Source organism: Tamandua tetradactyla, chromosome 2 (genome assembly GCF_023851605.1).
Source record: "Tamandua tetradactyla isolate mTamTet1 chromosome 2, mTamTet1.pri, whole genome shotgun sequence".
NCBI classification, from domain to species: domain Eukaryota; kingdom Metazoa; phylum Chordata; class Mammalia; order Pilosa; family Myrmecophagidae; genus Tamandua; species Tamandua tetradactyla.
The window spans coordinates 36523550-36770402 of record NC_135328.1 but is presented as its reverse complement, the minus strand read 5'-3'; the positions used below and the strand labels follow the sequence as shown (position 1 = coordinate 36770402).

Below are 246853 nucleotides of genomic sequence, written 5' to 3'. Positions count from 1 at the left end.
GGAGACATAACTACTGACCCCGTAGAAATAAAGGAGGTAATGAGAGGATACTATAAGCAACTATACACTAATAAACTAGACAGTGTAGATGAAATGGACAACTTCCTAGAAAGGCATGAACAACCAACATTGACTCGAGAAGAAATAATCGACCTCAACAAACCAATCGCAAGTAATGAGCAATCTGAGGAAGAAATCAAGAAAAAAAATCCCATTTACAATACCAACCAAAAGTATCAAATATTTAGGAATAAATTTTACTAAGGATGCAAAAGATGTATACACAGAAAACTATAAGCAATCGCTAAAAAGAAATCATGGAAGACCTAAATAAATGGAAGGGCATACCATGTTCATAGATTGGAAGACTAAATATAGTTAAGATGTCAGTTCTACCCAAACTGATTTATAGAGTCAATCCAATATCAATTAAAATCACCAAAACTTACTTTGCAGAAATAGAAAAATCAATAACCAAATTTATCTGAAAGGGAAGGGTGCCCCAAATAGCTTAAAATATCATGAGGAAGAAAAATGAAGTGGGAGGACTCACACTACCTTACTTTAAAGCATATTATGAAGCTACAGTGGTCAAAACAGCATGGTACTGGCATAAAGATAGATATATTGACCAATGGAATCAAATAGAGTGTTCGGATATAGGCCCTTTCATCTGTGGAGAACTGATCTTTGATAAGGCAGTCAAGCCAACCCACCCGGGACAAAGCAGCCTCTTCAATAAATGGTGCTTGGAGAACTGGATATCCATACGCAAAAGAATGAAAGAAGAGCCATATCTCTCCCCCTATACAAGAATTAACTTAAAGTGGATCAAAGACCTAAACATTAGAGTTAAGACTATAAAACTTTTAGAAGAAAATGTAGGGAAATATCTTATAAAACGTGTAATAGGAAGTGGTTTCCTAGCTCTTACACATCCAAAGCATGAGCACTAAAGAAAGAAATAGATAAATAGGAACTCCTCAAATTAAACACTTTTGTTCATCAAAGATATTTGTCAAGAAAGTAAAAATGCAGCCTACAATATGAGAGACAATATTTGGAAACAACATATCAGATAAGGGTTTAGTATTCAGAATAAAGAGTTCTTCAACTCAATAACAAAAAGACTAACAACTCGATTAAAAAATGGGCAAAAGACATGAACAGATACTTCTCAGAGAGGAAATACAAATGGCTAAATGGCACATGAAAAGATGCTCAACTTCACTGGCTATTAGGGAAATGCAAACCAAAACCACAATGAGATATCATCTGACACCCACTAGAATGGCCATTATCAAAAAAACAGAAAAAGGCAAGTGCTGGAGAGTATGTGGAGAAAGATGCACACATATCCACTGTTGGTGGGAATGTAAAATGTTACAACTGCTCTGGAAGGCAGTTTGGTGGTTCCTCTGGAAGCTAAGTATAGAATTGCCATATGATTCAGCAATCCCATTGCTAGGTACATATTTAGAGGACATGAGGGCAAGGACACAAATGGACATTTGCATACCAAAGTTTATAGCAGCATTATTTACAATTGCCAAGAGATGGAAACAGCTCAAATGTCCATCAACAGATGAGTGACTAAAGAAGCTGTGGTATATATGATGGAATATTATGCAGATGAGAGACAGAATAAAGTCATGGAGCATGAAATGTGAATTGGACCTTCAGGACATTATGCTCAGTGAAATTAGCCAGAAACAAAAGGACAAATACTATATGGTCTCACTAATATGAACTAATATTAATGCGTGAACTTGGAGAATTGAAGTTAAGAACACAGGTTATCAGGAGATAGAAATAGGGCAGAGATTGGGTAATTGGTGCTGAAGGAATACAGATAGTGCAAGAGGGCTGATTTTAAAAATTCAGAAATGGGTACCACAATACTACCTGATTGTAGCACCATAATATAAGTACATTGAATGAAGCTGAATGTGAGTATGTTAGAGGGAGAAGGGCTAGTGGCACATATGAAACCAGAAAGAAAGATAGAGGACAAAGACTGATACAGTATAATTTAGGAATGCCTAGAGTGGACAATGATGGTGATTAAATGTACAAATTAAAAAGCATTTTTTCATGAAGGAGAACAAATGAATGTCAGTATTTCAGGGTGTTAAATGTAATATATGGGAAAAATATAATCAATGCAAGCTAGGGCTTACTGTCAACAGTAACATTGTAATATGCTTCCACTGAATGTAACAAAGGTGCTATGCCAAAACTAAACGTCAACAGGGGTGGGGAATGAGACAGGGGTATGGATTCTCTGTGAAATAAAAGCAGATGCCTTCAGATAGAGTATGGCAGTGAAGGCCTGTCAATCACTTAGGTTGGGTTATACGATGTCTGAATAAAACTGTTTAAAAATGAACAGAGAGAAACACACGCTAGAGAAAATGTGGAGAAAGTGATGCATCTATTCACTGTGGGTAAGGAAAATGAGAGTACAGCCCCTTGAAGGGCAGCATGGTGGTTCCACAGGAGGCTAGGGGTGGGATTGCCTATGATCCTGAAACCCCGTTGCTCAGAACATACCTGGAGGAACGGAGTGTGGGGACATAAATCCTGGACATTTGCACATTGGTGTTTATGGTGGCATTTTTCCTGATCCACAATGAATGGAGGTGACCTAAGGGTACAACAGTTGAAGAACGGAAGGGGGAACTATGGTGTATACTTACAATGGAGGCCACAAGAAGGAATGAAGTTGTGAGGCATTCAACTAGGTGGATGAATCTTAAGGACTCTATGTTGAATGAAATGTCAGGAGCAAAAAGACAAGTATTATCTCAATCATATGAACTAACTATAATATAAAAATTTGGTGAACTATCAGGTCGGGGACTATTGTAAAAGGTCCTCGATTATAAACTCTTACAGCAGTCACTTATATTCAGGAGGTGTAACTGTTAATTCTAAATTCTGAGATACTGAGCTGTTTGTATATAGCATAGTCATTCCCAGAAACTTTGGATATATATGTGACACCTGAGACTCAGAGTTAGAGCTCTGAGGCTATCAAACTCGGCAATACCCCACACAGAAGCTGTTTAAAAACCTGAAATAGTGATCAGACTTTGAGTAGAGATATGAATGAAGCTGATCTGGATAGGACTAAGGTAAATCAGAATATAGGGTAAAAGATAATATGCTTCATATTTTAAAACTTCAACTTATGTGCGAGACCAAAGGGAGAGATGTTTATTTGGTGCAAAATTTATATTTTGGGTAGTGCATTACCTAATTTAACTTGTATGGTTAGTTTAGTTGAACACAGTAAATACATGGAATCTTGGATAGGGTGTGAGATTTTTTTGGTTTGCCCAGGTTAGTATGATGCCCCAATATATCTCAGAGTAATTTGGGCAGTGAATAAAGAAATATTTGCAAAGTCCCCTTGGGGGACTGGGGAGAATGGAGGAAATATTCAACTTCCCCATAAACACTGGTGTTTATGGTGGCATCAAGAGATGGAGAAAGCCTTCTTGATCAAAAGGGGGAAGAGAAAAATGAGAGAAAATAAAGTTTCAGTGGTTGAGAGATTTCAGTCGGAGTCGAGAGGTTATCTGGAGGTTATTCTTATGCATTATGTAGATATCTCTTTTCAGCTTATGTTGTGTTGGAGTGGGTGGAGGGAAGTACCTGAAACTGAGGCACTGTATTCCAAAAGTCTTGACTCTTGAATACGATTGTATAAAGATATAACATTCACAATGTGACTATGTAATTGCAATAACCTTGTGTCTGGTGCGCCTTTTATCCAGGGTATGGACAGGTGAGTAAAAAAATATGGATAAAAAATAATAAATAAATAATAGGGGGGCAAAGGTTAAAATAAATTGGGTAGATGGAAACACTAGTGGTCAGTGAGAGGGAGGGGAAAGGTGTAGGGTATGTATGAGTTTTTTCTTTTTATTTCTTTTTTTGGAGTGATGCAAATGTTCTAAAAAATGACCACGGTGATGAATACACAACTATGTGATGATACTGTGAGCCACTGCTTGTACACCATGTATGGAATGTATGTGTGTGAAGATTCCTCAATAAAAATATTTTTTAAAAAAGATATTATAATTAATCATAGTAAACATATATGTACCTAATCATACAACCTCAAAATATATAAAGCAACTACAGGCATAATTACAGTGAGAAATTGATATATCAACAATTGTAAATGGAGATTGAAACACATCCCTCTCAAAAACCAAAAGACCAAGCATATTAAATACAATGAAGGTATTACATATCTGAATAATACAATTAATAAAGTCAAGCTATTTTATATGAATGATAATTTAAATTATTTATGTGAATAATTATTTAATTAATTTTAATAAAATATAATTATATATATATATATAATCCTACACCCATCAAACAGAGAATACCCTTTCTTTTCAAGTATGCAGTGAATTAAGATAAAATAGGGAGTTTTTACACTGTCATAATACTTTTGCATCTCTGACCCTGTCATTAGTGAGATAATGGCTTTTACATTGTCACTACACCTCAGCTTCTGATACCCTGTTGTCAGGTCCCTTATTTACCACCCCTGACACCCATTTATACTAAGTAAACAACTTCTCACTCTCCACACTCTGTCCAGCCCAGGCTTGCATCTCCCACAAAAGTAAAATCCAATCTCCAATCCCCACTTTTATGAACCATCTCCTACAACTCTACCCATATATTATAAAAACATGGTCCCCAGATCCAGTGTAACCATTTGCCACCCACCTGCTTGAATGAGTCTACACTACTGATGTGTTTTCTTGTGTGGCCCTGCAAGGTGGGCTGCTCATCTCTGTCTCAGGACCTGTGTGTACAAATAACCCTTTTTCTTTCATACATCTTTGGTGTTGTTTGTCCTTGCCACACTTGCTTATCCATATAAAGATATATATATATATATCTGTATAACAACTGAAAGCACCATAGGATATTTACATAGGATATTGAAGATGACATAATTATATACTTGGAAAATCCTGAGAAATATGTGACAAAGCTACTTGAGCTAAAAAAACAATTTCAGCAAAATGGCTCACTTAAGCAACCCCAACCCATGAAGGCCAGATGGGAATGAGGCCTGGTAATTCTGTATAGCTTATTGTAATACCTGGATACATTCCAGACTATGGTGGGTTGATAACAAGTATTAGTTGGGTCTCTTGAGGGAATGGAGAAAAAATATGGAACTACTAAACTTTCCCATCTGGGAAAGCCCTGGTACTCTCTCAAACATTAGGGACTCTCAAGAAAATAGGTCAAGCCCTTGATTTTTGCCCTTACAAAACTTACTTTTGTAGTAGAGAAGCTAAGACTACCTATACTTATGCCTAAGAGTTATTCCCAGGAAACCTCTTTTGTTGCTCAAATGTAGCCGCTCTCTCTCAGCCCAACTTTACAGGGAAAACTATTACCCTCCCTCCCTATGTGGGACATGACATTCAGGGGTGAGAGTCTCCCTAACAACATAGTCATGACTTTCAGAGATGAGCCTAGCCCTGGCACCATGGGATCAGCAGTGCCTAATGGACCAAAAGAGGGAAATGAAATGGAACAAAATAAGGTATCAATGGCTAAGAGAGTTCAAATGAAGTTGAAAAGCTATTCTGGTGGCTTCTTTTATGCAAGCTTAAGCTAGATATTACTAATTGCCACTGTTTGTCAAACCGCAATCACCATCATTCCTGTTAACTCTAAAGAATACCCAGGGCTCTTTCTGAGATTCTACAAAAGTTTCATGCACTAAGTTTACTTTTCAGAAACCTAAAAGCTTCAAATGGTTCCTAGGCCAGATAAATCCTGAAACCCAAAGGTGTCAGTTTCTCTAAGAACATCAACCAGTTCCATTCCCCTATCCCATATTGTCGACACCGCTTTCCAACATGAAAAAGTAGAATAGGCATAGCCCAAACATCTCTAGACATTGGGAGAAGGATCAAAGGAGAAGGAGGAGTTATAACAGAGAAGTTAGGATTTAACAAATGAATCTGACTACTGAATCATTATATTGATATTTTGTTTTAGTCTGTAGTGTATTACTTGTTAAAAAGCACTTTAAAAATGTATTGCTTTTTTGTATATAGGTTGTATCACCAATAAACGATGTAAAAAAAAAAAGTTGTAACAGAGAAAATGAGGTTTAACAAATGAGTATGACTGCTGATCATTATATTGATATTTCTTTTAGTCTCCAGTGTCTCAGAGCAGCTAGGAGGAAATATCTGAAATTGTGGAACTGTAACCCATAGGATATTTTGAAATTTGTTATATAACAACTTGTTAAAATGTACTTTGAAATTTATCTTTAGTTTTTTTCTATATATACTATATTTTACAATAAAAATGTTTTGAAAAATAATAATCCGGCTCTTATAATCTTTATTTTAATGGTTATAACTTTGGTACTTGCCAAAATTAGAAATTAGTTTCTCTAGGGTATACTTAATTTTTAATTGTTTTAATATTAACAAGTGGGTGGAAATATCAGAACACAAGAGAATCTAGAGACGGTAAGGATTTTCTACTGCCCTTTATACTCTATCCAAAACAGTGTTTTACAAAATTCAGCTATTACCTCATGGGCTTCAACTCTTGGCTTGGGAGATTTTTGTTGTTGTTGTTTGCTTTTGTTTTTTTCTGGATCTAGACTTTCACCGGTTTGAGGGGAAAACCAGTTTTATCTGCAATTAGGTATCTGCTTCAAAATTGGGGGAGGTACCCCTGGTCTTTTTTGGAGCCTCTCAAATTCCTTTACTTCATTTCAGGCAGATTAAATGGCAGACCTGTTTCTCTGCTGGGTGGTATCAGCCTTTAAGAGTAAAAAGGCACAAATTTTGGACTAAAATTTCTCAGAGGAACTTTGCAAACATTACATGATTAATTTGTTGTAGTGTAAAATTTACCTTTCTTCGAAAGGCACATATGCATTTTACTTTTACTTGAGAATAATAGTAATTTATTTCCACCTTTTTCCTGAAAGAAAGGAAAACATCATTAAATGAATACTGAGTATCAGGACGCTTTAGACATGCAAAGAGACACTTGACTGAGGGATTCCTAGAAATAATACTTTATGGCAAGTGATAGATAGTTTTCTTTTAAACAACTTTATATAAGGAAAAATGTTGGTTTAAAGAAGAAATATTGTAGAAATGATGTAGACTGTATGATAGACTCTTAATAACTGAGGTTTAGTTCATTCATTTATTCCACAAAAATCTATGTTTCAGGTGATCTGTTAGGCCTGGGTATAGAATAGTGAGAGAAAAATTGTTTAAAAGCTTCAAATTACAGAAATCATAGAATGTTACATCTGGACAGGCCCTTGGTAATTACCACTCCAACTCCCTCTTTTAAAAAAAATAAGTTCATTGAGAAATCTTGACTTACATACAGCACATCCAAAGTATACAATCAGTGGCTAACAATATCATCACATAGTCGTATACACATCACCATGATCATTTTTTAGAACATTTACATCACTTGAGAAAAAGAAATAAAAACAAAAAAGAAAAAACTCATATATTCCATACCCCTTACCCCTCCCTCTCATTGACCACTAGTGTTTCAATCTATCCATATTTTTTTTTTTTACCCATTATCCCCCTCTATTATTTATTTATTTTTCCTTATGGTTTTACTCAACTGTCCATATTTTGGATAAAAGGAGCATCAGACACAAGGTTTTCAGTGTCACATTATGTGATGGTTTGGTTCTGGTGTCAACTTGGCCAAGTGATTATACCCAGTTGTCTGGTCAGGCAAGTGCTGGCCTGCACTTGCTGCAAGGATATTTCATGGCTGATTGATAAACCAGAAGGCTGGTGTATTAAATCATCAGTCAGTTGATTGTATTTGTGGCTGACTATATCTGTAATCAACTAAGGCGCGCCTCCCACAATGAGATAATTCAATCAGTTGAAGGCTTTTAAGGAAGAAAACTCTTGCACTGCTTCTTCGGCCAGGGAACCTCTCCTGTGGAGCTCATCCAGACCTTCCATCAGAGTCGCCAGCTTCATACCTGCCCTGCAGATTTTGGACTCTTCCATTCCCATGGTTGCATGAGACACCTTTATAAATGTCATATTTACAGATAGCTCCTGTTGATTCTGTTTCTCTAGAGAACCCTGACTACAACACATTGCAAAAAGCTATATTATTATACAATCACCTTCAAGAATCAAGGCTACTGGAACACAGCTTAACAGTTTCAGGTACTTCTCTCCAGCCACTCCAATACACCATAAACTAAAAAGAGATATCTGTATAATGCATAAGAATAACCTCCAGGATAACTTCTCCACACTGTTTGAAATCTCTCAGCCACCAAAACTTTATTTTGTCTTATTTCTCTCTTTCTCCTTTTGGTCAAGAAGGCTTTATCAGCCCTTTGATGCTGAGTCCTGGCTCATCCTGGAATTTCTGTCCCACATTGCCAGGGAGATTTACAGCCCGGGACATTATGTCCCACATAGGAGGGAGGACAGTGAGTTCACCTGCCGAGTTGGCTTACAGAGAGAGACAACATCTGAGCACAAAAGAGCTTCTCTGGGGGTGACTCACAGGCATAAGTATAAGTAGGCCTAGCTTCTCCTTTGCAGGAATAAGTTTCATAGGGGCGAACACTGAGATTGAGGGTTTAGGCTATTGACTTGGTTGTCCCCACTGTTTGTGAGAGTATCAGGAATTCCCCACATAGGGAAGTTTAGTATTTCCTCCTTTCTCCCCAGTCCCCCAAGAGAACTTTACAAACACTTTTTTAATTCTTTGCCCAAATTACTCTGGGATATATAGGGGCATCACACAAACCTATACAAATCAATAAGCTCTTACACCCTACTCAAGATTCCATGTAATTATGGTGTTCAAATAAACTGACCACACAACTTAAATTAGGTAATACAGTACCCAAATATAAATTTTACAGAAAATAAACATCTCTCTCTTTGGTTTTTGGATCACAGATAACTTGAAATTTTAAAATATGGACCACATCATCCTTTACCCTGTATTTTCGTTTCCCTTAGTCCTATCCAGATCAGCTTCATTCATATCTCTAGTGAAGTCTGATCATTTTTTCAACTTTTTAAATAGTTGCTGTATGGCAACCCCCTCTTTTTCCTAACTGGGAAACTGAGGTTGAGAGAGGAGATGTGAGTTTCTCAGCTTACAAACAAGTTTGTGAAACAAAGTAAAGACCTGCCACTTGCTCATTTTCCATCTAGTGCTCTTAATTCGTCAGGATCACTGTGTCTTTATTCCTTTAAACTCTCCTCCTCTGGAGTATGCTCCTGAGACTGACATAGCCAAGACTCAGGTCATGAAGGTTCTGCTAGCTCTGGCAAGAGTCATCTTGGAGGCAGCACAGGATACATTTGAGGAAAATCAACATCTAGAAAATGCAGCTTTATGATCTTATCTCAGATTTCTACTCCTGTGATAAACATTCCCTAACTAGAAGTGGTCATCCTTGCTTCAATTTAAAGAGGTTACATGAGTGATTGTTGGAGGAAGTATGAATTTTTTAAAATTTTTATGGTGACCTATTTTTGATTCATTCTGTCCTGGGTATGGTATTCTTCCAGTAGCACTAGCAGCTGTATATGAAGTCAAAATGCCCCTAATATTTTTCCCTATGGATTTTGCTTGGAGTCACATATTTCCTTTGGATTCTGTATATTGTATAGATCTGTATGATGAAACCAAATATGAATCCACAGAAAATAAAAAAGAACATGAGAAGTGGTCAAGGGGAGCTGGCCAGAGACAGAATCACACCCCTAGGAGATTCCAAGACTTTTATAATAGACCCTTGTTTTGATAATTGATCTCTACCACATCATAACCATCAGATTGAAATTGTTCACCATGAAGAAGTTCAAGAACTGTATTGCTTGTTGTGCTGCCCATCTGCTGGTAAGAGCTAAAGTGTAAAAACAGAAATATACTCCATAGTGGTAGAAATGGGTTCCCTTTCCACACAGCTACTAATGTGTTAGGTGAGAATCCTCACAACGTCTGGCCAGTGTGTATCAATTCACTGCACCATTACAGGAAACATCAGCCACATATCAAAGTTTGAAATTGGAAACCAAGCTCCTGAGGCTTCTTCTTCAGTTTGCTATGGTGCATTTCACCTCTTTTTAAAAATTACAGTAACATTCTACAAATTATAACAGGCATAGAGATGTATAACTGTCTATGTGTTCAGACTATGATGAGCTATAAAACCAGCTATGGCAAATTTCCAGAAGGAATCCTGCCATATTACATCACTGAAAGGACAGGAGAAGTCATCCTGTGGCCCATCACTTCCTATATCATTCGAATCTTCCCTGGCAATTCTTCTTGAAGAAAAATGACACTGCTTACTATGGCTAGGGAACAGCCCTGGAAAGCTATGGTGAGGGAGCTCAGGTATTTACAACCGAATGGTGGAGCTTTCCTGTTTAAAATTCTGTCTTCCCCAATACTAGTCATACTTAAAATTACACAGCTCATAAGTCTTCATGGAAATATCTTCCTGGGGTACATGTGCTGCAGCCTGTATAAAGTGCAAGACAAATTTGGATCATAGAAATAACAGAAAACATTGGTTGAACCAAAGAAATTTTTTTTCAAAAATTTCAAGTGCATGCTGTCCTAGAGGGCTTTGGTCCCTTCTTTCATGTACCTCTAGATGTTGATTCCCTTTTTCACTGAAGAAAACTCCTCTTTAGCAATCCTCTTTGTCAATACCCTCCTGAGATATGAAACGATATTGTGGTATGGTAAATCCTTAATAAAAAATGTGGACCTTGTACTGAGTAAATTATACTCAACAGTGTCCCTAGATTTCCTCTTAAAAGGAGGGAGAATTTTTAATTAATTTTAATTCCTTTGACAGGAAACTCAAAGTCAGGTGCAGATTCTTCAAAGGCCAACTGGCTCAAAGTTGCTATAATAAGACTAAACCAAACTCCAGTGGAACTCTTCAAATATGGTCATGGAGTGGAAAACTCCCTAGGACAAAGGAAGCCAGAGATTTGGGCAGTTACTCTAGGAAATTTTCCATTGGCTTTTGAATATTTGAGAAAGAGATCATACTGAGCCATAACAGATCTTTGGGACATATATATCTATAAATATTTTAATAACACCCTTTTCCAAGGGCATTTAATGAAAAGCAGCCCATATCTTCCTTCTTTTTGTCTTTATAATGATTTTAATGAAAACAGAAATAAAAACTTTCTTAATTTGAGGCTAAGATTATTGTCTTTCTATAGAAAGGGTTTGCTATATTCCAAGGTCTTCTCAGAACCACTTCTTTCAAAATGAGAAATTTGTAAGAAATAAAGGATATCTATTTGAAAACTGAATTTGTAAGCAAATAAAGGATATCTATTTGAAAATTGATTGGATTTTTGAAAGGATATTTTTCTTTTATAAGGTTTTCATACTGTTTCTCACTGGTGGCACTGTTGGCACACTGGGGAAGTGCCTTGTTGTGCTGGAATACCACATACATTTCAAGAAGTTTAGCATCACTAGCCCCAAGGCACAAAAGAGTCTAATAACCTGGGTCCTGGGATAACTACCTGCAAATTTTGCCACTCGACAGTCAACAGATATTGAGTACCTCTGATCCAGGCATTTGCCAGTAATTTGGGATATAGATGTGAACCAGAAAGACATGGTCCCTGATCTCAAGGAACTTACAGTCTAATGGGGAAGGCAGATATCAAATATTTTGATAAGGTTAAATATGTCTGAGTGAGCCAATCTAGTATAGAAGTCATGAAGGCCATCCTGTAAAGGGTTCTTCAGCTAAGACTCAAGAATGAATAGGAGATGGCGATGCAAGGTTGGGGAGAAAAAAAAATGTACCCTATAAAAGAAAAAGTTCTATGTTATCATAAGGAACTAAAATTGGATGAGAATTCAGAGTGGGCTACAAATTTAAATACACGGAAGTCTTTGGTATACTGTATTGAAAAGGGACAGAATCCGGCCGTCATTGCCAGATGCTACTCTCAAAAATAACACTAGGTGGCAGTATAGGTTAAATAAGTAGTGGTTCTCAGCCTTGGTGGGCTCCACCAGCAGTTTCTGATTTGTTAGGTCTGGGTTGGGCTTAACTGTTCACGTTTCTAACAAGCTCCCCGGTGATACTGATGTGCTAGAAGGGAACCACACTGTGAACACCACTCAAAATATTGGATTATACAAAGCCAACATAGAACAAACCAAGGCCCATTTGTCTACCACCCACACAGGCATCAATCTCCTTTAAAATCTACTTTGTATGAGTTCTAGGTGATATTATGTGCTGGTTTGAAATGATGTATGTACCCTAGAAAAGCCATGTTTTAATCCTAATCCCATTTTGCAAAGGCAGCCATTTCTTCTAATCCTTATACAATGCTGTATATTTGAAACTGTAATTAGATCATCTATCTCCCTGGAGATGTGATTTAATCAAGAGTGGTTGTTAAACTGGATTAGGTGATGACAGGTCTTCACCCATTTGGGTGGGTCTTTATTAGTTTCTGAAGTCCTATAAAAGAGGAAACATTTCAGAGAATGACTGAGATTCAGAGAGAGCAGAGCAGAACAACATAGGCACGAGCAGAGTCCACCAGCTAGCGACCTTTGGAGATGAAGGAAAATGACTCCCGGGGAGCTTCATGAAACAGGAAGTCAGGAGAAGCTAGCAGATGACGCCATGTTCACCATGTGCCCTTTAAGATGAGAGAGGAACTCTGTGTTTACCATGTGCCCTTCCACTTGAGAGAGAAACCCTGAACTTCATTGGCCCTCTTGAACCAAGGTATCTTTCCCTGGATGCCTTTGATTGGACATTTCTATAGACTTGTTTTAATTGGGACATTTTCTCAGCCTTAGAACTGTACTAGCAACTTATTAAATTCCCTTTTTTAAAAGCCATTCCATTTCTGGTATATTGCATTCCGGCAGCTAGCAAACGAGAACATATTGGCACTGAGAACAAGACACAGTTTCTGTTTTCAGGATATAATCTGGTGGGGGAGAAAAAGAGAATTGAAGAAAACAATGCTTAGTTGATGAAGTCTACCTCTCCATTTCTTCTTCCTGATACACAAACTTCTTAAGTGGTTTTTTTTGTCTGTTTTCCTGATCCCCTCTCAAATGGAGTTCAAGCTCTGTGCCCTTACAGCTTGAATGATCAATTTGTGCAAGAGTCACCTGACATGGCTAAATCAGCCGGACTCACACACTCAGGAATATTTGCTATCCTGTGAAAACTTGTACAGATGGAAAATCTCCTTTTTGAACTCAGAAGCCCGATATATAAGGCAAACCTGAAAACTCCTTCCCCAACTGTGCATTAATGAGTAAAAATAAAATACGAGGACTACTATATTCTTGGACTCTGCATCCAATTGCTTTTTGGCTAATTCTTCATTTTAAATTTCAATACATACCATAGTTAATTTGGGGAAAATAATCTTTTGATTCATGATTCCCACACTTTCCTTTAAATATTATGGCTCATTTGTGGTACACCTTAGCCAGAAAAATGTTGAAATTAAAAATAGAGTTCTGTATATCCAGTAGAATATACTGAATATATATATATACTATTAGTACTAACCTTCCTATTGAAGTAGATTATTAGACCTACTTTAACAGACAATGCATAATTTGCAAGCTATCATATTAATTATTGGCATGTACATAGCAATTTCTTATAGAAATGACATTCTGAACCACAAAACAAGATGGATGAACCTTGAGGACATAATGCTGAATGATATAAGCCAGACATGAAAGGTCAGATACTGTATGATTGTACTTTTATGACCATGGTAAAGGTAAAGTCAGATGTTTATAATACAGAATGTAGGGGACCTAGAGATAAATAGAAGCTTGAGATGGGTGAACAGTGTGCTAATGAGGTTGAACTTAATTTTAAGGGAATAGGCGGAAGTGAAGGCGATACATTAATGGGTCTATAAGTAATATTGCCATATTGAAGGTAGACATGATTGAAAGAGGGTGTATAGATTCATGTGTCCCATTAACACTACAAATATAAACAAGTACTTGCATGAACTACTGCAAAGGTATGAATCTTGTACAAAGAGTGTATAATTTCAGGGAACATGGGGAAAAATGACATTGCATGCTATGGGCTATGCTTACAGGAAAACATCAACAGTATTTTACAATACCAGGGATACATAATGGGGGAAGGACAAGAGTTAGGGGGGTTTGGATTTTCTGTTTGGTGAGGGTGTGTTGGCTTTCTCTTGGGAGCAATGAAATTATATAAAATTGAGAGTGTTTATTGACTGTTGACTTTGGAAATTATACTTGAGGCCTAGTAGTGGAGATGGCTGAAAGATGCACCGACTGAGAAGCAGATTGGTGAACGATGGTGTAAACATATCAGATACGGTGCTGCTACAAAAAGGAACGAAGTTGTAAGACATGCAACAACGTGAACGAACCTGTGGGACATTTGGTGAGGTTAAAGAAGCCAGAAACAAAATAGCAATATTGTATGATCTCATTTAGAAAATACTTATCAGAAAACTGGGGACTACTCTCTCTCTCTCAGCCGACACAGCAAGCAAACTCACTGCCCTCCCCCTCTCTACATGGGACATGACTCCCAGGGGTGTGGACCTTCCTGGTAACGTGGGACAGAAATCCTACAGTGAGCTGGGACTCAGCATCAAGGGAATGAGAAATCTTCTCAACCAAAAGGGGGAAGAGCGAAATGAAACAAAATAAAGTATCAATGGTTGAAAGATTCCAAACAGAGCCAAGAGGTTATCCTGGAGGTTATGCTTACATATGAAATAGATATCCCCTGTTTAGTTAAGGTGTAATGGAGAGGCTGGAGGGAGCTGCCTGAAAATGTGGAGCTGTGCTCCAGTGGCCATGTTTCTTGAAGATAACTGTATGATGATATTGCTGTCGCAGTGTGACTGTGGTTATGAGAGCCTTGTGTCTGATGCTCCTTTTGTCTACTTTATTGACGGACAAGTAAAACATATGGATTAAAAATAAATAAATAATAGGGGGAACAAATGTTAAAATAAATTTAGTAGATTGAAATGCTGGAGATCGGTGAAGGGGGGGTAAAGGGTATGGTATGTATGAATTTTTTCTGTTTTCTTTTCATTGCTTTTTCTGAATTGATGCAGATGTCCTGAGAAATGATCATGATGATGAATATATAACTATGTGATGATAGTGTGAGTTATTGATTATATAACAAGAACAGAATGATCATATAAGAATGTGTGTGTTTGTATGTGGTTATGTATAATAAATTAAAAAAAAAACTGGGGCCTAGTCTGTATGCTCTTATTGCAGTTACATTTAGTCTGGAGTGGTAATTGTTATTTATGGATTTTGAAGGGCTGTTTTATATATGTATTACCTGATATTTAGAGACAAAAATGAAGTTGATTGGGTTGGGATTAAGGTAATTCAGAATACAGGGGTAAGGAAAACATTGCCTATATTTTAGAACTTCACCTACTCTTTGAGACCAAACGAAGAAAGTTATTACGTCCAGAACCTAAATTTTCTGTAGCACATTATCTAACAACCTGTCAGGATCGATCATTTAAACACTCCAAACACAGGGAGGCCAGAAAAATAATGAGAGTCTTTAATCCTGTATAGTAATGCCTGGACACATCCCAGAGTATATTTAGCAGATAATCAAAAAGTATTGGCAAAAATCTCTTGAAGGGTGGGAGAAAAATTATGAAACTAGTAAACATTGCCACCGGAGAAACTCCAGATACTGTGCCAAACATTAGGGACATCCGAATCAATAGGCCAAGCCCTTGATCTTGAGGCTTGCACTTGTGAAGCTTATGTATATAGCCGAGAAGTTTAACATACCTGTAGATATGCCTAAGAGTCACCTTCAGAGGACCTCTTCTGTTGCTTAAAGGTAGCCTATCTTGCTCTAAGCCCCAACTCTGAAATCCCTACGTGGGACATGACACCCAAGGATGAAAGTCTCCCTGGCAGTATGGGAGATGACCCCCAAGGCTGAGCCTGGTCCTGGCACTATGGGATTAATAATTCCATCCTGACCAAAAGGGGTAAAAGAAGTCTAACACATAAGGTATCAGTGGCTGAGAAAGTTCAAATATCAAGAGGCTATACTGGAGGTCACTCTTACGCATGCTTCGGTTAGATATTGCTCCCAATCATAACTTGCCAAACCCTAACCAAAACCATTCCTGTCAATCCTAAAGAATACCTGGGGAGTTATATAAGATACTACAAAGGCTCCATGCATTAGGGTAACTTTCCAGAAACCTATAACCTCCAGATGAATCCCCAGACGAGGTAAGTTTTGAAATGCAGAAGGGCCAGCTTCTCCAGAACATCAACTAATTCCTTTGAACATGAAAAAGTTAGAATGGGTATAGTCCAAATACACCTAAAGAGTGGGAGAAAGGTCAAAGGTGAGAGTGGAGTTATACAGAGAAGGTAGGGTTTAACAAATGAGTATGAGTGCTGAGTTATTATATGGGTATTTCTTTTAGTTTCCAGTATCTTAGAGAGCTAGAAATAAAAGCCGAAAATTGTGGAATTGTAACCAATACCTAACTCTGAAATCTGTTCTACAACTATAAAAAAAGAAAAAGAAAAAGAACAAAAGAAAGTGCTAAAACAGTTTAACATATTACATAAAACATGTTTAAAAATATCACAATAATCAAAAGAAATTTTCTATCCTTCTGTTATGCTACAATCTCTCATATATTTATAAATTGCATAAAATTCCTGAAAACTTGACAATGTTCTCACTGTCCATATTATACCCAAATACTAATCTGAATAATCAAATTTACTTGTCAGTTACACTGCTGTAATGCTTCTCTAAAAGTACATGTGGTCAGCTATAAATCAAAACTTCATCTTCAGCTGGGGCCACATCAGTGACCAGACACACAGCATACCCCAGCCTGGACCTGCTGGACCAGCTGCGAGTCCTCCCAGAACCATGAGTGCCCCAAGCCGTGGTGGCTGGTGCCCCTCCCCCACAGCTGCTTCCCAGAGGGGAAAGGAAAGGGACTTTACCAGCAGCAGGGGCAGAGCGCAACTAAGATTCAAGTGTGGAATTAATTCACAAATTCTAACTACTAAAAATAGGCCCCCAACTCAGGTGAACCTGGTCAAGGCGGAGGTTACTGATTTTTGTCTCGGCTCCGACGGGGCAGGGCTGACGGAAAAAGAAAAAAAAAGAAACAGAGGTTTTTTTGGATTGGATAGCACATAATACTTGAAAGGGTCTGGGCCCTGAAGGAAAGGAGGGGGCACATAGGATCTGAAGTTACACAAAGCAAGACACCAAATAATGCTCTCGATTGGCAAACCTGAGGAATGGGGGTCCTGCTCTGAGAAGGATTTTTCTCTTTCTTTTTTGTGGCTGTGTTTCTACATAGGCTTGACTGCCTTTGAATACAGCGGCAGGACTTCTCAGGCTGCAACTGCCCCAGGCATAGGCAGAAACAAGCTTGTTTCAGAGCCTGTCTGGAGCCTGTGCCTCCCCCAGAGAAGGGGTGGGGCCCGGCTCAGGTGGATTCCCTCTCTCAAGGAATTCAGACCCCAGGACTTGGAAATTTGAAGCCATTAAAGCCAGCCTACAACCTCTCCTCTGTTTCCACCATGCCCCAGCAGGGAGAGTCTGCCAAAGTTAAAGGTACTGCATCATCTTATGCTGGTGCGACCCGCAGGCAGACAAGCACCACATACTAGGAAGGATAGGAAAATTACACAGTCCAGAGACTTCATAGGAAAGTCTTTCAACCTGTTGGGTCTCACCCTCAGGGCAAACTGATGCAGGTGACTCTTTCCTCCTGATAGGGGGCCAGTTTGGTCTGGGAAAATGTAGCTGGGGTCTATAATACCTAAGCAGACACTCCTAAGGATGGGGGTGGGGAAGGCATCTAACAGGCAGGGCAAGAAACAAGAAAACAAGATTGAAAAACTCTTCCTCTGTTAAAACAAAACCTAAGCTAGTGATTAGAATAAGTTGAACTGAATGTCAAAGAACAGATAGACAACAATTCATTCAGCAAGAAAATCCTAGGTAAAAGAAGTGAAAACAGTCTCCAGAATAAACTAATTAAGGTAATTAAATGCCTAGATACGAGCAAAAAGTAATGAATCACCCTAGGAAAATTGAAGATATGGCCCAGTCCAAGAAACAAACCAACAATTCAAATGAGATACAGGAGTTGAAACAATTAATTCAGAATGTTCAAACAGACATGGAAAACCTAATCAAAAATCAAATCAATGAAATGAGGGAGGATATTAAGAAGGCAAGGAATGAACAAAAAGAAGAAATCTAAAGTCTGAAAAGACAAATCACAGAACTTATGGGAATGAAAGGCACAGTAGAAGAGATGAAAAAAGCAATGGAAATCTACAATGTTAGATTTCAAGAGGTAGAAGACAGGATTAGTGAATTGGAGGATGGAACATCTGAAATCTGAAAAGCAAAAGAAAATATAGGGAAAAGAATGGAAAAATATGAGCAGGGACTCAGGGAACTGAATGACAACATGAAGTGCACAAATATACGTATTGTGGGTGTCCCAGAAGGAGAAGAGAAGGGAAAAGGAGGAGAAAAAACTAATGAAAGAAATAATCACTGAAAATTTCCCAACTCTTATGAAAGCCTTAAAATTACAGATCCAAGAAGTCCAGTGAACCCCAAACAGAACAGATCCAAATAGACATACTCCAAGACACTTACTAATCAGAATGTCAGAGGTCAAAGAGAAAGAGAGAATCTTGAAAGCAACAAGAGAAAAGCAATCCATCACATACAAGGGAAGCCCAATAAGACAATGCATAGATTTCTCAGTAGAAACCATGGAGGTGAAAAGACAATAGGATGATAAATTTAAATTACTAAAAGAGAAAAACTGCCAACCAAGAATTCTATATCCAGCAAAATTGTCCTTCAAAAATGAGGGAGAAATTAAAACATTTTCAGACAAAAAAATCACTGACAGAATTTGTGACCAAGAGACTGGCTCTGCAAGAAATACTAAAGGGAGTACTAGAGGCAGATATGAAAAGACAGAAGAGAGTGGTGTGGAGAAGACTGTAGAAATGAAGACTATCAGTAAAGGTAAAAAAAAAAAAAAGAAAATCCAAAAGGCAAAGTGGTAGAAGAAAGTACTATCCATACAGTAATAACACTAAATGTTAATGGATTAAACTCCCCAGTCAAAAGACATAGACTGGCAGAATGGATTAAATAACAGGACCCATCTATATGCTGTCTACAACAACACATCTTAGACCCAAGGATAAACAAAGATTGAAAGTGAAAGGTTCGGAAAATATATTTCATGCAAATGACAATCAGAAAAGAGCAGGAGTAGCTATACTAATATCCAACAAATTACACTTCAAATGTAAAACAGTTAAAAGAGACAAAGAAGGACACCATGTATTACTAAAAGGAACAATTCAACAAGAAGACATAACAATCATAAATATTTATGAACCGAGCCAGAATGCTCCAAAATACATGAGGCAAACACTGAAAACACTGAAAAGAGAAATAGACACATCTACCATAATAGTTGGAGACTTCAATTCACCACTCTCATCAATGGACAGAACATCAAGACAGAGGAACAATAAAGAAACAGAGAATTTGAATAATATGATATATGAGCTAGACTTAACAGACATTTATAGAACATTTACACCCCACAAAAGTAGGATACACCTTTTTCTCAAGTGCTCTTGGCTCATTCTCAAGGATAGACCATATGCTGGGTCACAAAGCAAGTCTCAAATTTAAAAAGATTGAAATCATACAAAACATTTTCTCAGATCATATAGGAATGAAGTTCTCATGGCTCATTCTAAAGGATAGACCACATGCTGGGTGACAAAAAAAGTCTCAATAAATTTAAAAAGACTGAAATCATACAAAACACTTTCTCAGATCATAAAGGAAAGAAGATGGAAATCAATAATAGGCAGAATGCCAGAAAATTCACAGCTATGTGGAGGCTAAACAACACACTCTTAAACAACCAGTGGGTAAAGGAAGAAATTACAAGAGAAATCAGTAAAATCTTGAGGCAAATGAAAATGAAAACACACCATATCAAAATTTATGGGATGGAGCAAAGGCAGTGCTAAGAGGAAATTTACTGCCCTAACTGCCTACATCGAAAAACAAGAAAGAGCAAAAAATCGAGGAATTAACTGTCTACCTGGAAGAACTAGAGAAAGAAAAGCAAACTAACCCCAAAGCAAGTGAAAGGAAAGAAATAATGAAGATTAGAGCAGAAATAAATGAAATTGAGAAAAAGAAAGCAATTGAGAAAATCAATAAAACCAGAAGTTGGTTCTATGAGAAAATCAATAAGATTGATAGACCCTTAGCAAGGCTGACAAAAAGAAGAGAGAGGATGCAAATAAAGAAAATCAGAAATGGAAGGGGAGACATAACCACTGATCCCACAGAAATAAAGGAAGTAACGAGAGGATACTATGAACCCCTATATGCTAATAAACTAAACAATGTAGATGAAATGGACAACTTCCTAGAAAGGCATGAACAACCAACATTGGCTCGAAAAGAAATAGACGACCTCAACAAACCAATCACAAGTACAGAAATTGAATCAGTCATGAAGAAGCTCCCCAAAAGGAAAAATCCAGGACCAGATGGCTTCACATGTGAATTCTACCAAACGTTCCAGAAAGAATTAGCACCAATCCTGCTCAAATTCTTCAAAAAAATTGAAGAGGAGGAAAAGCTACCTAATTCATTCTATGAAGCCAACATCACCCTCATACCAAAGCCAGACAAAGATATTACAAAAAAAGAAAACTACAGACCAATCTCTCTAATGAATATAGATGCAAAAATCCTCAGCAAAATTCTAACAAATCGAACCCAGCAGCACATTAAAAGAATTATACACCATGACCAAGTAGGATTCATCCCAGTTTGCAAGGATGGTTCAACATAAGAAAATCAATTAATGTAATACTCCATATAAACAAATCAAAGCAGAAAAACCACATGATCATCTCGATTGATGCAGAAAAGGCATTTGACAAAATTCAACATACTTTCCGTTTGAAAACACTTCAAAGGATAGGAATAGAAGAGAACTTCCTCAAAATGATAAAGGGAATAGATGAAAAGCCCACAGCTAACATCATCCTCAATGGGGAAAAACAGAACTTGTCCCCTAAGATCAGGAACAAGACAAGGATGTCCACTATCACCACTGTTATTCAACATCATGTTGGAAGTTCTAGCCAGAGCAATTAGAGAAGAAAAAGAAATACAAGGCATCAAAATTGGAAAGGAAGAAGTATAACTTTCACTGTTTACTGATGATATGATACTATATGTCGAAAACCCTGAAAAATCCACAGCAAAACTACTAGAGCTAATAAATGAATACAGCAAAGTGGCATGTTACAAGATCAACACTCAAAAATGTGTAGTGTTTCTATACACTAGCAATGAACAATCTGAGGGGGAAATCAAGAAAAAAAATTCATTTACAATTGCAACCAAAAGAATAAAATATTTAGGAATAAACTTAACTAAAGAGACAAAAGACCTATACAAAAAAAAAAAATACAATGAACTGTTAAAAGAAATCACAGAAGACCTAAATAGATGGAAGGGCACACGGTGTTCATGGATTGGAAGACTAAATATAGTTAAGATGTCAATTCCACCTAAATTGATTTACAGATTCAATGCAATACCAATTAAAATCCCAACAACTTACTTTTCAGAAATAGAAAAACCAATAATCAAATTTATCTGGAGGGGCAGTGTGCCCCGAATAGCTGAAAACATCTTGAGGAAAAAACAAGTGAAGTCGGAGGTCTCACACTGCCTGACTTTAAGGCATATTAGGAAGCTACAGCAGTCAAAACAGCATGGTACTGGCATAAAGGTAGATATACCGACCAATGGAATCGAATAGAGTTTTCAGGTATAGACCTTCTCATCTATGGACAACTGATCTTTGATAAGGCAGTCAAGCCAACTCACCTGGGACAGAACAGTCCCTTCAATAAATGGTGCCTAGAGAACTGAATATCCATATGCAAAAGAATGAAAGAGGATCCATATCTCACACCCTGTACAAAAATTAACTCAAAATGGATCAAAGACCTAAACATTAGATATAAGACCATAAAACTGTGAGAAGAAAATGTAGGGAAATATCTTATAAATCTTATATTAGGAGGCAGTTTCCTAGACCTTACACCCAAAGCATGATCACTGAAGAAAGAAAGAAATGGGAACTCCTCAAAATTAAACACTTTTTTTTTTAATTTTTAATTTTTTATTTTTTTATTAATTAGAAAAAGAATTAACAAAACAATTAGAAATCATTCCATTCTACATGTACAATCAGTAATTCTTAATAACATCACATAGTTGCATATTCATCATTTCTTATTACATTTGCATCGATTTAGAAAAAGAAATAAAAAGACAACAGAATAAGAATTAAAACATTAATAGAAAGAAAAAAAAACAAAAAACAAAAAACCTACACCTCACATGCAGCTTCATTCAGTGTTTTAACATAATTGCATTACAATTGGGTAGTATTGTGCTGTCCATTTCTGAGTGTTTATATCCAGTCCCGTTGTACAGTCTGTATCCCTTCAGCTCCAATTACCCCTTCTCTCTTTTTTTTTTTTTTAATTAACGGAAAAAAAGAAATTAACCCAACATTTAGAAATCATACCATTCTACATATGCAATCAGTAATTCTTTACATCATCACATAGATGCATGATCATCATTTCTTAGTACATTTGCATCGGTTTAGAAAAACTAGCAACATAACCGAAAAAGATATAGAATGTTAATATAGAGACAGAAATAAAAGTAATAATAGTAAAGTCAAAACAAAACAAAACAAAACAAAACAAAAACCTATAGCTCAGATGCAGCTTCATTCAGTGTTTTAACAAGATTACTTTACAATTAGGTATTATTGTGTTGTCCATTTTTGAGTTTTTGTATCTAGTCCTGTTGCACAGTCTGTATCCCTTCAACTCCAATTGCCCATTATCTTACCCTGTTTCTACCTCCTGCTGGACTCTGTTATCAAGGACATATTCCAAATTTATTCTCAAATGTCCGTTCACATCAGTGGGACCATACAGTATTTGTCCTTTAGTTTTTGCCTAGACTCACCAGCATAATGTTCTCTAAGTCCATCCATGTTATTACATGATTCATAAGTTTATCCTGTCTTAAAGCTGCATAGTATTCCATCGTATGTATATACCACAGTTTGTTTAGCCACTCTTCTGTTGATGGACATTTTGGCTGTTTCCATCTCTTTGCAATCGTAAATAACGCTGCTATAAACATTGGTGTGCAAATGTCCATTTGTGTCTTTGCCCTTAAGTCCTTTGAGTATATTCCCAGCAATGGGATTGCTGGGTCGTATGGCAATTCTATATTCAGCTTTTTGAGGAACCGCCAAACTGCCTTCCACAGTGGTTGCACCATTTGACATTCCCACTAACAGTGGATAAGGGTGCCTCTTTCTCCACATCCTCTCCAGCACTTGTCATTTTCTGTTTTGTTGATAATGGCCATTCTGGTGGGCGTGAGATGATATCTCATTGTGGTTTTGATTTGCATTTCTCTAATGGCCAGGGACATTGGGCATCTCTTCATGTGCCTTTTGGCCATTTGTATTTCCTCTTCTGATAGGTGTCTGTTCAAGTCTTTTTCACATTGTGTAATTGGGTTGGCTGTCTTTTTGTTGTTGAGTTGAACAATCTCTTTATAAATTCTGGATACTAGACCTTTATCTGATACGTCATTTCCAAATATTGTCTCCCATTGTGTAGGCTGTCTTTCTACTTTCTTGATGAAGTTCTTTGATGCACAAAAGTGTTTAATTTTGAGGAGCTCCCATTTATTTATTTCCTTCTTCAGTGCTCTTGCTTTAGGTTTAAGGTCCATAAAACCACCTCCGATTCTAAGTTTCATAAGATATCTCCCTACATTTTCCTCTAACTGTTTTATGGTCTTAGACCTAATGTTTAGATCTTTGATCCATTTTGAGTTAACTTTTGTATAGGGTGTGAGATACGGGTCTTCTTTCATTCTTTTGCATATGGATATCCAGTTCTCTAGGCACCATTTATTGAAGAGACTGTTCTGTCCCAGGTGAGTTGGCTTGACTGCCTTATCAAAGATCAAATGTCCATAGATGAGAGGGTCTATATCTGAGCACTCTATTCGATTCCATTGGTCGATATATCTATCTTTATGCCAATGCCATGCTGTTTTGACCACTGTGGCTTCATAATATGCCTTAAAGTCAGGCAGCAAGAAACCTCCAGCTTCGTTTTTTTTTTCCGCAAGATGTTTTTAGCAATTCGGGGCACCCTGCCCTTCCAGATAAATTTGCTTATTGGCTTTTCTATTTCTGAAAAATAAGTTGTTGGGATTTTGATTGGTATTGCATTGAATCTGTAAATCAATTTAGGTAGGATTGACATCTTAACTATATTTAGTCTTCCAATCCATGAACACGGTATGCCCTTCCATCTATTTAGGTCTTCTGTGATTTCTTTTAACAGTATTTTGTAGTTTTCTTTATATAGGTTTTTTGTCTCTTTAGTTAAATTTATTCCTAGGTATTTTATTCTTTTAGTTGCAATTGTAAATGGGATTCGTTTCTTGATTTCCCCCTCAGCTTGTTCATTACTAGTGTATAGAAATGCTACAGATTTTTGAATGTTGATCTTGTAACCTGCTACTTTGCTGTACTCATTTATTAGCTCTAGTAGTTTTGTTGTGGATTTTTCCGGGTTTTCGACGTATAGTATCATATCATCTGCAAACAGTGATAGTTTTACTTCTTCCTTTCCAATTTTGATGCCTTGTATTTCTTTTTCTTGTCTAATTGCTCTGGCTAGAACCTCCAACACAATGTTGAATAATAGTGGTGATAGTGGACATCCTTGTCTTGTTCCTGATCTTAGGGGGAAAGTTTTCAATTTTTCCCCATTGAGGATGATATTAGCTGTGGGTTTTTCATATATTCCCTCTATCATTTTAAGGAAGTTCCCTTGTATTCCTATCTTTTGAAGTGTTTTCAACAGGAAAGGATGTTGAATCTTGTCAAATGCCTTCTCTGCATCCATTGAGATGATCATGTGATTTTTCTGCTTTGATTTGTTGATATGGTGTATTACATTAATTGATTTTCTTATGTTGAACCATCCTTGCATTCCTGGGATGAATCCTACTTGGTCATGATGTATAATTCTTTTAATGTGTTGTTGGATACGATTTGCTAGAATTTTGTTGAGGATTTTTGCATCTATATTCATTAGAGAGATTGGTCTGTAGTTTTCTTTTTTTGTAATATCTTTGCCTGGTTTTGGTATGAGGGTGATGTTGGCTTCATAGAATGAATTAGGCAGTTTTCCCTCCACTTCGATTTTTTTGAAGAGTTTGAGGAGAATTGGTACTAATTCTTTCTGGAACGTTTGGTAGAATTCACATGTGAAGCCATCTGGTCCTGGGCTTTTCTTTTTAGGAAGCTTTTGAATGACTAATTCAATTTCTTTACTTGTGATTGGTTTGTTGAGGTCATCTATGTCTTCTTGAGTCAAAGTTGGTTGTTCATGTCTTTCCAGGAACCCGTCCATTTCATCTAAATTGTTGTATTTATTAGCGCAAAGTTGTTCATAGTATCCTGTTATTACCTCCTTTATTTCTGTGAGGTCAGTAGTTATGTCTCCTCTTCCATTTCTGATCTTATTTATTGGCATCCTCTCTCTTCTTCTTTTTGTCAATCTTGCTAAGGGCCCATCAATCTTATTGATTTTCTCATAGAACCAACTTCTGGTCTTATTGATTTTCTCTATTGTTTTCATGTTTTCAATTTCATTTATTTCTGCTCTGATCTTTATTATTTCTTTCCTTTTACTTGCTATGGGATTCGTTTGCTGTTCTTTCTCCAGTTCTTCCAAGTGAACAGTTAATTCCTGCATTTTTGCCTTTTCTTCTTTTCTGATATAGGCATTTAGGGCAATAAATTTCCCTCTTAGCACTGCCTTTGCTGCATCCCGTAAGTTTTGAAATATTGTGTTTTCATTTTCATTTGCCTCGAGGTATTTACTAATTTCTCTTGCAATTTCTTCTTTGACCCACTCGTTGTTTAAGATTGTGTTGTTGAGCCTCCACGTATTTGTGAATTTTCTGGCATTCCGCCTATTATTGATTTCCAACTTCATTCCTTTATGATCCGAGAAAGTGTTGTGTATGATTTCAATCTTTTTAAATTTGTTAAGACTTGCTTTGTGACCCAGGATATGGTCTATCTTTGAGAATGATCCATGAGCACTTGAGAAAAAGGTGTATCCTGCTGTTGTGGGATGTAATGTCCTATAAATGTCTGTTAAGTCTAGCTCATTTATAGTAATATTCAGATTCTCTATTTCTTTATTGATCCTCTGTCTAGATGTTCTGTCCATTGATGAGAGAGGTGAATTGAAGTCTCCAACTATTATGGTATATGTGTCTATTTCCCTTTTCAGTGTTTGCAGTGTATTCCTCACGTATTTAGGAGCATTCCCGTTTGGTGCATAAATATTTATGATTGTTATGTCTTCTTGTTTAATTGTTCCTTTTATTAGTAGATAGTGTCCTTCTTTGTCTCTTTTAACTGTTTTACATTTGAAGTCTAACTTGTTGGATATTAGTATAGCCACTCCTGCTATTTTCTGGTTGTTATTTGCATGAAATATCTTTTCCCAACCTTTCACTTTCAACCTATGTTTATCTTTGGGTCTAAGATGTGTTTCCTGTAGACAGCATATAGAAGGATCCTGTTTTTTAATCCATTCTGCCATTCTATGTCTTTTGATTGGGGAATTCAGTCCATTAACATTTAGTGTTATTATTGTTTGGATAATATTTTCCTCTACCATTTTGCCTTTTGTATTATATATATCATATCTGACTTTCCTTCTTTCTACACTCTTCTCCATACCTCTTTCTTCTGTCTTTTCGGTTCTGACTCTAGTGCTCCCTTTAGTATTTCTTGCAGAGCTGGTCTCTTGGTCACAAATTCTCTCAGTGACTTTTTGTCTGAGAATGTTTTAATTTCTCCCTCATTTTTGAAGGACAATTTTGCTGGATATAGGAGTCTTGGTTGGCAGTTTTTCTCTTTTAGTAATTTAAATATATCATCCCACTGTCTTCTAGCCTCCATGGTTTCTGCTGAGAAATCTACACATAGTCTTATTGGGTTTCCCTTGTATGTGATGGATTGTTTTTATCTTGCTGCTTTCAAGATCCTCTCTTTCTCTTTGACCTCTGGCATTCTAACTAGTAAGTGTCTTGGAGAACGCCTATTTGGGTCTAATCTCTTTGGGGTGCGCTGTACTTCTTGGATCTGTAATTTTAGGTCTTTCATAAGAGTTGGGAAATTTTCAGTGAAAATTTCTTCCATTAGTTTTTCTCCTCCTTTTCCCTTCTCTTCTCCTTCTGGGACACCCACAACACGTATATTTGTGCGGTTCATATTGTCCTTGAGTTCCCTGATACCCTGTTCAAATTTTTCCATTCTTTTCCCGATAGTTTCTGTTTGTTTTTGGAATTCAGATGTTCCATCCTCCAAATCACTAATTCTATCTTCTGTCTCTTTGAATCTATCATTGTAGGTATCCGTTGTTTTTTCTATGTTTTCTACTTTGTCCTTCACTTCCATAAGTTCTGTGATTTGTTTTTTCAGTTTTTCTATTTCTTCTTTATGTTCAGCCCATGTCTTCTTCAGGTCCTCCCTCAATTTATCGATTTCGTTTTTGAGGAGGTTTTCCATTTCTGTTCGTATATTCAGCATTAGTTGTCTCAGCTCCTGTATCTCATTTGAACTATTGGTTTGTTCCTTTGACTGGGCCATATTTTCAATTATTTGAGCATAATCCGTTATCTTCTGTTGGCGTCTGTGCATTTAGACAGATTTCCCTGGGTATTGGATCCAAAAGTTCCGAAGATTTTTCTGTGAAATCTCTGGGTTCTGTTTTTCTTATCCTGCCCAGTAGGTAGCGCTCATGGCACACGTTTGTCTGCGGGTCCCACCAGTAAAAGGTGCTGTGGGACCTTTAACTTTGGAAAACTCTCGCCGTGGGGGAGGTTCGCCAGCCGAAGTGGCTTGGAAGGGTTCGAGCCGGCCCGGGGTCCGAATGCGGGGAGGGTTGCTGGCCGCCGCAGCCCGGGAAAGCGCCCGTCCGAATTTCCTAGTCGCCCGGGCGACAAGCGTGGCGGGAGGGCGCCAGCGGCAGCGACCCGCCCGGGAGAGTGCACGTTCCCGGGGAGTCACGGGTTTGGAAGGGGCCTCCCGCACCCATCACTGTTCTCCGTGGCCTGCGGATTTCCGATCCAATTCTCTCAGTTAGTCCGGGGGGCCGCGCGTGGTGTGGGCGCCAGCCGTCGCGGTTTCAGGGGACCACCTCTCCAATTCTCCCAGTCAGCCCAGGAAGGGGGAAGGGAGTGACTCCAGCCGCTTGCCGCCCCGCCTGGTGAAGCCCACGTGCCTCAGCGATCTCACCTGAGCGGCTTCTCTCAGCCAGCAAGCCTTTCTAGGATGGGGTACGCTGTCTTTTTTATCTCTGTTGTGGCTTTGGGCGCTGTTCTGTATCGTTTCTACTCCCCTAGTAGCTGTCCTGGAGAAGAAACTAAGATCCGCGCGTCCTACTACGCCGCCATCTTCTCCCCTAATTCAAAATTAAACACTTTTGCGCATCAAAGAACTTCGTCAAAAAAGTAAAAAGACAGTCTACACAATGGGAGACAATATTTGGAAATGACATATCAGATAAAGGTCTAGTATCCAAAATATATAAAGAGATTGTTCAACTCAACAACAAAATGACAGACAACTCAATTACAAAATGGGCAAGAAACTTGAACAGACACTTCTCAGAAGAGGAAATACAAATGGCCAAAAAGCACATGAAAAGATGCTCAACTTCCCTGACTATTAGAGAAATGCAAATCAAAACCACAATGAGATATTATCTCACACCCACTAGAATGGCCATTATCAATAAAACAGAAAATGACAAGTGCTGGAAAGGATGTGGAGAAAGAGGCATACTTACCCACTGTTGATGAGAATGCCAAATGGTACTACCGCTGCGGAAAGCAATTTGGCAGTTCCTCAGGAAGCTAAATATACAATTATCATGTGATCCAGCAATACCATTGTTAGGTATCTACTCAGAGGACATGAGGGCAAAGACACAAACAGACATTTGCACACCAATGTTTATAGCAGCATTTTTTACAATTGCGAAGAGATGGAAACAGTCAAAATGTCCATCAACAGATGAGTGGCTAAACAAACTGTGGTATATACATACGATGGAATATTATGCAGCTGTAAGACAGAATAAAGTTATGAAGTATGTAACAACATGAATGGACCTTAAGGACATTATGCTGAGTGAGATTAGCCAGAAACAAAAGGACAAATACGTATAGTCTCACTGATATGAACTGACATTAGTGAATAAACTTGGAGAATTTCATTGGGAACAGAGACCATCAGGAGATAGAAATAGGGTAAGATATTGGGTAATTGGAGGTGAATGGATACAGATTGTGCAACAGGACTGAATATAAAAACTCAGAAATGGATAGCACAATAATACCTAACTGTAAAACAATTATGTTAGAACACTAAATGAAACTGAATGTGAGAATGATAGAGGGAGAAGGGCTGGGGGCAGAAATGAAATCAGAAAGAAAGATAGACAATAAAGACTGAGATGGTATAATCTAGGAATGCCTAGAGTGTATAATGATAGTGACTAAACGTACAAATTTTAAAAACGTTTTTGCATGAGGAAAAACAAATGAATGTCATTACTGCAGAGTGTTAAAAATAGATGGTAATTAATATTTTAAAATTTTAACTTACATGTGAGACTAAAGCAAAAAATGTTTACTTGGTACAAAATTTATATTTTGACTAATGCAGTTCCTAATATAACTTGTGTGGACAGCTTAACTGAACACCACAAGTACATGGAACCTCGAGTAGGGCATGAGATTTTGTTGATTTGTCCAGAGTAATGTCCCAAAAAATCCCAGAGTGATTTGAACAGTGAATAAAAAAGTATGTGCAAAGTCCCCTTTGGGGAATGGTGAGAAAGGGGGAAAATTCAACTTCCCCAAGTTGAATCCTTGATATTCTCACAAGCAGTGGGGACAACCAAAGTAACAGGCTGAGCCCCCAAACTTGGGGGTTGTGCATATGAAACTTAACCCCACAAAGGATAGGTCAATCCTACTTAAAATTAAGCCTATGAGTCACCCTGAAGAGAACCTCTTTTGTTGCTCAGATATGGTCTCTCTCTCCAGCCAACACAACAAGCAAACTCACTGCCCTCCCACTGTCTATGTGGGACATGACTTCCAGGGGTGTGGACCCTCCTGGCAACGTGGGACAGAAATCCCAGAATGAGCTGAGACTCAGTATCAACGGATTGAGAAAACCTTCTCAACCAAAAGGGGGAAGAGCAAAATGAGACAAAATAAAGTGTCACTGGCTAAAAGATTCCAGAGTCGAGAGGTTATCCTGGAGGTTATTCTTACACATTAAATAGATATCACCTTGTTAGTCAAGATGTAATGGAGAGACAGAAGATGGTGGCTTAGTAAGACGCGCGGGTCTTGGTTATTCCTCCAGAACAGCTACTAGGGGAGTGTAAACGATACAGAACAGCTCCCAGAGCCATGACAGGGATCGGGAGGACAGCGTACCCCATTCTGGAACGGCTGACTGCCTGGGAGAACCCGCTCAGGTAGAAAGTAGCAAACATAGAAAAAACAACGGATACCTACAATGATAGATTCAAAGAGACAGAAGATAGAATTAGTGATTTGGAGGATGGAACATCTGAATTCCAAAAACAAACAGAAACTATCGGGAAAAGAATGGAAAAATTTGAACAGGGTATCAGGGAACTCAAGGACAATATGAACCGCACAAATATACGTGTTGTGGGTGTCCCAGAAGGAGAAGAGAAGGGAAAAGGAGGAGAAAAACTAATGGAAGAAATTTTCACTGAAAATTTCCCAACTCTTATGAAAGACCTAAAATTACAGATCCAAGAAGTACAGCGCACCCCAAAGAGATTAGACCCAAATAGGCGTTCTCCAAGACACTTACTAGTTAGAATGCCAGAGGTCAAAGAGAAAGAGAGGATCTTGAAAGCAGCAAGATAAAAACAATCCATCACATACAAGGGAAACCCAATAAGACTATGTGTAGATTTCTCAGCAGAAACCATGGAGGCTAGAAGACAGTGGGATGATATATTTAAATTACTAAAAGAGAAAAACTGCCAACCAAGACTCCTATATCCAGCAAAATTGTCCTTCAAAAATGAGGGAGAAATTAAAACATTCTCAGACAAAAAGTCACTGAGAGAATTTGTGACCAAGAGACCAGCTCTGCAAGAAATACTAAAGGGAGCACTAGAGTCAGAACCGAAAAGACAGAAGAAAGAGGTATGGAGAAGAGTGTAGAAAGAAGGAAAGTCAGATATGATATATATAATACAAAAGGCAAAATGGTAGAGGAAAATATTATCCAAACAATAATAACACTAAATGTTAATGGACTGAATTCCCCAATCAAAAGACATAGAATGGCAGAATGGATTAAAAAACAGGATCCTTCTATATGCTGTCTACAGGAAACACATCTTAGACCCAAAGATAAACATAGGTTGAAAGTGAAAGGTTGGGAAAAGATATTTCATGCAAATAACAACCAGAAAATAGCAGGAGTGGCTATACTAATATCCAACAAGTTAGACTTCAAATGTAAAACAGTTAAAAGAGACAAAGAAGGACACTATCTACTAATAAAAGGAACAATTAAACAAGAAGACATAACAATCATAAATATTTATGCACCAAACGGGAATGCTCCTAAATACGTGAGGAATACACTGCAAACACTGAAAAGGGAAATAGACACATATACCATAATAGTTGGAGACTTCAATTCACCTCTCTCATCAATGGACAGAACATCTAGACAGAGGATCAATAAAGAAATAGAGAATCTGAATATTACTATAAATGAGCTAGACTTAACAGACATTTATAGGACATTACATCCCACAACAGCAGGATACACCTTTTTCTCAAGTGCTCATGGATCATTCTCAAAGATAGACCATATCCTGGGTCACAAAGCAAGTCTTAACAAATTTAAAAAGATTGAAATCATACACAACACTTTCTCGGATCATAAAGGAATGAAGTTGGAAATCAATAATAGGCGGAATGCCAGAAAATTCACAAATACGTGGAGGCTCAACAACACAATCTTAAACAACGAGTGGGTCAAAGAAGAAATTGCAAGAGAAATTAGTAAATACCTCGAGGCAAATGAAAATGAAAACACAATATTTCAAAACTTACGGGATGCAGCAAAGGCAGTGCTAAGAGGGAAATTTATTGCCCTAAATGCCTATATCAGAAAAGAAGAAAAGGCAAAAATGCAGGAATTAACTGTTCACTTGGAAGAACTGGAGAAAGAACAGCAAACGAATCCCAAAGCAAGTAAAAGGAAAGAAATAATAAAGATCAGAGCAGAAATAAATGAAATTGAAAACATGAAAACAATAGAGAAAATCAATAAGACCAGAAGTTGGTTCTATGAGAAAATCAATAAGATTGATGGGCCCTTAGCAAGATTGACAAAAAGAAGAAGAGAGAGGATGCCAATAAATAAGATCAGAAATGGAAGAGGAGACATAACTACTGACCTCACAGAAATAAAGGAGGTAATAACAGGATACTATGAACAACTTTGCGCTAATAAATACAACAATTTAGATGAAATGGACGGGTTCCTGGAAAGACATGAACAACCAACTTTGACTCAAGAAGACATAGATGACCTCAACAAACCAATCACAAGTAAAGAAATTGAATTAGTCATTCAAAAGCTTCCTAAAAAGAAAAGCCCAGGACCAGATGGCTTCACATGTGAATTCTACCAAACGTTCCAGAAAGAATTAGTACCAATTCTCCTCAAACTCTTCAAAAAAATCGAAGTGGAGGGAAAACTGCCTAATTCATTCTATGAAGCCAACATCACCCTCATACCAAAACCAGGCAAAGATATTACAAAAAAAGAAAACTACAGACCAATCTCTCTAATGAATATAGATGCAAAAATCCTCAACAAAATTCTAGCAAATCGTATCCAACAACACATTAAAAGAATTATACATCATGACCAAGTAGGATTCATCCCAGGAATGCAAGGATGGTTCAACATAAGAAAATCAATTAATGTAATACACCATATCAACAAATCAAAGCAGAAAAATCACATGATCATCTCAATGGATGCAGAGAAGGCATTTGACAAGATTCAACATCCTTTCCTGTTGAAAACACTTCAAAAGATAGGAATACAAGGGAACTTCCTTAAAATGATAGAGGGAATATATGAAAAACCCACAGCTAATATCATCCTCAATGGGGAAAAATTGAAAACTTTCCCCCTAAGATCAGGAACAAGACAAGGATGTCCACTATCACCACTATTATTCAACATTGTGTTGGAGGTTCTAGCCAGAGCAATTAGACAAGAAAAAGAAATACAAGGCATCAAAATTGGAAAGGAAGAAGTAAAACTATCACTGTTTGCAGATGATATGATACTATACGTCGAAAACCCGGAAAAATCCACAACAAAACTACTAGAGCTAATAAATGAGTACAGCAAAGTAGCAGGTTACAAGATCAACATTCAAAAATCTGTAGCATTTCTATACACTAGTAATGAACAAGCTGAGGGGGAAATCAAGAAACGAATCCCATTTACAATTGCAACTAAAAGAATAAAATACCTAGGAATAAATTTAACTACAGAGACAAAAAACCTATATAAAGAAAACTACAAAATACTGTTAAAAGAAATCACAGAAGACCTAAATAGATGGAAGGGCATACCGTGTTCATGGATTGGAAGACTAAATATAGTTAAGATGTCAATCCTACCTAAATTGATTTACAGATTCAATGCAATACCAATCAAAATCCCAACAACTTATTTTTCAGAAATAGAAAAGCCAATAAGCAAATTTATCTGGAAGGGCAGGGTGCCCCGAATTGCTAAAAACATCTTGCGGAAAAAAAAAACGAAGCTGGAGGTTTCTTGCTGCCTGACTTTAAGGCATATTATGAAGCCACAGTGGTCAAAACAGCATGGCATTGGCATAAAGATAGATATATCGACCAATGGAATCGAATAGAGTGCTCAGATATAGACCCTCTCATCTATGGACATTTGATCTTTGATAAGGCAGTCAAGCCAACTCACCTGGGACAGAACAGTCTCTTCAATAAATGGTGCCTAGAGAACTGGATATCCATATGCAAAAGAATGAAAGAAGACCCGTATCTCACACCCTATACAAAAGTTAACTCAAAATGGATCAAAGATCTAAACATTAGGTCTAAGACCATAAAACAGTTAGAGGAAAATGTAGGGAGATATCTTATGAAACTTAGAATCGGAGGTGGTTTTATGGACCTTAAACCTAAAGCAAGAGCACTGAAGAAGGAAATAAATAAATGGGAGCTCCTCAAAATTAAACACTTTTGTGCATCAAAGAACTTCATCAAGAAAGTAGAAAGACAGCCTACACAATGGGAGACAATATTTGGAAATGACGTATCAGATAAAGGTCTAGTATCCAGAATTTATAAAGAGATTGTTCAACTCAACAACAAAAAGACAGCCAACCCAATTACACAATGTGAAAAAGACTTGAACAGACACCTATCAGAAGAGGAAATACAAATGGCCAAAAGGCACATGAAGAGATGCCCAATGTCCCTGGCCATTAGAGAAATGCAAATCAAAACCACAATGAGATATCATCTCACGCCCACCAGAATGGCCATTATCAACAAAACAGAAAATGACAAGTGCTGGAGAGGATGTGGAGAAAGAGGCACCCTTATCCACTGTTAGTGGGAATGTCAAATGGTGCAACCACTGTGGAAGGCAGTTTGGCGGTTCCTCAAAAAGCTGAATATAGAATTGCCATACGACCCAGCAATCCCATTGCTGGGAATATACTCAAAGGACTTAAGGGCAAAGACACAAATGGACATTTGCACACCAATGTTTATAGCAGCGTTATTTACGATTGCAAAGAGATGGAAACAGCCAAAATGTCCATCAACAGACAAGTGGCTAAACAAACTGTGGTATATACATACGATGGAATACTATGCAGCTTTAAGACAAGATAAACTTATGAAGCATGTAATAACATGGATGGACCTAGAGACATTATGCTGAGTGAGTCTAGCCAAAAACTAAAGGACAAATACTGTATGGTCCCACTGATGTGAACGGACATTTGAGAATAAATTTGGAATATGTCATTGGTAACAGAGTCCAGCAGGAGTTAGAAACAGGGTAAGATAATGGGCAATTGGAGCTGAAGGGATACAGACTGTACAACAGGACTAGATACAAAAACTCAAAAATGGACAGCACAATAATATCTAATTGTAAAGTATCATGTTAAAACACTGAATGAAGCTGCATCTGAGCTATGGGGTTTTTTTTTATACTATTATTATTTTTATTTTTTTCTCTATATGAACATTCTATATCTTTTTCTGTTGTTTTGCTAGTTCTTTTCCTAAATCGATGCAAATGTACTAAGAAATGATGATCATGCATCTATGTGATGATGTTAAGAATTACTGATTGCATATGTAGAATGGAATGATTTCCTAATGTTGGGTTAATTTCTTTTTTTTTCTTTAATTAATAAAAAAAAGATGTAATGGAGAAAGAAATGATCACGATAATGAATATGCAACTATGTGATGATATTAGGAATTACTGATTATATATGTATGATAGAATGATCGATAGTTAGAATGTTTGTGTTTGGTGTTTTTTGGTATTTAAAAAAAATTAAAAAATTAAAAAAAAAAAGATGTAATGGAGAGGCTGCAGGGAACTGCCTGAAAATGTTGAGGTGTGTACAGCAGCCATGTTTCTTGAAGATGATTGTATGATACAGTTTTCACAATGTGACTGTGTGATTGTGAAAACCTTGTGTCTGAAGCTCCTTTTATCTACTTTATCAACAGATGAGTAAAATGTGAAATAAAAATAATAGAGGGAACAAATGTTAAAATAAATTTAGATTGAAATGCTAGTGATCAGTGAAAGGGAGGGGCCACAGTATGGTATGCATGAATTTTTTTCTGTTGTCTTTTTATTTCTTTTTCTGTATTGATGCAAATGTTCTAAGAAATAATGATGATGAATATGCAACTATGTGATGATATTGTGAATTACTCATTATATATGTAGAACAGAATGATCCTATGTTAAGAATGTTTGCATGTGTTTATTGTTATATATTGTTTTTAATTTAAAAAATGGGGATGATATTTACCTCAGAGGATTGTTTGGAGGATTAAAAGAGTTACAGAAAAAAAAACAACAATTTCATCTTTAACAAGGACTTTATTTTTTTTTCAAAGTTTAACAGAGTTATTGAGGGGAAAAACCAGGTGGGAGAAAGCAGATGGAACAAAAGTGGGAGCCAGCAAAAACTTCCGACGAAAAGAAAGAAGATGGGCTCCAGCTCTCTTTATGAGAGCTGTATTTTTTTTCCACCATGCAGATAATACTTTTTTTTCCACCATGCAGATAATGTACATTAAGTTTATATTTTAAAGTATTTCATCTGGATGACAATCTAATGTAAACAAATAGAATAGAAACATGTTCTTTGGGAACCCAAATGTCAAATTAAATTTGTAATCCAAAAGTTCACTAAGGGAGTAAGTTTTTGAAAAGAGGAATAACATCCCAAAAAAGCCTAGATGTAAGTTAGGTAAAATTTCCAAATTCTGCATAGGAAGTGAATCTGATTGGAAAGAGGTAGGAAAAGTGAACAGAACAAGAGTCACCTTTATTTAACATTTATTTGTTGAACTTATACCTCAACTGGAGGCAGGAGGGAATTTATGACAAACCACTAAGATTACACTGTTAAAATTCAAGCGCGGAATTCTTGCCTGCCATGCCTGAGACCCGGGTTTGATTTTTGGAGCCTGCCCATGCAATTAAAAAAAAAAAAAATTTCAAGCTTGGGTTCCTAAGAGTGAGAGCTGTATTTTTAAAGGAAAACCACACTGGAGTTGGGGGACAAGAGTTATCAACAGGAACAGGCCTTGATCACATGCTTGCTTATCAAATCTGCTCTTGCTTCGTTTGCCTTCTGGTGGGGGCAGCACTGGCATGCTTGGTCATTGTTCATCTTGCTGCCACATCTGATCCTGCCAAGAGAAGCTAACGGGCCCCTGAGTCAAAAGTCCCTTTTATATGTAAAGTTCTTTTTCTGAGACCTGCAATTCCTGCTTTTTTCTTTTAATAAAATTGAATGAAACTGGGGTTGGCTTTGAGTCAGTGCTTAGCATTGTAAGAATTCGAGAATTCGAGAGTTTTGCCACGCAAAGGAGGACTCCAAGAGACGTTCTCTCATGCAACATGCAAGGGGTTTATTTTCCACACATGTATGGGGCTCACTGAACACGCAGGAACAGAGAGGCCCCAGTCTGAATTTGCAAAAGCCTTTTAAGGGGTAAGATGAGGGGGGTGGGGGTTGAGCATGGGTCATAGGTGCTGTTTTGCAAAAAAGCAGATAAGAACAGTTTTACAATAAGCATTTCTTAACAGTTTTACAACAAGTAACCTTGGCGCCAGGATTGTTTATCTTCAGCCTGATGGGGCCCATAACTTTTTTCTTTTCAACTCACACCAAATGTATAGCAGTGCATATAAGATGACACAAATGTTTTTGCTGGATATTTCTGTTATTTAGAAGCTAAAATATATGTAAATAGCTAAATTAGGCAAGAAAAGTTAGCTACTGCTAAGTTTTATAAAATCCTTTACATAAGAAAAGTTAGCTACTGTTAAGCTTTATAAAATTCTCTTTTACATTCCCCACTCCTTTTCGTATATATCTCTAATCTTAGAGATTTTCTGGATTATTTAACACTGAGTACTATTGTCTGATGAGCATTAATTTGACATTTCCAATCTGCCCTTGTAAAAAACTGTATAATTTTATTTAGAATACATGGTCCTATAGTTATTATTAAAAGTAACACAATTAAAGGCTCAACGAGAGCAGATAATAGCGTCGTTAACCAGGGGGACTTAGTAAATCAAGATTCAAACTATCCCTGTTGCGCCTCTCTTTTTTTTTTTTGTTTTTTTTGTTTTTTTTTGTCTTTCACAAAGGCGCTCTCTGAGTCTTGTCATGGATTTTTAACAACACCAGAGTGATCTGCATAGAAACAGCACTGTTCTTTTAAAGCTGCACATAGTTCCCCCTCTTTAAGGAAAAGTAAGCCAAGTCCTCGCCTATTTTGCAGAACTATTTCTGAAAGGGAGGTTAGAGAGTTCTGAAGGGCTGAGACAGATCTTTTTATTTCGTTTAAGTCTTGATCTATCGCGGCCTGTAATTGACTGGTTTGTTGATTGCTATATACAATGGCAGCAGTCCCTATGCCTATACCGGCAACGGCGGTTACCCCCAGAGTGGTAAGATTACAAGGGGGTACCAGGAACGAAGGCTCCCCTGCTCCCTCTCAAGTTTTTATAGTTTTCCCATTTTCCCCTCTGGATATTGTTCATTTTCAAGGCTTATGCGGGTTGGAATTGGGTTCCCATGGGGGAGGGAGGAGAAGGAGTAGTAATCCTATGAACCCGCAGCTTGAGAGGATTGTCAGTCCTTTCCAGTTTCCACTGGGACTCAGAGGGCGAAGGTGCAGGTTTGAGATGAGACACATGGATCCAGGATGCGATGCCATCGACCTTGACTGCGGTGGGGGTGGTCAAGAGTACCTGATACGGTCCTTTCCAGCGAGGTTTAAGAGTCTGTACCTGGTGGCGGTGGACGTAGACGAAGTCTCCCACCTGATATTGATGCGGAGGAGGTGGAGAGCTGCTGCCACAGGAACCGCTGGGCTTTTTCCAAGGCTCGCAGTCTGTCAAGCAAGCGGGTATGGAGGGAATTATTAATCTCTAGAATGGAGGACATGTCTTTGACTGGAGGTGGCGCTCCATATAAGATTTTATAAGGGGTTAGATTACATATGAGAGCAGAGGAGGTATTCCGGGCCCTGAACAGGGCATAAGGCAGGAGCATGGTCCAATCCTTCAAGCCAGTCTCTATAGCTAATTTGGTTAGGGTCTCTTTAATTGTCCTGTTCATTCTTTCTACCTGTCCTGAACTTTGGGGTCTGTATGCGCAATGCAATTTCCAATCAATCCCCAATATCCGGGCCACACCCTGACTTACCTGGGCTACAAATGCGGGTCCGTTATCTGACCCTATTACCTTTGGTAGACCGAACCGGGGAAAAATTTCTTCCATAATTTTCTTGACTACGACCTGGGCCGTTTCTCTCTTAGTTGGGTAGGCTTCAACCCATCCTGAAAAGGTGTCTATAAAAACTAGTAAGTATTTAAGTCCATATTTTGCAGGTTTAATTTCAGTAAAGTCGACTTCCCAGAACTGCCTAGGTCGAGTTTCCCTTAGTTTTTTTTCCGTTAGGAGCTTTGGTGGGGTAGGCGTTCATAATTTGACACGCCTGACATTTTCTAGCTACGCGATCTGCCAGTTCTCTTCTTTTTGAGGCTGCCAGAGGGTACAATTCCCTCTGGTCTTGCAGGAGCTGCTGTAGTTTCCCTGTCCCCAGGTGAGTGAGCTGGTGGACCTGCTGTATGTAAGCTAGGGCTTCCGATTTTTCTTGGGGTGTAACCTCCGATAGTGTTTCAGGGGGTTGCTGGTTTTCTTTGGTTATTAGGACCAAGTTTACAGGGTCCCTTAATGCTGCCGCTTTTGCTTCTTCATCTGCTCGCTTATTACCCAGGGTTATTGGGTCCGAGCCTCTTTGTGTTTGATTTCTTTACCAGCTGAGGTTAATAGCCCTCTTTGCTGGTAAATTGCCCCATGTACGTGGGCAGTAGCAAAGGCATAACGGCTATCTGTATAGATAGTCGCTCGTTTTTCTTTTGCTAATTCTAGAGCTTTTGTGAGGGCAATTAATTTAGCTTTTTGGGCAGATGTTCCCTCCGGGAGGCTAGAAGATCAAATAATTTTTGTCCCACTGACTACCGCTGCTCCCGCTCGCCTCTTACCGTGTTGGAGAAAACTGCTTCCGTCCGAAAACCAGGTTACCTCCGAGTTAGGTAATGGTTGGTTTTTTAAGTCTCTGCGGATTCCGGTCTCTTCAGCTAATATCTCTTGGCAAGTATGCAGCACAGGTCCCGCGGTTTCGTCCGGGAGCAGGGTAGCGGGGTTTAAAGCTGACGGGGCCCCGAAAGTCACCCTGTCTTTGTCTAGGAGGATGCTCTGATAGTGGGTAATTCTGGCATTTGACATCCATCTATCTGGAGGCTGGCGGATTATGCTCTCCAGGGCGTGGGGCTATTATGGTCAGCTTCTGTCCTAGAGTGAGTTTGTCTGCGTCTTTTGCCAGGAGGGCAGCTGCCGCGATGGCCTTGAGACAGCGTGGCCATCCGCTGGCAACTGAATCTAATCGCTTGGACAGATAGGCCACCGGTCTTTTCCAGGGGCCTAAAGCCTGTGTTAGGACCCCTCTAGCCATGCCTATCCTTTCTTCTATGTAGAGCGTGAAAGGTTTATTCACGTCTGGGAGGGTTAAAGCTGGAGCTGACAGGAGCACTTTCTTAATGCTGTTGAAGGCTTCCTGCTGTTCTATTCCCCACTGGAAATCAGCGCTCCCTTTGAGCAAGGGGAATAATGGGGCAGCAAGGGCTGCAAACCCTGGGATCCACAATCGGCAGAATCCCGCTGTCCCTAAGAACTCTCAGAGCTGCTTTTGGGTCGTGGGCGGGGGTATCTGTGTTACAGTTTTCTTTCTAGCCTCGGTGAGCCATCGCTTTCCATTCTTAAGAGTATATCCCAGGAAGATTACTTCCCTTTTACAGATTTGGGCCTTTTTGGCCGAGGCTCGGTACCCCAGTGCAGCTAGCTCATTTAACAGTTTTCGGGTTCCATACTCACAGTCCTCCTTAGTGTCCGCTGCCAACAGTAAGTCGTCCACATATTGTAGCAAGGTGACTCTGGGATGCTGAATTCTGAAGGAGCTTAAGTCTTTATGAAGAGCTTCGTCAAAAATGGTGGGGGAAATGCCTTTATCAGAAAAGAAGAAAAGGCAAAAATGCAGGAATTAACTGTCCACTTGGAAGAACTGGAGAAAGAACAGCAAACTAATCCCAAAGCAAGCAAAAGGAAAGAAATAACAAAGATTAGAGCAGAAATAAATGAAATTGAAAACATGAAAACAATAGAGAAAATCAATAAGACCAGAAGTTGGTTCTATGAGAAAATCAACAAGATTGATGGGCCCTTAGCAAGATTGACAAAAAGAAGAGAGAGGATGCAAATAAATAAGATTAGAAATGGAAGAGGAGACATAACTACTGACCTCACAGAAATAAAGGAGGTAATAACAGGATACTATGAACAACTTTACGCTAATAAATACAACAATTTAGATGAAATGGACGGGTTCCTGGAAAGACATGAACAACCAACTTTGACTCAAGAAGACATAGACGACCTCAACAAACCAATCACAAGTAAAGAGATTGAATTAGTTATTCAAAAGCTCCCTAAAGGGCGGGCCGCGGTGGCTCAGCGGGCAAAGTGCTTGCCTGCTATGCCGGAGGACCTCGGTTCGATTCCCGGCCCCAGCCCATGTAACAAAAACGGAGAAACAGAATACAATAAAACAAGAAAATGTTTAAAAATGTTTCCCTTTCTTCCTTCCTTCCTTCCTTCTATCCTTCCTTCCTTCTCTCTGTCTTTCCTTTAAAAAAAAAAAAAAAAAAAAGCTCCCTAAAAAGAAAAGTCTAGGACCAGATGGCTTCACATGTGAATTCTATCAAACATTCCAGAAAGAATTAGTACCAACTCTCCTCAAACTCTTCAACATAATCGAAGTGGAGGGAAAACTACCTAATTCATTCTATGAAGCCAACATCACCCTCATACCAAAACCAGGCAAAGATATTACAAAAAAAGAAAACTACAGACCAATCTCTCTAATGAATACAGATGCAAAAATCCTCAACAAAATTCTAGCAAATCGTATCCAACAACACATTAAAAGAATTATACATCATGACCAAGTAGGATTCATCCCAGGTATGCAAGGATGGTTCAACATAAGAAAATCAATTAATGTAATACACCATATCAACAAATCAAAGCAGAAAAATCACATGATCATCTCAATTGATGCAGAGAAGGCATTTGACAAGATTCAACATCCTTTCCTGCTGAAAACACTTCAAAAGATAGGAATACAAGGGAACTTCCTTAAAATGATAGAGGGAATATATGAAAAACCCACAGCTAATATCATCCTCAATGGGGAAAAATTGAAAACTTTCCCCCTAAGATCAGGAACAAGACAAGGATGTCCACTATCACCACTATTATTCCACATTGTGTTGGAAGTTCTAGCCAGAGCAATTAGGCAAGAAAAAGAAATACAAGGCATCAAAATTGGAAAGGAAGAAGTAAAACTATCACTGTTTGCAGACGATATGATACTATACGTAGAAAACCCAGAAAATCCACAACAAAATTACTAGAGCTAATAAATGAGTACAGCAAAGTAGCAGGCTACAAGATCAACATTCAAAAATCTGTAGCTTTTCTATACACTAGTAATGAACAAGCTGAGGGGGAAATCAAGAAACGAATCCCATTTACAATCGCAACTAAAAGAATAAAATACCTAGGAATAAATTTAACCAAAGAGACAAAAAACCTATATAAAGAAAACTACAAAAAACTGCTAAAAGAAATCACAGAAGACCTAAATAGATGGAAGGGCATACCGTGTTCATGGATTGGAAGACTAAATATAGTTAAGATGTCAATCCTACCTAAATTGATTTACAGATTCAATGCAATACCAATCAAAATCCCAACAACTTATTTTTCAGAAATAGAAAAATAAGCAAATTTATCTGGAAGGGCAGGTTGCCCCGAATTGCTAAAAACATCTTGAGGAAAAAAAACGAAGCTGGAGGTCTAGCGATGCCGGACTTTAAGGCATATTATGAAGCCACAGTGGTCAAAACAGCATGGTATATAAAGATAGATATATTGACCAATGGAATCGAATAGAGTGCTCAGATATAGACCCTCTCATCTATGGACATTTGATCTTTGATAAGGCAGTCAAGCCAACTTACCTGGGACAGAACAGTCTCTTCAATAAATGGTGCCTAGAGAACTGGATATCCATAAGTAAAAGAATGAAAGAAGACCCGTATCTCACACCTTATACAAAAATTAACTCAAAATGGATCAAAGATCTAAACATTAGGTCTAAGACCATAAAGCAGTTAGAGGAAAATGTAGGGAGATATCTTACGAATCTTACAACTGGAGGCGGTTTTATGGACCTTAAACCTAAAGCAAGAGCACTGAAGAAAGAAAGAAAGAAATAGGAGCTCCTCAAAATTAAACAGTTTTGTGCATCAAAGAACTTCATCAAGAAAGTAGAAAGACAGCCTACACAATGGGAGACAATATTTGGAAACGACATATCAGATAAAGGTCTAGTATCCAGAATTTATAAAGAGATTGTTCAACTCAACAACAAAAAGACAGCCAACCCAATTACAAATGGGAAAAAGACTTGAACAGATACCTACCAGAAGAAGAAATACGGATGGCCAAGAGGCACATGAAGAGATGCTCAATGTCCCTGGCCATTAGAGAAATGCAAATCAAAACCACAATGAGATATCATCTCACACCCACCAGAATGGCCATTATCAACAAAACAGAAAATGACAAGTGCTGGAGAGGATGCGGAGAAAGAGGCACACTTATATCCTGCACTCTGCTATTTACTTCCCGTAAGTCTTGCACCGGTCTATAGTCTCTAGTCCCTGGCTTTTTGACTGGCAATAAGGGAGTGTTCCAGGCTGATTGACAGGGCTTAAGTACTCCCAAGCCAAGGAATTTCTCTATATGGGGCTTGATTCCTTCCCGGGCTTCCTTGCTTAAGTAGTATTGTTTTACCCGAATTGGAGAGGCAGTTGGTGGGAGGCAGTTGGTGGGAATGTCAAAGGGTGCAACCACTGTGGAAGGCAGTTTGGCGGTTCCTCAAAAAGCTGAATACAGAATTGCCATACGACCCAGCAATACCATTGCTAGGTATCTACTCAAAGGACTTAAGGGCAAAGACACAAACGGACATTTGCACACCAATGTTTATAGCAGCGTTATTTACAATTGCAAAGAGATGGAAACAGCCAAAATCTCCATCAACAGAAGAGTGGCTAAACAAACTGTGGTATATACATACGATGGAATATTATGCAGCTTTAAGACAAGATAAACTTATGAACCATGTAATAACATGGATGGACCTAGAGAATATTATGCTGAGTGAATCCAGCCAAAAACTAAAGGACAAATACTGTATGGTCCCACTGATGTGAACGGACATTCGAGAATAAACTTGAAATATGTCATTGGTAACAGAGTTCAGCAGGAGTTAGAAACAGGGTAAGACAATGGGTAATTGAAGCTGAAGGGATACAGACTGTGCAACAGGACTAGATACAAAAACTCAAAAACGGACAGCACAATAATACCTAAGTGTAAAGTAATCATGTTAAAACACTGAATGAAGCTGCATCTGAGCTATAGGGTTTTTTTTTGTTTTTGTTTGCTTGTTTGTTTGTTTGTTGTTGTTGTTTTTTACTATTATTACTACTTTTATTTCTTTTCTTTATATTAACATTTTATATGTTTTTCTGTTGTGTTCCTAGTTCCTCTAAACCGATGCAAATGTACTAAGAAACGATGATCATGCATCTATGTGATGATGTTAAGAATTACTGAGTGCATATGTAGAACGGTATGATTTCTAAATGTTGTGTTAATTTCTTTTTTTTTTTTTCTTTCCGTTAATAAAAAAATTAAAAAAAAAAAATGGTGGGGGAGTTTTTGAACCCCTGGGGCAAGCATGTCCAAGTCAGTTGGTTCAAGGATCCCGTCTCTGGATCGATCTACTCGAAAGCGAACAAGGGTTGACTGTCCTTATGCAAGGGCAGGCAGAAGAAAGCATCTTTTAGATCAAGCACAGTATACCAAGTCTTTTCAGGATGGAGAGTGCTGAGCAGGTTATAGGGATTTGGCACCGTAGGATGTATATCCTGCACTCTGCTATTTACTTCCCGTAAGTCTTGCACCGGTCTATAGTCTCTAGTCCCTGGCTTTTTGACTGGCAATAAGGGAGTGTTCCAGGCTGATTGACAGGGCTTAAGTACTCCCAAGCCAAGGAATTTCTCTATATGGGGCTTGATTCCTTCCCGGGCTTCCTTGCTTAAGTAGTATTGTTTTACCCGAATTGGAGAGGCAGTGGGCTTTAGGGTCACTACTACTGGGGGCTGACTGACTGCCAACCCTAACCCGGCAACTTCTGCCCAGGAATTAGGGAATTCTTCAAGCCAGGCCTGAGGAATAGAACTGTAGAGCTGTTCTGGTTTTACGTACAGCTGATATTCTTCTTCGACTGGCAAGGTGAGGGCAGTTATTACAGGTTGGCTTACTAGCGGGTTTAAAAATTCCACCTTTGGCCCCTTAGGATTGAAGGTGATTCTTGCCCTTAGTTTAGTTAACAAGTCTCTTCCCATAAGCGGGGCAGGGCACTCAGGGATAACTAGGAAGGAGTGTTGAACCTTCCTCTTCCCCAGGTCCATGGTTCTTTTGGTAGTCCAGGCGCGGTAGCGACTGCCATTTGCTCCCCGCACTAAGGACCTTTTTGTAGAGAGCGGGCCTATAGGTTCTTGGAGGGCCGACACTACTGCTCCTGTGTCGACTGCAAAATCAATTGGTATTCCCTCCACATTAAATTTTACCCTGAGCTCGGGGAGGGGTGCCGAGCCCTGACTTCCCTAGTCTTCACTTTCTAGAGCCAACGTGGCCGGTTGTTGCCAATTTGGGGGCCTAGTACCCCTCCGTTTTTTTTTTTTTCCGGACAGTTTTTGGCCCAGTGCCCAGTTTCTTTGCAGTAGGCGCATTGGTCTGGACTAAGAGGGGTATGATAACGCCGACCCGAGGGATTTTTTCTAGCTTGTCCTCTACCTTCAGTGTTTCTTTCAACTACTGTGGCCAGGATCTTTGTTAGTTCTTTCGTTCTCCTTTTTTCTCTTACCAACTCTTTTTCCTCTCTCTCTCTCTCCTTTTTTTTTTTTTCCTCCTCTGTTTCTCTTTTATAAAACACTTTTTCAGCTTCTTTGACTAAATCTCGCAAGGCTAGGTCCTGCAACCTCTCTAAGCGCTGCAGCTTGCGTTTAATATCTGGAGCTGATTGGCCGATAAAGGCCATGGCCACTGAGGCTTTTTGATCCTCTGATTGAGGGTCAAAGGGAGTATACCTACGGTATGCTTCCATTATTATTATTTTTTTTTTTTTTAAAAAGACTGAGGGCGATTCGTCCACTCCCTAAATAACCTTTCTTACCTTGGCCAAATTGGTGGGCCGGCGTGCGGCTGCTTGGAGACCCGCTACTAGAGTCTGGCGATAGACGGACAGATGCTCCCTACCTTCAGAGGTGTTCGGGTCCCAATTAGGGCGGCACAGCGGGAACCGATCGTCGATGACATGCTGGAGTTGGGTGGGTCTCCCGTCTTGTCCAGGAACTTGCTTTCTGGCTTCCACTAGGATTCGATCTCGCTCCTCCGTGGTGAAGAGAGTCCCTAGGAGTTGTTGACAATCATTCCAAGTGGGCCGGTGAGAGAACATAAGGGACTCCACCAATCCAGTCAGCCTAGTGGGAGCCTCGGAAAAAGGAGGGTTATTATTTTTCCAGTTATATAAGTCAGAGGAGGAAAAGGGCCAGTATTGTAGAGCGGGCATTTCTCCCCCGTGTCCATCATCCACTGGAGGCCCGTACGGTCTGAGGGGGAGAGTGACCGCCACATCAGATGGGCTTAGTGCTCGTCTGCTTCGTGTACTATGTGCCGGTCCTGGTTCATCTGGGATCGTCTCTTGGTGAACCTGCGGAGAGGAAATGGAAGAGGGCGGGGAGAGAGAACTAGAGGAGGGAGAAGGTGAGCTGAGAGAAGGGGGGTCCTGTACCGGAGCTGAAGGGTAGGGAGGAGGGGAAAAAGGACCTGCATTGAAGAGGAGTAGATCCGATTGGGATTCCGGTAGGACTGCAGGAGGTAAGGAAGGATAGAGTTTCGAAGCTTGAGAAGGACCCGGCACCTTGATTGGGAGTACAGAGGGAGAGTCATATTGACCAAGAGGAGTAAGAAACGGCTTTACCCATGGAGGTGGGTTTTCACACAGGTCCTGCCAAACCATGATGTAGGGCTGCTGGTCCGGGTGGCCATACGGGTCAGGGCGGAAGATGACTGACTTGACGGCCCGAATCAAGGGGAGATGAAAAGCTCCTTCCCGAGGTTATCTCACATTAAAGGAGGGCCACTCAGCCAAGCAGAAGGTCTGCCATTTGCCTTTCTTTATAATAAAAGATAGATTCTGACCTCTTTCCCTGACCTCCGACCAGTGTCTTAAGGTCAGAGAAAGTGGAGTCGACATTTCCTGACCCATCTTTGGTAAAACAAAAACAATTCCCAACACACAAATACAGACAGACACACACAGAGCCGGCACACCACGTTTACACAGTTTCAGAGACACAGCTCAGACTGGCCTGATGACTGTGATCGAGTTTCCCCTGTCAGAAGGGAAACAGAATCAGAGTCGGCCCTGTAGGAAGCCTCCAGGCGTCCCCGGAGGTCCCCCAATCCCGAGGCATCCCTCGGGAGAGTGACCTGCAACCCCTGGACACGTCTGCCGGTTGCGGTCGGGGAGTGCTCATGCGACTCTCCGACAGTCACTGCCAGTCTGACAGACTAAGCGATCGCACCTCAGACAAAAAGGCCTTACTTACCCCGAGAGAAAGAGCTGTTGGAGCCGATCTCAGCGGAACCTCCAAATGTAAGAATTCGAGAATTCGAGAATTTTGCCATGCAAAGGAGGACTCCAAGAGACGTTCTCTCATGCAACATGCAAGGAGTTTATTTTCCACACATGTATGGGGCTCACTGAACACGCAGGAACAGAGAGGCCCCAGTCCGAGTTTGCAAAAGCCTTTTAAGGGGTAAGATGAGGGGGGTGGGGGTTGAGCATGGGTCACAGGTGCTGTTTTGCAAAAAAGCAGATAAGAACAGTTTTACAATAAGCATTTCTTAACAGTTTTACAACAAGTAACCTTGGCGCCAGGATTGTTTATCTTCAGCCTGATGGGGCCCATAACTTTTTTCTTTTCAACTCACACCAAATGTATAGCAGTGCATATAAGATGACACAAATGTTTTTGCTGGATATTTCTGTTATTTAGAAGCTAAAATATATGTAAATAGCTAAATTAGGCAAGAAAAGTTAGCTACTGCTAAGTTTTATAAAATCCTTTACATAAGAAAAGTTAGCTATTGTTAAGCTTTATAAAATTCCCTTTTACAGCATAGCTTGAAGCAATTTTTGGAGGGAGCAGGGACAATATGTTATTTCTTCAGCTACTTCCTACTGAGAAAAGGGCATCATTGGGGAGGGGGAAAATTGCTTCAAGCTAAACAGGGGCATCACTAGTTGGGTTTCTGGGCATCTTTGGTCAGAACAAGCTGATAGCAATGTTCTTGTTGTGACAGGAGCAATTTTTCAAATTTCTCATGTAGCAGGAGTATATTTTCAAAATTTTGCTGGTTGGTCACAGCTGTTATTGACCTGGGGAAACTATTGCTGAGAGAAGTTAAAGTCACAGGAGGAAATAATGGAAATGAAGTTACAGTATAAGAGAGAAGTCTTTCCAATTGCACAAAACTGTCTCCAGCTATCTCTTGGCAAGCAGCTAGATGCATGGGTTGTCTCCCTCCTGGCGCCTCCACAGAAAGGACTGCCTCAGGTGGGCCTCGACATTCTGGGCGCAGGGAGCACGAACAGGAGCCTCCTCAGACCGTGAGCAGCTCCGCCCCACCCCACCCCCATGCCCTGCTGCCCACAGGTCCTGCCCAGACCTCCCGACGCAAGAACATGGCCCTGGTGGCCTTCTGGAGGGCCAGCGTGTAGCCCCCAGGCCTGGGAGCACCTGGCAAGCCCTGGGAAGAGCAGGAAGCCCTGGAGACACTTCAACAAGGACTTTAAAAGAGAAACAAGGCAAGTATACAAACTATGTTCTACCTGCTAATTAACCTAACCCTAGTAAATGTGTAAATGTAAAACAAGACAAAACTTTCGCTGTAGTTTGTCAAATATATTTTATTTCTAAAAGTAGTTTCATCAACCAAAACAAAAATGTAAAGTATATGACAGTCAGCCAAACTGGAGTGAACTCAAACACCTGCCCCCAGAGACTTTAGCTCAAAAAGCAGAATTAATTGCACTCTTCTCAACTCTAGATCTAAGAAAAGAGAAAAGGCTACATCTCTACACTGATTCCAAGAATGCTTTCCAGTCCTGCATGCTCATGCAGCAGTGTGGAAAGAGCAATCCTTTTCCACAAAAGGCAGAATTAAACACTGCCAAGAGATACTCAATCTCTTAAATGCCATGCTGTTACCAACAGAAAAATAGTGGTAATTCATTGCCCTGGGTATCAAAGAAATAACACTAACATCTCTTGAGGAAATAACCAGGCTGACATGGCAGCCAATGCCACAATCTGATCAACTCCCTTCTAAATCTCATTCCTGCACCCCTTAACTTGCCACATGCACCCTTATTTCCCAGTTAAGCAGGTATGAGCTGCCCAACTAGAATTCACTTTTGGACCTGAAGAATAGTCATTTTCTTCCCTGTTCCCCAGTCTCATTTAGCTAATGCCTCTGCTAGCCCTGTTCAAATCTATCCTCTTGCTACTGATTGGCCCCTGCATTTTCAAACTGCTCACCAAGTTTGTTTCTTCCAGATTAGAAACCTTTTACAACAAACTTCTCACCAGATGCTATGCTACTGTTTCCCACACTCAACCAGCTACCATCAAGAGCATAGCAAGAGACTTTTATACTCCTACAAGTAGGGCCTATGACCCACTAACAGCCTGAAGCAATTACAGAAGACAGACTATCAGCTTAAATTCCCTTAAGATAAAGGGGAGTAATGTCAGTACTGCAGGGTGTTGAAAATAGATGGTAATTGATATTTTAAAACTTTAACTTATGTGTGAGACTAAAGCAAAAAATGTTTATTTGGTACAAAATTTATATTTTGACTGGTGCCATTTCCTAATATAACTTATGTGGACAGCTTAAATGAACACCATAAGTACATGGAACCTTGAGTAGGGCATGAGATTTCGTAGGTTTGGCCACAGTGATATCCCAATAAATCCCAGAGTGACTTGAACAGTGAATAAAAAAGTACTTGCAAAGTCCTTGGGGGAATGGTGAGAGAGGGGGAAAATTCAACTTCCCCAAGTGGAGAATTCCTGATATTCTCACAAGCAGAGGCGACAACCAAAGTAACAGGCTGAGCCCTCAATCTTGGGATTTGTTCACATGAAACTTAACCCTGCAAAGGATAGGCTAGTCTATTTAAAATTAGGCCTAAGAGTCACTCCCAGAGAACCTCTTTCGTTGCTCTGATGTGGCCTCTCTCTTTGAGCCAACATGACAAATTTCTTGCCCTCCCCATCTCTACCTGGGACATGACTCTCAGGGGTGTGGACCTTTCCAGCAGTATGAGACAGAAATCCTAGAATGAGCTGAGACTCAGCATCAAGGGATTGAGAAAACCTTCTCAACCAAAAGGGGGAAGAGCAAAATGAGACAAAATAAAGTGTCAGTGAGAGATTCCAAATAGAGTCGAGAGGTTATCCTGGAGGTTATGCTTATGCATTAAATAGATATTTAATTTACTAGGTATTTAATTAAATAGATATTCTTATGCATTATATAGATATCATCTTTTTAGTTAAGGTGTAATGGAGAAGCTGGAGGGAACTGCCTGAAAATGTAGAGCTGTGTTCCAGTAGCCATATTTCTTGAAGAGGATTATATAACGATATAGACTTTGCAGTGTTACTGTGTGATTGTGAAAACCTTGTGTCTCATGTTCCTCTTTTCTACTTTATTAACAGATGAGTAAAACATATGGATTAAAAATAAATAATAGGGGGATCAAATGTTAAAATAAATTTAGTAGATTGAAATGCTGGTGATCAGTGAGGGGGGAGGGGTACGGTATGCATGAATTTTTTTCTTTTTATTTCTTTTTCTGGATTGGTGCAATTGTTCTGAGGTGATCGTGCTGATGAATATACAACTATGTGATGATACTGTGAGTTATTGATTATATACCAATAAGGGAATGATCATATGGTAAGAATGTTCATGCTTGTATGCTGTTATGTTAAAAAAATTAAAAATTAAAAATAAAAAAGATAAAGGGGAGCCAGCAGTCTCTGAGGGGGGAATGATGTAGGTGAGAATCAGGGTGGTGGCTACTTCAGCAATGGGCAAACTCCAAAAAGTGGTCATGTCTCAAAGAGGTATCTCTGAGAAGAGCAACAACTAATAGTACCTAGGGGCCAAATGACCCCTATGGAGAAGGGTGGAGCCAACTGACCCACCTAAATGCTCCATTACCAAGCACCTCCCTGGAAAAAAGGCAAGAGGGAGAAAAAGCAAAGCAAAGCAATAAAAGCAGATGTTACCAATGCTGGGAGCCTCTTTGCCACCATCATCTTGAAAAGTGCCCACATGCTACTTGCAAGTGTATTCAATAAATTTTCTACCTACTTGCTAGTTCACTAACTGTAAAAGGCACTATGTGATGAATTGCCAAATGAATTGCAAAACCAACTACTCTTACACAAAAACACTGGGCCAGGCTGAGTGAGGAATAGTGGTCAGCAGAGGCTTTAAAGGCAAATGGGACCTTAAACACTGGCTGTAGGAGCTGGTGGGAAAGGGATACAGAGGAATATAGAGAATCCATGAGGATAGGAGAATAAGACCCGAAGAGCCAAGAGCCAAGGAAAACAATAATAGCAGGAACCATTTGGCTGGAGAGATGAGCTGGGGATCCTTAGGTTAAGCAATCTAGACATTCCCAGTTGCTAATAAGAAGTCATTAAGGTTGTTTGAACAGAGAAGCCACATTTTCAAAGGAATGGTTTGAAGAGAATCCCTAGACTGCTTTCACTCTGAAGTGGTGAAGGGGGAAGACAGTCAAGGTTCAGATTGAAGAGACTTGAAATAAGGAAAGTATAGGAAGGGAAACTAGGAAAGAGGAAAAATCCACATTTGTGGAGGCTGAATATTAGGGCTCCATACTTAATCTCACAGTCAACTTGCACCTTTAAGCAATTAATTAATGACTTTTCCAAGCTTCATCTTTTTTTTCCTGAAAAACAGAAATGACAATCTACCCTGTAATGGGGTTACTGGGGGGATCAAATGTACAGGACCATCCTTAGCAAATAACAAGGACCCTATGAATTTCAATAAATAAGAATGAACTAACTTGGGGACATGCTGAATAGAAAGGTAAGATTTCTGGTGCCTGCCCGTGCAAAGAAAAAAAAAAAAAGAGGCAAGAAAGGGAAATGATTCCATTGAATAATGGTACACTGCCACCCCCTCAGTCCTAACTGCATCTACTCATAAAGGTTGCCAAAATTTCTTCCATACGTTTTACTTTAAAATTTATTTTAAATAAATAATTTACTAGATCTCATTTAAAAATTGCTATATTGTTGGGCTTACAATCTAGAGCACACACACACACACACACACACACACACAAACAGTAAAAGTACAGGGCCACTTTAGAGCATATAAAGGACAGATCCATTCTAAAAACACATTTTAAAACATACTCACTTTTGCAAGGTCCCACCTGAATTAGTTGGAAATGAAAGAAAAAAGCTTAACTACAGAATATATTTTTAAGGAAATGCAGCTTTATTACTTTCAAGTACAAACAATAACTTTGTTGGCTAACCAGATGTTGCCTAACTGAGGGAACCTGCTTTAATATATAGATATAAATGATTTACAGTTAGCACAATCACTCATGGGTAAAAGAATGCTTCTTTCTATGATGCATGAAAATAACTTCTCATCCTGAAGAGACACCTTGTTCCACAATCACTCCACTGTTTGCTTAAGCAATCCCTTCTCCCCACTCCCCAGACAGTTCAAATATAAACCTCTCATACTCCCTAGATCACAACATATATCAAAGTAGTGAAACATGAGCTAATGAATTTTTACCATGTTGCTATAGATGTTTGATTGATGATAGAGCCCAGCCTTTTCAACCTGAGGTTATCTCATCAAGGGTACTAAGTTGAAAGTAAGGAAATAAGTCTGTTCACATGTGAGTATAAGGACACAAAAAATTGTGAGCTTATCTCATCTGAATTAGTAATTTGCCAGGTTTAAATATGCAAAGACATTTTATTTAGGCACATTCACGGAAAGTAAAACTAAGATTCTTTAAACTGCAATAATTAATTGGGTTTACACTGGTCAGGAAACAATCATTTTAAGCAACTGAACTATTCTTGGAAGAGTTAAGACTAGAAATGAACGGAAACAACCTGACAACAAAACACCTTTTTGCACTCAACATGATCACTCAGCTTCATTAGATGGCAGTTGTGCAAAGACTATTCAGCATTCCATTTGAGGCTTTATTCTGAAAAAGTTCACTTTCCTACACAAGCACAGGGAACCTCTGACCAGAAACACTGCTGAAGATGGCTAGTGAGCGTTTCTGTCAAGACTGTTAACCAGTTCCTTTCATCAGGGTCTCTATCTGGAGACCGCTTAATTCTCAATAACATCTCAGTTCTTAAAACAGCTTGGCAAGTACTAGCACAACCAGATAAGAAAGCTGGTCAAGGGGACAGACCAAAAGGACTTGTCCCCTATCCTAACAACTCTGTACTCCTAAAGGTAAAGTTGACAGTATATCATGCCATAGACTGCATCCTAAAGGAGTAATCTGATTCTGCTTACTTCCCTACAGAGAAAGTCAACTGATTCATTCACCTAGGCCTCAGGTACTGAAAGCTGTAAGAGTGGTGGTGGGAGAATTCATCTTTAGGTCTCCTAGAAGCAAAGCGGCAAAAACCACAGCTTCAAGGAGCTATCTGTGTTTGGCCAAAGATACAAGTAAAGCCAGGCTCCACCAATCTTAGTTGCTTCTGTTAGGCCAAAATGCACCTAACAGAAACAATTTTTTCTTGTCTAAAATAGTACTATTTCCAGAGATATTTCTTTTCTCCCTAAGATGCTTTAAAAATGCAGAGCAGCATGCTAAAAAAAAGTTTTCAGTGGCCAAGGCAGAATAATTCTTGAACTATGAAAAACAAAGCACAAACCTTATTGCTACTGTTTAACAGCAATACCCCCAACTTCCACTTAGGAAAAGTTATCAGGTATGTGTATCTTCCTTTGGAACCTTGTCAAATTCTGGCACTTAAGGAAGTCTTTCTTCCCATTTCTCTGACAGGTCTAAAAGGCCAGTTGAGTTTTAACAACACTTATTACTTCAAATAATGAGGCTGGAGGAAGCTACCTTCCTTGGAAATGGGAACAAAGTCTGCTAAAAACCTCATACCCATTGAGCTCTCCTAGACCTGCTTTCACCCTGGAGCCTGAAGTTGTTATGGTTCCCTTTATGGACCTGAGAGGTGAGAAACCCCTCAGATAAGAAACCTTTGCTTCTACCATACCACAATGTCACCCGGGAAAACCAATCCTCTTAGAAAAGGACAGGGTCCCTCTGTTCATAACTCAGAATTTTCAGAGGTGAGAATATTAATAGAAGAGGCAAAAGCAATTTCATTGACTCTGAACTAGTGAAGCAGAAGTCAATGCATAGGGGAGGCAGCTCCCTAATCTGATCAAGGACTAAAGAACTACATCTTTAGTTATTCCCTACCCACTCCATGACTCCCCACTTTGCTTTAGTTTTCCATTTTTATGAAAGCTAGCAGTATTATGAATAAACCCAACGTCTATAAAGCAATTAAATAATAAATTCAGGTGAAATGAAGACCACTGTGAGAACAAGGATCAAAGTTAAGACTCCAACCACTACCTCAAGTACTGCTAATAAAACCCAACTGTACCAAGCACCATCCTGTTGCTCACTTGGGTATTTACCACTGAAGAATGGCAACATGGAATGGGGACACAATCTTATCATTAAAAAAAAACACCAATGACTATAGTTATAATTACTCACCCTCTGAAACTCTTGGATATATATGAAAGTGAGGTGAGAGTAGGGATGGTTAAGATCAATATAATCTCATTTATTTAAGCTGGTTGAAAAGGAAAAAATAATTTATCCTCATATCATTGCCCAAAGTCTCCTAAGCCTCCTGCAAAATATATTCCAGTTATAATTCTAGTTCCATTTCTTGGAGGACTAAGCATAGCTCATGCACAGAACTCAATGTCAAATGGATTAAACCCAGACTTCGGGGGTAGAGGAAGATTTTGTCTTCTCTTCTGTATCTAATTTCCCTGGAGTCTCAACAAAGATATTAACTAAGCTTGGCCTTGAAACCAACCATTGATACTCTAAAGCATTGATTTTATAGCATTTAGAGGATCTATACTAATATGGATTTTGTGAGGGTTGGGCCCCTCCTACTGTTTGCATCATTCCCAGCACTACCAGCAACCCTTTCCCATCTGTAAAATGGATATGCTTTATATTAGAGTCAGCAACAAGAATAAATAACTCATATTTCCAGGCAGAGGCTTTCACTGAGATTTGAGTTTTTAGAGTTCTTATGGTCTTCTTCAACTACTTTCCTACTTGTCTATGAACAAATTCTGCCTCCTCTTTCCTCTATAACATGATGGGAAATGGCTAAAGAGTAGGTGAGATATTTTAGTGTTTACTCCATCTTACTTTCTCTGTTTGTGACAGTGAGTTAAAATATTCCCACTGCCGAGTAACAGAATTACCTAATTTTACAGGAGCAACAGAATACAAGACATAAACTGGTAGCTTTTAGACATGCTTTGTTTAGCTCACCATAGTTTAAATTATGTCCCATTAGTTGCCAACATTTCAAAAAATTCAGAGATTTCATATAAAAATTTGGATCACTAGTTCCTCATGAAAAATGGGAAGACCTGCCAACATTGGGCTCATTTCTGCCTAATGACAAAGTAAATGGCCCAGTCTGAAAAACTTCCCATGGATCAATGTAATCCTACCCAATTTGCTTCACTCATTGTGTTTCCTGCATGGCTCACTTAGGTGTTGGAGTCTGTGAACCTTTATCCAGGACAATTTCTTCATTTTAAAGATGAAGAAAACAAGTGTATAGGGACAGAAAGTTAACCTGCCTGAGGTTACACATCCTGAAGGTAAAGGAAGAAGATAAATCAGGTTCAGGTGTCTTTCTTTCTAACATAGCAAACCACCTCTTTACAGAATCATCTACCACTGAATCAGCAAGAAATCTGTTACATTTTTTCTATGCCCCTTTGATCTAGCCTTTTCATACATTTTATTTCTTTATAGATAAGCTGTTATCTGTGATTTCATTTACAACAGTGATTTCATTTAATTATATCAATTAAATGACAATTTATCAAACAATATTTGATACATTATTGACACAATCAATCAAGGATCAAACAAAACTTCACACCACCACAGACCTAGAACTGGAAGGAATCTTAGAAATCACTTAGCTGGAATTGGCTTTTCAGACAGGAGAACTGGGGCTCAGAACAGTGATATGCCTAAGGTCACAAGGTTCCTAAGTAATAGAGCCGGCCTCCAATTTTCCAGTTCAATGCTCTTTCTACCATAGTATGTCACCTGTGCACAGTCACTCAGGCTTTAGGGCACTGAAGAATAACTTCCACATGGGAAACAAACTACAGAACTCCCTCAAATCTCAGACATGTCCAACATTGATTCTGCCAAACACTAGGGTTTAGAATGAGTTATGAACAACCAATTTATAGAACTGGATTTGTACTGGAAGACAGGCTTTCTTTAGACTCTATTTGGTGGAGAGTTTCTGAATGTCACAGAACTCAGATGTCTTTGTAATAATGGCTCTAATGAAAACTTAAGCCCTGTGTGAGAGAAGCTGCTGTAACAACATCATAGCACCTTTGCTTCAACTTCAAAAGAAAAAAAGGTCATGGTAAAAAGCTTTAATAACAAACTGAATGTAGTTTTAGAGGCAATCAATTACAGATTAATGAATCATTTAACTTTCTTTACTTAAAACCAAGATTCCAGTCAAGAAAGATAGATCCAAAATGCATCCTTTTATGCTGACCAACAAAACTAAGTACAAATGAAGTCAACTGTGTACCCAATTAGCATGCTGCACTATATGTCAATAAAACTAGCCCTCCCCTTTCCCCGGAGCCCTGGCCCCCTGACAAACATAGATAAATGATTGTGCACTGCGTGATGATACCATTAGGTGAGAACTTTGGTTCATGCAGTCGGCTGCCATGGAGGTTGCAGTCAAAACCGATAGCCCAGGCACCCAAAGTCAGTCAACGGTGGTGGCTCATGGTATCAGCCGTGCTCCTTCCACAACACCAGGTGAATACTGTGGTCAGGCATGCTGGTGGCAAAGACCAAGCCTGTATCATTGTGCCCATCCAGTCCATTCAGCCAGGATGCTTCACCTGCCAGGAAGCTTGAGCCTCTTTTTGATTTCCTGTACTCTGGCAGAGGCCAGCGGCTAATCAGGCTCTCTGTCCTCAAGTCCATGATGTACAGGTAGCGGTTGTCAAATAGCAGGGCAAAGATTTCTCCAAAGCCAAGCAAGGCCAAGTTTGCTATCTCAGGAGTCTTGATGACCCTACAAGGATGAGAGTTAGGGATCATAAACCAGAAAGCAATTTTGCTTCTGTTTATGCTATTGCAATCATTTCTAAAAATACTGAAAACCAATATAAAATTTGAGAAAATTTAGAGAGTTAAACAAAGTTTATGATAAAACAGAAAACATGAGGACAAAAAACTCTGCCCACTTGAACTCATCAGTTTGATAAGAGGAAAGTATCAGAGGTGTTTGTGGAAAGTTCACAAAAGCATAAAATGTCTAGGCTGGAAAGGATCTTACAGATTTTCTAACTTAACATTCTCATTTTGAAGGAAACTGGAAGGCTAGGCTCGATAAATACTTCAGCTAAGAATTCACAGCGAGTCAGTTACCATTTAGAACTAGACCATAAGACTCAACTCTTCCCACTAGGTAAAAAGACTTATTCTTCAAATCCTAGAATACTGCAATGAGAGAGAACCACCTTGAAGTCCAGAACAAAGTTTGAAAACTAAGTGACTGAAGTGCTATTCTATCTAGCAGGTAACAAACCCAGGAATTTCTCTCTAAAAATAGTAAAGACTGAAAACATTAAAAGCTTCACAAATACTTCAGAACTATCTATCAATATAATTTATAACATGTTGTTAGAGAAAACTGGAAGAGTTGGGAGGACAACTTTAATCTTCTCAGGCTGACTGTTTCTGAACCATCAACGATAAAGGCACAAAAAGGGAGAGACCTTACTACCTAACTGTAATACAATTTTGTTAAAACACTGAATGAAGCTGCATGTGAGAAGGATATAGGGAGGAGGGCTGGGGGCATAGATGAAATCAGAAAGAAAGATAGATGTTAAAGATTGAGATGGTATAATCTAGGAATGTCTAGAGTGTATAATAATAGAGACTAAATGTACAAATTTTAAAAATGTTTTTGCATGAGGAAGAGCAAAGGAATGTCATTAATGCAGGGTGCTGAAAATAGATGGTAATTAATATTTTAAAATGTCACCTTATGTGTGAGACTAAAGCAAAAAATGTTTATTTGGTACAAAATTTATATTTTGACTAGTGCATTTCTTAATGAGACTCAGCATCAAGGGATTGAGAAAAACCCTAGAATGAGCTGAAACTGAGCATCAAGGGATTGAGAAAACCTTCTCCACCAAAAGGGGGAAGAGTGAAATGAGACAAAGTGTCAATGGCTGAGAGTTTCCAAACAGAGTGGAGAGGTTATCCTGGAGGTTATTCTTACGCATTGAGTAGATATCATCTTGTTATTCAAGATGTAAGGGAGAGGCTGGAGGGAACTGCCTAAAAATGGAGATGTGTTCCAGTAGCCATGTTTCTTGAAGATGACTGAATATCATCAGATGACTGTCACAATGTGACTGTGATTGTGAAAACCTTGTGTTGGATGCTCCTTTTATCTACCTTGTCAACAGACGAGTAGAACATACGGAATAAAAATAAATAATAGGGGGAACAAATGTTAAAATAAATTTAGTTTGAAATGCTAGTGATCAGTGAAAATGAGGGATAAGGGGCATGGTAGGTATAATTCTTTTTTTTTCTGTTTTCGTTTTATTTCTTTTTCTATTGTCTTTTTATTTCTTTTTCTGAATGGATGCAAATGTTCTAAGAAATGATGAATATGCAACTAAGTGATGATATTGTGAATTACTGATTACCTGTTAATTTTTATTTCATTTGTTGATTTTTTAAATTAATAAATTTTTTTTAAAAATGGGAGAGACCTGCCTAAAGAGCAGCACAAATGAAAAAAAAAATCTTAGTTTTTGTTATGTGCAAACTCTGTGAGGCAAAAGGTTAACAAAAATTGTTGATGTTCTCTTAGAGGTGCTAATGAAAAGAGCTATGAGACCAAGGATATACAAATTCTGCCCTATCAATGTTTGGGCCATTGTGATGAAGCAAATTTAGACCATACTTTAACAAGGACATTATCAAATTAATGTATGTCCAAGAGGTCAATTCAAATAGGAAGAGCCTGGTAACCAGGACAAGTAAGGAACAGCTGGGGAAAGGAAAGCTATACATGACTGTCTATACATTTCCTGGCGGGGCAGGAAAGCTATACATGACTGTCACCTTTAAATAATGAAGGATGGGTAAGAGAGGAGGTCAGACGTTGAAGCTCTAGAAGGCAGAAAGAGGGAAAGAGTCACATAGAAGCAGATTTTAGTTTGATATTAGGAAGGAAGAGGACATTATTTATTGAGCAGCTACCATGTACCAGGCATTGAACTTCATAATTAACATGTTACCTCAAGCCTCACAACTGAATGTGGATGAGATATTTTCTCCATTGTACTAGTGAATAAATGAGGCTAAGTGTAAAATGTCTTGCCATAGTCACAGAGCTAATACATTGCAGACCTAGCACTTGAGCCCAAATGTCTGATTCCAGAACCCATGCTCATTTCTCTACATTTAACTGCTTCCTGTCCAGTTAATGTTTATACAACTCTTTGCTGAATGAATGGATGAGTGCACCATGGATGGATTTCAAGCTGGTTAATAAACCACAAGACTGGTGCATTCATGGTCAGTTGATTGCATCTGTGTCTAATCGTATCCGCAATCAACCAAGGCCCGCCTCCCACAACAAGATGATCCAATCAGTTGAAGGATTTTAAGGAAGAAGATACTCTATTGCTTCTTCAGCTAGCGAGCCTCTCCTGTGAAGTTTGTTCAGACCCTTCATCAGAGCCGCCTGCTTCACAGCCTTTCCTATGAATTCTGCACTCTTCCATTCCCGTGGTTGCATAAGATACTTCTATGAATTTCTTATTTACAGCTCTCTCCTGTTGGTTTTGTTTCTCTAGAGAACCCTGACTAACATACCCACCACATTTTTCTTTAAGTTATTCACAACTATCTAAACTGAAACAATTCTGGTCCAAGACATCACGTTTTGCCTGCATTACTGCCAACAGTTTGCTATTTGGCTTGCTCACATTTATAGTCGCAGTCCCTTTCAATCAGTTAATCTCACAGTAAAATCTTATCCTGTTACCACTTCATTTAAAGTTGTGAAACCGTTCAATAGCTCCCTACTGAATTCATATTTCCAGCCATCATGGCCTTCTTTCAGTTCCTCAAATGTACCAGGCTCCTTCAGCTTCAGGGCCTTTAAACAGATTGGTATCTCAGTCTATGCTGTTCCATAAAGCACACCCACTCTGGCACTTAATTGCATATACTCATACTTTACAGCTCAACTTGAATATCTGTTCCTCAAGGGAACCTCCCTTTACTCCACAGAATCAGTCAGGTCTCAAAGTACCCCATACGGTACTGCTCTTATCCCAATCATTGAAACACTTTTTGATGTAATTAGCTGTTTAATGTCAGTCTTCCCTCCTGATGGTTAGAAATTCCCATGAATTCAAGTGTTTCTGTTGGTACCCAGAGCACACGACAATGCCTGACACTTAGGTAGATACTCATAAATATCTGCTAATGAATAAAATAGCGGTGCAATTAACATGAACACATTCCATTTCCTATAAAAGCGATCCAAAGGAAGCTGGTAAAAACAGCCAGAAAATCTGGTCCTGACAGCCTCATGGCCCTCTTTACTTTGACTATTTCAGAACTGTAAAAAGAACACCCCAGCTGTGGGGTCTAGGCCTTTGAACCTAAATAACCTTGCATACTGCACTGAGATAAGTTAGCTTAAGAGACAGCATCACACTTCGGTCTTAGTGATGAACAAGCTGTTATCTGTGTATTTAGCTTCTTTCCAATTACCCTCAAAATTCCAGTTGCCTCACCTAGCAACTTAGCCTTTGAAGCCATAGGATTTATACTAGGGTTTCAAAAGAGGTTGGTCTATTCATGCTTAGGGAGAAAAAGCAGAGATAAAAATAGCTCCTTTTCAAAGGAAAATCTGAACCTAGTGTCTCCAGATAGCCAACTATTTGGCAGGTTTGTTGCTTGGAGCTAGTGTATTCAAATATCATAAAATAACCCTCATCTGGGACTCTGGACTTTCTATACTCCATTCTGAAGAGGAAGTTATAGATAAGAACGGTACATGCATGGTCAGGTCAAAATCTTTTGAGACCCTAAGCGTTAAAAAAGATTATGATATTTCTATTCAGCTTTGCCTTCTTGCCCCATCCCCACCCTCACCAAAAGAGATGAATTCAAAATAAACACAATACTAATGTATAAAAGGTGATTTTCTCACTGTGACTACCTAAATTTTTTCTTAGTGAAAAATCAAGTTGTCCTTTTTTGGTAGCCATGGCTTGCTGGTATCTTAAACACATGTCTACTGGGTTATACAGAAATGGATGGATGAATGTTGGTCTAGCAGGGTGAAATGGGTGGCCTTTGGTAAAACCCGTATCCTCTCTGGACTTGAGTTTTCTCATCTATAAAATGAAGATCTTTGATAACTGTTTTCTAGGATCTGTTCCAGTCTTTGTTTTCCTCAAAACATCATCATCAATCTTTTCTAGAAATGATTCTGACACTTTGAAACCAACTGGATTAGAAATGTTGACTTGACTCTAGGAAGACATAAATGGGGTTGACCTCTCTAGTCACGAAGTCCTGTTGGCTAGAATGATCAGTTATGCATAGAAGTAATGAAGAGGGTATTCAATTTCCTGTACTTCCCACAAGTCAGCATTTCCTGAACCATTCTGTGTAACACTAATTCTGTAAGCTGTTAATACATGTCCCTCAAAAAAAAGGGGGGGACCTTTGTGCACAGTAAGTATCAGGTACAGTAGGTTAAATAAATTCAAACAGTTTCTTTTTGTAGGGCTTCTCAGAGATATTAGTAGTAAAGATCTCCCAGGTCCTATGCTAAGTTCTATTTACAGACATTTCATTTAATCCTCACTTTACAGATGAGGAAATTGAGGCACAAAGACATTAAGAAATTTACATAAAATCATAAGAGATGGCACTAGGTCTTCCTTCCTTTTTTTTTTTTATTGCAGTAATGGCACCAGATCTTAAGTTTATCTTTCACCACAATAAGTTCTCTTAATCACCACACGGCACTGACTTCTATTGGCCTCCAATATGCTAACAGATACTGCCAATTTCCCATGAGGTGTCTATGGGAAGCAGTGAAGTGAAAAACTATTTGTCCATGGACCTCCTCTTATTTAGTTCTTTGGCCAGAAACCCTGCAAGTTGCACTTTTTTCTAAATACTTCTGTCCTTCCAGTGGTCAACAGAAAGCTGCTAAACCCTAACTCTCAACCCCACTGCAGTGACCAGGCTTGTAAAACAGTGCAGAATTTCAATTGAATAGGAAGCAGAAATTAAAATATTAGAACCACAGATCTCAAAAATCTTTTTGAGATTTGTTAAATCTCAAAGGTATGTTAAATCCTAAAAGGGAAAAAAAATCGTAACTCAGAGTTAGGGGAGGAATTGGAACACAGTTCTCATAGGTCCAAGCATGCATCTTTCTGTTCTGCATATTGCCTCTCATTCTTCCTGTATGAGATTTTCAGCACACACAACCCTGTTTATAACTGATGTAGCACACTCCCTAAAATGAAGTTATCGACTGGTACATCCAAACATTTAACCTTGTCTTTACTATTAAAATGCAGCAAACTGTCAAAGGTCAAGTGTAAGGCCCAAAGGATATGTTACCTGAGAATATCGTAACTGGCGAAGTCCCACTGGTAGAGACCTAGGGCCGAACTACAGACAATATATTTGCCATCAAAATGAAGTCTTGGCTGTAGGCAGATACTTCTATCCTCAGAGACAGACAATGTCTTTAAGCACTTGCAGTTGATCTCTCTTCCAATTGGCCAAATCTATAAAGAGAAGAAGGTTAGGAAAGATGGCAGATCACATCACCAATGAAGAGCTTGCCCTGGAAGTGTGGCTTACACTGATGAAGTAAGATACTAAATGAAGTACAGACCATAGGTTTTATAGTCAAGAGATACAGGTTTAAGTCCTGATGCTGTTGCATATGTGCTGTGTAACATCTGGTAAAATACTTAACCTCTTTGAACCTCAGTTTCTCCCAACAGATGTAATAATATCTGTCACTCAGGACTGCTTAAGAGACACAATGAGTATATAAAAGTGGTCTGTAAGCTCTTTGCAAATTGTTTACATTATAAGAAATAATTTTTTTTTTTTGCCTGGGGAGGCACCAGGAATTGACCCAGGTCTCCAGCATGGCAGGTGAGAGACCTGCCGAGCCACTGTGGCCCACCCAAGAAATAAATTTTTATGCTTTCATAGTTTCAGTATTAAAACTGAGAATAGTACATACATGTTTCAAAAAAAAATAAAAGGAAGATAAATTTCTGGTGATTTTTTTTAAATTTGCATTTACAAATCGGAGTTAGAAGCTGCTTAAGACATAGGAGATAATGAATAATCTCCTTTTTCAGTGGGTTTAAGATGGCTTGCACGAAGACATTCCTGCCTTTGCCATAGCATTTTAATTTTCCTTTATTTGCCAGTTTTTTTTGAGAAGGTAAATTAATGGAGGGTGGGGAACCACTCACCTTGATCTCATATTTGTCTGCACTTAAAAGGATGTAGTCTCCAGGGCTGTGCAAGAGAGACTTGACTTTGCACTTCTGCAAAACCACCTGCAAATATATAAACATTTATATTATAGAAAGATCCTTTTAACGCTGTTTCTATACTGCTTCTATATTTTTAAATTAAAATCTGAAAAGGAAGAAAATGAAATGATACGTCATGCCAGGATACCTAAGCCATAACTATATTAACAAGCTAACTTCTATTACGATTTCTGCTACAACCAGAATCTCTAGGTCATCAGCAGGATCTAAAGTACCTAATGCTCACAGCATTTATTCTTAGCTCTATATTCTGGAAGCAAACATTAGGATTGATTTTAAAATTTATAAAATGGCTTTATAGAAACAAAATATGAGGAATTAGGAAAAAAAGCCTACAGAAGTAGAATTAGATGCAATTACCTGTTTTCAAAAGGAGATGCATTATAATGGAAAAAGTAACAGACTTGGGACCAGAACCTGCCATATACTGAGTTTGCATTGTTGGGCCAGACCATCTTATCTCTTTGTTCCTCAGTTCATCATCTTTAAAATTGGGGATGACACACCTATTATCTCTTCTACCATAACTGTAGTGAAAATGAAATAATAATATTGATATAGTAAAAGCTAACATTCCATTAAGACTGTTGATAATCTGTAAACATTAGGTTATAGTTTCCGTTTTTTTTTTAAGTTCTTGTTATTTTTGTAATAAATCAGCAATAAGGGAGGTCCTGTGCACTCCTTCAGAAGTCTAGGTAGCAAATTCAACTGAAACTGACTGATCTGCTATTAAGTGCCAGTCATCTTGCTGGGTGTGGCCCCATTATCCATTATCTTATTTTAATATTCACAGGAACATTTATAGCAGATGGTAAAACGCAGGCCCTGAAGTGATCAGTAACTTGTCCAAGATATCACAGCCAGTCTTCTGGTCCCAAATGCACTGTTTTTCCCACAACACCAAATTGCCTTAAAACACATATTAACTTACTTATTTTAAAACTTAATACCCAAATACAGAATTAACATTCTTCTCTCAAAGTACTCTATCTTTAGTTCTTCCTATTTAAAAAAAGACAAAATGACCTACCAGTCTATAACCCACCAGTCATTTCTAATTCTTTCTTCTTTGCTCCCCACAACCAATAAGCACATTCAGCTGACTTTACCTTAAAGACTTACCCCTCACATGAATCCTTATCTTTACTGCCACCACCCAAATCCAAACCATCACCATCTTTTGCTTAAAACTACTGCAAAAGACTAACCAGTCATCCTGTATCCTCATGTCCTGCTCTGATCCATTCTTCACTCAGCAATCAGTTATTCTCTTAAAACGTAAAGCACACCAGACTCGTGCTCAGAACGCTTCAACTGCTTCCTACTATCTGATGATATTCAAAGTACTTAATACATCCTAATAAATCACATATAAAGCCCACCTTTCCACCTCCCTCCCCAACTACAACATGGCTCCGACTGTCTTCTTTCAGGTTGTCAACTGTTACAAATTCTTTCCCTCTCCAGGACTATAAATATGCTGTACCCACTGAAATACTTTTTCCACTGCTCTTTGCTCATCTACTTCCTATTCACTGTTATGTTTTATCCCTTCTAAGAAAACTTTCCCTGAACTAATTAGATACCCTTCCCAGACTTTCTCATAGAACACTGTACTTTTCCACCGCAGCAGTTAACACAATTTGTAATTATGTACTTATTTGTGAAATTGTTGTTTAATAATTAATTATCCTATCAGAATAATATCCATAAGAGTAAAGCCTAAGTCTCCTTTCTTCACTACTGTATCCTTAGCCCCTCGCAGAGAGGCAGGAAATGCTCAAGAAAAGTGCTTCTCTGGCATATTCCTTATTACTGAATTTGATCCTCACAGCAATCTTCTTTTGAAAACCAGGAAACATCTCAATATTCCTTTGAGGAGTCTGTACATTTTTCTTAACCCCAATAATTCCAAGCATTACTTTGATTTTGAAAATGAAAACTGCTTTTATGATTAAAAAAGAAACATGTTCATCCTAAAGGTTTAAAAGTACCTACAATCCCAACAGACATAATCACCTTCAATGCTTTGGTTCGTAAATAAACACACTGACAAACTGGTGTCACATTCTACGGACTATTTTGTAATCTGTTTTGTTTGTCCCCTCTTCCCACCTAATACATTGTGGGCATCTTTCTATGCTCATGAGTCATTCATTTCTTAAATAACTATCTACCCAGTGCCTTCTGCCCGCTGGTCATTGTTGCACATTATCATGCCTTATGGTTATATCTATTCCCTCTTAGGGTTCACCTACCACTTATAATAAGACCGCGCTATCCTCCATCACTGCCCCCAAACCTGATGTCAAGGAGATTTCTTCTGCAAGTCTTCCTACCTTGGTGACCCATTCCGTGTGCCCAGTGAGTGTGTTCAGGCATGTCCCAGCAGATAAAGCCCACACTTTCACAGTGAAGTCCGCAGAGCCACTCACCAAGATATCCAGTTCATCATTGTAGTCCACACTAAACACTAGTGCATATAACACACACAAAGTTAAAACATGTCTGCCTGTGGGACTTTATTTATAATACAGTTCAATAACATTTATTCTCTCTAGCTTCCCAATTGTACTGATTTCCCAAACAGAGCTAGTGTAAGAACAATGATACTCAACTAGCAGTTTTATGATAAAATTTACGGTAAAAAATATATCCACTTCAAATCTGTATTTATTATAGCTTATTATTCTGAGGTTGGAAGTTCCCAGAATAATATGAGCTTTTATATTTATGATAGCTTCAGAGAGGGAGGTAAAACCAGTGTTGGAGATAATGGCATTCCTTCTTAGGACTGCCTGCCTGATACGACAAAACTTATTTAGCTCACGCAAAGAAAACAGAACCTACTTTGGCCCTCTTCAGATTCGCACTATTTATTGCAATCAGACAAAATGTCAATATACGCTGCAAAATAATACTCAGAGCCAAGAAAAGCCAGTGTACAAAGAAACAAGACAAAAAAAAAAAATAAGGATCTTAAGAATCAGATTAATCCACTAACTGAATTTCATCTCAGCTGTATTCCCAGCACCTAAAATAGTGCTTGCAGTCTAGTGAGTATTCAAATATTTGGTGTTAAATGTCTGCCAAGCTCTAAGGGAACACTGCAGAGCCAGAGATAAGGACACTGGTCCTTCCTTCAAGGAACTCGTCTAAGGGGGATGGAGTTCAAAAACGAATGTTTACCTCTTGCTAGGGAAACACCAAGGAGAATGACTAATTCTGCCCAGGGGTATCAGGGAAAACTTCAGGGGAAGAGACGATTTTCGAGATGGGCCCTGAAGGATGAGTAAAGTTTATCAAGAAAAGAAAAAGAGTAATGCAGGTAGAGGAAACAGCAAAGGCAATGAGTTAGGAAAAGTTATAGCAATGTCTACAGAACAGCAAGTAGAATGTTTTCGGAGCAAGGCTCTCAAAGTTAATCAGGTGTAAAATCACCTGGAAGCCATGGTACATCTTTAGAAACAACGTAAATACACTCAGTTTAATCAACAAGCTCCATGATTAATCATACACCTTCAGATATCAATGTCTAAACCAACAAGTGGTAGCAGATAGCTAAGACTGAAGAAAATGTATAGGAGGACAAAAGATGTGAAAATTTTGTTTTGCTGCAAAACAGCTAGGTTTAATTCAAAGAATTACTGAACACCAGGTGCAATGCAAGGAACTATACATAAGAGTCAAAAAGACAGGCAGGGGAACTCTGTCTTTATGGAGCTTAAAGCCTGGTGGGGAAAACAGAGGTCATATGTACTTGTATGATGAGTGTTATGAAAGAACCAGAGGTTACTGGGAAACCTATAGCAGAAGGATCCAACCTTTTTAGGAAGCCCAGGAAGGCTGCTCATAAAATGTGATGCTTAAGAGCATAGACTCTGAATCTCAGAGGCTAAAGCAGTGGGTAAATGGGGGAAAAGAAGAGACGAGATGCTACACAAGCTGGGAAACTGCTTAATATGATTTCTACACAAAGCTGCAAAATACAATGCAACACAGGGAGACGCTCAGAGCTCAAGGCTATAATCAAATGAAATGAAAAATAATGCTGCTGCACATTTATTAGGAAACATCCGGGTATCTTTTTCTTTAATCTTGTATCTATGTCTAAGCAGTTGCTTGTTTCAATCAATAGTGGACCAAGCTCCATTAGATGTACTGTCTATGGACCACACAACCTGAGAACCTCCACCCCATCAAAGGATTTTCAGACCCAATTCTACAAATAAAGTAGACTGAATTTACAAATGTAGAACTTATTAAGTTTGGAGATATGGAATCTGATAAAACCAAAGGAGACTGTTCAACAGGATACAAATGACATAGGAGAGAGGGAGAATATGCATGAGGGCACACAGAAGAGTTTAAAAATGGGCCACAGAAAAGCAAAATTTGGGGGGGAAATTCCACATAAGAATAACTTAAAGGGGAATAACTGCACTGACTGAGAAATAGAGGGGATGAGGCAGATTAAATTAAAAAAAAAAAAAAGATAAAGGATTACTTTCTTGGACCCTGGCTTTAAGGGATGAGGTTATAGTGATCATAGAAACCCTTGAAAAAGGGCAACCCACCCGCCCCCGTGTGCCCCCGGAAGTGCTGGGTCCGGGCTCCGGAACTCCATTCCCAGCAGGCCACAGTGTTGTCAAAGGAGCCTGTCACAAGCTTCTGCTCATCAAACTTTACCGCTGCACAAGTGTGGGTCTGGATGCCATAAACGCACTGCCCTGTGCTCACATCCCACAGTTTTGCAGACAAATCATCTGACCCTTCAAGAGAAAAATAGGGAGGTTAATAAGAAAACAAACATAAAGAGGGAACACAATCACAACACTATGGTATTCTTTAAGGAGAATATTAATGGTCACCTGGTTCTACCACTCCCACTTTATGGCTAAGGAAATCAAAGTATGAACAGGCTGACACAATCTGCTCAGTCACCAGAATGGTACCAATAACACTGGGACTGAATTCCAGATTTCTGTTTAGTACTTTTTCCTTTAACTTTCCAGGCTATGAAAGGTGTTAGACCAAAGCATCCCTTGGTACTTTCAACTGCAAAATTTCACAAAACTGGCCAGAGAGTTTTTCATAAAACTTTCTGGTATCAGTTTGAAATGGATGGGGATTACCTATGACTGCATGTGTACACTTAAACATGCTTGTTCACTACCCAATAGCTTATACGTATAAGGAGAGTTGAATAGTATCAGGTAAGAATTGCCAGCTGGAACATATTCACTCTAAAGCAAGTTAAAAGATAAGCCTCAGATCATGGGCAAACTTCTGCAAAGGGTAACTGCTAATTTCTCAAGCCCTTCCACAACGTGTGAAGGAATCTCAAAGAAGATATGGAAAATTTTGTTCACAACAACTTGAAGTCTCAAGATTCTGCAGGAAAAAAACTGTTTTTATTTTTCCTGCCTCCATCTGATGAATGTTATACTTACCACAGTGACAATTCAGGACTTTGCTTTAATTAAGCTTAAAAGCCTAATGATTAATACACATCTCACAGTTTACCTTTAGAACAGAAAATCAGCAAAGAAAAAGATATTTTGAGGACACACTATGAAAAGAACACAGTATCCTAGGAACATACTAAATGACCAGTTTTCAAAAAGCTGAAAATGACTAAACAAAGCCAATCACTACCACCAATGTGATACCTAAGACTCAAAGAGTTGGAGTTCTGCAGCTTTGAAGTCAGCACTGCTAAATACAATGGTTAAAGAAACGAAACAAAAGGGATTAGGCTTCGATTAAATATAAGAACAAAGCCAATGAGGTCAGGACTAAGGTAAATCAGAAACTAGGGATGAAGACAGCATTATCTATATTTTAGAACGTCACCTACTGTATGAGACCAAAGGAAGAGATTTATTCTATCCAAAACCTAAATTTTCTGTAGCACATAATCTAACTCAACCTGTCTGGATAGATTTAAAAAAAAAAAAAAAAAAGCAAAAACAAAGAACTCAATGGAAATGAGAGCTTATAATTCTGTATAGCTTCAAGTAATATGCAGACACATCCTAGGGTACGCTGGGCACTCAGGGCACTTAATATGGAACGTTTCACGAATTTGTGTGTCATCCTTGCATAGGGGCCATGCTAATCTTCTCTCTATCGTTCCAATTTTAGTATATGTGCTGCCGAAGCGAGCACAATTGCTAATCCTTGAGGAGCCACTATTCCCTGCTCCTTTTTGGCATTATGTCAACCTTCCCTCTCTACTCCTATTTGCTGTAAGGGTTAGTTTAGCATATTTTCAAAGAGGTCACTCCTGATGCAGCCTAGAGACCAAAGGGGATTAAATAAATTTGGACTTATTGACCCTTTAACATTATATGAAAGGGAAAATAAAAGCCCTCTCAATTCAGAAAATAAGATGAGAACAATACCTTGCTCTTAAAAATAACATCAGGGATGGAAGTGAAACAAAGATAGGCAAAAAATTAAAAAAAAATGAGTTGTAACCCAAAATGAGTAAACTGTCTTATCAAGCTAAGTTTAAATATTTAACTGGTAGAATCAACCCTCAACCACCTCTCTGAGGCATTTTTCTGTCAACCAACTAAATACACATTTATCAGTTCCTCTTTAAGACAGGATATCATGCTCCTTAAAATTCTCTTCATCACTGTTCTATTTCTTCACCTCCTCTTTCTCTAAGCACACTCTTCAAGGATCTACCCTAGGCTCTATTCTAATTCCCCCTCTACAATCTCCTCTTAAAATGTCATTCCACTCATGAGCTGTGATGCTACTACTTCCAAGACTTTTCTCTCTACCTTTGAGCACTCTCCAAAGCTCTGATTCTCTGCATTTCCAGATGTTATGGGAATCTCCACTTAAACATTCCATAGGCAATGCAATTCAGTTCATCCCAAATTGTACTCACCTACCCTCTCGTATATTACTTTACTTTCAATTCTCGTTATATGGTACTACTATCTTTTCAAGCATACACAGTTAAAAACCTCCCCATTTTTGAAATCTCACTTTTTGTCACATATCCAATCTGTTGACAAATCCTGCCAATTCTATTTCAACAGCTATTTTTCCAATTAACTGCTCCTTTTTAATTTTTCCACTTACTATTCTGAATCTAGACCTGTTTACTCCAACCTAAACTACAACAGACAAATACTTCAACTTGGAAGCTCTGGATTTATCCACAACAGAGGTTCTCAACAGAAGGAGTATCATCTTTTAAGTGAACATTTTAGAAATTTGTAAGGGTGGTTTCAGTTATCACAATTGACAGAGGTGCATTACTAGTATCTATTGAGCAGGAGGAAGGATGCTAGACATCTTGCAAAATTTGAGACAGTAAACAAATATAATTGTCTTGCATTGTGCATAATGTTCTTGAGGTTTCTGGCAAAATACTCCTACATGAAAAGTTTATTTTTACTGAGCTGAAAATCTGTTTTACAAAGCATATTTGCACTTTAACTACCAGCTAAGTTGAAGTAAGATATGCTTTGCTGTGAACTTCGCTGAGAAATTTTTTAACATTTGGGTGGCATCTACGACAAATACAACATTCTGCGTTTATACCTGTTATGTTCATGATGACAGTACACACAGGCTGCGCCGGTTTGAATTTGTGGACCCCAGAAAAGCCATCATTAAAGTCCCTTAATCCTTATTCAATGTTGCTGGGTGAGAGCTTTTTGATTGTTCTCATGGAGATGTGACCCACCTAATTGTGGGTGGTAACTTTTGATTAGACAACTTCCATGGAGTTGTGACTCCATCCATCCCAGGTGGGTCTTGATTAGTTTACTGGGATCCTTTAAAAGAGGAAGCACTTTAGAGAAAGCTTTAGAACCATAAAAAAGTCACAAGAACGACAAGAACCATGATAGCCTGCATAGCCAGAGACCTTTGGAGATGAAGAAGGAAAATGCTTCCAGGGGAACTTCATGAAACAAGAATCAGGGGAGAAAACTAGCAGATGCCTCCATGTTCGCCATGTGCCTTTCCAGTTGAAAGAGAAACCCTGAATACCACCAGCCTTCTTGAACCAAGGTTATCTTTTCCTGGATGCCTTAGATCGGACACTTCTACAGTCTTGGTTCAGCTGGGACATTTTCATGGCCTTAGAACTGTGGATTTGAACTTCATAAATTCTTCCTTTTAAAAGCTTTTCTGTTTCTGGTATATCACATTCTGGCAGCTAGCAAACTAGAACATAGGCACAAACATCTGATTACATATAGGATTTACAGGTTATATTGTACATTATTTAAAATTATAATTCTCTTCTGTGAATCTGTTTAGGCACTATATTGATTTTTTAAAATGTGTATGTAAAGAAAAGTTATTTCTACGAATTTTACTTCAAGATAAGATGGTACTGTAAAATATGTTATAAGAAGGACTGCCCCTGACAGAAATAAGAAACACTGAAACAGAAAGTTCTGATCCTAGTCCTTTTTCTGCTCAGAAATCTTTCATGGTTTCCTTATTGCTTATAGAAAACTATCCAAACTCATGTCCCATCATTCAGGGCCATTCATAATACAGCCCAGGCCTGTTTCTTCAGATTATATTGTTACTCTACTTAAATCTCAAGAGCCAGCTAAAATGAATTTTCTTTATTTTCCTCTTACATGCTCCATGCTCATCCATTTCCATGTCTTTAGTAATGTTGATCTTCCTACTGTAAAATCCTTAATTACCTCGTATCTCATCTCTAAAATCTACTCAATCTTCAAAGCCCAACGTAAACACTGTTCAATTATTTTTAAAAATGGAAGAAATCATCCTTTCCCTGAACAACTATATGAATTTTTTCTCACAGTGCTCAATTATATTATTTTATCTTATCTCTTTTATAGCTCTTGTTTTTCTTATTAAACTATAAGCCAGAAATTACACTATGGTAGCTCACAGATTGAATATGACCTGAAGTGTGTCCTAATTGGCCCAATCACTGTATTTAAAATTTGTGCAATACTTCAAAATCAATACTAGAAAATTCATCTTTTGTAGGCCCTCACATCTTTCACACACAAGGCATTTGGCATTTATAAACGAAAGTCAAATTAATAAAAAAAGCAGAGTCTAACAAGCACAAAACACAACAGGTTCCCTTGGTACCACTTCAGAAACAAATTGCACAACAGGATAACCACCTTAGTCAATCTACACTATGTCGATTTTTTTTTTTAATAATTTATTAATTAAAAAGAAATTACAAGAAACACAAACATCCGTAATATATGCTCATTCCATTCTACATATATAATCAGTAATTCACAATATCATCACATAGTTGCATATTCATCATCATGATAATTTCTGAGAACATTTGCATCAATTCAGAAAAAGAAATAAAAAGGCAACAGAAAAATAAAATAAAAACAGAAAAAGAAAAAGAATTTTTACATACCATATTCCTTATCCCTCCCTTTCATTGATCGCTAGTATTTCAAACTGAATTTATTTTAACATTTTTTTCCTCTATTATTTTTTTTTTTCCTGAATCTACTATGTGCTTTTATTTTTTTATCCAATTTAAAAAATTTTTTTTAATTAATCAAAAAAAAAGAAAAATTAACACAACATTTAGAAATCATTCCATTCTACACATGCACTCAGTAATTCTTAGTATCATCACATAGATGTATGATCATCATTTCTTAGTACATTTGCATCGATTTAGGAAAAGAACTAGCAAAACAGCAGAAAAAGATATAGAATGTTAATATAGAGAAGAGAATTAAAATAATAATACTAATAAAATATATATATATAAAAAGGAAAAAGAAAAAAAACAAAAACAGAAGATACAAACAAACAAACAAACAAACAAAAAACCATATTTCAGGTGCAGCTTCATTCAGTGTTCCAACATAGTTACATTACACTTAGGTATTATTGTGCTGTCCATTTTTGAGTTTTTGTATCTAGTCCTGTTGCACAGTCTGTATCCCTTCAGCTCCAATTACCCGTTATCTTACCCTGTTTCTAACTCCTACTGGTCTCTGTTACCAATGATATATTCCAAGCTGATTCTCGAATGTCGGTTCACATCAGTGGGACCATACAGTATTTGTCCTTTAGTTTTTGGCTAGAGTCACTCAGCATAATGTTCTCTAGGTCCATCCATGTTATTACATGCTTCATAAGTTTAGTCTGTCTTAAAGCTGCATAATATTCCATCGTAGGTATACGCCACAGTTTGTTTAGCCACTCGTCTGTTGATGGACACTTTGGCTGTTTCCATCTCTTTGCAATTGTAGATAATGCTGCTATAAACACTGGTGTGCAAATGTCCGTCTGTGTCTTTGCCCTTAAGTCCTTTGAGTAGATACCTAGTAGTGGTATTGCTGGGTCGTAATCCATTCTGCCATTCTATGTCTTTTGATTGGGAAATTCAGTCCATTACCTTTTAGTGTTATTACTGTTTGGATAATATTTTCCTCTACCATTTTGGCTTCTGTATTATATATATCATATCTGATTTTCCTTCTTTCTACACTTTACTCCATACCTCTCTCTTCTGTCTTTTCGTATCTGACTCTAGTGCTCCCTTTAGTATTTCTTGCAGAGCTGGTCTCTTGGTCACAAATTCTCTCAGTGACTTTTTGTCTATAAATGTTTTAATTTCTCCTTCATTTTTGAAGGACAATTTTGCTGGATATAGAAGCCTTGGTTGGAAGTTTTTCTCTTTTAGTAATTTAAATATATCATCCCACTGTCTTCTAGCTTCCATGGTTTCTGCTGAGAAATCTACACATAGTCTTATTGGGTTTCCCTTGTATGTGACGGATTGTTTTTCTCTTGCTGCTTTCAAGATCCTCTCTTTCTCTTTGACCTCTGACATTCTAACTAGTAAGTGTCTTGGAGAACGCCTATTTGGGTCTATTCTCTTTGGGGTGCGCTGCACTTCTTGGATCTGTAAATTTAGGTCTTTCATAAGAGTTGGGAAATTTTCAGTGATAATTTCTTCCATTAGTTTTTCTCCTCCTTTTCCCTTCTCTTCTCCTTCTGGGACACCCACAACACGTATATTTGTGCGCTTCATATTGTCATTCAGTTCCCTGATTCCCTGCTCAAGTTTTCCCATTCTTTTCCCTATAGTTTCTGTTTCTTTTTGGAATTCAGATGTTCCATCCTCCAGTTCACTAATTGTAGCTTCTGTCTCTTTAGATCTACCATTGTAGGTATCCATTGTTTTTTCCATTTTTTCTTGTTTGTCCTTCACTCCCATAAGTTCTGTGATTTGTTTTTTCAGATTTTCTATTTCCTCTTTTTGTTCAGCCCATGTCTTCTTCATGTCCTCCCTCAATTTATTGATTTGGTTTTTGAATAAGTTTTCCATTTCTGTTCGTATATTCAGCATTAGTTGTCTCAGCTCCTGTATCTCATTTGAACTATTGGTTTGTTCCTTTGACTGGGCCATATCTTTAATTTTCCGAGTGTCATCCATTATTTTCTGCTGGTGTCTGGGCATTTGATCAGATTTCCCTGGGTGTGGGACCCGGCTGGTTGAAAGGTTTTTCTGTGAAATCTCTGGGCTGTTTTTCTTTTCCTGCCCGGTAGGTGGCACTCGTGGCGCTCGTCTGTCTGCGGGGCCCACCAGTAAAAGATGCTGTGGCTCCTTTAACTGGCCAGTCCGAATCTTGCAGTCAGCCCAGGAAACCGCGCATGGAGGGGGTCGATCGCCGGCAGCCGTGGCTTGGGGGACTCCGGTCCAAATTGCCCAGCTGGCCCGAGACGTCAAGCGTGGCGGGAGGGCCCCACTATCCAACATTCCCACTCAGACCGAGGAGCCACGTGCGTGGAGGGGACCCCAGTCGCCAGCCGCCCCGGCCGGGAAAACGCGCGCCCCTTGGATATCTCACCGCAGCGGATTCTCCCTGCCCCTTCAGCCGTTCCAGAATGGGGTACGCTGTCTTTTTGGTCTCTGTTGTGGCTCCGGGAGCTGTTTCGTATTGTTTCTGTTTCTTTAGTTGCTTTTCTGGAGGAGGAGCTTAGACCCGCGCGTCTTACTAAGCCGCCATCTTCTCCGGAAGTCACTATGTCGATTTTTAGCATAAGCCATTAATCACTTTGGTGATACTGACTTATTCCTTGCAAAAGGAACTAATCTGACGGTCACTGTAAACTTACTGACAAATTCAGGATTTTCCAATTCAACCAGAGTGAAAACACAAGCTCTTAAGTAACAAAATGACACAGACACATGTATTATTCTGTAACTAAAACTTCTCTCACTAGTAATAATCCCAGGGATAGTTGTTGTTAGAAAAATTAAATTAATGGCTCAGGTAATTTCAATAGCCAAAGCATAACTTTCAGTATGCAAACCTGATGACCATAATTGGAATAAAGATAGCACAGCACACAGGCCCACCAAGAAAATAATCTTAAAATGTAAGGTTGGGTCCACACTTTGTATCAGTACTAACTTCCCAGGGAGTTAAGAGAATTCTGGGAATGTTTCCCATTTATTTCTACTGCAACTGAGGTTTTACTGCATTTCAAAAATAAAGTTTAAGTAGATACAATAAAAAGTTAAAAATGGTTCTGACAATGAGTTAACTGCCAATATTTATGTAAGTGTAAATATGCACTAAGCTCTGGGGCTACACTACATTTTAACCTTAAAAAACAAAAAAAAGGACGTGGAAACACTACAAACATACCCAAAAAAGTACATCAAAGTATAGAAGAACAGATGAAAGCTGTTCCAATAACCAGGCTTATAAAATAGGTATAATATAAATGTGAGGTAACTTTGGAATGACAAACAAATCAAAACCTTGAACTACCTTCAATCAAAATGCTTGTTTTATAAAGCATTTCAGAGGATCTATCACCACATGGGAAAATATAAATCTCTGATAAATAAAGAAGTGGAATTTAAAAAGGTCTTGAGAAGTCATACATTTTTAAATTAAAAATATTAAAAATTATTCTAGTGGGAATCTGGGGGAGATGCAGATTATTTTAGAGTGCTGTGGGCATGACATCAATCTATCTAGAAAGACCACCTAATAGTGAGGTATAAAATGATTCATACTTCTGTATATGGTGATTCTACTTTGAGATTTATGCCCAAAATAAATAATTCAATAAAAAGAAAAGTAATGAGAATACAGATAATCATGATAATTGAAACAACCAGAATATGCACTAATGTGGTAATGGTTAAACAGTTATGATATACTTCCACAAAGGAAAAGTGTACATTTATTAAAAATGACACCTAAACTTACGTAGTTTAGGTAATATGCAAATGATTTTTTTAGAAATAATCTTGGATATAAAAAGAATACCAAGCATTCCTATGCATTATGTACAATGGCAATGAAGAGGCTGTGGGATCACTGTTAAGAACTGCCTGGAGTTTAAACACTGCCAAGGAGTTATTCACAATGGCTACCAAGATGTATTAACTTGCCTTATAAGTGAGAGCTGCAAGTGATAAGGAAGTGATAAGGAAGCCTCCAGTTAGCAGTCAGTAAGGATCTGAAACTTTCATTCCAACAGCCCACAAGAACAGAGCCAAAGTCATGATACTTTGAAATAGGTTATTTTCCATTCAAATCTTTGGGAAAAACCATAGCCCCAATGAGAGTGTGGCTGGAACCTCATGAAAGAGCTTGAGTCAGAGGTACCCAACAAAGTCATGCCTAAATTCTTGACCCCCAGAGAGAAAAAGACAATAAATATTTGTTGCTTTAAGCCAAAAATAAAAAAATTATTGCCTAAAATGTAAGCACTGGTTATAAATACATGTAGAGATGCATGTATATTATAATTGAAAGATAATATGCATAATTCTAAAATTTAATGTTTATTATATTTGCATTAAATAAAACTAGTTAATTGTCTAGTTTTGAAATATTAAACTCCTTTATTCTTATGTCCAAACTTTTCTAATTCTTCTAGAATCACAGATGGTAGAGGGAGAAAAAAATATCAACCTTCTTATATTTTACAGACAAGGAAACAAATACAAAGAGGTTAAACAATCTGTCCAAAATGATCTATGTACTTGCTGAGAACAGACTCTAAATTTTCCAATGCTTTTCCCCACAAATCATTACTAACAGAAAACAAAATAAAGTTAATCAACACAGAGAACTGTATATGGAGAAAACATGTAGAAAAAAATCAGCTTTCTGATTCACATTATGTTTAAAAGAATGCCTAGGGAGGGCAGCCTAGGGAGGGCAGGCCACGGTGGCTCAGCAGGCAACAATGCTTGCCTGCTATGCCAGAGGACCCGGGTTCGATTCCCGGTGCCTGCCCACGTAATTAAAAAAAAAAAAAAAAAAAAAAGAGGAGGACTGCCGGGGAGTCCCCTGGCCTCCTTTTAAAAAAAAAAGGAATGCCTATGGAGTCTGGTGGACCATGATGGCAACTCAAAACACTCCAGGGTACTTTGAACAACTAGCAAAAACTGGCAGAGACATCTTCCACAAAATGTCAAAGAACAGTTAAAGTTTCTGTAACTAGGTAAGTGCAAAATCATAAAAACACAGCTTTAAAATTGGTGGATGAAACTCATGACACCCTTGCTGGTTCCTTCTCCATTCCCTCCCCAGCTTGACATGGAGCTAGTATGTGCTCCCATTATGGGACCCTGGCCCTCTTTGGGAGGGAGCAGAAACAGCCCTTATGTATCCACTAGGATGCCTGTATGTTGGTGTCAACCTGAAAAAATGAGCCAGGAAATCCATCTCTGACTCACCCTCCAAGAATCTGTCCTACAGGCAGAAGAAGCTTGTGCACAACTACACCAGTGTAAGAAACAATTAAGTCAAAATGGCCTTGGACAAAGGACAACCTACTGTAAGACACATAGCACAGCTATCCTGGAAAAGGGAAAAGTCTAGTTCATAGGGAGTAGAGGGGATATTTGAATTCCTATAAACAGGGATTTCCGAACGCTAGGTGTAAGCACAAGCCCAGGATCAGACACAGGCTCAGAAAAGACAAGAGAGGATCCTGAACTTCACATTTACCTCAGGCTAATCTTCTTGATAGGAGGGCTAGACTGAAAGAAAGCACTAGCCAATCCTGAGTCAATTCACAAAGACTGCAAAAGGTGACTTTTGCGCTGGTTTGTTTAATTTTGTTAGCTTCCAGCACTCAGGGAAATCCCAAGTCGTATAACTGACTACCCGGATACAAACTTGAGAAATACACAGATCAAGGACCAACTCCTAGAATTAACGCTTTAAAATATTAAAATGGTCAGTGTATAACAGAAGATTATAAGGCAGCAAAAAACAGGATATAACGGCCCATCCAAAGAAACAAAAAAAGGAAAAACCTGATAAAGATTTAAAAAAAAAAAAAAAAAAGATCCTCAATATACACAAGGAGATCAGAGGAAACATGGAAAAAGATCCAAGTTTATTAGGAAAATAATGAAAACTGAGAATCTCAGCAAAGAGAGAGAAATTTTTAAAAAGGAATCAAACAGAAATACTAGAATTGGAGACCATAATAATAGAAATGAAAAATTTCCTAGAGAGTTTTAACAGCAGACTAGAGCTGACAGAGGAAACAATCTGTGAACCAGAAGATAACAGAAATGATTCAGGGTAAAGAACAAGAAGAAAAAACAATTTTAAAAAAACAGAGCCCAAGAGACCTGTGGACACCATCAAGTATATAAATATACACACTGCGAGTACCAGAAGAAGACAGTAAGCAGCAGAAGGAATATTCAAAGAAAGAATGGAGAAAACTTCTCAAATTTAATCAAAGGCACAAAGAATTCCAATTCTCTTTGAGGATAAACTCAAAGAGAAACACACTGAGACGCATAGTAGTCAAACTATCATATGCAAAGGACAAGGAGTGAGTTCTGAGAGTTCCAAGAGAAAAACAAGACATTATGTTCAAGGAAGTCTCAATAATATTAAGTTCTGATGTCTCATCAGAAACCACCATGAAGGCATTAATAGGAGACTTTGGTACACCACTTTCAGTAACAGAATGAACTTCTAAATAGACAGATTAATAAGGAAACAGAAGACTTGAACAGTACTATTAACCAAATGAACATAACAGACATAAATGGAACACTTCATCCAACAGCAGTAGATACACATTCTTCTCTACTGCACATGGATCATTCTCCAGGATAAACCATGTGTTAGGTCACAAAACAAGTCTCAATAAATGTTGAAATACTGAAATCAAACAAGGCATCTTCTCCAACCACAATGGAAGGAAGCCAGAAATTAGTATCAGAGGGAAAAATCTGTATAAATTAAACAACATACTCTCAAACAAAAATACGTCAGAGAAGAGACTACAAATGAAATTAGGAAATATCCTAAGGCAAATGAAAATGAAAACATATTATACCAAAACTTATGGGATTCAGCAAAGGCAGTGTTAAGAGGGAAATGGATATTCTAAGAAATGATCATAGTGATGAATACACAACTATGTGATGATATTGTGAGTTACTGATTATATACCAAGAATGGAATGATCATATGGTAAGAATGTTTGTGTTTGTATGCTGTTATGCTTAAAAAAAAATTAAAAAATAAAAACAACAAAAAAAGAGGGAAATGTAAATTTATAGCTCTGAATGCTTACATTAAAAAAGAAAGACCTCAAATCAAAGATCTAATTTCACAACTGAAGACAACTAAACCCTAAGTGAGCAGAAGGAAGGAAATAAAGATGAGTAGCAATAAAAGAAATAGAGAATAAAAAAACAAAAGAGACGATCAACAAAGCCAAAAGTTGGTACTTTGAAACATCAATAAAATCGACAAATCTTTAGACTGATGAAGAAATAAAGAGAGGACATAACTAGAATCAGAAATAAAAGGGGTACATTACTACCGACACCACGGAAATAAAAAGGATAAGAGGATAGATACCATGACATAACTAGAATTAGAAATGAAAGGGGTACATTACTACTGACTCCAAGGAAACAAAAAAAGATGAGAGGATGCCATAAACAACTGTATGCCAATAAACTAGATAACCAAGGAAATGGACATATTCCTAGAAAAACAAACAAACTGTACTGACTGAAGAAGACAACAGATCTCAACAGACCAATAACTAGTAAGGAGATTCAATCAGTAGCCCAAAAACTCCCCCAAAAAAGAAAAACCCAGGACCAGATGGCTTTATTCGTGAATTTTACATTCCAAGAAAAATTAATATCAATCCTGCTCAAACCTTTCAAAAACCTGAAGAACACTTCTTAACTCATTCTATGAGGCAAATATCACCTTAATACCAAAGACAGATAAAGATACCACAAGAAAAGAAAATTACAGACCAATATCCCTTATGAAAATAGACATAAAAATCCTCAAAATACCAGCAAATCAAATCCAACAGTGTGGTGGTAAGCACATGTAATGTAATGTAATGTAATATAAAAGAATTACATACCACGATCAAGTGGGATTTCTCCCAGGTATGCAAGAGAGATTCAATGTGCAAAAAAAAAAAAAAAAGGCAACTAATATGATACATCACATCAACAGGATGAAATTTGGGAGGGGAAAAACAACAAAACATGGTTATCTCAAATGACAGAGCAAAGGCTTTTAATAAAATCCAGCAACCCTTCTTGATTAAAAATATTCAAAAAACTAGGTACAGAGGCAGTGCCCTGATATTCCAGGTCCAAGACGGCTGTAGTCAATAAGGGAGGACTTTGTTAAGGCATTTGCCTGAAGTGAAGAGATTCTAACATTTTCAGAGAAACTTCTGGGAAGAAAAGGTCTACATTATGATATTCTGACAACTGGAATAATTTATTTTCATCACTTCTACATGTTTCATTCCTTCAAGCAATTCACAAGATATGTGACAGATATATTTTGGCTGAGAAGATAGAAGAAATGCCCCGAAATGTAAAGATGTCATCAAAACAATTCATAGTTTGTTAAATGATGCATAATTTGGCTAGTTTAGAGAAAAATGAAAGAAAGAAGTAATGGTTTTGGAGAGACTCTTACTACAGATCATAAAGTTTGATTTATAGGTGGAATATCTATACCAATTCCTATGCAAAACAACTCAAAGGTGATAAAAACAAATTCAAAAGTTGGTTCAATGAAAAAAGTCAGAATGGGCATAACACAAATATCCATAAAGAATGGGAGAAGGATCAAAGAAGAAGGTGGAGTTGTAACAGAGAAGTTAGGATTTAACAAAGGAGTATGACTACTGAATCATTATATTGATATTTTTTAGTCTCCGGTGTCCTGGGGCAGCTAGAAAGAAAATTCTGAAATTGTGGAACTGTAACTCACACCAAATTTTGAAATCTGTTCTATAACTATTTCTTAAATATACTTTGAAATTTATTCCTTTTTGTATATATGTTATATTTCACAATTAAAAAAATACTTCTAAAAAGTTGGTCTAAATGGCATGGACATTTGTAATGTATGTTTACCACCCTGTCACTGCAGTGAGAATCAGAGGTCATCACAGCGGCAGTGAAATAACTCGCAGATGTTCGCGCAAATTTGAAATACAGGAGTAGACCTACAAGCCCATGGATAGGAGATGGTGGGAGCAGTTTATTCAAGATGTTCCTGTCAATAGGTGGAAGATATCTGCATCAAATTCTGGAACTTTACCAGCAAGGGAAACAACAAATGCCTAATCACACCCATCAGTTCTAGCAGACCTCATCTCTTCAGCCTACACCACAAGTACCACAAGAATAGTCACACAAGTCCCAAGGCCCCAAGCCTTCCCAACCCCTGCAGGAGGACACTCAACAGTCAGCCCAGCAGCAAACAGCATGGCAACCAAAGAAACCATCTACACAGCGCAGTCCTCCCAGATAGGTTAAACGTGCCATGTTTTTTTTTCTCCCGAAGTAAAGGACAAAGCAGCAGAACCACCACCACCCAAAATTCCCCAAATTTAGACCACTCACTCACCAATGCCTCTGGCCCATCCACCTCCAAACCCCAGGGTGATTCCTTTATCTCCAAAAGTCTGGGCTGTGCTGCATTGAGCTCTCTTCTGACCTCTCTCAAAAGCCTCCAGCTAATTAAATTAAACACCACTCATTGCAGAAGGCACTCCACTTAGCAGAGCACAGCTGTAATTAGCCACAGATGAATTTCACATGCTAATGTTCAAGACCACAGCAACAGAACTAGGCAACATCACCTGGCCAAGGTGACACCTAAACCTAATTACCACAGACCTAAATAAGGTCTTCATGCTCACAGATGGGAACAAAGCAATTTGCAGATGCAACACAATCCCAATCAAAGTTCCAACAGCTTACTTTGCAGAAATGGAAAAAAGCCAATCATGAAATTTATATGGAAAGGTAAGGGGCCCCAAATGGTAAAAACCATCTTGCAAAATAACAACTAAGTTGGAGGACTAAAACTTCTGGATTGTAAAAATTATTACATATTTGCAGTGGTCAAAACAGCATGGTATTGGCACAAGGTCAGACAGAGCAATGGAACTGAATGGAGAGTTCAGAAATAAACCCTCACATCTATGGCCAACTGATTTTTGACAAAAGAGCCAAATCCACTCAATGCGGAAAGAATAATCTCTTCAACATACAGTGCTGGGAAAACAGGATGTCCATTTGCAAAAGAATGAAGGTGAACTCTTATCTCAAACCACATACAAAAATTAACTCAAAATGGATCAAAGACCTATGTAAGAACTGAACTATGAAACCTCTAGGAAAAAATACAGAAAATAATCTTCAGGACCTGTGTTAGGCACCGGTTTCTTAGACTTTACACCAAAAGCATAAGTAACAAAAGAAGACATACAGAAATGGGACCTCATAAAAATTAAAAACTTTTCTGCAAAGGACTTTATCATGAAAACAAAAAGACAACCTACTGATATGAATAAACATTTTTCCAAAGAGCAAACACAGATGACTAAAAAGCAAATGAATAGTTGCTCACTTTCATTAGCTGTAAGGGAAATACAAATCAAGACTACAATGAGATATCAGCTCACACCTGTAAGAATGGCTGCTATTAAACAGAAAACTACAAATGTTGGAGAGGATGTGGAGAAACTGGGACATTCACTCATTGCTGGTGGGAATGTATAACGGTATAGCCACTGTGGAAGACAGTTGGGCAGTTCCTTAGAAAACTAAATATCAACTTGCCCTATGACCCAGCAAACCTTCTCGATATATACCCAGAAGAGCTGAAAACAGTGACACAAATAGGCATTGGCACACCTATGTTCATAGCAGTGTTATTAACAATTGCTAAAAGATGGAAACAATCGAACTGCCCATCAACAGATGAGAGGATAAACAAAATGTGATATATACACATAATGGAATATTATGCAGCAGTAAGACAAAATGAGGTCCAGAAGCGTTTGACAACATGGATGAACCTAGAGGACATAATGCTGAGTGAAATAAGCCAGACACAAAAGGATAAATACTATATGATTTCACTATTAGGACCTTGGTAAAAGCAAACTCAGAGGCTTATAATGTAGAATATAGGGGACCTAGAGATACACAAAAACTAGAGATGAATGAATGGTTAGCTAATGAGGTTGAACTTAAATGTAAGGGGAGGGATAGAAGTAAATGTAGTTCATTAATGAGTTTATAAGTAATACTGCCATATTGAAAGTGAACATGATCGAAAGGGGTTGCATAGAGTCATATAACCCAATGATTAATACTACAAATATAAATAAGTTCTTGCATGAACTACTTCAAAGGTATGAATCTTGTGCAAAGAGTCAATAATAGAGGGGCATGGGGGAAAACTACTATTGCATGCTATGGCTATGTTTAACAGGAAGATATTAACAACACCAGCAGTTAATAATTGGGGGGAAGGACAAGAGTTAAGGGGAGGTTTGGATTTTTTTATACAGTGAGGGTGTGTTTACCTGTCATTCTTCTCTTTGGAGTAATGAAAATTGTCTAAGATTGAGAGTGTTGTCGATTATACAACTAAGTGACAATAATGTAAGACATGGACTGTTGACTGTGGACATGATCCATGATGCCCAATGGACAGAGGTGGCTGAAGGATACATAGACAGGCAAGTAGAATGGCAAACTGTGGTGTATACATATGATCAAATACTGTGTAGCTACAGAAAGGAACAAAGTTGTGAGACATGCAAGAGGTGAATGGACTTTGTGGACATTATGTAGTGCAAAATAAGCCAGAAACAAAAGAACAAATATTGCATGGTCTATGCAACTATGTGATGTTATTAAGAATTACTGATTGTACATGTAGATTGGAATGATTTCTAATTGTTTTGTTAATTCTTTTTTTAATTAATAAAAAAAAAAAAAAAAGCTCCAGATGGGTCCCTGGAACAGGTAAGTCCTGGAACCTAGAGGGGTCAGTTTCTCCAGAACATCAGCTAGTTCTATCTCCCTACCCCATACTACTGACAGCTCCTTTCAACATGAAAGTTAGAAGGGGCATAATCCAAATATTTCTAAAGAGTGGGAGAAAGATCAGTAGTGATGGTGGAATTTATACAGAGAAGGCAGGGCTTAACAAACGGGTATGATTGCTGAACCATCAAACTGACATTTCTTTTAGTCTCCTGTATCTTAGAGCTAGAAATAAAAACCTAAAATTGTAAGAGCATAACCCATACCTAACTCTGAAATCTGTTCTACAACTAAAATTACTGCACTATGCTTTGAAATTTATTTCTTTTTTGTATATATGTTATTTTTCACACACACACACGTCGATTGAGATGATAAAAAATACATATATTCCTTCCAGCCTCCAATGTTGTGGAGCAGCTAGAAGGAAAAATCTGAGATGATGGTATGGTAGCCCACGACAAATTCTGGGATCTGTCCTGTAACTACCTGTTGAAGAGAGCTTTGAAAACTACTTCTTTTCTCTTTCTTTGCTTTCTATATATGTTATATTATACAATAAGAAAAGTTAAAAAAAATTAAAAGAAAATACCTATAAGAAAAATGGGGCCTAGATTTATAAGCTCTTATAGCAGTCACATAGTCTGGAGCTGTAAATGTTATTTGGAGATTTTAAGTGCTGTGCTAAATATGTATAACCCGGTATCTCCCTGGAACTTTGGATACCTGTGTGACACCTAAAGACTCAGAGTTGGAGCTCTGCAACTCTGAAAGTCAGCGCTGCTACATACAACAACTGTTAAAGAAACAAAGAGAGATCAGGCTTCAATTAGATATAAGAACAAAACCAACTGGGTCAGGACTAAAGTAAATCAGAATGGAGGGTAAAGAATGACATTGTCTGTATTTTAGAATTTCACCTACTGTATGAGACCAAAGGAAGGGAGGTTTATTTTGCCTAAAATCTAAATTTTCTATAGTACATACTCTAACTCAACCTGTCTACATAGCTCATTTAAATAACCCAAACACATGGAGCCCAGAATGGGAATGAAGGCTTATAATTCTGTATAGTTTAATGTAATAATACCCATTTACATCCCAGCGTATGTTGGACAATTAATGAAAAAGTACTGCAAAGTCCCTTGAGGGACAGGAGAAAAAAACATGGAACTATTAAGCTTTACCACCGGGGAAAACCCTGATAGAGCTGGAACATTAGAGATTTTCAAGTCAATAGTCCAAGCCCTGGATCTTTAGATATGCTCTTATGAAATTTATTTCTATAGCGGAGAACTTAAGCCTATAACTCTTTGTTATGCCTAAGAGTTACTTCCAGAAAAACCTCTTTTGTTGCTCAGATGTGGCCAATCTCTAAGCACAACTCTGGAAGTAAAATCATTACCCTCACCCTACCTGGGACTTGACATCCAGGGGTTAAAGTCTCCCTGGCAATGTGAGACATTACTCCCATGGATGAGTCTAGCCCTGGCACCCTGAGATCGACAACACCTTCCCGACCAAAAGAAGGAAAAGAAATGTAACAAAATAAAGCATCAGTGGCTGGGAGCACTCAAGTGGAGTCAAAAGGCTACTCTGGAGGCTACTTTCATGTAAGCTTCACCTAGAAAATGCCAATTTCCATAGTTTACCAACCCCCAACCAAAACCATTCCTATTAACCCTAAAGAACACCTAGGGCTCTATCAAAGATTCTATAATAAGATTACTTTACCGAAACCTATAACCTCCAGATGGACCCTAGGCTAGATAAGTCCTAAAGCCCAAAGGGGGCCAGCCTCCTCAAGAATATCAACTAGTTCCACCCCCCTGTTCCATATTGTCAACACCCCTTTCGAACATTAAAAAGTAAGAACGGGCAGATCCCAAATACCCCTAAAGATTGGGAGAAGGATCAAAGGGGAAGGAGGAGTTATAACACAAAAGATTGGATTTAACAAATGAGTATGACTACTTAATCATTACACTGATATTTCTTTTAGTCTCCAGTGTCTTGGAGAAGTGAGCAGGAAAAACTGAAATTGGGGAACTGTATCCCATACCAAATTCTGAAATCTGTTCTACAACTACTTGTTACAATATACTTTGAAACTTTTTGTTTTATATATATGCTATATTTCACAAAAAAAATGTTTAAAAAAAAAAGAATACTTTGAGAAAAATAAAAAAACCTACAGAATGGGAAAAAAATCTTTGGAAATGACATATCTAATCAGAGTTTAAAACCCAATATTTATTAAGAAATCTTACAACTCAACAATAAAAAGACCACCCAATCAAAACATGGGCAAAAGATTTGAAAAAACACTTCTCCAAAGATATAAAAATACTAAAAAGAAAAATTGATTAATATCATTAGCCATTAAGGATACACAAATCAAAACCACAATGAGATACTATTTTATACCCACTAGAATGGGTGCTATCAAAAATATGGAAAATAGCAAATGCTGGTGAAGATGTAGACGAAAAGGAACATTCATTCATTACTGATAGAATTGTATAATGGTGTAGCCTCTGTGAAAAACTTGACAGTTCCTTGGGAAGTTAAGTATAGAATTACTGTATGACCTGTCAATCCCACTTCTAGGTATATAAGCAAAAGAAACGACAGCAGGGTCTCAAATAGATATCTGCACAACAATGATCATAACAGCATTATTCAGAATTGCCAAAAGATGTTAGCAACCCATGTATCCAGCAACGGATGAATGTATAAACAAAATGCAATACATTCATACAATGAAATATTATTCAGCCATTAAAACAAATTAAGTTCTGATATATACAACAACACTGAACACTGAAGACACCACATCAAGTAAAATAAGCCAGAGATTCAAGGATAAATATAGTATGCTCTCACTGATATGCAATAAATAAATTCATAGACTTAGAAACTAGAATACAGGTACCAGGGCTGGAGTGGGGATACGAAGTGGAGAGTTAATGCTTAAATTGTACAGAGTTTCTGTTTGGGGTGGTGGAAAAGTTTTTGTAATGAACAGTGGTGATCGCAGTACCATATTGTGAATTTAATTAACTCCACTGCATTATATATTTGAATGTGGTTAAAAGGGTAAGCTTTAGGTAGTATATATGTTATTAGAATAAAGTTTTTAAAATTCATAGGACTGGGTACACGGATTGTTCAGTGGTAGAATGCTCGCCTTTCATGCGGTAGACCCAGGTTCACTGCCCGGACCATGCACCCCCTCAAAAAATTAAAATCCATAGGACTGAGTGACACAAACAGTGAAATCTAATATAAACTTTGGACCACAGTTAATAGTATAACTGGAATAATACTGTTTCATCAATTTTAACAAAGGTACTGCACTACTGCAAATTGTTAACAGTGAAAACTGTGTGTGAGTGATGGTATATGGGAACTGTGGATTTTCTGTATGATTTTTTTGTAAACCTAAATATATATATGTATTGAAATATATATATTTATATAAATATGTATATATTTAAAGGATAAGTAAGTATTATGCACAACAAGATGCTATGCAAGAAAATAAACTGACATTAAAAAAATAAAAAATATCTAAAGCTCATGCTTCTTGTAAAATTTTATAACACTGTCTTCTGTAAAGGGAAAGAACAAGATACAGAGGAGAAACACACTAAGGGATGGGGAAATAAGGTGCCAGTACAGATATGACATATAATGAACACCTGTCATTCTCAAGCCTGAGGAGTAGTGTTTTGGTTGTTTTTCTTTTTTTCCCCTCTCAAGATTATACTCCATGAAATGCATAAGTCAGAAAGACAGTTCCAGCATCTCTTACCTGTACAGAGAAGTCCATCTTTATAGTAAAGTGCATATACTCTGGCACTGTGCCCAATTAATGAAGAGGTCTCAAATGCCTCATGGTCCTCCAGTTGCTTCATTCTCAAAATAGCCTTCAAATAAACCTTCTTCCAGTGCAAAGCGTCTTGAACAGAATCATCTATCTGCCAGCCCAAATTTTTACATGCAGTCTGCCACACCTCTGTACAGGCACTTATCACCTTATTCCACTGTTTAGAGACGAGGCAGCATGTGAGTAAAGTCTGAGGATCAAGCCATTTTAACAAATAAAAACTGAGCTCCAGGGGAAGGAGTTTGAGGAAGTCCCGCTTGAGGAGAGTCTCCAGGTTATTGGAGAGATGCCTGAGCTGGACTGCCCCACTCAGACTAATCAGGTGATCCAGAGTTTCATTTTTCTGCAAGTCCGTCAGAGAAAGAAATGTAACAGAAATGTTATCAAGCCATGTCTCAAAGTCCTTTCTCTCCATAAGGTTATGGAAAAATTTACCTGTGGCACATCAAAATATTGTATTAGTTCTGCTCAAAAAGACTGTTCAAGCAAGACTGCTAACAAAGTATTAAAAATTAGTGTAAAAAATTGCATTACAACTTTATGCTGTTACATTACAATTTTATAGTTAATACACTGTATCTCAAAATTTTACATGCACACAAGAGAAAATACATTTGAGAAAACATACTTTTAACAAACCATTATCTCTGAAACATAAGCCAGTGAAACTTATGTCACCATATGTGACTTCTTCCTTCTGAAGTTTAACACATGCTACATGCATCTTCACCTTAAAAGATTTACAAAGTATCCAGTAAGAAATAGTGTACTCTATAATACACAACCCCATAAAATCATATTCTTAATGAATTCCTTAATACAGATTTGGATACTAAAGTCACAAAAATAAGCACCAGAATGTGACAAGACATCAGTAACCTAAGGCATTAGTTAACATGCTAGGCACAACTGGCTACTTGCTTTTGCAATCGATGTTCAGGCAAAAAAGTTGGGGAAGAAAACTAAGCAGGTGTAACAAGGTATGTGCCTCAGGTATTCTGGTTCTTCCACCTCTTTATGGCACTGCGTGTTAGAACATGAATTACCAAAGGTCTTATTTGGTCTTACACAGTCTGTTTTTATAAGCCTTATATGAGCTGGTGACAACTCTTAACCATGACAACTCTTAACCTCCAGAGAGCCATGAGGATCCTGGAAGCCTGCAAATAAGGCAAATGAATAATCTCAGTGTTTACAAAACACCCCAAACCAGGTATCACATCATCTCTGCTTTGCAGATGAGAAAACTGAGGGTCCTAGAAGGTAAGTGATTTGCCTACAATCACAGAGCTATTAAAATACTACAATAGATTGAAGGCCAGTGCTCTCAAGATCAGTCTTCTTCCAACCATACCAAGCTGTCTCCCTCTGCAGTAGACTACAACTGAGGAGACTCACCACCAGATGAGATCTGGAGACACTGTGCCTATCCAACTGTACCACCTTTAGGAGAATGATAAATTGCTGTAGAGCTAACTGGTACAAATTTTAAAGTGCCCAGCATTATATTAGTCTTAAGGTGTCAATTCACTCTTAATGATGGGGAACAAACTAATGGAAAAAGAACAAAAATTAAAGCAAACTTCTAAAAATCCCAAGATTGACCAAGTGTTAACAGATGTTAATGCCAGATAATGGGTACATGGAAGTTCAATATTCTTTTGTTTTCATATTTAAATTTTCCATGATTAAAAAAACCTTTCACTCTAACCTGATCATTCTGTTTCCCACCAGACTCTCATACTAATTGCAAAATTTAAGTCTAAATTAATGCGGAAGAAGAAAATAAATTCCCTTCCAGAAACCTAGATTTGTACAGTCACATCTCATCTTTCCATTTTGTTAAAAAAAAAAGTAAGTAAAAATCATTTTCAATAATAAGTTTCCAATATCAAATTTGACAAGAATCCAATCAGACTGAAGCAGTCTAATTTATTAGTAGAAATGACCAAACCTTTCCAATCATCCCATCTGCTAACCAATAGTTTTGGTTTCTGTAACAGCAATTGGATTTCAAGATATCTTGAAGTCTCTGGGTTTGGGCTAAGCAGAATTTGTTGATTTATTCTCAGCATTTCTAGACTACTAAAAAATCAATTCACCAAAAATTTTGTCAGCTTATCAAAAGATAACAAGCCCTCTTCTTCCTCTGAATCTTAACAATCCTCTGTAACATTTATAGAAAATTCCTTTTGAAAATAATTATTCATAGAAAAAGACAAAATCCTTTTTTGTGATATGTACACAATGCCACAACCACTAACTAACTGGGAGGTAGGGAGGTGGGACTGAAAGCGGCTAACCCGACCATCCAGGGGATAAGACCAACTAACTCCTAACAGAATTGCCCTCCCAGATGTTTTACTTTCATCTATGGGGAACAGAATCCAGACAAAGCTCAAATGTTTGAGTCTGCAAACAGCTAAGATTTGCAACAGCTGGTACCATAGGTCAATTAAAAACACGCAGAAAACCTGCCCTGCAATCATTTCTTATGTAGAAAAGTTTGGGGAGCTGCCTCCATTACACCTGAAAGTGCAATGCCAAATATCTGTATGATACTTACATGTATGTGAGCTGGATTGTTATTCAAATGGTCACAAGGCACATTTATAATATCCATATAAAATCATAAGGGTTAACGTGGTCCCCATCATTCACAAATAACTAAGAGTCATCCTACAATATGCCAAATTAATATGACCACAACACCACTGAAGAGTATAGGGCAAACTTTCCAATGAGCATCTCTTAAAAACTGAAGAGATTTATATATCCTCCTAACTTCTAATAAGAATTTCTTCTCATACTCTTACACTAGAGATTGCCCTTTAAGCTGCTCAACACCTTATGAAAGGCTATATTCCAGTTCTTCATCTGATTGTTGTTGAAAAGGGCATTTTTTTGTTTAAATAAAGAAGACCCCCATAAACTCTACAGAATGCACTTTAAAAGTTTTAATTTTTCTGAAAAAAATCATCTAACTTTGAAGGAGATAAAAAAAAAAAAATGAGACTAGAGCTACTTTTTTAAGCTCACCAATTCAAACTGTACTGTTAAAGAGAGCCACTCTAGGAATGTAATGTACCAGGACAAAGGCCCCAAGGGGAAAACCACAAGAAGAAGGATTTTAATTCAATACCAGGAGGAGCTTTCCAACAATGGAACAGCTACCTCCATAACATTGAGCTTACTGGAGACAGTCAAGGACAACTGTATACACAGGGAGAATAGGGTAAATGAAAAAGCTTTGTAATTTGTTGTATTTTACATTGATTTGGTCACTTGCTATGTGAGCACCAGCATGTTCAACTAACTTCTAAGGTTCAATTTCATCAAGTGTTAAAATAGAATCCTCACCTATTTTGAGGATTATGAGAATCATAAAACAAAGCAGGAACATGCTTAGCACAGTGCCCAGTTACAGTAACTCATACAGTACTTCTTGTTAGTTTTATTATTATAAATGCTTAACAGGAAAGCTTTTTGTGGTGATGAAGTTTAGACTAATAGAATAGCCTATACTTTCATTAACATCACTCTCAATCTTATGATCTCCCCTGTTGTCATGGCAATTTTTCCCCACCTCACACTAAACATTAAACCTGCCACCTTCTCTCAATTTTAACAATCAAAAGCTCTGAGGAAATGGGTGGTATGATGCAGAGACTCCTAAACTGGGAGATGAAAGGTCTGAGTTCAGCCATTAACTTCCTATGTGCTCTTAGGCTACTCTCATATTTGTATTGGCTTTAAAAGATAAAGTACTACTCATAAACATTACTTCATTTGATCTTTACTATCCCTTGGAAAGAAAGTATCATTACTGTTGCCCTTAACTAATATGTGAAGAAATTTAAGGCCCAAGTAGTGAAGGAACTTTCTCAGAGTTCCATATGAAGTAGCAGACCCAACACCTCACCCTCAATCCCCTCCAAAACAAAAACTTATACTCTTAGGTCTTATTAGAGGTATGGCATTCTGGGTAAAAGTCTGAAGGAGTTTTCTTCTCCTCTTCCACCACGTCCTGACCCTGACAAAGCTTTAGTTTTGTTTTGTTTGGTGGGGGATGTTTTATTTTCCTTCTCTTTTTTTATCAAGCATCATCAGCAGGCAAGGAGTACAGAGGCTTTGAAAAATGTGGATTATATCTATAAATTTATGTATGTATAAAATATATTTGGAATACTCAAAAAACAGGTTAACACTGGTTGCCTCAGAAAACTGAAGAGAGGAGGAACAGGGTTGAGGTGGCTCTTTTTATCATACACCTCTTTGAATTTCAAATCATGTGAATATACACTATTAAAATGCTGTTTTTCGGTTAAAGAAGAAAACTTCCTTGAAAGCACACAAATATTTACAAATAACAAGCTCTGTAGCTTCACTTGATGTTGGGTGATCTTGGGCAAATCGCTTCACCTATCTCAGACCCAGTTTCCTCACCTGTAAAATGTAACCACGAAGAGCATTACAAACAAGGGTTTTCGCGAGAATAGGATAATGCGTATAATACGTTTAGCACAGTACCCGGCACACCGTAAGCTTAAAATAATGCCAGCTACTATTATCATTTAGTATTAATACCGGGATATTTGCTTTATTTTAAGCAGCAATCCACATACACACATGTTTAAATGTATACCCACAATTATGGCGCAGTCCCTCACATTAGAACAGCGCTTTCTACTTCATAAACGACCTGTCCACACTTCAGCATCTTTCAAACTTAAGGTAGTTCTAGGACATCATTAACTCATTTTGCAGATAACTCAGAGAGGCAGAAACTCCGAGATTCAATTTTGCCATCTCTAAAATGAACTCCAGATCCCTTCAACACGCTAGTCGTCCCCAAGTTCCCTGTTCCCGGGGCGGAGTTACGCACGGCACTGACCTGAGCGAGCGCCCCGGGGCCCGGGACCTCGCGCCGGGCTCACACCGACTGGGCACGCTCGGGCCACCAGAGCCTCGCAGCGGCCGGGTCCGCTCCGCAGCCATGGCGCCTACAAAGAGAGAAAGGCAAACAGCCCGTGGCGCGGCGGGTCAGCAGAAGCGCCAGCGCCCAAAAACCCCTACGCTGACCCAGCCCCGCCTTATACACAAACCTGGACCTCGAGCCGCCGCTTGGGGACCGCAACCTCACGGGATAGCGGCTTCCGGCGCTGCCTGCGTCACATCCGCGCGACCCTCCGCCTCGCGGCGCCCAGCGGAAGCGACTGCGCTTCCGGCCTCCACCAGGCGAAGAGAGAAGTGGGAGGGTTGCGACGGACGTCCGAAGGCTTATATTTGGTGCCCCTTAACCAAAGCTTTCTTCCGTACGGTATATCCGAATTTATATAGCGCGTTCGTGTTTCCATTCAATCTGATCTTATGCCAACTCTGTGGCACTTTTCATTATACTCACTTTACAGAGGAGGGGGCGCTATGACTCAGAAGTTGAGACCGACGTGTCCAGAGTCAAAGCCACTGAATACCTACTATATCCCGGACACTGTTTTTTTTTTAGGGACCGGAGTTAGTGACTAAAATGCACAAAAATTCCTGACTGCCTGGACCTTACATGCTAGTGGGGTCAGGCAGACATAAACAAATAACCAGAAAGCCATGGTGCAAGCCGTAACAAGTCCTAAATAGAAAAATAAAGCAAGGTAAGGAGCAGGGAGGGGCCATGGCTGGGGAAGAGATGTATGGGAGAAAGAAGGGAGTCACATTATCAAGATTTGAATCCAGCCCTTCCACCCTCTGATCTTCACCTTGGCCTGGTTACCGAACTTCTCTGGCCTTATTTTCCTCATCTGGGTAACAGTTGTAGTACCCTCTTCATCTGGCTGTTTTGAGGATTGAAGGAGATGAAGCATGTAAATCTTTTAGTATTGAGAACTAAAACTGTGTATACTTATTACGTGCCAGATGCTCTTCTAAGCACTTTGTATGTATTGTCTCATTTCTCACAACAATCTTGGAGGGTAGTTGCTACTATTAGCCCCATTTTTAGAGATTGGAAAATTGAAGCTGAAAGAGGTTTAGGGATCTTGCCTAAGATCACAGTAACTCACTGGCATAGATTTTCAACCCAGGTGGACTTTAGAGTGTAAGTTATCCTGGTCTCTCTGTAAAGGCCATAAACCACTTGTACACACACACACACACACATATTTACACACACCCCTCATGCATCTTATACCAGTGCTGTCCAGTATGGCAGCCAATAGCCTTATGTAGCTATTGAACCCTTGAAATGTTTCTAACATGACTGAGGAATGAAATTTGAAATTTTCTTTTATTTTAATTTAAACAGCCACGTGTGGTTAATAGTTACCATATTGGACAATGCTGTCCTATGATTTACACATAACACAAAGACATTTACACGTCCAGCTAGTGGTACAGCACAGCAAAGTCTCCATGTATCCTGAATCCATCTATGGTACTTGAAATGCAAGAAATTGACTTTGTGGGGTGGGAGCCAGGTATGGGGTCCTGAAAGTCAGAGCTCAAGAGAAAAAAACTTGATTTGGTAGAGAATGAAACCACTATAAGCCAGAATTTGCCTGATGACAACATTTTAAGAAAATTTAGGAAGACTGAGGTACATGGATCGCATAACCTCCAGGAACAGGTAGTAGTAGCAAGTAATCAAGAAAACCAAACACACAAATCTCTTTGCAACAGAGTCTTAACCCAGTATGGCAGGGATCTGATGAAGCAAATTCAGAAAACTCCAGATGGAATGGACCCAGAGACAATATTGTTTGAACTTCTTATGGACAAAGAACCCAAACTGTGTAAGTTTAAGGATGGCTCTACAATATGAAAAGAAAATGGCAAAATAAAAGTTTGCATTTAGTTACTCACAACCTAATTGCTGAATTGAATATATGTAAAAGTTCACTTTCATTTGGATGGTTTTTTTTTAAGGTTAGGTTTTCCCACTTTGTAAAAATCTCCAGGTTCACATGATGATTGTTGAGAAAACAGTGTATTAGCTAGGGATCTCTAGACAAACAAAATCAGCAGGAGATATCTGTAAATATAAAATTTATTCAAGGGTCTCATGTAAGCATGGGGATGTAGAGTCCAGCGTCTGTAGGGCAGGCCGTGAGCTGGCAGCTCCGATGAAGATCCTTAATGAACTCTCGGGAGAGGCTGGCTGGCTGAAGCAGGAAAAGTGATTGTCTCTTTTGAATCCTCCTTAAAAGCCTGCTGGTGATTACATTAAGCATCACTCATTGCAGGAGACACTCCCCTTGACTGTGGATGCCACGAATGTGGTCACAATTTAAGCCCATGAAATGTCCTTATAGCAATATAAAAGCCAGCACTTGCCTGATCAGACAACCAGGCACCACCACCTGGCCAAGTGGACACATAAATCTGACCATGACAGCCAACTTTAAATGTGATGAGTTACTCTTAGTTAAATAACTACAAAACCTGCTGTGAATGGCAGATAGGAAGAGCAATACGTGAAAAGAAAAAGGTGAAATGGTCACTATAACTGCTTTTGTGATGGGAACATGAATATACACCTGGATGGTGTTTCTTTTCATGAAATAAACTTTCTAGTAGAAATGCTGTTTGGGATAATTCCTACACACGTGTTCCAAGATAACAACAGAGGTAACAAATGTCAAATGCCTAGTTTCTTCAGTTCAGACTAAAATGAACTACATGTTTCTTTCCATTTTGAGGTAGACTTCCTTGGGGGAAGTAGTTTGGATGCCTGACAATTGATTTAGTAGTTTGCATATCCTACTCTAGGAATTCAGCATCCCTTCCAGGGAGACACACAAAACCTCACTGCCAACTGGAGATAGCAAGTATTTCTTGATGTTTAGTTTCTTGCATGTGCACATACCAGGAGGCAGAAATTATTTCAACTGTTCATTGTCTTGAGATGTACCCCAAAACCTCTTGCTCAGCATTTCTCCTCTTGTGATGATGCTGTGGACAGGTGATGTGTGGGTGAGCTGTTTTTTGATCATCCAACAAACACTTCACCAGGAATAGGCACAAAAGTGAGGGGTCAGTTTCATGAGGTGCACAAGACTGGAAGCATTTGAAGAGGTTTGCTTTTTCTATTCTTTGTTTTGGATTCACTCTAGCTGTAATATGATCAGCACTCACTCTCCTAGGCAACCAGCAGGTATTCTAGGCCAAAAGCTCAGGTTGATTGGCAAGAAACCTTATCCTTAAAGTTTCAGGCACAAAGTACTTCACTTCAATTGCTATTAGACTGGAGTTATGCTGAGACACATTTAGGCATAGTTTGGCATCTGGACTCAATAACTTGCAAAGTCCTGAAATTGCTCCCAGACAACATGCAGGTAAGTTTCTTATCTTTGAAGCAATGCTATCTATAAAAACAGACTGAGGTGGCTGAATTTTCTTCAATGTGCAAATCATCAGCACTAAGAAAGCAGAAAGGTGTTCGGACCACATTTGCAGGAGGTTTTGTTTTGTTTTTTCTTATTCAATGAACATGGAAAAATAGAGATGGGAATCAGGATTTTCCAATGCTTAAGAATGAGCGTTGGAATATGACTGAGTTCAAATCATGGCCATAGTTTACCCCATAACTCACTATGTGATCTTGGGCAATTTACTAAACCATTCTTATGCTCGACTTAATTTTGGGGATAACCTATCTGAAAAGAGATATTACAGGGCTAGATTAATTAAATATGTAAACTGCTTAGCACAGTGCCTGGCACATAGCAAGTGCTCAGTAAGAGGTAACTATTATTATGGGAGGTTTTGTTGTTCAAAGCTACAATAAATAGAGATTTGAACTCCTTTAATCTTCCCTATTTGTCTTTCCAGATGAAATTTTCCAGCTCTTTTGACAAGGTGAAGTAAGTTTGTCCTATATCTCTGGAGGAGTGCTATGCAAACAACAGAAATCTGCTCATACTGACAAACATGTCAGCTGATCAGGGAACACTGTCAAAATAGACTCTGATTCAATATTAGATTAAACTGGAAAGTCATACTAAAGGAATATAAAAAGAGTGTAGCCAGTGTGCAAAGGCCAACAAAAGCTACCACTACATGCAAAAATGGCCCTCAATCTTTTGTAATTAGAGAAGAAACTAATTCAAGTGCTTCAATTCAAGAAAGAGCATCATGTATTTTCCTATGGACTTTTATTACAATGATGCCACTTTTTACTTTATTTCCATGTCTTTTTTATTCCCCTTTCCTCCCCAGTTTCTAATAGAGTGCCTTGTATATAGTAAGTAGGCTTCCATCCAAACAAGCAAGCAGACAACCAACTAACATTTTACTCAGTATTTACTTTGTGCCAAACACTGGACTCAGCACTGGAAAAGAGTTAGACATGATGGCTTCTGTCTAGGAGACTACCATCTAGAGAGAGAGAAAGATAATATTAATAATAATAAACAAACACTTAAAATGAGTATAGTACTGCTAAGTACTACCATAGAGGCTCACATAGGGCTCCATGGGGGCAAAGACAGAAATGGGGATGTAGCTTCAGTGAACACATTCTTTTCTTATTTAGGTGATATTCTGCAGACTTCAGACTCACCAGTGGTGTTTCATTCTGTTTAATGTCATCTTGTTTCATGCCTTGCTTTTTGGGGCTGACTTTTTAGAATACTTTCTGCATTCTTTGCCTTATGTAGATAGGAAAGTTACTGAAATTAAGGATAAGGCAAGAAAATTGAACATGGAACCCTTAAGAAGTAATCTTTCCAGATATTATATCCTGAGTCAGCCAGAGGTGTGTAAAGGGAAGAACATTTTTTTGCTTTCTCTAATCTTCAGTAACCCAGGAGATGGGACAAGGCGGGATCTCATCAGGAAAACCTGGGGCAATGTGACTAGTGTCCGGGGGCACCCCATACTCACACTGTTTGCTTTGGGAATGCCTGTTTTGGTAACTACCCAGCAAGAGATAGACAAAGAGTCTCTTAAGAACAATGATATAATTGAAGGAATCTTTCTGGACAGTTCTGAGAACCAAACCTTGAAAATTATTGCCATGACACAATGGGCTGTAACTTTCTTTCCTAATGCCCTATTCATTCTCAAGGTTGATGAAGAAATGTTTGTCAATCTACCAAGCTTAGTGGACTATCTTCTCAATTTGAAAGAACTCCTTGAAGATATCTATGTAGGAAGAGTTATCCATCAGGATACACCCAACAGAGATCCTCACAGTCAAGAATTCATCCCTCTTAATGAGTACCCAGGAAAGTACTACCCAGATTATTGCAGTGGTGAGGCCTTTATAATGTCCCAGGATGTGGCTGGGATGATGTATGTGGTTTCCAAAGAAGTACCCATTATGGTGCCAGCTGATGTATTTGTAGGAATTTGCGCTAAATTCATTGGCCTTACACCCATCCACAGTTCAAGGTTTTCTGGAAAGAGGCACATCAGATACAGCAGATGTTGCTATAAGTTCATTTTCACTTCCTTAGGATCTACAGAACCCAAAATGCTCCTGGCATGGAAGGAAATTAATGATGGTAAAGAATGTACTCTGTTTAAAATTTATTATGGGCTAATTTCCTGCAAACTTCTGACATACCTTGACAGCTTTAAACGTTTTCATGTGGGTACCATAAAAAACAATGCTATGTATTTTGGTGATTAGGATTTCCTTATTTTTTGGTCTGTTCTTTTGAAATCACCTTCTACCCTTTTATGGAAAACCTTCTTCCTCGTGTTTTACGTAGTTTCTCTGCATTTTTATTGCAATTACCAAGTTGTAAAATGTATAGTGTTCCAATGTACTAGATCTTATTGAGATCTCATTTTATGGCATTTAAGGTGATGTAGCATGATTCTTTTCAAAATAAAACCTTCCTTTCAGAAAAGGGAGAATATTAATTATAACCAAACATCTTACTTCTCTTTATAATTTGTGAGTACTTTATCACATTACATGGACTGTCATGACTCAGTGATAGCAGTGGTGATTGGTATTTGAGAATCTTCAGAATTAAAGGAAAACATTATATAAGGAACTTTTATAACAAAATGTTAGTCTCATCTGCAAGCAGGAAACATGTTGGTAATCTAGGTGGTGGAAATAAACAATCTCTAGGTATCAGTCACCTAGTTTAAATTAATTTAAACCTCACTAGTGTAATGACTTGGATCTCTTTGTAAAACAATTTTCAACAAGTACTAACCAGGCTCTTCTTCACAGATGGGCACAACAGATTTACAGTTCATGTTACATATACACTCTTTTTATCATTTCTTCTGTTTAATGACGAGGCATTAGAACAATGGTTCCCATCCTGAGATTCCTGGGATTTTAGGTGTTCCCAAAGTAACACCTTGAAAACCCCTGCCATATATTGATTAGCATGATGTTTTTGGATGTTATTAAATTTTACAAAAGCCTCAGTTTATTACCAAATCAATATTGTAGGGCTGATGGACTAAATGAGATAGGTCAAGTGCTTACATTGATTTGGTAAAAGTTCAGTAACAGGAAAAGGCAGTGTTTAATTTAAACATGTTTTGAGTTAAACAGCCTAGGTTCAAATCTTAGCTCCACTTATTAACTGTGTAACCAGGTCTTATCTGTAGACAAGGCAGTAACAGTACCTAACTCCTGGAGTGGGAAGATAGCAACGAGTTCATATGTGAAAAGGTTTTAGAACACTGACTAGTGCACAGTAAATGCTCAATAGTAATTAACTATTACTAGCTACAAAATCTGACCAAGTAACAAAAGGGAACTGATCTGACTCCCCCTCAATAAGCCAGATTACTATTCTAGCCCTGGGCTGTATGACATACTTAATTTCTCCATCTTAATGTCTTTGTCTGCAAAATGATACTTAACTTGTATAGTATTATGAGGATCAAACAGGAAAATGCCTATCATGCGGCTAGCATAAGTAGATGCTAAGAAATGGTAGCTATCAGTAGTAGTAATAAAGAAAACTTTCAATTTTCACCTTTAAATCCTAAGCTTCACTCATTTTGAATTACTTTTAGTTCCTTAAACATGTTCTTGATTTCATATCTATACATGCCATTCTCTCTGCTTGCTATTCCACTCTCCCCTGTTCTTCTCTTGACTGTCTCCTACTGGTTTTTTAAGATTCAGATTAGGTGTTTCCTTCACTGGAAAACCTTCCCTTTCTCTCAAGTCTGGGGAAGGTGTTTCTGTGTTTATTTCTATCTCTGCACTTAATATACACTCTAATTTTCTATTTAGCCACTTGCTACTTGCGTGATTTTGGGATAGGCTACTTAACTTCTCTGAGCCTTGGTTTCCTCATCTGTAAAATAGAGATGGAAAGATTAAGTGAGATGAACTTAGCACTTAAGACAATGTCTAATACATAGTAAATTTTCTGTTTTCAGTGCCAAGCACACAATAGGCAGTCAATAAATGTATATTAATTACATGAATGTATTTAAAAGAAAAAGTCAGTGCTCCAAAAACCAAAATGAGTTTGTAGGTCACATAAGAACAAAGGGCACCCTGTTTATTCATTTAAATGAATAAAATCAACATCATGAAGTAGATTAAGCAAAAGTCATCTTAAAGAATGTTTCTTAGACGAGGAAAAAGCTGGTTAAGGCCTAATTAATGAAATCAACACTAGGAAAATGGTCAGTATGGAACATGGAAAAAAGGAAACAGAGAAACCAGAGACCGTGGAGGAGAAACAATGAATCTGAGGACAAGAGAATTCCAGGCACTTGAGAACAATTTTGTTACATAGCAGGGATGGCTTATCAACTTCTTGATGGCCTAAAAGAAATTTATCTCTAGATTCTGAAACTGTCAGGCTCTGATAACATGCTCATGCAGGAGCCTTTGTACTGGTGCCTGGACAGAAAGAGTGCTTTGCCATTTAGAAAAAAAGGGCTCTGGAAAATGGGTGGAACATTTTTTTGTCAATGAAAAGAAGGAAGATTAACCTTTGAAAGTGAATGAGATGACATTTTTGTTTATACCTATTGTTCCTTTCCTTCTGATTCTGGTTATTAGGAGTCAGTCTGACTTACTCTGTTTGCAACTCATGATTTATTTTATAGATCTGAAAAATTAAAGGCAAATCATCAACAATGACAACCCACCTATAAATAAAATGACAGCTTGGGGGCCTTTCTGATGAACACATTATCACATGCTCTCCCCGCAAACCACAACAGAGTAAAATTCATTGAAACCCAGCAAAAAAAAAAAAAAAAACATCAAAAGAACACTGGAAACATTTGTTTAGATTTATTTCATGTCTTTTTTTCAAAGGAATAAAAGTAATTTAAAAATCAAAGGAGAACTTAGTAAAATTATTTATTCTTAGCATACAGAACATAATTTTAAGATTCCATATTACTTATTTTTCAAAGCATATTTATGTCCAAGTCTTTGAAAGCAGACTGAAAGGGGAAAAAAGCACCAAAAGGGGAAAAAAGTTGTGAAAAGAACTCCAAAATAATTTAGTTCTATTCTACTTTAAGAAGATTTTTAATAAGACAGTGGGTATATCCATGGAAGTTTTCTGGGAGGTGAACCATGTAACTTCTATTTTGTTGCAAAGATTAAGGCAAAGAAATCTGAAAAATATATGGTTTAATTAAGACCAAGTTTTCCTGCTTTCAATGCACACCAAAACTCCTGGTTCCATACAATATATCAATGTAGAAATACAACAAATGTTGGTGATAAAATTATGTATATTCCATGATAATTCTGGAGGGAGGAAAGTCTCAGTTTTACACAATGCAGACGGAGACAAATTTCTTTGAAGTTCTAGTCAATAAATGGTCCTCTATATTAGATTCAAAAAGAAATCATTCAGCTCCTTCCACTGCTGTCATGGAAACAGGCTTCACATAGTATGGACCTTCACTCAGGTAAGTCCTGAGCTTTAAATAATTCGGGTTCCCAAAGATTTCTGCAATTGTATTGGAATTGGCAAGTGCTTTTACTAGTTCATACTTGGCATCCTTTGAAGCTTTGTCATGTTCCACAGACCGGTCTATCACATATTCTACAAAACCTGGACTGTTAAACATAAGTTTCTGAGCCCAGGGTTGGTTTGCAATGGCCTGAAATGGAAGGCAGAAAGAACACAATTCTCTCTGAGCCTTAAGAAGTTAATTAAGTTTGTTAATGAGATGGTACAATACTTTAGAAAGAAATTTGGCAACATGAACCTTAAAAATGGTACTTTCTGTCTAAGTAAATTCCATCTTGGTAATCTAACTTAAAACAATCCTAAATATTAAAAAGCCTTGTATTTAAATATGTTCATCATATTTGCATATTAGATTAAAATCACAATCTAAATGTTTAACAGTAGGGGAATGGTTAAGAAAATTATGATATATAAGCAATAAAAAATTAAATAAACATAAGAAGTATACAAAGAACAGTTAATAACATGGGTAAGTCTGTCATAAGAAAAAAGCTGATCCAAATTCTATACATGGCATGATTACAACAGCAGAAAAAAAAGAGATTACCCCTAAGAAATCCTCAATGTATGCACAAGATGATATTATCAGGAATATTATTACAGTATCATTTAATAGATACTATCAAAATCTTCACTGATAGAATGATAAAACTGTGGTGTCTATACAATGAAATACTAATGACTTTGTAATTATATCTTTCAATATGGATAAATCTTAAAAACATAATGTTGAAGAGAAAAAGCAAATTTTAGAATGTTATGAACAGCATGATACTATATGAAGTTTAAGAATATGTAAAATACTATATTTTGTTAAGGATACATATACAGTAAAAGTTTGAAATCATGCATGGACCTGTAAACCCTGAATTCATGATAATGATTACTTGAAGGGAGGCACATAGGGGAATGGGATTGGGTAGAAGTAACAGGTATGACTGTATATTTTAAATATTTTACAAAAATACATTCATGCAAACACTAAAAAGAAATACACCAAACAGTTATAACTATGAATAATCTTAAAATTTTCTACTTCGTAGTCTTTTTCAAATTTTAAAATAATGAATAAGCAACTTTTATAATGTAAAAACCTCACGACTATATTTTAATTCCAAATAATCAAGCTTACAGCCTAGCCTCTTCCTTTTAAATGTTCTGCAGACCAACTATATCAGCATTATCTGGGAGCATGCTAGAAATGCAGAACCTCAGACCCCACCCCAGAGCTACTAAATCAGAATCAACATTTTAATCAGATCCCCAAGTTTTAAAGTTTGAAAAATACTGGTCTACTTAATAACACCCAAGGATGAAGGGTGGACAGAAATAAAAACAGCTATCCCAACCAGTAAATCAACTATCTCTACATCTGTGGTTGATGGAGCAGAGCATAATGTAGAAGGGCAGAAACAAAATAATAATAAGAATACTGATGTATAAGCCAAAATGACCATTACAATTACCATCTACAAGAATGAACTAGTCTAAAAACAAAAGTTTGTGAAGTTGATAGGACTATCTGTATCCTTCAAGACCTAGATCCTTTATCACATCCTTTAGGAAGGACTTTTCTTCTCCACTCTTCTTGTTCCCACCCAGCCTAGGCCAACTGTGCTGCCTCAGATCCCATTACTGATAAAAGTGGTTTCTGAATTTCTATGAGCCCAGGTAGCATGGTAAGTGCTGGGGCCAGAAAGATAAATCAGATATGGTCTTGCCTAACAACAAACTTTGTTTAACAGGTGAGACATAGCAGTAAGTGTTTTCAACATAATGCAGTAAATAGAACACAGAGGCATAATCCTTACCACAACTGTAATTCCTAATTAACTGTACAACTATATTTACTGTCTGGCTCCCTCATTAGTCAGTGAGCTACATGAAAAGGAGGGTCTTTGTATATCTTGTTCACTGCTGAATCTACAGCACCTAGCAAAAAAAGAAACTCAATATATATTTGTTGAATGAATGTAAAGTATGAGAGCAGGAATTACTTTAACTCAACCTTGTGGGTTTCAGCAAGGCTTACTGAAGAGATATATGAACTTACCCTTGAAGAATTAATATGGAGTTAAAAGCAAAGTTAGAGAAGAATTCTGGATGCAAAGAACACAGCAGAAGTCCATAGACACACAACAGGTGGTTTGGTATTACTAGAGCATTAAGTGCCAGAAGGGGAATGGCAGGGGAATGGCAGAAAAAAAGGCTGGGTCAAAAGAGAGCTTGTTCGTATAGCAGATAAGAAGCCTGGAATTTATTCTGTGATCTTATAGCACCGAATACCTTTTACTGAAACAATCTGTTTACACATCTATCTCCCTCACTAGCCTATAAGGTAGTATAGGGCAAAAACAAGTATGCTTTTGTGTTCACCAGAGCATGGCACAGGGACTGGCTCAACGTAAGTACTCATGTGTTTCACTGGCAGAGTCCCTGAAGAACACTGTGGAAAAAAAGAAGATACCTACTGTGAACACTTTTAAGGCAGCACAATGTAGTTCAGGGAAGGGCTGATTACTGATGCCACGAAAGAGTTCCAGTGGATCCCGAGATAAAAAGGAAAACCAGGATTCTGTCATCCTCAGGAGGTCATCAGTTTGCTGCTCAGGCTGAAGGACAGAAAAGGAAAATCTCATGGCAAGGTTATCTGATATAAAGAAAAGCACTCATTTGGAAGTCAGGAAATCTGGGTTCTGATGGTACTCTGTCACTAAGGTGCTATGTGATCTTGGCTAAGTGTGTAGCACTCTTCCTCTGATCCAGTACAAACATTCCCCAGGTTTTTTATGGGGTTAAGAAATCTGCAGGATCCTCTCCAGTTCTAATACTTTATGTTTGGCCTTTTCCTCATTGCATCCCTGAAAGCAAGATGGGTTACCAGCAGCTCTACTGGAGTATTATGTTGACTCCTACAAATTTATTCTCTCAAACATATCCCACTGTTTTTCATAAATTTCCCAATCTCCTCACCGGTAAATACAGAAGAGATGAAACTGCATCCAAACACCTAATTTTTAGCTCGGTTGAGGCATTCTTTGCTTGATGTCCTATTTTTGTGAGCAAACGTTCAAAGCAAGTTCCTTTGAAGAAATAACAATGAGATTTTTAAGTATAGTTTCATTTACTATGAACCCCTACCAACATAAACTGACACAAAAACAAACTTGTAGTCAGAGACAAAGTGACAGGCCTAAAAACACATTCATATGTGATGTGTTTATATATATGGCAAAGTGTACAGGATTTAGAATTAAAGGACCTGGGTTTGAGACACACATGCCCCACAGTCTGTATGATCTTAGAAAATTTTCTTAAATTCTCTAAGTTTCAGCTACATTATCTGTAAAATGGGAGTGGTAATAAGGTGTTCTTTGCAGGACTGTAAAAGGTTTACATGTTAGAGGTAAAAGCACTTAGAAAAGTATATACAGGGGGTGCAAGGGTAGTTCAGTGGTAGAATTCTTGCCTGCCAGAGACCCGGGTTTGATTCCCAGCTTGTGCACTATGCATACCCCCCCAAAAAGATTCAACAAATTGTACTGCAATAACAGGATATCACATGGAAAAAGAATGAAATGTGACCCCCACCATACAGCATACAAAAGAAAAACTACATACAACTACAAGGATGTTAGCTGTTATCCACAGCTGCATATTAATTTTCAACATACATACTTTACAAGGTTTTAAAAACATTGCTATCTATTATTTTTTCTGTAGAACTCATAGTGCTTTTAAAAAGGTACTCATGGATGTCCCACTAAAAGCATCACTCAATATAAAATCTTGTGACCAATTTTTGTTTCCTTTCCCTCCTTGATATTAAATATACAAAATAAATGTCTTTTTTTCATTAATTCCAACAACCCTGAGAAGAAGTTGTCATATTCTTTATAATTAAGAAAAATAAGGTTTAGAGATGCAAGGTGGCTAAATGAAAGTCATAAAGATAACTCAGAGAACTGGGACACAAATCCAATTTCTGACTCCAAAGCCCATGGGCTTTGTACCATGAATATTATTCAAGGAAGATGGAGAGGGGAAAAGTGTTTCATCCCACCAAGGTCGTTGGTAAAACCCCTGAACAGTGAAAAGTTAAAAAATAGCAGTAGTAATTAAGAGAGATTTTTTAGGGATGAGACCAAGGTCATGGTTAAAAAGACCTGTAAAATTTCTACAATATGCTTCCACCTACGTGCAAATGAACATATACTGTATATTGAACCCTAGTCAAAAACTAAGATATCCTTAAAGAAAACCAATGCAAGTCGTACCAACCTGTTTTCTGTAAAACCTGTTTTCCTTCTACATTGGATCCCAGGATTCCAATTGTGTCCACTGCTACACCAATCATGGTAGGGTCTTGACTTTCTGTCATTTCAAAGACCTTTTCCACAAAGACAGGATAACGCTCACAGATCTGTTGAGGACTATCCATTATAGCCAAGTTTCCAAAAAACTTCACAAACCCTACAGATAGTTATAAAATGTATTATAAAAGAGGAGCAAGACAGCACATATAGTGGGTCCTATGTTTTCATTAGAACAGTAATGAACTACAAGCCAGAAAGAGGACAAAGGTTAGGGTGATGTACTGCCTAGAAATTCTAAAGAGATACCAAAGGACCAGTAATGTGTGGTCATAAGAATATGGAAACCTCAGCAGATCAATGGAGACGTGTCCAAATATTGAAGCATTGTCATATGACAAGAGGCAAAACAAAGAACAAGGATCAGTAGACAGAAATAATAGGGAGGCAAGTTTGATGTTATTATCAGAAAGACACCAAAATTTTTAAAGAGGATGACATTTTTAAAGAGGATATTCATCAATGAAATAAGCAAGATTATCTAAGAAAGGAATAAATCAACAATTTCTGAAACTGTTCAAAAAAGACTAGTCAACCAATTCTCCAAAACAATGGCTGGAGTAGATCCCACATTAGATCAAGATTCCAACTCAGAGATTTCACAAATCTGAAAAATATACTAAATGTCACTATTAGTATTCATATTTATGTTCCTTTTAACTGAGCTTCAGAAGAAAACTATCCTAATGCTCTGAATGAACTGGTATTTCCAGAAAGTCAGAATAAACAGTGTATGGCTCTCAAAGCAAAAGATTTTACCCCATCAAGGGGAAACAGGCAACTTCTCAAAGGAATTGGCTCTAAGAAAAATAATCCCTGGCCTGTCTTATTTGAGATAACTCAGATACAGTCGTCACCACTTTCACAGACACCAATGTTTCTTACCTGGCAAATAGAAGCTAGAGAAAGGGTCTGAATCTGCCCCAACAATTAGGTTAGAAATCTGGTCAATTACTCCTTCTTGTGCAAGGTACTGTCGCCCATGATGAGTATATGCCAGTGATGTCACCATTTCTATACAGGTAGCTCTGCAATGTCAGGAGGGCAAAAATAAGGAGATCTTTCATATCAATAACAGTTAATAAATTGCATTCATATGGTCATCTTATTTAATTCTTCCCCAAAATTCTGAATGGTCAATAATCCTATCTCTTTTTTTTATAAGAACACAAGGCCTAGAAAGTTGCAGTGACTTGTTCAGAATCATGTTGTTATTACATGACAGAATTGAGATTTAAATCTCGCTCTTCTGATTTAAGGCCCTATTGATTTCATTACAACCTACTTTCTCTAAGAGATTTTAATTTTGTGTTATTGCAAAATATCAAACATGCACAAAAGTAGAGACCAGTAAAATACAACCCCCCATACTCACAGCCTTGTTTAGACAGTTACTAAGATTTTTGCTTCACTTATTTCATTTCCTTTTTCCTCCATTTTTTCCTGGATTATTTTAAAGCAAATCCTAGTCATTTTGCTATTTACCCCTACATAACTCAGTATGCATCTCTTAAAAAAGGAACATTCCTTACATAATTATAATTTAAAAAAAACAATAAAAAGCAATAAATGCCGAAACCTGATGAAATTTCCACAAATGTCCAAAAAAAAAAAAAGATTTTTGCAGTTGACCCTACATATATTGACTATTTGTGGGCTCTTTCTATGTCATAAAATTTGACACAAAGCTAAAAAAGATTAAACAAAATTTACTTATTAGGTCAAGATACTCAAGTGCTATGACACAATGTAACTGGTGAATGATTTATATATATGAGTTTAACAAAGTCAATCATAGCTAAAGAACACTGGACAATCAGAAAATTATTTAAGAGGGAAAAAAAACTTTATACACAAAGTATAGTGCTATTTATAATAGAAAAAGACATGAAGCAAATCAGGTGTTCAACAATAAGGATGTATTACTAAACCATGAAATATTAAAAAGGAACATTTTATATTCATATAATAGGAAATATTAAAAAGCAGATATCAAAGGGGATGTAGGGAGTAGGGAGACATGAGTGAAGAGAATGTAACTGACATATCTTTGAGTACCTAGGTCAGCCACTGAATTGGTCTCTATGGTCAATTCACTTAATCCTACCAATAGATTATTTACAGGGCTCATGTTCCATTTGAGAGATGAGCAAATTGAGATGCAGTAGATTATAATAGTTTGTCCCAGGTCAAACTAATTAAACTTATTAGTCCCAGCTAATAAGTAGAAGAGATACATTCAAACCCAACTCTTTCTCATTTTCAAAAGCCCATGCTTCTATCTGTCATAGTACTATTATTTAACAATTCTAAAAATGTATATGATAAAATGTTATGTAATACAAAATGACAGTTACCATGTGTTTACAACTTTTTAAGAACATAAGTGTCTGGGAATAAGGAACACAGTCAATTGAAAGTAGTTAAACTGTCACATATAGCATTTCAAAGTTCTAGCATGTTGTCATGATATAACTTGAGCGATTTTTTAAAGGCCCCTTCTCCAGAACATGCATCAGTTACAAGATTAAAACCTGGGTACAGGCTCTAATAGGAAAGATCACTCTAAGTCTCATAGTTATTTCCTGGTCCTCTAAAAGAGAATATTTTCCTTTAAGAACTCTCTCAGTCAACACACCTGACAAGAACATCCTCGCCCGTCAGCTCTCGGAGGAGCTGGGTTACCAGTCCGCTGGTAGTACAGTACTTTAAAGATTCTGGTGACATGGAAGATATCTCTACAATTAGCTAAAAGAAAAAAAAAACAGAAAAAGCAGAAGGGTCAAGAAAGTCCCCAACCTATTGGATTTTAAGTTATATTTGGAACTAGGTACTTAATGTAATAACTTATTTTTAAAAAATCTGTTGTCAGCTCAAAGTAGGAAAAGTTCATTGAACACATAAGAAATTAATTATTCCATTATATTTGAGTGTATCTGTACTTTTTTTAAAAAAAAAGAATGATTCCTTTTTTTCAGGTACCTGTTTTTCAGGTACAAAACCTGAATCAGCAACCACAAACAGATTAATTAAAAAAAAAATCCTTTAATTTATTCAGATTCATTCATTCATCATTTATTCAAGTATTCTATCAGGCAGTCAATCATTCACTCATTTAACAAGTATGGCTTGAGAGTCTACTGAGAGATACGGGAAGATATTAAAGACTTTTGTGTACAGAAATGAAAGAACCAGATTGGGATTTTGAAAAAGATTATCCTTATTGTATATGAAGATGGACAGGGGTGGCAGTGATAAAAATGGATGAGAGAAGACTAGTTTGGAAGCAAGTGCAGTAGCCCAGGTGAGAGAAAAATAGTATCAGTTGTACAGATGTAGAGAAATGTATGGGTCTGAGTAAAATAGACAGGGAATGGTGATTGAATGGATAGCAAGTAAGGAGAACCAAGTTTCATAAAGAATGAGCTCAACATCTCTGACTTGCCAAACATTGTGTGAAAATGTGAAATAGGGCCAGCTTGTGGCTATTTTTTATTGGAGGCAGGGGATGGTGAATGAAATCATGAATTCAGCTTGGGTATAAATGTGAGGGGCCTAGAGTATGTCCAAGGGGCAACAATAAGTAAATAGTTCGATATAAAGGTCTGAGCTCAGAAAAGAGTGCTGGATTGTAGGTTCAAATTTGAAAGGTGTCACAGTATAATGGGAAGTGAAATCATAAGACGAATAAAATCCCCTAGGGAATGAATATAGAGTATAGTGGGAACAAGGCTTGGAACTTCACCTGGAGGCCCTCCAACAATTAAAGATTCAGGAGAGGATGAGTCTCTCAGGAGACTGGGTAGACACAGCTAGAGAAGCAGAAAACTAAGATAGTATAGTATAAGACATGCAAAGTATTTTAAAGTGTTTTAAAGAGAAAATAAGTTATGGAGGGGGTCATTCTAAATATAAATGCCTATTAGCATATTAGCTATGTGGCTTTGGGTCAGTTAAACCATCAATAAAATGAAGGTAATTATAGCATTCACTGTGAGAATTAAAGATAATGCATGTGGGGTTTTTAGCACAGCAAGTCACTACAAAGCTAGGGAAAATGAGAGTCATTTATTCTTCTCACTCCTAATTTTTTCAGTCTGGTTCCAACGGTATCTCCTCTATCACAGTACTTACACTGCACTGTAAATATTTTCTGTACGTGACTATCTCACACACTATGTTGGGAGCTCATCCTTCTATCCCCAGCATCTAGTATAGGGCCTAAACCATATTAATGTACTGAATAAAAGCATGTTAAATGAACGATCCTACCTTCCAATATAAATGATGCATAATGAATTGTAGGTATCAGAAAGTGTTTTAATTTTACCTCATATACTCTGTATCGAACAATGTCATTTGTTTTCATTACACTTTTCATATCATCCAGCAGATTGCTTTCAAATAAAGCCTCTAGTCCAGCTTGGGTTAGTGAGATTCTTGACAGGGATTTGATGGCCTTATGAAAAAAGAAAAGAATGACAAAAATATAGAATATTAATATCAATTTCATAAAACTGACATGAAAATGAGCATTCACTAAGAGTTTGGTATTATTTTTTATAACTGGAAAGACCCCCAAAAAACAAATTATATTAGTTTTGCTTCTTATCAAACAACCCAAGGTACCCCCAACGATGGATAACATGGATACATGTATCCTAGAAAACAGAAGGGATCTTCAAGTATTTCCTTCCAAGACCATTGCTGATACCACCTACCTACATGAAGGTGCAAATTTGGTTACTCACACCAACCACTCTAAACCTTCACCTCTCAATTCAGAAAGCCTTTCTTTGTCTTTTAGGATACAAAAGTTTCTGCATGTTTAAGTTAATGGCTCTAGCAGACTCACCGCTTTAGCTACAGATAGATTCTCTCCACCAATACAATATATGATTTGTTTTAGTAACACAGAATTATTTAGAATCTCAGTAACAGCATCAGAATTTTCAACAATTCTTCTAACCTGAAAAAATGAGCAGAAAATAATCAGAAAAACTCTTTCAAAGCAGAGCAACATGTGAACATATGATGGTCAAATTTTCTTAGTGTGCAGGTGTTTTATGAGTTATAAAGTCATTAAAAATTCAGAATGGCCCAAATTCATTAATGCCAAATCACACATATGGTACTCACATCCTTGAAAGGAAAAAAACAGTGGATAAAGAGTTCAGACAGGTCAGGAGTGAAAACCAGACCAGGTTAAGTACAAGTCCTACTTCGGTCAATTTTCAGTTGTATCAACCTTAAGCAAATTAATTATAACTTGAGTCTGCTTTTTCAACTGTAAAATAGGAATAATTAATTGCAGGGTAAAATCTCAAGGTTAAATGAGATGAAATAGGTAAAGCACCTATTACAGTGGCTGGCATACAAATGCTCCATGAATAAATCATTAACTTTACCCTTTTTTGTTGAATAAATACTGTAAAGGAGAAAAGAAAAAGCAGTGGTTGAGCATCTATGGGATAACTGCTTGGCTCCTAAAATAATCCTCAGCATCAGCTATCCACTCAAAAAGGAGAATGTTTTTGCTACGAGGATATGAGATTCTAATCTTAATGTGTTGGTTTACAATAGTACACAGTAGCTGTTTGAACACATGGGAATCTTTTCCTTTCAATTAAGAGCTCTTTGAAGGAGAACTGAGGGAAATAATAGGCTTTATCCATCTTGGTAGCTCCAATAGCAAATGACACAATGCCTAGCATGTAAAAGGAGCTCAGTCATTATTGAACTATTACTGAATGAATGATTCAGATGGTATTTAATGGAGCTTGTTACTTTAGCTTGTATTCCTTGGTTACAGTTAGCTATGCACACACCTGTCTTCCTCATTAGATTGGGAACTCCCTCGGGGACAGAAAAGAATTATGTTTTTCTCATCTTTGTTTTTGGTATCCAGCCCTGACCCTAGCCCAGAGCAAGTAGTCACTAAGTGCAGGTTCCTTCCTTAAAACTGTTATTAACATTTCATACCTGGGACAGAGTGAGGATTTTTACTGAATCATCAGGGTGAGTCAGTCCTCTCTGTAGGTCAGCTCTAAGGTTCCGTGCCACATGAACTGGCTCCACAGCTTGAAGCAATCTCTCCAGAATGGATACACACAAAGCAGTCTGTTCACTGAATAAGATACCACAGATTTCTTTAGTTTATGTCCTGCCAGTTGGGAAGTAACAACCTAATGATACCTGAAGCCTATGTCAAGAAATCCGTGTCCTCCCTCTGAACACCAAGTTCTACTCATTTATTAAGTATTTGCTAAGTATCCATTATGTATCATGCCTGGGACTATAGCAAAGGAAGGATAAGATAGTCTGTAACCTCAAGGAGCTGTCTATTAGAAGATACAGGCAAATTAAAAAGCAGTTATAATCTGGGTGCATAAATGCTATAGATTAGGGCTGGAAGTGATAGGAACTCAGAAAGAGAACACAGGGAACAGGGAATGTTTACAGCAGCACTAATCATAATAGCCAAAAAGTGGAAATAAACTAAATGTATACCAAGTCAAAGAAGCCAGACACGAAAGACCACATGTTGTATTATTTCATTTACATGAAAAGTCCAAAACAGGCAAATCCATACAGACAGAAAGTAGGTTAGTGGTTGCCAGGGGCTGGAGGGGAAGGAAATGGGAAGAGGGTGCTAATGGGTATAGGATTTCGTTTTGGGGTGATGAAAATGTTCTGGAATTAACTAGTGTTAATGGGCACACAACACTGTGAATATGCTAAAAAACACTCAATTGTTTTTTATGTGAGTTTATCTTATGTGAAAACCAATTAAAAAAAGGCTTTACACAATATAAAGATGTTCAACCTTACATATCTCAAAACACTAAGAAACAATCTAGACATCCAACATTAGGGCATTGGTAAAATATACAGTTATAAAACAGACCAGCACACAGGTATAAAATGATCTAGAAAATATTTAATTCAAAGGAATAAGCTCATAATATATTAAGAGGAAAAAGTTGGTTGTGAAACATAACTAAGGATAATCCCATTTCATTAAGTTTATATATGCACAGAAAAAGTCTACTAGTATATATACCAAGATGCTAACATGCAAAACACATTTGGCCTGGGGCTCTTCTAGTCAAACAGACAATAAGGACCTAATTAAAATTTAGTAAGTATACATTGCTACTTTACTTTTTTATTTATGGCATTTTAACATCTACAAGGTCCTTTCATATATGTTATCTCATTCTTATTTTTTGTCAGAGTTTTATCTAGATTTCTTTGAATTCTTTGGAGCCTGTGAGTTAGACTGTCACATCTGTGCTTCGTTATGCAGGCTGGCTTACAGCAGGAAAGCGGTGCTCAGGTCGGGGATCATGCTCTTTGGCAGCCTTATAGGATCCAATATCAGTATTCTCCTGTAATAAATCTGGGGTCACATTATAGGTACCTTATTTCCCTAAGGATTACTGTTTCTAGTATCTGCAAATAAGATGAACCTATTTTTCAGAGTCTCCACCTTTCATTTTTCAAAGAGAAGGGCTTTTCAATAAGAACTGATTTCATCAGTGGAGGAAAGAAGGGAAGGAATGGCTAGTTATCATAAAAAACCTCATCATATGGGATTCCCTATAAAGAAATGAAGTACTGGAGAGGCAGTAGGTCTAGTGAGTACAGAATGATAACAAGAGAGTGAAGACAGATTGGGCTCCCATTTGCTGCCTAAAAGATTTTATTATATTTTGGGATATAATTCTAAACACCTGATCACTGTTCTCCAAGGCAAATACTGACATATAATCTGACTCAAGGGCAAAGAGAAATCTCTTGACATATCTGCAGAAATAACATATTGTCCTTCACAGTGGCTAAAGCTGTCCACTTTTTGCACAAATAAGAGTCAGTAATGGAGGTCTATGATGAATGGCTTATTATTATTATTTTTTGCATGGGCAGGCACCGGGAATCGAACCCAGGTCTCCCGCATGGCAGGTGAGAACTCTACCTGCTAAGCCACCCGTAGCCCGCCCTTTTTTTTCTAATTAAAGTGGTAGAATGCTTATTTATTTTATTGTAGCTGCTTTTTTTAAAAAAAGGCTTTCTGAGTCCCCTTGGGGGAATGGTGAGAAAGGGGGAATATTCAACTTCCCCAAGTGGAGAATTCTTGATATTCTCACAAACAGTGGGGACAACCAAAGCAATAAATAGGCTGAGTCCCCAGTCTTGGGGTTTGTACATATGAAACGTAACCTCACAAAGGACAGGCTAAACCTACTTAAAATTAGATCTAAGAGTCACCCCCAAGAGAACTCTTTTGTTGCTCAGATGTGGCCTCTCTCAGCCAACACGACAAGCAAACTCACTGCCCTTCCCCTCTCTATGTGGGACATGACTCCCAGGGGTGTGGACCTTCCTGGCAATGTGGGACAGAAATCCTAGAATGAGCTGGGACTCAGCACCAAGGGATTGAGAAAATTTTCTTGACTGAAAGGGGGAAGAGAGAAATGAGACAAAATAAAGTGTCAATGGCTGAGAGATTCCAAACAGAGCTGAGAGGTTATCCTGGAGGTTATTCTAATCACCTTTTTAGTTGAGATATAACAGAGAGGCTGGAGGGAACCACCTGAAAATGCAGAGCTGTATTCCAGTAGCAATATTTCTTGAAGATGACTGGATAATGATATAGCTTTCACAATGGGTGACTGTGAAAACCTTGTGTCTGATGCTCCTTTTATCTACCTTGTCAACAGACGAGTAGAACATACGGAATGAAAATAAATAATAGGGGGAACAAATGTTATAATAAATTTAGTTTGAAATGCTAGTGATCAATGAAAGGGAGGGGTAAGGGGTATGGTATGTATAATTTTTTTCTGTTTTTGTTTTATTTTTCTGTTGTCTTTTTATTTCTTTTTCTGAATTCATTCAAATGTTTCAATACAATGTTTTGCATTGTAATTGTATGATTGTGAAAACTTTGTGTCTGATGCTTCTTTTATCTACCTTATGGACAGATGAGTAAAACGCAGATTAAAAATAAATAAATAATAGGGGAAACAACAACAACAAAAAAGGCTTTCTGAGCTAGAACTTAATTGAAATTCAGCATAAAAAAGGTCATGATTGATCCAGGGACTGATCCTGAAATATATCTCTTTAAAAACTGGGTTCTGGTTCTCTGTTCTGTGTTATATCTTTAGGGATATAATAAACTGCAGGGCACTGTGCCAAGTGCTACAGATAGGAGAAACAAAAATGAAAGGTTTTTGTTGTAAAGATGTTTTTCATATGTTATACAAATATGTTAAACCATTCCCACTTCTTAGCAGTCCAGGGAGCCTAGCTTTGCCAGAGAAAAGAGTGTCAAAACACACAGTCAGAGTAGGATTTTTCCCTCCAAAAAATCAGTGTTCAACATGAGCTGACTGCTCAGCTTGCTGTAAGGATAAAAGTACCTAAGGTACTTATTTCTCCATAGACTGTTGGGTATCAAGGAATGAAGACTACAAATGATTTGTAATAGCCTTTGATTTGGGGCTGAGAGAGGGAGTAGGTGTACTTGGCAAATCCAGGTGTTTGGGGAAATGGGTAAACAGACAAGTGCTCAGCTTTAATTTTTTATTTTTTTGCACAGAAAGATCATACTTTTCTATGGCACTATTGGATTTCAGTAGCTCCCTAGTATGCCAATAAATCTAAATAAATGCTGCCTTTAATTTTTCTGTATATATATAACCATGTGATGCATGCTGCAAATGAAATCAGGAAGCAGTACAGTGATGAAGCATGAGTACTGTCCAATTCACTTGTCTTCCTGATCTTTGTATTTTATTTCACATGTCAGTGTTTATATTATATGCTTTACTGTATTTACTGTGAAAAGAAAAAGCTAAATAAATCTTGACAGTTAAAAAAAAAGATGTAACAAATTATTTCTTAGCATGGAGTGAGTACAGGTGATGTTTAAATATGTTTGCTTATCTAAAATTTGCCATTTAAAAAAATGAATATTCATTTAGTTTGTAATAAGAACATAAAATAAAACATTAAAATTAATTTGCATGAAAGTGCCTAGCATTCCCTGTTCCACAGCAAGTGCTTTATAAATGTTAAAATCTTCCATCTTTAAATAGCTTATAAACTAGATAGGAAAACTGCAAAACTGTCAGTAACTGCAATGCAAAGAGAGAATATGCTTGTTATTATAATGTTACAAACAAAATGTCATGGGAATTCTGAAAAAAGAGCACTTTTCTTTCCAGGAAAGTAGGGAGAATGACTGATGACCAAAGAAAATTGTTAAAAGCCTTTTTCCCCTATATCCAAAGCTTTTTCTTGCCTTCTTACTTTCCTCTTCCCTTTCTATATCTAATAGACAAGCTCTTGCTGGTGACTTTGGTTTACTTCAATTTCATTATTTAACTGTATGATCTTGGTTGAGTCACCTTTCTGAGCCTGTTTCCTCATCTACAGAAAATGGGGCTAATGATCATAAATACTTCATAGGTTTTTGTGAGACTATATTGAAAAAACAGTAAACACTTATATAGTGCTCACTATGTGTCAGGTACAATATAACTATATTTAGTATATTTTAGCTCATTAAAGATGTACTCTTTTTATTCTAATTTTATAGGTGGGTAAACTGAGACAGAAATATTAAGTACCTTGCCCAAGGTCACACTATTAAGAGCTAGAATTTGAATTCAGAGTATATGCTTTCATCCATCCTGCTGCTCATAAAGTGCCAGCACAGTGCTCAACCCACAGTAAGCTCTTAATAATTGTTAGCTAACACATTACTGTTATGTTAGTTCCTCATCTCCACTTCTTTTTAGTCTATTCACTTTGGAGTCTCCCATTATGCCTAGCATGCCTTGTATTTAGCAGACGTGCAAGATTTTTAAATTTAGAAGCAATGGTAGTTCCAATTATTTATATCCTTGTCAACATGTGGAATGATGTCTTTTTAATTTTAGTCAAGCTAATAGGAGTGTAGTGATATTTCACTGTAGTTTTAATTTCTATTTCCTTAATGAGAACTGATGTTGAATGCTTTTCATTTGTTCATTTGCTATCCAATATATAAATTTTGTTCATATCCTTTGCCCAATCCTAAATCGAGTTATTTCTTTTCTTGTTATTGTTTTTTGAGAATTCTTTATACATGCAAGACACAAGTCCTTGATTGCAAGGCATATAAAAATGATTGCAAGGCATATATGCCTTGCAATCATTTTTCTTCCAGTTTGTGGCTTGTTCTCCTTTGAAGAGTCGAAGGCTTTAATTTTGATAAAGTCCAATTTATCAATCTATTCTTTCATGGATCGTGCTTTTGATGTCATATCTAAGAAATCTTTGCTTAATCTGAGGTCACAAAAAGCTTTTCCTATGTTTTCTTTTAGAAGTTTTACATTTAAATTTTATATAGGTTTTGGGTTTTATATTTAGACTTTTGCTTTGGTATCACATACTGCTAGTGGGACTGGAAAACATTCTGAAAGTTTCTTAAAAAGTCAGCTAGCATATGATCCAACCATTCCATTCCCAGGTAGTTACTCAAGAGAAAAGAAAGCAAATGCTTATGTAAAGATATGTACAGGAACGTTCATAGCAGTGGGTGGTGATTTACAGTTATATGTACCCCAGAAAAACATGTTCTTAAGTCTAATCCATTCCTATCATTGTAAGTAGGATCTTTTGATGAAGCTACTTCAGTTAAGGTATGGCCCACTTCATTCAGAATGGTACTTAATCCTATTACTGAAGACCTTTACAAATAGAATGGATGGAGAAAGATAGAAGGGGGCGGGGAGAGGGAGAGCACCATAGAAGCAAAAACCTGAAATTTAATGAAACCCAGAAGAGAAGGGAGACCAGCAGACACTGCCAAGTGCCTTGCCATGTGGCAAGAGCCAAGAATTGTGGCAGCTGGTCTTCAGGAAGAAAGCATCATATTGATGATGCCTTGATCTCTACAAATTTTTCAGTCTTAAAACTGTACCCTAAGAAATTCCCTTTGTTTTTTGCCAACCCTTCTCATGGTACTACTTTAAGCAGCTTAGGAAACTAAAACACAGTGTTATTTGTAATATTCCCAAATTGTATGCAATCCAAATGTTCATTAACAGACGATGAATGCACAAATTGTGGGACATCTATACTACAGATTCCTACTCAGCAAAAAAATGGAATGAACTATTCATTCATGCAATATGGAATCTCAGAATAATTACACCAAGTAAAAGAAGTCAAATAAAGGAGTACATACTGGATGGGCTCCATTTATATAATCTTCTTTAAAGTCAAACTAATCTATAGTGATAGAAAGCCAGATTAGTGGTTGCCTGAGTGGGAGATGGAGATGGGGAGATGAAGGATTACTGAAGGGCACAAAGACACTGCCCGGGGTGATGGATATATAAAACTGTCAAAACTTAACAAATTGTAACTTTTAAATATGTAAAATTTATGTAAACACTTCAATAAAGCTGTTAAAAAAACAAAGCAATGGAAGATAGAGCCGAATAGTGCACAAGTTTCAAGTCATACGTGGTGGCCCTTTTTACGAACAAGTCAAAGAGTAAATAACTTAAAATGAGTCTTGCCTGACTTTTTTTTATTTTTAACAAAGCAAAGGCGATTTTCTATGCAAAGGCGATTCAGAGCATTTCTATAAAGGTGGGTAGAATAAGCCAAGCCCTCAACCTTGAGGCTTGCTCTTATGAAACTTATTTCTGTATCAAAGAAGCTAAGCCTACCTATAATTATACCTAACAGTTACTTTCAGAGAACCTCTCTTGTTGCTCAGATATGGCCTCTTTCTCTCTAAGCCCAACTCTGCAAGTAAAATCATTACCCTCTCCACTATATGGAACATGACATCCAGGGGTGTGAGTCTCCCTGGCAACATGGGTCATGATTACCAGGGAAGAACCTGGCCCTGGCATCGTGGGATCATGATATACCCTAAAGAATACTGAGGGCTCTGACGCTCTATAAAAAGTCTCATCACTAAGCTTATTTTTCAGAAACCTATAACCTCCAGATGTTTCCTAGGCCAGATAAGCCCTGAAACCCAGAGGTACCAGTCTCTTCAAGAGCATCAACCAGTTGCATTGCCTCATAATGTCAACAACCCTTATCAACATGAAGAAATGAGAATGGCCATTGCCCAAATATCTCTAAAGACTGGGAGAAGAATGAAAGGAGAAAGAGTTGTAACAGAGAAGACAGGATTTAACAAATGAGTATGACTACTAAATTATTAAATTGATTTTCTTTTCAGCCTCCAGTTTTCTAAGAGCGTTAGGAGGAAATACCTGAAATGGTGGAACTGTAAACCACCCCATGCTTTGAAATTTGTTCTATACTTACTAGTTAAAATATACTTTGAAATTTATCAGTTTTTTGCATATATATTTCACAATTTAAAAATGCTAAAAAAATAAAATAAAATAAGTGGTTAGGAACAGCCCAGTGGGGTACTTCCAGTGTGGTATAGGTGGACAGCTGGGATCTATGCCTGCGGATGGCCCACAGGGCCCCACTGTCCGTGATGATGTGAAAGGTGGATAGGGAAGGGAACACATACCAAAGACTCATGTGCACCCCTTCCCTCCACACAATCAGTGGGGATCCACCACATCTGAGTTTCAGGGGTATTAGGGAAAAGGGGGAGCAGAAGGAGAACAAAACTGCCTGTACTAAAATATACATTTCCTTGCTGGCATATTTTGTTTGGTTTTGTTTTATGGAGGGAGTAGTTCCTGTAAGGCCCCTTTCCACTGGGGAAGGCCTGGAGGCCATCATAGTAAGGATAGAACGGTCTATATGAATTGGGGGAAGAGATACAGGCCTAAGATTAGCTATGGGGAAAGGGTACCTTCCATGACAGATCTCTGAGGTTTCTGTGTCTGCCTGAGCAGTTGTGGCCAGGGCCTGTGAGGCCAACTGTCCTGGCTTTTACTGGAGGTGGGGGGAGGGAGAAGGGGACCTGCAGGGGCTCAGGGACAGGGGATCAGCAAGAAGCATGGCCAAAGACAAAGGGCCTTCCCAACAACTGTGTTAAGTTTTATATTCAAGGCTGAAGTGAACCCTTTGAGGGAAAGGCCTAGATCCTCTTCTGAAGCCCTGACAGAGCTACCCTGCCTCTCACCACTGATACTCTGAGATGGGGAGGGGGCTGTTGGCTAGGCCTTGCTGGATTTCTCAGGAGGTCTATGGATTGATACTAGTTCTTTCTGTAATAAAATAAAATTTAAAAAACATGTCATGTCCATTGTTACTAAGGCCATGTAGTTGAAAGGAATGCCTTACACAGCCAGAACTACCTTCAGAGACAGGTGGAGGAGGTATTAGGGGTTAGGGGTTATTTGGGCAGCCTAGGCTGGCCCTTTCCCTCTGTACCCCACAGGGGCTGCAATTATCAGGCCCAGATGCACCTATTACAGGTTAAATTAAACCCAAGTCACAGTGGAGAGGACAAGAGGGTGTCAAAGGCTCCCACAAATGAATATGGGTAAAATATGGCAGTGACACAAGCTTAGGGCCAGGATGTGTGGGATGGGGGTGGCAGCACCCTCATGTAAAAAAGTTTCCAAGATCCCAAAGCAAAGAGGGTTGTGACCAGGTGTTTGGGCTCTCCACTATAGGTTAAAGCTGCCCAGGTGTTGGTGTAGTTGGGCAGGTTTTCATTTGGTATCCCAGTGCTGTAAGTCACATGCTGCCCATGAAGCATGGTATTCCCGGGGATGGACATGGGTTAGGCCATCAAGATGGCACAGTGAACAGGCTGTTTACTGCACAGTCAGCACTTGGAACTGCTGCGGCTGCTGCCCTGAACATGAGAGGATGCTATGAGAATCAGGTTGTTGTGGCCCACACTGGAGCCCCAACCAATAACTGTTTAGGTTGTAGGCAATCAGCTTCCCAGCCGAGGCCATCCTGCTGCTGAAGCTCTAGGTGCTGCCCATGTTCCACATGCCATCAGAGGGGGATGTGTAGTAGGAAGAAGGGATGGGATGTGGTTGAGGGCATCATCTTTATGTATCTGAAGAAGGTAGTTTTTTGGTCCAGGAGGTTACCGGACTTGGAGCCATCTGGATGCCCTAGGCTGCAATAGTGATAGAGCTCTATCTTTTGACAATAAGCAGACATGTCCCTGAGAGTGTGTCCCTGGCCCTGGCAAAGAGTGATGATTGGAACAGGTACTGCCACCTGGTACCAATGTGTCAGAAGCTCCATCAGGGCCATGTACAGTCAAACAGTCATTATGGAAAGCAAACTCAAAACACAAAGCCAGACTGTGAACCAGCCCTGAATGCAGCATATGGAATTTGAATGGGATTTCTATCCTGTGCAAATCTTCTCCTTTGGCTTCTAAGAAGTTCACTGTGTACTTAACAGACTTGCCCCTCAGGATCCAGGTGTCAGTTGTGTCCATCACAGGCTGCCAGAAATATTCATCCATGATGGCACCTCAGAAGGCTAAGATGTCCACCTGTGGAAGAAAAGCTGGTATCAGAAGTTGGCCTTGGTGAATTGCTCCATGCAGAACTGTTCACCCATGAAGGGCATGGTGATCATCAAAGGTGGGAGAACATTTTTCCACTGAGCTTCAGATACTTCTTAGAATGCAGACAGCTTTACAACACGCACTCGAAGAGTGTGCAGCCCATCGGCTTCAAGAACATAATGTCCACCTGCTTGGGGAGTGAGACTTCCTCCACCTTCCCAGGAATGACCACAATGTGCTCCATGAGGATGTTACTCTTCAACAGGACCTCAGCAAGGTGGGCCACCCCCGGCTTAGATTTTCTTCACTGTAGCCTGGGCAGCAAAAAACAAGAGTATCCTAGAACTGCAGACTATGCTGAGAATAATCTTGGCCTTGAAGTCAACATGGTTCTGCAGATTGATCTGCTGGTAAGGGCCTGTCAGTACTTAGTGTTGCATCATGTTCTGTTGCTGTGACAGGTAGCCCAGGACTCCTCCAACTGCTCACTGAACACAGACAGTTCCAAGGTGTGCCCATGGTAGGTCTTTAGGATGTTGCAGAAGGAGCACATTTGGGGTGCCAAACTGGTTGAGGCAGTCTGCAGCCAGAGTGATGATGAAGGACTGCTTACCTAGATGGCTGCACTCTGTATTCCTGGATACCAAGCACCCAAATATATAAGTAACTTATATAGGGCAATGTCTGCCACATCTGGGCTGGTGTGCACCTCGAGGCATAGAGCCTGCTGCACTGTGTGGTGCTGGAACTCGCTATTCATGTCGCTAATAGTGAAGAGGTGGGTGCTAGGGGAACATGGACACAGCAGCACAGGGCCCCAAACGGTGCCTGGCCCTGCCACTGCCATCTTAGATCCAGCTCCAGGCCCTGTTACTGTCCATAGCCTCAAAAGAATTCCTGTCAAGATTCTGGATTTACAGCTAGGAGATATAGCAAGCTATAAGGTTTAGCCAGGATAACAGCAATACTAGCTAAAATTTTTATATACTTAGAAAATTTTTATAAGCTTATTATATGCCAAGTACTGCACTATGCCCTTTATATTTATTATCTCATTTAATACCTTTCCTAAATTATATCAAAGAAACCAAGTTTCAGCAAATCTGGGTATCCTCCCATAACTTAGGCAGCACAGAGCTTTCCATTCATCCTTCTTATTCTTTCAAATTATCCTCACACATTCCTTCAAAGTCAGATAATGAAACTGTATCTGAACACTACCAAGATACTATTCAGAGAAGACATTATACCTTTCTAATTTACACTTCAGACTATATCCCACAAGCTGAAATTGGCATCTACATGTATTCAGCTCTGAATTACACTGTCTTTAAATTTCCATTAAAATGTTTCCTAGAGAATTGCTCCTTCATTCAACAACCTCCCCTATGGACCATATTTCTTAAACTTCTCATTTCAGTTCCTATGACAGCCTGCTGTTAACCTGTCATGTGAACACTGAATAGTCTCTTTAGCTATAATATGAAGAGTTTGGACTAGGTAGCTTCTCTAAACTACATGAGTCTAATCTTGTATTGGGCATGTGCTGTATCATGTGCTAGGTCCTTGTAGGGATGCACAGATAAACCAAATATGGCCCCTGTCTTTAAGGAATTTACAAATAGAAATAAACACATACAAAATCAGAACTTAACATAGGGCAATAAGGGACAAGAATAATTAAGAGAAATAATAAATGTTTTGGTGGTGGCGCACATTTCAGTTAGAGGGACTGGCATAAACAAAGTAAGAAAAGTGCAAGTCATGCTCAAGAGAAAGCAAGTGGTGACACCTAATAGAGCAGATGAAATATAAGTGTAAGGGGGTGTTAGAAAAAGATGAGGCTAGAAAACTAGAGTGAAAATATACTGTCCAGGGCCCAAATGCCAGACAAAGAAGTCAGGATTTTACACTACAGGCAATAGGAAACCATGGGAAAGATGTGAGCCAAGTGAACCTGTGGTTGCAGTGTGGGAAGGATATATTAGAATTTAAAACTTAGAAGTAATGAGAAGTCAGACTAGTGCAACAGAACTAGCAAGAGGGACAGAATGAAGGCCTAAATTAAAGAGAGGACAAATAGGAGATATTTCCCAAGAAGATCTGAAAGAACGGTTGCTAATGGATTTAATGAAGGGGGAACAGGTACGAAAAAGGGAGGAATCTTACAAAGTCAGAGCCAAGAAGGCCTCTGAGAGCATCCAGTGTTGGTCCAGTGATCCATTATCCTTTCATCTAAAAAGGTCAGTTTTTAATTACTAATTTGCAAACATTTTTAAACTCTTTAAATTAAGGTGACAAATAATTTTTTAAAAGACCAAATATACAGTTTTGTATAAAATGAAAAGTAAAACGATTTTAAGTTTCACTTCCATAGGCAGCACTACTACTAATTTCCACTGTACCTTTGTAGATACAACCAAATGTTTCAAAAGTCTGTATGTGTTGGGGGGGGTGGCACTAGTGCAGGGATGGGGTGGAGAGGGAAGGTTGTAATCCTCTATAAAAAATTACACATAAAGGGATCATAAACCTTTACAATTTTCTTTTTTCATTCACCAACATATATTAGAGATCTTTCCGTATTCCCATATATATCTCTAACTCAATTTTTAAATAGCTATGTAGTGTTATGTAGTAATATGCCATAATGTATTTATCAATCCCCCTTTAATGGATGTTTAAGTTGTCTCTATTTTCTTCTATCAAACCATCTGTTATAAATAAGTATTCCTGTATATACATAACGTTTTTGTGCGAGTACACCGGTATGTTAAATTCCTGTAAAAGGAATTACTGGATCAAAAAGTATGTGAATTTAAAATGTTGATGGATCCAGCCAAATAGCGAGGACAGGCCCCCTTTTTAATAAGAGGGAAAAAAATCAAGCACTTAAACATATGGCTGTGGAATCCTCACTGTAGGTGGGCGACCTACTTTCTCTTACAATTCCGATTTCAAGGATGAGGGCAGTGAAGCTAAGCGAAGGTACCCAAATTTGCCCAGGGGACACGAGAGAGGCTGGACTAGAACCTCCGTCTGCTGCTTCTCGACCCAGGATTCTTTCCCCTCTGAAATTTCGGCTATTATCTACCTTCACGGCGACTAGGATATCACTCCCCTTACCGCCACTACCCGGGTCCTGTCTCTCCCCTGCTGAAGTTCAAGGGTCCTCTCACCGATGGTTCTCGTTGAGCAGGGAGAAAAGCGGGCTAAGGTGCAGCTCTGCCACTTGCTCGCGAAGATCACTGAGCGGCACGGTCTGTAGTACCGACTGAAGCGCGCGGAGCTCCTCCAACGGCGCTTCTAGCCGCGACACCTCCCTGAGAAGAGCGAGCGCCTGGGCGGCCATGACTCCCCTTCCGCAGGGGCTAAGCAGCCTAGCGCCCACCGGCCCAAAGTCACGGCTTCCGGGGCGCTTTTCCCAGCCTCGCGAGATTTGCTCCGGCGCAGTCTCCGTTCGCGGAGTTTTGTCTGTGGCTATGAACCTTTCGGGCCGCACCAATCGCAAGGCCGAGCTGGCGGTCAGCGCGCGTTCGGGGCCAACCAAGCCTCGCGAGACGGGGTTCGTTAGTGCAGAGTCCACGGTCACTAGTGGTTTCGGTTGTCAGTTGATAGTCCTCTTTGGCGCTGCTCCGTTGTTTACGTAATCGGATTTGCGAGTTGGCAGTATTGACCACAGAGAGCTAAGACTCGCAGAATGCCCTGAAAGTGGAGTGGTGAGAATGGGGACCAAACCTTTAGGTTAAACGGCTTCGGGGGTGGCCTCCAGGCTCCAAAACCAGGTTCTCGGCAGCGGCAAGAGTGGCGGTGTTGGAGGCCGCTGCGACTTTGGCAGCGGCTGAGGCAACACCCGGCGGAGCGGAGGCTGTGGGCGGAATCGTGATTCCGGCCCAGACATGTATCAAGAGGAGGCGTAGGGTCGTGCCCCTGTTAGGATGAAAATTCTCGATAAAGATGGACGAAGGCGTGAGTAAGAGCGATGTAGGGCGCCTTTTGACGTGGAGTCTACCGAGCGCTCCATTAAGAAAAACGGGAAGGCCATGCCAGTGTTTCACCCATCTGCTACAAAGTGCTGTGTATTCCCCGGGATGTAAATACCGAGAAGTTGGAGACTGAGTTAACCTTTTGGGTTCAGGACCAGACAATGGAGGATGGGGATGTTGGGTGTCATCTGATGCTGAAGGCCATCTGCAACCTGGCCAAACGCATTTCACAAGCAACATGGAAATCACTGGGAATGTCAACCCAGATAAGTTTCACGCGAGCAAGGGTTGATTTGAGAAATCTAAAAATCGCCGCAGTCTGCGAAATGCGAGGTTAATGGGGGAGAAAACTGTTAAATGCTGAGTCAGCACCCAAGTATTCAGGCAGCTCGGACACTGTCAGAGCTAGAGGCTGTGTGCCTCAACAAGTCTTAAACGCCGAGGAGATAAGCCTGTTGTGGAAGTTCATGCCTTCCCGGAAAGCCTGAAGGAACTTAAGGACAGGATTTCCCTCATTATTTGTGCCGTTTCCTTAGGAAACAAAATGATCAGACAGTTGCTGCTTTTCAAAGACCCTAATCCCATTTGTCTTACGGAAAAAGATAAAAAACGCCTTCCTGTTTTCTGGCAACCACACTCCCCAAAGTATCAGTAACTACCTCCGTTTTTTGGGATTGGTTTCATAATTGTTTTGTTCATCAAGCCCGAAGTTATTAACAGAAAAAAATCTTCCAAGTGTTGCTAATAGAGGTCCCAATCATCCAGACTCCTTATTCTTTGCTCATCCTAATGTTGATATTGTTTCTCCCCTTGAAAGAAACGAGCCTTCTTCGTTCTTCAGCCTTGCATGAGGGTATAATTGGAGTATTCAGGAGGCATTACACCAAACATGTGTTTGCCCACTTTGCTGATTGTATTGAAAAACACCCTCAACTTGCTTTGAGAGAAATATGCCAACATTCTAACAGTACTGATGCTATGGTAGTGGTAAAAGAGGCCATGGATGATATAAAACCAGCTGCTCTTAATAAATCCTGGTGGAGACTTTAGGAGGATGTTGTGAATGATTATGCATGTTTTCCTAGGGCTGATGGAGAGGTTGAAAAAAATCATAGAACCTGCAAAACAGATGGGCTTTAAACTCATTGATATTAAGGCAAGTGAAATTAATGAGTTGCTCAAGTTTCAAGCGTTGGCATTAATAGAGTCTATGTCCATAAATGAGGAAGACCACAAGCCCCCTCCCCCCAAGCTAGAGGTAAGGATGATGCTATGGAAAATTGGATGCTGTTTTATACCAGGCCTCAGACTTCATTAATGTTGCGATTGATAAGGATCCTTTCCTGGATTGAAGTTTGGCCTTTAGAATAGTTTTCAGTGAGTTGCTATATATCTATAAAGAGGTGCAAAAGAACCTTCAAAATAAAGCAAAGGAGTTGAAGAAAGAGGGGGAAGACACAAAAGATAAAAAGGTGGGTGGGTGAAGGAAACATACAGAATCTGTCTGAGGGAGCATCTAAGTCCAACTTTGAATCTGAATGTGATAAGGTGGAAGAAAAGGGAGAGAAAGAGGAGGAAGATAAGAAACTCCAGAAGAAGGGCCTGAACCCTCAGGTAGTCACACTCAGGCTTTTGCTGCTCCTGAAGAATCTTCTGGAGCCATAAATGCAGAACTGAACTTTTGGAATCTAACCTTGGAATTGAACTTGGAGAGAGTAGAGATACCTGAGTTGAAGAAAGAAGATCCAAGATGGTTCATTTCCTGTCATCCTTCCCCCCTTGCCCCTAACATCACGTTCATTGAGACTATCGTCTTTATAATCACTAGCCGCACTTTGTTATCATTTAGTCATCCAGCGAACATTTATTGAACATGAACTCTGTGCAGGGTCCTTTGCTAAGCTTGGGGAAATCATCTCAGGATCTGAGGTAAATGGTCATTAACGGTGCCAATCCATAACAGTTATAAAGGATCACTGTTGTGATTTACTTTAGTGGAATGAAAATACAAAGGTTTTCATAGGACTGCTCAGCTTCGTTTTCTCTAATCTTATTTTTCCACAGGTATTAGGTTTTTCAATCCCAAATGGAGATTCTCTGAGTTAACTTTGGCACTTGGTATCAGAATACTTGTTCTTTAAATGGTGACATGCTGTTATAGTTTGTAAAACACTCTTAATATCTGTTAATTGTCACTTTAGACCTATGAAGGAGGTAGTAACCCTTAACTTTCTTAAAAAACCCACCTGAGTCTGCATAGCTAACAATGAAAATGACCGAAGTAGGGCTGCAACTGATTTATTTACTCACTACTTTGCCTACCAGTTTGTTGGGAAATATACCAAGCCTTCAAGAGTTTACAGTCTCAAGGGAGACAGACAGGTGAGCAGGTAATAAAATAAGCATGGAGGCTGTGAACTGGCAGTCTTCAGGCCAGATTTGGTTGATAATTGTATTGTTTGGTTTGTCTGTTTGAACAATTTTGAAGGAATCACCAGCTTTCCCTTTTTTAAGGTCTTATTTGTATACAATAAAATTCGCCAAATAAGGTTTACAGTTGTTACCATCAGAAAACATGGTCCTAAATGGTTAGGTCCTTCTGATCCTGTATTAGAGAAACAAGTCTCTATCTTGGTGAGAAGGTGAGTTTATTGAAGATGTATCCATCATCAAGGAACTGGAAGAAAAACCTTACAAAACCAGTTCAGAGTGGGAAGAGTGATTTGGGTTTTTATAACCCCAAATAGACAAAGAAATGGCCAGAATCCAGAAGAAAACAAAAGAGAAAAAAAAAAATAGAAGAGAAAAAAAACATGTCCTGTTTTCTTCTAGCCCCCTTTTGTTGGCTATTTGGGCTTTTGATCTTGTCCTTCAAAAGGAAGGTGTGGATATTAGTTCATATGATTCATTCCTGCAAGCTACGTAAGGAAGGGTTTCTGGGAACAGAGAAAGTTTTCTGAGATTAGACCAACAGCAAACTATTTCAAAAAGGGCTTTTTTGCTCAAAATAACTTCAAGGCAGAAAAAAAAGGGCAGGCCACGGTGGCTGATTCAGTGGCAGAGTTCTCGCCTGCCATGCCAGAGACCCAGGTTCGATTCCCAGTGCCTGTCCATGTAAATAAATAAATAAATAAAATAACTTCAGGGCTGCTTAGTAAAGTGATCATAAGAAAAAAAATTTCTAGCTACTGAAGACAAAATGTTTTAGTTAAAGGATTATATTGAGTATTTTTTCTGTTTATTCAGCTATCACAGTTTGTTGAATTTTAAAATAGCATGCAATTGTGCAACCATCACCACAGTCGAAATACAGAACAGTTACCTCAAGTTCACTTGTGCTTCCTAGCATCCAACCCTTCCCACCCCATTCCCAGGGTTGTCATTTTAAAAACTGGGTTAAAACGTTGGAAACCCTGGCAACAATGGACTCTGCATTCCTAAAGAGCAACAATCACTGATTACCTTGTGCTTTTCTTACTTGTTTGCAGCTCCCTATAGTTTTTGTTAAAGCTACGACAGAGGTACGTACAAAGTGCTTTGGGGGATTTTCAGAAAGGCTGCTCCGACCAGTAGCCTGAATTCACTAAAAAGAGAAGTAGCAAAAATGTTCTAAGCCAAGGAATATTAGGAGGCTGCCATATGTATGCTCCACTTATCTAAAAGTTTTCGTTGGCTAGTTGGGCCTCTTAAAAGTAGAAGAGTTTTATGTGTGTGTGTGTGTTAGTGTTTGTGTGTTAAGGTTTATGAAGGCTTTGTAAATCTAAGATGTCTTTTTATCTGGTCATCTCTGGAGATATGATTTTCTTGTTTTTGAATGGGGAGGGGAAATAGTGCTTTTATTTTTGCAAAGGCTCTGTGGTGGTTGGATTGTTTGTTTCAAGGGGGAGAAGGTTGCCTAGTGAAAATTCCTTCCTCTCCTTTTCCCTGTCCCCCTCCACTGTCTCCTTTTGGCCCACCCGGTTGGGGAAGGGTGAAGAGGAGAGGTCAGGTTAGGCCGTCAGTGCCTGCCCACCGGCCAGCAACCCAATATGGTGCTGCAACTCGCCATTACTGCTACCAGTAATCATTCAGCAAGGCCATGGATAGTGCTGTGCTGGATACCCGTGGCTCTCAATCCTTATATGCTCCCTGGTGAGTGCCCCACACTATGATCCTATGGACTTCTTCACCCTCCCCCCACCCCCAACGTAGGAACTGAGAGAGCAGGAAAGGAAAGAAAGAAGGAGCATTTTACTGGTCCTGTGATTTTGAGCTGGGGCAGGCTGGGGATGAATGGTGAGATACTTGGAGGCGCCATCTGGTGAGCTGGAGATTGTGGAGTGGTTCTAAAGGAGATTACCAGCACACCTTTACTCCTGCCCTGTGCCAAGGGGTGACCGGGAGGTGTTTCAGTGAAAGAATAGGAGATGTGAAGGTGTGTGCTGTTAAAATCTCATGTAAGGGTCACTTGATAGTTGCCATCTCATAGTTTTCTGTAATTTTCTGGGGGTTCTGTTTTCTTATCTCTGAAATTATCTTAAAATTAACGTTAAAGTTGGAAGTGACTGCAGAGTAAATACAGTGATGTAGGGTAGGTTGGGGAGGAGAAGTGGGAAGAGATCTGGAAGGGGAAGGTCAGAAGTCCAGAGTTACAGCCCAACTTTGCTGCTCCCTTTTTGGGTTGTTTCTTTCTCTCTCTGGCTCTTTTCTCATTTGTAAAATTAGCACAACGTTCGGCTAGATCAGTGGCTCTTAACCTTTGGGGACATGGCTCCTTTGAGTTTTGTTTATTTTGTTTTTTAATTCTGGATCTGCACCCCAGGAAAATGTATAGCTAAATACAATGTTGCATTTAGTTTTAGGGTATTCACAGGTTCCTTAAAACTAGATAGATTACAAGTTTAGAATCACTGGGTTAGGTGATACCAGGCCTCATTTGCCATAACACTGAGACTGTAAAGTCAGCTGTAACCTCTTTTTTTTTTTTTTTAATTTATTTATTATTTAAAAAAATAAGAGACAAAATAAAACAACATACATAATCAGTAATTCACAATATCATCACTTAGTTGCCGTAACCTCTTAAAGGTCATAGCAAATACTTCAAGACAAAAGGAAGAAAAAAAGCAGAATGAAATATGAACTATCTAAAAGGATAATGTTTTAAAAGAATGTAAAATTAGGAGTATAGTGAAAGTCATAACTGTGAAAATGTTATAAAGGTTTATCTTTTAAAATTATAGCAAATCTTTTTCCAAAATGTTTCTGTTAGTGAATATTGTGATGTGTGTATTTTCCATCAATTTTGCATTTCTGTAATGTCACTTTCTTATATATTATTATCCTCCTTTGGTTCCAAACTGAGCTTTTGTGCTTCTGGTTGATATTGCTGGCATGGGCCATAAACATTTCTTAAGCACCTGCTCCCTGTCAGAGGTTTTAAGGTACTGGGAATACAGAAATGAATGGTGCTTTGAAGAGGTCATGCTCAATGGGGGAAGGCATCTGTATTTCAATGTTATCAATGGTATAACAGAAAAATGTTTAGCAGCCTTCCTGGTCTCTACCTATTAGGTCCTAATAGTATCTCCTACCCATTTGTGACAGACAAAAATGTCTCCAGACATTGCCAGATGTCCCCTGTGCGGCAAAATCACCCTGAGTAAAGAACCAGTGGATTAAGTGAAGTTAAAATGGTCCCCTTCGATTCCTAGTCATGTTCCTTGCTGTCCAAAAAGCCCAGAATGGAAGACACTAGTCTTGGATTCAAGTCCTAGTTCTGTCATTGGGTTTTGGTATGTTCTGCTTTGGTTTCCTCATCTGTTAAATGAAGGCTTGTCTTAGATAAAATCTGTGGGCCAATTTACTTCTTAGTATTCTGACTATGATCTCATATAAGATTTCAGTACCTTTTAGGTAAGTTTATTTTTAGTCCTATTAGCTTTGTGTCCCACTGATAACCTGCTGACCGAAAAGCCCCAGATTGTTGTAAAGAATGGCCAGGTTGCAGGATAGGCCTGTATGGAGCTTCCCTTCCCTTCTAGTCACCTAAATCCTCTTGTGGACCACCCCAACCCTAGCCCCCACCATGAATGGTCCTTTTGTTTAGAGTCTGTGCTGTAAGCCACCTTAAAGTCATGTAGTTGGTTACCTCACAGTGTTCGTATGTCTCAAGTCTCTGCTCAAAACAGCACTAACAGTGATCCCAAAGCCCTGCCTATTTTACAAGGCTATAGTCGTAATAACATTTTGTCAGTGTATTAATTCACTACTCAAGAATTTTTTGAGAACTTTCTGTGTGCCATGAACTGTAATGAGGAGACAATGGTGAGCATATTATAGTCTCTACCTTTATTGAATTAGTGATTGCGAATTATTTTCATATCTTGCTTGAAGGTAGACAACACAAATACCATAATCCCCAATTTTTAGATAAGATTTATAAAAGGGAGAGGAATTGACTTGTCAGAGACCACAGGCAGCCAGCAGTACTGCCACTGGGATTTACATCCTGCTCTCTAGTGCTTTCGTTGTTTTTTTTTCCCCTATCGTTTTGAGTTGTCATTTATAAAAAAAAGAGAAAAGTGGTATAGAAAAGCCTGGTTCTTTTTTCTTACACGGTTACTGGTTTAGTTTAGAGAACTAGTGTGATGAATTGGAGACCTTGGTGGAGATGGCAAGAGGGAAAGAGAAACCCAACAGAGACAGGCCTTCTAGTCAAACAGAAGCTAAAGACAAAAAATACAACTCAGACTCTGCCAAGAAGTAGAACCCAGGACCTAGTGATAACCTAAAATGAGTGGAAGGACAGAAGCATCATTTGTACAAGGCATGATCCTTGGGCTGGGAGGCAGTAGAAACAAGCTGTTCTTCAGCCTCTGCTTGAGTCATGTCCCTTGTTGCATGTTGACTCTGTTAATGATTCCCTGTTAATAACTCTGGAATGAAAGATGTTCTCCAGTTCTTTTCACCACTAATTTTATTTTTATTTTATTTTTAATTTTTTTTATTAATCAAAAAAAAGAAAAGAAATTAACACAACATTTAGAATTCATTCCATTCTACACATGCACTCAGTAATTCTTAGTATCATCACATAGATGTATGATCATCATTTCTTAGTACATTTGCATCGATTTAGGAAAAGAACTAGCAAAACAGCAGAAAAAGATATAGAATGTTAATATAGAGAAGAGAATTAAAATAGTAATACTAATAAAAAATATATATATATAAAAAAAGGAAAAAGAAAAACAAAAACAAAAGACACAAACAAACAAACAAAAAACTATATTTCAGGTGCAGCTTCATTCAGTGTTCCAACATAGTTACATTACACTTAGGTATTATTGTGCTGTCCATTTTTGAGTTTTTGTATCTAGTCCTGTTGCACAGTCTGTATCCTTTCAGCTCCAGTTACCCATTATCTTACCCTGTTTCTAACTCCTACTGGTCTCTGTTACCAATGATATATTCCAAGCTGATTCTCGAATGTCGGTTCACATCAGTGGGACCATACGGTATTTGTCCTTTAGTTTTTGGCTAGACTCACTCAGCATAATGTTCTCTAGGTCCATCCATGTTATTACATGCTTCATAAGTTTATTCTGTCGTAAAGCTGCATAATATTCCATCGTAGGTATACGCCACAGTTTGTTTAGCCACTCGTCTGTTGATGGACATTTTGGCTGTTTCCATCTCTTTGCAATTGTAGATAATGCTGCTATAAACACTGGTGTGCAAATGTCCGCCTGTGTCTTTGCCCTTAAGTCCTTTGAGTAGATACCTAGCAGTGGTATTGCTGGGTCGTAATCCATTCTGCCAGTCTATGTCTTTTGATTGGGAAATTCAGTCCATTAACTTTTACTGTTATTACTGTTTGGATAATATTTTCCTCTACCATTTTGGCTTCTGTATTATATATATCATATCTGATTTTCCTTCTTTCTACACTTTACTCCATACCTCTCTCTTCTGTCTTTTCGTATCTGACTCTAGTGCTCCCTTTAGTATTTCTTGCAGAGCTGGTCTCTTGGTCACAAATTCTCTCAGTGACTTTTTGTCTATAAATGTTTTAATTTCTCCTTCATTTTTGAAGGACAATTTTGCTGGATATAGGAGTCTTGGTTGGCAGTTTTTCTCTTTTAGTAATTTAAAAATATCATCCCACTGTCTTCTAGCTTCCATGGTTTCTGCTGAGAAATCTACACATAGTCTTATTGGGTTTCCCTTGTATGTGACAGATTGTTTTTCTCTTGCTACTTTCAAGATCCTCTCTTTCTCTTTGACCTCTGACATTCTAACTAGTAAGTGTCTTGGAGAACGCCTATTTGGGTCTATTCTCTTTGGGGTGCGCTGCACTTCTTGGATCTGTAAATTTAGGTCTTTCATAAGAGTTGGGAAATTTTCAGTGATAATTTCTTCCATTAGTTTTTCTCCTCCTTTTCCCTTCTCTTCTCCTTCTGGGACACCCACAACATGTATATTTGTGCGCTTCATATTGTCCTTCAGTTCCCTGATCCCCTGCTCAAGTTTTTCCATTCTTTTCCCTATAGTTTCTGTTTCTTTTTTGGAATTCAGATGTTCCATCCTCCAGTTCACTAATTGTAGCTTCTGTCTCTTTAGATCTACCATTGTAGGTATCCATTGTTTTTTCCATTTTTTCTTCTTTGTCCTTCACTCCCATAAGTTCTGTGATTTTTTTTTTCAGATTTTCTATTTCTTCTTTTTGTTCAGCCCATGTCTTCTTCATGTCCTCCCTCAATTTATTGATTTGGTTTTTGAAGAGTTTTTCCATTTCTGTTCGTATATTCAGCATTAGTTGTCTCAGCTCCTGTATCTCATTTGAACTATTGGTTTGTTCCTTTGACTGGGCCATATCTTCAATTTTCCGAGCGTCATCCATTATTTTCTGCTGGTGTCTGGGCATTTGATCAGATTTCCCTGAGTGTGGGACCCGGCTGGTTGAAAGGTTTTTCTGTGAAATCTCTGGGCTCTGTTTTTCTTTTCCTGCCCAGCAGGTGGCGCTCGTGGCGCTCGTCTGTCTGCGGGTCCCACCAGTAAAAGATGCTGTGGCTCCTTTAACTTGCCAATCCGAATCTCGCAGTCGGCCCGGGAAACTGCGCGTGGAGGGCGGGGGGGTCGCCAGCCGCCGTGGCTTGGGGGAGTGCCGGTCCAAATTGCCCAACTGGCCCGAGACGCCAAGCGTGGCGGGAGGGCCCCGCTATCCAACGTTCCCAGTCAGATCGGGGAGCCACGTGTGTGGAGGGGACCCCAGTCGCCAGCCACCCCGGCCGGGAAAACGCACGCCCCTCGGGTATCTCACCGCAGCGGATTCTCCCTGCCCATTCAGCCATTCCAGAATGGGGTACGCTGTCTTTTTGGTCTCTGTCGTGGCTCCGGGAGCTGTTTCGTATTGTTTCTGTTTCTTTAGTTGCTGTTCTGGAGGAGGAACTAAGACCCGCGCGTCTTACTAAGCCGCCATCTTCTCCCCCACTAATTTTATTTTAAATGTTTACCATTAAAATAGTAAGAAAAATATGTTGAATAGACATTCACTACCATCTTAACTCAGAATCTTAATGTCTTTTTCTTGAATCTTTGTAATGGCCTTCTAAATAAGCCACCTTCTTCTGGTCCCTCCTCATTCCCCTATCCTTTACTCAGCTAGACCATTTTATTCCTACTTAAAAACCTCCAAAAGCATTTATTATCTGAATACAACCCCTAAACTTCTTAGCCTGAACCTTTTCTTTTTAATCCCAGCCAGTCTCATTTCCTCCCGATCTCCTCATATCTACACACACCAAGGTTCATGAAGACTAGATCTCATCTGTCCCTACATACCTCTTTTTTTAAAAAAATATTTTTATTGAGAAATCTTCTCACACTTACAGTCCACCCATAGTATAAAATCAGTGCTTACTCAGGGTGAAAGGGTAGTTCAGTGGTAGAATTCTCACCAGCTGTACGGGAGACCTAGGTTCAATTCCCGGCCCATGCACTTCCCAAAGCAAGCAAACAAAAAATTCAACAAATGGTGCTGCAATAAGGTGATACTCACATGGAAAAAGAATGAAATGTGACCCCCACCATCCAGCATAAAAAAATGCTCATGATATCATTACATAGTTGTGTATTCATCACCATGATCACTTTTAGAGCATTTGCATCACTCCAGAAAAAAAAAACCATACAGCCCATGCCCTTTACCTCTCACTTTCATTTACCACCAGTATTTGCATCTCCCCAATTTTTTTTACCCTTTATCCCCCCCCCCCCATTATTTATTTTTAGCCTTATTTTTTCACTCATCTGTCTATGCCCTGGATAAAAGGAGCATCAGACACAAGGTTTTCACTGTCACACAGTCACAATGTAAAAGCTATATCGTTAATTATCTTCAAGAATCAAAGCTACTGGAACACAGCTCTACACTTTGAGGTACTTCCCTCTAGCCACTCCAGTACACCATAAACTATAAAGGGATATCTGTTTAATGCATAAGAATAACCTCCAGGATAACCATGACTCTGTAATCTCTCAACCACTGATACTTAATTTTGTCTCATTTCTCTCTTACCCCTTTTGGTCAAGAAGGCTTTCTCAATCCCATGATGCCGGGTCCCAGCTCATTCCCGGGAGTCAGGTCCCACGTTGCCAAGGAGATTTAAACCCCTGGGAGTCATGTCCCAAGTAGAGGGGAGGGCAGTGAGTTAACCTGCCAAGTTGGCTTAGAGAGAGAGGCCACATTGAGCAAAATAGAGGTTCTCTGGGGGTGGCTCTTAGGCATAATTATAAATAAGCTTAGCTTTTCCTTTGCAGGAATAAACTTCATAGTGGCGAGCCCCAAGAAGGCTCAGCCAATTGAGTTGGTTGTCCCCACTGCTTGCAAAAATATCAGGAATTCCCCAGATGGGGAAGTTGAATAGTTCCTCCTTTCTCCCCAGTTCCCCAAGGGGACTTTACAAATACTTTTTTTATTCTATGCCCAAATTACTCCGAGTATATCGAGGCATCACACTAACCTGTACCAACCAACAAGATCTCATGTCCTATTCAAGACTCCATGTGATTATGGTATTTGAGTAAACTGACCATACAAGTTAAATTAGATAATGTGCTACCCAAAGTATATATTTTGCACCAAGTAAACATCTGTCCCTTTGGTCTCGCACAGATGTTGAAGTTTTAAAATATGGGCCATAACATCTTTTATTAAGTTTTCTGATTACCTTAGTCTATACAGATCAGCTTCCTATCTCTAGTCGAAGTCTGATCACTTTTTCAGCTGTTTAAACAGTTGCTGAATGGGGTAATGCCTACTTTCATAGCCTCAGAGCTCTTTGAGTCTCAGGTGTCACATAATTACCCGAATTTTCAGGAAATTATCAAGTAATATCAAATAGCTCAGTATCTCAGAATTTAGAAATAACAGTTACAAAACCTGAATATATGTGACTGCTATAAGAGCTTACAATCTAGGAACCTTTACAGAAGGCCAACCTGGTAACCCACACTCTCAACTTCAATCCTCCAAGTTTGTGTACTATACTTAGTCCATATGAGTGAGGCATAAAAATATTTGTCTTTTTGTTTCTGGCATTCATTCAACATACTGTCTTTCAGGTTCATTCACCCAGTTGCATGCTTCACACCTAAATACTTCTTGAGTTTACGTATACTATCGTTTGCTTAGAATGCCTGCTGTACCCTCACCCCCACCTCCACCCCACACCCCATTTTAATCCTACTTATTAAGGTCCAACTCAGAGACACCTTCTCTTTGAAACCTCTCCTCCTTCAGGTTGAGCCTTCCTTTTGGCTTCCCTGCTCTTGGTGCAGTAGCACAAGTCACATTGCTTTAGATTTGGTCTGCTTGCAAGACTGCTTTTTCTACTAGTGTCTGCTACATATACAAATGAATGGAGGTGACATTACTCCCTAAAACATCAGGTCCTTTCTTTCTAAACAACTCAACATTCTTGAAGTTGATGTTAGACTGAGTGATAGCGTTTTGAATGTTGAATATGGTCTTCGGGTGCACACAGCCTCTAAATTGGTGGTCACAGGTTCACCTTGTGTTTGATTCCTTCTTTTCTTCCTCCAATCAGAATTTCTGTTTCCTTCATTAATATTACCTTTGGAGAACAGCTCTTGTTTAAAAGAACCTGTGATAATTACCCAGAAGTTTGACTTCAGTATTTACTAGCTAAAAATTGAAATCCTTCTGATGCTTCCGCTACACCCAGGATCTATGCTTTGTTGCTTTTTTTCTTTAGGTGCTTACATGAGCCACTCTGGGTCCTATCAGGGAACAACTTAAGGTGACATTTTGGATATTGGGTTTTGAGAGGAAAAGGAATATAGATGACTGGACTCTAACTAGCTAAAAGTCCAGTTTGGGTAAATGTGTCAGTATTAACTTGGAGAGAGGGCTCTGTTAGGTTGCTGATGATAAGTCAGTGTTTACCAGGGTCTGATATCTTTGTAGGTAGTTTTTTTTCTCTGATAGTTTTTAGGCTTTTCTCTTTATATTAATGTTCAGCTATTTGTTGAATATCTCCCTCTTCTATTCTTTCAGTGTCCTTTTTCTGAAACTTCTATTAGAGAGATGTTGAAAGTTCTGGATTTGACTTCCATGGCTGAACTTTTGTATTGTTCTGTTGTTCCTTTGTGTTGCATTTTGCGAAAATTTCTAAGCCCAATCTCCCATCTCTATAATTGGTTTTTCAGCTGTGACTATTTTGCTACTTAACCCTTCTATTGAATTTTTGTTTAAACAATTATAGTCTTCATTTTCAAGACTAAATTGTTTAATAACCAACTCCTCATTTCATAATTGCCTAATTTTATTTTATGGATACAATAACCTTGCCTTATCTTTCTGAGAATATTAATTATACTCAGATTTTAATTTAAAATCTTGGCCGTCTGCTTATGTAAGCTTGTTTGTTTTTTTTTTGTTGTTGTTGTTATTTTTTAGTTTTTTCTCTCATGGTATTGTTCCCAAATTACTTTGTTCCCCTTATTATTTATTTTTATTCCATATGTTCCTCTCATCTGTTGACAAGGTAGATAAAAGGAGCATCAGACACAAGGTTTTCACAATCACACAGTCACATTGTGAAAGCTGTATCATTATACAATCATCATCAAGAAACATGGCTACTGGAACACAGCTCTACATTTCCAGGCAGTTCCCTCCAGCCTCTACATTACATCTGGGATAACAAGGTGATATCTACTTAATGCATAAGAATAACCTCCAGGATAACCTCTCGACTCTGTTTGGAATCTCTCAGCCATTGACACTTTGTCTCATTTCACTCTTCCCTCTTTTAGTCTAGAAGCTTTTCTCAATCCCTTGATACTGGGTCTCAGCTCATTCTAGAGTTTTTCTCAATCCCTTGATGCTGAATCTCAGCTCATTCTGGGATTTCTGATTTTTATTTTTTAACATGGGCAGGCACCGGGAATCGAACCCGGGTCCTCTGGCATGGCAGGCAAGCATTCTTGCCTGCTGAGCCACCATGGCCCGCAACTTGACCTATCTTGTTCCACTATCTCCCTGGAACCTGATAATCTATTTTTTAAATGTGAAATATCTTGTTACTAAATATTGATAACAGAGTCAGCATATTTTAAATGAGATGCAGGTTAAATCATGTATCTTGCCTGTAAACCACTAGTCTGTGACCTTTCCACTAGATAGTTATTAGTTTTTCTAGAAGCCCTTATAGTTATTAGTTTTTCTGGAAGCCCTTGCAGCTCTATGATTCGGTTTTTTTGCTTCCTATCTGCCCTTGAGTACATCAGCTCACTAACTATGACTCACTGCTGGTCTTGAGCGTATGTGTGTTTCAAAATTTAATTCAGTCGGCTCTCTTGTTTTTCTTTTTTTTCTTTTGGTCATAGGGGCTTTTTGAACAGTACGTCCGTCATGGTTTTAAAACCTTTCACCTAAAGACAGGTTTCTTTGATCAGTCACTGAGGAGTTCATACTCCCAAAGAGATTGGAAAGGGCCTATGAGGCAATGAGATAATTTTTTCTAGAAGCTTAACTCAGTCTCAGCACTTGTACACCACCTTCAGAACCAATAAAATGGGATTTCTCAATGGATGTTTGAGTGAACAAGACACACAGAAGTTGCTTAAACAAATGTGACCGTAGTACCTTTCCTTTCAGTCAGGGATTTATTTAGCCCTGGGAACTTTCCAAGGGAACAGGGGTGGTGGTAATGCTACATGAATATGGAGTGTTAAATACAGTACTATTCAATCTGGGGTCAAGGGAAGAGAAAGGTCAGTTCTCTTGGCAGCAGTTAAGGGAAGGTGGGATCAATGAGCATAGCTCAGATAAGGCTTATCTGACTGGGTCCAAGTCCTTCAGAGAACAGAAACCTGGCCCCCTCATCTGAGATCTGAGAAAGGTTTGTTAGGGCTTTAGGTTTTGATGTTTGGGAACACTTCTTACTTCCATTGATATCTTAGTGATGCTGCTGTTTCTTTGTCATCTGAGCTAGTTCCACCACACCTTAAGCATGTTCACCAGTGCTTTGCACAGGAATCAGATACTGAAAACTGGTGGGATTTTAGATGATCAGGTCAGGGATTCCAACTTCTGTCTTTAAAAAAAAATCCTAAAGTCCTGCAAAGTTGATGATTGTGCTCTTAGAGCTGTGGAGAAATCTTAACAAAATAAAAGGTGAAAAGAGCCTACATTTCCCAAGAACAAATACAGGTCATTATGCTTTTTAGCTTTTGCTCGGAGTTATAGTAACTCTTGTGTCTACAGAAGGACTGAGTGACAGCCAGATACATGTCTGAGGCAGAAAAGCAGAAGAGGGTGGCATAGTAAAAGGGGTAGAAACCACTGATCTAAACTAATCCTCTCATTGTACAGCAGTAAAGTCAGCTCAAGAGCAGGGGAAGTACCTATCTCGAAGTTGGTACTCAAATACCTATTCTGGAATGAAAGAAAGAACTTACCTAAGGTCACACAGCCATGCAAATGCAGGGCCAAAATGGAACCCAGGTCTTCTCGTTCCCCATCCTGTGTTGATTCCCATACCCCAAACAGATGGGCCTGTTCTTAAAAGTGCCTTCCCATAGCTGCTTCCTTACTTTTCTCCCTACCCAGGGAAGGGCTTATAAACAGCTCTGTCTTCAGAGGTTCTGTGCATGATGGTTATGGAATGTGCTGGTTTGAAGGGGGTTTGACAGGAGAGGGAGCAGCATCCTAAATGTTTGTCTACTTGGACTTAGGTTTCCTGGGTAATTCCCAGAAACCTCTGTCACCCTGTCCTTTCTCTTTAAGATCCTGAGCTCTTGCCCTGATAAGTATCACCATCTCTGCCTTAGAGCTGTACTGGATATGAAATGGTTGCCTCTATGAACATTCTGCCCAAGGCCTCCTCACTGTGAGTTCTGCCATGGCCAGTGGTTGGGGGAAAGGAATGGTAAGGTCAGATCCCTTTCCTGGTAAGTGGAAAGAGTACTGAACTAACATAGAATTGTCAAGGAATAACTCAAAGGCATTTATTAATCAGCAGTTCACTGCTGATATTCAGAGGATATCAATCAGTGAGTTTATGTCCTCCAACAAAAGCAAAAATCATAAGTATGTAAGAGAAGGGAGAAAAAAGTACACACACAGTCTAGGAGCAGTGAGTTTTGTTTGCACATAATTTGGTTAAATCAGTTAGCTTGCTGTTAGCAAAGAAGTCAGTCTGGGCATTCCAATAGTGAGTAAGCCAACTAGGAATATCAGAGAAAACAATTTCCATTATTTTTGGATTCTCCGAAAACCCTGAGAATTCAGCATATTGTGACAGACTGTTTCTACGTATTGTATGCCTTTCATTTCATCACCAACTTTACTTTAGTTAAACATCATCTGCACCATTTCCCTCATCAGACTATTTCAGCATCCCATTACTAGCTGTGTAGGATTTGTCAGGTGCCTTACTTTCTCTGATTATCCTGTTTCTCACCACCACCACCCCCCAAAGAGAAATGTTAATATCTGCTTTAAATGCCAAAATGGAAAAGTGCTGTATAACGAAATTTACCATTTTTATTTTTTCTCTCCTTCAATGATGTCTTTTGCTAATGGCTCACATCATCTATATTAGTGGCTCCTAAATTTGGCTGTGGTTTAGATTCCTGAGCTCTACCTTGGACTACTCAATCGCATTCTCTCAGGGTAAGGCATAGGTCATTGAGTGTTTAAAAAGTGGTATAGAAGATCCACATACAGCCAATCTGGGAAACAGTGGTTGGGGACTGGAATAGAAACTCAACTTGGTGTCTCCTCCATGTGTCCATCCTTCCTTGAAATTGGTCCTTTTATTAGTCAGGGTTCTCTAGGGAAATAGAACCAACAGGAGATATCTATAAATATGAGATTTTATAAAAGTGTCTCATGCAACCAGGGGGATGCACGAGTCCAAATTCCATTGGGCAGTCCACAAGCCGGCAACTCCAATGAAGGTCTTTGATAATTCACCAGGAGAGGCTTGCTGGCTGAAGTGGAGATGAAAATTCTCACTTCTGACTGCTGAAGTTATCACTTTTTCTTTAAAAGCCTTCAATTGATTGGATTAAATGTCTCATTGTGGAGAGTCGATAATAAAAGTAGCACCAGTCCAGAGGCAAGCACAGAGATGATGAAGGGCCAGAAGCTGTGAATGCAGAATGCACATTGAAAGAGCTGGGGGTGTTCAGCTTGGAGGAGAGAAGACATAGCAGTTTTTGCAAGGCTTTCCTGGGGTGATTCTTCATGCGGCTGGTTGAGGAAATCAATTGGGTGGCAGATGTTGGCTCATCAGAAGAAAAAAATCTTCTCATGTAGAAACCTTTAAGTTAGATGGACTTCATCAAGATGGTGAGCCTCCCACTTCCAGGCATGTTTAGGCAGATGCTGGCTGCATGCATTATAATGGTGGACTAGATAACCTTTGGGGCCTAACCAACTAAGGAAATTTTTTTTTGCATGGGCAGGCTCCCGGAATCGAACCCCAGTCTCCAGCATAGCAGGCAAGAACTCTGAGCCACCGTTGCCCGCCCACTAAAGAATTCTTTATATGGGGTTGGAGAGATTTTAAAGTTCCCTCCTCAATAAGTCATGTAGTTGGGCCAGGTTTTACATTTCACTAGGCTCCTCTTGAGAGCTTCATGTTTTTTTTTTCCTCTTATCTAAGTACTTTGGGGGAGGGAGAAATAGAAGAAGACACTGATATCCTGATGGTGAGTCAGTGTCAGGTCTTGATAGAGGAATGAGTGAGACCAAGGCCTCTTTCCCAGATTCCAATTAAAAATTAGCAAAGATCAACCAATTGAGGTTCTGTTCCCACAAAAGATGCCCTAGGTTAATTTCTGAGCTGGTATTAGGGCCTGGTAACCTGAGAGGAATGCTGTCTTCTAAATGGCCAGATGAATATGTAACTGCAGAGCTGGGGCTGAGATACTAAAGCAGTGGGATTATTATTTTTTTTTTACTTTTGATTTTTCTTTTACAGTTAATAAAGACAAACACCTCAAAGGTTCACATGCTCTCCAGCTACATCAGGTAAGGCTGGCATTTCTTCTCACTCATTCACCACAGGATCTGCCAGGAAGACACTGGGGCTAAGGGAAGGAGCTTGAAATCTAGAGAGACCTGGAACTTAGACACCACCTCCCATATGACCTGAGCAAGTCCCTGTCCCTTTCTGAGCCTCAGATTCTCCATCTGGGAAATGAGAGGCAGAATGGGATCATTTAAATCAGCAGTTTTGAAATTTTGGTCTCAGGACCCACTTATACTTTTAAAAAAACTATTGAGGACACCATAGAACTTTGTTTATATGGGTTATATCTATCAAAAGTTTGCTATCAAGGGCCATGGTGGCTCAGCAGGTAAGAGTGCTTGCCTGCCATGCCCTAGGACCTGGGTTCGATTCCTGGTGCCTGCCCATGTAAAAAAAAAAAAAAAAAATGAAAAGTTTGCTATCAAAAGTATTCTAAATTAAAACTGATACAAATTAAAAATATTTTTCAGTTTATTTAAGAAAATAATAAAACCATTATATATTAACATAAATAATGCATTTCTCTGGCATTTTTATGGCAAATAACCATGTCTCCCCCACCCCCCCAAAGTAGAATAGAAGGCAGCTGGATTCACATATTTGCAACTGCATTTAGTCTGATTCAGCATGTGGCTTTGATTGAAGTATATGAAGAAAATTCAGTCTCACACAGATATGTAGTTGGAAAAGGAAAAAGTATTAAAATAGCCTCTTCAGATAATTGTGGATAATCTTTGATATTAGACCAGAACTTGAAAAGTGGTTAGTTACAGTGTGAAATCTGAAACCATATTAGTGAACTTTTTCTCCCTCTTATATTAAAATCTTGCACTTTGAATGAATATTTTACCATATATGATTTTTGTAGATTAGTCATTTAGAATATATTATTTCACTGAATTATACAGGGTTTTCAAATGTTTGACACATTTCATTATATAGTATCAAAACTTAGATTTGTTAATATCAACTCTGATCACCTGAGAAGAGTATTAGGAAGCTCATGGTGATAAATTCAAGTTTTCAAAATTCTGACTTTTCTTGAAAACATAAATTTTATCTTTGGTAACAAACTATATAAGTTGCTTTCCTTTGAGCAATGGGTTCATTTTTTTCACATTTGAGGAAATATCTACTTAATACTCAAGCCTAAGTAATCATGATTTTTTGGTCAGGCATTCTCTCAATCAAAAATGGGGTTCTGTGAAAAAAGTTTAGCTTGTGACTAAACTGGACAAGTTTAAGACAACCATTGAACTAGGAATGCAACAGAAGTGCTTTTTGCATACTTCATTTTGTCACACAGAATATTTAAAAGACGTGTACTCAAGGTACAAGATTTAATAAAAATAGTACCTATTACCACTTCTTCAAGGATTTTAAATGAAACTGGCATTTTTTTAAATGTCACTGTGTAGTGGTGAGGAATATAATTACAATTAGTTCAGCCTGGTGCCACTATATCCAGGTATGCTAAGACACCAGCAGTTTGTCATTGATTATGCACCATCAGTGTAGCTGTCAACATAGTGAAAACAATAAATAACATATTAGTGTTATCAAAATAATTTTGACCTTGTGGATCCCCTAAAATAGTCTTGGAGATCCCCAGGGGCTAGCAGAAACCATTTTGAGAACCACTGGTCTAAACCCTAACTACTCAAAATGCGGTTTGTGGGATTGGTATCACTCTGGGAGCTGACAGAACTGTAGAATCTCATGCTGACCCCAGACCTACTGAATCAGGAGCTGATTCTAACAAGATCCCCAGGTGATTCCTATCCACATTAAAATATTAGAAGCCCTAGTCTTAAACCAGTGGTTCTCAACAGTGTCTACATATTCGAATCACTTCAAAAACCTTATCAAACAACCAACTAGACCCCCACCTCACAGATTCTGATTTAATTTGCTTAGGGTGGGGATCAAAAATAGTGTTATTAAACACCCCAGGTTGACTCTAATGTCCATCCAGGGATGAAAACCATGTCTCAATGATAAAACCTTTTTCCTTCACATCTTAGAAAACTAGGATTTGGTGAAGATACGATTATATCTGGGTCTCAAATTTAGCTATAGAAAAGTGCTTTGTGACTTATTGCCTCAGCAGAGATGAATGGAGTAAGGCATCTTTGGTAAAATGAAAATTGTTGAGAAATTACAGCTTTACTGATAAGGGACAGCTTCAGGGTTAAGAGAGTTAACTCAAAGCTTTAACCTTTTGTGTTGACTCCTGGCTCCCTGACTCACTAGTTGTATTATAAGTGCGTGACTTTCTCTGCCTCTATAAAATGGTATCATGTTGTTGTCCCATCTATAAAATGGTATCATGAGTTGTTACAAGTACTAGAATTAATATGAAGAATACAATGAAGTGCACACATAAATCCCTGTTTCATTGTCAGCTCTTTGTACTGAAATATTTAAAATGTTTTATTCTTTGAATTCTGTGTGTCTGCTCATTAAAATACATACATTGTCACTGCTCATGAAATAAGTTAACAGAATTGATTATCCTAGGCACTGGATAAAATTACCCAACTCACTCCAAATGTTTAAGAACCTGTACACATTTTGTGATTTATTAAGTATGCTATCTCATGAGATCTTTATAGCACCTCATTGAGTAGAGAGGAAGTAGAGGATTATTATTCCCATTTTACAGATGGGAAACTGAGGTCCACATTCATGCTTCTTCAGTCTGGAAAGTAAGGAGAACTTAACACTATGTGATGAGGGCCAGGTGAGAGATATAGGAGAGAAGAGAGGTATTCCTGTGTGCCTGGGTGGTCTGGGAAGATCCCTTGGAAAAGGTTAGTGATTGAGTATGGCCTTGAAGGATAGCAAGATTTTTCAGGGTCAACAGGAGCAGAAAAACTTTCTAGGTGAGGAGGAGAATACTGAGGTATTGGAAATGTGTTTGGGGAAAGCATGGTGAACATTATAACAAGTATGTGATAGTAATAAAAACAATAGCTAACATTAATGGACTGGTGGACTGTGGTAGATTGCAGAGGGCTTCCAGTGGGAGTCCAGAAGGAGGTGGCAAGTGGATGAGCTTTGTCATCATATTCAGCTACTGGGCCTACTTCAGCATCCTAGGATGTAATTGCTCTGCTTTATATGAGGGGGAATGTACCTGATGACTGTTCATGCTGAAGTGTTTGAGGTAAATACCTTCTTCTAGAGGAACTAGCCTTACCCCAAAGGATGAGTTTGCTGATGATGGAATTTCAGAAACCAGTAGGATTATTTCTCCTGGCTAAAGGATGGCATTTGTTGAGTCTTGACAAGGTAGGACTGGGTGAGAATGGGCTTCATGAGTGTGTGTAGGACTGCAGGAATATTAAGACAGCTGCATGGACTGGAAGTCTTTTGACTTTTTCCTAGAATGAATATGATAGACATCAGAATAGTCTGATGCTTTGCTCAGTGGAGACACAGGTTCCAAGCCCACCATACTAACCTTTTCACTTGGCATAGAAATTGAGCATCCTAAAATAGGAAAGAACCCTGGGGATCTGCTAGACCAGTGTTTTCATACTTGTTCCACAGAGCCCTAGAAGGCTGTCAATCTAGGATCTGACAAAAAGTACCCTGAGGGCTGCTTGTGTGGGGTTAAACGTATGAGACCCCCACTTACATTTCAACCAATGCACACTTCAATCAATGCAACAATGATTTTAGTATATATTGAGCTCCTGGTAAGATTTGGCTTAAACATTTTTTTTCTTTGCTAAAAGATTGCAAATCACTGGTCTAGACCAGTCTCCATTTTACAGATTAGCAAAGGAAACAGAACTGTATGGTACTGAAGTCCTGAAAGGGGGGTGGCATGTTGAGCTGTGAATGGTATGGCCAAGGTTGCTCTTCCCTGTGTCTGGTGCCCTTGTACACCTGCTCCAGGGGTCTCTGGTGGAAGAGGGCTAGGTAGGCACTGGTCAGTAGAGATCCGTGCGGTGAGCAGAAAAGAAAAGAAAGATTTCATCATCCATGAATATTACAAGGTAATTGCACTCCAGGAAGACAATGTCAGTGTGGGTGGGAATTGGGTTCACAGCTGGTATTGTGGGTCTTTCACAGAGGGAAAGGAATGTGGTAGAGTTAGTGCCAGGCTCTGGTTCTAAAACCTGTGCTCTGGGTTCTAATTCCCCCAAATATAAAATGGGGAGGATCTCCAAGGTCCCTTCTGTGAAGATCTTGAAGGGACTACAGGCCGAAGCCCCTACAAAGGTTTAGAGCATCCTCTAGATAGCCACTGGGAAGTCTGGGGGGGTAGGGTCGGGCTTGCTTCAGAACAAAAGAGAATGATGATGATGATGATGTCCCTTGCTTTTTTTTTTTTTTTTTACACATGGGCACGCACCAGAAATCGAACCCAGGTCCTCTGGCATGGCAGGCAAGCATTCTTGCCTGCTGAGCCACCGTGGCCCACCCGTCCCTTGCTTTTTAAATCAAATAAGTTTCTGATATGTATGAAAGTCCCAACTTGTGTGAAGTAGTTTCTATTCTACTTGGTAAATGTACGAAGGACCCCAAATGAAATGTATTGCTTTCAGAATAAAGTCCTATATCTTGGTCTGTCTCTCAAGGTCCTTCATAACCTGGTCTCAACTCACCTCTTCCATATTACTTTCCACCTCTCCTCTCATACGTGGCACCAACATGCTGTATGATGCTATTCCTATGTCTATGCTGTCCCCTCTGCCTGGAATGTCCTGCATGACTGCTTGGTGACATCTGGCTGCTCCCTGTATAAAGCCTGGTTTTCCTCATTGGAAGGAATAACTTCTGCCTTGGTGTTCCTGTTTTCCTTGTGTACCCCATAGTACTGCTCAAAATCAGCTTTGTATTTCTAGATTGTGAGTTGCTCGAGGTCAGGGGCATGTCTGGATCTATTTGATCTCTTGCACAACATTTGGCAAATATTTTCCATATTGATGTTTCAAGGAATTGAATAACTAAAGCTTTATCTATAGTACCATTACTTTCTAGTTTATAGAACTGGCAAGATTGGATTTTTTTTTTCCCTTGAACTTTCTTCAAGCAGGACTTAATTCCAAAGGAATTTTTCTCCAGTTTTCTTAGAGTCTCAGTCTATGACCTTCATTGGAACATTTTCTGTGCTCACTGTGCACATTATCAGAAAACTGTTCCTTGGTGGCCTTCTTTTGCCTCAGTGTCACAGTTGATAATTGGTAATAGGAGAGGAAGAGAATGTTTACTAAATGCCAGCTTTCTGCCAAGTCTTATCCTAGGATCTTAATAGCCTTATTAGTCAATTGTATCTTCATTTTGAGATGAAACCTGAGATCAGAGAGCAAGTCACAGGAAGTGGTGAGGTAGGATTTAACCACACTGATTCTGAACCTGATGCTCTTACTGCTTCTTTCAAATAGGTTGGATATGTTCCTTTGTAGTCCACGAGTAGACCTAGAGAACCTACTGTAAACTGACTTTATAGGATGAGAGTTCTTATCATATCTTTGGGGTCAGTTGGTCTGACACTTAAAACTATACTGCATCATGCTGGAGACCCAGGTTCAATTCCTGGAGCCTGCCCATGACACAGAAATACATATATGTATATTGCATCATTTACTGCTGACCACAGATCTGTGGGTTGGTGGAGGCATGTATACTCTTTAGATGAGGGAACAGATTTCCTGGTTATATAGTTTGGTCACTATACTACACAGTCTTCCCAGAGGGATGCTGTAGGAGCTGTCACTCGGACTTAGACTAGTATTTATTTCCACAAGGGAATTCCTTCCCAGCATTTTTTAAAAATGTGTTTTTTGAATCCTGAAACCCTAGAATAAGCAGTTGAGGGAATGGGAAAATTACTATAATTATCCTGTAAATACTAAAGCTTAGAGGCACAGAAATTTTATTTGTTTGAAGGGATCCACCTTCATCAAATAAAAAACAAGAGCAAGAAACACTGACCCATGGAATTGATGGTTAAGGAAACAGGAACCCAGACAGGGTTCCTACTCCTGTCTTGCTTGTGGTATAGGAGAGAAGTGGTCACCATCCAACCAGGAGGTCTTGCTTATGGTGTTGCTTGTGTTCTAAGTGTGCGTTTGTGGTCCTTTCTGCTGCTAATGGTGAATCTCTTGTAACTAAGTTTAAACATATCCTGTGTTTAAATCCTGTGAGTGGTCCAAGAGATAAGGTTTGGAAGCAAAACAAACTCTTAAGTTGGCAATTTTGATGTGATTCTGTGTAGTGCTATTTATCTTGCTAGAATATTAGAATATTTTGTAATTTCATTACTATCCAGTAATGTTCCCTGGCAGTTTCCAGTGTTTGAATATTCCTTGTAGGTGACAGTTCTTGGTAAATACTACTAAACTTAGTATTAATTTAACACTTTTTTTCAGTTACCTATAATGAGTAAAGTATAAAGGATGTTGGAAGTATTTTAATAACATGATTTCACAAATTTCTGATTTGTTCTGAATATGGGAACACTAACCTAGACCACAAAGAACCTGGCACTGTCCAGCTGGGTTAGGATAGGTTCACTGATCTCAGGAGGGTCTATGTGGTTGCTGATGACTATAGAGCTGGGCCTAGAACCTAAGTCTCTTGACACCCAAGGCCATTCTCTTCTCATTACAATTACATTGATTTTAGAGAATAATCCCTGATGACTTGCAGAAAAAACAAAGGGCAGAAATTAGAGCCATGATTAATACTTCTGAGGGCAGATACAAATAGGATCAATTCCCATTTTTAACTTCTCTGTTGCCCTCAGCTTTTATTCCATGGGTCAGGTACTCACAGTAGAAAAAAGTTTTCCACATCCTCTCTGATGATTTGGATAAGAATATTGTTAAAAGAATGTGGTATGCAATGTAGGAGTAGCAAGGGGAACAGAAAGAGGGAGAATGCACGTGCTGGTCTGAACCTGTGGTGGACCCCAGAAAAGCCACACGCCCTTTGATCCTCATTCAGTATTACTGGGTGGGAGCATTTTGACTGTTTCCATGAAGATGTGACCCACCCAGTTTTGGGTGGTAACTTTTGATTAGATGATTTCCACGAGGTGTGTCTCCACCCACTGAAGGTGGAGTTGCTTACTGGAATCCTTGAAAAGAGGAAACATTTTGGAGAGAGTCCCTTTTTGGTAGAGCCATGAGAAAACAAGCAGACACTGCCATGTTCGCCATGTGCCCTTCCAGCTAAGAGAGAAACGTTGAATGTCGTTGGCCTTCTTGAACCAAAATATCTTTCCCCAGATGCCTTAGATTGGACATTTCTATAGACTTGTTTTAATTGGGACATTTTCTTGGCCTTAGACTGTAAACTAGGAATTTATTAAATTCCCCTTGTTAAAAGCCATTCTGTTTCTGGTATATTGCATTCTAGCAGACTAGAACAATGGGTTATTACCATTCTTCAGCCTCTAGGAAACCAAGAGCAGAAGCCAGAACCAATTCCTCCTGCTTCTAAGAGCCGATAACTCAATATGGGGAAGGTAGGTGATTTTTCAAAGAGAGTTTTAAAATTGTAAATCAGACACATTAATTATAACTTTAATATAACAAATGTTATTAAAAGCAGCAACTCAGAACCATAAATCTTTTAGAAGGTGCACAGGGTTATAAGGTCAGTTGGCAGTAATGCAGCTATTATCTGGTACAAATGAAATGCTGGGATGGGGAGTCAGGGTGACCTTGCTAGGGAGTCAGGGTGACCTTGCTAGGTCTTGTGCCGACTTCCCAAGTAGGGAAAATTTCTTCCCCCCTTCTCCCTGGCTCTTCAAGCCCTCTGGAACCTGAGTAGGGGAGGTGCAGATGCACTGTAACAGGCCTTGTTCAGAAAGCCTAGAAAGCAACCCTGGGAGGTTGCTGTGCTCTGAAGCCAGGCAGAAGGCCACAGGTTGGATCTGAGATCCCACACCCCTGATGGGCTGAGGACTGGCCTCTCAGCTCCTTTTCCACCTGACCCCAGTCAGGGGCCTCAGTGGCAGCAGCTGTGGGCTGAGAAGGGGAAGAACTGGGCCCAACCCCAGCTCTTCCCTCTTGGGCCATGCTAGGGAAGCTGAGCACAGGAGGTTAAAATCCTATTTGAAAGGCACTGTAGGAGCTGAGGTTTGAGGCAGGGGACATCTGAACCGTCTCAGGGATTCCCTGAACACACTCTAAGGAAGGGGAGGGGGCCATGGCTACTAAAGGAAAAAAACAGCCTGCTGCCGCCAGCCATCTCACACAGCTCCACCTTCGCCTTCCAGCTGGCGGTCAGAAAGACCCACCAAGCTAGAGGCCACAACAGCAGCTGGCAAGGCCGGTCCCCATCTGGTGCCCCTCCTTCCTCCAAGTCAAGGCACTTCTTTCCATTTTTCAATCAAGTGAGTCAGTTTCTAATATCTCTGGAAATGCAAAATGAGGGGTCCCTTCCTCCCACTTTTTGTCTCCTCCAGATAGGGCTGAGTTTGAATGTAGGGGTCTAAGAATTCTATTTATATATCTACCAACAAAGGTTTCCCTTGAAAGGACTGAATGACAAAGGCCCTTTTAAAAAATTCCAACCTATCCCAAAAGTGATTGTCAGTTTCAGGGTGGGGCAGGGGTTATGGAAGAGGGTATGAGTCCCCTTGGCTTCCATATGAAGCCAACGCAGGTTCATGGGCTGAAGGAAGGGCAGGAGCTAGGCTTTCACATTTAGTTTGCAGCACATAGCCCCTAGAACAGAGCCAGGGAAAGAGAACGCCAGGAGGGAACATGTGGCTGTGTATATGCACTCAGGGTGTGGGGGTTGAATGGTTGTGCTAAGATATATGTTATTGTGTGGAAGTGTGTATGTGTATGTGCACCTGGAGGGTAAAAATAAGTGAATGTAAGCTCTGTATGAATTAATATGTACTGTTTAGCCACGTATAGTAGGATCTGGGAGGTGATAGGACAGGAACCTAGGGTTTAGCAGAACCTGGCTTCCCTTCTTCCCTGTCCCTCAGGTTTTCAGGAACACTCCATTCCAACAGCAAGACCAGACTCAGCTCCATGGCAACTAAGGGGGTGGTGGTGGTGGTGGCAAGGTGTGTGGCCAGGGGAAGGAAAACTTCCATGATCTCAGAAGTTGACACCTACAACCTTCACTCAGCCTTAATTGGGCCCTGTTGCCTTCTGAGGCAGAGACTCATCCTCTTCACACTTAGATCCAAAGGGCCTCAGGGTCTCTGCCACATAGGCTTTCACAGAGGTGTTCACCCACTCTCACTTTCCAAGGGCTGTGGGTGGGGGGTGGCAGGAAAGTGGGAGAGAAAAGCTTTGAGAGACATTCTTCTACCTCTTACCTTCACCCATTCTCAAAGGTTCCCCATTCTCATAATGTTCCTGGAAGGACTAGCTGCCCATAGGTCAGGTATAAAGGGCATCTAGGGGAGGGAAAGACATTTATATGCAGGGTGTGTAAACACATGCACCAAAAGGGATGAGTGTCAAGTAAAGGGACATAGGACTGGGGACAAAGAAGATGATTCAGGTCACAGAAGACAGGGTCACAGACAGAACCAGGAGACACAAATTCTGAGGAATTTGAGGGACTGGGGTGGAGAATGTGTGGAGACACTGAAAAACAGCCAGCAGGACCAGAGAGACACAGACAACAGAGGGTGACGAGCCTGAGAAGGTCCAAGAACAAAATGAAGACAGCAGAGGCATAGGTCTTGGCCTGGGCAGAGCCTCCCTGATTGGCAAGCAGGCAGGCAGGGATTTTTGCCAGGCACTTGCAGCCCTGGCCTGCTTCCTTTCCCACATCAGGCTGGAGAGAACTAGAGAACTTGTGGCTTCCATCTTCCCTCCTTTGGTTTCCAGGGCCCCCAGCATTCCCTGACAGCTAGTCAGTAAGGGGTGGTCCCTTCCCACTCCACCAGATACTGAACCTTGCCCTCAGGTGTGACCCTCCGAGCCAACACCTGGTACTTCTCCCCACAGGCCAACCTCCCAGCTGCACCAAAGTAGTTGGTGATGGATGATTTGAGGTGGGACAAGGATGAGTCATCTTCACTGATGCTCTCAAATGTGTGGCTGTCGATGCCTTCATCTGGCCGCTCAGGGCCCGAAGTCCCCTCTGCACTGCTGTCTGAAGGGCAGCGTCCACCCAGCTCAGCTGCCCGCCGCTTTGCCCGCAGCGGCATGTATGCTTTGGCTGCCAACTTCCTCTTACGGCTGCCCACTGTCCGTCTGTACCAGGAGGAGGAAGAGGAAGATTATGGGAATGAGATGGACTAGCCATAACAATAAGTTATGATACCTGAATACTATCCTGGGTATGAGGCACTATGCCAAGTCCTGGGCATAGGTTATTTCATTGGATCCTCAAAACAACTGTGAAGGAGGGAAACTGAGGCTCCAGGAGTCACATAACCAACTGGAGAATGGCAAAACCAAGATTCAAAGCCAGGTGTGCCTAACTCACACATGTTTTTTACCTTTATATTCAGGGTCTCAGTGCTGCAAAAGTCCAGGGCACTCCTCTCTGTGCCCCCTGAAGTGATATAGAGCACTGGCCCTATTTATACCGACTTGTCCCTCATCTGGACTCTGAGTTGAAGCTAGCTGATTCAAATGTTTAAAGATGGGGTTAAGGATCTCTGGTACTCCAGAACTTGGATTGGAGAGACAGAAGGACACATGCACGTACACATACAGGGACAAAATGAGGCATGGGTGCTAAATAAATGACACAGAAGAAGTATACATACACAGATGCTTAGTAACAGAAACCAAAGCCAGAGCTAGTGAGAAAGATACAGGAAGAAATAAATAAAAACACACAGTGGGAACAGCAAAGAAAGATATTTAGAGATGATTCGAGACAGAAATATGACTCCATGACACACCTCTATAAGGATTATACCTTTGATTCTATTTTTGCAGCCTCCAGTGTCTCCTATATGGTTGAAGACCAGCTATTGCCTTAGACTGGCCCTTAGGGATTTCTGTTCCCTCTCCCAGACTCTAACCCTACAAGATGCCATCTTCCCTTCTATTAAACCTGCAAGTAAATGAATCTTCCCCTTACAGACCCTGAAAGACACTAGATTCAGACAATCAAGAACCAGGGTCAGAGGACCTGTAGTCAGAAAGGCACAGAAATGCAAAATCATGGCACACAGAGGCTAAGAACCCCAGGATAAAAGAACCTTTGGTCAAATAACTCCAGAACTGAAATCACCCTGCAACAGATATCTCACAACTTTTCACAGCAGGGAAAGACAACATTCTAAAGGGATGAAACCAGAGAAACCTGGCTGCCCATACTCAGCCCTCATCTAAAATCAGAGCCAGACAGCCATTCACAAAAAGCCAGAACCCCAGCCCAAAACTCTGATGCACAAAATGAGCCACACTATCACAGAAGTTGGAGATGGAAGAAATGGGGGATCTTGCAAAATTTCAAGGCCAGCCTGCCAGAAAGCTCACCTGGAGTCATAGGAGAGGCTGGTGGAGGCAGAGCCAGAGGTGCTGGCAGCATCTGTTGAGTCCACATCTGAGAAGAAGGTCTGGCCTGAGCTGGCACTGTGAGGGTTGAGGAGAGGGTGAGGCAGCCACTGGCCCAGACCAGCAAGGTCCTGCCAACGTGGCCCTTAGGACCCCTTGGGAGCAGAGTTCTCCAGCCATCTCTTAGCACCTCTGACATGCATCACTCATCCCAGAAGAAGTCAGTCTGTCTATTCCATCACAATACCCACAGTTGCCTCCTTCTCCCTGCCTGTCCATTTTCTACCCAACTTCCTTCTAAGTCCAAGGAGTCAAGAAAGCCTTTTCTGACTATTCTTTCTGGTGGTGACATAAGCACTGGTGTCAATAATTAAAGATGATAACCAATTACTATGATCCAGGCACATGGGCAACACTTTGAAGGTCAAACGTGCAGTATATTGTTTGCACCTCATAATTATGTGAAAACATGAGGTTCAGAGAAGTTAAGGAATTTAGCCAAAGTCACAAGGCTAGTAACTGATAAGCAGTGCCTGGAGCACAGGTCGGTCTGACTCCTAAGCCTTTGTTCTTTCCCCCAGGCCCACAGAAAAGCACTGCATGATCGTTAGTAATTTGGGGAATAAAATGATGAAAAATACAATCCTCCCCCCAGGTGTTCACAGTGCACCTGGGAGACATCCTGGTACAATACAGAAAACATGAGGTTCTGTAGGAATACAAAGGAAGGCATCACAGCCTGGGGAAGGTTAGCAAAGGTTTCCTGGAGGAAGCAGGAGATTGAGGAGTTTTCTGATAGAGTGGGAAAGAGTGAAGAGTGTTCCAGGCAGAGGGAACAACCTGAGCAAAGACAGAGAGGCATCACACAGCAATTTTTGTATAAGGTGTGAGGCAGGAAAGGGAATCCGAGAGTTGGGTTTGGGGGTGGGGTGCTGGGCAGGGCAGGTCTTGAACACTACACTGGGAGCTAGCTGTCCAAGGGAAGTCCTGGAGACTTTCAGCAGGGGGATGGTATGCTGAAAGCGCTAATAGGAAGATCCTGCAGGCACCCCCATGCAATCCTGACCCTTTTAATGGGGGGTTTCAGAATGACCCTGAGGTAGCTCCTGCTCCCTCAGAAGGCTTACTGCTTTACCCCTTCCAAAGCCTTCCTTCACTGCCAGGGTAACGGAGGTAGCCTCCCCACTCGGTCCCTCAGTGTTACCTTTTTAAACTTTGAATTTCATCCAGCGTAAAGTCAAATATGCTGGCTAAGTGGTGGTTAGTGCTCCAGGCCGAGGTAAAGTCACTCTGTGGACACAGAGGGTTGGGGGTGGGGGTAAGGTCAGTCCCTGAGCATCAAACCCACCTCACACTAGCACGTCTTCTCCCCAGCTGAGGGCCACACAGGCTGCTATGGTCTAGCCAGGGCTGCTGAGGGCAGGATCCTCCCTAAGTAAGGAAACATTATTTCTTCCATATTCCAAGTCCTGACGGGGGGCCCAGTCACCCTGGTCCTAGTCCTGGGTCTGCCTCTAGCTGACTGCATGACCTCTCTGGGCTTCAGTTTCTTCAACTGCAAAATGGAGACAATAACCCTTGCCCTACTTCATTCTTAGAGGTGTCAGGAAGCACAGTAAAATAAGATTGTAGAAGTGCCTTGTAAACTGTGAAGTGCTGGGGAGATGTGAGGCCGCTTTCTAATACTATTGTCCAGGAGATGGATTTAGTAAGGATGTCATTACTGAGGAAGAGAATGCTGTAGAGCTCTGAGTTCAAGGCTGGTCTCTGATGCTGTGTTGCCGTGTAGCCTCAGGAAAGTTACTGCCCCTCCCTGGCCCTCAGTTTCCCTACCTGGACAGTGGGAACAAGGATATTATCTATACTTGCCCATCCTTTCTAGTTCTTGAGAGAACTTGGAGATAAAGAAATGGTCTCTTAGTCCCTGGCTTTTCCTTGTTTAGCTATAATAGGAATTGCCTTCTTTAAGGGATATGAGAGACTCCCCTGGGGCTGTGGAAATCCCTAATTTGTCCTGACCCTGTCGTGTGAAGGTAGAGAGTAAGAAAACAAGAAACTAACACTGGGAATAGCATCTTCCAGCAAAAACTTTGATCTTTTTCTTCTATAAACTCGCCTTTTCTGCTGCTGGAATTCATGAGGCAACAAACTGTGGAGACAGAAAAGGAAGAGGGTGGCTCAGTTAGAGCCTGCTGGTAGGGGCAGGGAAGAGCCTTGGGAGCAGGAGGGGCAGGGCTGGCCACAGCAGTGGGGGTAGGAATGGTCTTTTAATGACAGCAGCATCTTCACAAGGAGACTGGAGGGGTTCCTCTAGGTCAACAGGTGTGGTAGGTGTGGACAGGGTTATGGTGGGCAGAAAAAGGGAGAAGATAACTTCCCAGACATAGGTGTCCAGATGCTCTGCCCCCCATTGCCCAGGATGAGAAGGCTCTACTCAGCCAGGAGAGCTAGGGACCCCTTACACTCTGATTTCCCCTTCATCTCTGCCCAAGCCCTAATCTAACAAGACTTATCCTATAATTTGACTTTTTCTCCAGGCAACAAGGGGCTGTGGTGGAAGGAGTCTGGCTGGGATCTTGGGACAAGCTGGGTGTAGGTTCTCCCTGCTTACTTGGACACCACCATACTCACTAGCCTTACCACTATAGCTGGGGCTGGGAGCCAAGAATGTAGTACAGCTGCTGCCCTAGCCCCTGATTCCCAGGCACTGACCCAGGCTTGCTCTTTCCTTTCTTGCGCAGCTCAGAAGAGGCACCATTCTCATTGGGAACCAGCCCCTTGTCAGGCAGCAGCTTTCCTGGAGGGTTGGGGGGAACACGGATGCGCAGGCGGAAAATGCACTTCTTCTTCTTGATCTCCTTGCCACAGAGGAACCTGGGGGAGTATGGGAGAAAACTCTGGAGTCTGTCAGTTCATCCTTTTGGTGAGTGGGGTCAAGTGTTAAACCACACTCTCTGCCTCCCTGGGCCAAGAGCTAAAACCCAGAGCCGCCTCCTCAAAGTCACACGGCAGCTGAGAATATGTCTGGTAGCTCCTCCCTGTTCTTTCTCCTGCATGTGTGTGGTCCTGGCTGCTACTCTCCTTTTTTCTTTCTGACTCAACCAGTCCCAAGATCACTTTCCACATATTTTATTCCCCACTATTTCCTTAGGACCTAGCAAAGGGTTTGACACAGCAACAGTAATCTAATAAATCTTTGTTGACAGAATGAATGAAAGAGATTGAAGAACATCCTATGCAGAAGGAACAGCATAAGCAAAAGTACCGAGATGAAAAAGCAAAGGTTTTAGTATTTCTAACACCCAGGATAAAGCAAAGGGGAAGTGGCAAAAATGTTGGCATAAAGGGCCTTGTATGCCAGGCTAAGTAGCCCACTCTCTTGTGGTAGTTATCAAGGGACATGGTCAGCTGTTTGGAGAACTCAGAAGGCAGGATGGGAAGAGATGGGCTAGGGGATGAATTAGGAGGCTGCAGCCCACATGAGAGGTGATAAGTAAATCTCTCACTGTTTGGCTCAGAATCAAAGTCGGCTAGAACAGGAGGAGCCCTCAGAGATCAAGGGCTGCAGGCCTCCCATGGAGATGAGCCCAGTACCAAAATGTGTCAGGCTGGGAAGTCAGGGGATATTGTGCAAGAAGGTGGGGTGCTCTCAGTTTTTTGCTCTCATTTTTTCTGAATGATGAGAAGGATTTATATAGTCAAAGAGAAAGGGGGTGTTACACGCCAGGCAGGGCATACAGCTTGAGCAAAGACTATTAAGTAGGAAAAATCTTTAGATGGAAATCCCTCCTTCAGGGGGCCCCACAGCATTACTTCCCTTATTCTCCCCTCCCTGCACGCACCGGCTTTTGTAACTGTTCAGAGCATTGAGGAGATGAGGTCCTCGATCCGTCACAGGGGTGCTGGTCAGCTAAGGAGAAGCAGGCCAGCAGGACAGAATCAGACCAGGCACGTGGTGTCTGAGGAAGCCCCATCTCCATCCCCATCTCCTCTCTCCCTTCAATCCCCTAATACTTCAGAGGCCATCAGGTAGGGACCACTGACTTATTCCATGATTTCAGATGAGTTTTTCCACTACTCTGAACTCGTTTCTCCATCCACAAATGGGAAGAACAACTTCTGTCCTAAATGTATCAAGAGCTTTAAAAATGTCCATACCCTTGGCTCAGTAATGATACTCCATAGAATCTGTCATACAGACATAATAGGAAACCTGAAAACAACATTGTGTACAAAGATGCTCCTGGCAGTACTGTTGCTAATGATGGATAAATGGAAAGAAGCTACATGCTTAACAGTAGGGAAATAACTAAACTATGGAGGAAAACAATGTAGCCATTAAAAATGTTATAAACTGTTTAATAATGTGGAAAAGCACTTATATAAATTGTAAAAAAAGATTTTAAAGTGTATATATAATAAATCTAAACCATATAAACATTATGCATAAAACTGAGGCCAGAAGGAAATGCACCTATACAACAATAGTAATTGTTTCTGGGAGGCGTAATGTGGGATGATTTTTTTTAGAATACTTCTTTTTACTTTTTGTTACTATAGAATGTTCTTACAGAAATATGTATCATTTTTTATAAATAAAAAATGTTATTTTAAAAAATAGTAGCTTTACCTATCTTTTAGGACTTTATAATATAAATGTCTTTTATATATTGTCAAACATTGTAAACAGAGATCATGTTATTTAAGATCTTTTGCAAAGCATAAAGGTTATTTATTATTATTAAAATCCCTGTCTCATTCAAAGAAGGATTTGGAGCAATCAATAAAGAAGACACTTCGCTCTGGGTGAGGTGGGGAAGATTCCAAAAGTGTCATTAGAAAAAATGGGGCACAGCCCCACCATTAAAGGACCAGTCTCTGCTCAGCCCCAAAGCTGTGCCTGATGACAAGCAAGTTGCTCATCACCTCTAATATCCTGAAAATCTCCAGTTTGTTACCTCATGCCATGGATCCATAGCTCCTGAGCCCCATTTCTGCTATTCAGAATAGGAGCAGTAGGGGGCAAGCCCACTACAGTTTCCATCCTAGTTAGGTAATCTCAAACCTCTAGCAGACAGTCCTACTCCAGCCCAACTCTGTCCCAGACCGACAGCTGTGTCGGTGAGCTATAGTCCACTGCCAAACCCTGGGGTCAGAAAGCCCCTTGCAAGATGCAGGCTCAAGAGGTCTGGACTCAGCAATGCAGTAGCTCAAGTGATAGCAGCATCACTCGAGGTGAGAGCTCAGAGATGGAGATCCCAGTCCTGCGCTGTATGACCCTGGGCAACCCTCTCTGGACTTTGGTTACCCTACTTGTGGAATTAACTTCTGCAGCTCTGATGCCCCACAGCCCCATGCATACCTTGCCAAGCTGCAGGAGCTCCCAGTGGTGGTTGACAAAGGCCAGAATCTCCTCAAAGTCAAAATACTTCTTCTTGCTCTGAACCCCCAAGTTGTAGAGGGCCAGGTGAACCACATCCACCCTGGGCAAGGGGGCAAGGAGGTGGGATAGATGAGGTGGCAGCCTCCAGCTTGGACTGGAGCCTCCTGGGTCCCGGTGGAAGGGCAGGGGCAAAAATGGGGTGAGGTGGCTGGAGATGGAAATGTTCCCAGAGAGAAGAGGGGGAGAGGAGCTGGGAAAGGCCAGGGTGGGCCTTGGCCAAGCCCCACCCTCTCACCATCGCAGGGGAAGCCTCTGGATGTATTCTGGGCCCTGGTTACAGACGGAGCAGAAGAACAGGTAGAACCTGTGGGTAAGTGGAGAGGGACCTATTGTTGCAAAGTCTCTAATACCCCACACTGTCCAGTCCCCTCACCTCCCACCTGCCTTTCCACAGTCAGTGTTCTCACAACTAGAGCTATAGCCTCTGGGGAACAAGGAGGGAGCAGGACAGGAACCAAGAAATATTCTTGTACACTCTCTAACCCCTGCCCCTGACCTGCTTGCCAAATATCATTACCCTGAGGTACGGATGACTTTAGAGACTAGGCTGTGGAGGTCATCCTCTTCCCCTCTGAGACACAACACACAATCACCAAACAAAAGATATACATAATATTATATGCCACTGTCTTCTACTGGTTGGAAGCTCGATCAAGTCATCCATTTCCCCAGTGGCTCCTACAGTGATGCTGGGGGTGGGGTGGAGGGTAAGACCTGTGTCATCCCCTTGCCCTGACACTTGAAGAGGCTGGGGTTAAGGGAGGGCAGCGACTTGGCTAAAGGGGATCTGGCCCAGCTTGTTCTTCTACTGCCTCCTGGCCTAGCTGAGCTGGGGCCTCTCCCACCCACAGCTCCCTCCTATAGACAGGTGCATACTAACATAGACCCCCAACTTAGCACCTACCGGTCTCCAAACATCATGGGTTCATTGAGGCACTGGGTACAGGCCTCGTGAAACCACTGCCTGCATCGGTAACATTGCAGCATCCGCAGGTACCATCTGGAGAGAGAGAGGAGCCAGCATTAGCCCGGCCAACACTTCGAGCCTTGCATAAGCCTCACTGGCCTTCCTCAACAGATAAAAAAAAAAATGTAAAAAAAAAATGTTTCTCCCAAACCCTCCCAAATCTCCACTCGGGAAAAGAAAGAGAACTCACATTTACTGAGCACTTAGGCTGTGCAAGGGGAGGTCTTGGGAGCAGGAGATATGCTATCTCATTTGATCTTACCACCTGGTAAAAGGAGGGCACTACTTCCATTTTAAAGATGAGTCTGGTTTCCTCAAGCTCACTCAGAAAAGTAAGTGCTCCATGGACCATGTGCATGAGAATCACACGGGGTCTAAGTTAAAACGTAGATTCCTTGGTCCACCAAAGACCTACTTAATATTTAAGTGGGGGAGGATTTGGGAGACACGTTTTTTTAAACATTTTTTTATTGTATAACATATAAGAAAGCAAAGAAAGGAAAAAGTAATAGTTTCCAAAGCACTCTTCAACAAGACAAATCCCAGAGTTTGTCATGGGCTACCACACCATCATCTCAGATTTTTCTTTCTAGCTGCTCCAGTGGGAGATACATTTTTAACTTTCACTTTTGGTGACTCCACCCATTAAACTTTGAGAAACTGTCTTAGAGTTGTAAAGGAAAGTTTCTATAAGCATTTCTCCATTTTTTATCCCCTAAGCCTCCTAACTCTGGGAAATTGGTGGGGCTGAGGTAATTAATCCCACTTGAGAGAAGTTGTTCAAGTTGTTTGCCCACGTTACCCAGCTGGAGCTGGGCTGTAAGCACTCCAGACCCTAGTTTTCATCAACAAATATTGGTGCTGAGACTCAACATGCAGGGGTCCTGAAGGCAGAGATTCCTGAGGGCATACATCCATCCATACATTAGCACGAATAACAGCTCACATTTATTAAGTGCCTACCATGAGCCAGGCACTGTGTGAGCCTTTAAGATACATGAATTATCTAATTATGCTAACCACCACCATATGACAGAGAAGCAATCTGAGAAACTGAGGCTGGGGGACTCAAACAACCAGCTCGAGGTCAAACACTTGGGAAGAAATAACCACTCAGGCCCAGGCCCTTAACCATTCTTCAGTACTTCCTCCTTTCCCACCAGGACCCCAAGCGCACACAGTGGTCCTCTGTCCCCTACTGTCCAACAGCGCTAGCCCCGCCATCTCCACCTCCCTACCCGGCCCTGATCTTGCCCAGCCTCAGTCCTCAGGCCCTCAGCCTTTAATATGCCTGCTCGGCCCTTGAGGCCCTACCCATCAGGCTTTCCCCTCGGGTTCCCCCGGCAGCCTGAAGCCCCCGCCCGCCCTTACTCTCCGGGCCCGCCACAGTAGCAGTAGCACTGCTGCTGGTTGGTGCGGTGGGGCGAGTCCCACTCGAGCTCCTCGGGCTGGTAGGACAGCACCATCTTCACAGCCTGCAGCGTCCTGGCGATGGCGCCCTTCTTCAGCGCGCCGCCTTTCTGGGGGAAGACGAGGGCCACGCTGTCAGCACACAGCTAGCAGAGGAGACGCTGACCAGGGCTTGGGGGAACCCGTGGAGTCGAGAAACATAAGGAGCTTTTCTCCACCAATCCTACCCCATCATCTCTACACCAGAAGAATCTCCATTAACAACAGAATTAACAGCAATGACCACAAAAACAGAAAAGCTACAATAATTACTAATATGTTTTGAGTGTGGGTTTCCTCTTCCAACAGTAAAACACCTTTCATTTGGGGCCTCCTACTCCTGACACCAAACCTGTGTCCATCTGACAGCTGAGGACACTAAGGTTTGAGGACACCAAGGATATACGGCTAGCTGGTCAGTGACAGAGGGGCTGTCTGCCTCCAGAGCCCAGGCTGGCCCTTCTGTTGTGGGGAGTCGGCCGAGTGCAGGGGTCTCTGGGCTTTTAGACTGGAGGCAGGGACTGGGAAGGATGGAGGGCTCACCCGCACGGCCAGTGCGAAGATGCAGCGTCGACAGAACCAGGGGGTGAGCAGGGGCCGATCAGCACTGCCTGCTATGGGGATGTGGCACTGCTGGTGATAACCTACAAGAGAGGAGGGGTGGGGAGTGCCCGAGGTCATTCAACCAGAAGGTGCAGGGCTGAGGACTAAGAGCCTGGTGCCTGCCAGCTGCTGGGAGAATGGCTGGCAATGCCCACCAAGACAGCCAAACAGGGAACTAAAAGCAGCATCAGCCCCAGCGGGGAAGGCACCAAGGTCTGGTTTCTCCCACCCATGCTCTCCACCCAGGGCCACTCCAAACTACATACCATGTCTTACTTTCCAGAGAACCCAGCTCTCCCCAAGGGTCACACCCTGGGCCCCTCACACCAAGAAACGGACCCATCTTCTGGGCCTCAAATAGAAATGGGAAGCCAGCAGGTACCCCAGCAGCCTGGAGCAGTACCCATCCGGGGCCAGCAAGGGGATGCCCACAGGGTGTGGCCTTCTCAGCACCCTGCTCATCACACTCACCTAGGCCACACTTGCCACAGATGAGGATCTCATTCAATGGCCCTGATGTCTTCCCCAGGCAGATGTTGCACTTAGGCTCCTCACCTGGGACGCCAGCTGAAAGGCAAAGGCCCTGCAGGGTCAGGTCTGGCTCAAAGGAATTAGAAGAGTTTTAAAGTCACATTCCAGGTGCTGAGCCTCTGCTGTGTACCAGCACAGTACTGGGTCTCATAGCGCATGCCAACTCTCTGAGTCTCCCCGACGACCGTGAGGTACCTACTGTCATCACTCCATTCTTAAGATGGCAAACTTGAGGCTCAGAGAAGTTAAGTCTCTTGCTCAGAGTCCACAGCTAGTAAGTAGGAGAAGTGGGACTCAGACCCAGGGCTGTTTGACGTCAAATCCATCATTCTTTTGACCACATCAGGCTGCCTCTCTTGCCTAATTTTAACTTGTTTTGTTAAATACTTTTTTGTAAAATAATTTTTTCAAAATTTACTACAGAAAAGTTAAAGCTGATATAATAATAGGGCATTATAATGAAACTTCATGTTATGAGTGATTATGAACTCACGGTCAATCTTGTTCTGACTGGATTTCTACCCCTCCTCCCCTCCTGTATTATTTTGAATCAAGTCCCAGACACCCAATCATTTTCCATAAATATGTCAGCATGTATCTCTGAAAGATTAGATCAGTCTCTTTTTAAAATCTAAATACAGCACCTTAATCATATCTAACAAAATATTTCTTAAAATAAAAAAATTCAGTTCATGTTCACATTTCCAGTGATCTCTTAAATGAATGTCATAACAATTTTAACAATTTATTCTTTTGGATTAAGATCCAAATAAGTCCACACATGGTGAATGGATGACATGTGTCTTAAGTCACCTTTAATCTACAGTTTCCCCTTCTCTTCTTCTCTTCATAATTTTTTTCTGAAGAATACATGTTTTTATGTGTGAAGGGTTTATGTGGATAAATTAAATACATTTTGAGGTGTGTCTTACTTCCCTGAAAGGAGAAATATCCCATCTCTGTTTTCCCATTGTCTAATATAGTGTGTGGCACATACAACTGCTCAAGGTGTCGGGTGAATAAATGGGCAGGCAGGACCTTTGCCTCCTGTTTCTGAATAGGCTCCCAGAAATTCTCAGTAACTTCTGGATGGTTTAATGAAGTGATGGATTAATAATTCTGGTGTGCCCAGCATTATGCTCGTGCCTTGGGAGATTCTAAGGGGCCACCATCCTGCCCATCTGGCTACAGAGATGAGCTCTCCTCCAGCTGAGTGCCAAGAACCTCCACGATGCTTGACCCAGTGTGGGTCTTCTGCACAAAGTCTGCTAAGACAAGCTGTCTCCCTTCTCCAGCTGGTTCCTTATACTTTTAATATGAGGGTAACCCAGGAGAGGAGATCCTCATTGTTTTGGACTTTTACATAATAAATCTGGGGTGAGAGAAGCTTGGAGAAGAATCTGTCTGCATTTGCCACAACTTCTTTAGAGAAAGGGGCTATTTGGAAGCTCTACTAGCTGGCTACGTTCTACAGCCTCTAAGTAAGCTTCTTGGAACCTGTCTCTTACGGTGACAAATTCTTTAGAAGCTAGCTTCTCTGTCACTTTTGCTATAACATGGAAGCATCTTACATGGATTATCTCATTTAAGGCTCACAACCACACTTGGAGGCCAGTACTTTCATTAACCCCTCTTTTCAAATGTAGAAACAGACTGAGAAGTTACACTTGACCAAGGATATGCAGCTAGTAATTGGCAAAGCAAGAACTTGGTCCAAGGTCTACCTGATCCTAAAGCCTGCCTCTTCCCCCAATACCATCATGTCTGTTCTCCTGTTAAAGTATAAGTGGAAAATAGGTTTCTTCTCCCATGCCAACTGACTGAATGGTAGGGGTTGCTCAGAGGTCCATGCTGAAAATATGAGTGTTGTGAATGATTGGTGATGTCTGTAATAATGTGCATGGGAAAGGAGAATGGTGGCAAGAATGCTTCCAATGTGCCATCTCTGTGAGACGATGTCAGCTCCCCAAGAGTTGAGATGGTATCTGATTCTATTCTGTATCCCCCACAGGGGCCTGAACATGGCACGGGAAGACTTTTGTTTGTTGAATAACTAGTAGTTGGGAGAGGACTGAAGACAGTCAGGCAGTCCTGGTATAGAAAATACAAAGCCCAGCCCAGCTCCCTTTCAACCTGACAGCTGGGCCAGCTCAACCCCCAGGTATGTGTATCTTCACCCTGCCTGCTCCATTTCAGCTTTCTTGGTCTTTCTCCCAGGCCAAAACTCCTTGCTCCATGGAAAGAGTCACATCTGGCAATCTTCTTCATTTGCTGAGAGGGGACACATACTCACATCTAGAGGTGACAAGTCAGATGGCCCATTCCTAGCCCCCGACTGTCCCAGAGCTTGGTGCAGTAGGAGATGAGGTACAGCAACAAGCAAACACAGGCCTGAGACCCAGTCCCAGCTCATCTAGAACTTCCCTGAACTACTTTCCCCATCTGCCCCCGCTCTCTCATGAGGTTCTGAGTACTCAAGGGATAACAAATTAAACATAAACACATATAACTAATAATGTGATCATCATCTCAGGTGGGCTTGGGGTGTCTCTGGACAAGGCCTGGTGCCAGGAGTAGGAGATGGAAGGAGAGAAGGCAAAAAGGAACTAAAAGAGGAGAGAGGACCTGGGGAGGGGAGGGGACCGAAAATCTTAGGAACACTCACCATGTTGTATGTCCTTCCATAAGACCCAGTATTTAGAATTATCTTCAAAAGTCACAAGGCAGCTCTGCTTAGAACTGCTGACCTGGGACACAGAGAGGAGCAATGTGGGAATGTGGCTAGGGAAAAGGAAAACCATAACATGGTCTTCCTCTCCCATTCTTGCCTCTGAAGGTAAGAGGAAATTGGCCCACTCCTTGTACTCCAGAAAGCAGAGCTAGGCTAGAAAGGGGAGCAGGGTGGCAACCTCTGCAGGTAGTTTGCTCCCAGTCACTTGAATTGTACCATGTAGGACAGGGGGAAGACAAGGTGGTGGGAATGAAAGGACAGAAGAACAGGCCAGATGCTTGGTTGTCTGTGGTCCCCTCCAACTTGAATGTAATTGTTTGCAGGCTCTCAACACACTTCTAAAGAACTGGTTTGGTGACATTTACCCTAAGGATGGTACCTGCAAAACCAGGCTCTGGCTTCTTCTACTTTCAGCTTTGGGGCATGAGAGACAAAAGTTGAATTTCCCCACAAGCTCCATTCCCCCATCACTAGTCTCAGAGCTAGGCCTGGGGATAAGGAGAGAGATGCTGGGCCTGGGAACAAGGGCCAGGGAGGAAAGTTTACCCTCTTGATCTTCCCGAGGTAATACAGCCCATCTGTCCACCTGCACAGCACATACTGGCCCTCTGTCAGCTTGGACATCAGGTCTTTGAAGTTGTTCCTGGCCTTCACCAGAGCCCCCTTGTTGGGGAGGTGGCTGGTGGCACCATAGGAGTCCCGAGTCCCTGGGTCCAGAGCTCGAGTCTCCATCAGCTTCCACTGACACTGGGAGAGAAAGTAAACAGGGTTTTACTCCTTGCTTACCTGCCCAAGAAGGCCCTTTTAGGGGAAAGAAGGAAACTAACATTTATGTAATATGTCCTATATGCCAAATAAATGTACTATTTTAATGAATCCTTGTGACAACCCTGCAAAAGAGACATTTTACAGGTGGGAAAACTGATATTTGGTAAGGGGAAGTAGCTGGTGGGTTAAAGAGCCATGGTTCAAAACCAGGTAAGCTGATTCTAAGTAAATCCTGCTCTCTTCTCACCCATACCATGCTGCCTTCTAAAAAGGAATCTCTCAACCAACACAGCAAAGCCTCCCTGCCAAGGTGGGGAGTGGGGGGCCTGAACCATACTCCCCAACTTAGGGACCTGAGACTTTATCCCTTAAGCAAACATACTCCTAGTTCTCTGGGTAGAGGGCCTTCTCTACGGGAACAGCTGAGAATTTTTTACAGCACATTCCTCCCCTCCCCCCACGCCCATTTTACCCCCTGAGATCTAGCCAGGGAAAACTCACCTAGAAAGGAAAACTCCTAGTTGGGCTGTGAACTGGTATAGACTTCCCATCTGTATCTTTTGTAATCCTTCTTTCTGACCTCAATTATGGGATGATTTAATGGAAACCAATTCAGGGATACTTAAACTTACTTAGGCTTTTACCAAGATGTAAATTTGCCCCAGGCATTTAAGTCATCTCCATGCTACCCTCTCCCAGCCTGTCTCATCGTCCTATAAAATGCACTGCTCCCCACTGCTTTCTCTCTTCTTGCTAAGGGTACTATCCTGGTCTCCAGAACTCCAGGGCAACCAATGCGTTGCCACAGCCAGCTGATTTCTGGCATCTGTTCCCTCTGTTCTGCACCTTCAAGCCTCATTTTTAGCCTGGGCCATTCATTCATTCAATAACTGTGTCCTGAGCCCTGTGCTCCCCTGTGCTAGGGACCTGGGAGGAGGGCCTGTACCAAGCATCCCAGGGCCCAGTCCTAATGAGGCCACTCCTTGCTTTCCTGTCACGCCTGCCCTCCACAGGGCCACCAATTCTGCAAACCTTCTGTGACTCCCCACAGTGCCTTTAGAAGAAAGTTCAAAGGACTTTATCTTAGGTTCAAGATCCCACTCCCCGCCACTCCCCAAGGGCCCCACGTTTCCCTGGTCTCACCTGGCTCCACTCCCCTGGACACACTCTCCACTTCAGCCTAACACAGCCTTGCTCTGTCCCCTGAACCTGCTACTCTGCCCCCCTCCCTCTCTACCCTGGCGCTGAGCACCTGGTCTTAGGCTTACCTGTGGACAGGGAGAGAGTCCCGTGTGGGTTTCTGTGTGAGCATAAGCTTACTTATGTGAAAATGGGAAAGATGATGAGAGTCAACAGCGCAAACATAAAAGTAAATATATGTGTGTGCGATGAATTTGAGTCTGTGTGCGTGTCAGGGTGTGACGGTAACTCTGAGGGGCCCTAGAGCAGGAAGGGCACTGCTGGGGTCTCGGGTCCCCAGACGGCGATATGGCCACGTTCTCTCTTCGAGCCCAACCCCCCACCCGCCCCGCCCTCAGCCTCCACCCCACCCCCTCCGCCGTTCCGCTCTTTTCCTGAGGGCAGAACGCACAGGGACTAGACAGGGGATGCAGTCCGCACCGGCCCTCCCCTTGCCACCTGGCTCCTCCAGCGCTGCGAGGTCCCGCCCGCCGGGCTGGGGCCCGGGCCGTGGCAGGTTCACAAACTGACACTTCCTCCCCCGCTACGCTGTTGGGAGCGGGCCCGGCCGCGGCGCTCCCCCCTGGCCGGGCGGGGCCCCCGTTGGCGGCCCCCACCCCCGCCTCCATCCTCCTGAAGCTGGCCCCAGCGGGCTGTGATTGGCTGATTCAAACCCATCTGCAAAGAAATGCCTGTTTGCGGGTTCCCGTCGGCGTCCAGTTCAAATCCGCGGCACCCGGACCGCGGGGCCGGGCGGGGGCAGGAAGCGAGGATGATTCATGCGCCGGGGCCTCTCCCGGGGCGGCCGTTGGCTTTTTAAAAAGGGTGTTGAGGGGAATTAAAAAAAAAGCTGGTAGAAGTACCCCCTTCGGGTTCAAGCGCTCCACTCCTCTGTCGCACGGACGCCGAGCCGCCCCCCCCACCCCCACCCCAATCCTGCCGCAGCCCGATTTCGGACGTGAGCAAAATCCCAAACGCCTCCGTCTGGGTCCTCCCCCACCCCCACCCCACCCCTACACACACACGCGCCGAAGAGGAAAAGTAAAGATTTGGGGACAGGGAATAGCGACCTGTCACCCACGCCCCCCACAAGGGTCAGGGACCGAACGGGGCTCCCGCTGCTGCGCGGGCTCACCCCACTTCCCCCAGGCACGCGGCTCGGCAAGGCTCCAACCCCCGCATCACCTGAGGCGTTTGACCCGCCGAAGTTCAGAAAGATTCCGAAAAGAGAGGGGGGTGTGGAGAGAGAGAAAAGTGCGTCGGGGAGTCCCCCTGCCCAGCCCGCCCGCCCGCAGCGCGGAACTTACCGCGAGGCTGCGTGTCCGCCGGTCCCACTTGGAGTCTGGCCACCAGGCACATCGGCGGCGGAGGCGGCTGCGCTCGGCCCGCGGCTGCCTGGCCGAGTGTCCGCCCTTGGGGCCGGGGTCGGGGTCTCGGCGGGGGCGGGGCGGGGCGGGGGCGCCGCGGGGAGGAGGAGGGGGGGGAGGAGGTAGAGGAGGGAGGGGCCGGGGCGCTCAGGAAGGGGCCCCCCGGGCGCGGGGCGCCATCTTTTTCGCGTTTTCCCGCGAATTATTGACGTCCCGCTTATGTAATTAGCGGGGGCCGCGCCGGCCTCGCCATTGGAGCCCGCGGCCACCGGGCCCCGCAGCGTCGCCCGCGCCCGCCCCCGCGCCGCCCCCTCCGCGCCCCGGCCCCCGCCCGCGCGGGCGCGCATCCTCGGCGGCCACCGCGCGCTGGGCGCGGGCACGCGGCGCGGACACACACAGACACGCTGCCCCGCTCCACGACACGGTCACTTCGCGGCGGCGCGGGCGCAAAACGGACACACTCGGAGACACGACCCGCGCCCAAGGCACACAGAGGAAGCTTACATATTTGTGAAGGGAACACACAGACATACAACTCTAAACAAGGGGCAGAGACATACAGTTGGCACAGACACAGCGGGGAGGTGCAGACACTTGGCGCGGACACACACAGGCTCACGGCACAGACGCAGAGCCAGAACAACCTAAACGGGATTCACACAACGTAAGCAGGCAACACCTACACTTGCAGCATTCTGCATAGAGACACAGCACTAGGGTAATAGAAACAGATACACAACTCAGTGCACACACCACAAACACAAGTGCATACCATACCACATGCACATACATTAAAGAGACAAATACTGTAAACAGGACATAGACATAGATACAAGGAGAGACACAATGTACCCAGCAGAGACACACAATAGAATAGGCACCTAAGGTAGATGAACATAAGAGGTACAGAGCCACCATATAGTAAAAACACAGAAACAATGTATAGAAACACAAGCCCAAAGATACCATCTTTAAAATAACACTACATACACAAATACAACATGCAAATAAATGGCGCATAACACAGCATACACAGATTCAAAGGAATCCCAGATTGAGGCAAGGATCATGGTTCCAATTAGATAAGTTCCCTATCCACCAACACCAGCCTCAAAAGCAGACATTTCACCATCAAGACTCTTAGGCAGTGGGGAATGGAGACCACTTGTCAACAACCCCCTGCCCCCTTCCCCTCCCCTCAATCCCCACTTCACCTAAGACCAGATACCCCTGTGAGGTCAGGGAATGTGTGTGTTTATGGGCGTGGCCAATGGGCAGCGCTCCCCATCCCCCACCCCTACCAGAGCCTTCTGTCTTCAGTGTTATTTCTCACCCTTGACCCTCTCTCTTCAAACCTTGGGGTATGGTCTCTCCAGTTCAAAGTCCCAGAAGCCCCCACCCCACTTTCCCTGGCTGAAGTTCAGGAGCCCTCTCACCTCCTTCCTCACTTCCTTCCACCTCTTTAGTCCTGCTGCCCCTTCTCCTTTACTGCCCTATTTTGAGTCTCCAGCCAAGGCAGAATCCTGCAGTTGTAAGCACCTGATTCTGCTCTGCCTGAGTCTGGAAAGCTGGGAGCAGGCCCATCTGGAAGGGTCTCTCAACCCCAGAGAGCAAATCTTTAAGTTCCTAACAGGGTCTGTGAGAGTGTGTTATTTATCCACATTCTCCAGGAGAACATGTGTCTCAAAGCCTGCCACAGTGATGACAGGTGCAGAGCATTCACATTGGCTTTGAAAGAGGGGGCAGGTGGCTTAGCCCTTCAGGATGCACAGGGCACAGGTTACAGATGATAGGGTTTTGCCAGATTCAAACCCCAGCTGTACCAACTACTGCAGGTGGGACACTAAGTGTGTCATTTCGACTATTATGTCTCAGTTTCCTCATCTGAAATAAGGTTGTTGGGGGAGTTAGAATTAATGCATGCAAAGTACCTGGCACCTGCTGGGTGGCACTAAGTGGTTGTTCTTTCTTAAAGTCATCATTTCCTACTGACTTTGTCAAGAAATATATGCATTGGGTGCCCCCTTCCCTATGTGTGTGGCTACAGGGAGACAAAAAACCCAAGTCTCACAGGGGATTCAGGTGTTGGTACAAGCAGGGGCTTGATGCAGTGAACTGGACTTGGAATTGGGGGATCCCCTTTTTCAAGCCCAGCTCTGCTTCTGAGCCAGTGTGGAATCTTGGGTAAGCTAGGATCCCTTTAGGCGACTTTTCCTGAATGTTCAAAGAAGGCAAATAATACTACTACATTTCACAAGGCTATTGCATAGATAAAGGTTAAAATAAGCTAATGAAGGAGCAAGTGCTTTGTAAACCAAAAAGTGATATGCAAAATGAGTTGTTGTTAGAAGATGACAAAATAGGAATTAAATGCCACAAGAAAGGTATAATACCAGTTCTTGTTCAAAGAAAGAAACTCTAAATTGAATTGAGGGGAGAGGATACGTTTCTTGGAAAAGATGGCATTTGAATAGGATGTGTAAATAGGGTGGCAGATATTCCAGGCGGAAGGAATGTACACACACGAGGCTGGGGCAGAGGAAATTGTGTTTGTGGGGCTGTAGTTCAGATGTGTGGAAGGTGATGTTGGAAAAGAAGGTGGAACTGAGTTTGACTTTCAGCCCATAGGCAAACCTGGACACCGAGCGTGGTTACAAAGCTGTGCCTGGCTTATTCTAGAGAAAGCCAGGGGAAGTCCTGAGTAGAGAAGTGCCATGATCTGAATTTGTTTCAGGAAAATTGATTTGGCAGAAGTAGACAGGAGGAGTTAATAGGGTGAACAGACAAGAGAAAGACAAATAACCCAAAAATTGTTTAAGGATATCAACAGGTAATTCACAGAAGAGGAAACCTCAGTGGCCAAAAATATGAAAAGACGTTCAACCTCACTAGTCATGGGAGAGATGCAAATGAAAAAAACTGTGATATACCATTGCACATTCACCAGACTGTTAAAGAGTAAGAAATTTGTGAGTATCAGGGAGAGTGAGGATGTAGTACTGGCGGAAAGTCAGACACTATTGATAGAGATATAAAATGGCACAGCTACTTTGGAGAACCATTTACAACATCTGATAAAGTTGAAGATGCTCATATCTAAAATTCAATGTTCCATTCAAATCACTGGGCATATAACTGTGGGAAAATTGGAAATTGATGAATTGCCTATCAATGGCCGTCCAGATAAATACATCGTAATATAGTCAAACAATGGAAGATACTGTAGTAGGAGTAAAAATAAACCAAAGCTATAAGCATCAACATAGATATAGTCTGGAAAAAAAAATCAGCATCCAGTTGCAGAATAAGTACATATAACATCACATGCAAAAAGTTTTTAAAACATTCAAAACTATGCTATGTATGTATTTATGGATACGATCAGGTAGGTAGTAGCAATATTCAAACATGCATGGGAATGAAAATGCTAAAATTAGAATAGTGGTCACCTTTGGAACACAGTAATGGGAACAAGATCAGAAAGGAGACACATGGAAGGTTTAGTTATATTTCTAATGTTTTATTTATTAAAAAAGAAAGATCAGAAGCAAATATGGCAAAATGTCAAGACTTGACAAAACAGTCCATAATTCTCTTTGATCTATCTCCTTCTCAAGTATCAAATTTTTTTCTTTATTTTTCCTCTTTGAAATATTTGGCAGTTTTAAGGAGGGGGAGAGGCAAGGACTTAGCAATGATGGGATGCTGCAGAGGAGCTTTTCTTATCAACCCTACCCTGCCAAATGTGCAGAGGCTGGTGCTTATAACTTACAGAATCCTCTCCTACCTGTTATTGATTGCATCTTCTTTTGAACCTTGCCACAGCTTGGTGAGACAGGCAGGGCAGGCAGCAGATCTGCTTTACAGAGGAGAAAATGAAGGCTTGGAGAGGTGATGCGATTTTCCCAAGGCCACTCACTATAAGGACTCAGCTGTGTCTTTGCACCCACCCATCAGAGGAGACAACGATAGGCCACAGATCCCTAAGAGAAGGTCTCCTACCTAGCAGTAAGCTGTCCTCCTTCTGTCTGCACTATTCTGTTTTTCTTTTTAAATTACAGACAATTTAGAAAATATAGAAAAGCACAAGGAAGGAAAATAAAAGCCACCTGTGATCTTCACTGCCTCACTTTTTTCAGTTTTTTTAATGTTTTTTTTAATAACATTAAAAATAAAATACATACAAAAAAGCAGTAAATTTTCAAGTACATTTAAAAAAGTAGTTATACAACAGATTTTAACGTTTGGTATTGGTTACAGTTCCACTTTCGTTTTTTCTTCTAGCTGCTCCAAGACTGTAGAGACCAAAAGAAATATTAATATATTGATTCAGCAGTTGTATTCATTTGTTAAATCCTGTCTTCTCAATTATATCCTTCCTTCTCTTTTCTTTTTTGTGAAAAATAACATATATACAAAGAAGCAATAAATTTCAAAGTACCTAGCAACAATTAGTTGTAGAACAGATTTCAGAGTTTGGTATGGGTTGCAACTCCACGATTTTAGATTTTTATTTCTAGCTGCTCTAAGATACTGGGGACTAAAAGAAATATCAGTATACTGATTCAGCATTCATACTCATTTGTTAATCCTGACCTTCTCTATATAACTCCACGGTCACCTTTGATCTTTCCCCCATTCTTTAGGAGTATTTGGTCTATGCCCATTCTAACTTTTTCATGTTGGAAGGAGCTGTCGATAATATGGGGTAGGGGGATGGAACTAGCTGATGTTCTGGAGAGGCTGGCCTCTCTGCATTTCGGGACTTATCTGGTCCAGGAACCCGTTTGGAGGTTGTAGGTTTCTGGAAAATTACTCTAGTGCATGGAACGTTTGTATAATCTTATATATTGCCCTAGGTGTTCTTTAGGATTGGCTGGAGTGGTTTTGGTTGGGGGTTGGCAAATTATGATAGTAGCAATGTCTAACTGAAGTTGCATAACAGTGACCTCTGAAGTAGCCTCTCAACTCTATTTAAACTCTCTCAGCCACTGATACCTTATTTGTTACACTTCTTTCCCCCCTTTTGAGGATGCACCGCCTCACTTTTAAAATTGACTTTACTGAGGTGCTATTTTCATGCAATTAATTCACCTATTTTCAATGTACAGTTACTATCTTATTTCAATAGAATATAACTTTAAGGAAATAGTTGTCCAAGTTCTAAACAAGTTAGCATATAGAAAGCACTCTACAAATCAGAAAATGCTTTTCACAAAAATTGAATAATTATTACTATAATAACATTTTTGGAAATAATTATGATACAAGTGTCCCCCCCCACACACACACACACACGCACACACCCTTGAAAGCAGGTGACCAGTTAGATGGGCCTGTGCTTCATTGCCTGTTTATGTGGGTCAGTTTATAAGTCCTCAGCATGGAGGTGCTGAGTTTTTTCAAATTATACTATGGTTGTTAACACCATTAAAAAAATTTTTTTAAAGCTGGTTGACAGGCCAATCTATGACTTATTGAAGTACATGTGGCCTTGGTTAGCAGCCAAGTCATAAACAGCTTTACCTGCGGCTTTTGTGGGGAAATGAGAGTCAAGTGCCTGCCCTCTGCTGTGCTGGGAGGTATAGAAAAGGGAACCTTCACCGCAATGAGGACACAGGAGACCCCATCGTCACCCCAACCTGATTGTGGGAAACCTGGCTAGGTCTTGTCCCTTCTCTGGATTTTAGTCTCCCCAGCTGTCAGAAATAAAGTAGTCCTTTATGCACACTTTCAACATTCAACAGCCAGTTAGGGAGACTTGCTTTGGGCAGGCATTGTACTAGGAGCGGAGGTCAAAAGATGAGTAAGACACAGCCTCTGGCATCAACAAGCATCCAATCTAGAGTTGGAGCTGTGGGGTTGGGGAGACAGACACATTAACAGATAATTGTGATAGTGCCTTAAGAGATGGGATCATGTTAAGAGCCATCAGCTCTGAACAAACGTGGATGATCTTTAAGGTCCTTTCTGATTCTAAATGTACTGGAGTTTATGAATTTAGTCTAAGCTTTGTTGCTCCCTCACTGGGTGACCTTGGATAAGTCACTTCTCAAATCTGGCTTCAGTCTCACTCACCGACCAAAATAGAAAGTTTAGCATGAGTGGTTCCCAATCTTTCTCCAAAACGATCTTATGTTGATTTGGCCCAACAAAAATTCACATATTATTTGATAGTTATTGTGGTTTCTCATTTTTATTAATGAGGTTCACATATTACAAATTAGAGCATTTGCTTGACATGATAAAAAATAGCGGGCTAATAAAAGGTAGAATAAAATAGAATACTAGCCCAAAACAAAGGCATTGGGTATTTTGTTAATATGTCCACTTTATAGCAGATACGTTCAGAGAGGATTAGAGACTGCTTTAAAGTTAACTCCATGTTAACAAACAGAGGAACCATCTTATTAGTAAACTCCAATCTTTTTGAGGCATCTTTTCGGGGATCAAGCTATCCACGCATTAATCCACGTGAAGTGGCTGGAGCAACCACCTCCAAGTTAGAACTAGAGGAGATATCTGAAAACTGGGCCCTGGGGCCATGTCCCTTGCTGGGCATTTTATTAAGGGAGACAAGATATAAATGCTCAAGAAATAATCAAAAGAAGTGAAAAAGAAGACAGTGGCTATAACATGGTCAATGGAATGATTTGACTAGTAATGGTGGAACTGAGATCTGGCATATTCAAAAGCCAGTGCTCTTCTCACTGTCCCACCCTGCCTCCCTTGCTGTGTGGTAGGAGAATAACAACAACAAGCACCCACGTGGACAGAGTGCATACCACATGCCAGGGACCACACAGTGTTTCATGCAGGCCATGCTTATCATTATCCCATTGTATACATGAGGAAACATGCAAGTGAGGCAGAGCTGGGCCATCAACCCAGGCAGTCTAGCTCCAGAGCTTTTAACCACCGCGCCCCTTCTGCCCCTGTGAATACTGCTATTTGGTCTTGTAGGTCCTTATGCAACTTCAAAAGTTCTAGATACATCATACAATGATATTTCATCTTACAACAATGCTTCATGTGTGAGTAGCCCTTTGGAGTTGATGCACGTAGATGAAGACGTGGAAGTTGAGGTTAAGCAATGGGCCCATGGACACACAGAGCTAGAAAGTATCAAGCCCGGGACTCAGGAGCAAATAATTCAAGCGGAGAGGACCTTTGCAAGTCAAAGCACCCAACCCCTCATTTTCAGATGGGGAAGCTGGGGTCAGGAAAGCAGGATAGGCTGCTGGAAGTCACACAGGAAATTAGCAGATTTAATCAAGATCTCTGCCTCTGAAGTATCTGAAACTGTTGATCTGTGTTCCAGTAGCCATGGTTGTTGAAGATGATTGTATAAAGATAGAACTTTTACAATGTGACTGTGAGATTGTGAAAACCTGTGTCTGATGCTTCTTTTGTCCAGGGTATGGACAGATGAGTAAAAAAATATATGGAATAAAATAAATAAATAATAGGGGGATAAGAGGTAAAATGAATTGGGTAAATTGAAATACTAGTGATCAATGAGAGGGAGGGGTAAAGAGTATGGTATATATGAGTTTTTTCTTTTTTCTTTTCAGTCCTTTTTCTGGAGTGATGCAAATGTTCTAAAAATGATCGTGGTGATGAATACACAACCAAGTGATGATATTGTGAGCCATTGATTGTACATCATGTATGGAATATATGTGTGTAAAGATTTTTCAATAAAAATATATTTTTAAGAAAAGATATCTGCCTCTTTGCCCAGAGATTTATGTCATGTTGTTTTTGTCAGATCTCCAGTTGTCCTCTTGAGGTTTTTTTTTTTTATTATTGTTAAGAAAGATCCCTTAAAAGTCCTCTGAGTGTTCTATGACATTCTCACGAATTTCAGAGGGAATCCTTGCCTGGGTCGGGGAAAGTCTCAATGATCTTCAGGACCTCTTTCAACTTGGAAAGGCTGTGAGCCTGCCACCTGAATTCTATGGCTAGCTAAAGAGGATCTTCACTCTGTTCTTAAAGAGAATCTTCACTCTGTTGCTTTCCCTGAAGATGCGTCTGGATCTGGTCTTTCTCTTTTGTTCATTCTGCAACCTGATCCTTGGTCCTGAATTGCAGCAATAGCTCCAGGAGGCTTAGCGAAGACCAGGCAGATCTGTGTCTTACAGTCACTTCCTCCAAGATTACAATTCAAGGCCCCATGTGCCTCCCATTCCAGACGAGCAAAAGCCGTCTGGGGTGGGGTTGTGTGGCTGGGGCCCAGCTTGTGTGGGAAATCCCCTGGGGTAGAAGCCTGTGAGCTGAGAGCTCTTCATTCCAGATGTGGTTCGGACCATCAGGGTCTGGAACCCACCAGTGAGGTTTCGACATGTTCCAGGGTATGTGTGTAAGGACTGGGGTGGGGATGTACTGGGAGAGAAGGGGAAGGGATCTAGAGCAGCCAACGCCCAGGACAGGGGCTCCTGGGAGTTGTATAGAGCTGGTGGGGATGATGGGCACAGCTTGTACAGACATCCAGCCAAAGAAGAGAGATGCAAAGGCAGTTAAACAAAAAATAAAAAAAATTTTAAAAAGGCACCTCTGACACTCACAGGAGGTACTACTCTGAGCCAAGCCCTTTTCCCACAGTCCCTAAGAACAGCTCACAGATCAAACCCCTCACGGCTCATCTCCTGAGCACCTACTGACACAAATGCAGGTCTCCTTACTCCTTAACCTCTGCGCCCCTATGCACACTCCTCAGCAAGCCCCTCCTTCAGCAGACCTCACCCATAGGTCTGCTTCTCATGATGTGACCTCTAAATGGCCAGAAGGACCCACAAAGGAATGGAATCTTGGGTGTGTTAAGGTGGATGGTGGCTTGAACTCAGTGGTGAGACACGAACCAGATTAGGCCTGGGTTTCAAGGATGCAAGCAGATTTTGAACACCAGCCTGGGCAGCTGGGTCTGTCTGCCATGATATCTCTCAGGCCTTGGTAAGAGCAGCTGTGCCAACATTTTACCCCCACAACATTTTCACAGCATCCAAAAAGGTTTTTCCTGTTAAGAATCTCCTTGGTCTATGCCCCCAGCACCATGGGAGGTGACTATTTCCTGCTAGCTCTGTTATCAAGATGGAGCCCTATAACCTGGTTTCAGTCAGGGTTCTGGGTTACAAGCACCCAAGACCAAGTCTGGCCATCTTTAGCAGAGGGGACTTACTAGAAGATAGTGAGGGCTCACAGAATTGACATGAGGCTGCAGATCAGGCTTGGACAAAGTGGCAGAGCAAAGGGAGCCACAGGAATTCCAGCCAAGGGAATGCTGCCGGTACAGATTGATCCAGGGCCTCTACTGAGGGTGGCTTTGTCCTCCACGGATCCCTTCACCTGGGGATGTATACATGATTGGTCGAGGTTGTATTTCACATGTGCCTGTCCACTGGCCAGGCAGGAGGACAGGCTGGGGATGGATATGACACCACTAGACTTTACGGTGAAGGCAGCTGTGGGAGGTGTGTGCTAGTTTCTGCCCTCCTCACAACAGGGAATTTCCCCCAAAGGCAAATCAAGATACTGAGGTGGAAGTGGACACTGGACAGATTGAAAGGAACAGCCAAACCTCTTGGAGCTCTTACCCCAACTTAAGCCATTGACAGTTAGATGGCATTGCTTAAAAAGCAGCAAGCTGGAGGAGACAGAATTTACAATCTGGACTTGGATGACCAAGGCAAGAGTCAGTTCTACCATTTACGAGCATTGTGATCTAGGAAAGTTATCTAACTACTGAGAGTCTTGGTTTTCTCCTCTAAAACGCTGATAGTCTTGGTTTTCTCCTCTAAACCAGTATCGACAGCTCACAAAATTACATGTAAAAACATTTTGCAAACTATAAATGATTTCGAGCCCTGGAAGGCAGTTGGGGTGGTACCCAGCTTGAGACCTGGCACCCAGTCAATGCCCAGTAAGTGTTTGTTGAGTGAATGGATAAACAAGTGATTATTATCATTGTTCTAACTTGACCATCAGCTTTGTAGAAAAAAACAGGCAGATGCTGTTGGACTCCAATCCGATTTCATGAGCTAAGGCCTCATAAATGAGCCTGCATCATTTTTTTTTTTTAATGAAACAACTCTTTGACATTTTCATTTTATTATGTGAAACCTGGCTACTTGTCTTGGGGAGAGTTTATGGAAAAAAAAACTTCCAGCTGGCTCTGGGGCAGCCCATAAAAATGTACTGAACACTTTGGCCAGTTAGAAATTAGAAGCTGTTGGAGGACAGAGATCAGTGACGCCACAAACCCTGAAGAGGCCCACAGTATTTCAGTAATTAGCTCTGTGGGCAAGAGGATGTGTTCTTCATTCCTTCCTGGTTCCTAGTCAAAGGATGGGGCCCCAAATCTGTTAAAGAGAAATCACATCTTTCAAGTAACAAACACATCTTTAACAGAGGCAGTCTGCGATTCAAACGGTAACAAAAGGCCCTGGGCATGGGGGAAGGAAGGGTTTTCAAGAGATTTAACTGGAGCAGCTATTCAGAATTACCACCCCATTCTCTCCTTGCCAGATTTCCAAATCCTACCCCTCCTTCCACTCATCTGACCTCCTCCAGGAAGTCCTCCTTGGTAACCCCACTCATCATGTGTTCATTCATTCATTCATTCATTCATCTGACTTCTTGGTTTAAAGAGGCTACTACTAGCTTCAGGATCAAGTTTGGTGTCCTTTGCTTGGCACACAAGGCCCTTTGTGATTTGACTCCTTCCTGCTTATTTGGTCTCTTCTCATATCCCTACTCCCTCTCTTAATCCAGCTGTGCCAGGGAATTTTCAGCTCCGAAAGCCCTGTGCCATTCAGGCCATAGAGCCTTAGACAGTATCCTTGCCTTAGCTGAGATTTCCTTCTTCTTTAACTGGATGGATGATATTCATTCCCCAAACTCAGCCCAAACCTTTCCTAGGTGAGTGGGGTATTTCTTGAGTCCCCTGGGGTGAGTTAGGTGTCCCTGCTTTTGTTTCAAGTATACTCCATATTTTTACTTATCATGCTGTAACAGTCAATTATACACCTGCCTCCATCCTCTCCCCTCCCCTGGGAGCTTTATTCATCTCTGTATCTGTACAGTCAACATGAGACCTGGCCCAGAGAAGGTGCTCATGTTAAGCCCTGCTTCTCACATTTGGCAGTACACAGGAATCACCTGGGGAGCTTTGAAACTGCTGATACCTGTATTCCCACCCTCAGAGATTCTGATTTACTTGGTCTGGGATGTGGTCTGGGCATGGGGAGGAGTGGAAAGCTCCCCAGGTAATTCTAAGCCCCAGCCAAAGTTGAGAACCACTGTATGTTAAAATACGTGACTCCTGACTTACCCTGCAACCCAGAGGAGCGCCATTCAGGGCAGCTGTCAAGGACCATAACCTTGAACACACAATCCAGCAGTACTCACCAAAAGTTTTTCTGGGAGAAACACCATTCACCCATTTATCTGGAGCAGTGCTGCTGAGTAGACATGCAATTACCCCCAGACCCCCCCCCCAGGCCCCCATCCTATTAGGAGAGATCACCTGCATCACCACCACCTGTTGGAAGGATGCCTGCTGATGCCCCCCACCCAAATCCATATATTACTTAGTTTCAGAAACTAAGTGGAACATGCGACCTGGGACCCTGAGCTCTAAACAGGGTACTGGGTGATTCTGATGCACACTAAAGTGCTGCCGCTCAAAATATTCTAAACCAGGGCTGGTAACTCCTGATAGCGTGCAGGGCCAGGGAGAGAAGCAAAAAAGGGCCTTGAGGGAATCATGGAGGAGTTGGAAAACTACTCAGCTCCAGCCAATTCATGTCCTTTGGGAAGGTGGCCCGACCCCATGTTGCCAAATCCCACTTATTTTTTAAGGGATCCCCCCAACCCCAGATCTGAATTTTTATGTGAATTCTCCTGTCTAAAGTTGATAGCTAATTTGGACAATTTAAATCCACTGTTCAGGCCGAACAAAGCACACCTGCAAACTCATTTAGCTAGAGAATTGCCAGTTTGCACTGTTTGGAATAAACCCTGTGAATGGATTAAGCTAGAGTGTGGCATGCTTGCCTTGCATTGTCTTGGCTGTCTCCTCAGAGCCGCTTTTTTACTTTGGGACTTGGGCCAGCGTGGAGGGGGGTACAGGAAACAGCCCCGAGACTTGTGCTGTTTGTGCAATAAGCATGTTGTTGGGGCGATGGCTCCTTTCATTAACAGTGTTTTCTTCATGCAGACTCACCAGAGAAAGGCCTCTCTGGTCTCAGGGACTCCAGAAGTCAGATTTGCCTCACCAGCTCACTTGTTGGTGTCATCTGGACACGGTGAACTGATCCAACTGTGGCTGTTACAAAGTTCCGTGGACAATTTGTGACCCATCTCTGTAAGATGTGGGACCTCAAGGTCCACCTTGTGTACCTGCCCCGTTCCTGGGTTTTCTGACCACCCTAATTTCTTGCTTTCCATTTGACACTTGCCACATGGCCACCCTTTAAATTTTTATTCTCTTGTATATCAAGTAAAGAAGTTACATCAAGTGTTTTCTGGAATAAGGCATGCTATAAATAAATAAGCTCATAAAAATAGTAAGTGCTCAAAACTAAAGTGTGTTGAATAAATAACTTCTTGAATGATTCATCTTACCAGCCCACCCAGTGTCTTGCCCAGAGCAGGTGTTCATTCAGGAAGGGAGGGATGGAATGATATGGCTGCGAGCGACAGTTGAGCGATGGGGAGGCAGTAGCCTACCCTTTTCCTAGCAACTGTGACCTCAGCTAAGTTATTTAACCTCTTCAAACCTCAGTGTCCTCATTTGTAAAATGGGGATAACCTCAGGCCCCACCTTATTGGAGTTACCTGGAGGGTTGAATGAGATTAGGTCTATAAAGTGCCTTGCATGTAATAGGCACTTAAGAAGCAGCAGCTGTTATTATTTGTAATAAAAGCACCCTCTTATATAGTAGTGTTATTATCCAATAACCCAATAAATAAGGTGTGTACAATGAGTGAGGACAGTCTCCTTCTGCTCTAGCTGGCTAGAGTCTGATGAAGAAGCTGCATGTACCCACCAGATGAGCAGAAGGCATTCTAGGAAGCCTCAGCTCCCCATCACAGGGCTCTGCTCACCATGCCAGGGCACCCCCTGGTTACAGCAAGTAGCTGGCAGATAGCTGCCTTTTGGAGTCTGCAGCTGTCCCATCGCTGTCTTCCCAGCATGCTCAGGTGCTCAAAACCCCGCCTGTCCTGCCTCCCTCAGTCACTCAACTCTCCAGGCTTGTGTTTCCTTTTTCTGGGAACCTCTGATAGTTTTGCCAAGCTCCCCAGTCCCTTCCATGCCCCTAACTGACCCTCTCTTGGTGATGACTTAAGTGACTAAGCATCTTGAATGGTCACTTGACCTTCTTGTTGATGGACTCACACTTTGGGAAGTTTGCACCATACAGTATCCAGGAGGAGTATTCACAGATGACGAAATAGAGTGTCTGGGGTAATTCCTCTGAGGGTGGGACATCAGGCTCAGAGTCAGGAATGTAACTTTCTAATATCCTTAGAGGGAAAGCAATTCATCCTAGATCCTTGCGATGGGAAGTGGACTATGGTAAACTTAAGGTCTGTCTAAAGTTTATTCATGTAATGTAAAGGTTCTCAAAGTGCGGTCTGTGGACTAGGGACACCGGTATCAACTGGGCACATATGATTAATGCAAACTCTCAGACCCCAACCCAGACCTACTGAATCAGAAAATCTGGGACAGGCTGTGCTCTAGAAGCCCTCTGGGTGATTTGGATGCACTGTCAGTTTGCAAACCACAGAAGTCGTGGAAAAGCCTGCATTCCAGTTCTGAGCCTCAGTCACCTCATCTGCAAACAAGGATAATATTTATTGCCCTGGGCTTCTGACCGGAGCAGAAATTCATCAGGGGAAGGTGCCTGGCATGGGTTCCATGCTGAGCAATCCCTCACCCAGTCATTCACCAAACTAACATTTTTTTTTGCAGGTGATCAAACCAATTTTTGTGGGTCAGCTGTGTCCTGACGCTGTTCTGTGATAGGCACCGCATCAGATAAGGACCCCAACACAGGGCTCCACCGGGAAGGAAAAATATGACAAAGGTGAGGGAAACCTGATCTCAAAAGTAGGTGGGGCACTGAGTGCCTTAGGATTTTTATTTTACTCTGCTGCAGGCGTAAATGTTTCTTTCTTTTTTCTTTTCTTTCCACGGCACATCAACAGTACCCTTGTGACTCCAACGGCCCCAGGGGCCAGCTGGCCCCTTCTCTCCTGGCCAGCCCCCAGGCCCTGGCGGTCCTTTGGCGGAGACGCCGCATCCGCCTGCGTCCCGGGGAAACGCGCCCTTCGCTGGCGCTCCCTCCCCACGCTCGCCTTGGCGGCGCTCCCGTGGAAGGCAGGGGCCGGAGGCCCTCTTATCGGGCGCTGAGGTCCCGGCTGCCAAGAGAGGGCCCGGCGCGTTCCAGGAAGAGGCGCCTGGGAGAACAGAGCCTCGTGTTTGGAATGCAAGCCCCGCTCAATGCATTCCATATGGCTGCGGGTGCCGGGCGGTTCTGGGTGGGACCCCCAGGGGACGGAGCAACCAGGGCTAAGGGCGCCGGAGACGGGCCCTGGCAACGAGCCGCTCCCCGCTAGGGTCTTGGCCGCCCTCCCCGCGGGAAGGCACGTTTATTTGTGTTTGTTTATTGTCTGTCTTCCCCGCCAGCCTGTGCACTCCCCACGGCAGGCGCTGGGCTGCTTGACCATTATCAGGGCCAGCACCGTGCCAAGCATGTAGTAGGCATTAAATAACCGACTTCACGGAAGAAGGTTTTAGGGACTCTCTTCCTTAAGTAAACCCAGCTCACAATCCCCCGGAGCTCTCAGTTTCAATTTACATTCCTGGGAAACTTCTCCATGCCAGGTCCCTTTCCTTTCTTTGTGTAATCCCAGCCAACCCTCACAACCTGCTCATCACAGACTTTGTTATCTAACTCTGCCCAGGATGAGGGCTGGGTTTGCTGGTAACTAATGTGACTTGTCCAAGGTCACGCTGTTCACAAGGAGCAGTCCAGGGTTTGATTGCTGGTGAAGGACTTCAGGTCCAGCGCTCCTTCTACCCAAGGTCTGAGGGAGGAAACCACTGCTGGAAGCTTTCATCAACACTGGCCTCCTGGGGTTTTTTTTTTTTTTTTTCCCCTCTTCTCACTTTGATCCCAGAGTTGCTAACACATGTAAAAGAAGGAATTGTCCTCTCAAGAAAACAGAGCATAGAAACCTCCAGCTCGCTTTACTCTGGTCATCACGCAGAAGCTTCTAAGCTTTTCTTATTTAAGGGAGCCTGATTGTCTTAGAGAGGGGTCTGTGGTTTTCATGTTGTGTTTACAAAATGACTGTAGTGGCATGATGTCTGGATTAATCAATTATTTGGGTAAAATCCTAGCAGCCCTCCAATTAAAATCAGGAACCCCATAAGGCTGCCTGCTATTACTACTATTTTAACATTGATCTTAAAGTTTTAGCCGTTGCACTAAGATGTAGCGCAAGAAGGGAGTGAGAGAAAGACACTACCTGTGTGACCTTGAACCTCACCTCTCTCAGCTTTGGTTTCCTTATCTATAAAATGGTGCTAATAACAGCAGCTACCTCATGTGGCTGTTGTGAAGTTTCAGATGTTTCAATGAGAGGAGTCATGTAACTACTCAGCCCAGTTCTTGTGCACATCAGCCCTTGATAAATATAAACAATAGCTGCTATTTCCTGAGGGCTCACTAGGACGGGGACCTGTGCTAAGTACTGGGATCCCTGAGTCTATGATCCCACTTAATCCTCACGACAGCTCCTGAGGCAGGAATCATTATTATGGCAGTTGTGCAGCTGCGGAGAGTGAGGCTGAGGAGGCAGTCCAAGGCTGACAGTTGCTGGAGGCCAGAGCTTGTGCTGTGACCTACAAGGCAATCCTGCTTCGGTGTTGTTTCCTGTTTATGTTTGCATGGTCTTCTGACCCACCTCATTAGGAGGAGATGTCGGGCTGCCCACCCTAAACATAGTTTCATCTAACTACCCACCTCCTTCCAAACAATTCTCTTTTCTCCTCTTGCTTAGAGTACTTTCCAAGGTATAAAATGCCCCCAGAGAAAAGCCTACGTGACCTGATGGTGGGCCCGGAGTTAAGTGGACAGCCCCAGCTCCTGCGAGGGCCAGGCGTTTGGGAAGAAGGAAGGCTTGGGCAGTTGACTTGGTTCTGAGGCCCAGCTCTGCCCCCTTCCCAGCTTGTAAACATCTCTGAGACTTCGTCTCATCCTCTGCAAACATCCAGACTGTGATGCCATTTACTTGCCAGGGATGTTGGTAGGTTCGCCTAGAGGCCCTGAAAGGCCCTGGAGCTGCAGAGTCGGTTCTCCTGAGACCCCCATTGGCACAAACGTGGCAGTGGGGGCGGAGGGCAGGGTGAGAACTGGCTCACATCCAGCGAGCCTCAGAGCCAGCCATGCTGAGGCAGCAAGTACAGATGCTAAAAATAAAAAAGTCACGTCTTGCAGGGATGGGTGCTGGCTCAGAGGCAGAGCTTACCCCAGGCAGATGGGAGTGGGGAGGAGGGGACAGGGAGACACCCACCACTGGGGATCCCCATCTGCCCTGGGAGTGTGTGAGCTGACGCTTCCTTCACCCAGCTTACTGCCAGGCCCCATCCCCAATTATGATGGAGCCAGCTGTGGACCACATGGAGTGGGCAGGCCCTGCTCCCTTTAGCCCAGGCTATGAAATCTGCCCATGAGACATAACATGAGCTACCTATGTAATGCTAAATATTCTGATAGTCGCATTAAAAAGCAAAAACAAAAGAGAAAGGCGTAAAATTAATTTTAATAATATATTTTATTTAATCTAAGATTAAAAAGTGTATCATTTCAGCATGTCATCAGTATAAAAATATTGATGAAATAAATTCTTTTTATTGTACTAAACCTTTTTGGGATCTGGTGTGTATTTTAGACTAACAGCATATCTCAATTCGGAGTTGTCACGTTACAAGTGCTGTATTAGTTTCCAATGCTGCTGTAGAAAAACTGCCGGAAATGTAACAGCTTAAAATAACACAAATTTATTAATTTACTGTTCTGAAGGCCTGGGTCTCATAGGACTGAAACCACAGTGTCGGCAGGGCCACGTTCCTTGCAGAGGCTCTAGGGAAAAATCCCATCCTTTGCTTTTTCCATCCTCTAGAAGCTGCCTGCGACCCTTCCCTGTGCTCCCCTCCAGCCATCTTCCAAAGCAGCACAACATCTTCAAATCTGTTGGTGACTTGCTCACATCCCTCTTTCGCTTCTAAGGAGCCCCGTGGTTACAGGCTAATCTGGGATAATATCCCATCACAAAATCCTTAATTTGATCACATCTACAAAGTTCCTTTTTGTCATGTAAGGAAGTGCAGTCACAGGTTCTGAGCATTAGGATATGGATTTGGGGGGGTGGGGTTAGGGATGTCATTCATTATTCTGCCTACCCCAGGCACCAGATAGCCACTTGTGTTAGTGCTCCATTACTGGAGAGTACAGCTCTAGGGAGATAAGGTGAAAAATCTCATTAGAACTCCTGGCTTCATGCCCCAGCTCAGGCACTAACTAACTCACTGTGGGACTTTGGGAAAGTCGCTTCATGTCCCTGGTTGACTGTACTTCCCCTATCTGTAAGTGGGTTTGATAATAACCCATGGTTTGGAAATGCAACAATCTACCAGGTGTGTAGATACTTAGTTAACTGTATGGGCAAGCGTGATTGACAGGTGGGAGGCTGCTGGGGAGTGGGGGACTTGAGTTCTAGGATGGTCATCAGAGGCCGCTGGGTTAGGTGGCCTCATTTTACAATGGGGAAACTGAGGCCCAGCACAGGGAAGAGGTCTGCTGCAGGTTCACAGTGAGTTGGAGGCTGAGACAGGAAGGAGACCTGGTGCTAACCCGACCATGCCACATGGCTGCAACCCTCTCTGAGCCTCAGTTTCCTCACCTGTAAAATGCAAACAATAGTGGCACATTTTCAGGAACATTGTGAAGGTCAAAGTCTCTCTCAGGTGTGAAGATGCTTTGGGAACGGTTAGAGAGTTGCATCAAGGAAGGTCATGATGGCACCGTGGGGGTATGTGTAGGGTCTCCGTCAGCCTGCATGGCCAGGGCTGGCTGCAGCCTCTGCTTGTCTGACTTGCAATGCTGGGAACCTTGGAGAACCTCAAGGGGCCTGTTGGGGTCACTCCCAAGCCTTTCCCATGGTTCAGTCCTTCTCTCCCAGCCCCCTTTTAGAGCCAACCTTTAGGAGTAGTAGGAGGTAAGCACAGGCCTGTCACCATTTCCTGCAAGCTGATCTCCTGAAGGCTTGGCTCTCACCTAGCTTTGACCCTCTTGAATGGACTGTGATTTGGCTGGAGTAGGAGGTGGGCAGGAGCCAGCAGGGTCTCTGCAGGGCCTGGCTGGAGAAGCTGGAGCCTCTGGGTCTTGCTCTGGCTTTCCCACTGGGTTACTGTGCTAGCCTGGGCAAATCCTTCTCCCCCCTGACCTGGCTGTGCCCTGCTGCACAGAAGGTGGGTAGATGTTAGGTCAGAGGCTCTTTAATAGCCCCCTAAAGCAGGAGATTCTAGGGCTCCCTCTGCTACCTCTGCAGGTGCCACAAAACAAACTATTATAACCATAAAAACGTTAGGTCAAGGTGTAGCCCATGAGGCGGGAAGAAATGGGCTACATTCCCTAATAATAGGGAATAGGAGCACATGTTGGAGCCCAAAAGTCAAGTTCAAGTCCTGGCTCAGCTGTTTAATAGCAGTGTGTCCTGGGGCAAGTTGTTTAACTTCTCTTTGCCTCAGTCTCCCCATTGGTAAAATGGTTGTGACAAATTCCTACTTTATAGGGTTGTTGTAAAGATGAAGTAAGCCAATGCATGGCAAGAACTTAACACACAGAGTGCAAAGCAGGAGCTTTATAAATGGTACCTAGTATTATTACTGCAACTATATTAGTGCCTTACCCCTTCGCTTCCAGCCCACTAAGTTGAGTCAGGGCTATATCCCGCCCCCCTCCCGCTAGTCCTTTCTCTGCTTCCAAATTACTAATTGACCTTAGGCCAATCCCTTCCAATGGCTGGGCCTTGGTTATCCTGCCTAGAAAATGACTCTGACTGTAAGAGATCATTGGCCACATCCTCTTCACCCCATTCCCCCAAGGCACTCATAGACCCCCACACTTAGGGCACAACAGCAAATGAACAATCAGCAGGTTGGGTACCAACAATCCGTCCTTCAACTCCAGCATCACAAGGGAGAACCCTTTTCTCCCATTGTCATGGAACCTGCCTACCTAGGGTGTTTGCTTGCTAATATCCACAGCGTTTTCCTCTTTGACCAAATGAAGTGTAAGCAGGAATGGTCTTAAATGACCTGTACTCACCCATGAGTGCATGAGTGCAGCTCATGGGCTGTGGGGATGACCTGACTGCAGATCTTGGGATCAGGCAGGGTGAAATCCTTCATTCCCCAAGAAGCAGTGACGAGGGCTGAGAAGAGACAGCACCAAAGACTCTCATTGGAAGAGAGTTAGGCCCCCAGTTTGACTCTTAATACTCAGTATCCAACAGGGTCAGTGCTGGAAGCCTGTATTCATTACCACCACCTGTCCACCATGCAGACAGGAAAACTGAAGGCAGAGATGGCAGGTGCTGGCCCAACTTCCCACAGGGAGGGTATGGTGTCCCCGGCAGGCTGAGCATTGGACACTGATCATCTCGGTGTCCTCCCTACCCCCACCTCCACTCCTGAGAGCTCATTATGGTGGTGGTGGGGCATCTCCCTATGGAGGACAGTGGGAGCAGAAAGGAGTCTCCCCACCACATAGTCCCAGATGCTTGTTCCACAAGTGGATCCTATTCCATCGCTGGTACAGGGACTTCTTGACAGATGGAGCTGATCTTAGGGGTGGTAATGGGGGAAAAAATCAGTAGTTTTTGTAAAGAGAATCATCAACGTTGGTACCAAGTTATTGGTACAGCAGGAAGGGCCTTGAACTGTGGTGGGAAGACCCAGGTCCTAGGTGGACCCAGCCTCTTGGCAGTGGGTGCCCCTGGGCAAGTCACTCTTCTGTTCTAAGCTCCTCCCCCTCGGCACAACAGCTCAGTGCCCTTGTGGGGGTGGGATGATGGCTCAGCTGACCTCCTCCCCACCATAGAAGAGGCACCTACCACATCAACCTGCTGGGTGCTAGCCAGGGGCTGCCCTCTTGGGCCTCTGCCTCCCCACCCGTACAGGGGCCAGTTGTGATGGCTGTGACCATATTAGCACCATATCCCCCAGACTTTCTAAGGAGAAAGATGCCTTGAGACAGGTGGGGGCTGAGAAAAGAACCCAACAAAGAAGAATGCCATTGGCCCAGGTGATTGTAACATCCTGGCCCCAGGTGGAATGGTCCCCTGCAGTGGTCTGTCTGTACCACACGAATGGGCTTTGCTTAAATGAACACACACACAACCCACATTCTTGGCAGATGCTTAGGCAGTAAATGAGATCTAGCCCCTAATAAAGGTCACTTCCACAGCAGTGGCTCCCTCGCTTCATCCTACCCACTCCTTGTGGCGGCGTGAATCCCACCCAAGGGCACTGCAGGGCGGAGCACTCCAGGCAGAGGGCGTCTCCCCCTGGAGGGGCTTCTGGAGAAGAAGGGCTGGCAGCCAGTCTGGAGGCATGCTGCACCTCATTCATTTGACTCATCCCAACTTTATTTCCCCAAACCACCCAGGAGGACCCCAAAGCAAGGAAAATTTCTGGTTGTGAAAGTAGATAGGCCAGTAACCTTAGAGATCTGCATGGCTTCTCTGGACCTGTTTATCTATAAAGTGAAGGAAATTGTATCTCCCTCCCAGGTCTGCTGTCAATATTAAGTGGGATAATACAAGAGAAGCAGTACAAAGTCAGTAATCAATAAATGATAGCTATCCTTTTGTTATGGCTATTAAAAAAAATAAATGTGTAGCATGTACAGAACTAAAACGATCTCAGAGCCAATGGCTATGTTTGGAGTTTTCTACAGTAGTATGCTGGGTTAGTCACTGGACATAAGCATTTAAACTTGGCATAGACTGAGTCAAGTTCAAGTCCTGGCTCCTGGCCCTTGTGTGACTTTTTACCCCTGGGAGCCTGAGTTTCCTCCTCTGTAAAACAAGGATAATAATAATAGCACCTACTTCATGGGTTTTTCACGAAAGTTTCATGAAATTATGCATGCAGAACCCTCAGCACGTGCCTGGCATTGAGATAAGCACCGTAACTGAGATTCCTGTTTCTGTTGTTAGACTGGAACCCCGCCCCACACAGCGCTGGTGGCTTTTGCCATCTTGGCCCCCTCACATCAGCACTATAAGGTTAGAATGCTCACCTACATGGCAGATGTGGAAATGAGACGTGGTGCATCTCTGCTCTCAGCTCAGTGTGGGAGAGGGGCTCCTGTTGGCTCCTCTGGAATTTAGCTTAGAGGCAAAGGAAGTGTCACTCTGCCTGAACCCCCGCTGTGAGCACAGGGTCTTCCCCATAGCCCTCTGCCCCTGCCTCCTCCAGACCAGCAAGGCAAACCCCCACCGTGGCCCTTCTCCAGACAGAGAAGAGTCTGGGAGACCTGTGGTCAGGGCCCAACCTCTCTGAAACTGGTTGGGTGATCTCAGGCAAGTTAACGCCCTTCTCTATGCCTCAGTTTCTACATCTGAAAATGGTCCCATAATTTCAGTCTTGGCTTTGGCATCCAGAGATCTGAGTTTGAATCCTGCTTCCATTACTTATTAGGAGTGGCCCTGAGCAAGTTGTTTCATTTTTCTTAGTTTCAGAGTCTGCCTGTAAAAGGGGACTAATGGTAGAATGTTATAATAGGCTGTTAAAACAAAAAAAAAATATGATTCTAATGCTATTTTTTTTTTACTAATGCTATTTTTAAAAGTATATGTATGTATGTGTGTTTGTAGCTATCTTTTTAAAAAGACAGAAAATTTACTAAAGCATTCATTGTAGTACTTCCTGGATACTGGGCTCTGGGTGACTTTCACTATTTTTCTGTAAGTCACCTCTGTAGTTTTCCAGTTCTCTATAAGGAGTATGTGTCTCTTCCAATTAGAAATTAGCAGTTAAAGGCATAAATAATAGTTGTCCCTACTTCCCAGGGCCGTCTGGGGTTCCCCCATAGTAATGAACAAGGTGGCCCGTGAGCTGCCGGCTGTGAGCAAGTGACTGTGGGGCTTGCCCTCCTGGGGCATGGGCAGGGCGGGCATCTGTGGTTCCTGCAGGGCTGGCCTCCTTCTGTCTGGGAGCAGAGGGACCCACTGCTTCCCAAGGCTCCCATGAAGACATGCCCTCACTGCAGGTGAGGGCACAGATTGTTCCCAAAAGTTAACTTGAAGAGGGAGGAAAGCAGCTGGATCCAATGAAGCAGTGGCTTTGCCTGCATCTTGCCTCCCTCGCCCTTGAATCACCTGTGAGCCATAAGAAGTAAGATCTAGTGCGTTTGACACAGGGCTTTGTTAGAAGACGTATTAGTCAATGTTTTAAATCACTGTGTTATCCTGTTGCTAACAGTCCAAAAGGCCAGCCACCCCCAGCTCTGCTCCTTTCAGGCAGTCAGGACAGCATTTGAGGCCCACCCTACTTTCCTGCCTTTCCCTCCATGGCCCCACCTCACAGACCTTGTCTGTCTCCCATCTCCGAATGTTTACTCTTCCCCACATTCCCACCTTCTGCATTTCATAATATTTTAAGGCTGAGTTTAGGTGCCACCCCTTCCTCCTTGCTTCACTCCAAGGATCTGAGATCCTGTGGTTCCTCGGAGCTCCTCTTACTTATCAGTTATTACAATTGACTTAACGTGCCTGTTTCCCACATTCCCTCTAAACTGAGGGCTTCCTGAGGGCAGGGGACACATTTGCCACTCTACCCCAAGGTCCAGTTCAGTAGATGACACATGCAGATCTCAATAAAGCTCTGCTGAAAGAATGCTTGCATCTCACACTGTTTGAAGAGCATATTTCTTTCCATCAGAAACAAGCAATTAAATGTACAGAATAGCTGTCATCCCTAGCAGTAGCTTGTCCTACAAATCTCCCTGTAGTTCAGTGCTCCGTCAGTAGGGACGAAGATGTTATCTGTCACGACACCAGCTGTCAAGCAGAAATCTCCCATATTTACTGGGTCAGACCCTGACTCGTTACATAAACCTATCAAAGGAAAGCAAATTTGGGCAGTGTAGTGGTGGCTCAGTGGCAGAATTCTCACCTGCTGTGCTAGAGACCTGGGTTCAATTCCTGGTGTCTGCCCATGTGGAAAAAAACGGAAAGCAACTCTGTCTCCATTACCAACAGGCTGTCAGCAGTGGGGACAGTGAAAAGCAGTGCTGTGGGTGAACAAAGCACTTGGACTCCATGATTATTTTGGGGCCTTGTGAGCTGGGCAGGGCCAGGCAAGATGCTCCTGTTTTTAAATGAGGAGACTGAGGCACAACAGAATATAGTTATGTCCATTATGGGAAGAAGACTGAGTTCCAAGAGGTGGAGCTCCAAATGCTGCTCACTGGCCTCTGGTGCCACCTGCAAAACTCACAATACCACCTAGCACCCAACAGCAGGCCTTTCCAACTTGGCTCAGTTAGGACCAACTCCCAACAACCACACACTTAATGAAAACTTCAAAAGAGGTTTGATTTTTTTCCTTTTAATTCTTTCATTGGTTTTATGTATATTTAAAAAGACAGCTTCAGCTCAGAGGCCCCGGCCAGTCAACTGGGAGAAGTAAATTCAGATGATGTTGGGATTCTGGGAAGCACTGAAGATGGGATCTCCAGGCAGGGGGAGTGGAGAATTTATGGCCCTCTTCTTCTCCACACTCCTTCTGGCTGCTCCTGTGAGCTCACAGTGACCTGGTTTTCCCTGGATGGTGTGAGGTGACGAGGAGCTGGGCTGGCGGGGACACAGGACGCAGGGGCACTACAGGCTCACACATGGTGGGGAAGCTGAACTGCCAGGCCATGGCGGCCAGCTCAGCTCACTGGGAGGCACCGTGGAGGGAGTATTCCTGAAGGTGAATGAGTGCCTGGAGGGCATGAGGCTCCTGAAGATTTCCAGCCCCACTTCAGGGATAAGATGTACCTGGGCCAGTTGCTCCATGAGAGAGACATTCTGGGCTGGAAGGGACCTTAAAGGTTTTCAAATCCAACCCCCAGTCTGAGACCCATCCTGCCAGAGTAGCCATCTGGCTTTTACTGGTTTACCTCCAGGGATAAGGTGCTTCTTCCAAGCCTGGACAGACTGAATTCGCACTGCCACCCCATTCCTTCTACCCTCTACTCCTGGTTCTGACCCCAGACAGGAACAGAATATGTTTCCATTGCTTCATGGTAGCCTTTCAGCCCCTCCCATCCTGAAAACTTCTCTGCTCAGATCCTATATCCTCAGCTTTCCAGCCACCTCCCTGGCCTGGTCCCATTCTCTGTCATCTTGGTTGGAGTCTGTCTTAACATTCGGACTAGAGTGGATCTTGGTCCCCCAGTGTGGTTCTCTTGGTGCAGAGGAGAGCAATTCTGCCACAGCCTCTTTCTGGATCCTTTGAGGGCCCTACCCAAGGTGCTGCCACCATCCTGAGTTGATGGCCAGTCATCTGTCAGTCCTGCTCAGAACACGCCAGCTCCAGGCCATCCATGCACTGAGGAGGACCCAAGGGCAGGCAGGACCTTACAGTCATCTTGCTAAACCCCTGCCCCAGCTGGTGCTCCCTCAGGAGCTGGCACAGCTTGCTCGGTCCCACCCACTCGCTCTACGCATTGGTCTCCACGATGCACTTGAGGAACATGGTGTCATCCTTCACATAGGCGTGCTTGGGCGACTGCAGCCTATTGAGGGGGAAGAAGAGGGGGCAGCCGCTGGCCACGTTGGTTTCACTCTGGGGACGCTGGAAGGATGCTGAGCTCAGGTCAGGCCGGAAGGCATCAATGGCGTGCTCACGGTTGTTCTGGTCAAGCAGCATGAAGGTGACCTGTGGGGGGGGGGGTGTGTGCAGCGGGTGGACAGTCAGGCCTTGAGCAGCAGCTCCGAGGCTGCCAGGCTGAATGCTTGGGCTCTGGGCTGGCCTCATCCATATCACAGCAGTGGCCCCACTGACCCTGAGTTCAGGCCATTCCCTCTCTCTGGTGAGGATTCAAGAAACAGTGTAAGGGCTTCCCTGGCAAATGGTGTGAGCCTAGTAAATGCAAACATCTGTATTCTGAGCAGGACTGTGGTCTGTTCTGTGATTAGGGATCAGGCCTATCTAGTGGAAGGAGGGATTCAGATACCACAGAGTCCATTTTTTTTTTGTTGTGGAAAAATACAGATAACACAAAATCTACCACTTAAAAAGATACAATTCAGTGGCATTAAGTACATTCATTCACAGGTTGTACAACCACCACCTACACACGAAGGTTACCTACAGGGTAGAGGAGCAGCACCAGTAGTTCCACAGTGTAGTTTTTATCACCCCAAAAGGAGATCCCGTACCCAGTAGGCAGTTACTCCCCATTGCCCTCTTCCTCTGGCTCCTGGCAACCACTAATCTGCCTTCTGTTCTACAGATGTTCTTATTCTGGACTTTTTATATAAATGGAATCACATAATATGAGGCCCTTTGTGTTTGGCTCCTTTCATTTTATTTTCAAGGTTCATCCTAGTTGCAGCATGCATCAGAACTTCATTCCTTTTTATGGCCGAGTAATATTCCATTGTATGTACATACTGTCTTTGGTTTATCTATTCATCTGCTGATGGACATTTGGGCTATTTCCACTTTTCAAACAGTCAGTTGTGCTTGGTGGACTGGAGGCAAAAGGGAGACTGAGATGTGGTAAGGAGGTTTGACTCTATAACCTGTAATGCCTTTTCCAGCTCTGAATTTTTTGATTCATCAATTATAGCGATGACCTTCTAGGGCAAGGCAGAGGGGTGAGAACAGACAATTTCTATTGAGGGGCTGTCTATTATTGCTCTGAAACATTGCAAGAGCTTCTGTTACACCCACAGCGATCTGTCTCTATCTCTGAGAAGCTGATGATCTAAAAGTCACACAAAACCCTCTTCCCTAGTGCCTGTCACGGAAACACTGATAAGGAAACGGAAATGGCTTCTCACTGCCTACTGAGGACATTCTCAAATTGCACACTAGAATCTCCTGGTAGGGGTGGGGTGAGTGTGTGTTGTAAAACCCCAGTGCTGCAGTTTCACTGTTTACTGGGTTGAGATCCAGTCAAAAGCTTTTAAAAATCTCCTCATTGTTCAATCATCATCAAGAAACATGGCTACTGGAACACAGCTCTACATTTTCAGGCAGTTCCCTCCAGCCTCTCCTCTACATCTTGAACAACAAGGTGATATCTACTTAACGTGTAAGAATAATGATAGAGCTTTCACAATGAGACTCTGTGAATGTGAAAATCTTGTGTCCGATGCTCCTTTTATCTACTTTATCAACAGAAGAGTAGAACATATGGAATAAAGATAAATAATAGAAGGAACAAATGGTAAAGTAAATTTAGTTTGAAATGCTAGTGGTAAATGAAAGCGAGGGGTAAGGGGTATGGTATGTATAATCTTTTTTTTCTCTGTTATCGTTTTATTTCTTTTTCTAAATCGATGCAAATGTTCTAAGAAATGATGAATATGCAACTATGTGATGATATTAAGAATTACTGATTGTATATGTAGAATGGAATGATATCATGTTTTGTTTGTTAATTTTTTTAATTAATAAAAAAAATGAAAAAAAAATCAATAGAACAGTATTTAAAAAAACAAAAAAAAAATCTCCTCAGCATTTCAGAGCCACTGGTCTCCTGACTTATATCCAGGCCAATTCGGCACTCTCGCCCTCAGCCCACCTACTTTCCCTCACCTCCCACCCCCCAGCCTAGTTCTATTTTCTTGACTCCCCCATCTCCATCCTGCCTAGCCTCCTCCCCTTTCTGTGAAAATCCTACTGCTCAGTCTAGCCGTAAAGAGACATCATGCAGTCTGCTTCTTTGTGGGCAAAGGGTGGGGCAACTTCACTTCCTTTGCCCTGATGCAACTGAGGAGGGAAGTTTTCCTTGCTCACCCAGTCATGTGAATTTCCTTCCCACCTGCCCTCCAGGGGTGCTCCGTTCAGGGCATTTTAGCTCCTGGACTCAAGGTGGGACCTTAACTACTAGATTGGGACTCAGCCTCTCAATTTAAAAAAGGGGAAACATAATGCAGAGAGGGCAAGGAGCTGGCTTGCCCAGGCCACACAGCCAGTTTATGGCCATACCAGCACGAGCACCCAGGTTTCCTGTGCACCCTCACCTTACCACCATCACCCCAGGAGGGCAGCCCTCTGGCCTGTACCTTGTTCCGGAACGGCCACGGCAGCAGTGCATCATACTCCCCTCTCATGATCACTATGAAGAGTGACATGTGGGTCCTCTTTCCTGTCCCGTCCCCATTGAGGTACAGTCGCAGGCACAACTTGTAGCCGTACTTGGCAGTGTAGAAAGCTGAAATGCAGAAGCCAGAGTCAACAAAGAGAGAGAGCTGGAAAGTGATGGGCTTTGTAGATGAGGACACTGGGACCCAGCAGTTAGACGTGCCCACAGTCAATGGCTCAAAAGCAAGAAAGCTGTGGTCAGAGCCATGTTTGTCTCAATTACAGAATGTGACGGTTAAGTTCATTATGTCAGCTTGACTCGGTTATGGTGTCCAGTTGTTTGGTCAAGCAAGCACTGGCCAGATTGTTATTGTGAGTATTTCATGGATTAAATCATCAGTCAGTTGACTATATCTATATAGGGCTGATTACATCTACAATCAATAAAGCAGACTGCCTTTAGCAATGAGAGGAATCTCCTTGTCCAATCAGTTGCTGAAAGCCTTAAAGGGAGAACTGAAAATTTCAGCAGACAGAAGGAAGAATTTCTCTCTCTACTCTGGCCAGCCCATTTCTCCTGGAAATTAATCAAAACCTTCATTGGAGTTTCCAGCTTGTAGCCTGCCCTGTGGAATTTGGACTTGGTAATTCCCACAGCTGTATGAGCCAGTTCCCAAAAAAGTCCCATAATATTTACATACATACAAACATAATATATATAATCAATTCCTATAATAAATCTCATTTTATATATATATATATATAAAATGTGTATATATATGTGTGTGTGTGTGTGTGTGTGTGTGTGTATGTATATAGTCAGTAGTGTTTCTCTGGAAAGCCCCTGAGTAACACACAGAGTCAAAGTGGAATGGACTCTTGGAGATCATCTAGTCCAGCATCTGTCAGCTTCCCTCAGATCACCGGGAGGGTTTGTTAAAATAGTTGCCAGGCCTCATCCCAGAGCTGCTGATTGAGTAGAGAATTTGCATTTCTATCAGGTTGCAGGAGATGCTGATTCTGCTGGTCCAAGCACTGCACTTAGAGAACCACTGATCTAGTCCAACCTGTATTTTACAGTTGGGAACAAAGGGCAGCAAGGGAAGTGCCTTGGAGGCAAGCCAGGATTAGGGACCAGGTCTCCTACCTCCCAACATGGATTTCTTTCTGCTGCACTGGGCCAACTGGTTGGGGTCTCGTGGGGACTGGGAGAGAGTGAGGTGGCTTCCAGCTCTGTTGGCCACCGTGGGTAGAGGCCCTGAGGGATGAACTGTCCTGCACGATTCAGCACAGGAGCTTATGGGGCTCTCTCCCTGGGCAGCGGAGAGGCCATCCTGAGGGTGGGTTCTGGCAGCTGTCACCACCAGGGCCCCTGCGGGAGGGTTGAGTGGGGACTGGGTATAGGGGCAGGCAGGAAGGGGTGGAGGAGGGACAGGCAGGCAGTCTTTAGGTAGGTAGCAGGCGACACTGCTTGCTATATCCCTCTTTGGAAAGAAGTGAAGAGAAAGGTTTATATGCAGGACATGCGGTCCTATACCATGGAGGTGCTTCTCCTTTGGGGAGCCCAACAAGCCCGGCAGAGTGGCAGGAGGAAAGGGACCTTGTTTTGGGACCCAGCCTTGCTCCGTGGTATGGGCCAGCGACTCTGCCTCTTGGTCTCCTCTAAACAACAGGAGGAGGAAGGAAAATAATAATCACAGCCCTGCTGGTGTAGGGTGCATCAGAAATGCCAAAGAACATGGAAGAAACAGAGCACAGGCAGATGTAAAGAGTTATTAAAATCATAAACGGCAGAAATCCTCCTTTCCTGACCACCATTACACACATGCGTGAGGGGAGCCTCACGGCAGGGCATCTGGGTCCTAACTCCACATATGACTTGCCATGCAGCTTTGGGCCAGGGACTTAGCCTTCCTGGGCCTCGGTTTATTACTCTGTGAAATGATGTTGAACCAACAGGAGTGTGGTGAGCATCTGAAACACCACATGTCCCATCCAGCCCAGTCCCTGGAACAAGGTGCTGTTTAAATGGATGCCACTGCCCTATACTGATAGACACACATGGGAATTTTATGCACAAATATTCATGTTGTTATTTAAACATATGAGTTCAGAGAAACAATTACTGAGTACCTACTTTATGTAAGACATTAAGCCAGGCCCAGAGGTTTCAGAAAGGAGTAAGACCCAGCAAGCCTCAATGTACACAACCCTTCCTCACACGGTACTGAGTCACACGTACATGCAGGTTGTGTGTTGCCACTCATTTTATCTATCAGATCCCCAACTCCCTGAAGGCAGGGCTCCCACTGCATTCACCTATGAAAATCATCATAACATCCCTCTCATTTGTACAAAGCTTTGGTTTGCTTTGCACTTTCTTTCATATCCAATGTCTACATGCAGTAGATAACTATTTTTATTTCCATTTGCACCGGAAGGTGAGATGGCAGGCCCAGGTTCAAACAGCTCCCTGTCATAGGCAGCTGAGCAGGGACTCAAACCTAGCTCTCTGGACCCACAGTTCAGAGCTCTTTCCCTTACTATGGTGCATGATCCCAGCGTGTTTCCTGGTTATAGGAGGTGACACGAATGGGCACTGGCCCAGCTGGACACACTGACACTGCAGGATTAGCCACTCCCACCTCAGTGCCCCTGGGGAGGTGTTACCTGGGGAGAAGAGGCTGATGGTCCTGCCACAGGCTGACTCATGGCACCGCCTGGTGACGTTGGTGATCTTCCACAGGAAGGTGCCATCGAAAGAGGCCTCCTCCAGGAGGCGGAGGCTCTGCTCCAGCTTGCCCAGGGCCTGGTCTTTCTGGGCCAAGGTCTGCTGCAACTCCACCACCTGCAGGGAAGTCCACTTAGCCAGGGCCACCAGCACCCGCCTTGAGGATGAGGTACATATGGTGGTGGTGAGATCTGGAGACAGACATGCCCAAGATATGACTTCTTGACCATGCCAGTCTCAGCATGTGTGTCTGTCTTTGCATGCATTGCTCCCTCCACCTGGAATTCCTTTTTTCTTCCTTTTCCTATTCATCCATCAGGAATCTGGCTTGTATAGCCCTTCCTCTGGGAAGCCTTCCACCTTGCCCTAGCTCAACTCGTCTCTCATCTATGTCCTTAATGAGCCCTTACAACGGTTTTATGGGATATACCTCTGTGCTTTCCCTACCAGATGTTCTCCCCGTTTACTGAGGGCTGGGCCCATATTCATTTCATCTCTGGGTTCATGCCTTTCATAAAGCTTGGCATATGAGATCAGAATCAGGAAGCTGAAGACATCGTTGCTGCTCTCAGGGAGTCCACCTCCTAACTGGGGCAAAAGTTAAACAAATAAAGGCTTTCCTCAGACCCTTCTGGTAAGGTTCCCCAATAAGCCCCCAAAGCTACAAATTTATTGCTGGGTATGCTCTGGTAGGGAAGCCAGGAATGGAAGTTAGTGCCCTTAAGGACATTTTAAACTCTAATTTTACTGATGGGAAGCTAAGAGAGAAAGTAACTTGTACTAAAATCCAAGCTCAACTCAATATGAGACAATGATATAATGTTGCTTCCCCCAAAACAATATTAGCATGGTGAATGGCTATAATAAGGAAAGCACAAGCTCTGGCACAGAGGAAGGGACAGTCCTGCTCAACCAAGAACTGTCAGATAGGTAGATTATCTGGGGTAGGGCAGAGACCACACTCCAAGCATGTGGAATCCTTCTGAGACAAGTGGAGCATATGAGGACAGCATGAAACAGGTGCTTTGACGAAGGGGTGAGGGTACTGGGTCATTCAGCCTAAAGAAGGGAACACTTGGGTAGGATACTATCACTGATTGGCCATCTCTGAAGGGCTGCTATGAACACTAGAAGGCAGATGTGAGGAGCAAAGCCAGGAACAATGCAAGGAGGCAGATTTCTAGCTTAGTGCAAGGAAGAATTTTCTAATAGTGGAACATGACCAGCAATGGAATGAGCTGCCTGGGGAGGGAATGTTCTATTGCAGAAGTTTAAGCAGAAGGAATAGAAGTATTTGATGAGCAGGAGGTGCTCTGACCTTGACTGTTTATAACTTCTGACTCAGTGTTCTCCCTAGAAGGTCCTGACATGCAGGACAGGTAAGTTTTGCTGGAAGAATGCCTGCTCTGAGCTGGCTGACCTTAGAAGAAAGAAGGGTGTTCTCACTGGTGCAAAGGAGGCTCCCTGAGCAGGTCTAGGAGGCAAATCTGCTTCCCACACTTACTCTCTGTTCCAAGCTCAGGATGCGTTCACGGTCCAGCTGGCTCTGGTGGATGGAGGCAGCTAGGGCTAGGTGGGAGGCCTCCACCTCCTTGTTGAGGACAGCAACAATGTTCTCAAACACGTGCAGCTTCCCCTCCAGCTCAGCCAGGAGCTTCTCCTTCATGAAATGCTGCAGGACCATCTCCTCCTGGCCTTCAGAGCAGGGTGCCCGGTAGCAGTCCACTTCCAGGTCCCCTGCCACCTCCACGGCCGCCTGCAGCTGCAGGTCTGACAGGTTCCGCTCCAGGGCTGTGGGTCCAGATCCTGGACCAGAGTCCTGCTGGGCCTTCCACTGTTTGATAAACCCCAACAGCAGGTTTAGGTGGGAGGCCTGGGAGGTGGCCTCATGCTCCTGCACAGACTGTGGACTCCCCTGCCAAGAGAGCGAGGGTAGTCAGTGAAAAGAGAGATAGAGGGAGGACCAAAGAGTGGTGGAGAGTTCTACCACCAAAGGTTGCCAAGGAGATTCAGATCCACTCACCCAGCAAAGGGAAAGTGGCTTTGTTTGCAGCTGAGGGAATTCAAGAAGAGGACCCTGGCATCGCTCACAGAAAGCCACATGATTTCTAGCCTACAGAACAACAATCCTGCCCTGCACCTGAGTGCAATGGTGATTCAGGACCATGGAGAGAGGTGTGGGAGGTCATTTTAGTGACACTACACCAACGCTTAGTTGAGACATAAAGAACTTCCCTGAGTGCCAAGATGATTTCATAGTGGGATTTGTTCCTTGGGGAAATCATTAATATAAGGACATTCAGAGACTTACCTTAATGTGGGAAAAGCCCAGAGGGGCTGGAGTGGGGAACATCCAGATGTCTGGGACCTGAGTGGACATTCCTCTCACAGTCAGATGCTTACCTTAAAGGAGCAGCTGATGCCTGCGAAGGGACATTCAACTCCAGCCTTGGCCACACTGGGGTGCTCCTGAAAATAAGAGCCATGTCACAGAATGTTCTAGGAATCCTGGGAGCCACAGTTAGGGCTCTCCACATAGCACCAGGATCTACCAGGGCAAAGGTCCTGCCCTTTGTGCATCTACAAGATGCACAATGGTAGACCCCAGACTTATTAAGGCTGAAATTATCTCTTGCATACAGAGCCCATGTTGTTTATAATCTCTGTCCCCAGAAGCCTCACAATGATGTGGAATTAAACCCAGAGGCTGAGAGGTCTTTTGGGAATAGCCATGGTTTGGGTATCTGAGATGTGGGCTATAATTCCACCTTAGCTCGTTCACCTCCCTGGGTCTCAAAACTCTCACTGGTCAAGCTGTACTTGCCCCTGCCCTATGAGGGTGACAGGAGACAACTGGGGAAATATTGGCAAACCATAAAAGTTCTGGCTGTGTCAATTTTAAAATTTACTCTTAATAATAATTTACTTTAAAGATCTTTCAGTTGTGTGACCTTGGGCAAGTAGCTATTCATTGCTAGACTGTTTTCTCAACTGTAAATAGAAAAAGCACTTTTTGCCTTGACCATCTTATTTGTAGGGCTCAAATGAAATGGATGGGGAAATTCTTTGTGAACTACAAATTGCTGGGCCACTATGGCCATTGTTGGTAAAGCTACTTTTCTGAAGTCTGTGCTGGAGAATGTTCTGGGCTTAGGGGAGAGTTGTGTTTAGAAGTGTTGGTAGCAAGGGGGGCATGGTCTCCTGTGCATGCTTCCCAGGCACCTCTGGCTCTAGGGTGAAGTCCACCCTCCTAGCAATGGCCGACAAAACCTGTTTAACCTCTTTTCACCTCTAGCAACCTGTGCTGCCCCTTCTTTCCTCAAAGCCTACACTCCAGCCAGGTGGGACTCTCTTCCATGACTTCGCCAGAGCTCTTCCCTCCGCCTGGCTGGCTCCTTTCTACTCTGTGAGCCTCAGCCCTTCCATGATGCTTCTCCAGAGCAGGATCAGGGCCCCTGCTGTGCTCCTTGGTGACACTGCCTCTTCTCCTAGCTTGACACGTTCCCCATGTCTCCTCTAGCCTGGGGACCCTGTGAGGACCACAGATGTGCTCTTAGTGCTGAGGGTGGTGCCTGGCACAGAGAACAGATGGATCGCTTCTTTCCTCCGGCAGCCCAATTCCTGTCTGCATCCGTCCTTGCAATCCATCCTTGATGGTGCCGTGCCTACCCTTTGCCTCTCTTCTGGATGGTATACAGTCTGAGAACAGTGATACAGAAGGCTCTCAGAACTCCAGGTGGCTTGACAGCACTACTTGCCTATTTTTAGGTCTGAAGGATTCACAAAATGCTTTCATAGCCATGATTCTTGGCTATGACCCAGGGGATTCTTGGGTCCCCTAACAGAACTATGGGGAAGGTTGCATAGGTTTTCTGTTCCCATTTTACTGAGGGAGAAAAAAAGGCTCAGAGAGGGGAAGGAACTTGCCCAACATGACACTTGCCAGGAAGCATCACAGCCACAGGGCTATTTCCATACCATCTTACTATCTCTTATCGAGAACAAGTCCATAGATGACTGGGAGAAAACCTTTTCCAAAGCATATGTAGATTTGCTGGAAAAGGGCTTGTATTCAGAATCTATAGAGAGCTCTTATAATTCAATAATAAGAGGACAAATAACCTAATGAAACAATAGGCAGAAGGTCTGAACAGATACTTCCCATAAGGAGATAAATGGATGACAAATAAGCCCATGAAAATAACCTCAACATCATTAGTCACAGAGAAATGCAAAGTAGAACTATAATGAGATACCACTATCCACTCATTAGAATGGCTAAAATTAAAAAAAGTGATGAAACCAAGTGTTGGTGAGGATGTAGGGCGACTGGAATTCTCATATGTTGCTGGTGGAAATGCAAAATAGTACGGCCACTGCAGAAAAATTTATAGAAGTATCTTATAAAGCTAAACATATGCTTATCATACAACCCACAAATTTCATTCCTCAGTATTTATCTAAGAGAAATTAAAGTATATGTCCATACAAAGATGTGGACATAGCAGCTTTATTTACAGTGACCCCAAACTAGAAACAAACCAAATGTCCACCAGTAATAAATAGATAAACAAATTGTGGTATATCCACATCATAGAATACTACTCAGCACTCAAATGGAATAAAATACTAATATACACAGTTACATGGATGCATCTCAAAAACATCATGCTCAATGAAAGAAGTCAAACACCAAAGACCTACCGCATGATTCCATTCCTATGAGATTCTAGAAAAGACAAAACTGCAGTGACAGAGAATCCATCAGTTGCTGCCTGGGGCTGAGGTTGCTGGAAGAGACTGACCACACAGACACACAGGGATGCTTAATGGGGCCCAGAAATATATGCCACCTTGACTGTAGTGGTGCCACACATTTACATTCATCAAACTGTACACTTAAAAAATGAGTTTCATTGCATGTAAATAACATCTTAATTTTAAAAGAGCTTTGTTACCAAAAAAAAACAAAGAATAACCTTATGGGCTGATATGAAGGTGAATTTGGATGAAAGGAGGGGAGGACAGGTCTTTGGGCTGAGCAGATGCAAAGCTACGCTGGAGAGCAAGATAATAAGAGCTCTGTGGGCTTACTAAGTAGCGTTTGGGACACATAGGACAGCAAAGTGCCCCAACCCCCTCACTGCCCCAGGCTGTAGGACAAGTTGTTCTCAACAAAGAACAGAAAACAGATGTTTTATTGGGGATGTGGGGGGAGCGGAGGGCGGCCTTGGCAGGAAGACTGCCGGCATGCTGGCTTCGGGAAGACTGGGGTGATGCAGCCTCTCTCAGCAGGTAGCGTCCTCAATGTGGGAACAAAGCAGGGCGAGTCCAAGAGTGCTGATTCTAGGGACAGACCTGAGTCCTGGGTGAGTGAACGTGGGGCAACCTCTCAGGCCCTAAAATTCCCCACAAGCCCATGATGAGAATCCCCAGCAGTTCTCAGGGTCTAAACAATAGCTGGAAGTCAAAGTCCTAATAAGGATAAAGGTGGAAGTGATAAACTCTAACAGTGGAATTCCAGATACCAGTGAGTGGAGGGGAGGTGCTTATTTGGCAGCTGAGCCTTCCTGGTGCTGTGTGCTGTAAATGCCCGCTGCAGGGTGGAAATACTGTATGGATGGAGAGATTGGCCTCGTTAGGATGCACATGTAGGTGTGAGCTGCGGCCAGCCTCGCCCTGATGCTGGAGGGGACAGGGTTGACTGCCATTCAGCCTTTAAACAGCTGAGGGGTTCAGAGTGTGGACCCTGCCAGCCTGTCAGGGTTCCAAGCCTGTGACTGTCACATATTAGCAGTGTGGCCCTGGGAGGATTACTAGTTTCTCCATGTCTCAGATTTCTCATCTGCAAAATGGGAGGTGATCATCCTACCTACCTCATGAAGTTTCTTGTGAGGATTAAAATGAGCTAATACACATAATTGCTGGTACTAGTTTCCTATGACTACAGTAAAAAATTACCAGAATCAGACAACACAAATTTATTCTTTTGTAGTTCTGGAAGTCAGAAGGTGTTGGCAGGGCCGCGTCCTTCTGGAGGCTCTGGGAGAGAATCTACTTCCTCGTTTTCCCTGGTTTCTAGAGGCTGCCTGCATTCCTTGGCTTGTGGTTCCTTCCTCCATTTTCAGAGACAGCACTGTAGCATCTAATTTGGACCCCTGCTTCCATCCTCACATCTCCTTTTCTGACCCTCTTACTTCCCTCTTTTTTTTTTTTTTATGTGGGCAGGTATCGGGAATCAAACGTGGGTCTCAAGCATGGCAGGCAAGAATCCTGCCACTGAGCCACTGTTGCACCACTGTTGCTTCCCTCTTATAAGGTTGCTTGTGATTACACTGGGCTCACCTGGATAACTCAGGATAATCCTCTTGTTTCAAGATACTTGATTTAATCACACCTGCAAACTCTCTTTTGCAATGTCACATATGCACAGGTTCTGGGGATTAGGATGTGGACATCTTTGGGGGACATAATTCTGCCTGCCACAGTGTGATTAATTCACACAGCAAGTGTTCCATACGTTCCATAGCCATTATTATTATGATTAGTATTACATTATTAGTATTATTAATCCTACAGATTGAGTACTGCCCTTGAGGAATCTCTTCCATTTAATGGATCACATATACATGCATTCACTTAATACTCAAAGCTACTTATTCTATAAAACTCCATTTTCCCACTGGATTTCCTCTAGGAGGTGAGGAACAATTTAAGCTCCTAAAAAATCTTCTATTTATAGAGGACCAAAACATTTTTGCATGTTATAAGATTCCTGCAACAGCCCTTTGAAGCAGGCTGGCTGGATCAGCTTCAGATGGGAAAACTGTGTGGATGGCTGACTCGAGGTCACACTGTGCTTGTAAGTTGAGGAGCCAATGAAATCCATGAGTTTTGCCCCATAGTGATATGCCCTTGCAAGGGCTTGCTGGTTGCTCAGAACTCTGAAAGCCCTCTCCATCTCATGCTCTCAAGCGTTAAAGGAGCAGGTCAGGGCTTTGGGATTCTGTATCCCTAGTATAGGTGGGGCCTGAAGCTCAGGGATGGTCAGTGACTTGCTGGAGATGATGCAAATTCGGGATAAAGGTGAGGTAAAGCCTAGGGGTCTGGTGACAACATCTGAGTCCTTCCTCTCCCCCAGGGAATCTCTTGCCTTGACCCCGGGTTATCTTCACGTGAAAGCCAGGGATGGAGGGGTCTAGGAGAGGGGCTGAGGTTCAGCTGCATAGGAAGAACAGGGGATCTGTCCTGGGCCAACCCTGGTGTGCATCTGGTGCCACAAGCAGCCCCTGTGTGAGGAGTCTCACTGCTTGGAAAGTGCTAAAAATAAAGTTCTCAGTGGAATTTCCTCTGAGGAAGAAAAATAAAATCCCAACCCTCAGGGAACACTCGTCCTTCTGTCTGCATCCGAGAAGTCTCTGGGTGTGTGATGTTCCTGGCTGCCCTGGCTATCCAGAGCTCTTTGTGACAGGGTCAGCAGAGGGTCCTGGCAGAGGGCCATGCACGGGGGCATGTGGGCCTCCAACACATTTTTTTTCCTCAAGAATGTTTTAAGGGAGTGTCAGGAACCTCAGTGCCACCTCCAACAGTTCCTGCCACTCTTTGACAGTGTGCCAGGCACTGCCCACCCCACCGGGCTAGGTACAGGGCCAGCTGAGGCTTGGAGGCCTTGAGGGGTCATACTCACTTGGGACTTGGTTGGAGCTGAGGAGTAGGTCTCTGCAGTCAGAGTGGGGGATCCTAGTCGGTCTGTCTCTCCCCACAATTTTGCCTTTCTCTGTAGCTATGCCAGTTTCCTCTCTGCCAACCTCTGCTTGGCTCAGTGACCACCTCCTTGATGAAGGCTGCCTGATTCTCTAGGTTGGAAGTCATCTTGCCCATTCCTCTTTTTCCATAGCACTCAAGTGATTCCAACACTTGAGGATGGTTGTGCTATTTAAACATGTATAAATCACTTGCATGTGATCTAACATTTAGAGAGGTATGGAGGAGATGATGCCACCAGCTTAGGAGGCAGGAGTTACAACTTTGGGCTAGGCACCTCCTCATGGGGGCTTGGGTGCCCCAACCATAAAACAGGGACCTTGCCACCACCCATCACACAGGGTGTCATGGGAATCTAGGTTACAGATACAAACTGTCAAGCTATAGAAATGTAAAAGTTTGGGGTTTCCTTTCTAGGCATCACACTTCAAAGGACACAGGAGCACATTTAATGGAAGGCAAATCATCTTTGGAGTAAAGACACTGGTTATAGATGCAAAAAGGGCATGGTCAACATCTTCCCACATGAAGAGTTGCCTCAGGGACTGAAGGCTGACTTGTCCTCTGTGGCCCTAAGGGAGAGGCTCTAGGTCAGTACAAATTAGGAGGAAAACTGCAATAGTCTGTGTTCCCCAAGATGGAAGTTTCATGGAGTAATGAGCTCCCTATCACTGGAAGGACATCTGGCAGGAATCTATACAGAATAGACATTGGCCTACATGGCTTACACCACATTGTTCTCTGATTCTAGAATAAGTGAAAGCATTATTTAAAGTTCCTGGTATCAAATGCCAACTTGCTTTTGATCTTCTTAAGTGGGTCTCAGAGGAAAGAACCAAGAGACAATCCGTGCATGGGGTCTTGTGCGGACAGAATCGAATGTTGTTTTCCAGTCACCAGGTTGTCCTCTGTTTTGTTGTCACTTCTACGGAAGGTTATTTCAGGCAAGAACCAAACCTTGAACTAGATCAGTGCTAATCCTCTAATTTCTTCTTATATCAGCTAATCAGCCCATGGCTGTGAGCACTTCCTAGGGACATATTAATTTAATGAAGTCAGAGGATGAGGACAGATTGATAAGCAGATGGCATGGAAAGTGTTTGCAAGGACCACACTCATCTGGGCTTAGCTCGGCCACTCTCCAGCCCTACCCCTTCAACCCTGCCTCCATTTCTCAGGTTCTCCCATATGTACAAACTTGGGAATCACCACACATGCAAAATGTTGACTTAAAACCAGCTGCTTTTCTTTGGTCAAAAGTCCCCCAAATTTCCCATCAGGGTCAGAAGCCAGAGGAGTGAGTCCCTGGTATTTCCACTGTGTAGCTTTATGCAAGTGAGCAGGCCCTGCCCCAGGCCAACTTTTCATAACAAAGAGTGATGACTGCATTACTGCATTAATACGGAAGCAGGGAGACTGATGCTTTTTGGAGGTCTGTCCATGTCAAAGAGGCCTCTGCCCCCAAATAGCACTCCCTCCTACCTCCTTGTTAGAATGCCTATAATTCTACCATTAGAGTCCCTTCATTTGGTTTAAGGCAGCAAGTTTCAAACTGCCCTGAAGGGTCCAAGGAGTCATCAGAGTTTCTCAGAGGATAGGACAGGGTAAGAAACGGGGCAATTAAGGCATGGGGCTCCAGGTTCCCCTTTAATCAGACCCCCTACTTCGATTTCATTTCAACAAAGCTGAAAAAAGTAAAACCACTGGATTGGGGGATTTGAAAATATCTCTTATATATATTATCTTATATTTGTATAATCATTGTATATTACTTTTGTTAAGAGGAAAAAGAATAAAACAAGTTAAAAACCATAGTAACTTGTTGAAGTGTGCTTTGACAATGATTACTTTCGTCCTTCTTTGCTTTGTATATATATTTTGTTATTAAAAAAAAGTTTAAAAACAAAACAAAAGAAAGCTATAGTCCTGAAGCATTCAAGCTGGCAGAAGCCTTACGGACCACCTACCCACCTCTTCCATTTTGCTGGGGGAGCCTGGCAGCCCACATGCTCAAGTGTCACAGGCAGTCACTAAGACACCAAATGTGGAATGATTCCATGGTTCAGTTTATCATGTACCGTAAAGTTCCTGGAAAATGCATTGGATCCCTTGAGGGCCCGGTGGAAGTGGGGTTGCTGAGAAGGGGATGGGGAAGCCCTTAAAATCAGTTCTGGGTAGAGCAGGAAATACCCACAAACTCTCTGAATGAGTGGGACCCGGCAGGAGAGGGAAGAAGGAGATGTGGAGACTTGCCTGCCTCAGGCTCTACTGGGTGGGGGAAGAAGGACTGTCCTACCATCTGTGGGCCATAATCAGGACATCACAGGTCGCAAAGCCAACTTCACTTCCCCATTTTACAGGGGGAGACACCGGGGCCTAAATAGGGTAAGGGACTCATCTTGGGCCACACAGTGGATTATACTGAGCTACCACCGGATGTCAGGCTCTGGCCCATGGCCACCAGGGACTTTAGTCCTAAGACTCCCAGTGAGTAGTCAGGGCCCCAACACGTGAGACAAACGGGTTGGATTTAGAGCAGTGACTCCTATGCTTTTGGACTCATGGAGTGATACAAGTTTTTTTATTTTTTTAATTGGGGGATAACATAAGCATTGTCATCTTTTTATTTTATCAAGTAAAGGCTTTACAAAAATTCTGTCATCTACTATCACCATCAAATCACTTAACATTTCTAAGGACAGGCATCAGATTCTCAGAGTAAAGAATTTATAATTTCCTTATATTTATCACTTTGTCAAGAACGGGAGGGAATGGAGCAGCTTTGGCCAGTATGTGGAAAACCCTGGGTTGGACAGATGACCTGCAAGGGTCCTTCCAGCTTGGAAGGGCCAAGAGTTCAAAACAGTGGTACTTGAGAATGCAGACTGTCTCTTTGGCCCCTCACATTTCCACAGCCATCTCTCATCTAGAAACACAGCTTGGAGGAGTCCAGGAGGTGTGCTTATAATGGCCTAAAAGGTCTCCTTGTATGTAGGCAAACTTTTCTGCAAAGAACCAACAGTAAATGGTTTGGCCTTTGAGGGCCAGACAGTCTTGATTGCAACTTACCCACATCTGCCACTGCAGGGAAAAAGCAGTTGCAGACAATACATAAATGAATGGGTATTGTCATGGTCCAATAAAACTTCATACACACTGAAATTTGAATTTGATGTGATTTTCCCATGTCACAAAATAGTCTTCTTTTGTTTTTTTTCCCAACTATTTAAAAATAAAAAGTCAGAGAAAGTTTGGTGGTGGGCTGCATTTGGCCCCCATGCCATAGTTTGCAGACCCCTAGACTAGTGTGTTCTCAGTTTGAGCATCACAGGTCAGCCATGTGGCTCTGGGTACTTTGCACCTCTTAATACCTGTGTTCAGTCCAGACTCAAGGCAAGGAGGGAGGCGTGGGCCAGGGGGCCAGGGTTATCAATCTGGTCAAATCGAGTGAATGGACAATTACTCTTTTCTGGCTACACCAACATACCTTCTCCTGAGGTTGAAGGTCTCCTGGGCCTGCAGACTGGGGGTCGTCCCCTCTGCAATTGGGACAGAACCGATCCTTGTAGTTCCTGGGGAAACACGGGCAAATGCCTGAGTGAGGCACTCATGGGTCCCTGGTACCATCTCCTGATCCGAGAGCCCTAAAACCCTGGACATTACCCACGTGGTGGCTATCACCAGTAACTGAGCAAATCTACAGATTTGGACCCACTATTCTGAAAACCCCTAAAATTATGAAACCAGAGGTGATTATAGCCCTGATTTGTCCCACTTCACATCAATACTTATGTGCTTCACTGCAGAAATATTAATGTGCTTGAATACAGGGTGCTGCTCCAATCCCTGCTGGAAGAATTATGTTAGGCACTGATTTGCTTTACTAAAAATCTGAAAAAAGCTGTGAATTCTGATCCCAAGGGGAGGGATAAGGGATGGTGGACTGGTGACTATCTGTGTTCTTCTTAGCTTCCCAGTTTGGCTTTGGTCTCTTAGTTTTAGTAGTCACAGATGATCACGGCCTGTATGAACAAGAAGGGACTTTAGAGACCTTCTAGCCAGGAGTGGGTGTCAAATTCTGACTCAGTGACACATGGGCATGTGTGTGTGTTCACAAAGCTCCACAGGTGATTCCGAAACACAGCGTGAGCTACTGATCTAGCCCATTTTATAGGACAGGAAAAAGAGGTCCCAGGAGGGCAGGTGGGTTGGCCAAGATGGAGTGAATTAGGAGCAGAATGGGCGGAAGCTTCCAGGCCTCTGGCCTGTTCCCTACCCGTCAGCAATTCCCTCCTCCTCTGCCAGGTTTGGGGAGAATTGGGCAGGAAACCAAGAGACCCACTGCAAAGGGCTGAGGTGACCCCAGAACAACCAGCTGGATGTTAAAACAGCCAAGTTTTGCTCCATCACCCAGCCTGGCCTTCCCCCCCCCCCCCCCCCCCCCCCCCCCCCCCCCCCCCCCCCCCCGCCACAGCCTCCCCCATTGTCACAACGTGTGATTTCTCACTTTTCCACTATCTGAGTGGTAAACCCCCAATCAAAGGTCACAATTGGTGCAACTGCCAGGAAAATAGCCTGGGGCAAGCTGACCTCACCTCTCTATTAGGCCTCAGTGTCCTCAGTTGTAAAACAGGATAACAGTGCCTACTGTAGTAGGCTGCTCTGAAGTCCCAAGGAAAAAGCTTAGTAGACTACTTGGTACAGAGTACGTGCATAATAATTGCTTAAGGGGTGGTGGCGGTGATGATGTCACACCACTCTGGGTTATTTATATTTTAAATATAAATATATGAAAAAATATAAACATAAATAAATATATTCCTTTGTCCCCTCTGAAGGGTTCCCAGCAACAGTTCAAGGTGATGGATGATATTGTGGAAGGAGATATATTTATGTAACAATTTATCATTTACCAGAGGGGTTTACAGTCATTACTAAGAGTTTTTAGATATCACTGATTGGGTCTCCTAACAAATCTGTGAGATAGAAAATCAAATGACAGGCATTTTACAGACAAGAAAGCTGAGGCTCAGAGACATCAAGCGATTTGCCCCAGATCTCACAGCAAGTAAATAGCATAGAGGGGCCTAGAGGCTCTTCCCAGTGCAATGAATGGCCTTATCATGTGGGAACTGACATCTTTCTGAGTCTCCTTCTTCTGCCAGCAATCGGAGGGGCAAGATAAAGGACTACCTGGAAAGGACATGAAAACTGAGGCCTGGATAGGTGAGGCGACCTGCCCAAAGTCATCAGTTCTTGCCCTCGCCTCCCATCAGTGGTCCCTCCCTGGCATCATCTTGCCACCCACCCTCTGCTCCTCTGTCCCCTCACCTCACGTTCTCAGAGAGACAGGCAGCGCAGCAGAGGGCCCTGGGCTCTGACGGGTCTTGGCTGACGGTGGGGGGGCATCCAAAAGGAAACTCATTCTCATCGGGGGCAGGGCGGGGGCTACTGGCTGAGCCAGAGGCCATCCTGGGGTCTCAGGCTGTCCAGAGAGTCCAACTAAGCTCCTCCAGGGCAGAGAACCAGTCTACCAGGGGCGGTGAGGAACGAAGAGGTGGGCTCAAGCCTGGGTCACCCTCTCTGGTGAGTAGGAGTCTCTGATGACTTTATCTTCTCTCTGGCTTGAGTGGTTCAACGTCACAGCTGAGTCAGAGTAGTGATGGGGCAGGAATTACCCTTCATGGGGAGAAAAAAATCCCCTGGACAGTGACTGAAGTTTTCAGAGTGTCCAGTCATTCTTTAGAGTGAGAAAGAGAGAGAAGAAAGCAAGAGAACAAGTCAAAGAGAAAAAAGAACAGTGTCATGGACTTTTAGCGACCACAGTTACAGTTCCCCTGTCTGAAAACCGCAGGCTGCTCCTGGCTTCCTCTACCATGATCCCCAGGGGAACAGGGACAACAAAGCCACGGCTGGCCACTTGTTGGTGCTCCCTACCACCCCCAACAGCCCAGATTCCCTACTGGGGGGCTCACCTCTCTGCTGGGAGTCCACACGTTCCTGGAGGCAGGTCCAAAGATTCAGATCCCAGGAGCCTTAGCTCTGTGCTGTCAGGAGCGGCTAGGCGACCTCAACTAAAAGTCATTTCCTCATTGTGGGTCTTGGTTACCCCATCTGTAAAAACAGGATTTGCAACAGGTAGTGTCTAGGACCTCTCCAGACTTAAGATCGCCTATGACAAAGGCAATGAGAGGTAGCAGGGAGGCCTTTGATGACTGGGCCCAGCCTGTAACATTCCTCCATCAGTTCCTATGACGACACAGGGCCCTCCCCTCCTTTGAAGTCCGGAGGGGGCTTTCCGGGCCCAAGGTCTCAGGCCCACAGATTCCTCAGCCACAGATGCCACACTGGGGTCAGGAACCACCATTTTCCAGCCCCGAGAAGGACAAAGTAGATAAAGCAGCAAACAAATTTGAGGTTGTGGGGAGCTGGTCTCAGCAACCAAGTGAGATGTAGGTCCAAGTTTGCAGGAACAGTGAACCAAGGGGACTACAGCTCCTGGCATGACTACTGTGCTCCACGCCATGTTTTACCTTCTAATTCACAGAACAACCTGCTGGGCATTCTTCAGCAGTCGGGCTATAGGCTCAGAGAAACAAGGGGCCTGGCCCAAAGTCACACAGCCCCTGGTGATGAAGGGGGATTCACAAGCAGGTCTGTCAGACTTCAAGCTCTGTGTTCTTTCCCCACACAAGAGAGATGAAAGCAAGGCAGCTGGGTAGAGCCTCCAGGGCTCAGGAGGAGTCAGGGTATCCCGTCTCCGTTTTCTCATCTGTCAAATGGGGAAGATTCCATCTTCCCTCCCGGCTGGGCTGCTGCGAGGGGCTTTGCACACATTCCTCAACGCTTCAAATCACAGGCTTTGAGGTCAGACAGATGTGAGTTGGTATCCAGAGTACATCACTTATTAGCTGTGGGTCCTGGGACAAGTCCTTCAATTTCTCTGAGCCTCAGTTTCTGCATCTGTAGAATGGGGATAATAATACCTACTTCACCTGACTGGTCCAAGCAAAGCACTCAAAAGGCTCTGATACTGTACTCAGATGATGGCTAGGCTCTCCCAGCTCTAAAAAATCAAGGAAAAGAATTAAAATGGTAAATTATACTTATATAACATTTTCACATTTATCAACTTGCGCTTCGCAGGTGGGCAAGACAGGTGCGCAAGACAGGTGCGATGTTATCCTCTGACCCTGGACAGACTCATTTGCCCACCTTTCCTGGGGCAATATTTAGGCTGCTAGGAGCTTCTGGGAAAGAGGACACAGCACCCTACTGCTGTTGTGTAAATCAGACCTCACCTGGGCCAGCCCTGGCCCAGCCTTCTCAAAAAAAACCTCCTCAATGCCTACTTAAGAGAAAATAAAAACTATCAGAAAGGCACTCCCTTAACTGTATACCCAAACCCTGCAAAAGTCCTATATTTCCAGCTATCTCTTGTTCCTCCTGATTGGAATGGGAGAGGTGTCCAAGATCTTTCTCCATCATAGTTCTGGCCCACTCTCTGTCTTCAATGCCTCATTCTCTACCAGCTCCTTCCCATCAGTATCAAAATATACCTAAGCGGGTGGGCCACAGTGGCTCAGCAGACAAGATCGCTTGCCTGCCATGACAGAGGACCCGGGTTCGCTTCCCGGTGCCTGCCCATGTATATACATATATGAAAAAAAAAAAAATGCCTAAGCCACTCTAATAATTAGAAGGAAAAATAATGGTTACTACCTTTTTAGTGCTGTATTCAGGTGCTGTTGATTTCTTTTAGAGGCACCACCTCATCTAATCCTCATATGAACCCCATGAGGCAGACATTGTCATCATTATACCCATTTTACAGATGAGGGAATTGAGGCACAAAGGTTAAGTGACTTGCTCCAAGTCTCACAGCTAGTGGGTGGGTACTTCTAAACACAGAGCCTGTGCTTTAACCACACATCATGTGATTGTCTGTTTTTAAACCCTCTTTACCCTCACTCCAAATTTCTGTCCCATGTCTACTTTCTCTCCTCATTTTAACAGAACTCCTAGAAAAGGTGGTCTACACAGGTGTCTCGGTTTCGGAATCATTTCCCCAAGGTTACAACGACCGGTCGCCAAGCGACCTGAGCCTCTCCCAGTTTCTACCCAACCTGCCCTCTGCCCTGCGCCTGACAGGCCTCTGGGCCCCTCCTTCCGGGTTCCCTTCCTTCCCTCGGTTTCCCGCACTCCCTCGGGTTTCCTTACTACTTCTCCGCCTCCTAACGGTCTCCTTGGCCTCTCTGTCTTTCCCCTGGAACATCTATCGGTCTCATCCCCGTAACTCCTCCCGCGGGAGTCTACACACGCGGAGCTCTCTCTGCACTCCACACCCCCTCTCCCCGGCCCCGCCCTGGTCCTTCCAGGCACACCTGGCCCAGACCCCACTTCTCCTGGGAAGTCGCCGGGGCGGCCCCCGCGATGGCACGGCGTCCTTTCGGTCTCCAGCACCGCCCTTCGCCGCCGGACTCGGCGATCAGCGCGCCGATGCCCGCCTGTGCCCCACCCCCACGCCCGTCCGTGCGCCCCCAGAAAGCAGGGCCCCGCAGCCTCGCCACCGCCCCCCTCTCCCTAGTTGCGGACGCAGGGCCCGCCGCAGACCAATGCGCCTGACTATTCGACCGAGGGGCGAACCCCAGGGGCGCCCAGGTCGCCCGCAGGAAGGGCTGTAGGCAGGGGGTCGGGGGTCGGGGGTCGGGCTCCGCACCCACAGGCCCCGGGCCCCGCGGTGAGACCTGGAGCCGGGGAGGCCCCGCCCAAACGCGAGGCGCTGCGGCCGGCCGGGTGAACGCGGGGAGCGGAGGGTGGGGGTGTCGGGGAGCTGCCCCGGGCCCGAGGCGGGCGTGGGCGGGGTGGGGGCGGGGGGAGCGGCGCAACCAACCTCGGTGCCGCCGCCTCCCCACTGGCCGCCCGGGAGCTTCCGGCGGGCGCGGAGGACGTGGCCCCGACGGCGGAAGCCCGGGAAAGCGGCCCTTCCCCGCCGCGCTAGCAGGCCCCTGAGGCTGCCCCGGGGGCGGGGCCGGCGCGCCCTTACGGGGAAACTGAGGCCTGGGGCTGGGTCTGCGGCGTGCTGCGCACTGTTATCCCACCCGTGACGAATGCACGTTCATTCCCTTCCCACCCCCGGCCGTGCTCCTGGGACCTAGCGCGTGCCTGGTATAAATGAAATTGTACGTCAAGTGCTGAATAAACGAATATAGACCTGGAATTTGAACCCTCGTCTCGTGCCTGGGATACCGCGTGGAGGGAGAGTGAGAAAACCCGAATTTTATCCCTGCTGGATTCCTGCAAAGAGCCTAGCACGGTGTCAGGCCCGTCCAAGCTTTCCGGGTTGGAGCAATCAGTAGAAACGCCGCAAAGCGTCCCTGAGATGCTGAGCTTTGACAAGACAATCTCCTAAGGAACCGTTCCTGTGTTCGTCTAAACACACCCACTAAGGGCCTCCATTCCCTATGAATCTGTAATACATTAATCAAACATGCTATAGAATTTAGCGTTGAGGTAGAATTTTTTTTTGTTCGAAAGCTACAAACAACCTTTGTTTTTGAGAACCATCAGTTTGACCAGGGCTCCTTCTCCATCAGGTCTCTAATACCAGCAGGTGGCCTCTGAGGGGTTTTTCAATTTTAAGAGGAAAGGATTCGGGTTTGATTCTCTAATGTAAAAATTCATTGATTCAAGAAATTGTTTTTCAGGTCACTGATTCTCAGTCCAAACTTTGAAATGAAATTTTTGAGGATTTGGGGGCCGTAAATGCTTTTCTCTGGCCCCTTAAAACCATCTCTCCCCCACCCTTTCCTCCCCGCCCCAAGCATGGAAGTGAAAAGAACAGGCACCCTGACCTCACTCTCTTAGTGTGCCACATCCTGTTTTCAGATTAATGAGCTCATTTGGTGGAAATTTACCAAAGGAAATAGTTTAATTTTGGAAAGTACCAAAAACTTGTCTTTAGTCATGTAGCTTAATTTGGGGGGCTTTTAAAATAGAGGGGGCAACACCAGAGGACTTCTGAGGGCTCAGGGAAGGACAGGGCTGCAGAAATTGAAAGCCTGAGGCCGAACCTGACTCAGAAAGGAAATGAAACCCTGTAGAGACCACTCATTGCTACCGGGTAGTTTTTATTTATTTATTTTCCCTAAAAATAAATTTGAAAAGAAACGTAGTCCATCTGGCTGAGGCAGCATCTGGTGGTCTGAGAACTGGGCTGTGATTGAGGAACAAGAAAGCAAACAGCGAAGTAGGTAATGTTTGACTTCAGAGGTCTCTTTTCTCATCCTTATCTATTCTGCTCATTCCCAGAGGCATAGAAAGGCTTTCCTTCCCAACCCTTCAGCTGTCAGATACTTGACTTTGGCATAGCCTTTTGAGCTTGTGCCTCTTGCGGGGAATTTAGGACTGAGTGGCCAGGAGGATTTTGGGTAATTAACTGTTTGTGAGTCATTCTGCATTGTGGATGGCAAAGCACAAGAGATATCCCCACAGGCTTTGCCTCTAGGGCTCTGGCCACTGCCTGGTCTGCTCTATTTCCTAGAGCATAGATTTAGAATTCATTCCAAGATACCAAATAGAAAAAATGGTGAAAACTGGCAAGGCCCTGACGGTCTAGTACTGGGGTGAAAAGGAATTACACCTTCCTTCTCTCCTCCTCAGTCTAAAATCTGTGCTGATCAATTAGAATGAGCAATGGAGACATTGTGTTCTGTTTTCTTTTTTTCTTCTTCTTTCTTTCTTAGGCTCATAAACCGGTTGTTTTGAGGGAGAAAGGATAAATGAATGTTTAAGTAATGAATCCAAGAAATAGTAGTCTGTAGATTTTTTAAGTAGAAAAGTACTGTAAAGAGAATGCATTGGTTTTCAATCTTTGTATTCACTATAGGGCTCTTTCTGGGACTATTCTCTCATGTGGAGTCTTATAGCATAAACCAGCTAGAAGCAGAGATGCTTTGTTAGGCAGAGCAGGCGCCAGGAACGTGTGCACTGCACTTCACCTCTTCATCCAGACCTTCCAGGTGCTAGAGACACAGTCTGAAAGGACCTAATGTGGCCTGCTCCGGTCCCAGATGTGGACCAGGGATTTTCTCTGCAGCTCCTTTGCCTCTGCTGGTCAAGCCCATTCAACCTTTTTTTCCCCAAGAACTGCCTGTACACACACTATCGTTCAGGACCGTGGGAACCAGGGGTATTTGAGAAGGGACAGATTCGAGAAGATATTTTAGAAGGCATCATCCTTCTGGGAAAGGGGCTGGGGAGGCAGGACCAGACTGGAGCCTGAAGATCTGGAGGACTGGGATCTGCAATTGTGGTAAAAATAACAATGCCAGTAATTATGACTTTCCTTCATTTAGTGTCAGACACTGCTCTAAGCACATAACATGCATTACTCAATGTAAATTTTATAATATCACTTGAAAAAGGTGAGAAAACTATTTTCTATTTCCCATATGAGAAAACTAAGGCTTAAAGGGTTAAGTAACTTGGTCAAGGTCAAGCAACCAGTAATTGACAGCATTAGGAGGTGGGAAAACATTTCCTCCAGTCTTTGTGTGTGTTTTCCACACAAGCTGGAATCCCACCTGGTACCAGCACAGGCACACTGTAAATTGCTTTCCTGCTCTGGACCTCAGTTTCCTCATCTGAAAGGTGCAGGCTTGGAACAGATACTCCCCAGGATTTTTGCGTGCCAACATTCTCAGCCTATGAAATCCAGGGCCGGTGCAGGCAGGTGCCGTGGGGCCGCCTGACTCCCTATCCCAGTCCAATAAAACATCCCTCTCTGTGTCTTCTAATTCTTGACACTTCTCTTAAAAAGAGATGGATCCATTTGTTCTTCGGGGACAGGAGAAGAGCTCAGATATTGTTATTCATACTTCTATCAAAATGTCAGAAAGATTCTTTCCTGAGGGTGGATTGGGATAGGAGAAGGAATCGGCGATTCGATCTGGAGGAGGTGAGGCTTCAAAGAGAGGTATGATGGTTTAGAACTGTATGTACCCCAGAAAAACAAGTTCTTAAAGTTAATCCATTCCAGTAGTTGTGGGTCTTTTGTTGAGGCTACTTTAGTTAAGGTGTGACCCACCTCATTCAGGATGGATCTTAATTCTTTTACTGGAGTCCTTTATAAATGCAGTGAATACAGAGAGAGAGGGAATGTGCCTTGCCATGAGACAGAGGAGCCAAGGATTGCTGGCAGCCGGTCTTCAGGAAGAAAGCACTGCCTTGCTGATGTCTTGATTTGGACATTTTCTCAGCCTCAAAATTGTAGGTGAATAAATTCCCATTAGTTAAGGTGAACTATTTCATGATATTGTTTGGAGCAGCCTAGGAAACTAAAATCACGGGTGAAAGGGAAAGATGGGGTAGACCACAGTTGCTGCAGACATATTCAGTGCCTTTACAATTTAGCCTAAGGGTAACCTTGGAAATAACTAGAAATGTTGAATTGTATCACTATATTTAATTAAAATTTTACATCTCATGATTTCAGAGCATGGAGGTCAGCTAATTTTATAGAACTTGACCTTGCTTCCTCCTGCTGGTAGGCTTTGAGGACAGAAGAGAATGATAAAGATGACCTTCTCATCATCTCAGTAAATGGCACTGCCATCCTTCCAGGGACTTAAGCCCTAAATCCAAGAGTTAGTCTTGATTCCTCCCTTTCTTTCTTACCTCCTGGTTAGTTCATATCAAAGTCTTTTCAGTTTAGGCTCCGTACTATTTCTTCAATGGGTTCTTTTCTTTCTCTCCAGTTCCACTATCCTAGTTGAAGTCCCACCAACTCTTGTCTAAATTCCAGCCAAAGAGCCTGCCTCTGGTTTCCTTGCTTACTCTTGTGTACCTTTCCAGCCCATTATTTGCTCAGCAGCTACAATGATTTAAAAATATAAATCATTTCAAGGCACCACCCCTCACATCCCTTACCCCCACCCCCACCCAGCTTAAAAGTCTACACTGGCTTCCAAATTCTCTTAGTGTACACTGAATTCCTTACATCTGGTTTCAGGGCCTGGCAGGATGAGGCATTGGCTGTCTTTCTGTCCTCATCCCATGTCCTTTCCTCTTTGACCAGGTCAGTCAGCCCCACTGGCCTCCTTTCTGTTCCTTAAACTCATCAAGCCCTTCCCCATCTCTTCTCCTCTGCACCTGCTATTCCTTTTGCCTAGAATCCTTTACCTTGCTCTTATCTTCAGCCTCAGCTTTAAATGTTACCTCCTCTGAGACGTCAACGCTGACCACCCTGGCTAAAGTATCCTCTTGGATTTTCCTACCCCATCACTCAGTTTTCCTTACTACATTTATTATAATCTTATTTTCTTTTATTAAATCTATTTATAATTTTTTAATAAATAATCTCACTAGAAGGCTAATTTTTAAACCTTGTCTGTTTGGGTCACTGTCCTATCTTCCATGCTAAGCACATGGAACGTTACTTAAGAAAGCACTTAAGTAACGTTTGTTGAACAAATGAATCTAAACAGGGGATTCTTAAGGTAGGGATGGGCTCCCTTCAGGAGACATTTATCCTATTCTTTATGTTGGGATAGCAAAGATGTAGTTTAGAAAAGTATTATTTAATATTAAAATATAATTTGAAAAAGTAGTATTCAATCTTAAGGTGTGATTTCATATTTGGCAAATGAAAAAAACCTTACCTTTTTAATAATAGAAACAACAGAAAGTAAAGCTTTGCAGAATCTTATTTGGTGGTGATATACAAAATGTAAGCTGTTGTGCATATTGATGATCATGCAAAACATGGTATTTCAGAATCTTTTGGAGGGATGTTTTCCAGCAAAAGAGGATGTAAGTTTTAAAAGGCTGAAAACATTGATTCAGGGCTACCCCAAGGAAGAAAATAAATCATGACAGGGATTTGTGAAATACCACCTTGCCATTCATATCTTGAGTTTACTTTAATGAGATACATCTGTACAAGAGTCTTAGAAGCATTGATTCTCAGAAAGCTTTAACAGTGGTTGCCAAACTTTAAAATACACAAACAACAACAACAACAAAACAAACCACAGATCCACTTCTTCATATGAAAGCTTATGTGGAAACCAATTTTGTAAAATAGAGATCATGTGTGAAGAAGGGACTTGTCCATAGCCAATGGAAACCAGAGGCACAGTTTGACAACTGCTGTACTAGAATCATGTCCCTTCTGATTTGAATCCCATCTCTGATATCTGTGCCAAATGCCTGCCCGAGAACTTCTTGAATTCAAGGTGGAATGCGGCTTCACTACCTAGTAGTAGTACCTCTTTAGGCAGCATAGTTGATATTTAGATAGCTCAGCACAGAATCAAGTTCTCTGGGTGCAATTGAATTCTACTTCCTGGTCACTTTCACCAGTGGGTCCCAGTTCTATTCTTTGGTGACCCAAAGTCCTATCTGTCTCTTTCTCCTGGGCCAGCCCTTCTAAGATCTGACACCAGAGGCCATTCTTTCCCCAGAGAGCTCTTCTCCATGTCAAACAGTTTCATTTCTTGCAATTATTCCTCCTATGGCATGGTTTCCAGTCTTTCTTCCATCCTGTCATCCTTTTTCCTTTACTCTATCCATATTTCTCAAACATCAGTTATGTGCTGGGCAGTAGACTAGGCTCCAAGATTATAGCTGTGAATGAGACAGACAAGTTGCAAGTCTCATGGCAGTTATATCCCAGAACAGGAAGATGGATGATGAACAAGTGAATGAATCCAGACAGCTGACAGCCATTTGGGCATGCCACATTTGTTGATGACCCATAAAATGTGGAGCCTAGAATGGGACTTTCACATCCTCTACTTATAAATACCAAATGTTCCCATGTTTGTCCCATATTCTTCCTTTACATTGCCAGTAGCATGCCTTGCCCCTGTCATGATCATGGATTGTGTTCAGTTCACAGTGAACAGTTTTCTCATTGGCATCGTCTTAATATCATCTTACTTCTGTATCCTGAACCAGGAAGTTTAATTTAAAAGAAGATTACAGGCTATCAGTAATTTACTACATTAGAAGACCAATTGATACTGGCTTCTTCAATACTCTGTAGTACTGATGTCAACAGCAAAACAAAGAAATACACCAAGTGATCGCATAGCTTATCATATGCATTTTTTGCTTGGTGTGATGCTTAAAAATGTCCCAAGTTTCCTTTTGCTAGTATCATCTTGGTCCTTATTATTCTTACTATAACTGGCAATTAAAAATTTTGCCTGTTTATGAGCTTTTGTTTTTCTCCCCTCTTCAATATAAGCTCCATGAAAGCAACACTGTGTCTGATTTCTTTATGGTTATTTCCCCCCTAGCTTAGCACAGTCGTAGGCACACAGGAGGCACTCAATAAATAGTTGTTCAATGAATGACTAATAAGCTTGACTCTATTCAATAAACATGTTTACATAAGGCAATACTAGTTAGATGATGATTTCCCTGCTGTCAAAAAAAAGTAAGTATTTTTGGCCTGGCCTTTTTCTGGGTGTTGTAGAAGGTAGAAATAGCATTCTAACAACAACAACAACAAAAAGTAGATTTCCTCCTCGGTAAATTTTAAAGAGATCTGGGGCCATTTGTTGAAGGGAGTTTCTGAGCATAGCGATTTCCCCTGCCTCAAGAAATTGCCAGATTTTAAGAAAGAATGAAGTGTCTCTGAAGTTTTTTAGATTGTAGCCATCAGCTCTGTCCTTGAGTGTTTTCCAGTTTTTCCAATTATTGATGGGACTGCCCAGTTTGAAAGAGCAACAGGGATTTCATTTTGTGATGGGGATGCCATGACACTCCTGGTAATGGTGACGTGGTATGGGGAGAAGTTTGGCAGGTAGAGCCTCTGAAAAGAAGAAGTTCCTAAGATGCCAGTAATGAGGAAGGCAAACATTTCTGTATTAATACTAGCCAACTTACTGCTTCTCTTTGCCATCTCTGGACACCTCTGTGCCCTGTTCTAAGACTGGTTTTGCTATATGTCAAATGTTTTCTTTCACAGACTGTAGAAACAAAGCTCTCCCAAAGGTGGATGTACCTGGCCTCCAGGACCCTTTGTTAGGCTATGTAATTATTGCTTTTCTTTTATACTTGGTGAGGCTTGGATTTCCCTGGCTGTTGGCTAATGTAGCAAGGGAATAACCTGGTGTCCTAGCTCAATGGCAGCCAACATCTGGCTGAGGAGGGAGGCAGCCTGGGGTCCTAATCATCTCACCCCATCCTAAGGATTCAGCTGGAGAGAGAAAGCTCAGGGAGTGGAGAGAGCTTTTACTTGGAATCAGTGGCTGGGTCTCTGCCCTTGGCTGTAGGACTTTGGGGAAAGTGGTTCCCAGCCTTGGGCCTCATTGTTTTCACCTGCAAGTTGGGAGAACACTCTCAGAGAAATGCTCCAGCGCAAACCCTTTAATCATTTAAACCTTAATAATTGAAAGACAGGTGCTGAGGAAATGGCACCACTCTCCCTGCCTGTTGGGGGGTTGCTCGCTGCATCCGGACTGGGGGCGGTGACAGGAATCCCTATAATAGAAGCTGGAAACTTCCACTAGAGGCCTGGTGTTTTCAGACTCCAGGCTTTTTACTCTTTCTCTTTCTTTCTCTCTGTTTCTTTTTCTTTCCCCCTCCCACTCACCCTCTCTCTCTTCCCCTCTCTCTCCCCCCCAACCCTTTCTTTCTAGGACAGCTATGTGAAAAACCTCCTTTGATGGATTTCTGTCAGAGTTCAAGCCAGACAATTTCCTGACATAACCCAAGACTTGGGAGCAGGACCATTGGATGGGGAGCTAAGAGGCTAAGAAGCACAGCTGCCACCGTGCTCCCTCACAGAATGCCCAAGTCGGGGGCAGGCAGGGCTGTGAAAACGGTGTTGGTGTATGCTCATCTCTTCTGAACAACTTATCTTACAAAAGGGGAAGCAGGAGACCCAGGGAGAGGAATGGGCTTGCACAACAAGTTAAGAAGGAGCATGAGAAGCCTCTTCCTTCATGTCCTGGTGCAAAATATCTTAATAATACCCTGTTCTTTTCAGTTCCAGCATTCATTTCTCCTCATATCTCTGCACAAGACTGAGCTTTCTGAGAGCAGAGACCCATCTTTGTGTTTGGTGCTCAGCCTATATCTTGCACACAGTGAGAGGCCAGTAAATTTTATTAAGAGGGACAGATTTGGCATCATGTGAGGCTCTGGAGATATTAGGAAAAGATCAATCCTACCTTTCACACCTGTAGATTTCCAAAATAAATATGTTCTTAACTTCTAACATGAGCCCATTTATTCATTTAGCTACACTTCCTGGGGAGAACATTGTCTTAATCATTTCAGAACTATGCTTCGGGTATTTTTTTTTTAACCCAAAATAAACAACAAATGCCATTTGTTGAATGGCTGTCCTCGATTAATATCATCTGATCCAGCCACAGAGCTTTGGGAAGGGTCCTCAGCTCTCGCCTACTCCTCTAAGAATTGAAACTGGTGCTGCGTGGGGAGGCCCAGGGCCCTGGCACCAGCTCCTGCCCAGCCCTGCTCCTCCTTGCGCAGAGAACATGTCTGCACACAAGCCCTCCTGCGCCACGTTGGAACTCCTCCAAGAACAGACCTGGACACCAGCCAGGAGGGAGGGTGCTCCCGGGCAGGATACAGCTAGCAGGAATCAGAGACTGTGGCTCGCAGGCGCACACGGGAAAGTGCTTGTAGGATGCCCAGAGCTTCCAAGACTTCCAGAGCAACTGGAAAGCTGCATTTTGATGTATTTTTTTATTTTTATTTTTAGGACACCCATTAGGCAAAAAAAAAAAAAAAAGAAAGAAAGAAAAGAAAAACCAGAACAAAACCAAATGAGCACCCCTGCAAACCATGTCTGTGGGCCACCACTGTGACATCTGGTAGAACCTGCACCCCATGAACAGCAGCTCAGAAGACAGTTCAATGCGTTAATGGGGACCAATCAATAAAAATTTACACTAAGTGCTTTATATACTCCTTAGCCTAGGATGAAGTGGTTTTTTTAAAAAGAAATTTATTTTAATTTTTTATTTTTTTTGAGCAGTTGTACAGTTCCCAAACATTAGTCCCCTCTCAGGTGCACAGTTTCCCTTAATGTGTTTTGTATTAGTGAACCAATAGTTTTATAATTATATTAGTAACTAAACTTATGAACCAATGCTTTTATAATTATATAACTAACTAAAATCCATGGTTTACATTAAGGTCCACTCTTTGCAATGTACAGTTCTATATTTTCTCTGTGTGTGGTAACATATATACAACATAAATTTTCCCATTTTAACCACTTCAGTGTATATAATTCAGTGGTGTTAATTGCATTCACAGTGTTGTGCTACCATCAGCATCACCTAGGCTGTAGTCTTTTTTTTTTTTATTAATTAACGGAAAAAAAAGAAATTAACCCAACATTTAGAAATCATACCATTCTACATATGCAATCAGTAATTCTTAACATCATCACATAGATGCATGATCATCATTTCTTAGTACATTTGCATCGGTTTAGAGGAACTAGCAACACAACAGAAAAAGATATAGAATGTTAATATAGAGAAAAGAAATAAAAGTAATAATAATAGTAAAAACAAAACAAAACAAAAAAAACCTATAGCTCAGATGCAGCTTCATTCAGTGTTTTAACATGATTACTTTACACTTAGGTATTATTGTGCTGTCCATTTTTTAGTTTTTGTATCTAGTCCTGTTGCACAGTCTGTATCCCTTCAGCTCCAATTACCCATTATCTTACCCTGTTTCTAACTCCTGCTGGACTCTGTTACCAATGACATATTCCAAGTTTATTCTCGAATGTCCATTCACATCAGTGGGACCATACAGTATTTGTCCTTTAGTTTTTGGCTGGACTCACTCAGCATAATGTTCTCTAGGTCCATCCATGTTATTACATGCTTCATAAGTTTATCTTGTCTTAAAGCTGCATAATATTCCATCGTATGTATATACCACAGTTTGTTTAGCCATTCTTCTGTTGATGGACATTTTGGCTGTTTCCATCTCTTTGCAATTGTAAATAACGCTGCTATAAACATTGGTGTGCAAATGTCCGTTTGAGGCTGTAGTCTTAATATTTCCATTTTCCAGATTAGAAGACTGAGTCTCAGGAACATCTCCAAGATCGTGCAGCTAGCAGGGGGCTAAACTGGAGTCCTGGGTTCCCTGGCCAGAAGGCCGTGCTCTGAACTGCCACCCGGACAGCTTCAGTGTCGCTCGGACTCTGCACTGAAATTGTCTGTCCACTTGCATCCTGCAGGCAATGAAGCTCCTTGAGGTCAGGGACTATGTCTTCTTTGCTGCTGTAGCCCCTCCCCTAGCACTGTGCCAGTCGAGCATTAGAAGGACTCAGTAAATCCCCATGGAATTGTCCCCACAGTCACACACAAACACGTGTACAGACATGGGCACCTGGAACCCCCCCCCCCCCCCGCCATCAGGTAATCCCTCTGTGCCTGAGAACACGCGAATACCCAGGCTCTTGCGTGCACCCCCCATCTCCCACCTCCCAGGGCACCGTGACATGACCTGTCCCCTGCCGGCTTTGCCAAAGCCTTCGCAAATAGTTTCCTGGAAATCTTGAGGCAGCTGTGGTGTTCTTTTTCCCTAAATCAGGAGACAACTCAGCAATTTTGTTTTTCAAATCTGGGACTTATAAACCTGGAATCCTTTATTCATTTTTTCCACTAGAATTTTCCTTGGCGCATTGCCTTTCCCCAGGCCTTGGCTGGGAGGTTACACTCAGAACACCCTCTGCTGGGCACCTTCCTCACAACCAACGGGCACTTGCAGAGGGGATGGAGGGGATCTACCTTAGAAGCAACTGCTCTATAGATGGGGAAACTGAGTCAGGTGGTGGTGGTGCAGAGTGGTTGGGTGCTATGGGCTCATTCCAAGTGTGTGTCAATGTGGTTTTGTAATTTTTTTCCATTGTTGAAAGTAATAAAAGAAGAAATAGCTTCCAGAGCGCCTCCCATCTGCTGCAGAAGAGAGTCCTCTGCTCCCCTTGGGGCCCCTCTGTGGGGCAGATGACAAATGTTTGGGAACCCTTGTCCCTTCAGAACCGCTGAATCCCCAGCACATTTGATAAGTGAGGAAACTCTGATGTAGAGAGATGTTGGGGGAAGGGCGGGAGGATGTTTACTGAGCACCTGCTATGCTCTAGTTATATTCACAGGTATCTTCACATTTCCATTTTACAGATTGAGTCATAGAAGCTCAGTGAGGTGTCAAGATCAGAAAGGCAAGGGGAAGGGCTGGGATTTGAACTCAAACCTCCTGTTTTCTTGGCTTTGCAGCCTACTGGATTTTTTCCTTTCGGCTCTAGATCTGAATTCAGTGGGACCCAGATAAAGTCACTGTAGCTGGGCTCATCGGAAGGCAGTTCCTATGGTCCCTGCTCAGAAAGGGAAGCTCTCCTTTTCGGCTACCTCAAGAAGGCAGTGTTCGGGGCAATAGAGAAATAGATTGGGCAGAGCCATCGGGCTTTGGAAGCCAAGGACCCCAGAGCTGGGAACAGGGTCCTGCAACTGGCAGCAGCACCAAGACTTCTTAACTAACAGTAAAACTAGGATTGAATGTCTTTGTAAACTGAACACATGAAGGGCTCCAAAAGACAGGAGGTTTCCTGGAAAAGAAATCAGATCCTGAAAGGTTTTTGCTTTGTCTTGTTTTTAACAGGGCCCTGGTTAATGACTTAAGGAGATGAAGAACACATTTTACCAAGAGTTAGTCACTGTTCACCCCAATTCATCCTCTGACCTGCTGCCCTGTTCAGAAATTTCCAAAACTTCTCACTTCCTACAGGAAAACATCAAACTGCTTGTTTTGTTCATTTTTAGTCTGGTTTGACTTTATCTCCCACTTGCCTCATGTAAACAATCCACCTGAGAGTCCTGTACACACCTCCCTTGATTCTCACATATTGCTTACATTATTTCCTCCTCCTGAAATGACTTCATTTCAACTTATTCAACTCTTAGTCATTTTTCAAGACCCAGCTCAGATGCCAGTCTTTCCATTGTGCCTTGCTGTAACTATCCTGCCTTGCATGATGCTATAGATGCATGTTCTAGCTACCCTAAGAGACTGAACCCTTGAGAAACAATGTTCAATTCATCTCTGATTCCCCCGTATGGTCATGTATGTGTGTTTGTCTTTATACTGCCTAGTGTCATGGTGCTATAGAAAGAGCCCTGAGACCCTAAGTTTTGTCATCAGCAGATTAGGGTCAAACGAAGATTTTGTTGGAATTGTTAATATGCTATGCTTCTTCCTTTTTTTCAGGTCAAGTAATGGGAACTTCATGGAGTCTACTTAGAGAGCTTAATATGTATCTACAATAGTTTAAAGGGGGAAGACAGAGTGGACTAGCATCTTACTGCAACCCAAGAAATCTAAAGGATGGCAGATGGTGCTGTCTTGAACAAACAAGACAAAGGAGAAGTAGCTGTCTTTGGGATAGCCTGACCAAAGTTGGTCTGGGTAAAGGATGCTTGATTCTTACAGACTAGAAGTGGGCCATACACAAGAGGAGATAATGTGAAGGCCTTTTAGGTTCTGCCCAACAAGAGCGAGAAACTGAAGGGACCACTGGATTCTTAGGGCTGTGGAAAGAGTACGTGATGGGCTACAGGCCCAGAGAAGGGTGAGGGGTCCGCAGAGATTAAGGAGAGTGTCTTTGAAAAACTCATGGACGAGCCTACACAAGAGTCAGCTCTGAAGCCCTGGAGGACCAGGGAACGGGGAGCCAACTTATAGCAGTACTGGTCAAGTCAGAGCTCTCTTGCTCCCCTTCCTTCTACCTCATCTCCCCACTCCAGCCTTCTAGCCTTGGAGAGGTCAGAAGTCACTGACAGAAAGCCAGGTAGGGAGGTCTAGGGAAACAAAGAAGTAGCTGTTCACAGCCCCACCTACAGGAGCAACACTTGCAGCAGGCCCTGGCTGGGAGAGGACAGAAGATTAGATCTGAAATCAAATTTAGAATTTTGCATTTTTTTTCTTTTGCTTGGGCAGGCACCGGAAATTGAACCCAGGTCTCCGGCATGGCAGGCGAGAACTCTGCCTGCTGGGCCACCGTGGCCCACCCCACAAGACTTTTTATTTCCTAAAAGTGATTAGAAAAGTCGAGCATCAGTTTTCATTAAAGGACTGACAAAGGACTTCTCTCCTCAATCCCCAATAATTTTTGCTGGGCATTGAAAAACAGAATAAAGTTGTTCCATGATTATATGTTATGAATCTTAATAACTCAATGTATAGATTACATTTGCTGTTGTAAAATGGGGTCTCTCCTTCCATTATATTTTCTAATTGGTGTTGTTTGTTTCTATCACTTCTCCCGCTTTGGATAAAGTCACTTAACTGTCACCTAAAAATTCAGCTGTGCTATAGACTTCAAATCGCCACCTTTTGGGGAATTTAAGGAGTCTCGTGCCAGTACATTAAGATCAATACCAATGTGACTGTTGCTGGCTCTGGATGACAATTAAATTCTCCTTCTGATGTTCTGTTAAACGCAACAGGAATAAATAGACCATCCTTGTGCCAGCTCTTCTGCTTAGGATACACAGAGGAACCGTTATGACACCTGTCCCCAGAAAGCTCACAGTGGAGTGAGATGATTGGATATAATTCAGTACAGTGTATTAAGCAAGGGTGAGACACCAGATTGTAGGAGTTAAGAATGGTGTGGTAAGAGACATAGCATAGGTGTGTCACAGAGGGTGACAGCACACATAGAGCCCCAGTAAATGTCAGTCCCCTTGCTCTTTTCAGCCTCATGATGCAGGCCCTGGTTTACCACCTCCTGCATCTCTATAGTCATGAGACCTCCCACCTTTTTCCCATTGAGGTTGGCACCAAGCCTGGCCTATATAAGCCTCTTCCCCAGGCTACACCCTTCTCTTGCAAGGTCAGCTCTTCCAGGAAGTCTTCCTTGCTTAACTCTGTCTCCACTCTTACTGCTTCTTTACTCTGCCATCTCAGCACTTTGTAACTCAGCCTGTTTGCTTACCCCAATGCTACAAACATATTGAATAAAGATGACCTGCAGGATACAGTGACACACAGCATATCCCAGGCCATACAGAAGAGGTGGAGCTGGGATTTGAACCCAGACAGTTTGGCATCTACTTCTCATTCACAGACAGTTATTGCACAGTTGTAAGCACTGGCTTTGTGTATGCATAAAGACACTGTCATAAAAATTTTCCAGGTTCCTCTCTAGTCTTGTTAATGATTCTTTTTCAGAGACAGCATACTATTCATGGAATGTGTGTAGCCTCATTTATGTAATTATTTCCCTCTTTTCAGGCCACTTTATATGTCATATAAAGTATTCCAATAAAGTACATTTCATTACTTTATATACTATAATTCTAGGCTCATACATTCAATTGCTACTTCATATCTCCACGTAGAGGTCTAACAGATTTCTCAACCATAATAAGGCCCTCATGCCAGTTTCGATTCTCTTCTTTCCTCATTTTGCTAAATCTGCACCTTCTTTTGTCTTCCACAGATATGTAAACAGCACCTTGCAGGAGCTCAAGCTAAGAATCTATGAGCAACCCTGGATTATTCTGCTCTCATCACGCGGATCCCAATTCCTTTAGCAAATCCTTTCAGCCCAAATGTCCTGGATCCATCCACTTCTCTCCTTCTCTAGCCCTACCATCCTGGTCTAAGTTGCTGTCATCTCTCACGAGGACAACTTCAGCAGCTTCCTTACTAGTCTCCCTGCCTTCATGCTTAGTCCCACGATCTCAAGCCCTTGTTCAATACCGTGTCCTGAATAAAATCCAAACAACTCACCCTTGCTTGCAAAATCCTATCCAGCCCCCCTCACCTCTCTGACCTAATTTCCCATCCCTCTCTTCATTGTTTTCTTTGATCAGCCCCATTAGGCTTCGTGTTGTTCCCTGGACCATCTAGAACTGCGTCTGGTACACAGGAGACGCTCAACTATTTACTGAATGGATAATGAATCCTCCCTAGAAGATTTTTGCGTACAAACTTTTGTTTTCCTTTTCGGGAGTTTAGCTTCTGTAAACAATTCAACAGGAGGGGGGTTACTGGATCAGAGGACTAAACGCCTTTTGACTCATGAAATGTATCGTCAAATCTCTTTCCCAGGAGGGAAGGTCGTTTTCATTTGTTAGGAAATCTGAATTCCAGGTGAGGCGCCTAGGGGTGATTTCTGGCATGAGGGGGCGGGCGCGGGGGCGGGGGCGTGGGTAGGAGGTGGGCGTGGCAGGCGAGAGCGGCCTCCTGCCTGGCGTGCGGCTCCGCAGCCGCGCCGGCTGCTGAGCAGTCCCGCCCCCACGGCCTGTGGGAGGGGCGAGGCCCTGCCCGGCGGCACGCGCCGGGAGACGCGCGCGGGCAGCAGAAGAGCTGACGCTGCACCCTGCCCTCGGCGCCGAGGCCCGTCTTGAAGGCGGGGGCAGGAAGTGGTGAGGGGGTGGAAGTAGAGGCGGCCAAATGGGCCTGATTAGGTACCGGAGGCCCTTTTTCAGAGGCTCGTTTGGGATTGGAGCTTCTCTGCTGAGGATGGGGGTCGGGAGCATCACGTGACTGGAACGCTTCTGAACTTGGCCCTCTAGGAACCGGCCCCTTCCCCGGTGTCTCGCCCCTGTATTCCTCTGTTTCCTGCCTGGCCCCGAGAGCAAAGGCAGAATTTTTTAAAGTGGAAGTACATGAATAACACTTGCTAGGAACATTACTAAAAAGGTAAAATGGAAAACAAGAACAAAAACCCTAAGACTAAGTACATACAAGCTAAGAACAAACAAACCAGAATAAGGTAACTATAAAATAATGGTAATTAGAAGGATCCAAAAGAAAATTGGTACAATCACACAAACGAAAATCGCATCAACCAGGGAAAATGGCAGAAGGGTGAAAGAGAAAGGTTGTTTAAATAAAGGTACAAATGGGAGATGCAGGCATCAGGCGGAAGTACAAGTGCAACTGGCAAGGTGGGAGGACCTGAGCAGTTGCCACCAGGGAGGAGAATCCGAGAGTCACACTTTTTGACTTGCCATTTCTCCTCCCAGCCATCCAGGCGCTTAAGGGTCTTTATGTGCCTCCCTTGAGGGCCCCGGTCCCCCATCTGGGACACTGACCTCCCCCGTCTTCCCTCAGGTACTATGTAGGATAGGGCAGAAGGCCTAGGTTTCTCCCTGTTACTGGGTGTCTATGTAGAACTCACATTTCTCCTGTATTATTATAGCTGTTAAATATTTAATTGCATAAAGAATGTCTTTCATGTCAGTATTCCCTGCCAGAAGGCCAGTTTATTTCTCTGACCTATTTGTCCTCAGTGCCTGGCTCTGTGCTGTGCACATACTGGTTGGATGTGTAACTGACCAAAACTAGAGTAACACTTTTAAACCCTTCAGTGGCACCTCTGTGCCCCTGAATAAAGACTGTACTCCACATGGTGACTTTTGGGTCCTTTGCAACCCTCCCTTCTCACCTCTCTAGCTCACCTGTCCCACCGGCACCTGGCCATGCGCAACTGTTCTTAGTTCCTTCAAATATTTTGTGCTTGGTCCCATATTGCTCTTGCTGCTCCCTCTGTGTAGGCCGCTCTCTTCCCTTTCTGATCACTCCACTCCTGCCCTCTTTACCTGCTAAGTTCTTCTCATGTCTCAGAGCTCAGCTTAAGAGTCATTGGCCCATGGAAGCTTTCCTAACTCTCTCTGGCCCCTGCCTGATGGGATAGGCGCACCTCTTCAACGCCTCATTGCAGTCAACGCCTCCTCCAGCAACGGGTGTCCCACAGGCTTTGTGGGATTAGATCGCGGCTCAGCCATGTGCATCATGAGACAAGTTTATGGCATTATTCTCTGCTTCCGCTTCATCAGTTATAGAGGGAAGATGAGGATCAGAGTCCCTATCCCATAGAATTGCTATAAGGGCTTAAGTAGCAGGTAACCGTTGAGTGCTTAGAATGGTACCTGGCACAGAATAAGCATCATCCAAGTGTTGGCCAATTTTCAAACTGACCCATATCCCCCACTGTACTATGCTTCCTGAGGGCAAAGACTAAACTTGGGGCAGAAGATTCTAGTGCTAATGCGTCAAGCCGTCTGAGTTCCAAATCCTGGCTCAACCAATGACCAGCTGAGTGACCTCAGGCAAGTCACTTAACCTCTCTCTTCTATTACTCCTCTGTAAAATGGGGATAATAGTACTAACCTCAGTGGGTTGTTTTGAGGATTAAAGGAGTTGAAGATGAAGCATAGAACAGAGCCCAACACCTAGAGGCCCTTTCATAAGTGAATGGGTTGATTAATGTCCAGACCTGCTCTTGGTACATTCTGCAAAGGCAGCCTACTTTTTCTTTAGTGCCCCACTACCTTCCCTCTTTTTATAAGACCTCTTTCTATTTGCTCCCCCGACTGTGTGTGCTTCCCTTGCCCCCCGAATGCCTTAGCCTTTCTCCTGAAAGGCCTTGTTCACAATTATTTCCAATTCAGATGTTGACTGCTATAGGGTGGGTTACTTCTCTTAGTGCAAGAATTTCTGACTTTATGGGCCACTCTAGAGCCTTGTTACTCATGGTTCAAGAACCAGAAGCACAGGTATCACGGAGGAGATGCAGACTCTGGTGTCCCACCCCAGACCAATTGAATCAGAATCTGCAATTTTACAAACTCTACAGCAGGATCTAAATTTGAATGTTCCTACAGTTTTCCTGGAGATCTTTTTAAAATATAGACTTCAGGGCTCCACTCCCAGATTTTCTGAGTCAGGAGGTTTGGAGCAGGGTCTGAGGATTTGCATTTCTAGCAGGCTCCCAGGTGACATGGATGCTGCTGTCAGGGGGTCGCCCTCTGGGTAGCACTGCTCCAAAACTGACAGCCTCCGGGCCCACAGGGACCTGCAGGCAGGGGGAAAGACTCTTTTAAGATCTTGGGCCATCTCCCAATCTTAAAAGCACAACAGGCAGTCTCTGCCCATGGATTTCTTAGAACAGAAATGCTTTTGCTCATTAATGCTATTTCTGTAATTGTTCAAAATTCCATGGGTTAACACTCGTTCACTTGCTTGATCTTATTTCATACTTGCAACAGCCCTTTTGGTTGGGCCTAGAGAAATTGTTACCTCATTTTTTTTTTTTTTCACATGGGCAGGCACTGGGAATCGAACCAGGGTCCTTGGGCATGGCAGGCAGGCAAGCACTCTTACCTGCTGAGCCACCGTGGCCCACCCTCATTACCTCATTTTTAAAAGAAAGGACTAAGACATGGAGATTCAAGAGTTAGAAACCACACAGCCAGCTAGCTGCCATTGGTTCCCGCAATCGTTCTAGCCTGTGTTCTTCACTTAAGTATTATTTCTAATCCTTAACAAACCTTCAATATTTATAATGTTATTCCCACTTTATAGATAGGCAAGCTGAGGCTTGATGGGGTTCAGGAATTTCCCAAACTCACAAGGTAAGGCAGCTTTCCTGCTTCACGGTTCAACAGCTTATTTCCTCAACATGTTGTATCCCCCAGAATAACAACTTTCACTGTTTTTGACAAAAATACACAGACACACACACAGCTTAGCCAAATTAATGGGCCATTTAACTTTCCACACCAGGCATTTAATTAATGAACAGGCCACAATCTGGCCTTTTGCCTTTACAAATGAACCGGAGAGAGGAGGACAAATGATGACCCACCTGCCCCCCCAACTCTGGACGACCCAAGGGAACCTTCCTGCTTTCTCCTCCCTATTCTGGGCATATCACCTTTCTCCCCCTCTTCCTCTGTTCTCAGAAAACTAGAGCTCAAACCTAGCTCTAATTTCTTAGAGATTCTCTATGTGGGGGGGTAGGGATGGAGGAACTAAGCCAAACATTCCTTTCTTCAACTCCAATTTCTCTTGTTTGACCCAGCTTCAACCCCTTTCCTAGCACCACCAACACAAAATACATGTGCACACACACAAAGCCCAAAACTAAAACTCCCGTCAGACAACAAACCCTCTTTCCAGGGTAGCTCCCAGTTGTCCCATTTCACCCATTCCAGACTCTGGTCTCTGTCCTCCAGGGCATGCGTTTCTCTGGTTAGGCCCTTGCCTGACTCTGCTGTGGGATCTTCATGAGTTCTCCCTCCTCTCTGGGCCTGTTTGTTTGTCTGTGAAATTGGAAGGGATTAATTGGATGGTTTCCAGGGAATCTGTTTTTAGAAATCAAGCAACAATTATTTCTCTGTGCCAGGCAGTGTTTTTTTTTTTTAATTTTATTTTTTTTAGCATTTTTTATTGTGCAATATAACATACTCAAAAAAAGCAATACATTTCAAAGTACATTGTAACAAGTAATTGTGGAACAAATTTCAAAATTTGGCATGGGTTGCAGTTTCACAATTGCACGTTTTTCCTTCTAGCTGCTCCAAGACACTGGAGACTAAAAGAAATACTAATACAATGATTCAGCAGTCATACTTATTTGTTAAATCTTATCTTCTCTGTTTTAACTCCTGCTTCTCCTTTGGTCCTTCTCCCAATCTTTAGGGGGTATTTGCACTATGCCCAGTCTATCTTTTTCATGTTGGAAAGAACTGTCAACAATATGGGATGGGGAGCTGGAGCTAGTTGATGTTCTTGGAGAGGCTGGCCTCTCTAGGTTTCGGGTCTTAACTGACCTAGGAACCATCTGAGGTTGTAGGTGTCTGGAAGGTAATCTTTCCAGAAAGTGCATGAAACTTTTGTAGAATCTCAGATAGAGATGTTCTTAACAGAAATAGTGGTGGTTGGGGTTTGGCAAACTGTGGCAATTAGCAATATCTAGCCAAAGTTTGTATAAGAGTAGACTCCAAAATAGCCTCTTGACTCTATTTGAACTCTCTCAACTGCTGATACCTTATTTTGTTACATTTCTTTTCCCACTTTTGGTCAGGAAGATATTGTCGATCCCATGGGGCTAGGGTCAGGCTCATCCTTGAGAGTCATGTCCCACATTGCCGGGGAGACTTTCACCCCTGGATGTGATGTCCTAGGTAGGGGGAGGGTAATGATTTCCCTTGTGGAGTTAGGCTTAGAGAGAGGCCACATCTGAGCAACAAAAGAGGTTTTCTGGAAGTAACTCAAGCATAACTATAGGTAGGCTTAGATTCTCTGCTGCTACAGAAATGAGTTTCACAAGAATAAGCCTTAAGATCAAGGGCTTGGATGATTGATTTGGAAGTCTCTCCAGGGATTCCTTAAACTTCAGCATTTTATGACTCTAAATAGGTTGTTCACATGGGGGAAAAACAATAACTCTACTGGCAAATTAGAGTTCTTTGAAAAGAGGTAGGAAAACTTTTGAATTCAGAGTTCTACGAATTGCTTTCTATCAATGTGGAAAATGGCTTTTGGACACTCAAATTTATTGTCTACTCTGCTGCTGCCTTCCCTCTATTTCTATGCCATCCTCAGTGTTTCCACTGCCCCAAATACGTAGGTACTCAGAGCTGTCATGCTGCATCAGCCCTTAATCTGATGTGGGAGTTATCCCAGAAAGCATCTAATGAAACACACTCATTCTTTAGATGGGGATGCTGAAGACCAGGGAAGCAGAGAGTTTTTCAAGATTGCACAGAGAGAATGTACTAACCTTCAGCACATGAGAAGGCCTCGACTTCAGAGGTTACTAAGCATTGGACTTAGAGCCCCAAAGACCCCAGTTTGAACTCTGACCCTACCCTTTACTCAATTGTGTGACCTGGGACACACTTACTCCCTGGACCTCAATTGCTTTGTTCCTACATTAGGAATGATGGCAGACTTCATAGGATTGTTGTGAAACATCAGCAGGATGATCCATGAGAAGCAGTTAGCATGAAGTCAGGTAATAAATGTGATAGATTTGTCACTTATTAGGTACCAGGGACATGTTATTAATAATCACAAGTTACATTTACTTGACAGGCACTGTGCTATTCACTTTATATGTGATTATCTCATTTGAGTATCACACAAATCCTCAGAGGTGGGAATTATCTGTACTTACATTGTTTAGATGTGAAAACAGAGGCTTAAAGAAGTCAAGTAGGTGTTTTCCTGACTGCTAATGGCCTGTCAGAGCTTAAGGGAAACGAGTTCGTTGAGGCCAACCTCCCACCTTGAATCACCCCGTGACATCTCTGCAAGGCGTTACCAGACTCACTGTTCTCAGTGATGGGCACCTTGGTACCTTCTAGAAAGTTTATCTCCTCAAAAGCCTATCTTTGAACAGCTCTGGTTGCAAGGAGATGTTTCTTTACAGGGAGCCAAAATGCATTTCTCTGTAACTTCTACTCGTTTGTGCAGTGGAAAGAACACTGGGCTTACTTAAGTCAGAAGCCTTGGGCTCTGGTCCCAGACCTTCCCGTTAAGAGCTCTGCAACCACTCCTTTCGATCTTGGTGTTCCCAGGTGAAAATGAAGGAATTGGTTGAAATGAACTCTGGGTCCTTTCTGGTTTTGGCATTTTAGAATTATATAATACAGTACTGTCTACATAAAATACATATCTGATTATAATGATGGAAACTGTGAGTGAGTGGACACTGTGTTCCAAGGAACAGATCTGATTTTGCCAACATGTCTTCAGGGTGGAGACCCTGCCAGCTGAGAGGAATCCAGAGGATTCTTAGAAATGGAGTCCTCATCTTGCTTTAAAATAAAATCCCCTCCATCTCTCCCTCTTTCCCTCCTTGCCACTCCTCTCCTTTTTCCCTCCTGTCTACCTCCTCTCCTTCCCTCCCTCCTTTCCCTCCCCTCTTTCCTGATTCAGCTTGCTGACCCCTGCCAAAGGTGAACTAGTAATGCTCTTCTCTAAAGACAATTCCTTTGCTTGTGATCTGGATCTTGCCCACTATTGCTTATTCAAGGGGATTCTTCCATTATTTACTCTCTACTCCATAATTCTTTTCAGCACACTCATTGTGTCATTTCTCCCATCTGACCCTTTTCTTCATACTACTTCCCCCAATCCATTTTTTTGGAAACTCCTTGTAGCAGAACTCCTTGAAAGAGTTGGCCATACTGTCTCCAAATCCTCTTTTCCCATTTACTCTTTTTTTTTTCAAGTTTTAAAACTTTTTATTTGCATGTTTAAAAAATTGTGCATTATAATAATTAAAATCATTTGAATAACAACAACAAAAAAATGGTACTCTGATTAAAGTACATTTTTTTCCCTGTGGAAATACTTTATTGTGATTGAGTTACTGTGGTATATGCTTTTGTCAAAAATTTTCAAACTATACATTTAAAATCTGTACATTTCAATACAGCTAAAATTCATTTTTTTGGTATGTTTTTAAAAACTTTTTAAACTGTATAGTATAACATATATACAAAGCAAAGAAATAAAACAGCAATAATTTTCAAAGCACTCTTCAACAAGTGGTAACAGGACAGATCCCAGAGTGTGTCATGGGCTACCATATGATCCTCTCAGATTTATCCTTCTATCTGCTCCAGATTATAGGAGGCTAGCGGGCTTAAATGCTTTTTTATCATCACAATCGACTTAAAATGCATTTTATGGTACATCTTGGACCGCTGTCTAGGTTCACTGTCGTCCCAACCCAGCTTCTTCCTTCACCAACATACAAGTTCCTTTCCTCCCCTGTCCGCCAGACTGGCAGATGGGAGAGGCAGGCGCGGCCTTCCTTCTCAGTAGTTCTTGATTCTTTGATGTGAAAAGGGGCAGCCAGTCATTTAAACTTGATCCAACCTCTTTGCATCTTACGAAGTTAACAGCTAAAAGAAGTGAAATAAGAAGGCAATGCTTGTGGAAGGTACAGTGCATATTGGCTGTGCACACCTCATTAGGATTCACCTGTTTGCTTCTCCTGTTCCATTGTTTCTTGAGAAGGCGATGGATTTTTCTCTTGTGTTTCTGTCTTATTCAGTTTTGACCTGTTGAGTTTCCTAATCTCAGCCTTATCGGGTTTTTCAGATGTGGTTGTGGAGGAAGCCAAGGGAGGTGCACAAGCAAAGTCCGCTCTGTGCAGCGACCATTGTTGAGTCCCCATTCACTCTTAAACCTACTCCAGTCAGGCTTTTGCCCCCACTACTCCAATTAAACTGTTTTTGCCAAGGTTACAAGTGGCCTCCATGTTGCTAAACCCAAGGGCCAAGTCTTCATCTTTTCCTTTCAGCAGTATTTAATAATGTTGATCACTCTTCCTCCTAGAAATTATTTTCTTTCACTTGGCTTATAAGACATCCCACCCTTTTGTTTTTTTGCCTAACTCTTCTCCTTCTCTTCTTCCTGAAAACATAATATTGGCATGCTCCACAAGTCTATCCTTGGTCCATTTTTTTTTTTTGCCTCTGTGTACATGTACATTCTTGGTGACCTAATACAATCTAATGGCTTTAGTGTGTGGATAATTATCAAATTCATATTTCCAGTCCAGACCTGTGTCCTGGACTCCAGCTTTACATGACCAATTACCTTCTTGACTCCTCCAGTTGAATGTTTCATAAATCTCCTCTAAAATTCAACATGTCCCAAATTGAACTACTGTCTCCTAACCACCCCCAACTTGCTCCATCTGAAGGCATCCTCATTTTAGTCAATGGCTACTCTATTCTTCCAGTGACTCAGGCAAAAAACCTTGGTTTTTATTAAAAACAGCACTATTGAGATACAATCCATACAAAATATAATTCACCCATTTAAAGGGTGCAATTCAATGGTTTTTAGTATATTAAGAGATATACTAAAAAATGGACCAAGGATAGACTTGTGGAGCATGCCAATATTACATTTTCAGGAAGAAGAGAAGGAGAAGAGTTAGGAGAAAACACAAAAGTGTGGGATGTCTTATAAGCCAAGTGAAGGAAAATAGTTTCTAGGAAGAAGAATGATCAACATTATTAAATGCTGAGCTCTTAAATATTAAAAGATATGTTCAACCATCACCACAGGCAATTTTAGAACATTTTCGTCACCGCAAAGAAACTCTGTACCCTCTGGCTATCACCCTGGACTGCCCATCCCCAGCGCCCTAACCTTACCCTAAGCAACTGCCAATCTGCTTTCTGTCCCTATGGATTTACCTAATGTATTGGTTTGTTAAATGCTGCCAGAATGCAATATACCAGAAATGGAATGGTTTTTAAAGGGAGAATTTATTAAGGTGCAAGCTTACAGTTCTTAGGCCATGAAAATGTCCAAAATAAGGCATCCAGAGAAAGATATCTTGACTCAAGAAAGGTGAAGGGGTCCAGAACACTTCTGTCAGCTGGGAAGGCACATGGCTGGCATCTGCTGGTCCTTTGGCTTCTGGTTTCAAACAGCTTACCAGGGGACGTTTTCTTTCTAGCTTTCCAAACATCTCTGTCTGTGTCAGCTCTGAGCTCTCTCCAAAATGTTTCCCCTTTTAAAGGACTCTAGTAAACTAAACAAGACCCATTTTGAATGGGCAGAGTCACATCTCCATCTACTCAAAGGCCACACCCACAATTGGGCACGCCACAGCTCCATGGGGGTAATCTAATCAAAACATTTCCACCTCACAATATTGAATCAGGATTAAAAGACAGGGTTTTTCTGGGGTACACAACACTTTCAAACCGGCACACCTCTTATGTGGTCTTTTGTGTCTTGTTTCTTTCATGTACATAATGATTTCAAGTCTCATTCATGTTGTAGCATGTATCAGTATTTCATTCCTTTTTGTGGCTGAATAATATTCCATTGCCTGGATAAACAACAGTAAAAAAATTTATGTTCCCACAAGTAATGTCAGAGTCCCTCTCCTACCTAACCCGTTCTCACTGATAGGTGCTATAATGAGAGTTTAAAATTTTATTTTTGTGTACATGTGTAAGATTACTGGAAGTTTGAACATCTACACAGGTTATTGGCCAAGATGTAAACTGTGTATTCATATCCTATGCCTATTTTTCTAGTTGTTTGATTTGTTCTTTATTCTGGGTTCTAATTTTTTGCTACTTTCGGTTATTGAAAATATTATCTTCTAGTATAGATAAACCACATTTCATTTATCCATTTATCATTTGGTGGTAGCATTCTTGACTCCTCTCTTTCTCTCATACCTATTTCCAATCTTTTGAGGAATCCAGTTGAATCTACTTTAAAAATAAATCCAGAATCTAATCATTTTACAACACTTCCACTTCTACCACTGCAGTCTGAAACACTCCCATTTCTCACTTGGTTTACTGCAGTAGCTCCTAGGTCTTCCGTGCCTTTGCCTTGCTCTCAACAAGCTAGAGTGCGCCTTTAAAATGGTAAGACAGACCCTGTTATTCCTCTGTTCAAAACCTTGTAATGGTTTCCATTCCCTTCAAGTAAAGCCACAGTCCCTTCCCTGGTTTGCATAATCTGGTCCCTATGGTCTCTCTGGGCTCCTTTCCACCTACCTACCTTTCCGTTTGCTCACTTTTTGCCCATTACACTGGCCTCCTTGCTCTTTCTGTAACACATCAGTCATGCTCCAGCTTTAGGGCTTGGACACTCGGTGTTTCCTCTGCCAGGGACTCTCTTCCAGATAGCCACATGCCTAACTCTTCCACACCCTTCAAGTCTTTGCTCAAATTTCACCTTCTCAAAGTGGCCTACTCTGACCTGACCATCTATTTAAAATTGCAGCCCTGGGCGATGGGACAGTGGCTCAGTGGCAGAATTCTTGCCTGCCAAGCCAGAGACCCGGGAATCCCGGTGCCTGCTCATGCAAAAAGGAAAAAGAAAAGAAAAAAAAAGAAAGAAAATCACAGCCCCTCCCCCAACCCCCAACCACTCCCAATCTCTCTTACCCTGCTTTTTCTTCTCCCATAATCTTATCACCTTCTAGCATCCAAGATCAATAACTTATTTATTGTCTTTATTGTTTATTATGTTCACCCTCACTGGAATCTAAGTTCTAAAAGATGTCGGTGCCAAGTACCTGGAATTGTGCTAGGAATACTGTTGGCAATCGATACACGTTTGTGGAATGCCGCTGAATGAATTAGTGATCACAGGGGCTGGGAGGTGAGGCTGAGTGTGATTTTGGTTCAGGGTCATTCACTGAGAAATCAGGATTGAGGCTGGTGTCCTCACTTTGTGCCTGTCACAGTGTGGCTCTTACTCAACTCCATGTTTTCCCATAAGCCAGAATTTCCTCAACTTTAATCATTTGCATGCCAACTTTGTGATTTTTGTCCTAAGAACAACCTATACTTTTATTTACTTGATATTTTTGCTTAAATAGACTTACTTTTTACTTAAATTTATTCTGAAAGAAAATTTGATATCATGGCTTTGATGTACTAGTTATATTTTTTCTAATATATGTTAAGGTAAGCCTATAGATGTCAAAATGAGCCATGATCATCTGTACCACCTAAAATCGTCTTGTTTCCTCCGAGTGGAAATCTGCCTTATGCTTTTCTCCTCACTAGAAAGGCCCTCCCACCCCTTTATATCTGCCCAAACCCACCTGTCTCTCTCTAGGAAGACGTGGGCAGTTCCTCCAGCTCACATGGATCTCACTTTGCTGAGCTCCCTTCACGCTTAAAGACAGAAATACATAACCTAATACTTGGATGATTGCACGCCATTTGTTTTTGTTCTCTGTTTCACATCTTAGAGCTACAGATAAAAAAAATGTGTTCGACTCCCTTGTTTCATAGACAATCCAACAGATTAAGAGGCTTGTTCCAAATCACTGCCAATTAGGGGGAAAGCCAAGACTAGAACACAGGTCTTCTGATTCCCTACATTCCTTTGATTAATCATGCCTCAAAACTTTATTAAGTCCCTATAATATGGTAGGCACTGTGCCAGACACAAGACATAGATAGGGATGAATAAAATACCACAAAAGCCCAAACGGAGCTCATAGTGTAGTCAGGAAGCTGCACTTAATTACATGTGATTAAGTAATTAATTACAAGTGCACAACAGCCTTGGAGGAGAAGTGCAGGGTGCTAGAGGATGTTGAGAAAAGGGTCCCAGGCTCGTTTGGAAAGTCAGAGAAAGTCCTACTCAGAAGTGATGTTTAAGTGCATAACTGCCTGCTTCGAGGTTTGAAAATTCAACTGCACTGTGGGTTCATTAGGCCACTGTGGCCTGACCTGAGACTGATCAGCATTTGCAAAGTGCTCAGGGAGATGCATCAAAGCAGCTCAGACACTTTGACGCCCCTGGAGCAGCTTCAGTGGTTCTTTCCACCCTGAGTTCAGCAGAAAGGTGACAGGAGACACTAGAAGTCCTGCTCTGGAGGAGGGAGTCCCCTCACCCTCACTGGCAGACAGCTTGGGCATATTGGACAAGTTGGTTGTTTTTGCCAAGGGAGTGCCTACAATGACATACGATGAATTCTGACATAAAAAAATTCTTATTTCTTAGAAGTGGAAAATCTTACTGTTTCTCAAGAATCACACTGAAAGGCCATATATGGTTCTACCTAACTGATAAAAGGCAGGTATTTTTTTTTCTTGCTCCAAATCAGATTTTTCAAAAGGGAATGCATTTCAGTCACTGTTAACATTATATCCAAAGCTTATTTTCATGTTTCCTTGTGATAGATACTGCAGTGGTGTGGGTTAAACTATTTCTAAGAAACTCCAACACTACCTGCTTTAGTCATAGAAAAAAAACTGGAAAGCAGTGTGATGGGGTAGTGAGCCTTGAAGTTTGATCTCCGATTTTACCCCCTACTAGCTGGGAAAATTACTTCCCTTTCCTGAGCCTCACTTTTCTTAAAATGGGGATAATAAAAATTCCTGTACCTCATGATATTCTTGAGATATTAAATGAACAAATGTGAGAACTCATTTGTAAGATTTAAAGTGCTAAAAAAAAAGGTCACTTAACCTCTTGTAATAAATCCTTGTGTCATGGTCAAGTTCATGTGTCAACTTGGCCAGGTGGTGGTACCTGTTTGGTTGGGCAAGTGCTGGCCTGTCTTTTGCTGTGAGGACATTTCATAGAATTAAATCATGAGCACATTGGCTACATCCACAGCTGATTCAATTTGTAATCAGCCAAGGGGAGTGTCTTCTTTAATGAGTGATGCTTAATCGAATCACTGGAAGCCTTTTAAGGAGGATTCAGAAGAGACAGGCTCTCTTCCTGCTTTAGTCGGCGAGACTTTCCTGCGGAGTTTGCCCAGACCCTCCACTGGAATCACTGGCTTCACAGCCTGTCCTACAGCTTTTGGACTCTGCATTCCCACGGTCACGTGAGACACTTATATACATTTTATATTTGGCACTGTTTCCTGTTGATTCTGTTTCTCTTGTGAACCCTAACTA

General features: G+C 41.7%; 6 protein-coding genes, 1 long non-coding RNA gene, 1 other non-coding gene and 2 pseudogenes across 39 annotated transcripts; 3 read left to right on the top strand and 7 right to left on the bottom strand.

Annotated features, from left to right (window-relative positions):
• Positions 1-53145: 53145 nt before the first annotated feature.
• On the bottom strand, positions 53146-95061 carry FBXW2 (F-box and WD repeat domain containing 2). 2 transcript variants are annotated; one of them, XM_077143483.1, is made up of 8 exons: positions 95018-95061; positions 94807-94915; positions 89838-90347; positions 69234-69428; positions 66996-67129; positions 64570-64656; positions 63692-63861; positions 53146-58073 (listed from the first exon to the last, which is right to left on the bottom strand). In XM_077143483.1, exons 3-8 carry the CDS (start codon positions 90325-90327, stop codon positions 57785-57787), a joined length of 1365 nt encoding a protein of 454 aa, XP_076999598.1. In that variant the 5' UTR covers positions 90328-90347; positions 94807-94915; positions 95018-95061; the 3' UTR covers positions 53146-57784. The 2 variants fall into 2 exon arrangements, with proteins under 2 accessions (XP_076999598.1, XP_076999606.1); XM_077143491.1 differs by lacking the exon at positions 69234-69428.
• On the bottom strand, positions 70721-70827 carry LOC143675200 (U6 spliceosomal RNA). Its single transcript, XR_013171443.1, has one exon. It is a non-coding gene; the product is annotated as a U6 spliceosomal RNA (small nuclear RNA).
• Positions 83057-83659, top strand: LOC143667069 (cyclin-K pseudogene; annotated as a pseudogene).
• Positions 95062-95105: 44 nt separating the features above from the next.
• B3GALT9 (beta-1,3-galactosyltransferase 9) lies at positions 95106-103050 on the top strand. 9 transcript variants are annotated; one of them, XR_013168593.1, is made up of 5 exons: positions 95106-95232; positions 95419-95560; positions 96585-96697; positions 98736-98762; positions 99973-100074. XR_013168593.1 is itself a non-coding variant. In XM_077143402.1 (4 exons), the coding sequence occupies exon 4, from the start codon at positions 99607-99609 to the stop codon at positions 100537-100539; it is 933 nt and encodes a 310-aa protein (XP_076999517.1). In that variant the 5' UTR covers positions 95106-95232; positions 95419-95560; positions 96585-96697; positions 98736-99606; the 3' UTR covers positions 100540-103050. The 9 variants fall into 9 exon arrangements, 6 of the variants coding, with proteins under 6 accessions (XP_076999517.1, XP_076999524.1, XP_076999508.1 ...); XR_013168594.1 differs by having other exon boundaries at positions 98736-98767; positions 99973-99987; XR_013168596.1 differs by lacking the exon at positions 96585-96697 and having other exon boundaries at positions 98736-98767; positions 99973-99991.
• PSMD5 (proteasome 26S subunit, non-ATPase 5) lies at positions 99042-127226 on the bottom strand. 4 transcript variants are annotated; one of them, XM_077143385.1, is made up of 11 exons: positions 126883-127226; positions 114196-114340; positions 113069-113182; positions 112544-112672; positions 110852-110961; positions 109099-109241; positions 108122-108313; positions 106814-106923; positions 106312-106452; positions 102164-102187; positions 99042-99281 (listed from the first exon to the last, which is right to left on the bottom strand). In XM_077143385.1, exons 1-11 carry the CDS (start codon positions 127053-127055, stop codon positions 99267-99269), a joined length of 1296 nt encoding a protein of 431 aa, XP_076999500.1. In that variant the 5' UTR covers positions 127056-127226; the 3' UTR covers positions 99042-99266. The 4 variants fall into 4 exon arrangements, with proteins under 4 accessions (XP_076999500.1, XP_076999487.1, XP_076999493.1 ...); XM_077143372.1 differs by lacking the exons at positions 99042-99281; positions 102164-102187; positions 126883-127226 and adding exons at positions 103130-103970; positions 125873-125919; XM_077143366.1 differs by lacking the exons at positions 99042-99281; positions 102164-102187 and adding an exon at positions 103131-103970 and having other exon boundaries at positions 126883-127222.
• On the bottom strand, positions 114359-124463 carry LOC143666971 (histone-arginine methyltransferase CARM1 pseudogene; annotated as a pseudogene).
• Positions 127043-163716, top strand: LOC143668866 (uncharacterized). 7 transcript variants are annotated; one of them, XR_013168601.1, is made up of 7 exons: positions 127046-129618; positions 142988-143151; positions 143805-143875; positions 145191-145240; positions 152619-152727; positions 153484-153600; positions 156131-163716. It is a non-coding gene; the product is annotated as an uncharacterized LOC143668866 (long non-coding RNA). The 7 variants fall into 7 exon arrangements; XR_013168603.1 differs by having other exon boundaries at positions 127047-129618; positions 142988-143090; positions 152622-152727; XR_013168600.1 differs by having other exon boundaries at positions 127047-129618; positions 142988-143090.
• On the bottom strand, positions 151650-171776 carry PHF19 (PHD finger protein 19). 3 transcript variants are annotated; one of them, XM_077143338.1, is made up of 15 exons: positions 171673-171776; positions 168965-169165; positions 168353-168434; positions 165628-165723; positions 165097-165197; positions 164476-164624; positions 163042-163137; positions 162373-162441; positions 162057-162177; positions 160537-160604; positions 159407-159568; positions 158756-158843; positions 157899-157984; positions 156677-156772; positions 151650-155434 (listed from the first exon to the last, which is right to left on the bottom strand). In XM_077143338.1, exons 2-15 carry the CDS (start codon positions 169148-169150, stop codon positions 155092-155094), a joined length of 1743 nt encoding a protein of 580 aa, XP_076999453.1. In that variant the 5' UTR covers positions 169151-169165; positions 171673-171776; the 3' UTR covers positions 151650-155091. The 3 variants fall into 3 exon arrangements, with proteins under 3 accessions (XP_076999453.1, XP_076999460.1, XP_076999469.1); XM_077143345.1 differs by lacking the exon at positions 171673-171776 and adding an exon at positions 169688-169841; XM_077143354.1 differs by lacking the exons at positions 164476-164624; positions 165628-165723; positions 168353-168434; positions 168965-169165; positions 171673-171776 and having other exon boundaries at positions 165097-165180.
• Positions 171777-195408: 23632 nt separating this feature from the next.
• TRAF1 (TNF receptor associated factor 1) lies at positions 195409-222425 on the bottom strand. 12 transcript variants are annotated; one of them, XM_077143314.1, is made up of 10 exons: positions 218000-218142; positions 216602-216681; positions 215591-215729; positions 214947-215355; positions 213103-213187; positions 204255-204320; positions 203356-203766; positions 201791-201968; positions 199102-199250; positions 195409-196741 (listed from the first exon to the last, which is right to left on the bottom strand). In XM_077143314.1, the coding sequence occupies exons 4-10, from the start codon at positions 215084-215086 to the stop codon at positions 196523-196525; spliced, it is 1248 nt and encodes a 415-aa protein (XP_076999429.1). In that variant the 5' UTR covers positions 215087-215355; positions 215591-215729; positions 216602-216681; positions 218000-218142; the 3' UTR covers positions 195409-196522. The 12 variants fall into 12 exon arrangements, with proteins under 12 accessions (XP_076999429.1, XP_076999408.1, XP_076999426.1 ...); XM_077143293.1 differs by lacking the exon at positions 216602-216681 and adding an exon at positions 216149-216578; XM_077143311.1 differs by lacking the exons at positions 216602-216681; positions 218000-218142 and adding an exon at positions 222294-222425.
• Positions 222426-241344: 18919 nt separating this feature from the next.
• On the bottom strand, positions 241345-241757 carry LOC143659695 (thymosin beta-4-like). Its single transcript, XM_077132921.1, has one exon. The coding sequence runs from the start codon at positions 241612-241614 to the stop codon at positions 241408-241410; it is 207 nt and encodes a 68-aa protein (XP_076989036.1). The 5' UTR covers positions 241615-241757; the 3' UTR covers positions 241345-241407.
• Positions 241758-246853: the final 5096 nt, after the last annotated feature.

Bases quoted from the DNA above. Each gene is read 5' to 3' on its own strand.
- B3GALT9 (XM_077143433.1), top strand. From the start codon at position 99,607: ATGGAACCCTTAAGAAGTAATCTTTCCAGATATTATATCCTGAGTCAG.
- PSMD5 (XM_077143366.1), bottom strand. From the start codon at position 127,055: ATGGCCGCCCAGGCGCTCGCTCTTCTCAGGGAGGTGTCGCGGCTAGAA. The intron at 106,924-108,121 runs GTTGGTACGACT...ATTTCTTCAAAG, and splicing joins ACAGGTTTTACAGAAAACAG to GAACTTGCTTTGAACGTTTG. The intron at 103,971-106,311 runs GTAGGTATCTTC...CTTCCATTTCAG, and splicing joins CTGCCTTAAAAGTGTTCACA to GCCATTGCAAACCAACCCTG.
- LOC143659695 (XM_077132921.1), bottom strand. From the start codon at position 241,614: ATGGGGACTCAACAATGGTCGCTGCACAGAGCGGACTTTGCTTGTGCA.
- TRAF1 (XM_077143311.1), bottom strand. From the start codon at position 215,086: ATGGCCTCTGGCTCAGCCAGTAGCCCCCGCCCTGCCCCCGATGAGAAT. The intron at 203,767-204,254 runs GTAAGCATCTGA...CTCTCTTGGCAG, and splicing joins GCATCAGCTGCTCCTTTAAG to GGGAGTCCACAGTCTGTGCA. The intron at 199,251-201,790 runs GTAACACCTCCC...TCTGCATTTCAG, and splicing joins CATCAGCCTCTTCTCCCCAG to CTTTCTACACTGCCAAGTAC.
- PHF19 (XM_077143338.1), bottom strand. From the start codon at position 169,150: ATGGAGACTCGAGCTCTGGACCCAGGGACTCGGGACTCCTATGGTGCC. The intron at 162,442-163,041 runs GTAGGTGCTAAG...ACTTACCCACAG, and splicing joins CCCATGATGTTTGGAGACCG to GTTCTACCTGTTCTTCTGCT. The intron at 160,605-162,056 runs GTATGCATGGGG...GCTTCTCCTTAG, and splicing joins AGCTCCTGCAGCTTGGCAAG to CTGACCAGCACCCCTGTGAC.
- FBXW2 (XM_077143483.1), bottom strand. From the start codon at position 90,327: ATGGAGAGAAAGGACTTTGAGACATGGCTTGATAACATTTCTGTTACA. The intron at 69,429-89,837 runs GTAAGAGATGCT...TTTCTCTTGAAG, and splicing joins AGATGGACTTCTCTGTACAG to GGTCAGATGATTTGTCTGCA. The intron at 63,862-64,569 runs GTGAGTGGTTCC...TTCTCTTTATAG, and splicing joins CAGACAAATATGAGATCAAG to ATTTGGCCAATTGGAAGAGA.